The sequence below is a fragment of the Equus caballus genome, chromosome 2 (assembly GCF_041296265.1).
Source record: "Equus caballus isolate H_3958 breed thoroughbred chromosome 2, TB-T2T, whole genome shotgun sequence".
In the NCBI taxonomy this organism is placed as follows: Eukaryota; Metazoa; Chordata; class Mammalia; order Perissodactyla; family Equidae; genus Equus; species Equus caballus.
In genome coordinates this window covers 57,800,683-58,061,887 of record NC_091685.1, presented here as the reverse complement: position 1 = coordinate 58,061,887, position 261,205 = coordinate 57,800,683, and the positions used below count along the sequence as shown (strand labels likewise).

The 261,205-nt window shown below is 50.8% G+C and overlaps 2 protein-coding genes and 3 long non-coding RNA genes across 10 annotated transcripts; 1 reads left to right on the top strand and 4 right to left on the bottom strand.

Moving 5' to 3' along the window:
- Positions 1-1,299: 1,299 nt before the first annotated feature.
- On the bottom strand, positions 1,300-31,489 carry RHOBTB2 (Rho related BTB domain containing 2). 4 transcript variants are annotated; one of them, XM_005607679.4, is made up of 11 exons: positions 31,110-31,489; positions 24,550-24,637; positions 16,133-16,334; positions 15,345-15,448; positions 14,669-14,854; positions 12,988-14,012; positions 12,569-12,687; positions 10,244-10,394; positions 6,555-6,643; positions 5,684-5,789; positions 1,300-4,242 (listed from the first exon to the last, which is right to left on the bottom strand). In XM_005607679.4, exons 1-11 carry the CDS (start codon positions 31,147-31,149, stop codon positions 4,025-4,027), a joined length of 2,328 nt encoding a protein of 775 aa, XP_005607736.1. In that variant the 5' UTR covers positions 31,150-31,489; the 3' UTR covers positions 1,300-4,024. The 4 variants fall into 4 exon arrangements, with proteins under 4 accessions (XP_005607736.1, XP_001491043.2, XP_023491925.1 ...); XM_023636158.2 differs by having other exon boundaries at positions 4,107-4,242; positions 5,610-5,789; positions 31,110-31,234; XM_001490993.6 differs by lacking the exons at positions 24,550-24,637; positions 31,110-31,489 and adding an exon at positions 20,369-20,991.
- Positions 31,490-67,328: 35,839 nt separating this feature from the next.
- LOC138923260 (uncharacterized) lies at positions 67,329-72,246 on the bottom strand. Its single transcript, XR_011436651.1, has 2 exons — positions 72,116-72,246; positions 67,329-71,277 (listed from the first exon to the last, which is right to left on the bottom strand). It is a non-coding gene; the product is annotated as an uncharacterized lncRNA (long non-coding RNA).
- Positions 72,247-73,356: 1,110 nt separating this feature from the next.
- Positions 73,357-259,699, top strand: PEBP4 (phosphatidylethanolamine binding protein 4). Its single transcript, XM_070261264.1, is given in 8 exon segments — positions 73,357-73,561; positions 74,048-74,184; positions 79,940-80,066; positions 167,126-167,224; positions 246,600-246,645; positions 249,233-249,346; positions 259,421-259,552; positions 259,555-259,699. Coding segments are annotated over 7 exon segments (789 nt in total). The 5' UTR covers positions 73,357-73,561; positions 74,048-74,053; the 3' UTR covers positions 259,695-259,699.
- LOC138923259 (uncharacterized) lies at positions 126,229-129,087 on the bottom strand. Its single transcript, XR_011436650.1, has 2 exons — positions 128,891-129,087; positions 126,229-128,436 (listed from the first exon to the last, which is right to left on the bottom strand). It is a non-coding gene; the product is annotated as an uncharacterized lncRNA (long non-coding RNA).
- On the bottom strand, positions 198,538-257,085 carry LOC111772491 (uncharacterized). Of its 3 annotated transcripts, XR_011436648.1 has the most exons (5): positions 251,115-251,690; positions 240,856-241,144; positions 239,558-239,707; positions 199,099-199,216; positions 198,538-198,675 (listed from the first exon to the last, which is right to left on the bottom strand). It is a non-coding gene; the product is annotated as an uncharacterized lncRNA (long non-coding RNA). The 3 variants fall into 3 exon arrangements; XR_011436649.1 differs by lacking the exons at positions 198,538-198,675; positions 199,099-199,216; positions 251,115-251,690 and adding exons at positions 229,997-230,443; positions 257,037-257,085; XR_011436647.1 differs by lacking the exons at positions 198,538-198,675; positions 199,099-199,216 and adding an exon at positions 229,997-230,443 and having other exon boundaries at positions 251,115-253,123.
- Positions 259,700-261,205: the final 1,506 nt, after the last annotated feature.

Genomic DNA, 261,205 nt, shown 5'->3' with positions numbered 1-261,205 from the left:
GATTAATGATATTGAGGATCTTTTCATGTAGCTGTTGCCTTCTTTGGAAAAATGTCTATTTAGGTCTTCTGCCCATTTTTTAATTGGATTATTTGTTTTTTTGCTATTGAGTTCTGTAAGTTCTTTTCATACAGACCTTCCTCGACTTAGAATGGGGTTACATCCTGATAAATCCATCGGAAGTTGAAAATATCATTAAGTCGACAATGCACGTAATAGACCTAACCTAGCGACCATCGCAGCGTAGCCCAGCCTGCCTCACACGTGCTCAGGACTCTTACCTCAGCCCACAGTTGGGCAGAGGCCTCTAACACAAAGCCTCGTCTATGAGACCGTGCTGAACGTCTCCTGTGACGTACTGAACTCTGCGCTGAGGGTGACGAGCAGGATGGCTGTGTGGGGACAGGGTGGCTGTCAGTGTATCGGTTGTTCACCCTCGTGATCGCGGGGCTGACTGGCAGCTGCAGCTGCCGCTGCCCAGCATCACAAGACAGGGCTGTCCCCCAAAGCGCCAGCCCGGGAAAAGAGCGAAGTTCAAACTTCCAAGTACGGTGTGTACTGAATGTGTATCGCTTTCACACCGTCATAAAGTAGAAAACTTCTAAGTTGAACCATCCTAAGTCAGGGGCCGTCTATATTTTGGATATTAGCCCCTTGTGAGACATGACTTGCAAATAGCTTCTCCCATTCAGTAGGTTGCCTTTTCATTTTGTTGATGGTTTCCTTTTCTTTGCAGAAGCTTTTTAGTGTAACGTAGTACCACTTATTTTTGCTTTTGGTGTCGGATTCAAAAAATCATCGCCAACACATATATCAAGGAATTTACTGCCTATGTTTTCTCCTATGAGTTCAAGGGTTTCAGGTCTTACATTAATCCATTTTGAGCTAATTTCTGTGTATTGTGTAAGATGGTCCAGTTTTCCCAAGACCATTTATTGAAGAGACTGTCCTTTCCCCATTGTATATTCTTGGTTCCTTTGTCATAAATTAATTGATCATATATGCATGGGTATATCTCTGGGCTATTCTATTCCATTGATCTATGTGTCTGTTTTTATGTTAATACCATACTGTTTTCATTACTATAGCTTTGTAATATAATTTGAAATCAGGGAACATGATGCCTCCAACTTTGTTCTTCTTTCTCAAGAAAACTGTCTTTTATCCAGCCAAATAGCACACGGTAGGCATTTAATAAGTATTGCATTAATGGTTGGGGATCCTTTCATGCTTCTCTCCACTGGAAGGTCCCACCTTTGAAGAGCTTGTTGGAAATATCAAAGACTACGAGGAAGGCCGTTAGGTACAAAATACTCATGTATTTATGAACTCATGACCAAATTAAATATGAAACCTTATATAAAAAGAGGTGTGGGTTTTTTCTCCCCCATCCCCCCATTCTCCTCTGAAGCAGCTCCGAGTGACACAAGTGCAAGGGTGTGTATTCTTGCTGTGGGACTTGCTCCTTCCCTTCTCCCCTCTGTGCCTCCAGGCTTGCCCTGCATGGGTGGGTTTCCTGCTGACTCTGGATCTCCAAGTGCCAGGTTCCTGAGGAACTGGAATTCAGCACCTTGCCCCTCCTTCACCTCCCTGCCCTTCCCCCTGGGAGAGGGACACTAGTCTTGGCCTGGCTCCCCCACAGCCTCCCCAGGTGGTGTCTCTGGGTTGCACCTGGGCCTGCTGGGCTCCAGTGTGGTGCAGGCTGGCTCTGACACAGCATTTGGGAAGGGGGTGGTGGGTCCCTGAGGGGTGAGTCCACCCTAGTTGCTGGGGTCATTCTGTGGCCCCTCTCCTGTGGGCTTCCTGCACCTCCTGGGCCACCTTCACTTTCTCTCCCCACTGCATTCTCATCAGTGGGTCAGATGGCTCAGCCCTGCAAGCTCCTGGAGACCCATTTCCCCTCCTTTTGCTCTTTAGGCCTCGGCTCTCCCTCTTACCCAGAGTTCCTGGGAGGCCCCATGGCCCCACCCCTGTCCCTCTTCCCAGAGCAGTCTTCCCCTTGGGTCCTCCCCTCGGGTCCTCAGCCTCCTGCCCCTGCCCATTGGCTCCTCAGCTTCACCCAGAAGCTACAGCCTGCAGGCTCAGTGAAAGGGAGGCTGACCAGTCAGTAGAGGGCAGCACACGTCTGGCTTCCCAGCCAGCCACCCTGCAGGAGGACTTGGAGGGGAGGCAGCCATAGCCTTGGAGAAGTCTGGGGCTCGGACAACAGTGGTCATAGTCACTCTAGACCTGCCACCTCCTGCTCCTCCTCTTGACAAAGACGTGACGTCAAACCTCTAAGTCTTGGCACCACAAAAATGTTGCACAGGTTTCCTCTGTTTCTGGGTTTGCTCTATCCCAAACCTAAAGCCAGACTCTTAGTGGTGGAGCCCATCCCAGGGCCGTGGGACCTAAAGCCAGACCCTCTTCTTAAAGCATCTTTCTGAGGTGAGGTGAGCCCAGGAGCTGTCTCGCTGGCTCCACCCCTTATCAGAGAGACTCTTCCCAGTCTAAGAAGGGTGTGGGGGAGCAATATGGAGCAGGGCTAGAAAACAGGAAGGGTCGGCATGGCCCAGCTTTTCCCCACAAGCTGATCTTGGTTTTGCTCCTGCTTTAGTCTCCCTTTTTCTCTTTCCCTTTTACCTATCCTAAACCAGCACTAAGGAAAGTCATGCCCTGTGATCCTTCATTACAGGGACTCCTAGTCTCCAAGTCAGTGCCCTTTTACCTGACCTTTGACTCCTACCCCAACCCCCCACCCCCAACACATTCACATCCTGTGGAGTCACCCTCTGAAGGTGAAGAGGATAATCTGTTTCTCATCATGGGCAAAAACAAGGGTCCAATGCCATGTTGGAGCCCTGAGACCACCCCTTCCCTGCCCCCTGAAACCTCAATCCTTCATGCTGAAGGCATGGGATGGGTGCTGCCCCGCAGAGCCAGCCAGCAGGGCCAGGGCATCCTCAGCCACAGCAGGTGACAGGTTCTTTCCTGACAGGCACTGGAATCAATTCTACAACCTAAACCTTTATCTCATCAACACGGGTCTCCTCTTTAGCTTTATAAAGATGTACGCTATACAGGGTCTTCTGTTTTCCTTTCTTCGAGGGAATAGAGGCTAGAGTGTTTTCATTGGTGGTGATTGTTTGTCGTTGTTTAGGGTTTTTTGCTAGTTTTACCCCACTCCATAAGAAGCCGTGCTAACCAGAGGCGAGGGGAAGAGCCCAGAGGAGCATGGGATTGCTGTGCCCAGACCCCCTCACCCCTTCTTCTCTCTCCCCCGTTCCGGCTGCCTCCTTTGGTACCCATCTCCACATCTGAGCGGTGAAGGAGGGAGGAGGGAGAACTTCCTCATGGCACCAGGAGGCACTCCTGATAGGCCAGAGCTCCCAACCACCTCCGCCACCCTGTACCAGGCCTGGCTGCCGACAGCCCTGGGAGGGAGGCTGGCAGCGTGCAAGCCTCCCGCTTGTGGCATCTGGGAGCTACAGCCCAGGATGTGGAAGCCTTGAGTTGGGCTCTGAAGGCTTAATTTCTACCCTGACTTCTCCAGTGAGGATCTGAGTAGACTCCGTATGGAAATGCCCACAAAACATTTGCAACCATCAAGTCCATCAGTGGAAAATCAGTGGCAATAGGGACAGGACCTTCCCTGCGTGCACACCGTGGCTCAGTGGGAGGAGGCCGCCTCCACAGACCAAGACACTCAGCCTCATGGCTGGGAGAGTTTTCCCTTCGACTCTAGGGTTCTCCAACCCAGAGACAAGATGCCAGAACTCTCAGCTCTTTCCCTGCTCCCCACCTCCCAGCTGCTGTCACCTGCCCTGCTTTGGGTTGGGGACCTGTGCAGGGAGTCCCTGTCCTGATCCACAAGGCCCGTCCTCTCTTGCTGCGCTGTGTTGGCTGGTGAGAACAGCTCCGCCCTCAGGGTCCTGGTTATGTGGGTCCCCTTGTCCCTGGAGGGTGGAGGGGGCGATGCAGAAGAGCAGAGGGGCAAGGGCAAGTAGGGACGACAGCAGCAGGGTCAGAAGAGGGTGGCAGCATCTCAGACCACGGCCGAGGAGGAAGACGGGGACGACGAGGAGGCCGCCGACGAGGATGGCGAGGAAGGACTGTTCCAGAACAGCCACCGCCGCTTGGGTTGCCGCTTCAGGTGCAGATAGTCCTCCTTCTCCCGCTCCTTCCGCGCCCTCTGGTAGTGATCTTCCTCCTTCAGGTACCAGACGGGCGGCCACCGGTGCTTCTCAAAATACTCCTGGTTTTCTGGAGAGAACGCAGCAGGCTTGGTTAGAAGGAGGGCAGAAGGGGCCAGAGAGCAGTAGGACGCGGAGGGCGTCCGGGGACCTGCAGGGCCTTCAGTGCGGCCCGGGCCCTGCCTTCAGCTGCCCCGCCTCGAGCTGCAGAGCGCCCGACAGGTCAACCGCCCGGCGAAGGAGGGGCCGTCGGCCGCGGGAGGCAGTTGTGCCTGGGCCGAGCTTCTAGCACAGGGAGGACCCCCGCGGGCAGAGACGGAGGATGCGGGATCCGCGGGCGGCGACGGAGGATGCGGGAGGGGCGCGGGTGAGAGCAGGGCTCCTGCTCCGGGGAGCGGGCGCAGGCTGCAGGAGGGCATGCTAGCTGAGGGCTCTGCTCCTATGCTGGAAGGCGTGTGGGCCACGGAGGGTTGGAAATCAGAGGCGTGAGGCGATTGGAGCTTTGCTTTAGAAGGAAAACACCAGAAGGGTAACAAGGAGAGAGCGGGGCGAGCGCCCTGGTGGGGCGCAGCGACACCTGGTGGCAGGGAGGAGGGTCCGGCAGAGTGGAGCCCCCGGTGAAGACCTGCAGAACCAAGTGGCAGGAACTGGGGGGCAGCGACACCTCTCCCTGGAGCCCTTGCAGTCAGTTCCTGCCTGGCCCCAGGGCCCGAGTCATTAGGGGCGCAGAGACAGGCCGCAGGGACCTCTGAGGAGATGTGGACCTGTGCTGTCCACGCCGTGTCTTGTGCCCTTTCCTAGGCTTTGAAATCAATGTAGCAGCTCATGAGCAGCATTAAAAACAATTTATATATTTTTCAGTATCTGTACTGGCTCACAATATAAAATGTATTTCTTATTGTGGAGTCCTGTCCAAAAAATCTGAAAAATACCAACTCTAGCCCAGCACGCTCTTTGTACCTGTGAGAAACAGGCCCAGGGAGGTAGTGAGTTGCCTGAGGCCCCCAGCAGCCCTGCCCTCCGGGCCAGCGCTTTCCTGGGCCCCCTCCGCTTGGCTGCATGCACCTCTGCAGGCTGCTCCCCACCTACAAGGTCAAGTTAAGCCCAAGGATCTCAGGCAGCCTCCAGGTGCTCTGGGGTCAAGTGGCGATTTGGACCCAAGTTAAGGCCCCTGCAGCGTGAGGGAGGAGGAACAGGTCCTATGGGAATGCACACCTGGGGACATGGCCTTCGTGTCTCGGGGGACGCTTACCTGGGGACATGGCCTTCATGTCTCAGGGGACGCTTACCCGGGGACATGGCCTTCATGTCTCAGGGGACGCTTACCCGGGGACATGGCCTTCATGTCTCAGGGGACGCTTACCCGGGGACATGGCCTTCATGTCTCGGGGGACGCTCACCTGGGGACATGGGCTTCATGTCTCAGGGGATGCTCACCTGGGGACATGGCCTTCATGTCTCGGGGGACGCTCGCCTGGGGACATGGGCTTCATGTCTCGGGGAACGCTCACCTGGGGACATGGCCTTCATGTCTCGGGGGAACTTCCGGCATACGTTGTTGTAGTTGGTGCAGATGTGGTGGAGACACCAGTCCGCCAACTGGTACGCACAGTGGAACTGGGGACAGACAGAAGAGCGTCTGTGCTGGGACCCCAGGGCGGGTCTGCATAGACACCTACAGTCACCTCAGACCTGAAGCTTTGGGGCAGGTGGGCAAAGGCCCTGCAGTCATCAAGAGGTGAGCCCACACAAAACTGAGGAGACGGCATCTGACATGCTCCTTGACACCACCACCACCTCTCCTCTGTCCTGCCCTGGGATCCAAAGAGACCCCCTTGCCCCCAGTGGTGGCTTCCTGCCACGTCCACCCTCCTCAGTCCTTCTCTCCATCAGGGGCCAAAGCAGTCTGCACTCAGGTGTTGACAATCAGGCTTAGGGCGCTGACTCGCCCAGGTGTGTGAGCAAGCCTCAAATCTGCTCTGCTTTCACTTCATAAACTCATGTTTAGTGGTAGAATTTCTGGCACTTGAGGGGGCTAGGCTGGGAGATTTTGCTTATTTGAGAATCAGGAGGTGAAAGTTGATTTTAGATGGAGAGTCCTCAGTGTCCCTTAGATGACCTCAGGCAGGCAGCCACCACATCTACCCTGGAGGCAGGGGCTCCCTCCGCAACAGATTGGTGCCTGAAGTTTCAGTCCCCTCCCCCACCACAGCCCCTCCTCTTGGCACATCAGGGTATGTCCCCTGGCATGGAGGATGGATGGGCTCCTCCCAAACAGGTTCCCTTCCTCCCCCCACCTCCGGCCCTGCCCATTCTCTGCCAATGCACAGACAGAACCCAAAGTTGGGAATGTTAGAGAGACTCCTTCCCCTGCCGTCATACCTGAGCCAGCTCCAGGAACACAAGGACATCCCCGTCAATGTCCACCATCATCTGAGTTGCTTCCATCAGCCCAGTCACTGTGTACTGCTCTGTGACACACACAGCCAGGAATCAGCTAAAGAACCACATGAGTGGACATGCACTCACATACACCCTCTGGCAGGGGCCGATGCAGGGCAAAGAAAGATCAGGACCCAGGGCAAGTCCCAATGGGCCAAGAAAGGCCACAAGCAATTTAAGTCTGCTCCCACCAGTGAGGAAACTGGGATTAGAGCAAGACTTTCCCAGTGGAGTGGGATGGGAAGTGAAGGAGGATATTAGAATCATCCAAGAGGATTTTTCAAGCTACACACATTGGACCAAATAGTCTGATATCTGTAGGGTGAAAGCCCCCAGTGGAATGAGCCATGCATACCAATGGGAGAGGGTGTGAAGTCTACAGTTTACTGAGAACTACAAATTAGATCTACAGATTAAACCTAGTTATTTGTGGGGCCAGCCCCATGGCCTAGTGGTTAAGTTCAGCGCACTCCGCTTTGGCAGGCTGGGTTCACAGGTTCGGATCCTGGGTGTGGACCTAGACCATTTGTCAGCCATGCTGCAGTGGCGACCCACATATAAAATAGAGGAAGATGGGTACAGATGTTAGCTCAGGGCTAATCTTCCTCAGCAAAAAACAAAACAAAACAAACCCTAGTTGTTTGTATGAATTTAAATTTTGCAGCAAATTTTATACTAACCTTGCATTTTATGTTGAAATGTTTACATTGAAGAAGTGAACACTCTTAGTCCTGAATTTTAACTGTATCAGTATAAACTCGTAAGGTATTTTATCTTTAAAAATAGAAATATATTTCCCAGCTCAGTCCATGGAAACAATATCCCAGTAGCAATGAGCATCCCAAAGGCACACACTGTAGCCTTGAAATACCATTTCCAACTCTAAGAAACCAGGCCTTCTTAGAGAAATAGCCGATTCCAGGTCTGGGGCAGGAAATGTACAAGATGAACCTGGAACATCTCATCATTCCAGATGAGCAGGAAGCTCAACAACTGTGGGGCCAACCTGCAGAGACACCTCCCGGGTGACGGCGCAGCAGCGTCTGAGCTTCAGTCAGCATGACTGCAGCTCACTGAAACCAACCAAGTATGCTCAAATCTAGCAGTTCAGAAGAATACTTAATAATACCCAACACATGATAATACTTCAAAAAATTTTTAAAACTAATTGGTCATCCTCAAAGGATGACAGGAAGCAAATTTATCTTGAAAATTGGTAAATGAAAGAAAAAAATGAAGCATACACCTGCCTTTCCTAAATGAACTGTACCACTGGGTAACCCAACAGGAGGTGAGGGGAAGCTTCCCTCTTTCTAGAAGCATTCCAACAGATAAACACAGAGGGAATGACGGAATCGGAATATTGCCACTCCACCTCCCCTCATAAAGCAATGGCTCAGGCAACGATGCTCAAGGGCTGCTGACATCACAAAAAGAGACAAAAGCAGACAATCTATGCTTCTTGATGGGACAGACGCAACCTGAGGAGCGGTCTCCCCGAGAGAGCGCTGCCTGTGACTCTGGCCTGGCCGCCAGGGCCCACCGCCAGGCCACGGGAGAGACAGCCACTCTGGAAATGCGAGCAGCAAAAATCTAGACTTTCTGGACATTAGTGGATCTTTCCCAACGAATAAATTGCAAGGAAAAAAATTTTTTTCAATGGACAAGGTACCTATAGATTATAAGAAACTTAAAAGATACATAAAAAATAAAACCATGCTATGGTGCTTAAGGATGCACACTTGGGTGATAAAACTATGAAGAAGAACAAGGAAATGAGGCCAGAAAAAGTGCCTGAAAAAGAGCAACAAGCAGGGCAGTTACTCTAGGGGAGGAAAGATTGTGATTGGGAGGGACACGTGCAGGGCTTTGTCGTGGCTGGCAAGGTTGGAGCTCCTGATATAGGTCATTTTGATTTCTAATAATTCATTAAGCTAAACCTATGTTTCATGTACGTGTGTTATATTTAACAATAATAAATAAAACAATGAAAAAGTTTTAAGTTGGAATTAATAGCTTCATAGGAAGCCCGTCTCACAGAACACAAAGCATCACCAGTTAGACCCTGCTCGGCATTTTCCACTGATCCTTGACAAAGCACGTACACAACAAATTTGCGTATGTTTTCTAGCATGTATGGCCATGTCATAGGAAAAGTCATTCAACATCATCTTCTGTAAGCTTTTCCATGCAGCAGGACAGCTTAACATTTTTATTGGCTACCTTGTGAAATTTTAGTGGCTACTATGTGTGCGTAACCAGTGGTGCATATATGACTTGTTTCTGATTGCCTGCCATGATGAAACAAACTTGGAGAAGCATCTATATACAATTTTTTCCTTTGGGTCATTTCTTTGGAGATAGTCTTTCTAAAGTTGAATTACTTGGTCCAAGAGTTGCAGTTTTATGTGCCCTGGGAAAACCACACCACCCTCCCTGGACAGCCATGGATGACACACTGTTTCAGCTATCATCTTTGGAAGCCTCTCTCTGGCTCCCCCCACCCTAAAGCCCTTGATGTCCCCAGCTGGGGCCACTGGACTCCCTCTCCAGGCTCAGCTCCTGGTACTCCAGTTCTGATCAACAATTTCTGCCTTCTTCCTATGACCAAGTCCCACCTTATAACTCATTTCTCACCATGGCATTGCTGCTTCCTTTGTATCTCAGTCCTAATCTTGCCCATCTGCCCAGGGCCCAGCAGCTCTGACCCAGGGTCCTTCCCTGAAATTCAACTCAACATCTTGAGGCCCTGCTCTCTGCCTCCTGACCTGCCCAAGAATATTAACCCTGATATCAACACCAGTACAGGTACCAATGCTAACACCAACAAAGCAAATGCCAATTCCAACATCAACAGGAGCCATCTGTCTGCCTGCCTCGCTGGCCCCAGACTCCCTGCATCCGGACAGTCATTTCTCTTGTCCAGCCCCTCACTTGGTCTCCCTATTGCCTCAGTCCCTGCTCCACCCCCAGGGCCTCTGCGGTTGGTTCATTCTAAAAGCTGAGCTCCAGCTCTTACAATCTTTTAGAGGAATTAGGAGTGGCAGGTCAATGTTTGTTGTCTGTTTTTGGAAGAAGAAAGAGTAAGTGAAGGTGGAAGAGAAGGAGGAGGAAAAGAAAAAGAAGAAGGAGAGGGAAAAGGAGAGGAGGAGGGGGAGGAGGAGGAGGGGGAGGAGGAGGGGGAGGAGGAGGAGGAGGAGGGGAGGGGGAGGGGGAGGGGGAGGAGGGGGAGGGGGAGGAGGAGGGGGAGGAGGAGGGGGAGGAGAGGAACCAAAGGGTGGGAAGGTGGAAGTGCGCTTCACTCTCAACTTCTTAAGCTGGCCTGAGTGAGGTCAAGCTAATAGGAACACCACGTGCTATCATCGATTGGAGAGCACTTTGTGGGGCTGAAATCACCTCTGGAGAGAGCCTATAACATGACCCATCAAGCGTCTCTCTCACACACGCTTCTTTACGTCTATGTCCCCACCCAAACCCCAATACACACCGATATAGTTCACTTTTTGTAAACGCATTCCCTTGGTGCTAGCAGCCTGTCCCCTAGGAGGAGACAGATGAGAGGAGAAATAATGACTCCTGAGGTTTCCCTGCCTTCTCCCAGGAGGTCCCTGAGCGCTCTGGTTAGTTACCGGTGAGGGCAACCAAGTGCGGCAGGCAGAGGCGGTTGGCCAGGATGATGAGCTTCATGTCATCCAGGTCGGGGCTGGAGGTGAACATGCCCGTGTAGAGGTACTCCAGCACCGCCCTCATGCAGCTCTTGCTTGTGTAAGGAAACACAACCTGCGGTGGGAAGGAACAGAGCAGGCTGCAGTGAGGTCCAGCTTTAGGGAGAGTCACTCAGTTCGGAGAAACTCAAAAGGCCCTGGCCCACATCGCTGGTCTCCCTCAGACAGGGAGCCACCCCCAGGCTGCCCCTACACCCGCTCAGAAGCCCCCTAAAGGCCTGCTTCCCAGAGCAACAACCTGTGCAGAGCCCGTCTGCTGACAGCCCCAGCGAGCAGCGCTCTGATAGCTTTTTAGAGGACCTGGATCTCACTGGCATCCTCCCGAAGCCATTCCGGCTTGGAGGATGCTTGAGGGGCCCTTCTAGTCACCTAAGCCTACACCCCGGGCCCTGCCGGCCCTGCAGGGAGCAGTGCAACTGGGATATGGAGGGAGCAAAGCCAGGTGCTCGAAGCTGCTGCTTCGGGCCTCGGGGATGTCTTTGGAGCAGCGCAGCAGCAAAACTGCTCTCATCAGACACAAGTCTCCCAGCTGCCCTGGGAATCGCCTGGGCTCTCAAGCTGGCTTCCATGGTGCTGAGGAGAACCGAGGGCGGGCAGGCCCCTGGGGCTTTGCAGAGCGCCTCGTGTCACACTCTGCATATCCAAATCCCACTCAGCTTCAAGGATCAGAGACTGACTCAAACCTCAACCCCCCACTTAGCCTTCTCCAAGGACTTCCTTCCCAGAAGTCTTAGGAAACTCCTATTCTGTGTCAAGGACACTATGCTGCATTGTTCTTAGCCAGTTTCTGCTGAGTGTTTGGTGAGCACTTACTAAGTGACCAGCGCTGAGGGGGCTACTTGGTAGAAGTAAAAGACCTAGTCCCCACCTTCAAAAGAAATCACAGACCAGCTGGGAAAACTGCGTGTGGGCACTCCGAACTTTCAGCAGCTGCACAAAGTAGTAGCTTGTTAACTACAAGGCTGAGTGATAGACAATCAATATTACAGTCATTCAAAGATGGAGGACACCAAGGCCCATGGCCTGGGCTCCTTGCTTGGCTGGAAGAATGCAAAGGAGAGAACAGACTTAAGAGACTATTTCTAAGGGAAACGTTGATAGGCCCCTTCCAACTCTGCATTTCCAGTCCCAGCGCCTGGGAAAGTAGCAGAATCAGTGAGAGAACAGGTGAATCAGAGTGGCCCTGATGAGAGGGAAAGGCGATTACACGAAGCTTGTCTTCTATTGTCTGTGTTCTGATGCTCTGAAATAGGGGGCCTTGCTGACTCTGGAGAGACTGCCCCTCCCAGGGTAGCCAATTCCTAGAGATAGAAAAGGACTCTCCTGAGAGCACACCTTTCATATGCCAACCAACCAATCCAGAACCCACACCCACAACCACCTCCTTTATCAGCTGGCACACTCCAGGCCACTATCCCCCTGCCCCCATCACCCCAGGGCCAAGCAGCCAACGACTCGGGACAGACCCTATGCCCCAGAGCACGTTAAAGTTATGGAAACCAGCCAATCCTAAACCTGCCTGCCCTGCTTTGCCTGCTTCCCATGGAAAGCACAGTAGAGGCTCCTGTCCACATTCTCCCCTTCCTCCCCCTGCCTCCTGACCAGCCCTGGTGCTTCCTGGTGCAGCCCTCCGTGCTGTGCATGCCCCTCCTGTTGAGATCTGTGAGTATAACAATCTACCTTTTCAATGGCTGTTTTCTCCTCATCTGTTGGCTTCACCATACCTCAATAACAATAAAATCTACTTTTTAAAACAGTGATGGATTCAGTTTGGGACACACTGAATTTTTTCTAGTTGTTTCACATGTGTCAGAGAGAAAGCATGCTACAATGTATAGAGCCAAGGAATCAGAAGTCTTGAGTTCAAGTCCCAACCTCTCCTTTCTACTTACACAGCTTGACCCAAGTGACTGAACTTCTCAGGCCGTCAGCTTCCTTGTGTATAAAGTGGGAACGCTATGCTATGTATAAGAGGCATGTGTGAGACGATATGAGATAATGGGTTGAAAGCACTTTCTAAACTATAAAGTTAAGATGTTACTACAATTCCCTGTCCTGATATACTGTAAAATCCTTAGCTATGGGAACCATCTCAAACTTCTCTTGGGCCTGTCACTCAGCGGTTAGCACACAGTCAGTGCTGAGAAAAGTATCACCAAATGACAGTGCCTCAGATGCAAAGGGTCTGAGTCTCTCTCCCCTTCCCACCCATTCTCATCCGAGCCTTACCTCCCTGGTAGAACTCTCCACAAACGGTCCCCCAAACATGGCCGCCATCCAGTCACAGCTGGAAATCAACAGGGGCTTGTGGGCACTGATGGTGCCATCATCCAGGATGAAGGTCACATCTGGCCAGGAGAAGAGGCACCACGTGAGGATGTGGTGAAAGAATGTGAGACACCCAACCCCAAGGGGCGACAGTGTGCCCAGACAAGCTGCCTCCTTCTGAGCCACAAGCTTTGCAGCGCTGTGCGACCAGCTCGCAGGCTTGGGGCACAAGGCTTCAGGAGCACAACTACCACATCTCCAGGACACACAGCAGCTGAGATGACTCAGAATGCTAATCAAACCAACCCGGACTCCTCAGAGGGCTGCTTGGAGGGAACTCCCCTGCCTCCTGGCCGTGAGTCCCTAAGCACATTCCATACCTGAGAAGGTGCCTTTTGCCAAGCACTCCTTAACCCGGTTCGTCCGGCGGACGTGGAAGGCCTTGGTGATCTCCTGGTTCATAAAGGCCTCATTGTTGAGAATGTTGGCCACCATCATGCGCAGATCAAAGACCTCGAGCAGCTCAGCAATGTGGGCAATGTGCATGAGGTCCCGCTCCTTCTCATCCAGCTCCCCTGTGTACAGGTACTTGAGAACGGCCCGGAAGGGCCCCGGCTGGATGGAGTTGTCCATTTTTACCACCACCATCAGCCGGGATTTGTAGGTCAGTGGATCTTCTGCCATCTCTTCCTGGATGCTCACAAAAGCTCGGCTCCAGGAAGACAGCACTCGACCCCTCCCCGGCAGGTACCCTGTTCCGTTGCCCCGTAAGATCCCGTCGCTGGTTGAGGCCCGAAGCCCAGCAGGACCAGATCCCCCACCCTCCTCCACGCTCTCACACACATCAAAGCTGGCTGCCCGAAGCAGGAAGTCCCGGCCATGGTGGTGGTGGTGGTGGTGATGGTGGTGATGTTGATCAGGGTGACCCCGGTGGTCCTCCGGGCGGGGGCCCCCTGGCCCCGAGGGGCCCCCCAGCTCCCCCTCACTCAGGTCCATGAGGAACAGGTCGTAGAACTTGGAGGAGGAGGTGGAGAGGTAGATCTTGTGGGCAAAGATGCGCACCCGCTCCTGCAGCACCAGGATGACATCCGCGCACAGCGGGTCCTCCAGGAGGTGGGCGGGGCACTCCTCACTGCTGGAGGGGGGGTCGGGCACCACGATGATGGGAGGAGGTGGCTTAGGAGGCAGGAAGGGCGCCTGCAGCAGAGGCCGCTGCACATTGCGGAGGTGGGACTTCCAGAACTGCAGGTGCCGGCGGGAGATGAGCGCCGCCCGGATGGCGTTGTCAAAGACGTCCTTGATGCCGAACTTGGCCACCACACTGGTCTCATAGTAAGGGATGCCCAGCTCCTTGGCCACCTCCCGACCCTTTTCCGGAGGAAGGATCTCATTGGGCTTGATGGGCCTGGTGGGTTGAAGGGAAACCAAACTCATGTTGATGGCGGACTGTAAGGGTGGGGAAAAGCAGCTCTCCAGAGCCTGTCTTTCTGCACCTGGTGGGAAGGTCTCTGCTCAGCATCTGTGGCCCTGGCCTCACTCCTGTTCTGCTCATTTCCACTGATCTCTGCCTTTCCTCCTCTGCCTGGCCAAATCCTACCAGTCCTCAGGGCCCACTTCCAATCCCCTCTTCTTCCAGGAGCCTTCCGTATCTATGCCAGGCCCTGGTGATCTCCCTAGCTCAAAGAAGTGGTAGCACTAACTACCTCTCTAACAATTAGCACGCCATGTTCCACATTGGTTTTTAACATGTTCACGTATTCAGTTCATCTCTCAGCAATATTATAAGCCCTTTCACGCAGACTACCTCCTGTTCTCCTTCTCTCCTCATGATGCTTAGCCCAGTATTTTCCACACAGTGTGTAACAGATGAATGAATGAATGGATGGATGGACGAGTGAATGAAAGAATGAGCACTTTTGTTGGCTCTCTACATGAGCTTGCTTCAAACGGAGGGAGAGATGTAAGGCTCAGTGGATTCCCTCAGGGCTGACAGGGAGCCATGGAGACGCGCCCCTCCCTCTGTCTTCCTCCTTCCCCTCCCTAGGCACCAGCATCCCCTACCTAGCCAAGGGTCGCCTGGCCCTATTGACAGCCTCCAGGTCCGCGTAGCGCAGGTCCAGCTGGCAGCCCACCAAGATGACAGGTGCTCGGGGGCAGAAGTGCTTGATTTCTGGGTACCACATGGTCTTGACATGGTGGAGGGAATTGGGGTTGGCAATGGAGAAGCAAAGAACCACCACATCGGATCTGGGGGTGGGAGAGTGAGGTTATGGGCAGAGAAAGCAGCGGCAGGTTACCTGCCCCTGAAATGAGGGAGAACATGCCTCCCCACCCCTACCCGTAGAAACAGTCCCACATCTGTCCTATGGACCTGCTCACTTGAGCTTACATAAAACGTACAATAATAGTACCCCTAATTTATGTCTAATTTAGCATTTTAGAGCTTCAAAGACTCTCATTTTGACCTCATAGTTACCCTGTGAGTAAGAAATTGCCATTTTTACCATGTCATGGCTCAGAAAAACCATCTCAGAACAGTTCTCCTAATCGCTCAAAGTCACAGAGCTAGCAGGCGGCAGGGCTAGGACTCCATCCAGGCCTCTTGCCCCCAGACAGGCTCCTTCCCCGGCCCCGGCCGCCACCCCTGCGAGGCTCTGCTGTTGCTATTTCCTCCCAGTTTATATTTCTGAGCTGCTCCGTTGCTTGGCTCCCTGAGGCAGCCAGAGGCCTTCCCTACCTCCCATAAGCAAAGCGACGGTCTTTGTGGTGGTCTCCAAAGGTGTCCCAGAGGCGAAGGGAGACGCTGACGTCATCTACCACGTCTCGGGAGCGTTCCAGCACCTGGGTGGGGCAGGGAGGCATGGGAATCAAGGCAGCAGTTGTTAGGGTCTCTGCATATCAGCTCAGGGTGGTGCCAGCTCACCGCCCCTCCACCCCGGTTCCCAGGCAGCAAGGGGGTAGAGGGACAGGGCTAGGACCTCTCTACCCTGCACACCACTTTTATCCAGGTGCCATCTCTGCAGACTCAATAACAAGGCAGCCTCCCTGCTGGCCAGAAGGCGAGACCCTAAGAGGGCAGACTGTTACAGGCGTGGAAGGGATCTCTTAGGGAGCCTGCCCTTGTTCTAGCTTCCCCTGCAAATCGCATGTTTACGAGCCTCTGATCTTTCGGTATTAGCTGGCAGCTTCTTTCCTCCTCTCAGCTCTCTTCTCTCCAAAGAGCCCCCTCAGTTCTTCCCATTACTGGGGGCTGTAACTGCACGAGATGCCGTGCCCCAGGCAAAGCTGGGGTCCGAGGTACCAGCTCAGCCATGCAAACCACAAATGGGCAAAGACCACTCCCCCGCGGTGGGCTCCTCTTTGACCTCTCTCCAGGGGCTCCTTCCTCTTCAGCTGCCCCCATCCCACACCAGGGGAGGGTCCGTGAGCTCAGCACAGGCCCTACTTGGAGACACTGGGCTACAGCTTGGGAAGAAGCCCAGATGCACAGCGTGGACCCCCAGCCAGGAGGCCTTGCAACCTTACCTCCTGGCACACCCGATACTGGTCGATGGCCCAAACTGTGGGCACGTGGGTGGCAAGCAGCTGGTACTGGGTGAGGGTCGCATTGCAGGCCCGGGCACGGATGAGCCTGGTCTTGCCCACGGCGTTGTCCCCCACCACAACGCACTTGATGGTCTCTACGTTTGGCCTTTCATAATCCATGTCAGAATCCATTAATTGGGACCTGACGGAGAGGAGAGAAGCAGTCAAGACAGCTTCGCACACCAGCTCCCTGAGGGCCAGGGCCAGCAGCTCTCCTCAGCCAGGGCTGCCCCCTCTTCAAGCCCTGGAGCGGAGAGGAGGAGAAGGGAGTAGCTTTCTGGGCAACAGCTCTGCAGGGGCCGAGGAGGCGGGAGCCCATTCAGGCTGAGAGGGGCAGTCCCACGGGATGAGCCGCTCGTGCCCCTCCTGTTGCCACCATCCTCCAACTGGGCTTCCAAACGGGGGAGGGCTGTGAGAGGTCCCAAGGCGGAGCCTGCCCAGGGCCTGTCCCCACTCTCCCAGAAAGAGAAGAATCTGCCTGGGAAGCTCACTTCTCCGCTCTCCTCCTCCTACCAGCAGGGCTGTGGCAGCAGAACAACAAACAGCTGAGAGAAGCAGAGTCGGGGCCAGGTCCCCACCCTTCCCAGCATGCCTGAGGGCAGGGCCACTTTAAAGTTTAATGGACTTAGAGCTGGGTGCAGCATTCCTGGCCTCCACCTTTGCCTCTCTCCCTCTCTGCTTGTGGATTTCCAAGCCCTAGCTCCGACTCCCCTTTACGGAGATACCAAACTTTCTCCTCCCAGTCTCTCTGATCTGGGGAGGCCTCTGGGTGCACCTCAGCGGCCCACGGGCCTCCCCTCTCATGGTTCTCTCATGTGACCTGTGTGGTTCACTCAGCTGCAGGTCCAGTTCTAAGATGGAAGTGGGGGTAACCACGGGCCTGGGATAATACACTCCATGGCCAGTGGGCCCTCCCATCACCTACCCAAGCCTGCCCTCCAAGCATCCTGCATCCAGTCTCAGGATGGGACCTTCTGCACTTCCCATTCCTAGGGAGGAGAGTTCTCAAGCTGGAAGCCCGAGACACCTGACACTCCTGGAAGGATGCTTGCTAAATTGACTGCCCAGGTAATAGGGTTTCTGGGGCAAGCAGAGGGTCAAAAATGGGCCTGGATTTCTGGGTAAATGCTTGCCTCAGTTTCCTTCTGTGTTGGGCAGAGAGGGAGTGGTTTGTCCACCCACAGAGAAGGATGGCTCAAATTAACAAACAGAAGGCCCTTCTGCAGTCAAAATGTCACATCAGTGTTCAAAAAGCTGTCACCAGGAGGCTTGAGGGGACTTTCGCTGGCAGCCTCCCAGCTGGCATCCACCCTCCTGGAAGGGTTGGGGGTGAGGGGGTGAGTAAGTGTAGGGCAAGCACTATTGGGGAGCTGGGTTTTGCCAGGGTCTTTGGCCTGCCCTTGCTCACATACCCAGTGTGCATGAAGTCAGCTGGGGGCTGGAGCAACCTGGAAGAATCCTTCCTAGGCCAAGGAAGGCTGCGCTCAGAGGAGTCCTGGAGGCTGCCCAGACGCCCTCACTGCTGAGCCATCCAGCCCAAGAGCCAGGCCACCAGCAGCAAGAGAGCTGCTCCATTCCTGCCGGGCTGTGACTGGATGCCAGCATGCAGGAATGCAGAGCTGAAATATCCAAGTAACAGTGGCAACTGGGATTTGCGCGAGTGGATACGTCTCGGCAACCTAAGCAAAAAGTACAGCAAGGACTTTTCAATGAGCCAAGAGCCTCCTTCTTCTTGGAAGTTTACAGGATCAGGACTCTAAACCACAAGGGGTCTCCAGGCAGGTCCCCATCCCCGACTCCAGGGCAACAGTCCACACCATTCCTTCTCCCTCCTCCACCCCTCCTCGTCCTCCCCAGCCAGCAATGGTTTTTCTAACCACCATCTTGCCTCCTCCCTGCTCTCTCTCCTGAGCTGAGGACCAACTGGGAACCCTACTTGGACAGTCCCTAGTCTCAAGTCAGGCAGCTGAGAGGATGGGTTGGCACTGGGAGGAATCATCTGGGTTGTGGTTTCTGTTTTATCGATTGAAGAACAAAACAGATAGAACCCCAAATACAAATACGTACAGCTGTAGGAGAAAGAAAAGCCCACCAGCCAATAGAACTTCTTTCTCAAATTTAGATTCTAGAAGCATGTAGCTGTATAGGCAGAAGGGGGATGAGGAGGCACAAAGGAGGGGCATCAGTTCTTAAATCCAGGAGTATCTTGATGGTAAGGAGGCTGCCAGAACACCAGCAGAGCAGTGCCGGTCCAAGATCAGCGAGTTTATGACTAAAACACTCACTCACACCTTACGTACCTCTAGGGTTAAGTAGGGGATGGCCAACCAACAAGTAGGACAGCGCCAAGCACTGCTGAGAGGTTAGACAGCAGACCTGCTGGCTGCTGCCAGGCTGAGCGCCCCTCCCCATCCATTCCCCAGCTGCCCCTGCTTGCCTCCTCTGCTTGTACTTCGACTTCCTCCCTATTTTCATCATTCCCACCCACTCCACCCCTGTCCCAACTGCCTAACTGGCAAACTTCATTGTCATATTTAGGAAAGGGCAAATCACTTCACTTCTCTAGGCATCAGTCTGCCCTCCTGGAAAATGGGTATGAGAGCTTTGGAAGAAGGTATGCTAAAGCTTGGTGAATTTGTGCCAAGAGAGCCTAGGCTGAAAGGAGGTATTTGTCTTCTTATGTAATGTGGTGTTATTATATAATGCTAGATTACATATCTCCATGTGTAAGTTCTCTCTTTCTTAAGATACAGACTGGCTCAGTTAAGCCAGCAGAACTCCTAGTTCAATCAGGCCTGTCTTAATTGAGGATCCTGTACAAAAGATAGCATGCCAATGCCAACTAATGTCATTTTTGCTCTAGAATATTGTTACTTTATTGTATGATTGCTAATGTATACGACCCACCCAATGAGATTCTTAACCTACCCTCTCCCTCTGGCATTCTCCTTCAATGACTCTAGACTTTTCCGCACAATTACCTCATCTCCATTCCTTCTGAGCCTCCTGACTAACCTCCATAAACTATGGCTTCCTTGCCACCCTGCCCTGGATATCACAACCCCAAATCACTGCACGCCCTCAATGATCCCAGAGTTGCCTGGAGCTCCCTCCCCACCCCATCCCATGGTCCCTGTGCCCCTCTCCAAAAACAGCATCCTGCTCACTGCTCTCCCAGCTGTGCGCTCAGGCCAGGCCAAAATGCAAGGTGTGCTCAGATTAGCTACAACCCTCCTGGGCTCCCACTCCCACCTCCCACAACCCTACACACACTCTTTGCAGAGCCCAGAAAACCCCCCCTTCCCTCCCACAGCTGATAGGAGGCTTGTTCATCTGTAGCTGCCCTAGTCTGGTTGTCAAGGAAACGACAGAATCTCCCCGGGAGCCTGGCTTGTCTCCTAGCAACCAATATCCCACATCCTGCATCTTACAAAATGCAAAAGGGAGGAATATCCTGAAAATGAAGGCAAAAATCAAGGAGGCTGGGTTGGGAAGAGAAGGGAGAATCGGGAAGAGAAGAGAAGAGAGGGTGGCCTCGGCATTAAAGGAGGCTCCCAAGGGGTGGCTGACATTGTAATATGGTGAAAGGCAGGGAGATGAATTCCCCTGCAGAGCCAATGAACAGCAAGGCCCAAGGGGATCTTGAACGGTCATATTAACAAAAACTAGAAGCCTGAATACCGAATAAGCCTTCTCAAACCTAAAATGCGGAAACATCGACAAACAACGCTAAGGATTTCTTCTCCCAGTAGTTTGCCAGAACTCAGATGTACAGACTGCAGTGGAGTTGGATTGAAAGAAAGATCTCCGAAACGACGAGCAAAGCACCCAAATTCCACTGGGTTTTAAGAGAAACATTTCCACCACTCTGGACCTTTTTTCCCGACACGCGGCTCTGCACACACACAAGACAAAAATTAAAATTAAAAAACGGGGAAGGGGAAAGGCTGCGAGACGCCAAGGCCATCAAGTCATCTTCCTTTCCCTAGAAAAACCCGGAAAAGGTTAGTCCCCCGCCCCCGAGAGCCCAGCAGCCTAAGCTACAGCCAAGGGACGAGCGAGAGCCGAGGGGATGTCAGGAGGGGCGAAGACAGGGCCCGGAGAGCGCAGGAGAAGCGGCGCGTTTCCAGAGGCTGTTTGCAACCCGGCCATAATAGAAATTAATCATTTACTTACACCTCTACATGTGACGGGGTAATTTCTAGTGTAAGGAACACATCTCTTCCTGCTAAGCACGCTCATTTTAGTGAAATGTCTAGGGTCACTCCGTGCGTGCAAGTTAGGACGATGCCGGCGCCGCCCCGCCGCTGCCGCCGCTGCCGCTACACGCTCCGGACCCGGGTCGCGTCAGCTCAGAAACTCTGACAAAGCAGCCCCGGCCGGACGGCGGGCCGGGAGCGGCCGCGCGCGGCTCTGCAGCCTCTGCCTCTTCCGGATCAGCATCGCCGCGCGCCCCAGGCGCCCAGCGTCATGGAGGCGGCTGCGCGCCGCCGCTCCGACCTCGGGCGGCCGGGCCGCGCCACCGCCGCCGGTCCTCCGGCTCGCGGCGGGAGGCGGCGCCCGGGAGCGGAGGAGAGGGGCGAGGCCGACGCTGCTCCGCGCCGGGCAGCTCCAAGGCGCGGCCGCCAAGACGCCTCGCGCTGCAGTCCCGGAGACCGCTCGCGACCTCCTTTTTTCATTCACAAAAAAAAGAAAGGGAAAAAAACGGAAAAACAGAGGAAAAAAAGGAGGGGGGGAAGATCGCGTCCAGGCCGGCTGCTGCGACAGGCACCGCCCACCGCGGCGCTCGGTTGGTGGAAAGGGGTCGGGGGACGGAGAAGGGGCGGGGAAAGAAGGGGATTGGGGGCCCCGGCGGCCCGCCCCGGCCCCGCCCCCGGCGCCGCTCGCTCCCTCCCTCCCCCTCCCCTGCCCCTCCCGGCAGACGCAGCGGGGAGGGTCTCGGCTAACCACCAGAGCCTGGCGGCGGCGCTCTACCTGGGGAGGCGCGAAACCTCACTGGACTCCCACGAGGTTTTCCCCTTTCCTCCGGGAGGCTGAGAAAGAACTCTGAGAGGTATCCTGGGTCAGCCCTGGAAGGAATGCGAGTTAGGGGAGGGAACATTTTTTCCATGCCCCTTAAACCCAGGCCTCCACCACCTGCCCAGAAGGAGAGGAAGACACCGTTTCCATACAAGCCCTCTGCCGGCTCGGGAGTTATCCTGGCACTTGAGGGCCTTCCTCCCGCCATCACCACCCCCTGTGGCTACAGCCTATGCCTCCAACTGCCTTGGCCCTGAATGAGTTTCACAATGGGTCCCTGTATCACTGTATCTGTTAACCATCCAGGGCTTCTCTCTGCCCCTCTTCTCCGGCAGTCTGCGCTTCCATCCCACCCCCATCTTATTGCCACTTTGAGTTCACCGATATCTTCTGACCTCTGAGAGAAATGCTGTGAAGACACTAGCCCAGGAGACGGTACCTAAGGCACCTTGGGGCTCTCTGCCTCAGTTTACTCCTCTGTAAAATAGGGAAGTTGTAAGGTATGACATCTGTAATATGAGTGGTCCTCAAAGGAAGTTTCCATGTTCAAGGCTGGTTAGACTTTGATGATCTTGACTGCTAGTAATTACAATAGTCAGCTCAGTCTGGTTTTATCCGTCTTGTCTGTTACTTCTAGACAGTGTTTAAAGCCCAGACTGACATGCCTTCCGCCCAGCGCTCTCCATCACACCTCCAGCTTGTGCTCTGAGGATGCAAATCCACTTTAATACTAGTTTATGCAAAATATGATTAGAAAGAGAAATCCATTGCCAAAAAAAGGCAAATAAAAAGTGAATTTTGTGTGGTCTGAAGCATGCTTCCCATGTGTGATTGTGTGTAGTTGGAAGTTGCCCATCAAGGTGTTTGTGATAAACACGGGTTCTGGCCTGGTCCACATTCAGTAAGCGCCTCCTTCTGAATCTGCCTAGAGCTGGAGAAGAGGTTAGGGATGACTGAGGGTCCTACTTACTTCACACTTCTGGGGAGGCCCCTCTGTCCGTAAAACAAGGTATTGGTTTGAATACATGCTTAGCAAAGAAACTAAACCGTGTACAGGTGTGTTCTTCCCACATTTTTTGGCATTGAAGAGCCTCACCCCATCCTCTGTGTGCCACAGCTCACTGCATCAAAGGAAAGCCCAGTATGAGCTCTCTGCACAGGGGCCACCAGGGCCACTGGGGGACAGGGTCTCTCCCACCAGCACCCTGTTCCCCACACCCAGCTCCAGAGCGCCAACCTTTCACTGGTCCTGGCAGCAGGCACAGCTCCAGGGCAGCAGAGAGCAGGAAAACAGAACTGAGCTCCACCCAGAGTTGTGAGGCTACCAGGCCTGCAGCTTTGGGGCCCAGGTCCTTTCCCTCCTTGGAGAAAGAGTCAGCCTGCATCCCTCACTGCCCAGCCCTGGGCTGTCTGGGAGCCTGTGCAGACCTCTCCCTCAAGCCAGTATACAAGGCCCTGGTGTTTCTCACTCCCAGCTCAGTGACTGGGATCCAGCTCTTTCCTCCCAGTACAACTGAAGATTCTCGACACGAAAGGCAGATCACCACCAAGCTCTGCCCTCCATTTCTGCCCCAGTTGTGGCCGATGCCAGGCCTTCTCCCCACCCTGACCCTCAACTCACCCCTCCTGGCTACTCCAGACAGCCTCAAGATCTCGGTTCCTGGGCCAGTGATCTGGCTACCAGCTTGCTTCATCTGTGCCTAGCCCTCCAGTGCCTGAGCTCCAGAAAACAGGGCCATCCCCTGAGGCCAGGTCCCTCGCCAGCAACCAAAGAGATGTCAGCAGCCCAGTCTGGGTGGGCTCTGTCCCAGTCCCCAGCTCTAGCCATCAGCAGCATCTCAGCACAGGCAGCTCCCCACTCTCCCTTACCTCGCACCCCTCCCACCCCAAGCCTGGGGAATCTAGTTTCCTTGCTTCAGATTACTTCTCAAGTCAGACCTGGTGGGAAGTTTTTCCAGAAAGGCTCCTAGCCTCTTTCTCTCTCTGCCTCCTTCTTTCTTCTATTATACATGCACACATACACACACACACCCACACCCCAACCCCATCTGCCCAGTTCCCTCAGCGTGGAACCACTTGTGTGGTTCTTTGGAGCAGCTCAGAACCGGCTGCTGATTCCCCCACATCACTGGCCAGCTGGGCTTCTCACTGCCCTTCCGCAGATGGGCCTGGGCAATGCCCTGCCACAGCCTGGCTTACTCGCCCCGGGAGGGCAATGCCTGGCTGCAGCCTGAGGTATTCCTGGTTCCACTGTGGTCTCCTGCTTCCCGCAACATTTCTTCCCTTACCAAAGCCTTCTTGTGACTCCTCCTTCCCAGTGACAGAAACCTCTTGAACCTGTCCCCAAAGGCACTCCTTCCATCTATCCCCATGGCCACCCTCCTCAAGGGCATCGTGTGCCGCCTTTTTCCTGAAGTCCATGAGCAGGGGACCTAGTCTGGCGAGAGAGCTCTCCTTCCTGGTCCTCAGGAAGGCACCCGTGCAGCAGGCTCTCAGCCAGAACTCCAAACCCTCCTCTCCACGTGGCCCCTCCCCAGTGCCGGCCAGCTGTGCAGACCCCTCTCACTGAGCCCTCCTCCAACCTGCATGGTCCATCTGCTTCACAGGCAGCTCCAGCCCTTTGACTATTTGCAGGCTACGAACCTCTCTTCTCTCCACCCCTGTCCTGGAACACCCGAGCCTCTGCAAAGCCTACCCAACAGGGCTTGTAACGTGAGCTCTGCCCCTCTCCCCTGCAGTGTGCAGAGTCTGGGACACACGGCATTGCCAGCCTGCACTTGGGGCAAAGTTCAAAAGCAGCCAAGAGCAAAGGCAGAGGCATCTCAAGATGCAGAGCCCCAGCAGGGTGGAGGAGGTGAATCTGGTAAGCCTGGAGTCTCTCAACCTCCTTGCCCGGGGCTCAGGGGGCACCTCCAGGTCTCCACAAGGAGGCAGGACCCTTCCGGGCCTTACTAAAGCAGTTCTCTCAACCTGAACACTGCTCGTTTTACCACCCACTTCACCTGGATAGTGCTTACTCATCCTTCAAGTTTCACCCTACATGTCATTTCCTCCAGGAAGCCTTCCATGAATACCCCCTACAAAATCTGGGTTCCCTGCCCTGCCTCTGCTCTTCCCTAATAATACCAACCACACTGCTCTATCACTGGGTGTCTCTCTCCCTCTCCATATTGAGAACTTTTTAGGGAAGGGACTGTGCTTATTCAAAAGAGTATCCTTTGTGCTGGTCTGGCAACAAGCACTCAACAGGCACTCAGTAAATGCTTGATGGATAAATGAATGTTTGGGGAGGAGAACTGGAGGTGGGAGGGAGTTGACACCACCCAGTGGCTACTCACGTGCTGTCCAGAGAGGTCTTCCACAGGTCGTACCGGCCTTTCCTTCCAACTGCCATTGCTCTGTGCTCCCTTGGGGCTCCTGGTTGAGCTGGATGGAAGTGAATGAGGCAAAACAGGGAAAGACAGCGGGGGAAGGAATGAGCACAGCGTGAGTTACCCGGAGAGGCACCACCAGGTCGGTCAGCCCAAACGGAGAGTCCTACTCAGGGCAAGAGCATGGCTCCTAGTGTCCAGGCCAGTAGGCTGAGACACCCAGCCTGGGGACCAAGACAGAGGTCACCCCAGGGGGTCAAGGGGCTACCCAGGAGGCAAGAACCAGGGTCAGGGTTCATCCCATGCTATGGGCATCTGCACTTTCTGAACTGGTTTGGTAATTTGGAAAGAGCGGTCTGTTGTCCATCAGGAGGCCTGGATTCCATCCTCATGCAGCTGTGTGACCTTGGACAATTCCTTCTCCTCCCTGGGACCCAGCCTTCTCATCTTCAAGGGTTGGGTCAGGTGACTTCCAAGATGCATTCCAGCACTGACGTCTGAAATGGGTTCCTAGCATGGAAAGCCTGTATTTTATTGGTCATCCTTTTCACTGGAGCAGCTCCTGACCCAAACTGGGACTCAGCAAAATACCAGCTGGTGGCCACCAAGGCTGAGAATGGAAGAAGGAGGCATTTGGGAGCAGGAGGGAGGGATTAGGCACATGGTAAGAGAGTCTAATTCTGCAATTGTCCCCACCTTTAGCTTCCGTCAATGGTCTGTCACAATCTTGGGACCAGTTCAGCCAAAGAAAACTCTAGAATTTCTGGAGAGATTGGGAATGATCAAGGAAGGGATTGGAGAGGCCAGCTGGGCACCTTTGGAAGCAGTTGGCACTGTGTCATTAAAGGGGAATGGAAGAGCATCTTTGTGACGACCCCCCAGGGGCAGATTGTGACAAGGCAGAAGGAAGCCAAGGGAAGAAGAGGCCCCTGAGCCAGGTGCGGGCAGGGATATGGGCAACCGTGGCCCTAAGAGCCCAGAGTGAAAAGAAACTAAAGCACAGAAACAGCCCTTGCACTAGTTGGTGCCGACCTTGGTGGCCTCCCCTCCACCAAGAACTGGCTGTGTGACTTTGGGCAAGGAGCTTAATCTCTCTGGTCTTCCATTGGCGATAACAATATTACTTGCCTGAAGACAGGGGGTGACTAGATGATCTTCTCACGGCCCCTTCCAGGAGTGAGATCAGAGACTGTGTGATCCTTCTAACTCTTCCTCCACTTCTGCTTCTCCCTATCACAGACCTGTGGTTTGTGCCCCTGTGTAAAGGGGGACCCTACTCCCATTTGTGCCTATGCCACCTGGGCCACCTATGGCGAGCAGACAGCCCAGAGGGCATGGGGCAAGGCTAGGGAGCTGGAATTCTGACAGCCTAACACACTAGGCTCAAAAAGTTCCCTGCCCCCCTTGGCCCTGGTGCCTGGTGGGTCTCCTGAGGAAATGAAGAAACCAGGTGAGGCAGTGAAAGGAACCTGAGTGAGAATTCTGCTGGGGATCCTCAAAGTCCGGCCAGCCCCCGCAGCCTTCCTACAGCCTCAGCACCGTGGGGCTGGCCGGGCTGCTCAGAGCAGAACTGAAGAGCCCTCTGCTGGTCTGGTCTAAGCAGGCTACAGCCAGCCCCAGCTGGCAGAGATCCAAGCATGCCAGCCCCTGGCCCACTTGCCCCAGCCCCTCTGTCCTGGCCTTCCTCCCAGGAAGCCACAGCTGACTGAGGCCTCCATGAAACATATGCTGCAGCTTTGAAGCAGCTCCTCGTCCAGCAGAGAAACTTGAGCATTTCTTGGCCTAGGTCTTTAAAGTACCACCACCACTGATGCCATGGGGGAAATGCACGAGCCACCCTGAGTCTCCTGGGACGCTGACTTCTCAGGACAGTGCACCGGAAGCTACCATCAGGCAGGCCTGCAGCAGAAAGCAGCTAGATGGTGTTACTTCTGCCCTGTTTTATAGGCAGAAAAGTGACAAGAAGGGGACAAAAATGCATCCCTCAGCCAATGTGTCCAGGCCCAAGCTCTGTCCTTCAAACAAGCTGTGGAGCTCCTGAGAGAGGGCAGGCCCGTTCCTGCAGCTCTGCAGAGCCGCAAGCGAGAAGCTCTGAGGAGGCTGATCACCCCAAAATAGACATGTTTCTTTTCACAACTTTTTCATGAGGCATTGGCATCTCTTGCAGCATGGAAAGAAAAATAGCCTGAACTGTTAACAAATCAAGATTATAAAAAGCCCCAATTGTTCCCCACAGGTCCTCATGTGGCTGCGGTGTTCTAGGAGGGCAGGGAGGAGGCTGGGAGAGAGGGCAGGGGAGGTGTGTGTCCAGTCTCCTCTCTTCTGACCCATTTTTCTCCCTTGGTAGTTAGTTTCTGCTAGAGCTCACAGGGACAATAATTGATGTTAGGGACCAGAAGGGTTTTGTTGACCTCAGAAGTGGTCCTCTGTGAGTGTGCATTACTGTTCACTGCTCCAGATAAAGGAGTGTGCGGCAGGAATGGGGCATCCTAAGAGAGTAGTGGCCCTGCAGTGAGGCTGGTTTGCCTGAGGCTGCCCCACCGGCGGGCAGGGCTTGCTGAGTGAACACTTGGAGGCTCAGTGTTCTCGTCGAGGTCAGCCCAGCCTGAACCTGGATCTGCCTTGCGCACTGCTGCATGTCCGTAACCAGATGTGAGTTTGGGGCTGTAGCTGCTTGTGACCCAGGGTAAAGGATTGTCAGGGGCAATCCAGGAAGGGACCTGGTCCTCACCTGCGCCCTGGGCTCCTCTTGCAGGGCTCCAGAACAGCCTCTGCAGAGCCACCCTGCACCCTTCGCCCCAGCGCCAAGCCCTCCTCTTGGTCCTTGGACTCCAACAACAGAGAGAGAGAGTGGTGCGAAGGTCCTGGAGTAGAGTCCGCGTTCCCGCCCCTCGGGGTCCCCGGTGAAATCAGGTTGACCTGGATGATATCTGAAGAGTCTCTGGCCCTTTTCTTTTATAACCAGAGGAAGAGAGTTCCCCAGCTCCCCTGACTCCATGTTCCCCACAAAGTCTGGATGGGACAAGGACCCCCTCCATCACCTCAACAAGCCCGCTTCCTTTCTTCCCCTTCTTTCTTTCCTTTGTCTCCCTATTCTCTCCTCTCCCTTCCCCCACCTCCTGCGCAGAGATTTCCATAAACATATACACACGTGGCTCCAGTTTGGTCAAAGAGAGGACAGTGTGTTAACTGAGCGGATTGGCAAACAGCCAGGACACGAGGGACCCTCCTGGGCATTATTCAGTCCAGGATGGTCCTCGAAGCAGGCAGCCAGGGAGCCAGGGAGTGCTGGCCAGAAGTGTCCTGGGGTAGTGACAGTTCAGCTCTGCCCCAATTGTGGCCGATGCCGGGCCTTCTCCCCACCCTGACCCTCAACTCACCCCTCCTGGCTACTCCAGACAGCCTCAAGATCTCGGCTCCCGGGCCAGTGATCTGGCTACCAGCTTGCTTCATCTGTGCCTAGCCCTCCAGTGCCTGGGCTCCAGAAAACAGGGCCATCCCTGTTCTGAGCGACCAACCGGGCAGCTGTATTTCTCTGGCCTTCTCTGGACCCAACAGCCCTCTCTCAGGCTCTGACCAGCCACTCAGCAGCCAGTTACCCCAGGGAAATTGCAGCCCTTCCCAGGGGCATGGTTTTTAAATGTCTGAGAAGGGGACCCAGCTTCGTGGAGATTCCAATGCACCCTGTCTCAGCCAAAGCATCGCTCTGCAGGATGTGGTCATTACCCGCTCACTGGGCTCTGGGGCAAGGCTGGAAGTGAGATGAGAAGAAGGGAGGCAGGCCAGACCACAGGGCAGCTGACACCGGGACACCGAGGGGAAAGCTTCACAGGTCAGCCCACTCGACAGCCTGTGGGGCAGGACCTCAGCCGGCCGGGTGGCAGGGGCAGCAGGGTGCTGCCGCTGCGCCCTTGGAAACACAGTTCAGGGCCCTCTGAGGCCACTGGAAGGTATGCCTCAGCTTAGCCTCGTAGTCTGGGCCTCACCACATGCTCGAAAGTTCACCCCCTCCCACCCCCGCCACCTTGTTTTTCTTTTGCTCTCTGAAAGGAATCTCCTCAAGCCAGAGGCAGTGTAAAGAGGGGACTTACGTCCTGCCATCTTCACACCCCAGCAGGGAGACCTTGGGGCAGCAGACTGGCTCCAGCAGACCTCGGCTTATGTCCCTTCCAACCACCGTTTTACCCATGCAGAACCGAGGACTGGGAGCCACGGTGCTGGGAGGTTTCGGTCAGAGTCCTGAGCGCACACTGCCTCCCCAGGGCCCACGCAGTGGCCATTTTGTGGGCAGAGGTGGTGTGGGCCACCAACAGCCCTCCAGACTGAAGGCACATGACCTGCCCATGCAACCCAAGTCACATCACTCATCCTGCATCTGGAGAAAAGTGAGACTAGTTTGTTCATTCGCTCATTTATCCTTTCTTTCACTTATCACACGCATCTGAGGCTCCTACTAGTGCCAGACACTGTGCCAGAGCTTGTGAGGATCATAAAATGATAACACCTCCATCCCTGTCATCAGGGAGCCTTAATTTTAATAATAGCAATAATTTATCAAGAGTTTACTACATGCCCAGTATTGGGCTACATGTACTACTTCACTTAAACTTCAAAACAATCCTCTGAGGAAAGGCTACAATTATCCCCATTTGATGGATGAGGAAATGGAAGCTTCCAGCAGTGCTGTGGCTTGCCAGGGTCGCAAAGCGGGAGGGACAGAGCAAGGATTCCAACCCAGCAGCTGGCTCAGAACATCTCAGGGAAGCCACACAGCCCCTGAGTCCCTTACAACCTCATGCCCTGACTTTAGAGCATTAACATGTTGTTCTTAATTCATACAAAAATAACCCTCTTTATCTTACAGGTGAGAAATCTGAGGGCCAGAGTGGAAAATGGCCATGCACAGTCACACAGGGAGTGTGTGGCCATGTCAGGCCCAGTGCTGTGGCCCCTGCACCGGACTTTATCTCTCGGCTTCTATTTCCTCATTCGTGAAACCACGCGGTTCCATTGGATGACCTCCCCCACTTTTGAATTTCTGACTGTGTGATGTTATCATACAATGTTGTTTTCTGCCATCGGAGAGGGTCAACAGGAGCTCCGTGGCCGTAGGGAGACAGAAAGCAGAGAAGCAGGAACGGACTAGCTAAGACTTGCCTCAAACCCCTCTCCCAGCCCACACCCAACCCAGCAATCCTTGCCCCACAGGGAGCCAAGAATGTGGAAATGTTTTCATGCCTCAAGGCACAGGATTTTGACTCAACTGATGGGGTATATATATACATATGTATGTATATATACACATGTATGTGTATATATATCTGCAACGGAGGATCTGACAGGTCTCAACAGCTGGGGATGAGGAAATATGCCCTAGAGATGGGGAGACAGGTAGAAGATGTAAAATTAATGTAGCTTAGAGCCCTGGGCAAAGGTTAACTGTGAACATGGTCAGCTAGATCCTTAAATGGTCACTTCACACAGCCCCTCTTAGACAGGCTGACACTTATGGGCTGTACCCATCTCCACCTTTGCTAATGCCCATGGCCACCCACCTCTCAGCCTTGGCCCCTTGTCTGAGTGGCCGCAGCCTAGAAGGGACACCCTCAGGTCCCAAGAAGCCTTAGCCTCAGCCTGGTCCCTGCCTAGAACAAAAGGAGCTCCTTTGCTCAGCTACTCCTCTGCAGGAAGTGACCGCAGGCTGGCCCAGGGTCTCTGCTGCCCTGGAAGGAATTCCCAGTGCAAGCCTGAGAGTCCTTGGCCAGGTGGGAATAGAAAGAGGCACCAAGTTGAGAGGGTGAGAATTAGGGCTAAGGATGCTGCTCAGTTCCTGTTTGGAGAAATGCATCCTACTGCCTGAGGGGTTGGGGAGCTCCAAGAGTGAGAGGAGCTGTTCAGGGGCTGCACAGAGGCCAGGGTGAGCAGGCAGGAGAGGCCAAGCACAGGATAACTGGCCTCGTGGAGGCATCGCTGGAATTGGCAGTGGCCCTGCAGGTTGGGGAGGGACAGAAGACAGAGCAGGCGAGAGGGCCTAGGCAGCCACAGAGTCACAGGCTGCCCTGGCTCCGTCCTGGCCAGGGGTGCCTTTGATTGACTGGGATGAACCGGGCTGTTAGAGAGACATGCCTGGTCAGCCGCTTGCTCCACTGCCTCCCCTTCCCTCCTCGCCAGGTTCACAAGGAGAGGGGAACCCAGGCCTGCCGCTGACTCGTGGCCCCTTAGACACTCCCTCCGGGTTCTCCCATTGCAGGTGGAACCCCCCACTGCCTGCCCTGAGACTGGCTGCCTCGGGTTACTGGGCCACAGTTGAGGGGCTGCTATACCTCGATGGGTAAGACACCTGATTCCTTACCCCACCCACCCCTGGTGCTGCCTTCACATCTCCCTCCTTCCGAGGAGACTGCATTCTGAGACCCGCACATCCTCCTGAGTGCTGGGAAGGACCAGGTGAAGACAGGGGAGCACCTAGGCTCAGAGAAAGAGCCCGGGGTGGTCTCGGACTGGTGGGGTGTGAGTCGTAGACTTACCTGCTGCCTCTCCTCTGGGACCGAGCTGGCCTGTCACCATTCCCTGTCCAAGAGTAGTGTCCTGGGCCAGGTCAGTGGGAGGGAATGTGTGAGGAAACAATACATGGACTTTAAGGGCTGAGAACCCAAGCCCAGCCTATGGGGAGCCAGGTGAGGGACATGGTTACCATATCCAGGGGTGGGGCCAGAGGGCTGGCCTCCTGGTTAGTTCCCTCCCCATCTAGGGCTGCGCAGAGCCCAGAGATAAGCCACCCGGGCAGGAGGTCCCATTCCCATCTTTGAACAGGTGAGCATTCTTGGTATCTCGGCCCAGACCCTGGCCCTGGGGCCCTGCCTTTGGTTTGTCCTCAGGCTCTCATTCCGACTTCTGTCCTGGCCTCTCCTCCTCCTCGGTGACTCACATTGCTTTGGAATTTCACTCATTGGCTTTTTCTGACGCACATCCTGGGAGCCCGGCCGGGAGCCAGGGAACAGCACTGTTGCTTTACCCCCACAGGTGGTTGATTTGGGCGCCCTGAGCTGGAGGCTGTATGGAGTTGTGGAGAGGGAAGCCAGGCTGGAGAAGTGAGGCTGGGTGTGCAGCTGCTAGACAGGAAGGCTTTCTTCCTGCTTCCACTCACCTGCACACAGGGAGACAATAAACAGGGAAAGTGATGGCTTGCGGTGGTCAGACATACCTGGCTCGCCAGCCAGGAAACTCGAGAAGATTCAGTGACTGAGTTTGAAACCTAGACTGGCCACTGTGCTTCTTGGAATGAATTTCTGGACCTCAGTCTACCCTTTTGTGAGTCTTAAAGTTTTGATAGCCCCCAATTTGAATGCTAAGAATGACAGCCCCTTCCTCAGTTGATGGGGCTTACGTATCCCTCCCAATGACTGGAACCCTGTTATCTCCCCATTTTGGATATTATGTGAGGGGCTGGCTCTGGGTGGAATTGCGGAGAAGGAAAGGGCGGGTTGTCATGACCGTGCACTGGGCTGGGAATTGAAGACCTGGACTCATTCAGGTCTGCCATCGCCCCGACTCCTCCCCATCGGGGGCCTCCTCCGTGAAAAAGGAAAGCTTCCCACTCAGCTCTTGCGGGTCTCTGATGCGTGCCTCCATAGCTCTCAGTGGCCCCCTGGTTCTGTGTGTCCCCCTTGCCTTCACTCCTCCAGAAGGTGATTTGCTTCCCCATTCCCTGCCCCAGACTGCCCATGATGTCTGATCTCCCCCAGCTTCCCAGCATTCAAGGACTCACAGTCTCACCTGCCCCTTCCAGCTCCTCTCCCGGGAAGTAAAGGGCTCTGTGCCATTCTGACAGGCTGACCCCTGGAAGTGCACGAACGGGGCAGGGCCAGGGGACATCCTCAGTGGATTTGGGAAACAGCCTGCAGCGTATTGTGGAGCCCCAAAGAGTGACTTCCATGAGAGGAACCATCAGCCAGGCCAGGACAGTGGGTCAGTGAAGAGGTCGCCCAGAGGCCTGGCAATGCCCTGCTCCGCGGTCTGCGTGTCCAGCACTCAGCTCCCCTTCTCCTCTAAGATGTGGGGGAGTAACAGGCGGGGATAAAGCAGCGAGCCTGAGCCGTGATACCCACACCAATTATTATCCTCAGGGATTGTTTTCAACTTAAAATCACCTTTAATAAGACCACTATACATCATGACCAGGTAGGTTTAAGAGTTTGGAATCCCGAGTCAGATTGTCCGAGCGCAAATTAAAGGAGTTCCACTGACAGGTTCCGGGTGGCCGAGCACCTCCTTCTACAGTCCCCACTATCTTCACATAAGGCACTGTACGGTACATTAAAATATTACATGCACCCAACTGATAAAACAATAAGAATCCAAACAGCTGTGAACCCCTTACTCAACTTACAAAGTGGAACACGGCCAACACACGGCAAGCTTGAAGCCCCTCGTGTGGGACTCCCTCTCCCCCCTGACCTCTCCACAGAGGGACCCCTACACTGCCCTTTGTGCTTGTCATTTCCTGCATGACTTAAGGTATTTTATATCATTTTGGGTGGGCCTCCCTAAGTAATACACTGTTTGGGCTTGCTTGTTTCTACGCTTTGAGAAATGGTGTGATACTTCATGCACGTCGTCTTGTTGGACCTGCCTTTCTCAGCTTCATGTTGCTGAGGTACAGCCACACCGACGTGGGGAGCCATGGTTCCTCTGTCTTCACTGCTGGGTATTTAGGGCTAAAGCATAGTATTCTGCTGTCCAGCTCTTTGCTCTTATGAAAGCTGCTTCTTGGAATATTCTTGAGCTTGCCTTCAAGTGCACATGCTCAAGCATTTCTCATGGGTAAATGCGTGGAACTGGCATTGCTGACTTGCAGGGCATGTGCATGCTCAACTGGACAACATCGCACCTCGGTGTCTTCCCACGTGGCTCTGAAGCCGGCAGTGTAGACAAGTTCCAGCTGGTGCACATTCTCACCTCCACTGGGTGTTTCAGACTTACGCTCCAGCCTCTCTGTTAGGTGCGCAATGGTACCTGGGTGGTAATGCTCTGTTTCTCTGGTCTCTAACAAGGCTGAGTGGGAGTCTTCACATGTTTCGGTGCCTTTGTGTTTCTTCCTCTGTGAGGTACCCGTTCATGTCCTCTGCCCATTTTTTGGACACAGTCATTTTCTTATCATCAGTGATTTGTGCAAGTTATATATATATTCTGGAACTAACATTTTTCAGTTAATGAAAAAATATTTTATATATTAATATATATTTTAAAATTTGTATCTTTTAATATAGAAAAAATATTTCTAACTTTTTCAGTTAGGAAAGGGAAGGGAATGGAAGGAGACAGTGGAGCAGAGCCCCCCACTAATAGATGGAAAGGCCAGGAGACTGGGGCAGAAGTTCCAAAACAGGCATTGCCATCGTGCCCAGGGCCTCCCTTGGCCTGCAGGATAGAAACAGGGATGATGGCCCCAAACCAGTAGCCTCTGCGTTTTCCTGCAGGTAGGTTTAGGTGGACTGGTCAGAGGACAGAGCCAGAGAAGAACAGGTGGCTACTCTCTTCTAGTTCAGCTGCAGAAATGCCTGGGGAGGGCCCGGGGTTAGCCTCTGCAGCGACAGACAACACCATTTATAGACTGGAGCCTTTGAGATCGCAGTGGGGAGGCCTGGGGTTGGGGAGTGGGCCAAGGGGCCAGCTGCGCATGAGGGTACTGGTCCAGATGTTGGGCTGCCTGGTCTGAGCAGCAAGGCGCCTCGGCAGCCCAGCCGGAGCTCAGCTGACTGGACTTGGGGCCAAGCTCAGGCCCTGAACTCCTCGGGAGAAGCTGGCAGATTCTTGTGAGAGCATGCTGGCCAGAGCGGGCCTCCTGCTCATTCTGCAACCCCTGGAGAGCAGACAGAGCCGTTTCAGGGGCAGGTAGGTGGAGGAAGGAGCTGGGACGGTCTCTACCTTCTGTCCCCTCCCTCTGCCCACCCCCAAACCCGGGGAGGGGCCTGCAGCAGCTGCAACGGTGAGCTGGCAGGGGCGCGCAGCTTATTCAAATGAGTCTGTGGGCAAAGACTCTGCTCTCAAACCGGCGTGCTTGGAACAATCTCGAGGGCCTACCCTAGTGGGGAGAACATCTCAAGCCTCCAGGGAAGCAGGAAGAGTGAGGTGTGGGTGGGGCGGGCACGGGGTGAGCTCAGATCGCTCCGCCAGACTAGCCCACAGCTCTCTTGCTTTTGGTCAGCAATAAAATTCAGCATGAGTTTACAAAGAATTGTCAACACAACCAGAGTTAAAGAGCCATTTCACTTGCACCGGTGGTTAAATCAACTACAGTCAACAAACGGTTATTGAACTAGTCACGGCAGGCACTGGGCCAGGCCCTGACAAGTGACTTTTACAGTAGGAAATGAGACTGGAAGGGAAAAATTTAATCTGACAAGCCAACCTTGTATATATACTGCTGTAGAATTCTGGAAAACACATTTGTAAATCTCAGAGGAAAATCTGTAGGTTATTTAACATTGGAAAAGGTGTAAACAAGTTCTTTTGCTTTAATCTCAGATGACGTGTCACACATGAAAGAGGGAGTGGCGTCCTGCAGAGCAATTTAGTGTTTTCTTTTAATTGGTTGCGGCTGAAGAGGAAAGTTAAATATAGGAGATTTAGCAAATTAGAAAATATTGGTTTGGGGTCATAGCTGTGGGGTGAGGCACACTTAGTGTAATCAAGTTGAAGCACAAAGTTGTAATTTGGGATTTCTAAAGTATTTGGGACGTCGCACAAGGCTGTTAGAAGATTAGCGTCCTTGGGATTTAGAGCTCTAATTTTAAATATCCACAGAGTTTGTTTTTTAAGAAAACTTGGTATTGGATATTGGTTCACATTTTCACTGAGAGTAACAATCAAAATCGTCCTCCTTCAATAAACTGACCCTTCTGTGCTTTCAGAATTATTAAGGAATTTGACAATTAAATGAACTCTTACTTCTCTTGACACAATTTTTTCAGTTTGTCCTTATAAATATTCTAATGTAACAATTTAGCACTTAAAATCTGAAGGATTTTAATTTACTAGTAAATTTTTTTAGCAAATAAAAATAGGCAAAGAACATGAAAATATAATTCACTAAAAAAGGAAATAAATATGTAAACAATTTTTTTTAAAAGGCTTAATCTCACTTTGTTTTTTTTTTAAAAGATTGGCACCTGAGCTAACAATGTTGCCAATCTTTTTTTTTCCCTGCTTTTTCTCCCCAAATCCCCCAGTACATAGATGTATATTCTAGTTGTGGGTCCTTCTAGTTGTTCATTTATTTTTACAAAGTAAAAATTAGATCAATTTTTAATCTATCAAATCAGTAAGGAATTTTCAAAATGAGAATACACAACCCCCTCTGCTTGGTGGAGGTATAAATTAGTAAAACGTTTCTGGAAAATTATCAGACGAAATATGTGAGGGCCCACTCAGAAGCCCAGAGTTGGGATCAAGATTATTTTAAGCTGAAGACGTTTGAGATTCAACAGATGCAGAAAGAAGCCTTCTCAGAGCTTCTCTCATCTGACCGAAAGCAACAATTTCTGGGAAATAAGTCTACCATAAACCCTTTCTTCAGGGAGGATCCATTCCCAGAATAGATCAAATAAAACCTACCTCGGATCCCTTCTCTGGGGGATTTGCAGGGCCCTGAAGGAGCCGGAAATCACTCATATCTGTATATACAAACATCATCACACACTTTCTTAACTCTCCTTTGTTCTGAAAATCTATTCGTCTTTCCTAAAGAAACCTATTTATCCTTCCCATAGAAGCCTTTTTCTCCTCCCTGCCTTTTCCCTACTAAGTATATAAGCCTTTCACTTTAACCATTTAATGATCTAGCTACTTCATTTGTTGTCTGTCATGTGTATCTGAATAAACTTTTTCCCCTGTTGATCCATCTTTTGTCAGTTTAATTCACAGGCCCCAGTCAGTAAACCTAAGAGAGTAGAGAAAAAGTTTTTTTCCCCTCTCCTACATATATATTAAAAGGCTCAAAAGAATACATATACTTTGATCCAAGAAAATCCTAAGGACAAAATCTAAGGAAATAATCAAAAGTGAGGAAAAGAGTTATGTATCAGATTTTTATAACACTAGTGATAGAGGGGGGAAAATGAAGAAAAAATATTAAATTAAGTGTCATAGTCCATTTGGGCTGCTATAACAGAATACTGTAAACTGGATGGCCTGTAAGCGACAGAAAAATATTTGTCACAGTACCAGAGGCTGGGAAGTACGAGATCCAGGTGCCAGCATATTCAGCATCTGGTGAGAGCCCACTTCCTGGTTTATAGACAGCATCTTCTCGCTGTGTCCTCACCTGGTGAAAGGGAGCAGGGAGCTCTCCAGGGTCTCTTTGTAAGGGCACTAATCCTATCATGAGGGCTCCTGCTCACTACCTAATCACCTCCCAAAGGCCCCACCTCCTGATGCCATCACACTGGGGGTTAGGGTTCAACCTTGGAACTTTGAGGGAAGACAAACATTCAGTCTACAGCACTGAGTGCCCTACAACAGGGGCAGTTTTAAATAAGCACTGGTATGTCCATAAGATGGAGTGTGTATGGCACACACACATACCACTCAGCATACATGGCTGTTCATCTGTATGATCTCAATTTATAATGAAAAATTCATACATGAGAAAAAAGATGGAAAAAAATCACAAAATGTAAACTGGCTATTTCTAACTGTTGAAATTAAGGGTCTTAAAATTTTCTTTTTGTATATTTTAATATTTTTCAGATTTTAAAAATTAGTATGTAATACCTTTTGATGAGGAATGGGGGAGGGGGGATGAGAAGCACAAAAGGTAATTATTTACCAAAATAAAACAAATCAATTAATTTCAAAGGAAGGAAGGAAGAAAAAAGGAAGGAAATATTTTGCCAGGTCTTTTCTTTCAATTGTAAAACGTCACTAAAGCAATAAATTTGAGGGGATGTTTTGCTTAATGTACAAACAGTATTTGGATTGTTTTATTGCATGCCAGAGGTCAGTGATAAAAGACGATGTAATGTAACTCAAGTTGAAACACAAGTTCCAACTAGATGTGTTAACCAATTGGTGCATAAAAGACTCTAATAAAGATATGCATACATATATACGCATATGTCCTGACAATATGTAAAGCATATAGGAAGGTAGGCAGTGAATTACTTATTGTAGATAGCTTTTAAATGTGCTTTTCAAAGATAAGAAAACACAACAAGAAGTTAAGTAAAAGGTACCTTGCATGGTTTCAACATCAGAGTGGCAATTATTTTCAGCTCTTCTATTTCCGTGTTATACACTCTTTATACATTTTTTGCTTTTTTTATTTATCAATCTTAGAAGACATTACAGTTTTCTTTTTTTCTAGCCTCATGTATGGTATACACTATATTTTTTAACTTTTTATTGTAGATATTTGCAAACATACAAAAAAATTGAAAAGAAAATAGTGCAATAAACACATATCTTCCCATTATCTAAACTTAACAATTGTTAACATTTTTCCTATACGCTTTTTTTTTTGGCCAAAGCTTTTCAAAATAACTTGTAGACATCATGACATTTTACTTCTAAATACTTTAACGTGGCATTTGCTCAAAGAACATTCTCCTACATAACCACAAAACCATCATCACATGAGTAAATTAAGAAAAATTCTCCAATATCATCTACTACCCTATTTCCCAAATTGTCCCTAAATATCTCTTCTAGCTATTTTCTTATTCACACTTCTCTAACAGTTGCTTAGTATTACTGTCAATGGGTGTCCCCTGATGGAATCAACCACCTCTCCAGAGTTAGCCTGCAATTGTCAAAGCACTTCTTTCTTTGCAAATTTATTCTTTCAACAAAGGTTGACTGAGCACCCACCATGTTCTAGCAAAGTGAAGGCGCTGGAATTCTGGGGTGAAAGTCATTTTCCTGCCTTTGTGTAGCAGGTGGTCAGTGGACAAGGAGCATTTTGTTCTTCATTAGAACATTTCTAAATTAGCAGTAAGGGGAAAAATTGAGTCAAATAGTGGGAGCTTGCATCTTGATATGTATATTATCATTTTTAAAAAAAGCGTTCTCCTGATTATGCCATATCAACATAAACAATGCTTCTGACATTTACTCCAACTGAAAATGACAATATCCCCTCTGTTGGGATTGCTGTCTCTGTTTTTCCATTATTTTTCCTTTTGGTATTTCATTGGGCAGAAAATGATATTGCCTTTTCTTTACTCCTTGATGAAGCAAGGTGGATTTTTCTTCCCAAATCCCTCACTGCCTCTATTTGGCCCTGCTTCTGTGGTCCTTCCCTTTGCTCCTTTTGTCCTGGCTTCCCCACCTCCCCAGCATTCCTGCCCCTGCGGACGACGGCAGGCTTCACACAGACATTTCCTGCCCGGCGTCCTGGGAGACAGTTGTTCACAGACTGGGACGCCCACCGGGCCGCCTCCAGCCCTGGCTGTCTCAGCCTCAGCCTGCAGAAAGCATCTTACAGCTTCCACTTCCTCTACTCAGGAGTCCTTTGCAGGGGGAGGGGGGAGGGGTGTAGGCCTTGCCATGCTGGGAGGGATGGGAAGAGAAGAGGACAGGAGCCCCTCAGCTGGAAGGGTGTGTGGCATCCAAGCCTCCTCCAGCCGGTTCCTCCTGTTCTCCTGACCCACCCTCTGCTGGACTGGGAGAGCACCCGCAGACAGTGTGATGGACCCACTTTGCCTTACCCGCCTCTGCTCCTTCTCAGGGCTCTGTTCCTGCCTAGAATGCGCTCCCCATTCTCTCCTCTATCCTTGGTTTTCCACTCCTCAAGGCCAAACTCAACTTTTTAAATTTCCTCTCACTTCTGCATGTGGCTCACACACCCTTGTCCAGCTCTGCTCAGCTGCCGCAGCCATCTGCTCTCTCCACCCCTCCCCTCCTCACCAAGGCCAGGACCAGCTCTCCCAGCAGAGTCACCTCCCCACTTCCCCAGGCGCTCTGGCCGGCTCTGGGGGGAGCCATGTGATTACTTTGGTGTGCACGACAAACTCAGCATCTTGAGGGGAGCCCTGGGATTACAAGGGATGGGAGCAGAAACCCCTCTGTCTCCACAGTACAAAGCCAGGACTCTTTTCCGGCAGTTCTGAGGGGACAACTCGTCAGCATCTCCCCAGCCGGCTAGAGAAGTCCCCGTCAGTATCCATTCTGCCTTCTAAGGTGAAAGAGTGTGGGGCACGTGGATGGCCAGCAGAGCGCAGCGTCCTGGGGGAGGGGCGATTTGAGTGGGAAGGTGGCGTGCCGCTCTGCTTTGAAGCGTGGTGTGTCAGTGGGACACTGTTTGGAGACATGGGCTTGACTCTCAGGAAAGAGGAGGCTCCGGGATGTAGGTTTGGGGTCAGCGGCATGGGGAGAGGTTTAGACCCTGGAATCGGACCTGTGCTCCTAGGGAGACAATAAGAAGACACTCAAGGGAGAACATGGTGATCCAGGAGCTACCCCCATTGACGAGGGGCAAACGGGGTGCTTAGTGGGTCAGTCGTTTCTGTTGCTGTTTTATCCACGGGCCCTCCAAGTGGTGGGCACTCCGGGGCGGGGGGTGGGGGGGTGGGGGGGGTGGGGGGGGGCGACCTGTTTGTGCTCAGTACCCGGGCCCGATGGCTCCCGGCAGCCCTTCCTCGCCCCCTGCTGGTCGTGGGATTTAATTATTAACGCGGGAAGAATTCCGTGGAGGGACTCCTGGCCAGTAACCACTCTGCTAACAGCTGCTCACAGGCTGGGCTCGTGCTGGCCCGGCCTGGGGGACTCCAGGCCTGCAGGGAACCTAAATTTCTCGCTAGCCAGTGCTGCAGTGACTACGGCTTTGTCTTTCAGCCGGGCCTCACGGGGGACAAATCAGAAGTGTGAAAGGGGAAGGTGGCTGGGCCTGCGCTGCTCCGGGCAGACTCTGGAGGCCTAGAGCCTCTGTGGCCCGTCGCCTGGCGAGGCCTATGGGCACCGGAGGTGCAGCTCCCAAGCTGTGGCACCAGTTTGTCTGGCTTGCTCACCCGTGACACTAAAAAATGCAAAGAGCAAGCAGGCCACCCTGCACCCCACAACTTGCCTGTGCCTTGTGACTGTGCTTAATATAGGTCAGATGAAAACAGCTCCTAAAATAGACCTTCTCTGGGAAGCAGCTGAGCCTGTGAAATGCTCCACAGAAAGGGAAAAGGTGTGGGTGCCGGGGAGCGTAGTTCTCCTCAGGTGTTATGTAACCTGGGCTTGAAAATTGGGGCCAAATAACTGCAGAGAAAAAGCAAGCCTGCCCCTGCCCCCGCCTCCCCTCCCTGCAAGCCCAGCGGCACATCAGCAAACTGGAGTGAAGCTGGTTCTGCCCTGGACGTCAAGGTCACCCCTCACAGCATCACTCCGGGGAGCTGGTCATGCATACCAAAGCGATCACGTGCCCCCCCGGAGCTGGCTGGAAGCCCCAGCGTGGGGAGGAGACTCCCCTGGGGGAGCTGGTGCACAGGGTGGGTTTCGTCCCACCCAGGTGGTGGGGTGTGGGAGGGTAGGGAGAGGCAGTGGGCTGCAGGGCTAAGGAGAGCAGGACAAGACTGTCGGCCGAGGAGGTTGCCTCTGCTGTCTGTCCGCTGAGGGTGGAACACAAGGGAGAGGAGAAAATCCACCGTGCACCCCTCCTCTGCAGACGCAGCCTCTTCCCCACTGTCCCCAGGAGCCGTGCGCCCAGCACGCCCTACGGTGGCCTCTCCCTCTGCCTTTGCCATCTCTGCCTCAGCCGGCAGGAGGGGTTTCTGTGATCAAAGAGAGTTGCCTCCCCAGTATCCATTTTTCCATTCACTCAGTGATAATTTAGTAAGGGCTGCTAATGAAGGGGGCGGTGGAGGATCAAGACTTCCCTGAAGAAGTGACTTGAGAAAAGACGGGAAGTTGAAAAGGGGCTAACCAGACAGGGGAAGGAAGTGAGGGGTGTCGAGGAAGCACCGACAGAGCAAACAAAATGTGTGCAAAGGCCCAGGGGCAGGAGGGAGAGCATGTCTCCATCACAAACCACAACTGTCGCGGAGCAGCTGGATGACAGATTCAGAAAGGCATGATGAGGGATGAGGCTGACGGGGTAAAGGGACGCCACATCGGGAAGGGCCTGTGAGGAAGTGTAGACTTCCTCCTGACAGAACTGCGGGGCTGCTAAAGCAGGGGGCTCTCTGACACGGGAGCATGTTAGAGAAGCAGATTGTTGGGCCTCAGCTCAGACAGAAGCTCTGGAGGTGGAGTCCTGCAGCCTACATTTTACCAAGCCCTCCGTGTGGTGCTGACTCACGCTAAAGTCTGGGAACGGCTTAGCCAAAGGAGGGCCAGTGGGTTTGTGGAAGTAGAGACCGCAAGCAGAGGCTGCTCTTCCGGGAAGTCCGGTGTGGAGGAAAGGAGAGAGTTGGGGTGATGGTTAGTGGGGGTGTGGGGGTGAGAGAGTGTCTTCAGTCAGCTCCCTGGGAAACAGGCTGAGATGGAGGTGTGCACCAGGAAGTTTGCCGGGGGAGGTGGGGGCAGCACGAGCCCGCCGAAGGAGAAGTTGGACAGTGACGCAGGGACACAGGCCTCAGCAGAGCTCCTGGCAGCTGTGGGGCTGGGGTGGCCTTCAGAGTTGTTTCACATCAAGGCAAAGGGGGTTGGGCCTTTACCTCATGTATCAGTCATGGTTTTTAATGTCTGTATTTTCTGATGTTTTGATATCTGGAGCCCTGCTCGTCCTAGAGAGACTGCCCCACCCAGGGCTAGCTAATTCCTACAGATAGAAAGCGACTCTCCTGTGAGCATGACTTCCATCTGCAGAGCAACCAATCCCAGAGGCCGTGCCCCTGACTGCCTCCTATTTTGACTCTTATACTCAGGGCCACTAACCCCCTGCCCTAATCCCCTTGGGGCAGGCACCAGACAACTGGGAACAGCCCCTGTGGCCCAGAGCCCATGAAATTATTCAAACCAGCCAATCCTAAACCTGCTTACACTGCTGTCCTTTCCCATAGAAACCATAATAAAGGTTCTCACCCACATTTTCCCTTCTCTCTCTGCCCCCTGACCCACCTGGTGCTTCCCCACGTGACCCTGCATGGCCTGCCATGCCTCCTGTTTCTAGGGATCTGTGAGTATAGACTTCTTCCTCCATGACAGTCATTTCCATATCTGTGTGCTTTACCACACCTGCTTAAAACAAATCCTGGGTACCCTTAAAATACCCCAGTGCCAACCAGTCATAGCATGTGGCCTGCCTTTCAGAGTGGGTGTCACCATGGGCAAGGCAGCTCCCTTTGGCAATTCCCATAGGGGGATTGAGCTGTGAGCTGTCTGCAGCTACCTCTCCTGGCAGCTGGGAGAATGGATGCCTCGGTCCAGAAGGGGGCCTCCGGGTTATGCATCGTGGCATCCACTACAGAGAAATCCTCTAAAGATGGAAGAGACGTAAGCATATTTAAGTTCTGGTAGGAAGAACCAAGTTGAAAGGGAGGGATTAAAGATACAGGAAAGGAAGGAAACAACTCATGGACTGAGTGAGGGTGAGAGGGAGAGGACTGGGTATGAAAGGAGAGGTGAGCCTCGGATCCAGGGAGAGATGCCTTTCCCATTGTGTTGGGAGAAGGTTGAGGAATTCAGGTAGTTCTCGTCTCATAGCTTTTATCTTTTCTGTAAAATAGAAAAGTTGAAAGAGAGGTAGGGAGGTTTGCTGAGGGTAGGGAAGGTTTGAAATTATTACTGTGAAGAATGGGAAAGGAGGAAGGGATTAGAAAGTTACAGATCAGATAGTGCAACCTTGAGGATCCAACTGAAGGGAAAGACCATCCCAAGTTTGCAACAATCATCTGTGGAGTCATGTGCTTTCTCCTTGCAGCCTGGTTTAAGGACAGATAAGGCAAGAAGTTGGATTTCTCGAGGCTGGAGTTCTGTCGGCCACTCCCCGTGGTAAGACATCCAGGCAAAGGTAAAAGAGAGCTCAGTTGGTGGTAGAAATCATAGACTGAGGAGTCTGGGTTGAAAGGAGGATGTGATTGTAGGAGAAAACAATCAGTGTACGAGACTGCTAGGCTTCATGAGGTCAAGACGCAGTTGTAGCAGGAGGAAGTGAATGAGTGGGACAGCTAGAAAGAGGAGGCTGGAAAGGGATGTGGGTTTCAGACTGTAGAAGGGGAGCAGTTCAGGGAGGTGGTAAGCTTCAAGGTGTGCCCTGGGGAGGAGGTAGTGAAGACAGGAGGGAGGGAAGGCTCTTGGGGGGTGAGATAGCTGAGGAACGAAGAAGCCATCATGTTGAATCGCTCAGACTTGTGAATGATGAATTCACCTAGAGGATGTGGAACCCCAAGTAAAGAAGATAGTGAGCTGGGTTTCAAAGTCGTCAGGGAGTGAAGAGGTGGCCTCGACGAGGAGACATGGAGGACGGCATGTCGTGGAGGCTGGAGCAGCCCCTGAGAAGGCAGCGGTGACGCCCACGCCTGCGGGAGTGACTTTCCCCGCTCCTCCCTATGTCTGTATGTACTTAGGGAAGCCATATGTTTGCCTGCCTTATCTCATGACTATTACTGCAGGCTGTGAGGTCTGTACCGATAAGAATTGTGTTTCTTCTCTAAAAGGAATTTTAGAGCAAAAGGAGCTTGAAAAAATCATAACATAATTTTACATATTTGAATGGAATCTGCAGAGAAATATAGATGGGCTGGGAATGTCAGCTCACATGAAGGGCAGTGTGGCCATTCAGGGAGATTCTAGTTTGTTCTCTCTCTTCTCTCCATCTCATGCTATCTGTTTTCCTCCCTCTACTTACTGAATATCTACATATTGAATATCTACTATGTACAATCTACTTATTGAATATCCCCTGGATTTATGAGAGCAAAACATATGTTCACTTTAGAATATTTTGAAAGAAAGAAAAAGATTAAGATGCAAACAGAAAAACAAAACTACAACTCTTGCCCCCCAGAATAACCACTCATCACTCGTGACTTTTTTTCACCCAGGCTTTTTACTTCATCTTCTTAAGGCCATAACCTCTATATGATTTTTGGAATTCTTCTTTTCTTTTTATGACATTCATTCTATTAAATTTTACAAATACATAAAAGCAAAAGCTATTTAAAAATCAACCATAATGTACTATCACACCCCAGGTATGCCACTATGACGTCCGGGTGAACGTGGGCATGAGGTCAGAGAGAATGCTGTGGACCCTGCTCGTTTTGCTTAACTCTGGGTTGCTCTGTGGGTATCTCTGTGTCCCTCGGATCCCCTCTGTCTTTTTCTGTGCTGCTGTCTGTCCTGGAGGCTGACTGTGGAGCAACCTTGCCCTCTGGCTTCCAGACGGGTCTGGTGAGAGGAAGCCCTGCAGGAGGTAAGAGGACGGAGGAGATTGAGGACAGGATATTTATCTCAGGCATCCTGCCTGTGGGGTCCCCTTGGGTTGCCTCTGGTCCCCTATTAAAGGTCACTACTCCTCTCTAGACAGCCATCTCTGCAAGTTCCTCCTTTCAGGCTCCTTTAATACCTTTCTCCCCCAGGGCTAAGACTGGGATGGGTCCAGGGAGGTGCCTAGAGTGCAAAAATGTGAGGATGCACTCACTCTCGTTTGCACAACCTGAGGGTGAATGTGTCCTCAAATATTGCATCCTAGGTACCTCACTCATCCCACCCTCATCCCCGCCCTGCCCTCCTTGCACCCCTTGAGGTCTACATTTAGCTGACAGTTTGCTATTCCTAGCCCCAGATTATTGCACCATCCCTGTGTTTCCCCTAACATACCACCCTTACCTTTGTAAGTAATCCCTTTATTAACCGCTCCTCAATTTATCCTAACTTGAGTGTGCCATCAAGTTCCTCTTGGGACCCTGACTGCTACAATCGTGTACATCTTTCTATGACACTTAGTATTTTTTACATAATTTTTAGTGGTGTATTTTCTACATTTTAGCGATAGTTTCCCTTGTATAAAATACTATCATTTTAAAAAGTCTAACTCCCTCTTGTTAGACATACGGTTTCAAAATTACTACTATTTTAAATAATACTGAAAATATGTCGACATTTCCTTAAGGCAAATTCCTAGTAGAATTGCTGGGTTAAACTGTATAAACATTTTTAAGGCTTTTGATATGCATTATGTATCAAAATGTACCTAGTTTCAATTTGTGTTCTTTCATTGTTAGTGAGCTGGAACATTGTTTTAGTCATCTTTTTATTTCTTCTTTTTTTAGAATTATTTATTCATAAACTTTACTCATTTTTCAGTGGAATAATACTCTTTTTATATTGATTTATAACAACTCTTTGTATATTAAGAATATTAATCTTTTGTCATCTGTTCTAAATATTATTTCCTAGTTTGTTCTTGACTTTTATCTGTTTATTGGCATTTAATAATTTTATGCTTGTGTCTTGGCATTCAAAAATTTCTAATTTTTGTCTCTTAGGAGACATCATCAATATTTTGTTTTTTGTTTCTTTCTTTGTTTTAATCTTAGTAAGGGCTTTCCCTCTCCCAGTATTATATAAATACTTTATATCATTTTTCTCATTCTTTAATAGTTTTTTATTTTACTTTTAACTATTTGAACTGCCTAGAATTAATTTTTATCTGAATAGTCAATTGTTCTAACCTCTGTACTTCCCCAATTTAAATCCCAATTTTATCATATATTAAATATTCACTCACACTTGGATTTATTCCTGAACTTTTAATTCTGTTTCATTGAGCTGTTTTCTTGAGACAGACCATAATGTTTTATCTCAAAAATTTTTGTTGGAATTACTTTATACCTATAGATTCATTTAAAGATGATTGATATTTAAAAAATTTTAAATTATCCCAACTAGATATTTAGATATTTCTCCATTGATTCAGTTTTTTTAAGTCAAGACTTCTTTAATATTATATTTTTATAATTTTCTCCATATGTGTCTATGACTTAATGTAGATCTTATTTAATTCATTTAGATAAAGCTTCCTATTTTTTTTTAAAAGATTGGCACCTCAGCTAACAACTGTTGCCAATCTTCTTTTTTTTTTTCCTGCTTTTTCTCCCCGAAGCCCCCCAATACATAGTTGTATATTTTAGTTGTGGGTCCTTCTAGTTGTGGCATGTGGGAAGCCGCCTCAGTGTGGCCTGACAAGCGATACCATGTCCATGCCCAGGATCCAAACCAGCGAAACCCTGGGCCACTGAAGTGGAGCGCACCAACTTAACCACTTGGCCATGGGGCCAGCCCCATGCTTCCTATTTTAAGTTGACTTAGATGTGGTTTTTTGTTGAGTTTTAATTTTTTTATATGTATTTATTTAAGTTGTGGTAAAATACAGACATTATAAAATTTACCATTTTAACCATTTTTAAATGTACGGTTTGTGGCATTAAGTACATTCACATTGTTGTGCAACCATTGATCTCCAGAACATTTTTCATCTTGCCAAACCGAAACTCTCTATCTATTAAACACTAACTCCCCAATCTCCCTTCCCCTCAGCCCTTGGCAAACACCATTCTACTCTCTGTCTCAATGAATTTGACTAGTTACTCTAAGTACTTCGTATGGGTGGAATCATACAGTATTTTCTCTTTTGCAGTTGGTTTATTTCACTTAGTCTGGGTCAAAGTTCACTAAGTTTCACTTAGCCATGTTTTCAAAGTGCATCCATGCTGTAGCATGTGTCAGAATTTCCTTCCTTTTTAAGGCTGAATAATATTCTATCATATAATATATTATAATGTATATTGCATTTTCTCCATCCATTCATCTCTTGATGAACATTTGGGTTGCTTCTACCTTTTGGCTGTTGTGAATAATGCTGCTATGAACATCTCTTTAAGGTCCTGCTTTCTATTCTTTTGAGTATATATCCAGAAGTGGAATTATTGGATCTTATGGTAATTCTATTTTTAATTTTTTTAGGAACCCCCATACTGTTTTCCATCAGGGGTGCATATTTTACATTCCCACTAGCAGTGCACTAGGGTTCCCATTTCTCCACATCCTCACTAACACTTCTTATTTGCTGGGTTTTTGTTTTTGTTTTTGTTTTTGACAGTAGCCGTCCTAATGGGTGTGAGGTGGTATCTTACTGTAGTTTCGATTTGCATTTCTCTACTGAATTAGTGACGTTGAGCATCTTTTCATGTGTTTATTGGTCATTTATATCTCTTCTTTGGAGAAATGCTTATTCAAGTTCTTTGCTCATTTTTGATTTGGGTTGTTTGATTTTTGCTGCTGTTGAGTTTTAGGAGTACTTTGTATTTTCTGGATATTATCCCTTATCAGATATGTGATTTGCAAATATTTCCTCCCACTCTGTGAGTTATCTTTTTATTCTGTTGATAGTGTCCTTTGATGTACAAAAGTTTTTCATTTTCAGGAAGTCCAATTTGTCTATGTTTTCAATAGTTGCCTGTGTCTTTGGTGTCATATCTAAGAAATCATTGCCAAATCCATTATCATGAAGAATTGTCCCTATGTTTTATTCTAAGAGTTTTATAGTTTTAGCTCTTACATTTAGGTCTTTGATCCATTTTTAGTTGCTTTTTGTATATGGTGTTAGATAAACATCCAACTTTATTCTTTTGCCTGTGGATATCCAGTTCTCTCAGCACCATTTGTTGAAAAGATGGCTCTTTCCCTACTCAATGGTCTGAGTACCCTTGTTGAAAATCATTTGACCATCCATGCAAGGGTTTATTCCTGGGGTCTCTTCTATTCTATTGGTCTATGTATCTGTCTTTATACCAGTACCATACTGTTTTGATTACTGCAGCTGTATAGTAACTTTTGAAATCAGGAAGCATGAGTACTCCAACTTTGTTCTTCTTTTTCAAGATTGTTTTGGCTATTCAGGGTACCTTGAGATTCTATGTGAATTTTAGGACAGATTCTTCTGTTTTTGCAAAAAACATCATTGGGATTTTGATAGGGATTGCATTGAATCTGTAGACTACTTTGGGCACCGTTGACATCTTGGCAATATTAAATCTCCCTATCCATGAACAAGGTATATCCTTCCATAAAAATATGTTTTTAATATTAAGAATGGACATTGGAAATTATCAAATGGTTTTTTTTGATATCGAGATAATCATTTTAAAGGGATAATTACATTAATAGACTTATTAATATTTAATCATCCCTACATTCCTGGGATAAAGCCAACTTTTTACAGTCAACCATTCTTTTGTCACATTGCTAGATTTGACTTGCTAGATATTTAGGATTTTTGCTTTCTTATTCATAAGAAATGTTGGTAATTACTCTCTTTTGGAGTTTCTTAGGTTTTGCTATCACACTTGTGCTAGCTTTGTAAAATGTACTGTGAAACTTCCTATATATTTCTCTAATGGTTAACTTTTTTACAACATGAGCAATATCTGCACCCATTATGTTTTTGTAGCAGGTATGAATTTCACACGGGTTCAGAGATACAGATATGTAACTGTCTTCATTTCTCCGTAACAGACACTTAGTTCAAGACAGCCCATTTCTGCTGCTGAGAGAAAACTTACTCATAAATTTTAGCCACTTTTGTATCGAAACACATCAATTCAGAGTATAAGCTGAAATCAGTTCAATATTCTTCCCTCCTTCCTCTCTCTTCCCCATGGTAATCCGAATTCTAGGAGGCTTACTCATCTTTCTAGCATGAGGTGAGTTACTTGGTGCTGGTGCCACCTCCTGTCTTTCGTTCCTGTTGCCATGTGATGGCATTTGCTGCAGACACTCCCAGCCCAGTTCTAGCATCAGGTTGGCAGTGAGCGCATGAACACTGCACATCCTTGTTCTGATGACAGGACTCCCCAAGATTGTCTATCTGCCTACTCACTACTCAATACTAAGGGCCCCTAGGGCTTGGCTGCTTTCCCTCAGCTGCCCAGGATGTAGGGAGCAAGTAAGGCTGCTATTCACCTAGAAGATCTACTCAACCATTTTGATTTTACCACCCTTGTTCCATGTCCTCCAAGGCTTGCAGGGCCATGGAAAGCCAGCCTATGGGTCTCTGCTCTGGGACTCCTTTGAAACCACCCAAGGTTTCTCTCACCCTGCCCTTCGGTTTCAACCAGAAGAGAGTAGGTGCTGAGCCCTCTTCAGAGACTCCTCGTTGGATGTCTATCAGTATCACCTTCAAATCTCCTTTCTTCCTGCCAGTTAGTTGCTCTCATTCATTTTGGGGTGAGAAAACTGTCCTTTTGTGATCACAAACTCTATGTCCTCCTTGGTTTCATCTATGGCCATTGATTCGTAAAGTCAAAGTTTTTTTTAATACAAAATAAAATAAACATATCTTCTTTTTCAAAAATCTGGCTCTTGAAAATCAAGTGTTTTTGGCAGTCAGGCTCTGTGTCTCCAATAAGGTAAAACCTGCTTTGCAACTCAAAGCTGAGCAATGACTTTCTTGCTCCACTCTCTCTGCTCTGGTCATAAAGCGGTGAATGCCTTGGAGTGAAGGATGGACACTGAGCCAGTGGGCAAGTAGGAGACACCAGGAGTTACATTTAATTAAAAAATGCATCAGTTAATGTTAAATAAAATATCCTGCTACTTTAGAAATCATTTTCTTATAAAATTACCAGGGTCTAGTACATGTCCAGAAGGTAATTCCTTGATAACATTTTCAATGTTTTCATTGTTATTTTTCTGTTTGTGTTTTTTATTTTTTGTAAAGTCGAATACTTTATATGTTCTGAAAAGCTATCAGTTTTATCACTGTTTTCAAATTGATTACCACAGTGTTATACATGTTACTCGTAATTTTAAAAATACCTTTTTGTCTATAATTATATCCCTTTCTTTACACTATTGGTCATTTCTCTCTTGGACCTGCATCTGTCAGGTTCAGCTGCAGAAAATAAAGTCCTTCTAACTCGGGTAAGCAGAAAGGAAATCCCGTGAACGCAGTAGCTAACTTACCAATTTGTTGGGAAGGCTGAAGAAACACACTTAAAGCTGAACTCTTCAGACAACTTCCAAAGACACGTGTGAAACTGGGGGAGTTCCTACTGTCTACCCCCTTTCCCCCACCCCACCTTTTAGCACTTTGTAAAAATCACCTCAGTGATGTCTCACAAAACCCCGTGAAGGAGGACAAAAACAAAGACCATTGAGTCTTGGTCTCCATGGTCACAAACAGGCCAAAAGTCAGGGGACCAGGACCTGACGTTGCTTTCCAGGTGTGAGGGAACCACGGGTCAAAGCAGAGTTGATATGGACCACTAGCTCTTGGTGGTCAGTGCAGACAAGTACCTAAGACCTGAAGAGTTCAGGGACAGCAGTAGCTAACAACATGGGCCAGAATTCTGGATTGAATCTGATCCTGAGATTGAATTGTTTTCTTGCTAGGAGAATCCTTGATTTAATTCTGCTCTAGAAAGATGAAAAGTGGTCCCAAGATGTGGTTGGATGAGATTGTGCCTGGGGTGGGGGATGAAGGGAGAATTTGCTACGGCAGGATACAAACAGGGCAGAGATCAAGGAAGCACATGTTGGTGGCCCTGATGCCTCCCCTAAGCGGTTCTGGGGGGTGACAATGGATTCACAAACCTGGAAGCCTAGCAGGGTCCCAATCATCTTCGTATGGAAGCCTGGGGACTGCTGCTCTGGCTTGGACCCTGGGGCCATCCAAGCCACACATGTTTACTATGCCCCACTAGCTGTTGTAGCCACCAGGTTTGTGTGATGTTGGCCTCCCCTACTCTGGGGCCCATCCAGAAGTGTATCCATAGCCTCAGAGCACTTATATATTTTAGGTTTGTATCCTCTTGAGTAACAAAATCCATGGTATAGAGTCAAGCTTCCTTGCTTTAACTTTTGAAATGAGCTCCTTTGAGCTTCAAGCTCTCCTTACTCCACACGGTGTCTCAGTTTGCCAGCATTTTAAGGAAACACTAAACAAGCTCGTGTTTACCTTCTCATACCCTCCTCCTCCCAGCCTTCACTTATCCAGGTTGCAAAGACTAACTTCTTTAGCTTATCTTCGTATTTAAAGTTCTTTCCACATCCCTATCACATTTCCTATATTATATTTCCAGCTGCCTTTTTCCTAGGCCTTTGGAGCATCCTCATGTCTTTGGCGAGGGGTGGACACCCACACAACACCCCTGCAGGGAACAGCATGACTTCTTTGTGCCTGCGGGCAGTGGACAAAAGGAAAGAGCAACGAGTGCACTTTCTCAGCGCAGCAGCCCAGCAGGGCTGGCGCTGACTGTCAGAAGTAATCAGACTTATAAAGCCTAATGCAAGGATGAGTTTAAAAACAACCCACAGCAAAACTTAAGCAGAAACAGGATATTTGCATAGTCTCAAAGTATTTCCTCCTAAATATTTAGTAATTGCAAAAAGAAAAGTAGTGAGTTTACAGTAGAGAATCCTGGCAGACAGCACCTTAACCAAGCGATCAAGGTCAATATCACCAGTAATAGGTCCACATCATACAGCCCCTGATCTGACGCACTGTGAAGGGTGGGTCACCCTGCGGTACCCTTCCCAATAACGCACGACCTCAGTCCACTCATGAGAAAGCACTCTCCAAAGCGTCTGACTCGTATGTTTCAAAAATGTCAAAGTCATGGAAGACAAGGAAAAACCGAGTGTCTTCGTCTGTTCAGGCTGCTATAACAGAAGCCCTCGGACTGGGTGGCTCACAAGCAGCAGACGTTTATTTCTCACAGCTCTGGAGGCTGGAGGTCCAAGGTCAGGGTGCTGGCAGATTGGGTGTCTGGTGAGAGCGGCTTCCTGCTTCATAATTCGCTCCTTCTTGCTGTGTCCTCACATGGTTGAAGTGGGTAAGGGAGCTCTCCGGGCGGGGTCTTTTTATAAAGGCATTAATCCCATTCACGAGGGCTCTACCCTTACGACCTAATCACCTCCCACAGGTCCCACCTCCAAATACATTAGGGTTAGGTTTCAACATATGACTTTGGGGAGGGAGACAAACATTCAGTCTATAGCACTGAGGAGCTGGAACAGACTGGCGCTAAGGAGGCACGACAACTAAACACGATGTGGGATCCTGGACTGGATCCTGGACCAGAAAAAGGGCTTAGTGGAAAACTCAGGAAATCCCAGTAAATTCTGTAGTTTAATTAATAGTATAGTACCAAGGCTAATTTCCTAGTTTTGATAATTGTTCTATGGTCGTGCAAGACGTTAGTTAACTTTAGGTGAAGCTGGGTGCAGGGTGTACAGGATATTCTCTGTACTATTTTTGTAACTTCTCTGTAAGCATAAAATTAACTCAAAAATACTCCTGATCTATCAATGTGTCCGTTCTTTAGATTGCCCTTTGAACTGGTTCTAAGATCTTACCAGATCCCTCATTAATAACGAGTTAAGTAAAAATTTTAACGTGCTCACTTTATGTCTGCATGAGAGTGCTGATTTTACCTTTTTTGAAAATTATCCTCTAGCAGTCACATATCAAGGACCAACCCAAAGGGAAACAATTATTAGGTAGCATGCACTTAGATAAGCCCTTCTACGTCAGCAGGTACAATTGGATCCAATGCACAAAGTGTGCCCCTTTTTCAGGAGCGCAGTCCTGCACGCTTATGCGGATAGCAGTGCTCTGGCTGGCCAGGGAAAAAACCAAACAGAATACAAATTCTGGTATGTATCGTCAGTACATTCCAACATTGCGATGATGGTATAACCACACTGAGCAGCTGGAGTGAAGTGGCCTGACTCCACAGAGCAAAAGACATGAGCTTTCCAGAAGCTCCCGTCTGTCCATTCATTCCTCAACAAATATTTCCTGAGGGCCTACGAAGTGAGCGCTCAGTGCTGAAATGCAATAAGTGAAGAAGTAAAAGCCTCTTTCGTCTGGTTGAAACTAATCTCCTAACTCCAACGGTGGAACTAATGCCGTGGGCTCTCCACAGAGAGATAGGATACGATAGGACATCATGCAATGATGTGATATCAGAGACACGATGTGTTCACCAGATAGGCGCAGGTCAAAAGGCAAGTTGTAATGCTGCCGCCTGTCTTATCCCGGAGGAGAGCAAGGAGCTCTAGTTCTCCACATTGCAGAGAAGGGCACAATGTCACTGCTGGTGGAGAGGCTGGCATCCTTCCAGGCCACCCCCTGCTCTCAATGCAGTCATCTGTGAGGGCTCCAGTGGGTGTGGCAACTAGCTGTCCTGCAGAGAAGAACTTCCTGCAGGGGCCCCCTGGGGGAAGCCATGATGTCACCTATTTATAATGCAAGGCCTGTAGGCTCCACTAATTTAGTAGATAATCTTGTGACCAAAGGAAGACAGCCTCATAACCAAGTGGCATTTCCTGGGGAGCCCAAGCCCCTCAAAAGGAGGTTTTCCCAAGGGCTCCTGCCAATACCAAGACATGGTAGCTGCTATCAAGAAATACGCAGCCTGCTTGAGAAGGCAAGACTTACGTAGGTGGAAAGTCAAATAATAACGTATCAGCATAAGTGTTGTGGGCCCTGAGGACCACTTGAGGAAAGCTTGAAGAAGGAAATAGGCATGAGGTGAGCAATAAAGACAGGTCAGATTTGGAAGCAGGGGAAAGGAGGGTGGCGGGCATTCCCAAGGCAGGGGAGAGCGGAGTCCCCGGAACGGAGAGGGGAGTAAGCCAGAGGAGCCCGAGAGGCAGGGAAGAGTGGGAGCTTGATTGTTGGGGAATGTTATTTCTCAAGCGTGAGAATGGGCTCCCCACAGCGGTGCTCTGTCCTGAGAAGGGGCCATCAGCGTTGGGCCCCCATGTGAGAGTGCCCCTTCCTTGGCCAACGAGGACATCCCCCTAAAGCCACTCATTTCAGAAGCCTTTCCCTCTCACCCATATCCAAAAATATCCAGGCTACATGTGCAAGCGGGCTGGGCCCAGGCCGGCCTTTCAGGAAGGTCCCTTTCCTCCTCTCCCACAGGATCAACAAGGGAGGTCCCTGACCTGGAGGGGACCTTGAAAGTGGGACACAGGGCTTGGCACAGGGAGGCTAGGCAATGAAGTCAGACTCAGCCATATTCACAATGCCACCTAGGGTCATCTGATAAACATGCAGAAACACCAAATCCCATGGCTCAGAGGTGGAGAGGATGGCTCAGGAGCACGTGGAGAGAAAGAGCAGACACCTAGAGTCCGCACGGCTGGCTCCAAGTCCAGCCCACCATTTACTAGCCGTGTGCCTTGGGCAAGGTCTCATACTCTCTGTGCCTCAGTTTCCTTGTCTGAAAAATGGGGATATCACTCCAAACCTCATGAAGTATCTGTGAGGATAAAAAGGGATGATACGTGTAGGGAATGTAGACGAGCAGATGGCAAAGGCTCATTAGAAGTAAGTTAATATCAATTAATCCAGTGAGTTCTTGCATATTTACTGGCAGAATCATTCCCCACCCCCCACCCCCAAAAATATATATATATAATTCTCCTAAGCAAAGCCCTAATGTAGAAAACAGATCAATACTTGTGGTTGGAGCTTCCCTACGCCCCACCCCCGAAAGTTCCTCAAGCACCTCCAAAGAGCACAGGTTGAAGACCACCGCTCCAAATCCACCCTTGACCCTTCTGCAATGGTCCCAGCAGGGCCCGTGGGACCTGTGCTTGAACGTTTTGCTGATGGGTCCCTGCAGTTCCCCAGGTGGCCCAGCAGGGGCCCAGTCATCCCCACACTGGGAGCCGGGCTTACGCTGGGCAGAATCCTGCCACTGGGTGGCTCGGTCCGTCCCCCCTCCAGAGCCATGGAGGTTGAGGCTTCCCCCAACCCTTCCACCTGCACACACCTGGGGCTGCTTTGGACATAATGACGCCACATATGAAATAAGACAGTCCACCTGAGTTCTCAAAAGGAGCCACTTTGATCTTAGCCAGTACTTTCCTTACAAAGCCCCCTCCCCAGGTAGGCATCCTAGTCTAGACTCAGGAGAAAAGGAAGGTAAGAAGGCCCAGGAGGCCCACCTTCATTTTTCCTCTTTTGTCTCAAACGACTTTCCAGGTGAAGAGCAAGAACCTGGCCTCATCCCACCTGCTCTTTATTCCTTGGCTGACATCCACGAACACTTTGAAATGCGGACCAGGCCTCTGGCGCTCCCTGTGCGCACCTGCTGTCGGCAGTTTCAGCCTTAGTGACATGGCTGCCTTCACTCCCCCACCAGCAGCGCTACAGCATGCAACCCTCAAGCCAGACGCCACCCAGGGGGGATTGATCAGGGATTGATCTGGCAGGGACTTGTTGGAGAGGCACTCTGGAGGCTCCACCTGGAGCACTGAGCCAGGGGCTGGTGTGAGGTGTGGGGGCGGCTGATCTAAGGAGATTCCGCAGGGAAACAATCAGGTGTCAGAGCTCGGGGCTCAGGCAGGCTGGAAAGATTGGATTCCTGAGGTCTAGTCCCCCCCAAGGGAAAAAGGATGAGGTCAGGGTAAGCAGCCTCTGAGACTCTGCAAATCCCTCTCCGCTGTGAAGTCTTCCTCAATTCTGGTCTCATTTCCTTCCAGTGCCCCTAGCATTTGATCTGTGTTATTATACCTCTTATCACTGGCTGCCTGGGTTCACCATTGGTTCAGTAAATGCTTGTCTTTCCCTTTTAAGTGTGGAGGCAAACATTGTGTCTTATCCTGGAGGAAATCCCCAGGGCTTGGAATACTTCTTTGCACACAGCTGGACCCACTGGATGTTTAAAGCAAATTGGCAGCTACTCTAGTCACCTTTCCCGGAAAGGACCAACTAAAGTTGTCTCCAGACCCAGTTTAGACCCCTTTTTTTTCTAATTGCACATTGATATAGTGGCACGGGTTGATGCATCCTCAGAGATATGCAGTAAGTGGCCTGGTGAGGACCCCAGTAATGTCTGTCAACTGCATAAATTAATGAACAGGTTAAGACATGGAGAAAGTGTCAAAGAGGAAGGATCCAAAATGTCCTGTGACCATTGCAGTTTGAGTGAACTGTGAATGAGAGAGAGAGCTTGTTGCAACAAAGGGACATTCGTGTCAACAGGGCTTCGGACTGAAGCTGGGAAATGTAAGGGGTCCAGGATATCCTAGTGAGGGAAACGAGAACACGGGCTTTGGATTCAGGCAGATCTGGGCTGGGATCTGGTTCTTCTGTTTCCTAACTGTGTGACACCAAGCTGTGACCGAAAAATAGAGATAATAATGCCCGGTCACAGGGCTATGGGGAGGATTAAGTGAGATGGTGCTGGTTACATGCTCACCCACTGCTCAGGGCCTGGTCCATGCTCACTCAACGGAAGCTATCACTGTCACCAGAATGGGCGTGGTGGCCCAAGGCATCCAAGAGGAGCAGTGCTCCTGGAGGCAGAGAGCAGAGGAGGGAGAGGCCTCCCATCTCCAGTCTCTCCTTCTGCAGAGAGGCTCAGGAGACAGCACGGCGCCTGAGTCTGTCACAATATCTGTTTGCCCTGCCCTTTGCTCTTGAGGATCTCCCAGGACGTGGATCCAAGAAAGTTCCAAGGCCTCAATTTAGTACAGCGAGATATGGGGCTAACACTGGCTAACTGGGCAGCCCTTGATGCTGCTTTGTAGAGCTTCAGCCCAAGGACCTCGTTATGGGGATTGTCTAGAAGAGACTCTTACTGAACTGTCACCCGGTGGCATCTCATGAGCTGCTATCCTGCAGGTTTGATGGAACGTGTCTCTTTTTGTTCTCATCAGATTTAGAATGTGTCCTGGTTGAAGGGAGAAAAAATAGACAGAAATAGACTATGTGCCAGCAGTGTGCTCCCCCTTCCCTCCTGACCTGCATGGCTGCCCCAGAACACACGTATTATCAGGTCCACTCTAAAGATGAGGAAACGGGCTTAGAAAGAGTAAGAAGCTTGACCGAGGTCATAGGTCCGGGACTCAGATCCAAAGCACATGTTCTCCCTGAGAAAGAGCAACCCTCTCTGCCTGGCTCTGCAGCCCATCCTCTCTTCCCATAGGCTCCTCAGGCCAGGAATGTGGGTGCTAGCATGAAGGGTTTCCACCATGACCTTGTTAATCTCATGGAAGCTCAAACTGAGAAATGGGTTAGTTAGTAGGGCTTGTTGGAGAGATAATAAGTGCATGTCACCTCTTACTTAAGGAAGAATCAACTCCCCAACATGCCTTGGTTTCCCCACCTATAGAATATTCTCTTACGTTCTGTCAGCTCTTAGAGATGTAAGGCTGAATGACAAAGCCAAAGAGGGCATCCTATGCTGCCCCTGAGATTCTCTGATCCAGCCGAAGTCCCTCAAGCTGTCCCCACCCCCGCCCCACTTGGTTACTTGTGCTCAGTGCTCCCGCAATTCCAGTCTTCTCTAGTTCACTAACGCTCGGGGCCCTGCTATGCCTCAGTGCCTTTGTACATGGGATGTCCTTCCCCCGATCCTCACTCCTGTAGGATAACCATAGTCTCTGTCTTGATTGTACCAGTGAGATTTTAATTTATAGAGGTGACCAAGTGATGACATTTGAAAGAAGAATTTATTACTTACAGCTTCCAAGAAAAGGGGGCATACCACACCACCTGGGGAAGCACCAGGGTTGATCAGGAGGCAGAAGGAATGAGGGGAATGCATGGCCCAGGGCCCGATTGTGTTTTCCAGGGGAAGGAAGAGGTGAGGCAGGTTAACCAGCTGAACGAGCTCAGGACTGGGTAGTTTGAGCAATGTCGCAGGCTCTGGGCTGTAAAGGTACTCTCTAATTGTCTGATACCGGGCCCTGCAGTGAGATAGGGCAGGGGAAATATCGGCTTGTTGGGTGAGAGTTAGCTAAAGGAAGTGGTTGGGGGTATAAACTCGAGATGGGTTGATTTGTAAATGAAAGGTGTGTCCGAAGGCGAGTTGTTCACTGTCTCTAGGATGCAGCTAGCCCTGGGAGGGGCAGTCTCTCCCCAGCCGGCAAGGACCCTAAGACGTCAAACCATCATAAAATGTATAACATGAAACACATGATTAATACCTCCTCCTCTTCACCCCGGGGACGCTTCTCCGGCTGAGCTCAGCCACTGTTCGCAATGTTGTCATTGTTGTTTGTGTTGATGGTTGTTTTCCTTGCTCAGCTGTGAGCTCATCAAGACCTGGGTCTGCAGCTTGTTCATTTTAGTGCCTTCAGCGTCTGGCAAGTGCCTGCCACCAATCTACGTCTAACACAGTGATTCTCAGGCCTGGCTGCTCATTAGAATCCCATGAGAAGCACTTTAAAATTACTGATGTCTAGGCCTTACCCTTAGTGATTCTGACTTCACTCATCCGGGGTGTCTGAATTTCCACTGACTCCTTGCATTTCCTGGGAGGAATATCCCAGAAGGAAACCAAGGCTGTGGTCCCAGATGTGGTTGTTTCAACCACAGCAGGAAACTCAGGTCAGGAAAGCCTTGGGTCTGCCTATTTGGGTAGAACACTATCTGCTGGCAGCTGAGTCTAGGCAGGCCTGGCAGCTACCTGGGCTTGAAGCAGCGTTGTTCTGCATCCGTCTGCGGCTCGGGGCCACATTCACTGGGAAAGGGGTTCTCCACCCTAAGTCGGTTCCCACTCTCGTCTCTCTCCTATAGGTATCTCTGTGCCTTTTGCTCTGTGTGGATAAACACTGTTCATCTCTCTCTGGGACTCTGGGTCTCAATGGTTTCTCTCTCTGCCCCTCTGCAACTTTGTCTCTGGGCATCTCTGGTGCCTCTTCGGGCTGCCTCACAGGCAGATGTATCTTGAAAGGTGGAAGAAACAGTACGAGAATTGTCTCTGTGCTTTCTGCTCTTTTCCTTAGAATCCTTGGAAGGAGGAATGCCAGAAAACCCACTCATTCTTCTTCTGCTCTTCTCTCCCACTCTACGTATTAGCTCCTCCCTGGAACTATCCTGGAACTTTCCCCAACTGCCTCCTCAACGACCAACTGCTGCCTCCTCTCCTGTGCTCCAGGAGCCTCCCCTAACACTCTCATACTCTCAACACGGACAGACCCTGATTACCTTAAGGGCCCAAACTGTGGGGCATCCTGGAAGGAACTTGCCCCCCACCCTCTCCAGCCCAGAAACTCGCCAAGATTTCTCACCTCCCTGAAGCCACCACCCAACAGCTCCCACACTGCTCTGGTAAGTAAGCCCTTTCCTGTCAGTGTGAGGCAGACGCCTTCTATAAGGACAAACCAGAAAGAGACAGAGAGAGAGAAACAGAGAGAATGAGCACGTCTCAGGGATGGGAACCATGGCCTGGAGAACTTAAGAGAATTAGTGTTTAGGCGGGCATTTCTGTTTTCTTCACTCTGGTATGATTTGAGGCCATTATCCATGGCATTTCTATGTGCTCGTCTCTGAGCAGCAAACATTTCTCGACGTTTCCCAGAAAGGGCGCCGTGGCACATTTCTCACTGCTAGAGCTCTGGGCTGGGATTAGTGTTACTGATTCCAGTTCAGACCGGCCTTACTCCTAACAGGCTTAGGAAGTCTCTTTCTTTTGTGGGCTGCTGATTTCCTCTTCCATAGAAGAAAAATCCCTGTCTCCTCCCATCCTCAGACATGTGGGGAGAACCAGAGACTGGATCTGTGCACCAGTGGAGCGGACAAGGTAAATACACAGCTCTGGTAGGCTCCGGGTTCAATTCTCACCGCCACAAGGACAGACAAAATATTTAACCTTCCAACGATGACATGGCAGCAAATGACCTGAAAAATGCCACCATTTCATAGCGTGTCTGGGGCCTTTCATTCTCTCAATGAAGTGATTCATTAATACATACAATATACAGCAGAAGAAATGGGCTTATTAGGTCAACGGTTGGTTGCTGAGACCAACAAGCTGGGGCTCCCAGGAAGGAGAATTTGCGTTGCTGGAGTGAAGTGGCCTAGGCCCCCAGCCTCTGGCCAGAGGTTCAGCAGAAGCCTTGGATAAAAGGAGTGAGTGGGCAAGGGGCCAGGGCGGGGCTTCCCTCACGGGCCCTGCTAGCCTCCCCACTTTTGGTAAATGTAACCCATAGAAACTGCGGTTCTGGTGCTTTCTCTGCTCCTGCCCCACGCCCCGCCCCCGTCACCACCACCAATTCCTGTCTCTCCTGCTTGAAAATTTAAAGATCTACAATTCAAAATGTGATAGGAGGGAAGCAAGCATTTCTTAAAATAACAAAAGAAATTACATTATGATGCTTTTACATTCCAAGACAATCTCTAAATTGGTCATCTGACATGAAAGGTGCATAAAAAGCAATCAATAGTAGTTGATAACTAGTAGTTGACGGCTCGAGTGCATTTTGGGAGACTTTGGGGTTCTTTCTTATTCTTTCAATATGAAGGATAACAGAAGGTCAGAATATTCTGTGTGCAACATATTGTTTTTAAATGTGCGTGCTTGTTTATTTAATTATTTATTAAGCATCTGCTATGTTCGAAGTACTGTGGGGAACGCAGAGACCATTGGGGCCCTTACGGGATGGAGTATGTGCAGAGAAAACCAGAAGAGAAGGAAGGTATGGATGAATGCTACAGAGGAGGAACAGACACTGCCCCAAAGCTCAAGAGAGAAACAGATAACATTAATCGTGGTGGGGGTGTGATCTTTAGGAAGGCTATCTCCACCTCTCCCTCCCTTATTTCCGTCCTTCTTTAAATGGTAATTGAGCACCCGTCATTTCCCAGGCACTCTGCTAGGTGCCAGACACAACAATTCACAGGACACAGTCCTTCCGCCATAAAGGTAACAGTCTATTCACAGATAAACAGAAGTAAGTGGCAAATAAACCTAGCCTGATACTTACAATCATGGTGGAAGTATTGCAGGTACTGTACGTGGATGTGAGAAGATGTCCAGAAGGTTCCTTGAAGAAAGTGGTGTTAAATTACACCTGAAGGATGAGGAAAAGTTAGCCACTTGAGTTACAGAGCAAGAGAGGATGGCACACCTTGCAGAGAGAACAACTTGTGCAAAGGCCTTAGGGCAGGAGAGAGCACAGTCGACCGGGAGGATGGAGAGTAGTCTACACAGGCTGATCAAGCTGTCTATGCAGTGAGGAGAGTGGATTAGCCAGTGTTTCCAAAGTGGGCTCTGTAGAACACTAGTTCCTTGGATTTGTGTGTGTGTTAAAATATACATAACAAAATTTACCATTTTAACTTAAGTGCACAATTCAGTGATATTAATTACGTTCACAATTTTGTGCACCACTGCGTATTTCCAAAACATTTATCACCCCAACAGAACATCTGTAACCATTAAGCAATAACCTGCCATTCCCCCATTTCCCCAGCCCCTGGAAACCACCGTTCTGCTTTCTATGAATTTGACAACTCTAGGTACTTCATATAAGCAGAATCACACAATATTGGTCTTTTTGTGACTGGCTTATTTCACTTAACATAATGTCTTCAGGGTTCACGTTGTAGCATGTACCAGGATTTCCTTCCTTTTTATGACTGAATAATATTCCATTGTATGTATATACCACACTTTGTTTATCCATTCATCTGTTGATGGACACGTATTGTTTTCACTTTTTGGCTGCAATGAACACTGACATACAAGTATCTGTTCCAGTCCCTACTTTCAGTTCCTGTGAGTATATATCTAGGAGTAGAATTGCTGGGTCACATGATAAGTCTATGCTTAGCTTTTTTTTTTATGACAGGCACTAATCTAGCCTTTTGGGGGTTTTTTTCCTGCTTTTTCTCCACAAATCCCCCCGGTACAGAGTTGTATATTTTAACTGTGGGTCCTTCTAGTTGTGGCATGTGGGACGCCCCGTCAGCATGGCCTGATGGGCGATGCTGTGTCCGTGCCCAGGATCTGAACCGGCAAAACCCTGGGCTGCTGAAGCGGAGCGCTCGAACTTAACCACTGGGCCACCGGGCCGGCCCCTATGCTTAGCTTTTTGAGTAACCACCAAACTGTTTTTCGCAATGGCTGCACCATTTTACATTCCCACTAGCAATGTATGAAGCTTCCAATTTCTACACATGCTCTACAACACTGTTATTTTGTCTGTGTGTGTGTCTGTGTATGTGTAATAACAGCCATCCTAATGGGTGTGAAGTGATGTCTCATTGTGGTTTTGATTTGCGTTTCCTTAATGACTAATGTTGTTGAGCATTTTCTCATGTGGTATTGGCTTTGTATATCTTCTTTGGAGAAATGTCTATTCAAATATTTTGCACAATTTTTAAGTGGATTATTTGTTTGTTTGTTTGTTTTTAAGTTTTAGGAGTTCTTTATATCCTCTGGCTATTAATCATTATCAGATACATGATTTACAAATATTTTCTCCCATTCTGCAGTTGTCTTTTCTCTGTCTTGATAATGTTCTTTTATGAAAAAAGTTTGTTATTTTGATGAAGTCCAACTTACCTATTTTTATTTTGTTGTTTGTGTTTTTGGTCTCATATTTAAGAAGTCATTGCCAAATCCAATATTATGTTGCTTTTCCCTTAGGTTTTCTTCTAAGAGTTTTATAGTTTTAGCTTTTATGGTTAGGTGTTTGATCCAGTTTGAGTTAGTTTTTGTATGTATTGTGAGGTAAAGGTCCAGCTTCATTCTTTCACATGTGGCTATCCAGTTGCCCCAGCTCCATTTATTGAAAAGACTGCCCTTTCCCCATTCAATGTCTTGGCACCTTTGTTGAAAATCATTTGACTACGCATGCAAGGGTTTATTCCTGGGCACTCCATTCCGTTCCATTGGTCTATATGTCTGTCTTTACGCCAGGACCGCACTGTTTTGATTACCACAGCTTTATAGTAATTTTTGAAATCAGGAAGTGTAAGTCCTCCAACTTTATTCTTCAGGATTGTTTTGACTATTTGGGGTCCCTTGAGATTTCATATGAATTTTAGGATAGATTTTTCTATTTCTGTGCAAAAGATGTCATTTGATAAGGATAGCATTGAATCTGTAAATAGCTTTGGGTAGTAATGACATCTTAACATTGTCTTCCAATCCATGGCCCCGGGGTATCTTTTATTTATTTGTGTCTTTAATTTCTTTCAGCAACATTTCCTAGTTTTCAGTTAAGTTAATTCCTAAGTATTTTATTATTTTCTTTTAACTTTTTATTGAGATTGGGATAGTTTACAACCTTGTGAAATTTCAGTTGTATGTTATTGTTTGTCAGTCGTGTTGTAGGTAGTATTTTATTCTTTTTGATGATATTGTAAATGGGACTGTTTCTCTAATTCCTGTTCAGATTGTTCATTGTTAATGTGTGCAAAGGCGACTGAATTGCCTGTGTGAGTTTGTATCCTGCTTCCTTGCTGAAGACTTATTAGTCTCTTTCTTTCTTTGCTTGTTTGAATCATTAGAGTTTTCTACACATAAGATCATGTCATATGCAAATAAAGATATTTTTACTGCTTCCTTTCCAATTTGCATTTTATTTCTTTTTCTTACCTAATTGCTCTGGCTAGAACCTCCACTACTATGTTGAATAGGAGTTGTGAAAATGGGCATCCTTGTTGTCATGGGCTGAATTGTGTCCCCCTAAAATTCATATTTGAAGCTCTAACCCCCAGTACCTCAGAATGTGACTGTATTTAGAGACAGAGCCTTTAAAGAGGTGATTAAGTTAAAATGAGGCCATTAGGATAGGCCCTAAGCCACTCTGACTGGTGTCATATGAAGAGGAAATTTGGGCACACAAAGAGCCATCAGACGTGCACATGCACAGATGAAAGGCCGTGTGAGGACACAGTGAGAATGCGGCCCTCTCCAAGCCAAGGAGAGAGGCCTCAGGAGAAACCCATCCTCTTGGCATCTTGATCTTGGACTTCCAGCCCCCAGAACTGTGGGAAAATTAATTTCTGTTATTGAAGCAACCCAGTCTGAAGTATTTTGCTATGAAAGCCCCAGCAAACTAATACACTTGTCTTGTTCCTGACCTTCAGGCAAAATTTTTCAGTCTTTCACCATTAAGTATGATGTTAGCTGTGGGTTTTCATATATGGCCTTTATTGTGTTGAAGACACTTCCTTCTCTTCCTAGTTTAAGTGTTTTTATCAAGGAAGTGTGTTGAATTTTGTCAAATGCTTTTTCTGATCAATTGAGATGATCATGTTGACTGTTTTCTTTCATTCTGTTAATGTGGTGTATTACACTGATTGGTGTTCGTATGTTGAACCATTCTTGCATTCCAGGAATAAATCTCACTTGGTCATGTTGTAAAATCCTTTTAATTAACTGTTGAATGCAGTCTGCTAAAATTCTTACATCAATATTCATAAAGGACGTTGATCTGTAGTTTTCCTTTCTTGTAGTCTGTGTCTGGTTTTGGTATTAGGGTATTGCTGGCTTCATAGAATGACTCAGAAAATGTTCCCTCCACTATAATTTTTTGAGAGAGTTTTTAGTGATGTGTTGTAATTCCCTTCTCATTTCCTTCTGTTGTATATTCTATGGATATATTTTGCACTTACCATTGGGATTATATATAATATCCTAAAGTTGTAACAATCTAATTGGAATTGATACCAATTTAACTTCAATTGCATTAAAAAACTCTACTGCTATACAGCTTCCCCATTTATGTTATTGCTGTCACAAATTACATTTTTATATATCTGTACCTACTAACATAGATTTATAATTACTTTTGTGCATTTGTCTTTTAAATCTTACATTTTAAACAGTGGAGTTATAAACCAAAATTACAAGAATAGTGGTTTTTATGTTTGCCCGTGCAGTTACCCCTACTTGAGATCGTCATATCTTCCTTCAGCTTCAAGTCACTGTCTGTTGTCCTTTCATTTCATCCTGAAAGACACTTATTGGCATTTCTTGCAGGGAAGCTCAAGTGGTCATTAATTCCTTCAGTTTTGTTTATCTGTGGGTGTCTTAATTTTCTCCCTAATTTTTTTTCAGTTAACCCGTTTCTCCCACTCCCATCCCCCACATCTAGCAACCACCAATCTCTTCTCCATATCTACCAGCTTGGTTTTTTGTAGTTTCCATATATAAGAGAGATCATATGGTATTTGTCTTTCTCCATCTGACTTATTTCACTGAGCATAATGCCCTCGAGGTCCAAACACACAGTTGCAAATGACAAGATTTCATTTTTTTTATGGCTGAATAATACCCAGAAGTGGAATTGCTAGATTATATGGTAGTTCTATTTTTAATTTTTTGAGAAAACTCCATACTGTTTTTCATAGTGGCTACACGAATTTATATTCCCACCAACAGTGTACAAGTCTTCTCTTTTCTCCACATCCTCACCAACACTTGTTATTTCCCCTTCATTTTTTGAAGGACAGTTTTGCTGGATACAGAATTCTCGGTTGGCAGTTTTTTCTTCAAATATTTTAAATACATCCTAATGCCTTCTGGCCTCCAAGTTTTCTGCCGAGAAATCAGTTGAATCTTACTGAGGATCCCTTGTACATGACAAATGCCTTCTCTCTTGCTGCTTTCAGGATCCTGCATTTGTGTTTGTCTTTTTCTTTCAACAGTTTGATTATGTATCTTGGTATGGATCTCTTTTAGTTTATCCTACCTAGAGTTTCTTGAGCGCCTTGTATTTGTAAGTGTACTTCATCATATTTGGGAAGTTTGGGGCCATTACTTCTTCAAATAATCACTCTGCCCCTTTCTTTCTCTTTTTCCTGCGACTCTCATAATGCATACATTGGTCTGCTTGATGGTGTCCCACAGGTCTTTTAGGCTCTGTTCACTTTTCTTCATTCTTTTTTTCTTTCTGCTCCTCAGATTCAATAATTTTAATTTTTGTAAATTCAAAAATCACTGATTCTTTTTTCTCCTTGCTAAAATATGCTGTTGAATCCCTCTAGTAAATTTTTCTTTTCAGTTATTTTATTTTTCAACTCCAGAATTTCTGTTTTGTTTCTTTTCATAATTTCTACATCTTTGTTGATATTCTCATTCTGTTCATATATTGTTTTCCTGATTTCCTTTAGTTCTTTATCCATGTAGTCCTTTAGCTCTTTGAGCATATTTTAGAGAGTTACTTTAAAGTTTGTGTCTAATAAGTCTGATGTCTGAACTTCCTCCGGGACAGTTTATGTCAATTTATTTTGTTCCTTTGAATGGGCTATGTTTTTTATTCCTTATGATTTTTTTGTTGCTGTTGTTGAAAATTGGGTGTTTGAATAAAAACAGCCACCTCTCCCAGTCTTTGCAGACTGACTATGTGCCAGGAAAGTCTTTCATTGATTAGCTGGGCATGCTCTGAGCCTAGGGAGTAGCCTAAGGTGAAAGCTTAAGGTTGTCTCAGTTCTTTTCTGAGCAGGTATATTGCCTGGCCCTGAATGTGGCTTTCTCAATTCCCCCATATACATGGATGGTTTTGAATGTCTTAATTTCCCAAAGAGTTTGACCCTAGCTTCTCCTTGAGCCTTAGATTGTCTAACATATGTATCCCTCCATAATCTTTTGTCCCAGATGTCTGTGGGTCTGTAGTCCCCTGCAGCTTTCATGAGCAGTCTCCATCCCTTATCACACCTGAGATCCAAGTTAGGCAAAACAGAGGCTGGTTCTTTAGGCAGTTCCAAGACAGGTTAGAACATTGCAAATAAGGTCTACTCTGCTCCCTCTGGTTCAAGGGAGGGAACTGGTAACTGGACTGCAGTGTCCTCCAAACCAAGACTGACCTGTGCCAGGGAGGGACCAGGTGGAGCAAGGGCAAGTGAAAATGCCATGAAATTTCCTATTATTGCAAAGGTAGCTTTTTCTCAACTGAGCATTCACTTTGTTACTCCCAATTGTTGACTGATTTCCCAGATATCCTATAAGGTTAGCTCAGCCAGTTTTGTTTTTTTGTTTGTTCTGTTTTGTTGTTGAAGTTTCCGTGGAGAATTGAGATCTGGGAACTTCCTAGACATTTTGCTGATATCACCTGGATTGGTTTTTTTAAATAGCTTTATTGAGATATGTGTCACATAGCATACAATTCACCAAATTGTGTGTGTAAATTTACACCAAATTTAAATGTGTAAAATTCAATGGTTTATGGTATATTTATAGATACGTTCAACCAGAACAACAGTCAGTTTTAGAACATTTTTATCACCTCCAAAAGAAACTCTATACCCTTTAGCTATCATTCCTATCCCTCCCATTCACCCTTCAACCCCCTAGCTGTAAGCAACCTTTAATCATCTTTCTGTCCCTATATATTTGCCTTTTCTGGACATTTCATATAAATGGAATCTTTGTGACTGACATTTCACTTAGCAAAATGTTTTCCCTCACTGTCCCCTCCCCTGGGGCACAGGGTATTGAGAAGATAATCAGAGCGGGGAGAAGCAAGGGTGCACAGCGAGCAGGCAGACCTTTGGACTGATCCAAAACGGGAGTTGCACCCAACAGCCACAACGTGAGGATAAGGAGGAAGGAATTGAAGATGTTGGAAGTGAATAGTAGAAGCAAAGGTTCAGGACCTAGATGCCGAGTGAAAGAAGTCAGAATAGGTCAAGAAAAAGAAGAGAGGTCAAAGGAGTGGAGTTCAGAATGAGATGAAAGACTGGATACAGTGAGAGTAACAAAATAAGAGAATAGGAAGGAAAAGAGGTTGTTATCAAAATGGCTGCTTAAGTTTAAGACTTTAGGCATGGAATGGTTTTCAGTGATGCCAGAATCTACTAAGTTGCCATGGGGAAAGAGACTGGATGGGAGGGAGGAGAAGGTGTTAGAAGAGGCATTCCTATGGATATGGATGTCGCCCAGGGTTGACAGCAAGACTTGGAGCAAGAAAAAAGTCCCCATGCCAAGTAGCAATGTCTTCAGTGAGCAATGAGTGCTAGGAAGGCAGATGACACCAATTAGGACTCAGAAGGATTCAGAAGAAGTAAGCCTCAAGAAGTGTAGATTTTGACAGGAGGGCAGAGGAGCCATAAACTAGAAGTGGCCGTGGGGGGTGGGGTGCCCATCGACCTTCCTCCCAACCCTGAGGTATGTGGGGGATGGGAGACTTCAAAGGACTGCAGGAGAAGCAGCTTCGTAAGGGGACAGGGGGATTCCTGTTACGGCAAGAGATGGAGGGACCTACTTGGTTATAAAGAATGAAGGGTCAGCAAGTGGTGTTGGAACAACTGGATAGCTACATTCAAAAATATGAAATTGGATCTTTACGTAACATCACATACAAATATTAATTCACAATGGATCAAAGATCTAGACATAAGAGCTAAGACTGCAAAACTCTTGGAAGAAAACGTAGGGGAAAATCTTCATGACATTCGATTTGGCAATGATTTCTTGGACATGACACCAAAATCACAGCCAACAAAAGAAAAAATAGATAAATTGGACTTCATCAAAGTTAAAAAATTTTGTGCATAAAAATACACTATCAAGAAAATAAAAAGATAACCCACACAACGGGAGAAAATATTTCCAAATCAAATATCTGATGAGAGTCTACAAATCTGACACCAACTCCGATGTGTGAGGTTTTTCCCCACACCAAGCGATTCTCCAGTGCCAGCTGGGTATCCTACAATTCAGTTCCATTCTGACACTATCTGCTTGAAGACAGCATCCGATCTTGCAGGTTAAGGGCTCAGTCCTGCAAGACTGCCCCACTCCCCACTTCAGACACCATTAAAGTCTAGGTTATCACCTGGGCTTCTGACCAACTGCTATTGATTGGAGGTTTCAATGATCCCTTTCATGGGTTTGATTAATTTGTTAGAGTGGCTCACAGAACTCAGAGAAACATTTTTTTACTCGATTGTCAGTTTATTACAACAGAATATAACACAGGAACAGCCAGATGGAAATGATGCATAGGGCAAGGTATGTGGGAAGAGGCTCAGAGCTTCCATGCTCTTTCAGCACACCACTCTCCCCAAATCTTCATGTGTTCACAAACCTGGAAGCTCTCGGAACCCATCTTTTTGGGTTTTTATGGAGGCTTGACTACATAGGCATGACTGATTAAATCATTGGCCACTGGCAATTGATACTAACAACCCTTCTCCCACTAGACGAGTCCGGGAGGACTAAAAGTTGCAACCCTCCAATCACATGACTGGTTCCCTTAGCAACCAGCCCCCATCCCTAGTGCTTTCCAAAACTCACCTCATTCACATAAATCAGGTGTGGCTGAAGGGGTTTGTTATGAATATCAAGATACATTTACTGCCCTTACACTTGGGAAATTCCAAGGGTTTTAGGAGCTCTGTGCCAGAAACAAGTAAAAACCAAATATATATTTTTTAACTAAATCACAATATCAGCGTCTAATATCCAGAATATATAAAGAACTCTTATAACTCAATAATAAAAATACAATCTAATTTTAAAATGGGCAAAGGATCTGAATAGATGTTTCTCTAAAGAAGACACACAAATAGCCAAAAGTCACATGAAAGCATGTTCTACGTCATTGGTGTTAAGGAAATGCAAGTCAAAACAACAATGAGATACCACTTTATGCTCACTAGGATGGCTATAATAAAAAAGACAGACAGTAACAAGTCCTGGTGAGGATGTGGAGAAATTGGAGCCCTTATTGCTGGTAGGAATGTAAAATGGAACAGCCACTTTGGAAAACAGACTGGCGTTTCCTCAAATGTTAAATATGCCATTCAATTAACATTGCCATTCAATTACCCAACGATTCTACACCCAGGCATATACTCCAGAGAATTGAAAACATATGTTCACACAAAAACTTGTACACAAGCATTTATAACAGCCTTATTCCTAATAGCCAAAAAGTGGAAACACCCCAAATATTTATCAACTAATAAATGGATAAACAAAACGTGGTATATCCATACAATAGAATATTATTCAGCCACAAGAAGAATGAAGCCTGAACTACAAGATATGCTGGAAAAAAATAAAAAGACTACCAGGCTTGAGAAAAATATTAGTTGGAAATTTGCATCTCTCAGAAAGATTGCACAGCACTATAAACGGCAAATAAATGGTAAATATACGGACTATAATTTTTTTTATACTTAAGCTTTGTGAAATACATTTGGCAAAAAAAAAAAAAGAATGAAGTACTGATAGATGCTACAACATGGATGAACCTTGAAAACATCATGCTCAGTGAAAGCAGCCAGTCACACAAGAGCACATGTGGGATGATTCCATTTATATGAGATGTTCAGACAGGCAAATCCGTAGAGATGGAGAGAAGATTAGTGGTTCCCAGGGACTGGGAGAGGAAGGAATGGGGAGTAACTGCTAATGACCTCTTCTTCAGAGCTTCTTTTAGGGTGATGAAAATGTTCTGGAATTAGTGACGATGGTTGCACAACGTTTAGTGATTTTTATACTACAAAACACTGAATTGCACATGGTAAAAGGGCAAATTTTATGGTGTGTGAATTATAACTCAATTAATTTTTTTAATGCAGAATGAAAGAAAAAGAATGAGGGGGAATTTGCTCCCTGTGGTGCAGAGATTCCAGAGGGCATAGGTGGAAAGGATTAGGAGGGAGGGAAAGCGAGAGAGTCTGAGTCTGGCTGGAGGAAGGAGGGGACACCTGGACAGGGAAGGGACGGGTGGTCTCAGGCACAGGAGACCTGGAGGGATGCGGGGGGTGCTCAAGAGGTCCAGGAGCAGTGGTCCAGCAGATCCCAGAGCTGGAGGGGCTGGGATTCTCAAGACGTCCACAGGCTTGGCCTGATTGATGGTGTCGAGAGGTGGCCCCAGCCCAGGTGACTGAAGCAAGAGAAGGCAGCATCAGGGTTGGCACTGAGAGACCTAGAGATGAGAGCTTCCAGGAGTGAGGCAACTGAGCAAAACAGGCTGGCGAGGGGGACAGGGAGCTGCGCCCCCTGGGCTTGAGCGTGGCTCCCGGATCTTGAACGTTGAGTATGAAACCAAGTCCTACGAATCCCCGAGAGAAAGATCAGGTTGGAAAACACCAAGAACCTCTGCATTCTGTTGGATCTCTCTGTACCAAAACAAGCCAGAGAAGCTTAGATAAACAAGCAAAGAGGATGCAGGACCTGGGACCAGCCTGAGCGGTTAGTTTCCTGCTGATGTTTATAGAGAGTTAGGAGCTAGTAAGTGAAAATAAGGACTAACAGAAATAGAAGTGGCGTGGCAAGCCTGTCAGGCATTCAAACAAGAATTTCCTAAGCATCTGGACACGCCAGGGTTTGCACTTGGAATGCTGGACGCAGATGCGGTGCTGCCTGCAAGAAGACTGTAGGCTGGGGGTAGGGCGGGCAGAGGGGGACTATAAACAAATCACTACGTATGTAACTGCACAAGCACGCATTACAAACAAGCAAGAACAGTGAAGAAAGGAGTAAAGTGCTCTGACGGTGTATAACAGGGACCTGATGGAGCGGGGTCAGAGCAAGTTTCTCTGAGGAAATGACCCTTCAGCTATCCACCACAAGGCGGTGGGGAGTGGGGGCCGTGCACAGGAAAGCCCTGGGGCAGGAAGGAGCTGGAAGGACTAGCGGGAGTTAACAAGTGGTGGAGAATAAAGAGACTGGGCTAGAAAGGCAGGAGGAGCCAGATGTGGTGGGGGGTGGGGGGGGGGGCACTGTGGGCCACGTGGAGGGTTCCAGGCTTGGTTCCAAAGAACAAAGGGAACAGAGGGGAGCAGGCTGGGGCACAGCAGAGCCACAGAGTGGGCAGGAAAGCACAGTGGCTAAGAGCATGGAGTCTGGAGCCAGACAGCCTGCGTTCCAGTCTCAGGTCTGCCACTTACTTGTGACCAAGGTCCAGGTTAGCTAAGGTCTCTGTGCCTCAGTCTCCCCCTCTGTAAAATGGGACAATAATAGTACCTACTTCAGAAGATCATCCTGAGAATTCAACGACAAAAGCCTGGCGCAAACTGCGTAAGGAGGAATTGCTGATGGCAGCAGCCCTGGGCGCTCCCCCACCTCCAGACGGCCATTTATCGCAGGTGCTAAGGGCCGTTGGCACCCAGGAAAGTTTTGGCTTCTCTAGCGGCTGCCACTCTGAAAATAAGTCTGTTGGCCGTGGATAGCCGTTCTGGCAGCATTGTCCTCTGGCTCTGGTTGTCCCGTGAGCTCCATGAGGACAGCAGCCATGCTCACCCTATACCCCAGGGCCGGCGCAGGGCCAGCACGGGCGTGCACACGGGGGTGCTCCACACCTGTGGAGAGACGGATTTCGAATTACTGAGCGCATGACCACTGGATCTGTGGAGGATGCTTCACTCTCTGTGAATTAGACCTCCTAGGTGCCTCCCATGCCTCGTCCACGTCCCTCTCACCACCGTCCTGTGTGAGGCTGCTGGGAGACACTGTCCAGTAGGGGAGATCTCAGGAGTGCATTCTCCGCGGGGGGCCCTGGTCATACTTCACAGAGTCCAATTAGTGAGAAGTGTGCTTAATTAGCAGCCCAAAAGAAGGGCTTTTTGCTAGAAGTTGGGATCCTGGAAACCTAATTCAACTGGGAAGCAAGCTGTGCTGACAACAGTCTCATTAAAGATCTAGCCACATATCCTTTACAGCAACCGTCTCAGGTTGCATCTTCCTCAGCAAGGCTCGGGAGCAATAGGTCATTTTACCTGTTTTTGAAGGGCGAAGTGGTGCATTCTAGAGAGGCAGAGGGCCCCCCCCCCCCCGCCCCACCCCGCCTGGTGAAGCTCAGAGCCCCCCAACGTTTCAGAGAGGACAGAGGGCAGATCAAGTGGAAAGGCTGTGGGAGGCCTGCCTTTGATCTTCCTCTGCCCCTGGGCTTCCAGTCGGAGTCCCCCACGCTCTGTCCTGCAGGCCTGTTCCCCCAGGGAAGGCGGGCCCTCTGAGGTCCCTGCCAAGGGCCTCACTGGCGCAGCCCCAGGCCACCCTCCCCCCAGCACAGTGCTATGCAAGCTGCCCTGCCCAGCAGCGCTGCTGGCCCTCCCCTCCAGAGACTGTTATTTGGGAGAGTGCTGAGTTCAGCATGCATGAGGCGCAGTTGGCCGCACCCTTCTGTCCTCAGCTGGCCCTTCCGAGGCGGCCTGGGGCCCGGCGGCCCTCCCCACCTGCAGCAGCCCCTCCTACACAGGGTCTCTGCGTCCAACTGCATCCACCATCAGACAGCCCCGAGGCTGCTGTGGCAGGTGGCCAGGAACAGCGGGCAGGAGAAGCAGAGCTGTCCAAGGGGCACAGCCCACCAAACCCTAACTTCTAGAAAAACAACCAAGGTCAGGCTCTCACAAGCACCCCAGAACCTGCCCCCACCTAAGGCCTGGGGGTCATCAGCTTCCCAGCCTCAAAGCCAAAGGAGCAGGCTGGCCATCAGCCAGCTGACCTCGCAGGGGAAAGTGCGGGGGGCGGGGTGGTGGGGCAGGATGAGGAGCAGTGCGCAGAGGCTTACATAAGCTGCTCTGCAGCCTGTTCTCTGCCCTGGCAGTGGGGATGAGAGTGACAGCACAGCCCTGCTCTGACAGAGGCGGGCCTCGGCCAGGACTGCAACTCGAGTCCCGCTTGGAGCAGGCCCAGGGCCTCCCAGGGCGCTTGTGTCCAGGTGGCAGGTTAGCTGTCGGGGCCCAGGCAGCAGCCCGCCCTTCTCCCTCTGCTTCTCCGAGGTCTCTGTCCCACCCCGTGGACCCTTAGGGTGGGGGCGTGCGGGCTGGGAAGGGCGCCCCAGTAGAGGGCCTGTCAACTCTAAAAGGCTCCTTCTGTCCCAGGTGCCCATGGGCTGGACAATGAGGCTGGCTGTGGCAGCCCTGTTCCTGGGCGTCACGATGGTGGCGACTGAAGACGAGGACGAAAACGACCCGTGCGTCTATGAGGCCCTGCCTGACAACGATGCTGTCCTCTGCAAGTAAGGCTGGGCGGGACCCCACAAAGCGAGTGGGCAGGTGGGAACCGGAGAAGAGCTCTTGGGAGGGGTGTTTCCAGAACCGGGGAGCACCTCTCCTGAGGCAGCCTCTGCGGACAGGCAGAAAACAAGGCAGCCTTGGAGACTACCTGGAGGGAGGGCAGCACTGAGGAAAGGACCCCGAGACAGGCTCCTGCTTCCAGAGGGCGGTCCTCCCAGGACCAGGGGGATGTGGACACAGTCAGCAGCCCTGGGGCCTCCAAACCTGTGGGCCCTGTGGTGCCGGCCTCCCCCTCCCTGCTGGCACCCCGAGAGACCACCCTCCCTGCAGCCCCAAGGCTCCACCTCCCCAGCAAAGCGGGATCTCACAGACATGGGCGGTTGACAGAGGGCGTGTGATTGATGCTCCCTGGGGAGACGCAGTGGTTTGCTTTTCTGGAGCGAGGCCCCAGAAGAGTCGGGACAGGCAGAGAGTGAGGCCACTGGACGTTGTCCAGAGAGGAACACGGGGGTCGGAGGCTGGCTTCTTCCCTTCCAAGGCAGAGGAGGGGCCTCAGGTTTGGAGGTACATTCTTAAAACTCTGGTGAAAGAGTTCCAGGTGAGGTTTCATGTGGGAGAAGGAGAGCACGCGGCTGCCTCTCCCAGGTGGGCTCCCATCCTCCATCTGCTCTGCTGAGTGGAACCTTCCAGACTCAGGGAGGCTTTTTTGCTCTGGCAGCATAAGGTCAAGCCCCATGAGCTGGGGAGGCCATCTGGGCCAGGGCAAGGCAGGGCGAGGCCCCGAGAATGGCCCATGATGGGGTGCCTCTGTGCTTCCCACGTTCACTGTGGAACACATGGAAGATGATCATCTCTGTGTGGTCTCTGGAGGTGCCCAGCCTGGGCCCAGCTGCCCTAGGCCCTGGCCTGTGGAGGTCTGCATGCTGGCGCCCTGGGGGCTGTGCACGTGGCACACGTGGGAGCTTCGGGCACCTGTTACGTGCTTTAAACTCCTGGACTCATTCCATTGGAATCAGGAGCCCACCAGGGAGGGATTCCCATCACCATTTGCACATGAGGAATTCAGTCTGTGGGGAGAAAACGGTGCTGACAGCTGACAGGAGGCAGGGGGCATCAACCCCTCATCTGGCTCTACACTCACGCGCTCCCCTTCCCGCCTTCGGTGCTGACCTCATCCAGGGCCTGGAGCTTCTCACGCTCCGGTAGAGGGGAGCTGTCTTAGTCCATGCTGGCTGCTGTAACAGAACACCATATAAGGGGGCTTACAAACAACAGACGTTTACTTCTCATAGTTCTGGAGGTTGGGAAGTCCAAGATCAAGGTGCCAGCAGATTCCATGGCTGGTGAGAAGCTGTCATAGAAACTTCCTGGTCCACAGACGGCCATCTTCTCGCTGTGTCCTCACACAGTGGAAGGGGCGAGGGAGCTTTCTGGGGCCTCTTTATAAGGGCATTAATCGCATTCATGAGGGCTCCACCCTCACAACCTAGTCACCCCCAGTGGCCCCACCTCCTAATGCCAGCACGTTGCAGGCTAGGATTTCAACATATGAATTTCGGAGGACACAAACATTTAGTCCTTCGCAGGAGCCATTCTCAGGACTCCCTGAAATACACCAGCAAAACCCGCAGTCTGACAAACACAGACTGAGGACACTGGGCTTGTACGCCAGGAAAAGGTCTTTTGACTGTAAACCATCATTGCAAGAGGAAGCTTTGTCTTTATTGCTGCCGAAGAGTTTGTTTGTAAAAGACCGTCAGCGAACAAGAGCACATCACGGACATAGCAGACTCCCAAGGAGAGATCAGTACCCCTGCGCTGGGCCCCTCCCCAAGAACCCTGCTCAGCTCAGGCTTCTGACCTCACCAAGACACCCCCCCAGAGAAGCCACTCCCTTGTGGGCATTTATAGTCTAATAGGGAATTCTTGAAATTAGGACTCAAGGCCTAAAGGTATTAATCCATAAGGGAGGAGTTTGATGTACAGTGACAAGCAGTGGGAAACATGGTTAAGAGGAAAGCTCTTCCAGAAAAATACCCCACCTTCTCTTGAGATAAGCCAGACTAGACGGACAAAACACTGAGAGTCAGAACCCCAGACTCAACCTCAGAACCGAGAGAACCATATCATCCAACTTGAACCCACTGGGTGTGAATCCGCTCAGCAACCCTCACCCTGCTGCCCCCGCATGAGTGGCCCCGGTGGCCTCTCCCAGTGGCCAGGAGCTGCCTCGCAAGCCCCCTCGTTTGTGGGGAAGAGCTCCACCCCTCAGAGAGCATCCTCACCACGGACAGAGGATGACTTTAACTTCACCCCACTCTTTCTAGTTTTCCCCAGGTGCTGCATGGAACAAGTCTAGTTTCTCTTCCTCTTGACAGTCCTTCAAATGTTTGGAGACAGATTTCGTCCCCTCCTCCCCACCTTCCCTCAAAGCTCTTTCTAATCTGGGGACCCACCTCCATCCTGGGCCCATTCTGGGCCTCTGGGCCCCACCTTCAGGAAGGGTTCATTGGCGACAGACCTGTTGCTCTTTTCTAAGCATGGTGCCCACACTTTCACACTGAGAACCACACAGTAGAGGGTGGCGGTGGCCACCGAGTCCCCTCATACCTCTGTGGAGGCAGCCTCCCCTCCACGGGCCTTCTTGTCACCCCGGCTTTCAGACAGCTGGAACTCTGAGCCCTCTCCACAGGTACAGCTGGGGAGCCGATTTTCTCTGATCCAGTTCTTACAATGCTGACGGAACTTAAGTGACCATCTAGCCAAACAGAAGCGTGGAGAAGCCGCGTGCCTCTCTCGGGAAGCCCTGTGGTACAGGGCAAAGTGCAGACAAGCCTCCACAGTAGCTGTCTATTGCTGCGCAGCAAATCGCCCCCAGAACTGAGCAGCTGCACCCATCTGTTGTCTCCCGGTCTCTGTGGCATGGCTCAGTCGGGGTCTCTGGCTCAGACTCTCTCAGGAAGTTGTAGTCAAGCTGTCAGCTGGGGCTGCAGTCTCCTCTGAAGGACAGGCTGGTCAGGGCTCGGGTGCTCGGCTTCTGAGCTCACTTCTGCAGCTGTTGACAGCCTCAGTCCCTTGCTCGTGGCCTCTTCGTGGGGCTGTTCACAACACAGCAGCTGCTTCCCTCAGAGTAAGGACCCGAGAGGGAGAGCATGTGAGAGAGGGCCCCCCAGCAGAAGCCCCAGTCTTCTTATAAACTAATCTTGGAAGTGACATTCCATCACCTCAGCCGCATTCTGTTGGAGGTGAGTCACTCAATCCAGCCCCTACTCAAGGGGAGGGATTACTCCAGGAGACAGGCCGACTGGGGGCATCTTGGACTCCGCCTGCCTGCCACACCCTCTTCCCTCTTACGCTCTCAGTTCACCAAGTGTGAGACCCTGGGCTGGTTCCTTGACTTTCTCTGGGCCTCAGTTTACTCATCTGGGAGATGAGAATAACGATAATAGCTGCTTTGCGAAATTGTCAGATGAAATGAAATAATACGTGTGTGATGCACCTGATCTATTGGAGGGGCCCAATAAATGCCATCCCCTCATCACTCACACAATGTTAGACGATGGCTAAGCTGCAACCAGAGCTCCGCTCCTTTCCCCTGACTCTCTCGGGTGCCTCCTCATGCTGTCAAGGAGACCGGGAGATGCCCCAGATCTCAGGACGGAGATCGGAGCGTGTCCTGTGTGAGGTACTCCTGAGTGGGAAGGGCAGTCAGGAAGACGGCGCCTTCAAGGTTTTGAACGTGAATGCAAGTTTTAAAGTGTGTTCTGACTAAATTTAATTTCAGAGTCACTTCATCTCGGGCTTGTCCAGATCTTCTTTTGGGCCGATTTGATCATCTGAATTGTTAATTATCAGCTTTGTGCCATTCACAAATCTAATAAATTTGCCTTCTGTGTCCTTTTCCAAGCTTTTGATAAAACTGCTAAACTGGACCGAGGCCTGCACATGCCCTTGGCACGTCCCGCTGTGTGGAGCAACATGTGGGCTTCGAAGCCCAGGCTGGCCACGCCCTGGGCATGTAACAGGGGAGTGGGGGCATGTACCCTGCTGGGGCGTCCTCTGGGGCTTTAGGCCCATTCTCCATATGTCAACTGGGTGATTTTGCTTCACTATTTTAACATCTGCAGCCTTTCTGCTGGGATGAAAAGAGGAGACCTGGGGGGTTCGTGCCCCCGGGGAAGGCCCCTTTGACCCTCAGTTCCCTCCTCCGTGCCCCTTGCCCTTTCCGGGCTCCGTGCTGTGTGTGAATCTCCATCTCTCTGCCAGTGGAGGGTCCCTTCTCTCGGCCTCAATCTCACTAGCTGCAGTGGCAGGGAGTTGTGGCAGAAACGGACTGAACAGTCCTTAAAATGCTGCTGTGGTGAGAAACGGAACCGTCCTCCAAAACTTCTTCAATAGCTACCAAAACCACGCCATCTAGAAGGAATTACGGTAAACTGGGGAAGAGTCAGAAGAAACAAGTATACTCAGCAAGCTGGTGGGTCAGCTCGCTGGCTTCGGTTGGCCTGAGTCCCGGCACTGCAGTTGCTGGCCGACGGGGTGCCCAGCCTCTGCCTGGTGCCGCAGGCTCTGCTGCCTCTGCCTGGGGTGGGCCCTCAGGAGCCGCGGGAAGGGGGGCAGCGGGATGTGGGGCTCCCCACCAGGAAGCTGTCCTTGCCCTTCTCCCAGGTCCCAGCCCCGGCAGCTCCCTCTTCAGATCTGCTCCCCCTAATTACATTCACTCTGGGTCCCCTTCAGATGTCCCCCAGCAGGGGACCGTGGCCAGCTCTGGGTGACTGGCATGCTGTGGAGCTCCTCACCCATGCTGGGCTTTTTGGAAGGGCTGAGGACCCACTCCTTCTCGCTCATTGAACCATCCAAAGCAAATGAACCTGCAGAGACCTTGGATCTTGGTGATAAAAAAATGACAGAAGGGCAGGGAGGAAGGACAAGTTAAAAAAAAGAAAAGTTGGCACAAAGGTCTTTTTATATACATATCTATTTGAAAGCCTGGGCTTGCATCCCCAGTCTCACACACATGCGCCCTGAAGGCTGACCCTGGGGAAGCCGTGGGCTCAGGCCTCCCGGAGCCCCGTTCTCAGAGCGCGCACGCCATTCAGGCCCTTCTCAAAAAGCAGACCAGCAGACGCATCCCACAGTATCCCACAGTCTGAGCCACTGGATGTTTCACCCCCTGGGAGCTATTTGCATTTTGAAAGCGCAATGAATGGTGGTTCGAGAGCCCATGGTGTGGGCAGTACTTAACCCAGAGAAGTGGATTATTGAACTTCTGGTGGGATTTTCAGGCATGGAGAAGATCCTGATCGTTTGGGGGAGACAGAAGTCTGTGCCCATGAAGAAGGCTGTGCTATCTTGCTAAACCTTTCTTTATGTAGCAAGAACATTCCTGAAAAGCCATGTGTCGATACTGTTCTTCTAAACCCAATCCTACTCTAAAGACACTGACCAAGCTTGCCAAGGATGTAAAATCTTCTTGAGTAAATGCAGACAATAGTCAACACTTTCTGACACTGACGACACGCCCGGCTCTGCTGCGAACACGGATCGCTTACTTTCCTCCTCACACCAATCCTCTAAGTAGGTACTATCAGTGTACGCATTCTACTGGTGAAGAAACTGAGGCCCCAAGAGGCCAAGTGACTCTTAGGCCACACAGGTCACACAACTAGTTAGTGGCAGGTCTAGGATTCAATCCCGACAGTGAACCCCATGCTCCCCTGAAACCCTGATGTGGGTGACCACCTCCCTCTCTTCTAGGGGCCTTGAGGTTTTCTACCCAGAGCTGGGGAACGTCGGGTGCATGTTTGTTCCTGTCTGCAACAACTATAGACAGAAGATCACCCACTGGCCCGAGCCCATCGTCAAGTTCCCCTGGGCCATGGAGGTGAGTGAGCAGGGCTGGCCTGCGCGGGGAGAGCTGTGGGCCTCGGTTTCCCTCCGAGCTTACTCAGCTGGGTGACTCAAGGCCACGTGCAGAGCCATCTGTTTGGGTCTGGTGATACCAGAAGGCTCTTGCTGAGCAGGCGCCCTGGTTAGAGCAGCCCCCAGCGGCGGAGGAGGTTGGGGCGGGTGGGAGGGCAGCAGGTGGAACTTTGGCCGGGCTCAGGGGCCTCTCCGCCCCGGCCTTTCCCTGGCCCTGCAGCCCCTGAGCCCCAGAGCCTGACTCCTCAGTGAGCGTGGAGCCCAGTGCGGGCGCGCTGTGGGCTCGGCCGAGAAGAGGAGGAGGGCGGTTGCGGGAGTCCTTCCTCAAGGAGCAGGGCGGCTGGGCTGCGCCGTGGTCTTCCCGCCGTGCTCGTTTCTAGGGGCGTCTCATGCAGGTTGAACAAGCAGGGTCGGTGCGCCCTTACTACGTCATCGCAATATGAAACACGCTCAAAAGCTTGCCCAGAGTCGTCTAAAACACAAGACGGAAGCATTTTGGAAATAACTGTCCATTCACTGAGAAACGATTAGTATCGTCTTGTTATGGGAGCGTCTCTTGGTGTGGGGAGGTAGTTCCCCGGGGAAGGGCCGCGCAAGTCGGAAGCAGGGCTGCAGCTGTTGCCTCCAGGGGCCAGGCCACGTCCTGGAGGAGCTGCTCCAGTGTCTGGTCGCTGTTTCTTTCTTCCTTGACTCCTGGGCCAGACTGACCCCCCAAGCATCGGGGCTGGAGGGCGGCCTCGCCTTCTACTTTGTTTTAGTAGGAGGTGCCACTGTCAGCCTAGGCCGAGGACTGCAGGGTGGAAACAGAAGGGCCATGGCCAGGATGTGACCACACGCACACCGAGGCCGGCCTTCTGGTCCCTCTGTGCACTGTGACAGGGAGCGGGCTCTCGTCGTGGGTCGGTCCGCCTGTGGGCTGTCAGGGCCGATGCGGGGGCGGGCACAGCAAGACACCTAGCGAGGGCAGAGGCGGGGACTGCACAGGTTTCCAGACGCGGAGGGGCAGGGGTTTCCTTCTTGCTCGCACTGGTTTTCACTTCCAGGAAACAAATGACCGTGATGTTTCTCACACTTTATCAGACTGAGGACGTGGAGCTTCGACAGGCTGCGCGTCTGCAACCACGCAAACGTCCGCTCCTCCGGAGCCCGAGCAAACACGTAACCCGCCCACGCCCCACGCACGCGCACACATGCACACGCACACACACGTCAGCCCTCCTCTCTGGAGACCCGGGCCCGGGGCACGCTCACGGACAGTGGGAGGAGCGGCGAGAGGGTAGGCCGTGGTGGCTGTAACTTGGGCCGGGAGGTGGAGGGCTGCAGAAGCGGGCGAGAGCCCCGTCCTCAGCGAAGAGCGTGTGCCGCCCCATGGACAAGAGTCTCGGCTTCACTGTTAATTCACACGTCCTCGGGTTTCTCACACACTGAGCGGGGAGGGTGGACCCGATGCTTTCACAGTCCGGTGACTGTCCCCAAGGGATTCTCCGCAAAGGGCTCCGTTGCGCCTGATGTTGCCGCACACATCCACTAGATGGCAGTGTAGACTTTCTGAGTACCTGGTGTCGTCGGGAGGGACAAGTTAGAAGCAAGTTGGCAAAGTCTTTGCGTTTGATTCGGTTTAGTTGATAGTGATTGTCCTGCGGTATGCACACATCACGCAGAGAAGATATCACTCCCTCCAGATTTTGAAATCTCCCATTCTGTCGGAGCCCAGAGGCGGTGTTGGGGGAAAACCTAGGAAAGCCAAGCAGGGGGCCAGCCCCATGGCCAAGCGGTTAAGTTCACGCGCTCCTCTTGGGGGGTGCCAGTTCCAATCCTGGTGCAGACCAACACACCACTCATCAAGCCATGGTGTGGCAGCCTCCCACGTGGAGGAACTAGAATGACTTGCAACTAGAATACACAACTATGTACTGGGACTTTGGGGAGAAGAAGAAAAAAAAGAGGAAGATTGGCAACAGATGTCAGCTCAGGGCCAATCTTCTTCACAAAAAAAAAAAAAAGAAAGAAAAGAAAGCCAAGGAGAGCAGAGATTTTGCAAAGGTTTGATCACAGGGGTGGAAAGAAAGAAAAAGTAGCATTCTACTACTATAGAACTACAGTTTATGGAAATTTGGCCTCTGAGAAAGCAGAGTCAGTAACAGTTATCAAAAGCCACCAGTCATCAGGGGTATCCCCTTTGTGCTTGGTACTATTCATTGTGTCATTTTATGTAATGCTGTCTTCAAGTCTGCAAGTTAAGTATTTCTTTAGTCAAGACTGTTGTGGCAAGTGACAAAAGCCAACTCAAACTGGCTTGTGCCAAAAAAGAAGAAAGAGGGAAGGCATTATTGGTTCACAAACTGAAAATTCCAAAGATAACTTCAGGCATGGCTGGATTCAGGTGCTCAAACAATGTCAGGAGGAGTCTAGCTATCTGTCCCTTTCCTCTACTTTTTTCTGTGCTGGTTTTATAGGTACATAGACTCTTATGGTGACAAAGATGACCCCCTCAGCTTTAGATTTATGCTTTGCCATTCTCTCAATCCCAGTGGGAATAGATTGACCCTTTCCAACCATTAAAAGTCCCAAGATTTGTCCTGCTTGGTTCACATCAACGTCCTTGAACCAGACAGTGACTCTGGGCAGCCCCACTTGCTCTGCAAGAGCTGAGAGCAGAAGATGTTCCCCCAAAGGAGAATCAAGGTGCTGGTTATCAGAAGAGGGGAAGACTGCTGGGGAGGAAAGACAAGAGAAGTGCCTCTGGGAGGTAGTACCCAGGCCAAGTGCAGAGCTGGACGGCGGCAGAGCCGGGCTTTAAGCCCAGGTCTGCAGAGCTCCAAACGCTTGCCCGCGGGAACAATGCCGTGCTTCAAAAGTGATTAGAGGTGTGCCACCAAAGCAGCAGCTGCCACTGGACATACCCCGGGAGTTCCCACACAAGTCTCGAGGCCGTGGCTGTGTTCCACCCCAACCCAGGCCACTCAGCCATCTCTTATGGGGGCACCTCTGGCCACAATGGGACCAAGTGAAAGAGAAGCAATGCTTATCACCATCTCTAACCTTTGCAGTCTGATTTTTAGGTTGCAAAGAAATTTCCCATGCAAGATTTCACGAGATCCTTCCAATGTCAGGAGATGGGCAGAGTAGGAATTACCCCCACAACTGCAGGTGAGGGACGATGCCCCAGGTACCATGTGCCAAAGCTGAGAAGTGCAAGAACCAGCCCTAGACAGCAGGTTTCCTGCCTTCCAGTCCATTGCTCTTTCACCTACGCAGTTTTGCCTTGAACCCACCCGGATTTCTAGAAAACAGCCCCTAATGTCCATGCTGGACTCAGGGTGTCATTCCTTCATCCATTCATGATCCAGCCCTGGAGCCACCCTGATGGAGCTCTGCTCTCTGCCCCTCTCCCGGACACTGTTGCTGGAGCTAGGGTCACCAACAGAAAGAATCCCAGCCCTGCCCACAACCCGGGCATCTCCCCGTGGTGAGGATGCTCACTGTTGTTGTTGTTAGAAGAATGCACTGGGAGAAGCTTCTGCCACTGACGTGTTGCTCTGGGCAGCTTCCTTAGGGAGCGTCTCAGCCTTGATCTGCACTCCCAGCCCCCACCCCTTCCTGTTATTATGCTCTCCGCTCCGGAGTTTTCAGACCCTCTGGTCAGACCTGAGCCGACCCTCCAGGAACCTGTTAATAAAGCCGCCTGCTCCCAGCGATGCTCCCTGAAGCACAGGCGAGCAAGGTGTCTGCTCAGCAATTGAGCATCTGATGTTGGCTGAGACCTTCCAGTCAGTGCTGGGGAAACAGGTTTCAGGTGTGTTTCAGATCAAATAGTGTTTCTTTGAAAAAACTGTGTGGGCTGCTCCACCAAGGTGGCGTATGGGGCCTGAAAGGAGAGTCCAATGGGTTTGCATCCTGGTTGCAAAGAAACGGTCATTCCCAAGTGTCCATGTGGGCTCTGCACGTGTTCAGGAGCTGTTCGCAGTGGCCTCTTGGGAGTGTGCACAGAGGCTTCCTGGATTTTAAAACAGCTGCCCACCTTTGTCAGAGTCATTTAGAGGGGCAAGCATGTGACTTTTGATGGCGGCAGTGACTTGTTGCCTGCTCTCACTGGAGAGGGAGTGTCGTGGCCTAAACAGGAGTTCAGAGAAAGGTTTTACATGAGTCATAACATCCCTGGTTATTTGTTAAAACGTGCAGACTTGGGTGAGGGGAGCAGAGGAGGAGGTGGGGGACCTGCTGCTACAAGAAGCGACTGCTGGGACGGGGGACGCCCTGCAGTCTGACGGCCCTCCCGGCAGGCACAGGCCCAGAACGGCATGGGTGGCTGCTGTGGGGCTGGTGGGCCACTGTCGTCACGCCGTGGGACTTTGAGGACATCTTCCCCTTCCGGCGCACCCTGGCACCCAACAGCACATTGTTGTGTCTTAGAGCCTGTCTGGCCCTGACCACGGCCACGTGGGGCAGGCAGAGGGGGCACTGGTGTCTCCCTTTACAGACGCGGAAACAGCAGCTCAAGGGGAATTACGTACCTATTTTTAATTGTGGTAACATTGGTTTATAACATTATGTAAACTTTGGGGGTATATCATTATATTTCGATTCCTGTGTAGATTACATCATGTTCACCCCCAAAGACTAATTACAATCCATCACCACACATGTGCCCAATCACCCCTTTGGCCCTCTTCCCTCCCCCTTCCCCTCTAGTAACCACCAATCCAATCTCTGTCTTTATGTGTTTGGTGTTGTTTTTATCTTCTATTTATGAGTGAGCTCACAAGGTATTTGACTTTCTCCCTCTGACTTCTTTCACTTAGCTTAATACCCTCAAGGTCCATCCATGTTCTCACAAATGGCCGGATTTCATCCTTTTTTTTTTTTTGGTGAGAAATATTGGCCCTGAGCTAACATCTGTTGCCAATCTTCCTCTTTTTTTTCTTGCTTGAGGAAGATTGTCTCTGGGCTAACATCTGTGCCCATCTGCCTCTATGCTGTATGTGAGACACTGCCATAGCATGGCTTGATGAGCGCTGTGTAGGTCCGCACCCAGGATCCGAACCTTTGAAACCCAAGCCGCTGAAGCAGAGCACACAAACGTAACCACTACACCACAGCACCAGCCCCCGATCTTTTTTGTGGCTGAGTAGTATCCCATTGTGTACATTTACCACATCTTCTTTATCCATTCATCCGTTGATGGGCGTCTAGGTTCCTTTTAATAGACTTCATTTTTTAGAGCAGTTTTAGGTTCACAGCCAAATGGAACGGAAAGTGCACAGATTTCCCTCTGCCCCTTGAGACGACAAGCCTCCCTGACCATCAGCATCCCCACAGAGGGGTGCACGTGTTGCCAAGGATGAACCTGCACTGACACGTCATAACCACCCAGAGTCCACAGTCTGCCTGAGGTTCCCTCGGGGCTCCTTACTCCAGGGGTCTGGACCAATGTATAATGACATGTGTCCACTGTTACAGAATGGTGCTGTGGATTCCCTGCCATGAACATCCTCCATGCTCCTCCTACTCATCTTTCCCTCCCTGCTAACCCCTGCCAACCACTGACCTTTTTACTGTCTGCATAGTTTTGCCTTTTCGAGAATGTGCTATAGTCAGAATCATACAGTATGTAGCCTTTTCAGATTAATAGAGAGCGTAGACTACAGCCAGGCCTCCCAACTCCAGTTCCAGCACCTTCTTCACTGTGCAAGGGTTTGGTGACGCGTCCGTCTTTGCCCAAGCCAGTGGCCGGTGGTCCTGTGGCTTAGCTTCTCTTCTGGAATTGTGTTTCCTTTAACTGATGTTTCTACCAAGATTTTCCAGTGGACAGGACCCACCCCCTCCTGCCCCTGGTGTCAGCTTCCATGTTCTCACCATTTGCTGCCTTGTCTGTCTCTCCAACTGCGTGTAACTCCCTGAGGCAGAGACCTTTGTGTGCTGGGAGCCAGGCCGGGAAGCAGGCTGTTCCACAGTGATGCTCGCGCGCGATATGGAGCTAAGTGCCGAGTGCTGGGGGATCTCTTGGTAACAAGACTGTAAGCGTTACAGTTTTCAAAGCACCTTCCCTGTCAGGACAGCCCTTATCTCCCATCAGCCCTGAGAGGTGGGCCAGGCAGGTCCCACGCTGGGGCACTGAGGCCCGAGGTCCACAGGAGAAGGCCGATGCTCAGCCTGGGAGCCCAGTGCCTGTCCACTTGTTGCCCCGCACCTCATCTGTGTCTGCTCACAACCTCCTGGACGTGAGTTTGCTCTAACGCACAGATACGTGAAGTGGATTGGTGAGCCTAGAGCTGGGACGCCCTGGCTCCTGGACCGTGCACTTTTCCTCTGCCCGCTCTATCCCTCTGATCCCCATGTGTTTAGTACATGGTGCCGTTTACTGGCCGTTTTCCACATGGCCAAGCTCTATGTTGAGTGCTCTGTCAACACTGTCGCACTTAAGCCTTATGGCAGCCACCTAGCACAGTAGATATGATTACCTTCATTTTGAAGATCAGGAAACTGAGACAAAGAAAGATTCATTCCAGAGCTCATGAGTAACAGAGCTGGGATTTGAACCCAGGTCTGTGTGGGCTCTAGAGTGCAATCTGCAGAGTACCCCAAATGGCCCGAGCTGCTTCCCAACCGCCACCTCAGCCCGCGGGCTCCAGGTCCAGCGAAGGAGCCAGCCGGCAAGCCAACACAGGGAAGGAGAGGTTTGTGGAGTTCCCCTTGTTCTGTCCCTTCCCTTTACAAACGGGCCCGGCAATATCAAGTGTCTTAGCAAAAGGAGAGATGAGGGGCGGCATGCAGGGTGGTGCACAAATCAGAGACCCTTGGCTTCTTCCCCCTCCCCAGGGCTGCGCCGCTAACCCACAGTAGAGTCAGGGTAAGCCACGGGCCGTTCTAACCTCGGGGCCTGAGTTCTTCCCGCCGCCTGGGGAATGCAAAGGGCCAGTGCCGGAGGCTTAGAACCCTGCAGCACAGAGGACCAGCCTTGCCCCGGCAGAAGCCGACCAGGCCCACAAAGGCTGGGAAGGGGGGAGGGCCAGGCCGGACTTCTAGGCGTGGCTCTCCAGGCCCTGCTTGTGGCTGGGCGTTGATCCCCTCCGACTGTCTCCTGGGGCTGCAATTGCAAGAGCTGACACCAGGGGGAGATAGGCGGCCATCATCCTGCCCGAGGCAACGAGAGCCAGTGGCACGGGGCCGGGCACTCGGGTGCGGGAAGGCATTGCCCAGGGCGGTGGGACAGTGGAGACCCACCTAGCAAGGAAGAAACGGAGGGTCCCTGGCTCAGGCGGAGCGCGCGCCTCTGCACTCCTCAGCTCATCTCTCCCTTTGCCAGCCGGTCGTGGAAATGCCCTTCTATTCAAACATACATATCCCTGGACTGGAATTCCTTAAACCAGGGGCCACTAACTGGAAAAGCCCTCAGGGGCCAGACCCCTCACTAGGTGGGTGAAATAGCCAGTCGGAAGAGAAGGAGGAGTGCCGAGGCAGGCCCGCTTGCACTGAGAATGCCCTTACATCCCACGTGGCATTGAAAAGATTTTTAAAACTGCGCTGGTGGTCCTCTGTTCATCCCGTTTGCCCGACCCTCAGACTCCTGAGTATGACTAGTCCCGTGGGAATGAGAATTGCTGGTTTCAGAGGCACTTTCCGTGGTGGACAGAGCGCCTGGACCCTGAGAGGTTAGTAGGAGAAGTACGGGGCCGGCTTCATGCAGCCCTTGCCTTGCATCCTACTTCTGCTGGTTGGAACTCTGTGACCTTGGGCAAGTTACTTCTCAGCTTCCTTTTCCTCACCGTAACATGGATATAATATCCATTTCTGGTTAAGATCCAGTGGTCAATTCTCAATCCTAATCTTTGACCCATCAGCAGCATCTGACCCAGCTGGTCACTTCCTCCTCCTACAACTATTTTTTCGCCTGGCTTCCAGGACCCACACTCTGGACTGGCCTTCGCCCTTTCTGGTTCTTCTCTTCTCAGTCTCGTTTGCTGGTTGCTCCCCTCTCCTCAGCCTCCTCATGTAGGATATCCCAGGCCTCGGTGTTTGGTCTTCTCATCTTTATCTACTCTTCCTCCCTTGGTGGTCCCATCCAGTGTCACGACTTTAAATGTCATCTACACACTGTCCCACTCACATGGCCACTGGGGTATCTGATAGACCCTTCAAAGGCAACATGTCCAAGCCCAAGTGCCCCACCTCCGCACTCCCCTAAACCTGCTCCATCTGCTGTCTTTCCCCATCTTGGCAGAGAGCAGCTCCAGCCTTCCACTGTGTCAGCTGAACATCCCGGAGTCATCAGTAATGCTCTTTCTCTCCCACCAGCCATCCAATCCACCAGGAAACCCTCTTGGTTTTGCGTTCAAAACATACCCAGAAGTTGGCCACTTCTCCTCTCCTCCACTGCTAGCACGCTGGGAGGGTGCCCCCTCTCCCTGGATTATCGCAACAGCCTCCCAGCTGGGCTCCTGGCTACCATGCCTGTCCCAAAGGCCCAGCGTGTTCTCAGCACAGCAGCCAGTGAGCCTTTGAATCTGCACTTCAGCCAGTTCACTCCTCTGCTCAGAATCCTTCCATTTCTCCCACGTCCCCAGAGTAAGAGCCAAAGTGCTCACGATGACTTACAAGACCCCATGTAACCTGGCCCATTGTCACCCCTCTGACCTCAACTCCTACCATTTTGTGCCTTGCTCACCTGGCCTCCTGCCCTCCTTTCTGTTTCTTGACCACACCAGGCGGGCTCCAGGGCCTTTCTTTGCACAGGCGGGTCCCTCCGCCTAGATCACTCCTCCACCCCATTTCTTCATGGCTCACATCCTCACCTCCTTCAAATCTCTGCTTAAACGTTATCTTCTCAAGGAGTCAAGCCCTGGCACTCATGAGCCCCCCTATCCCTCTCTACTTCTTTCTATCATATTTATTGTCTTCTAACCTACATACAATTTCATTTATTGTTTGCTTGTTTTATCTATTCCCACCTCCACCCCAAAGCTGGGATATAAGCTCCCTGAGGGCAAGAATCTTTGGTTTATCCACTGGTGTATCCCAAGCACTTGCACAGTCTCTGTGACACAGTAGGCAGTTAATATTTGTTGAAGGAAGATTATTGGATGAAGGTTACGAGAGATCATGTATGTAAAGCCTGTCCATGCCGACACAGGAAGCATTCAGTAAATGATGATGGGGGGTGGGTTATAATAATCTCTTCCGACACCCAGGTGACTTGTGCATCCTGCAATGTGACAGCTGAGGCAAGGCAATGGCTAGAGGATATGGGACTCAAGACAGAGAGGTGTATGTATGTGTGTGTTAGGGATTGAAGAGGAGATAACGGAGGGGGGAAGATGGAAGGGAAATATTTTATCCCCGGTTGAAGAAGACTACATCTACAAGGCTGGACACAGGGCTCTACAACTGGCAGACGCTGGGTAAACCTGAGGAATGAATGAATTAACCCCTCGCCTTGTCAGTACATGCAGAGCTGACTTGGGAAACTGAGCAAGCCACCTCAGCAAACAGTTTTAGGGTCTGGGTTGAAGGAGGAGCAGTGGAAGACAGTAATCTCCTGAGGCTGGGCAGAGGCGGCAGTTTGCAGCAGCGTCTTCCTGGATGGTGGCGGGAGGTAACCACCCCCTGCTCAGGACCACACCATCCCACCCGGAACCTCCTGACTCTCTGGCCCCCTGGGGGTACTGAAGAGAAGACCCACATCTCTGGGGAGCTGAAGTCCCAGTTACCTCTTCCCATGAAAACCTGTACTGGGTGACATTGCCAGTGTCTCCAGCTCTTCATCTTGCAAATAGAGTGATGGTTAATTTCAGGTTTGAGATCCAATCCGTTGATTCTAAGTGCTAAATCAGAAGCTACTCACCAGCTCTCCATGCATCTGGCACTCCCCATCCTCCACCTCCTCTATCTCAGATGGGAAACAAAGCCACGCGAAGTGTACCTTTTTCAGTGTGTAATCGTGGAACAGCTATTTCTTCCTCCCTGTTCATTTCTTCCATTCACTAGCAAAAACCCAGGGCCCCATGGAAAGGTGCCTGCCAAGCTGAGATCTCTTGAAAGGTAGGAGCCACAGACAGGTCAAATCCTGCATCTCCTTGGCAACCATCTCTGACCCGGCCCGGTACACTCCAGCCTCAGGACTGCTAGACAAGCGAATGCAGAACTCCACGTCTACAAGAAATCCAGGCGGCTTGGAGCAGTCGACGTAAACCCAAAACCACAGCCACGAAATAACTAGAAAAGCAGCATACAGGCGATTATTTGTCTGATCTCAGGGTGGAGAAGGCCTGCCCAGACATACAAGCCCAGGGACAAAGTCATGAAGGAAAAGAAGAATAGATGTGAGTTACAACAATATTTGAAACTTCTGCACTTTAACAAATGCCATAAACAAAATAAAATTCCAACGACAAACTGAGAGAACATATGTACCAGAAATATGGCAAAAGATTATCATCTTTGTGCATAAAGAGCTCTTATAAATCAATATGGAAAAGATGAATTTTCCATAGGAAAAGAGCAAAGGGTGTTAGCAGGTGATTACAGGAAGAAGAAAGTGCTTAAAAATGTGAGAGGAAAGCTTCAATTCAAAGAAATGTAATTTTTAAAACAGTATAGACTTCATTTAAAACCAACCAAATTTGTAGCTGGGTTTTTTGGGTTTCTTTAAAGGACAGTATATGTCACAGGTAGCAGCACAAACTGCTCTGACCTTTCCAGGGGTGATTTGATAATGTGGACTAAAATCATGAGCTCATTCATCGTGTTCGAACAGTAATCTTAGTTCTGTGGATTTATTCTAATCTGATTACTTAATCAGAGACAGACATACAAATTTATGTAAAAGGATGTTCATTGTAGTGTTATTTAAATAGTGAAAGAAAAAAGGAAAACCACCTAAATGTTCAAAGTAGATCGTTAAATAGACGATGTTCTATTCAGATGAAGAAGTGCCATGTAGCCATTAAAAATTATGTTCTCAAAGAATATTTAAGGCTATTGGAAAGTGTTACAATATATTTTTAAGTGAAAGAAACCAAATGATAAAACAGTAATTTCAATATAGTCGCAATTTTCAAAAATTATGTCTTTTTATTCATGCAAAAAAAAAAAAAAAAGCCAGACAAATGGAGAATACATCAAAATGTTAACATTGGGTCGCCTCAAGTGGTGGGATTAAGGTTGATTTTTATTTTCTCCTTTACACTTGTCTGTAATTTCCATATGTTCTCCAATGAACATGTATTACTTTAATAATAAGGAAAAATGCTATTTGGGGAGAAAAAAAGTGAATGCTAAGAGGAAAAGGCTTCACTACCCAAATGGTGTGAGTGCTGGTTGCTGTGGAAACTGTAACTTTGAATTGCCCAACTTTTTGTGAATTACTTCCCTGATCTGCTGGGTTAGTGCTGGGGCTGGAGTCCACATCATCTGGGCGTGGGTATGTGTCCAGGGCGTGGAGAAAACTGAGGGGTCCTGCCCCAGGCTCATGTCCACGAGAAGGGCCCTGGGATTTGCTCTGGCTCCCTCTCCCCTTCCAGGTTCGAGGGACCTGGCATCCCGTGGGGGGGATGCTGGAGCACAAGCTACCCCGTGTGCGGAATGGGCAGGGAGCCAAGAGGAAGCCCACTGCTTCTCGGAATAGGGTTCCCCCTGCGCCGCTGTGGAGTCCTTGGTGGATCTCATTAATCAGCCTTGCCCCATTCGCAGCTGGCATCTGAAGATGGGGTCCCAGCAGTGGTGTGGGGAGATAGGACAAGCGGCTTTACTTTTATCTTTGTGTCGCTGATAAAGATGGGGATGCAGCTGAGCCCCAGGGACAGTTCACTTAAGTGGGGCCCTTAAACAAGTCCCATCCCAACTTGAGATTGGACCATGTGCTCTGTGTCGCCTTCCTTCTCTTTGCCACCTGGAGAGCAATCCCTGTGCTGAAGGGGAGGTCAAGGATGAAGCACTAGCCCCGAGACCTTTCTGGAAGCTGGAAGCCGGGTACCCTGAGTGTAAACACACTCTCCTATGCCTATTCTCGGAACACGAATGTCTTGCTGCCATTTGTGAATCCTGCTCCAAGCTCTAGGGTGTGGAGAAGTGGTTGATTTATAGATGGAGGCAGCCACAAGTTGGAATTTTAAACAGCAATGTGTCCTTTGAGCAGGAGCCCGGGCTGGGGGCTCTGCAGGCTGTCACTTTGTCCCAGGGACCAGATGGAACTTGTTTTTCTGTTCACTTGGGGGTTTAACCCTTCGTGCACTCCATTCCCTAAAGTCCCATTCAGGAATCGCTGCCTTTAGGGTGCAGAGTCAGCCACGAGAGAGAATCCACACATCTGAGCCTCAACAACGTTTATTGGAAATGCCTCCTCTTTTCAATGCCCTGCCTTTGCAGGATTATTTTGCTTTATTTAGCACATGCCGACATGTGCCAGGCACTGTTCTAAGTGCTTTAAGAATATTAACCCATTTACTCTTCGCAATCATTATTATTCCTGTTTTGCAGATGAGTAAACTGAGGCACAGATAAATTAAGCAACTTACCCAAGGTCACATGGCTTGTGAGTGATGCAGCCGGGATTTGAAGGCAGCTGTCTGGTTTCATCAAAATCACGGCTGCCTCTCAGATAGCAGGTCAATGAATCCTGCTCTTAACAGTCCCAAGGTCCAGGATGATTCTTCCCACTTAAGCTACGAGAGCATAAAGCACTTCTGCCTGAGACGGAATCAAGTCCCAGGTGTTTGTGCCTGAAATATCACTGCCCTCCTCTGTCGATACCCCACTGTCTCCGTCAGGCCCACCAGACTGCGAATCTCTTATTTATCAGATCCGTGCAATGCAGTGAGAAGGATTCAGGGTCCAGTGCCCACCCCTACTCCACCCACAGCACGTGTGAACCTGGGGCTGCCCAGTGGGATCCAAGGTCCCTGAGTTTGGAACTTGTGTTCAACTGGAAAAGCTTTGTGTCACATACAGCTTCCCTCCAGCAGGGGTCTTGGGGTCTGCAAACTCTCTTGCCTGTTTAGGAGCAGAACACACAGGCCTCTGAACTTTTGTGAAATATTGGAACCCTAGCGCTCCCCGAGCAGAAGGAGCTGCTGTTCCTTCCCATATGGAAGTCAGCACGGTTCTTTGTCCCCTTTCTACATAGGCAGGAGCTGGACAGAGACGGAGCCTGACACTCACCAGTGCCCGGGGCTGGCGACAGCGCTGCAGCTGGAATCCATGTCCAGGCCCTCAGGCTGTGTGGGGAGAGGCTAATAAGGCAGCAGAGCCTAAATGAGGCGCATGGGGTTTGTCACATCCTCACCAGGGTCATATGTTCACGTGGAAACACTCTGCCTCGTGTCATGGGGTTACAGGGCACCCGGGGAACTTGGGGTGGTCCATTAAGGACCTGACATGGTGCTTGGAGTCAGGAAGTAGGTTTTTGATAACAATGGCAATACAATCATACCACACTTGTGAGTGAGCTGTTCTTCCTAAGCTGTCTTCTGGATCATTGCACCTTGCTCATTTACGTACTCAAAACTTCTTATTTTAATCATGTTTTGTATGGCAGTCTTTCTAAAATAGATTACTTGCAACCCTGCCTTCTTAAACAGTCTAATGAACATAATTTTAGCCTCTGTTAAATGACTCCGTGTCATCATTGTAAACCTCTGTCACAGAATGGCGCCCTTCCACATACGAACATTTCCCCCCTGTGGCTGCGGGAGTTGTTGGGTTGGGTTCTAGCAGGGTCTGTCAGTGTGCTCCTATGGCTAAGGCCACGCCCCTATGGGCAGGTCTGCCCCAGCCTGGAAGGGGAGGTAGCCCCAGGTCATCAATCATCTAGGACAGAGAATTCGAACTCTGGAGGCTGCCTCACTCTCTCTACAGCGTTTTCTCCCACAACACATCTGACACCAATTGTGCAGGTTTCATCCACACCAACAACCAGTTCTCCAGCTCTCAGTTCACCAGCGTGGAGTCCTACAATTCAATTCATTTCTCACACTAACCACTCAGACTTAGCATCAGACTCCACAGGCTAAGGGCTCAGTCCCACAAGACCATGCCCCGCTTCAGATGCCAGGCGCAAATATTGGGTGCCCAGGGTACCCACACCTCTCTCCAACTTGGCTAAAAAGTCAGGGGTCCCCACTCCACCCCCCTTTCAGTTTCAGTAATTTGCTAGGCTAGCTCACAGAACTCAGGAAAATAGTTTACTATTGCCAGTTCATCACAAAGGATACAACTCAAGGAACAGCCAAATGGAAGAGACACACAGGGTAAGGATGAGGCGGTTGCACGGAGCCTCCATACCCTCCCCGGGCACCACCCGCCCAGTACCTCCACGTGTCCGCCACCCCTGGAGTTCTCTGAACCGCGTCTTTAGGGGTTTCAGGGAGGTTCTATTACACAGGCACCGGCGATTAAATCATCGGCCACTGGTGATTAGCTCCATCTCCAGCCGCGTTCCCCTCCCTGGAGGTCTGGAGGTGGGGCTGAAGTTCCAACCCTCTAATCAGGCCTTGGTCTTTCTGGGACCAGTCCCCATCCTGAAGCCATCTAAAGGCCCCCAGCCACCAATCATCTCATTAGCATACAAAAGACACTCATATCACTCTGGAGATTCCAAGGTCTGAAGAGTGGAGGCCAAGACCAAATATGTATTTCTTATCATGCCACAGTCATGTTGCACAGTGTAGGGAGGGAGCAGGTGGCATTGCAGATGACTTCAGCTACATGAAGCCAGGCTGGACCACGAGGGGACACATCCCTCTCCAGGGGTCACAAGCTGCAGGTTGAAGGACACACTCCCTACGAGGGCATAGGGAGCTCCAAGAGGGCAGAGAGTTAGCTGGTCCACTTCACGAGGGAAAGCCCTGGGACTGGGACTTTGCTGGCACATGGCAGGTGCCCGATCAATATTTACTGATTATGCACACGTTAAGCAAATGGCTATTTTGGACCAGATCATCTGGTTTCGTGCTATTTTCTTCATCAGCTTCCCTTTTCCTGTCTCCAAGTGTTCAGTGAATTCGAGACCATCTCTCCGCATGGTGGTACTGGGAACGAAAGCCTGGCTTCTACGTCTGGGTGCTGCTCTCGCTGCAAACGTGGGCAGTGCCCAGGACAGGAGCTCAGAAAGAGGAGAATGGATCTTGGGGGCCAGGAGTCAGAACTGCTCTAGGTCCAGCTGCCCCCGCCAGCAGCTGGTGGTTTTTCTGGAGCCAGGTCTGCCTTGGGAAAAGAGGTTTTATTTTATTTTCATAAGAAAAGCAGACTTCTTTTTCAGATCGCCTACAAGTGATATCAGTAGAGATCAAAGAAATTTGTAGGGTTATTTGCTTCTACACAAAACCACTCAACACTGCTAAAATTATTTTAAAAATTTCTTTCCTCCTATCATCTGTCATTTCTTGCAACTGTCAAAGATGATTAGGATCTTTGTGTCTCTTCTAGTCTGCGGCAGGACGAGAAAGCTGATCACCAAGTATGTCAGAATTCTTTCTAAACTAAGAGTCAATAGGCTCAAATTGAGGACGTGGGTCAAGTGCCTGAGTCTTAGCCTCCGAGCCCGGGACATCCAGAAGATGGCTCTGTGTGTGTTTTTCAGAGATGGGACCAGGAAAGCAGCACAGCGGAGGGCGAGCATGAGCCACAGAGGTCCAGAAAGCCAGATCTGAGTTCCTATTCCAGGTCTGTAGCTAACGGGCTTAGCTGGTCTCTCAAGCTCTTAGCCTCATTTCCCTCATCTGAAAAGTGGATAATAATATCTACTTTGAGAAGGTTAAAGGAGAACATGTGCCTGAAGGAACCCATGCCAGTGCAGAGAGCTTTCCCACAGGAGGTGCTCACGCACGTCACTTCTCATCTCCCTCCCACCCTTTCTGACGCTTTGCTATGCCCTGGACAGTTGGGGAGTGGGAGTGGCCTCCAGATAAGTCGTTTTTCTTGCATCTTAAATTTAGGGAGCCTGTTATGTGTTTCATATTCCTTATCCTTGTCTCAGAATGGTCCTGTGGGGTTGGTGCTGTCGGTGTCACAATCCTCAATTTGCAGACAAGAAAGCTGAAGCAATGAGAAGTTAAGGATCTCGCCCAAGGTCACAGGCAGGTGGCGATGGAGCCAAACCAGAAGTCAGGTCTCCTGACCGTCCTCTCGTGTTTTCTCTGCACCACACTCCTTCTGTTATCACTCGCCCGATAACTATAGGCGAGAAGGTTAACAATCCCTTAGCGTTCGTTATTTCCTCGTGCACAATGTGGGCTAATAAGACCTTCCTGGCCATCATGGCTGTCCCAGGTTTGTTAGGTGGTTCGAGAGACATGAGACCCATGAAAGCTCTCTGAAAAATTTAAAGCAGTGCACATGGGACTTCTGCCATTTTTCTGCAATATTTTAATCCTTTCCAATAACACTGAGAAGCCTCACACGCCTTCTTCCTCTGTCCCCATCCCAGCTAGGGAGAAAGCAAGCAGGACTAGAGCTGCTCTTCGGAGAGGAAAAGTGCCATCAGCCGAGGTGGCGCTCGGCAGACACCCCAGTCAGGGGTGAGTGGCAGGTGCTGGGAGCTCAGCATCAGGCCCTAAGCAATAGGGCACTCCCAAAGAGCCTTCCAGAATACAAGGCTAACAAATGTATTTTGTTTTTGCTGCCTGCAAAGCAAGTTCCTCGCCAGGCTGGGGCATTTCCGAATAAATGATTTTGAAGGCCCGGCTACGTCGTCATGTAAGCACTTCAGGCCCCTCAGACAGAGAAACCGGCTCCCTGCTCCCTGCCATTCCAGGGCCACAGCTCCCCGGGGAGGAGTGGCACTTGCCAGAAGGGCCTTGGGTTGGGGAAGGATAAGGAAGAGGTAACGATGGCAAGCGCCCGCAGCCCTCGGCTGCCTCTGTCTGCGTCGGACTTGCTTAGGGCAGCTTTTCCCCTCGGGAGAGCAGGGCTAGATAAGAGCTAGCTCACGTGTCAGGCACCCTCCTCAGTTCTTTACCAATTGCCCTCCTTTAATTTCTCCAACAATGCTACACGGCAGGTGCTGTCATTACCCCCACTGTGCAGATGAGGAAACGGGGGCAGCCTGCCCCGGTGAGTGAGCTTCAAAGATGGCCTTCGAACCCAAGTGACACGGCTCCGGAGGCCACACGTTAACCACATGCTCCCGCTTGTCTGGGACAGGGACCGTCATTCAGCCCGCCACACGTCCTGGGAAACCCCCGCAGTAGGGCTAGCAGAGGGAGGCTTGAATTCAGCTTCCCCGTCTAGTCTAGTTCCCATGGGGAGGCCCAGCGCTCTCTGCCATCCTGAGCTCCTCCCCTCTGAGGAGTAAGGGAGCCTCCTCAGGGCTCAGCCCCTCAAAATTCACCCCTTTACGGACCACACAGGCTCTCCAGCCTGCCCTGCCCTTCGTCCAGGCTGGCGGATTTCAACCACGAATTTTCTCTTACAAGCAAAGTCTCCTATACCCAAGACCCTCAAGAAAGAGTGACTCCAGAGGAGAAAGAAGGGGGCAAAGAGGAACTAACAGACATCCCAGGGGCCCACTCCAGCTTCCTCCTGGGGAGGCAGAGCATGAGGGAACCGAACCCGTGCCGCTGAAACAGAGCACACCGAATTTAACCACTAGGTCACTGGGCCAGCCCCCTTGTTTTGTTTTTTTGAGCTTCTTTCAGGATAACTGTAAATGTTCCCTAGTCTTCTGGTCATGCCCGGAGCCAAGGATTTAAACTCCCAGCTTGTAATTTTTTTCTTTAATCTTTCCACTTCAGGCAGAAGAAGCCACTTTACTCCACTGTCTTCATACCCATCAATTCCCAACGTAATCAGCTGCCATGCGACTCTCCCAGTCCGCTCCTTGCCTTTAGTAGGCATTTCATTCAAGGCAGCCGCACTTGATAACTAAGAATCTTTGCCAGTGCTCATCGTGGGTTACCAGTGTCACATTTCTAATGGTTACCTGTCCCTATCTCCATCACTGATTTTAAGCAATTTGATGTGATGTGCTCTGCTGTAGTTTTCTTCGTGTTTCTTTTGCTTGGCATTTCTTTTGTCGGGCTTTTGGGATCTGTGGGTTTATTGTTTTCATCAAATTTGGAAATTTTTAAAACATTACTTCTTTCAATATTTTTTCTGTCCGCCCCCTCCCCTCAGGGACTCGAATTACATCTATAGATTTAGCTACTTGAAGATGTCCCACAGCTCACTGAGGTGCCGTTCTGGACTTTCCCTCAGTCTTTTTTCTCTCTGTGTTTCATTTTGGATAGTTTCTATTGCTGTGTCTTCAAGTCCACTAATATGCTATTCTGTGTGGCTAAGCCGTTAATTCCATCCAGGGTATTTTTCATCTCAGACATTGCATTTTTTAACTCTTCAAATTCAATTTGGATTTTTAAAAAATATATTCCATCTCTCTTGGGATATTTAAGCATCCCTACCTTCTTGAATGTTTGGAATGTAGTTATAATGACTGTTTTAACACCTTTGTCTACCACGTCTATCATGTGTCATTTCTGGGTCTGTTTCTATTGATTGATTCTTACTATCATTATGGTTTCTATTTTTCTTCTTCTTTGCATAGCTGGTAATTTTCTTTAGGTGCCAGACATTGTGAATTTTTACTTTGTTGAGTATGAGATATTTTATATTCTTGTAAATATTCTTGAGGTTTGTTCTGGGATGTAGTTAGTTTCATTGCAAACGGTCTGATCCTTTTAAGCTTTTAAGCTTTGTTAGATGGGCCGGGGGGGCCCTTTTTCTAGGGCCGATTTTCCCCACTGCTGAGCATTCCACCTGCTGCCCCAGGAGTTAATGAAGATCTTTTTACTCTGGCTGGTGGGAAGACAAACCGTTCTTAGCCGTACGTGAGCCCTGAAGATACTTCCCTCTGTTCCTTTCTGGGGTTCTTTCCCTGGACTCAGGCGGTCCTCTCACATGCATGTGCTGGTCACTACTCAACTGAAGGCTCAAGGACGAGCCTCTGTACTTTCCAGAGGTCTCTCTCTGCACAGCCCTCTCTCTGCCCTGTGAATGCTGAGCTCCTTGACCTTCTCAGGCCTCTAGCTCTATCGCCTCAATTTAGGGTGATGTCAGGCTCCTCCTGGTTTCCCCTCCTGGCACTGCAGCCTGGAAACTGTCCAGGTGGTAAGATGGGGTAATCACAACATTCACCTCATTTGTTTCCCCCCTCTCGCTGATGACTGTCCTGTCCTGCCTGATGTTAAAAACCTAAAAACCATTTTTTTCACGTACTTTGTTCAATTTTTTAGTTGTCTCAAGTGGTAGGGTAAATATAGTCCTTGTTATGCCATCTTGGCTGGAAACAGAAGACCTTTACCTGTCTTCAAACCCGGCCAGCAGATAGCCAACCCCAAATGGGAGTGTCTACTGCCTGCACCCTCTTCCAGTTCCAAAACACTGTGTCAGTCAGTGTTTAGTTGTAGAAAATTAAAACCACACTCTAGCTATTTTAAGCAGAGAAGTCCTGGACACAGAAAATGGGGTGCTTACAAAATTGTTAAATGGGCTGATGACCCAGCTGCAGCCATCCCGCCAGGACAGCCCTGGGACAGTGCACCTCAGCCCGTGCCCGCTCCCGCCCCAGCTGGCCTGCCACAGCTGTCGGGCACACACCGTCTGCACAGGGGACACTCCTACACAAGGCCACTCCTCCAAGACCAAGAGAGGCAGCTGTTTCGCCTAATGTGTAGAAACAATCACAGAAAGTGAAACAAAATGGAGTGACAAAGGATATGTTCCAGATGAAAAAACAAGATAAAACCCCAGAAAAAAAATCTTAATGAAACAGAAATAAGTAATTTACCTGATAAACAGTTCAAAGCAATGGTCACAAAAATGTTCACCAAACTCAGGAGAAGAAAGTAAGAACACAGTGAGAACTTCAACAAAGAATTAGAAAATATAGGAAAGAACCAATCAGAGCTGAAGAATGCAAGAACTGAACTTAAAAATACATTCGAGGGGATCAACAGCACATTAGATGATACAGAAGAACATATTCCTGATCTGGAAGACAGAATAGCGTACATCACCCAGTCACAACAGAAGAAAGAGAAAAGAATTTAAAAAATAGGGATAGCTTCAGGGACCGCAGGGACAACATCCAGCACTCACATTCACGTTACAGAGGTCTCAGAAGGAGAAGAGAGAGGGAAAGGGGCAGAAAATTTATATGAAGAAACAATGGCTGAAAACCTCCCTAACCTGGGGAAGGAAACAGACCTCCTGGTCCAGAGGCAGAAAGTCCCAAACAGGATGAGCCCAAAGAGACCCTCGGCAAACACATTAGAAGTACGATGGCAAATTGTTAGATGGGCTGAGAAGTGGCCTGTAGTTTCACCCTCCAGGAATGACTCCCCAGGAGTCAAACCACCCCACTGGCCTACCGGAGGCACTGATCTTTCTGCCTCGATGAGGACGCTGGGGAATCAGGAAGCTGCCCTGGGGGCTGTTGACTTTAAAAGCACATCACAGTCACCGGCACACAGGGATCAGGAAGCCGCCTCACGAGCCTCTTAGCTCCCATGAAGTCAGTGACTAGACCTGAGAGCAGTGAGTCTGGATGTCTCTGTCACTGTCTCTCTCCCAACACCCGTGAAGCTGCCACACAACACTGCAATTTTGCTGCAGAGAAACCCAAAATTCTCCACAGCTGCATCAGCCCAGGAAACAGGAGATGACCTCTGCCTCACTTTGTTGCGTGAGTGGGTCTCGCTGGTGAAGTGGAGTCTGCATCCAGAACCCTAACTGCAAGGGAGTCTGGGAAATGTAGTTTTCAGCATCCAGCCTCTGCAGTTGAGGATGGATCACTCGCAGGAGGCTGAAGAGGATGCTGAGTGACAATCACTGTGTGGGAAAAGAAGAGCATGATTCAGGAACGGGATGAATGTGGGAAGCTGGATCAAAATGCACAGAACCATGATACATCGGGACAAGGCCGGATTCTTTTTTCACCCTGTGTCCTGTCAGCGGTCTCCTTGTGCAGAGTTTGTGATCTGAGACATCCTCACTGTGGTAATGCAGAAGTCTCCAGGCTAGAGAGAATGGGCCTCTTGGTGAAGTGAGGAGGTGTCCCAGAGGTGGAGGAGGACTGTGGGGCTTCACCAGGAGGTAGTTCGCGAGTCCTCAGCCGGTGACAGCACAAGCAGGGACCACACCGTGACACCCACATCCGTCAGCAAAAGGAATTAGGGTGACAGTTTTATTGGCAATTTCCTAGTTTCATCTCCGAGCGGTGACCTTGGGAGTCAGCAACCTGATACGCGCACCAAGCTTGGCTGACCAGGGAATGGAAAGGAAGCAAAGCGAGCCCGCGGCCGAGGGAGGACGCAGCAGGCGTGTTGCTGCCGCCCGGTGGTGCAGAGCGGAGCCCGCGTCAGAGCCCGAGTCCTCAATGGCCTGGAGACACGGATAGGCTTCGGGAAGCCGCAACCCCCCACATTATTTGCAAATTTACCTCTGCAAAGTGTTTCTGGAGGCCATACTTCTTTTTTTCATCCTCTTTAGGGCTTTATGATTTTAAAAAGTTAAGAATCCCTGAGGTGATTGCCTTTCAAAATTATTATTATTTTTTTGGCCTTTGCAAAGCAAATTGTTTCAGTGGTTTTTGAAATTATGTTACATCAGGGTATTAATGTCACAGTGGTGTATTATCATGCCCATTTTCAAGCTATGAAAACTGAAGCCCAAGAAATTTGAATTTGTTCTAATGCCAAATTAAATCGGCACTTGAGCCCTCACTTAGCATGGAATCTTCTGGGTTCCTCAGCCTTCACTTAACCCATTGAATCTTGCCACCTGCCAGCATATCATCTCTAGTTTGATCACCCACTGCCTGTCAAGACCAATCTCAGAAGCAGAACACAGACTTCCTATCCCTGTTTTGCTTACTGTGAATCAGGGGAAACAAAAGGGTCGCCTTCATGTGCCAAGGACATAGGAAGCAAGGGAAGGCCAGGAGGAGTAGCCTGAGTTGAGGAAGACTTCTTGGAAGAGATGAGCCTTTAAGCCGCTTGATGTTTACTTGGTCCTATCATGAAGAAAGGGCAGAATGTTCGAGGTGTAGGCGTGGAGCAGAGTTCAGAGGCTGAAGAGAGAAGGAAGCTAACATTTCTGGAGCACATACCCTGTGTCTGAATCTCATCTAACCATCCCAGTCCTAGGAGGCTGAGATATTATTGTGTCCAGTTTGTTTACCAGGAAACTGAGGCTCAGAAAGGTAAGTAGCTTGTCCGGGGTAACACATTTGTGAATCACGATAAAAACAAACAAAAAATCTGCCTGAAAGAAGGAAAAAAGCGTATAAAACTTCAGAAATTTAATCAGAAAATGTAGACCCTGTTTACATGTACCTCTTCTATTTTGTTAAGGCACTCAGACAAGATGCCTTTAGCAAAATGTTGCCTCCTAAATTTTGGAGTTTTAGATTGATATTTTGTTGCTATAGTCATAGTGATAGTAAAGATAATATGAAAACAATCTGCATTAAAACATAACCGAGAACCCTTACCTTACACCATATACAAAAATTAACTCGAAATGGATCAAAGACCTAAACATAAGAGCTAAAACTATGAAACTCTCAGACGAAAATATAAGGGAAAAGCTTAATATATTGGATTTGGTGATGATTTCTTGGATAAGACACCAAAGCACAGGCAACAAAAGAAAAAATAGGCAAATTGGACTATATCAAAATTGAAACATTATGCCAAAGGACACAATCAACAGAGTAAAAACGCAACCTACAGAAGGAGAAAATATTTGCAAATCATGTAACTAATAAGAGGTTAACATCCAGAATATCTAAAGAACTCCTACAACTCATTAACAACAACAACAAAAACTCAGTTTTAAAAAAATGGAATTAGGATGGCTATTATTTAAAAAAAAAAACAGAACATAACAAGTGTCAGCAAGGATGTAGAGAAATTGGAGCTCTTGTGCATTGTTGATGGGAACGTAAAATGGTACAGCTGCTAGAGAAAACAGTACGGTGGTTCCTCAAAAACTGAAAAACAGAATTACTATATGATCCATCAGTTCCACTTCTGGGTACACATCCAAAATAATTGAAAGCAATATATCAAAGAAATATTTGTACACTCATCTTGGGAGCAGCATTATTCACAGCAGCCAAAAGGTAAAACGACTCAAGTGTCTCCTGACAACTGAATAGATAAAACAAAATGGGGTTTATCCACACAACAGAATACTACTATTCAGCCTTAAAAAGGAAGGAAATTCTGACACATGCTACAGCATGAATGAATCTTGAGAACATCATGCTGAGTGAAACACGCCAGTCACAAAAAGACAAATAGTGTATGACATACAATACGAAGTACTTAGCCAAATTCAGAGAGACAGACAGCGGGACGGTGGGTGCAGGAGCTGGAGTGATGGGGGCCAGGGAGTTGCTGTTTAATGGATATGGAGTTTCAGTTCTGCAAAATGGAGAGCGTTCTGGAGATTGGTTGCACAGTAATGTCAAGGTACTAACAATACTAAACCAAACACTTAAAAATGGCTAAGATGGTAAATTTTATGTTAAACATATTTTACCGCAATTAAAAAAAAATCTATAAATATCATTCAAAAGTAATTCAGGAAAGATAGTACTTAGAAAATTATCTCAAATATTTTAGCATTAAATAGCCCAATTACTAAATTTTCATTTCTTACAAATTGGCTTAGTTAAATATGACTCTTAGTCCCTCTACTTTCTTTCTTGATTTCTTAAGATATGAAAGAAGTAGGGGCCAGCCCAGTGGTGTAGTAGTTAAGTTCACGTGCTCTGCTTCAGTGGTCTGGGGTTTGTGGGTTTGGATCCCAGGTGCAGACCTGCACACCGCTCGTCAGGCTGTGCTGTGGCAGCATCCCACATACAAAATGGAGGAAGACTGGCACAGATGTTAGCTCAGGGACAATCTTCCTGAAGCAAAAAGAAGATTGGCAACAGATGTTAGCTCATGGCCAATCTTCCTCACCAAAAAAAACAAAAAAGATATGAAAGAAGCTATGATATTTGGTGGAAAGATGGTGGATAAGAGTCAGAAAATCTACTTATAATCCCAGCTTTGCCATCCTCAGCTGTGCGAGGCAGGTCCACCTAACAGGACTTCACTAAGGGCATGAGACTGCTCGCTAAATAACTCTAACAATTGCTTCCATAACCCTTAATTGTACACAAGGAACCACCCCAGGGTGTGCTAGAGGTAAAACCATGCCTAACCATATTGTCATCCCCAAACACAGACTCCTCATTCTCCAAACAGCTTTACCCTCTCGGTGGTAATGATTCATGCCAGACCAAGATGCCAACATGAGCATTTCCTGCATTTGTCACTTGGGTTTCATTGGAGAGAGGTGAGGGTGTGGGGTACCACAGCCAGCTCTGTCCCTCCCCCCCAGCTTCTGCCTGTCCTTCTTTCTACTGTATGATCTAGTATGAGCCACTTGTACTTTGCTTGTCTCAGTTGCCTAAGTTTTCATTCACTCATTCATTCATTCATTCATTTGGAAAGTGCGTGCTAAATAAATACAAAAGGGAGCTGGCCCTTTTGAACATCTTGTTGTGTCAAGTTCTTTCTATATATTATCCCATTTGATAAGTTGGGTAGAATTTCAGGAAAGAACCTTATTCCCAAGCCACCAGTGAGGAAGCTGAGGCTCGAGGTGGTAAAGTAACTTGCCTAAGAAGAAGCATGTTTGTCACTAAGTGCTGGAATCAGGATTCAAACCCATGTTATCTAGTTCCAAATTCCACTCTTTCAATTACACTGCATGACTTCCTGTTACTTTCCAGGCAGTCTCCAAATGTGATAGTCTCTAGGCACGCACTGTCCAGTGGATGTGCACTGTGCGGTGGTGAGTGGAGCCACAAAGGGGCACCCACAGTGTACGGAAGCACAGAGGAAGGAAGCAGGGAATCAGGAAGATAGAGCTAACAATACTTTCCCTGTGTGAAGATCAGGGAATGGACCAGATTACTTCCTGGGCCTCTTTTCCAGCTCTGAGATTTGTGACTTTATGTCTTAAGGATGCTCATGGTCTAGAGAATTGCCATGCAAAGCATGGCCTGTGGACTCACAGCATTGGCGTCCCCTGGCAGCTTGTTGGAAATGCACAGTCTCAAGCCTCATCTAGACCTACTGAATCAGCATCTACATCTTAGCAAAATTCCCAGACTCTAGCACACTCGTTGCTGCAGCTTCTCTGGTGGATGTTCTCTCACCCTTCACCCTTCAGCCCCCAGATATTCTAGAGCACAGTTGTTGCTGGGTCCCCGAGCCAGGAGGCTACAACTTCTCCATCCTCATTTACTTTCAGGGCCTCCCGTCTCCCTAGCTGTTGAGGGTGGTGCATCTCCTCACTCCTCCTAAGGAGCGAGAGCTCTTGCAGGTAACATCTGGTAGTGCTCAGCAGCTTACGCAGAGACCTCAATATTGCTTGGCTCAACCAAAAATAAATTGGAAAAGAAAATTGAACATTGCATCAATTTGGAGCAAGTTTATAAATTCTGCAGCTAAGCAATACCAATAGAAAATGATAGATGGCTGCAGAGCAGGGCGTCCCTGCAGTGATCTTAGTCACATTAGCTGAAATACCGTATTACATGATTCTGCTTTATTACCAGTGTTGGTGGCAGACAGAAAAACAGATTACACGTGAGTTCAAATCGATAGGAACTTTATTTACTGGCCTTTTAAAAACATATTTCTGCACTTTATAAAAACATACGGTAGATGCTACTGATAGAGCTTGTCTGCTTGTTAAAAAGCAATTTGCCCAAAACGAGGCTTTTAAGCTATAATTTACAGCATTACCTTTTACCTCCCTTTTTCAGGGTTCTGTTTGCCTGGCTGTGCTTTGACGACTTCCTTAGACTTCTCTTACCTTTAATTTTCTCTCCCACTTATCATCTCCCTAAACTCTGACCTCCCCAGGGTGTTAGAGAAGGAAGGAGAAAGGAACAGCGTCTTCTCTTGACGGCGGCTGGGGTCTCTCCCCCAAGCCCACCCTCCTATTCTCAGCCCCCTTCTGTTGTTCTGGGTTTTGAGGGGGTTCTTACGGGTTCATATGGCCCAGCCTCTCCCTCCTGCTGTTTCTCGCTCTCATGGGCCCTCCTTTGCTCTCCCTCCTCCCTCTGAGGTACTTCCCTCCCCCAAGCCCTGATTTCAATCATCCTGTGTGGTAGGAATATTATCCTCACTTTATAGCTGTGCAAACTCAGGCTCAAAGAGGTCAAACTTGGATCTTCTGGCACTAAGTCAAATCAAGTTGTTTTGAGGTTAGAAGATGTGCCTGGCGGGAAGCAGGTGCTATGGGAATGCAGAAGAAGGCTAACACATTAGCCGGGCTATGCAAGATCCAGCTGGGAAGACAAAACGAAAGGTACTTTTCAAGAAGCTTTGGGAGGCAGGTGTCAACGGTTAAATAGCATAGTGACTGTTGCTCATGGGAGCTGGAGGAAGAGCAGGACAGGTGTGCAGAAGTCAGGGAAGCCTCCTGGAGAAGTGAGGACTTGAGCTTGGCCCTGGGGGAAGGCTGGAGTTGGCCCAGGTCAGCCAGGAGGTGGGAGAGATGAGAGCACTCCAGCAGGATGAACCAGGTAAAGGGATGGACGCCAGCAAAGTGGAGCCCAGCATGTTCCTGGCCAGGAGGAGGGTAGGCCTGGCTGAGTGCTGGAGGGAAGTGAGAAATCAGCCAGATGGGCATGAAGGCCATGGCAGTGGAGGCCCCCGACAGCCAGCAGAGAGTAGATAGGACCAGCAAAAGAGAGGCCTCGTAGGTTCCTAGGCACAGGAACAGCATGGAAATAATGGTTTAGGAAGATTTATTCCACAGTGATGTGTGAGATCCTGATTGGAAATATGGGAATTCAGAGAAAGTGCCTGCAGCTTGGTCTGGTGCAGACCAGCGTGGCCCTGCTGAGAAGGGCTCCGGGCAGGCTGGCTAGGGGCGCGTAGACCCGGTGGTTGCCTCTTGCCAAGCCCAGCCTCGGAGCAGGGGCCAAGACCGCTGTTCTTCTGTAGCTCATCCTTTTAGAAGTGTCGGTCGTAGTTGTACTGCATGGGAAAGACAATTAAATATAAAGAAGTAGAAAGCAATTAAACTGAGAGCACGAACTCTCTTTTCATTGTTGTTGTTATTATGAAAGTTTTTGAGTTAGCAGGCATGTAAGGGTCATCGTGAAAATTTAGTCTTCCCACTCAGTTCCCCGCCTCCGAAGCAACCACTGTTACCAATCTGTGTGTGTGCACATCCTTTAGAGATATTTTAGAGATTCTTCTTTTAGGAAAATAAAATGTAGGGGCCGGCCCAGCGGCATAGTGGTTGAGTCACATGCTCCACTTGGGCGGCCCAGGGTTTGCAGGTTCAGATCCCAGTCACAGACCTACACGCCACTCATCAAGCCACACTGTGGTGGCATCCCACTTACAAAACAGAGGAAGACTGGCACAGATGTTAGCTCGGCAACAATCTTCCTCAAGCAAAAAGAGGAGGATTGGCAATAGATGTTAGCTCAGGGCCAATCTTCCTCACCAAACAAAAAAAAGAAAATGTAAAGTGTTATAGTTAGAGAACACCATAAAACTTCATTTGGTAAAGTATTATAAAAATATATTAGGAGTTTCCCGAGGGCCCAACAACATGGGAGGATTACAAAGAAATACAAATCACACAGAATAAAATAAGGAAAGACGAGTCAGTTAGACTAACAATCCCCCCAAGTTTACTCCCCCTGACTTGAGCAGCACTTTCGGGGATGCGCCCTGGCCCTCCCCCAGTGCCCTCTACATCTCCCACAGACCCCTGCCACAGCTGACAGCACTACTAACTCTGCCCCGGCCTGAGGAGCTCCCCACTCTGCTCCTGTGTGCCCAGGGCTGTGCTGTGGCCCCCAGCACCCCCCGTCCCCCAGGTTCTCAGCCAGGTGGCCCGCCATCTCAGATGGCTGTCACTGTCCCTGTTGCTCCCGGCTGAGGGAGAGGGAATTTGGAGGACTGGACCAGAGTGGCCAGTGCCCTGCCCAGCCACTGATCTCAGAAGGAGTTGTCTTTTGCCTATTCCAGAAATGTGGCGACTTGCAGGCAGATCAGGGGGATGTACCAGATCATTGGTCAGGAGCCGGGAAAGCTTCCTCACTCCTGAGCAGCTGGGTGCTGTGCCGGCACTCACAGTGGTGGCTGCTTCTGATCACGCTCTGTTGTCCACCTGGGAAGAGCAGAAGCGGACAGGGCTGGCTCCCAGCTGAGCGCTAATCTGCAGCAGAGGCAGCAGTTGTCCGGTAAGGGTTCTGTCATTGAAGAAATGATTGATAAATGAGTGAGGGAATCGACAAATTGTTAGTTCCCTCCTTAACCTGTAAATTCATGTTTATTATGTTTAAAGATCACAGAAGAGAAGTGAGCCTGACTCTAGGAAGAGATGGGTAAATCGATTCCTTATACAGTGTGTGACTAGGAAGTAACGAGACAGATTCTTGGAGTGACCCTTAAGCTGGCACGAAAGGCAATTCCCAAACCCAGGTGTTCCCCCACTTGTGCATCCCGGCCATGTGCCTGGCGACGTTTGCCAGAGCAGCTTCAATAGCAGCGATTACTGCAAAAGCCAGGAGGTGGGGACAAGGCCTGTGGACTGTCCTTCTAAGCTGGGCATCTTCAGAGTTTTGCTTTGTTCTTTTACCCTAAGACTAGAGAGTTCAGCAAAAAGGCAAGAGCCAGCTTCCTGGGAGAATAGAGCAGACTCACAGTTGTGTCACGTGCCTGGGGCTGGGGAAGCGAACCCACAGCAGCCTGGCAGCCAGAGTAACTGAGCTCAGTGCTCATCTCATGGAAAAGACCAGTGCCAACCTGACTTTTGTGTTTGATCTCTGAGGAAAAGGGAGGATGGCGTTAGCCAGACCTGGGTTTGAATTCTGGTTCAGCCCTGTACTCTCTGTATGACCCTGAGCAAGTCACCTAAACTCACTAAGCCTCAGTTTCTCATCTATAAAAGAGAGAAACGAGAAATTGCCGCACAGCACTGTTGGAAAGATTAAATGAGATGATTTGTTAAAGTATGCAGCATTCATAAGCTCTCGATAAATAAGGGCAATCTTATTGACTAGATCAAGTAAGGCTGGTGCGCGTCTTCCAGGCCCAGGGAGTATCTATTTCTGCTTTTATCTCAGTCTCCACTCGCATTGCCAAATGCGCCCCCACGTGCACAGAGAGATAGTCCATCCTCACTCCCAAGGAGTGCACGCTTCATTGGGGAGAGTGCAGTGAGCTCTGCGTTAGACGTAACCTGATGATTATCTGACAGTGAATGCCTTTGTGACTCCAGACAGATGCACTGCAGAGTGGGGCTTTCTGGAAGAGGTAGTCCTGGCCACACCTTGAAGGATGCATGGGACTCGCACAAGCAGAGAGAAGAGGGAAAGCCTTTTCAGGCAGGGCAGGGGGAACAGGACGAGCCAAGACATGGAGGCAAAAATTCATATAGGACAATGCAGGAAAATTAAGGAGAGGACATTGGGAGAGTATGGAGATGGTATGGGATTGAACTGGTCACATGAAGGCTGAGGACAAGTGAGAAACATGCTCAGAGGAGAGAAGGAAATCAGAGAGCACCTGAGGCCTTGGGGGTGTCCAAGTCAAGGAGACAGATGCTGACCCTCGGAATGGATGCTGATCTTCTCCCTTTTCCCCTCTCCTGGCGTTCTCAACAGCTGTGAACTGAGTGAATCTCATCGATTGGCTCTTCCCTGATTAACCTCCCTCCCAGAGCCTTAGTCGTGTCGTGCAGTTGCTTCCACCTAATAGCCAGTGCGCTCCCCCTCCCCCGGGACTGGAGAACGCATGTCCTGACATTATAATAGGCTCTGCTAAGAAGGAAACGATATCAACCATGGTAGTGACAGCGGGCTCTAGGCCCTGCCAGGTAGCTTCAGCAACTTCCCACTCTTCCTCGTCTTGTTAATTAGGAGAGCCTACCTCATAGATCTGGGCACCGCTTCTCAGACAGCAGCTCTTCAACCTTCATAACTGCTTCTAACTAGGTGGTCGAACCAGGCGCATTTCGTATTCATTTTGAGATCTGTGTGTGAGCCCTCTCTGCAGTGTGGGAGCAAGAGATGGGAATGCCAGCGACGGGAAACAGAGGGACATTTTCTACATGCCTCTTCAATTTGCCTCCAAACTTGCTAACTCTTCAGCCCTTGAACCAAGATATGTCTACTCAATTCCCTTCCCCAGCTCCCTTCTCGCATTCAAGGACATGTGTCCAGCTGTCAGGGACTCTTTGCACTTCAACGTAAATGTTTGTGAACACTAGACCTGAGAACTGGTGAAACCAGCTGATGTGGAGTTTTCCCCCTCTTTTTGTGTTCCCCGTAAATAGTACACAGTAATCAAAGTTTAAGCCGCCCGAGATGAAATAATTGCTTAACAATCATATAAGACGAAATGATTCAACAAATGACAATGAGGCCCTGTGATATACAGAACAGATGCATTCAGTGTACCATATTATAATGTGCTAATACAAGATTGACAGCACAATAATAGGAGTGAGCAGCAATTCAGCCTATAATTCCCAACCAAATGCGAGGCTGTCCACAGAACTCAAATCCTAGCAGGCTGCAAAATTAGAGGTAACACCGCGCAAGGTTCAAGACGACTCATTAGCAGGTTGGCAGAGTGTTTCAGGAGCAAATTTGTCTGTCGAAGGAACTAATTTTGTGCCATCTTCAGCTCAACTTTTTTTAAAGCATGCAGATACAAGCTTCGCAGGAGAGGAATGCATGGGTGGGAGTCCGAGACCCGGCCACAGCTCTTGCAGCCAAGTTGCTGGTGTCAGCTTTCCAGCATACAGTGTTGGGCGAGTAATCTGAGTGTGTTAAGGGGTGTGCCCGAGAGCAGACACCAGTGAGTATTCAGACCAGTCTCAACGTGACAGGGCAAAGGGACTCCCTACTGGCTCTTAGGGGCTGTTCCTACATCAGAAAGGGTTTGGATCAAGGATATAATTAAGGGTGTGATAAGGATCCTTCCAGGTCCTGAATTTCTGAATCTCTAACTAGCGTCATAATCCCTGCTCTGTACAGATGCCTCCATTGTTTTAAGGGTGCCCAGGGTTTGTCTGAATCAGGTGTGGTGAGACACACAGACGCAGAAATGACTGTCATGAAGAAGGAAGTCTATACTCACAGATCCTTAGAAACAGGAGGCACAGCGGGCCACGCAGGGCCACACGGGGAAGCACCAGGGTCAGTCGGGGGCAGAGGAGAGGGAAAACATGGGCAAAAGCCTTTGTGTGGTTTCCCAGGATGGAGTGGGTGAGGCAGGGTGAGCAGGTTTAGGATTGGATGATGTGAATAACATCAGCAGGCTCTGGGGCATAGGGTCTGTCCCGAGTCATCTGGTGCCTGGCCCTGGGGTGATGGGGGCAGGGGTATAGTGGCCTGGAGTGTGCAGGCCATAAAGGAGGAGGCTGGGGGCAAAGACTCTGGCCTGGTCTGTTAGTGTATAAACGGCTAGCAGGAGTCGGGTAGCCTGGGAGGAGCTGTCTCCCCAGGGTCAGTGAGACCCCAAGACGTCAAAGCATCAGAATACAGCATGGACAGACACAATTAGCACACTTTCATAGCCCCTGCCATCAGCTACCTTCCCTTTCCTGAAGGTTTGAGGCCTCCCCTGGCCCTTGCCCCAGACCCCTGGTGAAAACAGGGCATGGTGACATCGTCATCCGTACATGACACAGAGCCGTGGTATATTCCCCAACGCCACCGCAGTCCTACAGCTGTGGCATCAGGAAGGGAAGGCTTCCACCACCCTTCGACCGGGGAGCCACTGCCAATCTTCTGTCTCTCCCCACTTGGGGGCCGCCGGGTGTGGACAGCACAGCCACGTCACCAGGGTTGTCTGAGGGTGTGACTCAGAAATCCTATGCATCTCAGTTCCACCAGTAACAGGCTGTGCAGCCATGTCAAGGCTGCTTCACATTTCTGGGTTTCAGTTTCCTTCCTTGAAAACAAGTAAGATTCACCCCAGTTCTAAATGCTTCATTTCTCTGAAAAATTGGGGGAAAAGATGGGGAGAAGCTAAGGAGATGGGGGTCTCTAATCCTCACATAAAACCAGTGACAGCCACAACACCAGAGAAGCTGCCCAAGTCTCTTCAGCCCTCCTCCTTCATTCATCCTGTGGAGCCGAGACTCTCCCAGTGATGACGATGATGACGATGATGACGATGATGACGACGATGATGATGATGATGACGATGATGACGATGATGATGACGATGATGACGACGATGATGATGATGATGACGATGATGATGACGATGATGGGAATAACAGGAATTCCACAGCTGCAGGGTGACCAGGCTTTCACACGTATCACTGTGTTTAATTCTTACAACAACCCTAGAATGGAATGTCACTCTAAGCACCATTTTACAGCTGGGGAAACTGAGGCTTAGAGAGGTTAAGTCATTTTCTGGCAGTCACACAAGCAGCGAGTAACAGAGCCAGGCCTCAAGCCCTAAACCTCATTCCTACTCTACTCTGCCACCTCCCTCTGTCGTCGGCAGGATCATCCAAAAAGGACTTGATGGAGTGTGTCCCAAGCAGCAACTGATATTAATTCCAAGACGGGTAACCCCCAAAGAGGGAGAATGAACCCCAAAGGAAAGGTGTTGCCACATGGGGAGAACTCTGTCTGAAACTAAAGAGGTTTCACTTATTCCTTCATTCAACAAATACTTTGATGCCCAGCATGGCTCTAGGCGCTGAGGATGCAAACCCGTGAATGAGACAGTCAGGCCGCTGCGCTCAGAGAGCTCTCAGCTAGTGGAAGGAGGGGGACAGACGAGAGAAAGTGAATGAAAAAATGCAATAGCTGTAGAGAGCACTAGTCTGACAGTTCTGCCTCCCTGAAGACTCAGGGAACCACCACCGAGCTCCAAACAGGTCAACAGAAACCACTCTTTGTACTGAAAACAGAGGCGATCTAGTGCAGAGAACTGGCTACGCAGACGAGGAGAGGACTGAGAAACAAAGTGGGGAGGGAGGCAACCCAAAACTAGCAACAGCAGGAAGCTGCCACCTCCGCCAGGCTGCAGGGACCAGGGGAGGACCATGTGGAGTGCCCAGAGTCCAGGGGCGGGGGGCGTCCCTGGGGATGCTGGAGCCCCATAGGGCCTCATAGACACAGCCAAGGCTGGAGACCCTGTCCGGGACCCAGAAGGAGGGGTGAAATATCCCAGCTTCTCCCTAACTCTTGCCCTCTAATCTGCCATGCCTCTCAATGACCCAATCCAGACTAAATCCCAATGATATGGGAAGTCTGGACACTCAGCCTGCAGGGGTCAGTCCCCTATACAAAGCAGAACAGGAAGGGTGAGGGGTGGACCTGAGTGAGAGCAGGCAGGTGCAGGCCCCACGCCTCCCTTTCCCTGTGGGGATCCATCCATCACAGTCTCGGGGCCCACGTAAACTCTCGGTGGGGCAGGGAACCCTCTTGCTTTGAGCAGGGGCTGGGGCTTGGGCTCCGCGCCCCCAGAGTCCCATCGGGCTCATTCTCTCTCTCACTGCTCCACCTTGGGCATCCCACACCCCATCTCTGCCTGGCGCACTGGAGACCACAGAACAGGAGCAAGGCCTCTTCCAGTCCCTGGTCTCTCTGACATGACGAGAAGGGAGGAAGAGCAAGTAGGGAGAGCCCCCTGGAACTGAGTGTGAAAAGCATGGGTGGGGACAAGGGCACAGGCCATCCCGAGATGTCTCCTAGAGCTGGCAGGCACCTGCTGTGTGGCAGGCACCGAGACTGCTCTTAAAGGACCTCAGTCTCAGGAACAAAACAAATGCACAGATAACTCTTGCGGCAGAGAGGTTAGCCCAAGCATAAAGTGGAACACAGCAGGCTGAGGAGCGGTTTGAACAACTTTTCCAGTTAAACTCCAGGGTAGCCATCCACAGCCCCATCAGCACGTTCCTTCCAGAATAACAACACCTCACATTTACATAGCCATTTGATCCTCTCCAAATAAGTTCACGGGTCATTTGACTCTCACAAAAACCCTGTGAAGTAGCTGGGCAGGGGCAGTAGCTGAAGTGGCCAGGGTCACACTGGCACTCACCGACAGGGCTCAGGACTTCTCTTCCCTCAGCTGAGTCTTCCCAGAGGCCCACAGGCCCGTGCTCCTTGCTCTGTCATCCCCTCCCCATTATCTGCTGTCTTCTGGGCGCAGGCCCCAGAGTCCGGAGGGAGGAGTGCAGCCCTGTTGCCAGCTGGCCACATTCACCCCCTCAGCTCCTTTCTCAGGCCCAAGTCTGGGTCCAGCTATTCTGCTCTGCAGCCAAACTCAAGTGCATACAGCAATCTGAACAATATTTTCAGCTGCAGAAACAAAAAAATGGCATTTAGCACTCCATTTTAAGCAAATGCAACATGGTCCTTTGTGTGATATAGAATTTTACCATATTTTATGATGAGATAAATATACCAGAAAATATTTTTTCTTTTCTTGTAGGGGAGGATGAAGAGATTCTGGTAATTAAAACTTCCTTCAATCAATGCTTAGATTTCGGACATAACCATTGTTGCTGCAGGTGTGTGTTGACTCGTGCAGCTCTGTACCCAAGGCCAGGAATCACACCTCCCCGGGCGGGAAGCACCCCTGCCGTGCTCACTGCCCTCCCGCACCCGCACGGGGCAACAGGAGGACACACGGTGGTAGTCCTGGGCCTGCCCCCAGTTAGCTGTGTGGGATTGAGTATGTGGCTTAACCTCTCAGGACCTCAGATTTCTCTTCTGTAAACCAAAGAATGAGAACTCGATAGTCGCAAGGTTCTGCCCACATGTTTCCATGCTGCGTGCAGTTGACCTGCCTGTGACAGCCGGTCTCTCTCCCCCCTGGGTTTTAACCTCATCTCTGCTACTAAATGCTTCGTGTGTCCGTGACACACTTATTGAGTGCCTTGGATGTGCCAGGCCCAGTGCTAGGCTTGGGAGCACAAGGATGTCCCAGGTCCAGTCCTGCCTCTGGGGCGCTCCCAGTCTAGTGGGCTTCACAGCCGGGAGCAGACACATCGCAGGAAAATGCGTTGAGCGCCTTCCCAGAGACCCACACTCTCGCTGTGTGGCTGCCTGCCTTGTGGCACAAGCAGCTGTAGTAAGGTCATGATGGAACATTAGCTGTAGCCAAGCATTTCCCATGGGGAAGGGCCCATCCTCTTTCTGCCCCAAGAGATCAAGTCCACCGAGGAGATGCTGTGGATGCGCCACAGCCCCACCGAGTTGGGAACAAGAACCATGACTTGTAGCTCTTGCTCTCACCCATTTTTCTCTGACAAGAAACCAGACCAACATTCTTCTAAATGCCTCTTACAGCCTCTACCCATGTGGCTGGGCTGTGATGACCACAGTTAAAGAGAAGGCTACTTTGAAAAGAAGCATATTTTTCCCCGGGCTTCCAGCGGAGCCTGGGGTTCAGTTTGCTGCTCTGGTCCCTGAGCTCCAAGCCTCCTCGGATGAAGCCGGGGATGCTCTCTGTTAGTTCCTGCTCCACTCAGGGCTGGCCAGGAGTGAAGAGCAGCCCAGAAAAGGGAGGCGGGAGACCCTCTTCTGGGCTGGCTCTGGCTCCAGGAGCGCCGTGCACTTTCCTGTCTCCTTTGTGATCAGAATTGAGTGACCAATGACTCAGAGCCTCAGCCTCTGGCAGAAAGCTCACTAATTTGGTGTGGTGCGTCGGGTAAACTGAGGAGCGGAAATACGCGAAAGTGCAACCCTGAGCCAGGAGCGTTCTGTGGTTCCCCCAGTTCTGCCACGTCTCGGAGCCCTCTCTCTGAACACCCACAACCCTCCAGTCTCTCCCACGGTTTCCGTGTGCATTTGACCTCCGGTATAGGCTTCAAGTAGAGGCCCCCACCTCTCCTCTTACTACAGTATTCTCTAACCTTCCATTCCAGGAACTTGGCCCCCTCCTCCCTCAGCACCCTCAGCCCCACCTCAACCCTCCCAGGAGTGGCTTGTGCAGTCAGCCTCCTGTACCTGTGATGGGCTCGCCTGCAAACCCCCAGCCTAGAGTAGCTCTGGAGACCTCAAGAGTTTCCTTCCTCAGCCAAGTCTTGTTTGGAGGGGAGTGTGGGAGGAGATGGGGGGCTGGGGACGAGTCCTTTGGATTGTACTGCCTTCTTCCTCCCATCCTCCCCACCATTACTACTGAGCTGGTGACAGAGCCTGTGCACATGCGCCATGGATGGATGGATGAATGTGCGCTCTGCATAGGGCGGGGGAGCTGTCCTCTCACCCTGTATCTTCTGCCTCTCCCCCACTCGGTGCGTCCCACACTGCAGGTGTCTCTGAGGCAGTGTTTATGTAAGCAGCTCATGTTCCACGGAGCAACATCGAGAAGCTGTTGTCAATTTGGGAAAGCCCCCAGCTGCCCACATGTGCGGTTGTCCCCAGCAGGTTTCGTAACAGGACTGGGAGGTGGGGTGGGCGGGCTACCTGGACCTGAGCGCACTGAGCCGGGCTGGGGAGCCCCTTGCTGCCACCCTGACATGTGTCTACAGGCTGTCAGCCTCCGGGCTTCCTGGCACCACGTCTGGATCGGTGGCCTCTCCTCTCTCCCCAGCCTGGCTCTCCAGTAGTGTGGCAATGGGCTTGTCACAAGCGCCTCCCAGCTCTGGCTGGCCGTGCACAGGAACACAGCGCCTGGCTTGTGTTGGCCATTGAAGTAAGGGCAATGAAACCTGAACTTGGGGGCGCGAAAGTCCCAGGGTGACCAGTCAGCCCTGTGGGCTCAGAGGAGCTTCCTGTTGTCCCTCGGGTTTTGATTCTTAGTCAAGAAGGGCACCTCTGGAATCAATGGTCGTTACACAGGAACAGTCCCCTTATTCCAAGGTCCCCATACATCCAGGGCTGGGGAGGGAGTGGAAAATGTTTTGGGGGCCGCCAAAAGGGCTAAGTGGCTCAGAAAACTTACCCCCGACGCTGAGGGGCTCGATGCAAGGATTCCCACCCAGCATACAGTATCACAGAGCCTGGTCACTGCTCAGCTGCTTTCTATTAGGAGAGCCCAGTTTGGGGAGAAAAAAGCCCAAAACATGATATCCACTTGATATAAGGATCAGGGCAGAAAAAAAAATCCCTGAAACCCCAAGCATAATTCAAATAGCCAATGTTTATGGAGGGCTCCTGGGTTCCAGACACAGGCTATGCAACTTACCTTTAGGTCCTCACAAGGACCGTGTGAAGGACGTACTACCATTATCCCCATTTTAAAGATAAGAGAAGTTAAATAACTGGTACAAGGTCACACAGCGGCTGAAGGAGAAGATCCCTTAAAGCTCAGTCTTCCTTTCTACTCTTAACATCACTGAAATTTGCTTACATTTTCTTGCTGACCAAATGAGGTATTGGCTTTGCTCCGTGAAAACTGATTTCCCACGGGAGAAGTAGCTTTGTTTAAATAGCGGAGGAGACAATTCCTAACTCATTCACTAACTGGTAATTTGTATACTTCAAGTGCTGCCTATGCACACAGTCCCGGCCCTGTAGCCACACCGTCATCAGTGAAGCTTGTGTGTGACCGCCCCTGTGCTGGGAGCTGAGGGAGAGCCGGCCTGTGGCCACTGCATGGACACCGTCCTCACTGCATGGTGACCTCCTTCCTGAGTTTCGGGCTTTTCAAGTGCTCCCAGGTAATCTCATGCAATCTCTTTCCTGGAACGAGGCCTAAAGACAAAGCCTGGGGAGCTGAAGGGGAGCTGGATACCGTGTGTTCTGGGAAATTCGTCAACTCAATGCTTCCACAAACACCGGCTGAACTTCACCACAGATGCTGTGTGCTGCTGATGCAGAAAGTCATAAGACAGTCTCTGCCCTGGAGGAACTTGGCAGAAAGAGGCGGCAGACGCATTACTATAGGATGTATAGGATGCATAAGGAGGTGCACGATAATAAGAGAAGCGGTTACAGAAGAGAGGACATTTGAGCTGAATCTTGAAAGCCAAGAAGACCAAGTCTAGAAAGGTTGGAAAGAGCGTTCCAGGTGGAGGGAGGGGTCAATGCAATGACAAGAAGATCTGGAGAGCCAGGAGGGATCTTGAAGCAGAGCATGAGACTTCACAAGTGTCAGGACAGTGAGAATTCGAGATGAGGGGAAAGGCAGGCTGGGGCCTGCCTGAGAGGGCCTTAGGGGCTGGAACCAGACAACCCGGCCCCTAATCATTGCCAGCTTCAGCCCTCAGACGGCAGAGGAGCAAGTCAAGAGTGACCGTGAGTGGCTTCCAGGACTGGGCTACAGTCAAGAAAATGCCAAAGTGTGTAAGCAGTTTCCTCTTTTAAAAAAACGACAATTGGCTCATATTTAGGATTATTACTAAAAGAATACCCTATATGATTTCCTGACTAGGGAGAGAAAAGGGTGGAGTCAGCTTTGGTGAGCAGGGAATTGTGCACGTTAGCCAGGGCCCTCGCTCAGGGCTCAGAGGAACCTAAGAATCCAGCACTCGAGTCTGACTGGCGAAAAGGCTGCACACAGCTGGCTCCCAGGGGTAGATCCATTATTTCACCAACAAGGTTCACTCCCAAGACAGTGAAGGAAAAGATTTAGAGGTGATGGGTATATGGCCTGAAGGGGGAAGCAGGGAAGCAGCCATAGACCCCACCTGGAAAACAAAATGGGGAGACAGACCACCAAAACCTCCATTTCTTAGAGCCCTGATGAACAACGAAAATGAGTTGCCCCTGGAAAGAAAAATAATAAATTCTACATTATCATCTCAATGGCTCCTCACATAAACACCAAAGAATCAGAAAAGCTGGTGCCTCGTGTTGCTCCCAGAATCTCAGAAACGGTATCTTTCAGTTATCGGATTTTATTTCTTTGCAGCATTACATTTTATACATATTTATTCATGCAGAACAGAAGTGCCGCGTTATTGAGGCTGCCACGGGCGCGGAAGAAAAGCTGTTATACATAAGAATGCACCGCAGTTACATTGTAGCACCCTGCAACAATGGAACTCTAGCAACTGGGGTTTTTTTAATAATAAAAAAACTCTGGTTTGCATTTAATTTGCTGGGTTTTTTCCTTTCTTACTCCCGACTTCTCATATGTCATAGAAATGTGAAAGCGGGAGGGGCTAAGATCCTTGAAGATACAGAGGGTGGGGTCTAGGAAGAGGCAGCTTTCAGGGGAAGCAGTCCGGGATCCAGAGCAAGTTTGTAACTATTTCTTTTTTAACAGATGCAGCTAACTGAACGGCAAAAACATTCATCTTCTGGTGTAATAACTCATTCTCCCTTCATGGAGATGGGGGGTATTATAGTGATGGATATTGCTCTTCAGGCTTTTGAGTGTCGATGAATCCCCATCTTCTAATAAAATACATTTTCATAGTAATTGAAATAATTTTTTGCCTCTTCGCTTTCCCAGGTACTTAAAAGGGGGCTTTTGATTTCTTTTCCTTTCCCCTGTCCTGACCTTATTTTCCTTTAATTGAAATTCCTTCCGCTCCTGAGATGCACAGCGTCCATGCTCCTGGCAGCTGTGTTCCGGTGGCCTGCATGCTTCCCCCGCAGTCGCAGCCACAGGATGGGCTCCAAACCCACAGAGCTGGTTAAGGGGACCGAGACAGCAAGACCTGCAGTTCTTGGCTGGGTGTGACTTTTCCTCCATTTACTTAGCAAGCTGAGCTGTCCCCAGGGAGGGACGAATGTGGTGATCAGGTAGCTGGGGGCAGCCCAGAGAGGATCAAAACTCTACAACCCTGAAGCTCACTCACCAGGCGGACCCCTAAGACTCCCCTAACACACCCAAGGTCAAGATCTGAGACTTCCCCTCCCCATTCCACAGGCACCCCTCAGGCTGCAGGTGACCTCATCCCTGGGAATTAAAACGAGTGTCAATGTGTTAAAGACAGCGCTACTTTCTCAAGAATAAAATTTGGGAAGACCGGGTATGTGGGCCACGATGACGTCGCACCAAGCATAATACATTCAATCTGCAGCTCTCTTAGCGGGTTTACTGTACATGCTACATTGTGAACTTAACCTCAACGGGAAACTGTACAGTTGTCTCCTAAGACAACTTTCCTTTTCATCCTTTCCTCTACGGCTGATGACGAAGAGAAAGAAGGAGGATATAGCTAAGACTACAATGGGTTTGGGAAGAATAAGGGAGGCACAGCCTCTCCGGGAACCGTACCAGCTTGGGGAGGTTGTCCCGGCCCTTTCTCTTCACAGCCGCCCAGGGAAGGATGATTTTGGTGAAACCTCGCTCAGCTTCAGCTGTAATTTACCTTTGCCTACAGGAATTCTCCCCTTGCTGTGTCTAATCGTTCCTAATCTCGTAAAAAGAACCTGGAAGTCAGAAATCAGGAACAAAACCAGTCTTGGCCAGGAAAGCAAAGTAGCTGTTGACTAAATGCTCAGGGAGACTGAAGCCTTTGGAGGCAATGCCTTCGTCCACAGTAAGGGAAATACTTTTCTGCCTCTCCATTTTCCAATGCATTTTAAAAAAGGCTTTCGACTTTTTTCCTTTCCTCCATCCTAAAGTAAAACTCACACGTGGTCCTGGCACGTCCCGGCTTTTTGCATGGACATAAATTTTCAACTCCTTTGGGTAAATACCAAGGAGCACAATTGCTGGATTGTATGGTAAAGGTATGTTTAGTTTTATGAGAAACTGCCAAACTGTCTTCCAAAGTGGCTGTCCCATTTTGCATTCCCACCGGCAATGTCTGAGAGTTCCCGTTGTTCCACATGCTCACCAAGGATTTGATCTTGTCAGTGTTCTATATTTCGGCCATTCTAATAGGTGTGTGGTGGTATCTCATTGTTGTTTTAATTTGCAATTCTGTAATGATATAGGACTTGCGCATCTTTTCATATGTTTATTTGCCATGTGTATATCTTTTTTGGTGAGGTGTCTGTTCAGGTCTTTTGCCCGTCTTTTAATTGGGTTGTTCGTTTTCTCATGGTTGAGTTTTAAGAGTTCTCTGTAGATTTTGAATACCAGTCCTTTATCAGATAGGTCTTTTGCAAAGATTTTCTCCAAGTCTGTGACTTGTCTTCTCGTTCTCGACTCCACTCAATTTAGTTCCCTCGTCCTATGCGTCCAGTGGGTCTGCCGCAAAGAAGCCAGACCAGCTGTGAAGGCACAGGGCTTCCTGGAGAGATGTGTGGGCCTGGGACCACCATTCACCTCAAACACCACGTTTATTCGCACCTTACAGACTGAGGTTGGGCCAAGCACAGTTCAAAGCCCTAGGGATGCATCAGTGAGCAAAAACGCAGAGCTCTGAGACTCATGGAGCTCACCTCCGGGAGGGAAGACTTATAGTAAAAAATAAACATAGAGACACATACTGAAAAACATACAGAAGCATATTTCACAGATTTCTAGAAGTAGGTTCAGGGTGAAAAAAACTGAGGGGAAGAAGGGAGACTGGAGGTACTGGCACGGGGGAGCTTGCCATCTAGACAGGGTGGCAGGGCGAGCTTCAGGCAGAAAGGGACATGTAAGCAAAGAAGATGCCAGAGAGAAGAGAGACCAGGTAGAGGGGCCGGTCAGTGCAAGGCTACGAGGCAGGAGTGTGCCTGGTGTGTCTGAGGAATTGCAAGGAGGCCAACGTGGCTGGAGTGGAGTAGAGGAGTGATCAGGAAAAGGATTTCCCAATGGATTCAATGTGGGGGTGAGAAGAAGGAGAATCATAAATGAGACCAAGACTTTGGACCTGAGCCATTGGAAGGATGTAATGAGCTGCGATGGAGAAGAGCAGGTTTCCAGGTGGCAGGGTCGGGGCAGAGGTCGGGAGCTCTGTCTTGCGCTGATGGACATCTTGGTGAGACATCAGGTAGGCTGTTGGAATGGTGGGTTTGGAATTCAGGGGCGTTTGCGTCTAAGACTGGGCCGAGTGCTGTGGGGAAGGGAAAGAAGAATACAACCACATTCCGCCCTCCCACCTCTGTCCAGCGATCACTGGGCAGTTGGAGCAGCTCAGGAGGGCAACGCAGAAAACAGACACTCCCACGGGAAGGCAGCTCCTTCCGGCCTCCCTTGAGGCTTGAAGGCAGGTGAAGGAATCCACGCTACCAAAACGTACACTAAAGAGACTGTCTCACGAGAGGCAACCCCAACACCTTAGCTGCTCACTACGAAGAAGCCGTGCTTTCCCGTCTCCAGCAACAGTAAAACAGACACTCCAGATTGTTGAAGATTATCACAAGGGCTCCTCATAGTCCCATCCACCTACAAGGCAGGTGTGGAAGAGAAGGAAGCCTGAGGGGGGCCCGCCACCTGCAGGGACAGTCACTTGAGCTCTCCATGCTCCCTTGGCTCAGCCCCCAGCCACCTGTCAAGCAGCCAGATCAACCCGGCATGGGTTCAGGGTGGGCTGGCCCTGCTGTCTGTGGTCTGTACACGCACAGACCTAGCTGTTTAAGGGGAGGAGAGCTATGACTACGCACTCACCACGTAGTAGACCAATATTAAGCCAAATCCCTAATATTGTAACCTGGGTCCCAGGGTTAACATGCCAGCTGTGGCCCTCACCCTGAAATACAGTCAACTGCCCAAGCAAGAGCCGTGTTTTCACATTAAACATCCCTGATTCTCTCTTTTTCAAGTGGCAGATGGTGAATTTCATGCAATGACGTGAGCAAAGGCCCCTCTATTTCCAGCCTGGAGCTCGGAATCTGCAGAGAGGCTGCATCTCTGCCTCCTGTGCACTGAAGCTGCAGCTCTCAGGGCGGGGCCCGGAGGTTCAGGGTCGTGTCTGAAAGGGCTGGGGTTGGGTCAGGGAAGAGCAGCGAACTGGCCTTTGTCCGGGTTTTCCAGCAGGGAAAGGGGAACCAGGGCACTTTGGGAAGGCCCTGCTGGATGCGGAGACCTGCCATCCACAACCTGAAAATCTAGTGCTTTAATAAGCCGAGGCTGATATTAGAACTGGTGTGCCCAGGGACCTCAGAGAGATGGGCAGCATGGCGCAAGTGGAGGGTTATTGATGGACTGTCTTGGCAGGCTCAGATCTGAGCAAGAGTAAAACCGAGTTATGAAATGGGACCAGATTAATGAAAATGTGCAGGGAACAGCCCATCCTCGGTGATTACCACCCAGCACTGTGGCACCTTCTGACCCAACTATGTTAATGGAGTCTAATGTCCTACACCCAGCCTTTTTGCCTCCCAAGACAGAAAAAGATTTATGACACAATAACAACCTTCAGGAACCCCAGCGCACCGCTGGACTGCTCTCTGAGATCCCCAAGGGAATCAACCCCTCAGGCTTCAGGATAATGTTAGGGGTTTGGAATTCTCTATTTGAGGGGCTTCCCACGAAATGCGATTTAGGCCTCCTCTTCCACACTCTTTCCCCTCCTCACTCCTATCACAGACAGACCTCTCTGCAGTGTCCACAGCTGGCCTCGGTCTTACCCTGCCTTTGCACCCCTGGGGTCCACAGTTCTCTCCCTTGGGTGCCCTCCCCAGGCTTTCTGATTGACCGACTCCCCCTCTTCCGTCAAGGCAAACTCAAGATCAGCAGTTTTGGAAGCTTTGCATTCAAGCTTTACTTTAATAGCATCTATTGCTTTTTTTGTTATGATAAAATTCATGTTCAGTGCAGAAAATATGGAGATTATGAAAAAAATGAAGAAAACAAAAATCACCCATCATTTTGACATATATTCTTCTGGCCTTTTTTTTTTTCTTTGTTTATATGTATTCTAATTGGAAGCATACTGTACTATTTTATGCTCTGCTCCCTCCCCCCACTTAAGGCTATACAGTTAGGCCAAAAAGGGGGCAGTTTAGCGGAGTGGTTATGTGTGGGTGGGCTCTGGAGTCAGACTGTCTGGGTTCAAATCCTGGCGGCACCACTACAGTCCTGAGACCTGGGGAAGTTAGGGTATCCGTGTCCGTGTTTAGAAGAGTGTGGTTTACACCGAGTTTTAATCTATAATTCTGTATTCTCTCTGTCTCACTCAACTGTGAGTTTCTTGAGGTCAGAAAGTGACGTGTTCATCTCTCTGCCTTCAGCATCTTGCTCGTATATAACAAACACCCCAAAACGTCAAATGCGTGCAAGACCCTAATGACTGAGGCCAGGAATCAGATGAAAGTTCCTGAAACACAGGACCAGAGATTTGTGTTCATGACCTTGTCTCTTACCCGGATTAGCTAAAGCGAGACAATAAATTCAGTTTTCCGAGGCCCCCATCCCATCATTTGTCAAATGGCGACGCCGGGGTCACTGTGAGACAAGCAAGCCGATTTTGTGGACCTGCTCTGCAAACCGTAAAACTTTGCAAGTGAAGTTATTTCCTAATTTCACGGGGCTCCTCTCCGGCTCCGAATGGGCACAGGCCTGGAGCCGACGCCCTCAGCTGGGGGGAGGCGGGGGCGCGGCCCCGGGGCCCCGGCAGCACTCCGGGAGCCGGGTCCAGCCTGGGGAGCGCGTCCCGAGTCGGAGTGGGGGTGTTGGGGCGCTGAGCGCGGAGAGCAGCGGGGCGACGGCCGCTGCGCAGGGGTCCCCACCCCAGTCCCGGGCCCATGAGGAGCCGCCCTGCTCCTTCCCCGGGCCCCGTCCTTCCGCCCGCCAGATCCGGTGGGGAATCCTCTCGCCTTTTCTCTGGGATCCGTGCGGGGAGGGGGTGGCTAGAACTGAGTCTTCCTTTGCCTCCTACTCTCCGGCAGAATCCGCTTCTTCTCCGAGCAGGATGGGGCGGGGGCGGGGGGCCGCGCGCGCCCGGGCGGAGGGAATTCCCTCCCCGGCGGCGGCGGCGGCGGCGGCGGCTGCACCGCGGCAGCGCCTTCCCTTTTTAGCTCTTCCCGGAGGCTCCTTCCCCGCGCGGCCGGGGGTGGCGGCGCGCGGCACCTCGCGGTGGGGGACCCCGGCGCCCCGCCCCGCCCGGCCGCGAATGGGGGAGGGCAGGAGCCGAGGGTCCCGCCGCCGCCCGTGGGTTGGCAGCCGGGAGCCTCGCTGGAGGCAGACCCGGGGTGATTCCCATCCTCCCGCCGCTCTTCCAGAGCTGCCCTGAGCACGGAGTTGTTTTGTCATTTCGAAAAAACACCTTCCCCCGCCCCCCAGGCTGTTTCAGAAATGGCATTGAGTCAGACCTGAGTCACAGAGAACGTGGGCCCCTCTCCCCTCCCCCTGCGGTTCTTCCTCGTCCCGCCCCAGCCGCGCTCTCTACCCCCACCCCCTAGCGAACCGGGCCTCCGCCTGGCTGCCCACCCCCGGCGACGCGGCCTCAGACTCCGCGGGGGCCCTGCCTGTCGCCTTTGTCGCTGTGATACCTGCCCACCCGCCCAGGGCGCCCGCCGCGCCTCCCCACCCGCCGGCTGCTGTGAAGATAGCTCATCAGGGGGCAGCAGTCCCGTCCTCAGACCACGAAAAGGCCACAGTCTGTCCCCTGCCTCCGGACACTCCGCCTGCCCCTGACCTTCCCAGACAGATGGCGCGTGCTGGGGGTCAGGTAGAGCGGCGCTGCGCGGTGGCACAGCGTCTCCCGCGGTAGTTTACCGCAGTGCATGCTACCCTCTAGGACTCGGTCAGCTTCTTCCACCGCTGGCTACCTGTTTTCTCCCCCTTCCACCCTTTTCTGAGCTCTCTGCCGAGAAGGTGCTACACAACTCTATTTTTAGTCCTCACAAGCTGCCTGCCGGAGCCGCTTCCATCTGCAGCGCTCAGAGCCCTTTGCAAATGCTAATGAATGGAAGCGGCTGCCTCCAGAGTAACTTAGATTCTTCTTGCTAGTGCTTCCCCAGCCCCCATGCTTCCCCAGTGGGGAAACTGAGGCATGGAGTCAGGGTATGCAGATGTGATCAATTCCAGGTCAGAATCCCAGGTTTCCTATGGCCTGTTGGTGGTTCTGCCTTCACCAGTGCCTTCTGACTCCTCTTACTTCGCCGTTTGTGTCAGGTCCTGGATTAAGCTCAGAGCTCAGACAGTCCCTGGCCTCAGTGAGCTGAGGTCCAGCGGGAGAGATGAGCCTAGAAAACCATCATTACAGAACAATCAGGTGGCCCCACAGAGCTGTTCCTGCAGAGAAGCGCCCGGAGCACAGAAGTCTCACGGAGCCTGGCAGGGAGGGGGGGGTTAGTGTCCTATTTTGTAATCAAGTAAGCCTTCCTGGAGGAGATGACACCTGAGCTAAGTCTATAATTGAGAAGTGGAGTTAATCAAGCAAAAGGCAGGAGGCATTCTATGAACAAGATACAAGGTCGAGAAAGAAGCAGTTTGGAGTTGCTGGAGGTGAAAATGTTTCGTGTATGGAGGTGGGAGGCGACGCTGGAGAGGATCTCGGGGCAAGCAGGGAAAGGACCTGGTCAGACTGGAGTGTGAAATACATCTTGCTGGTACCTGAGAGGACGGTGAATTTGATGGGATAAGAGTGGAAGCCCGGGTACCCATTAGAGAGGATAAAGGCCTGGACCGGGTGCCGTGGAGAGGACCACGTGCATTTGAGAAACAATTGACGCTTAACTGGACAATCCAGGGTGACACAGTTTTTTTTCCTTGGTCCACTGTGAGGCTGGCAGGGCAGACATCTCCCTGGACTTCAACCAGATGTCATCACCCAGGTGGCTCTCCTCCCTTCTGAGCTGGAGCTGGAACTCCCGAAGGGCAGGACCTACCCTCCGACTCCAACTCTGCCATGGCAACTAGCAGCGATGCACAGTCTGTGTCTCCAAATGCTGGCTGAATGAATGGTGCTGTGATCAGACAGGGAACGTAATGAAAAGCGGTGGGAAATACTCTCAGCAACTGCAGGTCGAAGGCATGCAGGACCCCAACCACTGTTCATCATCCTCGAAGTTAAAGCCCCTACGCGCTCCTCCACACGAAGCCCCCCTCCCTCCACAGCTTTCACTGAGAGTCAGAAAGTGCTGCCAGCTGCAATGAATGCAGCCTCAGCAGCTGTAGGAAACCTCCTTACCAGTTTCAGGGCCCTGCTTTCCAACCAAAAAATCATGGAGCCGTGCTTGGAACACCTGAACTGTGTTCCGATTGGAGCAGATTCTGCAGAAGACGGGCGTGTGTATGGCCCTTGGGATGCACAGACAGGAGGGTGGCACAGAGAGACTCGCCCACATTCAGCAGTTTTGTGTATTGGGGAGGCAGGAATCCGAGGAAAGAGGCCTTTCTCATTGAACTCTCCACGTTGTCTGTGTTGTGCTGGGAGATTCCCACGGCTGCCTCTCCTGGCCCATAGCTTCCTCTGTCATCTTCCCAGTACTCACTCCCAGCAGGTCTGGGATAAATAAAAGGCCAGCATACAAGGTAGAAGGGTGGGCTCTGGTCTCAGCTCGAATTCCATCTCCTCCACTCCTACTAGCTGTGTGACCTTAGCGAAGTTAAGTGACTCATTCAGCCTCAGGAAACGTCAGTTTCCTCCTCTGTAGATTGGGTATATATTGGAGTTATTGTGAAGTTTGAATGAGTTAATGCCTGTTTAAGCACTTAGAACAGTGTTTGGTATATAGTAAGCCTTCAGTAAATATTATTATTAGTATCGCCAGAGTCCTTTTTGCTATACTTGTCATGGCTGTTCTTCCAGCTCCTCTACCAGCTGATCAACCCACGTTGCTGTTTTAGGATCCCGCGAAGTCTTCCCTCGGTCCCTTCCTTTGTTTTAAGCCCTGGATACTTAGGAAGAGAACCATTGACGCTGTAATCACTGAATCACTCTTCTAGGGGCAAGAAAACATACTTCGTTCAGAAGCAAAGACGCACTTTTGACTGAAGATGAGGACACTCTTGTAGAGAATTGGCTAGGATATAGAATCATAGGATATTACAGCTGGAAGATATCTTGCAGATACTAGTTCAACCTGGCATCTTTTGGAGACCCAGGGAGATTGCGTTACTTGCATAATTAGTGGAAGATGGAGGGCGGGAGCCCAGGTCCATACCTTGTTTCTCCAGATCATCACTGTTCTGCTGCCCCCAACTTTTCTCTTGCCCCCCTATACCTTCAGGCCATCCGAGTCCTTTTGGTCTTTGCTTTCCCCTCTCCCATCTCTACTTCTGGTCAAGCCTCCTCTTGCCTAGTCCAAACCGTACCAGTGGTCTGTCCTTGTATCAGTTAGGGTTCACCCAGAGAGACAAGCACAGTAGGAGATACGGAGTGGGGATTTATTGCAAGGGATTGGCTTACGAGTTTGCAGGGGTCAGCAAGGCAGCGCGCAGTCCACAGTGCGGCCGTCAGGAAGGGCTGACGCTCCAGCCCACAGGCAGAACTTCTTCCGGGAAAATTCAACTGATTGAATCAGGCCCACTCAGATTGTCTCCCATTATCTCCTTTACTTAAAGTCAGCTGGTTGTGGACAATTAATTGCGATGACAAAATACCTTCAGAGAAACACCAATGTTTGATTGAATAACTGGATTCCGTGGCCTACCCAAGTTGAAACATAAAACCAACCCCACAAGCCCCTGGTGGTCACACTGACTCTCCTCCTTCCAGCCTGTCAGACACACTTCTACCATTGGAATCTTCCAAAAACTGTACCTTGCCCTCCTTTTCAAAGTTTTCCGTGGCGGTCCATGCGTTACCAGAAAAAGCCCAACTGTATCCCCCACTTAAACCCTGCAGTCTAGTCAAACCAGTCTCCTTGTTCTCTGAACAATAACCATCTCTCTGGCTTTCCTTCGTCCTATCGCTTCCCACAGCCCAAGCCACCCCCTCTCTTCTAGGCCATTCGTTTGGTTCCTGCCCTAAAGTTCCCCCACCCAGGCCCCTCGCAACCTCAACCACCGCAGGCAGTGCCTCCCCGCCTCCCCCCCCCCCCCCCCTTGCACCCACCTTGCCTTCCATCGGTCCCTCCTGCGCCCCAGGCATGCATTCTCGGCATCCCTCCCTCGCTGCTTAGCCAAACAGGCAGGAGAGATTAATTCAGGCCTGGTGGGGAGAGGGGGAGAGAGGCAGTGTTAATGCTCCTCCCCCCCACCAGTCAGTCTGCTGGTCAAACTCTAACAAATTGCTCCTGAGATCTTCTTACTAAAGCGGAAGATTGGGTCTAGGTTATTATAAATGGCAACTGAAACAATTTTCTGTTTCTTTTCATTTCCCCTGCCCACCACATCCGCCCCACACCTTTCAGTCAAGAGAAGTTCTTAGTTCTTGATACCTCTTTTCAATCAAGTTGACATGCCTTGGACCTAAGGAAATTCAGAATCCAGATGAGATGCAAGACACTGAAGAAGCCAAAACAGAAAACAGATCCCTGACACCAGGGAGGCCCCCTTCTAATGTTTTAAAGAGATTCTCCAATGAGTTCTGCTGAATGTAATCTACACCAAATCTTGCCAAGCAACATGCCGGTGTCAGAACAGTATAGAATGAAGTGTCTGCCCACCTAGGTTTGCAGGCAAATCTCTGGCAAGTCTGGTGTCACTTAATTTCCTTTATAGACATGGGCCTCTCTGTACCTCAGTTTCATCATTTGTGAAATGGGGATAATAACTATTTATCCTCGATAAAACCTATCTCCTGGGTTTGTTGTAAGGATTCACTGGGTCTATGGAAAGCGTTTAGAAAGCCTGGAATGTGGAAAGAGCCTGGGACATCTTAGCTGCTACTGTTGTTAGCTGTTACAGGGCAAACCGAGCCACTGTGTCTCCTGTGCACGTGACAGCGGGAGGCGAAGGTGACAAAACTTTATAAAGTCTCCCATTCCACTGTTGGGGACTTGCACTCTGAGCCTGTGGCTCTGCACCTGGATCAGGAAACAGCTCTAGCAATGAGGTGGGCACCGCCTTCTACCTTGTTGTGTCATTAGTCAGTCACTTAGAAGTCAAGAAGCCCTGCCTTCCAACGGGTGCAAATTTAACCCTATTTGAACAAATGTTTGTTGATCATTTCACATGTTCCATATAGTGTGCTGGGTACTGGGGATGCTGAGAGAAGATGTGGCCCAGGTCCTCAGGAGCTTACGAGGGAGATGACTAATGTGGAAACCTTCAAGCAGACCTCAAGGCAGCATGGTGTGTCGTGAACATGGACAGTCAGGGCTGTCACGGAGTCATTCCTGAGCAATGTGCCAGGAAACTGGGCTTTGGTGGAGAATGAAAGAGAGACCATGGCTGCTCATCCTTGTGTCCCTGCCTAGCACAGTGCCTGGTACAGAACAAATGCTCAAAAGATCTTTGTAAATGACTAGCTGTAACTGAGGGTCTTGAGGAAAGCTTCATGAAGGAGGTACCCTGGGTTTCAAGCTTTGACGGTACAGTCAGATTTTGAGAGGGGAAAAAGATGGGAATGGATAAACAAAGTGTGCTCTATCCACTCAATGGAATATTATTCAGCCTTAAAAAGGAAGGAAACTCTGACCCACGCTACAACATGGATGAAACTCGAGGACATTATGACAGTCACAAACAACAAATCTTGTATGCTTCACTTACTTAAGGCACCCTTAGCATCAAATTCTTAGAGACAGAAAGTAGAATGACAGGTGTCAGGGGCTGGGGGTGGGAGCTGTCATTCAATGGGGACAGAGTTTCCATTTTGGAAGATGAAAAAGTTTTGGAGACTGGTTGCACATAGATGTGAATGTACTTAACACTGCTGAACCGTACTCTTAAAAGTAAAGATGGCAAATTTTATGTTATGAGTATTCTAGCACAATTTCAAAGAAAAAAAAGATGGGGAAGGAAGCTGCAAGAACAAAGGTGTTAGGGAAGGGAAAGAGGCAGAGTGTAGGATGTGTCCAAGGAAGGGACAGTTGACTGATAGGGTCGGAACTTAAAGTACAAGGAGGGAGGGCCATAGTAGGAGATGAGGCCAGATGGGGGCCCAATGGGCCTTGAACACCACACCGAGGAGCGTGGAGCTTAAAATCGGGGCTTTGATTTCGTATATGGCTGAGGTGGGTCTTCCAATATTCTCTTCGTCCTTGGCTTCTATGAAATCATCATAGGTACTCTGCAGGCCAGTGTGCCAAGCTGTTATCCCAGTTAACAGTTGGCGAACCCAACCTCTTCTGCTAAGCAGACCCCAAGGCTTACCTCCCCTGGGCCAGACAGAGCCCACTGCACCTGGGTGCCTCTGGGTGCTTCCTTTGCTGCCTCTGGTTTGGATTGATCCTTCCTGGGGTGTTCAAGCTCCAGCTGCACTAATGGAAGCTAATGAGATCCCAGCCTGATTAGCTCAACTTCTTTCCAATTGAATATTCGTAAGCAACCTGCGTGCTGCAAGCTCCATCTTAGCAAATCACTGGCTCTGCATCAGAAGCTACTTGGATTCCCTGCCCCCGCCCCCACCCGTCGACTTCCTCCCAGGGTGCAGGCTCCACGGGGGAGTGCGATGGCCTTGTGATAGAGTTCACTGGTAGGGGCTGCCTCATTTTGCTTCATAGGCTGGGCTCTTCTCGGTCTCAGACAAAAGGCTTACTTGTTGAAAGTAGAAATGAGTTGGTCTGTGACGTTTTGGAGTTCATTTCATTTTATTTTTTTAAGTGTCTGCATGTCATGGGGACATCCATGCAATGCTGACTTCTAGATGAAGCTGTGAAGCAGATGGCCACAAGGCAGACCTCTTGATGTAGCTCTGTTATTTATTTAACATGAGATTTTTAAGCTTCTGTTATCTTCTCTACATCTCAGATTTTTCATCTTTAAAATAAGTGTAATAAACCCTTTCTTGCTTTCTAAGGATATTGAGAAGATGAGTGGAGTAGAGATGATGACATACTTTGAAATCTGAATAACAGGATGAATATATATGCTATGCATTCTCCAAGAATGCTGGAACTAAACGTTCACCAGTGAGGGTATATTTTGTACGCTCCTTATCTCTACATTTACCAAAATGAAAACAGAAGGAGAAAATTCTTGTTCTGAGGTTGAAGAGATGCCTCGAGTGGTCCTTCATTAAAGCCAGGCCAGCTCTCTTCTTGGGCCACAGTGCTGAAGGCAGTTGAACTCCTTTGATGCCCTTCTATTTTGCTGCCCAGCATCTGAGAAAGGAACTTGATAAGAAGAAATTCAGAAATCTCAACTATTCCTTCTACTATTTCTGCACCCACACCATCCCGCTTTAACCAACTGTTTATGATGGTACAGCCGAAACTGTATCTTCTCCCTGGGACATGGAGAGGCTCCCTCCTTAATTATAACAGCAGCAAGAACAAAATGCCTCAGCCTTGGTCACCTCAAGAGTTCAACCACACGGGCCCCACATCGTAGAAAATATTGGAGAAGATGTTTGGGGTAACAACAAAGAGTTTGCCCCATCCTTGGTCAATTAAACATGGACTGTGCACCACGCACCATGGGGCAGCTGAAATTCAGGCCATGGACAACCCCTGTTTCAAATAGTTCTCACAAATAGCTCTCCTCTTGCACCTCCACGACTTCCTGTTCATCTCTGTGGCTCACTGTTCTCTGGTTCAATATATTGCCTTAAACATGTACAAAATGAGACAAGTTGAGAGAGAAGCTCATCAGAAATACTTCAGTATTTGATATTGGTTGCAAGCTTCTCAGTTTGGTAACCTACTTCCACCTCCCTCTTTGGTTCTGGACTCTGCATCCCATTGGAATCAACACTATAAACTCCCCCAACTTAGGATTCTCCTGTAGCTTTGGACAAAAGATTTGTCACATCAGTCTTGGGTTCAAGGACTCTACTGACCAGACCAGCTCCTGGCCCATCGTCTGGGCTTCTGATTTTGGTTCTGCTATAGAACTTGGCCCCGACCATGAGCGTTTCTGCGATAAGTGATGGGGAGCAAGTGGCAGCGAGAAGTGTGTAGCCTTTGGCATGTAGTGGGAGCCTCATGCACTGTGGAGGCTACAAACTGGGATTCTTTCTGACCGCATTAGGGCGTTAAACCAAAATGTGTGTGTGTGTGTGCGCACGTGCATGCACGCGCGCATATACCACTTAGGATACTTTAAAAGTAGCCCAAATGTTCACTATAAAATTTTGGACTACTCAGATTTTTTAGAAAGAAAGAAAGGAAGGATGAAAGGAAGGAAAGAAGGTAGGAAGAAGGAAGGAATTAAATACCCTTCCTCTCACACTAAAAGATGACTAGTAGTTGTAATATCTTGGTATAAATTCATCTGAACTTTTATATCTACAAATCATATCTTAGTTTATATACTTGTTTATATATTTTTTTTCATGTCATTGTACATCTATTCATGCCATCAAACACTTCCCTATCATTTTTAACAGCTGAATGGTATGCCATGGGATTATGACTCTACCAGACTTCATTTCACCAATCTCCTTTTGTGGGACATTGGGTTATTTCTGTGGCTTTTTTCCTTTCACTATTATAAATAATTTGGTGTCAGGAAAACTTATACCTAAATCTTTGACTGTATTTTTAATTCCTCAGGATGAAATCCTAGAAGAAGAATTAGTAGGTCAAAGGGTATTCACTCTTTCAAAGTTTTTGATATTCATTGCCCAGTTGGCTCCGCAAAGTTACACCAATTTCTATTCCCATGCCTTCAACCCTTCACCAACACTGGGTATTATAATTTGTTAAGATAATTATCAAGTTGATAGGCTAAACGTTTTATCTCTCTCTTTGATTATGAATTAAGTTGTATTTGTATTTTCAGATGCTTGTTGGTCATTTGTATTTATTTAGTGATTTTTCTGTTCATTGTTGACCATTTTTTCTAATCAGATTTTTTTCTTATTGATTGGTCAGAGTTTTTTAATACATTAAGGACATTGTCCCCTCCGTCATATATGTTGCAAATATTTCTGTCTCCTTTTGTTTGCTTTTTACTATTTTTATGGTGATGTTTTGTTTGGGGGCTTTCTTTGGTGTAGACAGGTTGTACATTTTTGCGTGCTCTAACCTATCACTAGTCTTCCTTTCTGAGTTCTATTTTGATACTGTTATTGGGAAGGCCTTTCCCACTCACGAGAGCATTTTTCCCCATTTAGTTTGACTCTGAATTCTAGGAACATAATGCTTCCAGCTGTTTTATCTCCAGAACCCCGGACTTCAGGGGTGCACTGCCTCGGAAAGACTCACAGTGGAAAAGCGGGGAGAACATCGGAAATGTAGGTCTGAGCACAGACCCCGCAGCTGACAGACTCTCCAAGGGCTGGGAAAGGACTTTACGTCTGTTCCAGCCTCCCGGCGACAGTCTGATGAGTCCAGACTCACTTGAACATTCCTAGTTATCTCACCCAGGGATTTTACTTCTTGTTGAAATCTTTAGAAAAGTTCCCTGGGTTCAGAATAACGTCAGCATCTTCCTAAGCGTCCCTCTCCCAGGAGCCCTCAGTGCCACAAAACCGTGTGACCTGTGCTTGACATGTCCACCCCATGCAGGGGCAGAGGTCACCCTGGCAATTTAGGTGGGAGAGAGAGGGGAGGGATTGACCTCCCCACCTGGATGAGGGCGGGGCTCCGCCATCAGGAACGGGGACACAGATGGCAAGGCTGTGTGCTATTCGTGCCCAGACTATGACACCTCTGCCAGCGTTTGAAAATGCTGTTCTTTCCTGGGGGGGTGTGTGTGTGCAAGCACACGTATATATCCCCACTCACACAAGCTTGCACACACACATTCTATTCTTCTTCTTAAGTCTTCTGCTTCTTAATTCTAAGTGGGAAGAACTGTCTCCGTAATTTTGAAGAGAGGGGAGGGGGAGGGAAGCAAATCAAACCTTCGGTAGAAATAGTAAGAAAAAGATGTGCATTGAGCATGTGCAGAGTAATTTTTCTTCTGCATGCTTTATTAAAGAATTATATGACATAATTACACGTTATAATGTCTTTACACATATTTATGGTAATTACGTCAATGCACATTTGATGTTCTATAATTACAGTAAATACACAACAATCCCGACAAACCGCTTGATCAAGAATTCAGATTCCATAAGTGAAGATGGGGAGAAAAGACATTAACTCTTCTGCTTCCTGGTGGCCCTGCACCCAATTATTCCCCCTGCTTTTCCTGCCAGTTCTGGAGGTTCTTTTCGTCCCTGGGTGTCATCAAGGCACAACTACATTTACTCCCACCAGGGATGTTTCTGAGACTCGTGCCTACAGCAACATCACTTATTTCTTTCCTAGTTTCCCTACAACTGCCGTTGCAGTGTGTGCTGATTGTGTAGCAGGAGTGGGTGCCAGGCCCTGAAAGAGCCCCAGAGGCAGGGAGGTAGTGAACATGTGTTTGGCGAGTCCCCAGCGAAGAGAACGGTCCTGAGAGATGTGGGGAAACACAAAGCAAGTTGCCCATCAGGATCCACGTCCTGAAATCAGAGCCTCATGGGCGGAAACAGCGGTGAGAATGAATTCCACAGAAGCAGTGCCTTATTAATAGGCTACTGCTGATCTCTAAACCGTTTTGTAACTCGGTAAATTCCTGCAGGGCGGGACCAGGTCCAGCTCTCTGGCACCTGGAATCATGCACTGGGATGTTCAGAGTGAGGCTCTGACACCACCTGTCTGTGTATGGCCCTGCATGCACTGATTATGTTGGATGGATAACTTTAATCTCGTATGTAGATATTCTCTCTGGATCCTGGGGCTGGGGGGTTTTGTTGTTCTTATTAACTAGGACCCGTGGCAGTTTATCAAAAACAATTAGTGACTGGTGCAATTATTGTCTCAACCAAGAGGCAGCTTCTGTGATCTGTTCCTCTATGGGTCCCAATCTTTCCTAAATCTGGAGGAAGTGTTTCTTTACCTTTGCCCTGATGAGATAAAAGCCGTTCAGATAAGAACCATCCGCAGATTCAGACCATCACTCATTTAGTCCAGAGAAGGAGCACAGGCCTCCTGGAGGCAACAGAAGAAGCTGAGTCCAGGATTAGGACTCCAAATCCCCAAAGGGACGTAACAACAGCTCTCCATGCTGGGTTTCCTCCAGTGGAAGGAATTTACTGTGAGGCAAGTCGTAGAGTTGAAAGAACACAGGCCTGGAGGTGGGTGACCCCCTCTCTGGGGAGAAGGGCACCTTCCCACCTACTTCAGGGGCCTTGAGTTAATAAATGTTGAGGAGTTTGAAACGTTGAAAGCTTTAAATAAATGTAAGGCATTTGCAGGCAACTCTCCAGTGCCCAGTGTTGACCTGCCCTAGGATGGAAGCAGGAGTAACACTCCCGTTTGCATCCACCTCTGTGACGCGGCGAAACTAATTATCCCTGAAACAGGTGATCTTGAAGGGACAGTCCACTGATCCGCACAGGTGGAAGAAAGAAATCCGTGACGCTGGTTCAGACCAGCGTGGGGAAGGGTTGAAGTGAGGGCTGAGTAATGATTCATCAAAGTAGCACCTCTGTTGGCTAATACAATTCTTAGTCGTGGAGTCTCCAGGCTCCATACCTGCGGAAATCGAAGCAATTACAGATTTAAAGGAAGCTGGAATCCTTAGTGTGGAAAAGGCTTGTTTTAGCCAAGGATAGGGGCTAAGACAGGTGACCTGTGACTCCCGCAGTGATGAAAGCACCTTGCAGCCTGCCGGCTTCTCGGGCCAGTACCTGCTGTGGCCTGAGAGAGGCATCGCATGGCTCCTTTTTTTGAAGGCGCACCACACTCTTCACATAGTGCCAGGATTGCAAACGGATGCAGCGCAGTAGAAATGAACACATCAACACACGCATCTCAGCATTTTGCATTTTTCAAAAACGTTGCCATCATCTTTCAGTCTTCTTTTTTTCTTTCTTTTTTAATTGTTAATTGCTCAGGACCTGGTAAATTTAGACGGATGCCTCATCCATGTATTTAAACATGTGAGGAAGTGAAATGGAAACAGATGTAGCGTTTTCTTTCTTTATTATTTTTTTTTTCTTCTTAGTGAGGACTTTGCACGGCCAGGAACCATAATTCGTATTTTCTTCACACTCACAAAAGACTGTGCTGGAACAAGGTTGTGTTGGGAAACAGATTTTTCTAGGCTCTTTCTGGCTGGGCGTGCTGAGCTATGTTTTTAACTGCCGTTCATTTACCAATTACTAGAGAAGGTGGGCTCGCAGGGAAAGTAGACCAAGGCTTGCTCCCGTTTACCTGGGTTCAGAAAAGAAATTGGGAGGTTTGTGCTCCTCCCAAGTTCTTTGAAGGTGGGAAGGAGCGGGCACCGACAAGATTCGTTCATGTAATCAGAGCAAGGCAATTTCACAAAAGCAATTTCTTGCCTCAGAACAACAGGTAGGAGAAAGGGAAGAAAAAACTCAGCTCTTCTACTTTCTAAGGGTTGATGCTTTGGAGGCGGAGGGCAGGAGTGTGAAATTAAATATTCGGAAGAGAAATCAGCAAGAGGCAAAATCTCCAGCAACATTAAGTCTCAGTGACGGGATTGCCAATAGTCTGTTTCAGCCCCTCTCTCTCTCATTCCCTCTCCTCGTCCCCCGGCAGCATTTGGAAGTTCAATAACTCCCCTGGGGGCGCGTGCTCTCTTCTCCTCAGGTCTATATAACCCTGGGCTGCAGAGCTGCCAACTGTGGTCCCTGGGGATTGAAAATTAATTTCTTTCTCTGCCCCACGCAGCTGATCCCAGCTGGCCCGTGGCTCAGGCTGGAGCTGGGGTCAGATGAGAGAGACCACCAGGTGCCTGGAGTAAATGACCAGGGCCGTGGGCCCAGAAGGCTTCTAACAACACGGAAATGGCATTTTCCACTTAACTCAATTGCGGTGCACCTGGCTGTCTCTCCGCGCCAAGATTCAATTATCAAGGCCGAGGCATGTTCTCCCCCCCAGCCTCACCTGTGCTCTCTGGGAGCTGTGTGGTGTCCTCTTTTTCTGGCAGCTCTGGGCGATGGAATTCCAACAAGCAAGAAAGAGTGAGGATTTTTCTGCTCTTTGTCAGCCTCAGAGCTAACTCTGATGTGCAGTGGGTGGCACTGCGGAAGAGCACCGGAGTGCTCTGGCTGGGTGGCAAGTCACTTAACCTTCCTGAGCCTCAGTTTCCTCCTCTGTACAATCATAAAGTTATGCCAGATGACCTCCAGTCTCAGCATCTAGTTCTACAATCCCAAGGAGTACCTTTCACGCAGGGTCCCAAAGCACTTCCTTGACAGGCGTGTGTTCATTCTCAAAAATTACTGCAAAGAAACTGTAGTACAAAGTCATGAGTAAGGAGCATTTGGAGAACTGCTGCAGCTGAAACTCAAGCCAGACATTGGGGCTTCCAGCCCGGGGTCTTCTGCATCTCCTTCCACAGGAAGCCCAGTGGTCTCCATCAAGCCCTGCGTGTTGGAACTTACTCGAGGCACCTTGCAAGCCAGTCGTGGCTGGGAGGGAGGAAGTAGAGACTGTCACCCAGGGCATTCGTCTGGCATTGTCCCCAGGAGTTGCTTTCCTAGGTCCCCAGCCTTTCGCTCTTCAGTTGGTGAAGCTGTCAATGGAAACAGGATCCAAGTGTTGCTGATTCAATGAGGTTTGCCCAAATGCTGTTTCCTAAGAACTGTTGGATGCCCAAGATGCCTTCTGAGTCTGTTTTCTTTTTCCAACAAGCCCGTTTCTTTTCCTGGAAGTGGGACATGGCATGAAGCCGGTGGAATCTGAACCCGAGTCTATTCCAACTCCTTTCTAAACTTGGATCCCATTGCAATGAGAGGATTTGGGAACCTATCAGAGGCCCCTTCCTCCTACCCCTCCCCAAGGGTCCTGGGAAGCTGTGGCTGCTAGTAAGCACGGAAGGAGTGCAGTAACCTCCATGTTTATGAGCTAGGCATCACTCCAGACATCAGTGTATCACGTCATCTTCAAACAACATTGGGAGGAAGGGATTAGCACCTCCATTATGCAAATGAAGAACTAAGGCTAAAAGTAGTGAATGGCAGACTCCGTATTCAGACCCAGGCCCATAGCCCTTGCTCTTTCTAACATCACGCACACGCACACGCACACGCACACGCACACACACACACACACACACACACATGCTATGAAGATGTGCTCCTTTTTTAGACCAAGGAGAACCCCTCCTACATGGCACAGCTTTGAGTCACTTTGTTGGAAAGGCAGCCCCAAGCCCCGGGCCAGATCATAGCTTTGCTTCGCCATTCCTTATCTCCCTGGCTATTTGAACACAGCCTTCTTCTCTGGCTGCACTGTTCTCCCAGTGTGCTGGCTCCCTCCAGTGAGGAGGCCCTGGCTTTGCTCCTTTCTCTATGCTTCATCTCCTCCCACTGCTCAGCAGTCCCCTTTGTCTTGTTCTTCTAATTCTAAATGCTAGCCAGTGTGAACTAGCCCCATCATTCATCGATGTCACCAGTCGCCATCATTTTCTGTAGCTCCCATCCACCCGGACCCTAAGCAGGGGAGGCTTTGGAGTACGAAGAGCAATAACCCCAGCTTTATCACTCACCAGCCCGTGTCCTTGCGCCTACCACTTATCCTGTCCGAGCCACAGATCTCTTTGCCTTAGAAAGGGAAAATAATTCCTTTTTCTCTCACAGGGTTCTGGGGGATCCAATGAGTCAATACATGTGGATGTCCTTGGACTATAAAGCACCAAGTCAAACAAGTCCCTCTGTGCCCACTCCCCCACTGCGTCCACCCTAATACACTCTCTGTTTCTTCCCATCCAGCATTTATCAAATGGCCACATGTGCCATCTCCTTCTCAGGTCCTCTCTCCCAGCCCTAGCCACAAACTGGTTGCATCCCACGACAACTGAAGACAGACTAAAGCCACAGACATATGAACGGCTCAGCTTGGCTCCATGTGAAAGAAATCAGAAGTTGGGTTTTGACATCTTTTTTTTTTTTTTGCATAAAAAAGTAGATGTGAAGGGTGAAGAGTTCTAGTAACACCCAAGGCCAAGTAACACATTCAAGACAGCATGGCAAGTGACACATAGAATGTCAGAGAGCACGACAGCAGCACTGGGGACATGAATAGCATAATGCCACACATCAGCGTTGCCAGCACAGCCAGTATAACTTGGCAGTGGGCATGAAAATGCTGTCTGGGTCAGAAGATGCCAAGAAGAGCTGGTGCGTCATCATTAGCTCAAGCAACACTCAGATTCAACCTAGGCTGCTAATACCGACTTGTACGTACATCTCCCGCCCATCTTGCTGCTCTCTCATTGACCTCAGGCTAGTAGCCTTTCTCTCTCCTGCCCATGCAGTGGGGTTTCCACCATCACATCTACACTGTCAAGCTCCTTGAGAGCAAGGACCATGTCTTCAATCCCTTTGGTCTCCGCCAGGCCAGCAATATGTCTTGTAGGTAGAAGGCACTTAATATCTATTAGACAGTCAATAACCATAATCTATTTTTACTCAATGCCTCAACTTCTCCACTTGTAAAACAGGAGAATAATTCCAATCCTCTTCTAAAGGGTGGATAAGCAACTGGGATATCCATGGAGAATGTTGAAGCCATCAATAGAACTTCTTTGTGTTCATCTTCATTTCTGAGCATGACCTTACACATCCATTCCTGCCTGAAGTTGGCATGGTCCCAAGCACTGACTGGGAATTAAGATACTGCTGCTTTCCAGCTCTCTGCTGGTGGACTATATCAGGGTGAAAGGGAGGGAGAGATCTCCGCCTCTCTGGAGTGACGGCCAGAGCTTCTAGAAGAGATCAGTGACAAGGCAGTATACTTCTGTCTTTAATGGATAGTTCTTCAAAGGGAAACTATTCCATCCCCCCACAGTCCCACCTTTTTGCCAAACGGCTTTTTTCTTGGTGATACTCATCTTTTCTTCTCTAAAAACACAGCTGAGGAAAGCAAATTTATCCTTCCTGCTACCTGCCATTGCTACTACCACAAACCCAGTGTCCCCACCTTTGGGACCTCATCTCCTCCTTTCCACTTGCCTATTTTCCTCTGGCTACCAGGCGTTCAAGATTGATCTGTTTCTCACGGCTCCAGGTAGAATTTGACTGTGTGCATGGAAACAGCCAGGCAGAGCTGACAGCACTGTCAGACAGTGAGCACAGCTCTTGACGTACATTCATGGGCATGAGTGCACGCGTAGACACACACGCCCTCTTCTCTGAGCTCCCCCAGGATTCCCTCTCCATCCCCGCTTTGGCTGGTCCCACCTGCTCATCCTGCCCTGGTCGAGCCCCCTTCACCATCACGCTGCCCAGTCGCCCGTGCTCCACTCCAGGCAGGCAGACAGCCCTCCTTGCCTTCCCACTCCTCACAAATCCAGGACCGGGCGCCGGCGGAGCTCACCCTGTCGGGTAATGAGTTGAGAACTCACAGCCCCTCGTCTCTCTCTGGCTGGTGACTGACACAAATGGAATTCATCTTTAATCATCTGTTAACTCGTTGTCTATTATAGCTCTTTAATAGCACCATAGATATTCTTAATGAAGCATGATTTAAGGTATTTACAGCACATGGACCGACAGACATCACTCACAGTGTGCAGGTAATGAGGCATAAAACGGCTTTTGAATTCCCCCCAAAAGAGAAAGCGACAGGGGAAGAGAGAGAGAGAGAGAGAGAGAGAGCTTTAGCACTGGGGCAAAGAAAAAAAATTAAAAGCCTTGTGTTGTAAGGTTTGTTTTAACATGTTTAGGCATTTAAAGTCACTTCAGCTCTTTCAAGGCATTTGGCTCACAGAGTTCAGCAATCACCCCTGCTGAGACTGGAAGGCTTGGGTCCCGAGTTCTCCCACAGCCGCCTCAGACCCAGGCAGCCCTCCAGCGCATTTCAGGGGTCTGGGGTGGTGCTGAGCAGGGCTGCTCAGGGGGCCCTGAGTGCTCCTCCACAGGGAATGCAGGCCATCCGCTGGTTTCCTCCACTCATCCAGTGTTCCCTGACAGTGTCCCGGGGGCATCACTGTGTTAGAAGAAACAGTGGTGGGATGGGTGGTGGCCACTCCCACGGGGAAGGGGGTGGGGGCTGGCGTTGCCTTCCCACCCAGCAGACAGGCTGCCAGGGCTGGTGCCTCCGCTCTTGCGCTTGCTTAAAGGTAACGCCTGAGAGAAGCCAATGACATAGACCACCACCTCATCCAACCCTTCCTTCCGCCACTGAGGAGACCCAAAGTTATCCAGGTAGTTAGTGACCAAACCAGAACTAAAACCGAGGTCTCCTCTCCCCCAGGGACGGAGGCTCCTCTTACCGCACAGGAAAAATCTGTGGCGTGGGGGTTGTGGAGCAGGGAGGAGCATCACTCACAGGGGTAGAAGCAGTGTTACTTGTATCTGGAGGCCCAGTTCGCCAAGACTCCCTTCTGCAGGTCGTTTCCGCTGCTCTCCGTCTTTGCCTGCACACGCTGTCGGGACTCAGCCTGAACCTAAGGCGAGGGCTGGGCAGACGCTCTGTCTTTCCCGTCGTTTGCAGTAAATCTCCTTTCTGCAACTGACCAGTGTGGTCGACACCAACAGGGAACAGGAGCCCCAGACCCTGTGTGTTGCCCTCTCAGGAGGGAGCCGAGTTGGGATGCTCTGAATTGGTGCCACGCCTCCTAGCTGGCATTGATGGGTTTAGACCTAGGCTCTCTGCCACTCCAGCCTTCTCCTCTCCTAGAGAAAGAGGGCTGTGAGAATCGCAGCAAGGTAACTTCGGTTTCCTCTGGTCCAGCAGCCGAGCGAGAAGGTGGGCCTGGGGTGGAGTGGGGGACACAACGAGATTGCTCAGGATGCAATGATGAGGATGCCCATGTCGGCTTGACCAAGGTTACTGGATTCACTCCCAATCCAGGCTTCAGCGTTTTTAAAAGCAGTAGCCCCTAACTACCAAGAGCCCCATTTTACCTTTTCCACTCTGGAGAAGGTGGCACAGCGAAGAGAACAGACTGGTCCGGGTCACATGGGATCAGGACCCTCAGTCCCAGTGCTTCCCAGGCTGTTGCCTCTCCTGCTAAATCAGTCTGCCTCCTGAGTGTGTTGCCTCTTCCCACACCTCTGAGGGGCTGGTGACCATGAGAAGGTGACATTCTGAGGACACAGAGAGGAGAACAGGGTCCCCAGTGCCCCCCCAAGTGTGGAGGTCATGTAGGAGAAGGACATGGAGCTAACAAAGGGCATTCCTCCTGGCGTTTCTACCCCTTTCTATCCCAGCCTCTGCCATCCAAGCAAGAAAGGAAGAGCAGGGACTCTGTACATCTCAGGCCCTGTCAACCACCTCATTCATTCACGTCATTGCTTCATGCATTCATTCTATGCCTGGCCAGACATTGTGCCAAGTCCTGAGGATAACTGAGCAGCTTGCCCAGAGGTGCCCGCAGTCTGGGCAGAAGACAGATTCCTAAAGAAATGATGTCTGGGGTGGGGTGGGAGAGGGGGAGGTGCCTTATGGAGCATGAAAGCAGAAGGAATCTGGTGGAATAGCCATGATACGTAGGGTGGATTCTCAGCCTTAAGGATGGCAAAGCTTTTCCACCAGTAGCCCTCAGAGATGGACACAGAAGGGACCAGCTTTCTGATACCCCTATGCTCGTAGAATGGCAGGATTGGAGGAGGCCCGACAGCTTCCCCTACAACATCCCCACCTGTGATGGTGAACGTGCTCTGCCCGCCGACCCCACCCCCGCTCCCAGCAGCCCATTGCATGTCTGCTCCACATGACTCTTAGAAAGTTCTCCTTCAGCTCAAGTTGAAATCCATCCCTCTGTCGCTTTTACCAAGGAGCCGGCTTCTACCTTTCAAGAAGAAGGCTTATGTGGGGGATTCGTGAGGTCCAGTTAGCGACAGGAAGGCCGACAGAATTCCCTCTGCACTACTGTCCTCACTGCTGGACACTGGTCGTTTCAGCTCCTCATGAGTCTCACCCGCGTATGATCCTGACTCTACCTCCTCCTGCTACTGAACCCTGGTTCAAAGTGTGGAGGGCAGAGTAGAGTTGGCCCAGCCCAGGCTTCCTTGTGCCAGGGCATACGCTGGCTGGCTTATGGATTGCCTGCCCAGGTCCAGTACCCACCGTGGTCCAATCAACTAAGGAGGGAGAGCTGAGAGCAGAGAGGGAATCAGGATCAGGCTGCAGACACGCCGGCCTCCTGCGAGTGGGTTAGGGGCGCACCTCTAAAACCCCCGGGCCAGAAAGGACTTCTCTCTCTCTGAACCCCCCGGAGCCAGTGTTATCCCCATCAGAGCTAATTTTCTAAACAAAAAAGAAAAGAGAAAGTAGAATACAGTCAAGTGAAAAGGGAGAAAAATGCATGTGAAACTTTATTGGGGTACTTGAAATTTTCTAACCAGACAAAGCATTGTGATTTGGGATTTCCTTGTGGCATGGCCTCATCATAATTTACAGTGACTTCCTTTTCCCTCAGTTGAAAAATGCCAGTTTATAGCTGCGTAAGTGTCTGTGGAGAATTTCTGGAGCCTCGTCTTGGTTTTTCTTCTGTAATTATTTCAGGGACAATATGAGCACTAAAGTTAACGATCTCTGTAGGTTTGTTTTCTTTCCCAATCATGTCAGTAAGGATGCGGCCAGGAATCGGCACCTTTGTGCTTTCTAAGGAGGATTTGAGATAACTTGTTCTGAAGACGGAGAAACTGAGGCCCCCAAGAGTGAAGTGACTGTTAGAATTATTGCTTCAACGTGGTGATGGGAGAGCTGAGTGGAGAGGCACAGCCTGGCCCACGGCTCCTATGAGTGTCTTTTTTTTTTCTTTCATAATATCCTCACCCTTGATTCAGAATCTGGGCTCTTCAAACTTCCCAGAGAACTCAAGAGTGGCCCTTGTCATAAGCTAAAGTCATTACTTAAGAATGTTTCCGAAAAACACGTGTGTCTGGGAGTGAAGCCATGAAAAAGAGAAGGCTGCCGTTCAACCCCAAAACATCCACTTGAGACCAGGCCCGTTAAGGCCTCTTTTTTTCTCTTTTCTAGATGATTCTGTTCACGGATTAGCCACACAGCAGGTCATAAGCAATACCAGGTATGCCCCAGGTTCCCCTGGGCTGGTTTCTCTTGTCTTATTTCCTTCCATTAAGAAATGTTTTTAGCAAAGCATGTGTGTGACACTTAGATGGAGCCACCAGTTGCCTAGGAAACTGTCCATTCTCACACGTTTCTCTTCCTGATATCATTTGGATCCAGCTGCCTCGCCTGGCCTCCTCCCTTGGCTTTCCTTTGACACCCCCTCCCATTATGATGCCAACTAAGTGGCTCCTAATAAGGACAGGCTACGTAATTTGTGGGGCCCAGTGCAAAGTGAAAATGCAGGACCCCTAGTGGAGAAACTGTTGAGACTTTCGAGATGGCATCAGCAGAGCGTTAAAGCAGCCCCGCCCTTCTTCACGCTGCCCCGGGGCAAGCTGGGAGCAGCCCCGCATCTGGCGGCAGCAGAAAGGGCCCTACACACTAGGACCAGGGCTCTGTAGGGCTATTGGGATCTTGGCCTGGGGATAGAGACATACTCCTTCCACTTTATCGGAATAGCTTTCCAAAGCTCCACGTGCTCAACCTTGGATGTTTAAGGATCTCCCTGTTGGCCCTCGAAAGGCAGGGCTCGTATCATTGTAGGAGCCAGCAGTTCCTTTTGTAAACCACATCCAGTCCACTCAGAACACATGCTCATATTCCTTACCTCCTTCAGCCCAGAGAGCATCGGAATTGGCACCCTGGGTGAAAACAAACCATAGTCTGTCCAGCTGTGCATGCTGCCTCCAGCCGCCTTGTCCAGAGACTTTTAACGGCCCCGCCTCTCCTCTCTACCCTCAGGCCATCAGGATTTCCTCCTGAAAGTCACAGTCTGCCCAAGAAGCCACTGTGAATCGATAGCCCACAGGTTTCGCCAAACCTCTTAAAGAACAATTTGTGTTTTCCACCTGTCTCGCGCCTTGAGTAATGAAGTGGATGAGTTTCCCACCCACTGTGCGCATTAGCAGTTCCTTTCATCTGTACGAATGGTACAAACTGCTGCCTTTTCGAGTGTCAAGAGTTGCCCCCAGTTCTGCCTTCCAGGATTTGAGGAGAAAGACTGCATTTGAACATTTGTCCTCTCAGTGATTTGAACAACTTTGGTCATTCCTTATCTCCTTCTGTCCTCATCTGGCCTCTCCTTCTCCCTCTGCCATCCCTTGTGTTTGACGATTTTAGTGCCCCCTTTACGCAGCGCTCAAATCTGAAGACAGCCCTCCGTGCGGGCATGTGATGGTTCTGTGCAAACACAGTGCACTAATTTATGCACACTTCCTTCCAGTTAAGCCAGACCTTTGGTTTTGTTTTCCTTCTGGGTCACACAGCAGCCTCTTGGGCTGGTGTCTTTAAGGAACACTCTGTAGCGACTATGACATCCTTTTCTGAGTTGTGCTCCCAGAAGGAGCCCAGATTCTTCCTGCCAGGGCCTGGCCTGGCACGGGCCTGCCGGGAGCCCCTCTGCCCAGATCTCTGCTCTCACACAGCCCTCAGCTCAGCCGGGATTTCTCCCCAGCCGGCAGCACGTCCACCTGCCAAGGGCTTCCCTGATCGTCTGATTACCTGGGGCCTTCGCTGCTTAGTTCCTCTCCTACACAGTTTATGGAAAGGTGCAGAATAAAAGGCCTAGAATTGGGCCCCAAAAGAATTGAATCTAGAAGCGAACGGAGAAAGGGATCTGTTTGTTGCTGTCTGCACTGTTCCTTATCAATGACAAACTATTTGGCACCAAAGGTTCTTAATTTTGAAAGTAACCTTGTCAAAAGCTTTTGAAAACTAAACACAATTTCCCTTCCCACTAATTTATTTACCCCCTCCAGGAACAATAACAGGTTCTGATCGCACTTTACAGAAATCCTACTTCCTCCCTCTCAAAGGGCACAGAACAGAGCATGCGTAAGAGCCCCAGCTTCCCAGCCATACAGATGGGGCTTTGATTTTTGCCTGTGCCACTTACTAATAAAGTGCCCTGGGGCAAGTTACTCAATCTCCGCCAGCCTCAGTTTTCTCATCTTTAAAATGGGAATAATAGTGCTGACTTCATATATTGGCTGTGGAATTAAATGAGGCAAGGGATATGAAATGGTTGGCATATAATATAATTGGTTTACTACCGTTGTGGATTCCGACTCCTAGTGACCATGTGCACAGCACAGCGGAACCCTGCCCGGTCTTTTTGCACCATCCTCCCATCTTCGATGCTCTATCAGACAATGCTCTGCTGCTATTCATAGGGTTTTCATGGCGAATTTCTGGGAAGTGGGTGGCCAGGTCCTCCTTCCTAGTCTGTCTACTCTGGAAGCTCCACTGAAACCTGTCCACCATGGGTGACTCTGCTGGTATTGGAAATCCCGATGGTAGAGTTTTCAGCATCACAACAATAAGTAGCCACCTCAGTATGACAATTGACAGACGAGTGGTGTGGTTCCCTGACTGGGAAACAAACGTAGGCTGCAACAGTGACAAGGCTGAATCTTAACCACTAGACCACCAGGGCTATATATATAATATAACAGGGCTCAATTAACCGATAGCTATTATTCGTTTGATAATCTTATATTACTGAGTACGTCTTTTTGAACATCCAGGTTTCACTTTTTATGGAAAGGCGTTTCCTTGGTGGTAAACTCCTTGGCTGTCAGTACCATTAGTTATACATTTTATTCATGCATTCAGCATGCACATATATTGTACATCTCACGTATATAGAGGACCTAGGAGCCAGCCGCTGGTCCCGGGCCTGGAAGAGCTCAAGGGGTGGTAGAAGAAGGAAACACACCAAAAACTAATATGTAACTAGTCTTTAACACAGACATTCTCTCAACGGACTGATTCCCATTCTTTCCAGTCAAGTTTTTGGCCAAAGGAAAAGATGTGGATTTTCCCAAGATCCCTCTGCAAATTTGTCACTAGGTAGGAATAGCTCAAAACCCTTGCCTTCCAAATTCTTTATATTCTCTTATATTAAAAGAACCGGGTTCTTTTGGAGCCCCTAGCCAACAGTGCTGCATTTTCATCCACACCTGTGTATTTTGAAAATGCTTAGATAAAAGCCCGCCAATCTCTGTGATTCAGTGAATCCAGTTTTAAAGTAGATAGAGAGCATCCTGATCAGTCTTGAAGGTAATTTGAAGTGGGAAAGACAGGTAAATTTTCAGTGCCTGCAAAATGCTTTGCACTGTGATCATCATCAGATGACAGTCCGTCTGATTCTCTACATGAGCCTTTCCAGAATGTTTTTTTTGAATCATTTTCTGGGTTTGGAGAATAGTATAGAGTCCACAGACAAAAAAATTTTTCCCAACAAATGTCTTAGTTGCAGCTGATCAGTCACATTCTGTGGGTTTCTTTCCAATGAAAATACTTCCTTGAAATTAGAATAAGACTTAGATATCACATGGCTGTATTTCCTTAATTTGTTTCCTTCTTTTCTCATCAAATTCATTCCCAAAAGAGCTCAGCAGTATCTTCCTCCGTGACCGTTCAATGGCGGTCTGGGCAAGGGGGAAAGACCACTATTTTCAGCCTCATAGGATGAGATGTGACACTCAGCACTGGGCCTTCACATGGACAAGCTAGGTAGTGGGAGAGAAGGCACCAGAACAACCCATCAGGTTGTTGTTCTCATCGTTATGCCTTGTTTAGCACCCCATGAAAAGGTGGAAACCACACACACAATGCTTATAAATCAGATCACTTCAAATCCACAAGTATTTGTTTAGTGTTCTTAATAGTTACTGTGTTTCACGTGCCAAGTCTTAATCATCCTGCATAGTTCTCTTAATCTTCCATCAGAAGAAGTCTTAATATTTTGTGGTAACCCATTCCTTCTCCTAACAGCCCTCCAGGACAGGAGGTCCGGTAGACGATCCCTCCCGTTTTGTGTGCGGAGAAAGAGGGGCCCAGACGGAACCAGCTGTGAGCTCAAACCTCCACCTGCCCACCAACCAATCTTCTCACTTCCCTGGCATTTCCTCCAGGCCTTGATACCACCCGGCTCCCTCAAGCAGGATATGCCATGCCATGCCATCTAAAATGCCTCTGTCTCTGCTTAAGGGCCCAGCCCGCCCCAGCACCTTCCTCGTTAGGTAGCACAACCAAGGGGACGACTCCCCTGGTGACCAACACCACTTCCAAAAGGCTGAGCCACCAGCCCAGTCACTCACCCCCATCTGGCTGGGCTTGGTCACCCGGAACAAGTGTGAAAATGCCACCTTTGCATGCAGGAATCCGAAAGAAATTGGAAACCTGCTGTTAGCTCCATTCCCACTCTCTTCTCATGTTTGCTGTTATTTTTTAACACTTTTTTTTTTCTCATAAAAGCACTATCCTCTTCCCCAGAGCTTGCCTGTAGCGAAGGCATGGTCTGTACAACTGCAATTATTTCAGAGAACAGATGGAGTGAGGAGCAGAAAGTCTGTTAATAGTAATAGAAATGCTACATGTTAACCTGGACAGCACATGATGACAGTCCCATGACTACCCGTTCTGTTCCCACCAGCTGGGCACCAAAGCAGGAATGAGATATTCACAAACACAGCCATCAGCCACGTAGCCACCTAAAGTTAGAACTCAAATTCCTTCACACGAGGGGCCTTGGCGACTGCAGCGGCCTAGGCCGGGAGCAGAGGAGGCCAAGCCACGGCTCAGCGCCAGGCCCAGCAGAATTGCCCCGGCTCTGGTTCAACTGCCAAGGCTTCCTGGGTCAGCCGAGGCCCGGGTCTAGCTTTTAGACAAACGCCGAACTTGCTGGCCCTAGCCAGGAGCCGATCCATCCAGCACTTCCTGTCAGTGCTCTTGGGAGGAGGCGTTAGGTCTGACTGAGCTGCCTTTGACTTGCTGGGAGGCAGCGGGTGAGTGAGAGGCCTGGCTCGGGCGCCAGGGGCCTCAGTTCCCCTAGGCTGAGGCCCAGAGAGATGCAGGCGAAGGCTCCAGAGCAAGAGACGCAGCGTCAGCGCCAGCAATCCAATGAGCGTGTCCAGCTCTGGGACCAGAAATCTCTTCCTCTTCTGGCAGATGGAAAAAAAAGTCTTATTCTCACAGAGGAAATGGGTCAATTTATTTCAACAAATATTTCTGAAGCATCTACTGTGTGCAAGAAAACATGTTGGCACTTCAGGAACCACAAAGAAATAATGGTCCCTACCTTCAAGAAACTGATAATACAATGGGAGGGACCAAGAGAAGCCCACATGTAAGCAGAGACATAGCAGCCTGTGATATAGTCCCAGCAGAGGCACAAACAAAACACTACTGGGGTTCGGATAGTAAGGACATCCTACCTGCTTTGAGGGTCTCAGAAGACGTCTTCATAGAGGCGGTGGGTAGCATTTGAGATGTGTCTTGACGAGTGGGAAGGATTTTCCGATGGGCAGAGAGACCAGTACAAATAAAGGCACAAAGGCAGAGAGGCAAGAATCGCATCAGAGATGAGGAACGTTCCCAGGCCGTGTGGGCGCGTGTAGGGCCGCGGGGGGAGCAGCCAGCGAGCGGATTGAGAGCCAGCTCTAGAAGACCTCAAAGGCCAGGCTCCGAAGTTGATGTTTAAGTTATAAGTCTGCGGTGAGCTGTTTCTTAGACAGATTACCAGGCACTTGTGTGCTTGGAAGAGCCGATTCGGCACTTCTCTTTCCAGCTCGGCATTCTGTGTCCTCTTGTGGGTACCTTGGATGGACCATGGTGTGAATATTTACCCATGAAAACGATCAAGCACTGGAAATTAGGGCTTGTTCTCGTTTGGTTTTTTGGGTTTTGTTTGTTTTCCAGAGGATTACCAAGATGCCCCTAGATTGCTCTGATAAGCAGCAGCGGACAAGTGGGAAGGGAGGTGGAGAGGGGAGAAGTCCGGTTAGGCCATGGTTGAAGCCCTAGAGGCAGGCGCTAGCTCAGACCTCCCCCGAGGGTGTCACAGAGGAGGAGGAAGGGCCAGCCGGATTCCAGAGAGACCCTAAGCTTGGAAATCACAAAGAACCGGGCATGGCTGGAGAAGGAAGGGTCAAAGACGACTCGTATTTTGAATTTGGTGACTGGCAAAATGGCTGTGTCATTCACAGAAATAGGGAAGTCAGAGGAGGAGGTGAGTGGGGTAGACGTGGACTTGGCTGGGAGATGGAGGTATTCGCTTGACAACGAAGTAGACGAGAGAAATGACCCACATGCTACGTTGCAAGCTGTCCTCTTCCTCTCCCTCCCTTCTGTTTCCTCTCCTCCCTTCTTCCCTCCAGTGCGGCCACCATCTCATTTCATCTCTCGACATGTGGCGATTTCTCCTGCCTGCTTGGCTGCCCATGTGGCTTTGAAATTTAAATAAGTCCCTCAGCTTTATTAAGATAGAAAAGTTGCAGTGGACCCGAGGGACACAGCGCAGGCTTTGTGGGGGGAGGAGAGTCCAGAGACCCCGTCAAGATTTGAACTCAGCACTCGGCCAACCCCGCCCTTGGCACACAGCCAGCGTGCTGGGAGCCGGGGCCAGGGTCCCTCCCCAGCCACCTAAAGCAGGCAGATGCTGTGGAGGGACCGTTGTCCCCAGAGGACTGGGCAGCACAGTGGCAGAAGGCACTTGATTCAGAGATGCTGGAACATGTTGCCAACAAGTACATCTTTGTAGTATGAATGTTTTAAACTACACAAGTGTCCAGAGACCCAGGTGTGGAAGAATTTGCAACACACAAACAAATACCGTACCGTTGTGAATAAGAGCCCACCCCAAAACTGCCCCTCTGCCTCCAGCCCTGCGCCTGTCCTTCTGTTCAGGAAGAAGAAGGTGGAACTGGGAGACAAAGGACGTGGTTTTCAATCTCAGAGAAGCCAATCGCTTGTTCACAATGACTGGCATTTATTGATTGCTTAACGCACGCCGGGCACTATTCTGAGCCACTCATTAATTCACTTAATGTGCGTAACAATCTAAGAGAAAAGCACTATGATTATTATTATCTCTGTTTTATAGATAATGAACCTGAGGCCCAGAGAGTTTTGGCAACTTGCCCAAGGCTGCACAGCATCTGAGTAGGATTCACATCCCTAAAGTCTCTCGCCTCAGACGGATCCTCCGGTCCTTCTGAGCCTCAAATGGTGCATCTGCAGACTCATCACAATAATCTCCACTTAGAGGGTGTTCCCTGCAGTGGCCCCTTGCTCCCAGCAACGTGACTCTGGCCACACCAAATTATGGCCTTAACTGACCCAGACCTGCAATCTCTGACTCAAATATCTGGCCTTTGCCAAATCATCCTTTATTCTTCCTCATGGACTATCACCTTCTCTGAAGACTTACTCCCTGCTGCCACTCCCTTCTGCACGGAAGTGTTGGTCCCTCACCTGTGGTCCCATGGCCTTTGCGAGTGTGTCCATCCCAGCGTCACATTGTACTGTCATTGTCCACGCATCTGCCTCCCACGTTAGCCTGTGAGCCATTCAAGGGCATCTTTGTACAGATGGAGTATAGGATGTAGCCCCAGGAGCTGAACTAGTTGAAGAAATGGGGACCTTCAGCCCGAACAAAAGGTGATCATGTGTCTCTCATTATTGCCTTCAAATGTCCGGTGGGTGGCCATGTGCAAGAAGGCCTTGTTCTACGCAGTTCCAGAAGAAAGAACAGGACAAAGTGTGAGTTTTCAGGGAGAGTTTTTGGTTCCACGAGACATAGTCTTTTCTAGCAATCTGAGCTGTACTTGAAGGAGTTGTGTCTCCAGGGAGCGCAGGGCACCCGTGCCTGGGAGCGCCGTGGAGACGCTGGACGGTTGCTGGCTAGGTTTGCTCTAAAAGAACCTCGGGCTCTATTTCTTCAAGTTTTCAGGGTTCTGCAATCTGTCCCATCCCCAGGGGAACCAAGTTCACGAAAAGAGAGAGCGTTAGAGGGAAGCGAGGGCTGCATGTGCGGTGTAGGCTTTCAACAGCATGCTTGTCCCCTCTTGGTCGCAGGATGGCTGCTACACATCCAACATCACATCCACGTTCCAAGAAGGACGAAGCGGAATGGGTAAAGGGACAAAAGGCAAGAATGCTTTTCTCCTGGTGAGCCTTTGCCTTCTATTCAGGAAGAGAAGCCTTCCCAGGGACATTCTCCTACATCTTCTTGACCAGAACATAGCCTGCCCTTGGTGTAGGAGAGGCTGAGAGATCCCGTATTGTAGCTTTCCAGCCTCTGTAGTAGAGGAAGGCGAGGAAGGCCAGCTGATCCACAGCGACTACACAACACCTTTTCCCTAATGTGTCAAAGTGTGGCATGAGCCCCAGCTCCCGAGTTGAGGTGCCTCTGTCCACAGAGCCCAGAAAGTGTCTTTGTCAGCAGCTGTGGAAGGAAAGGCTGTCCTTCTGAATGTCAGCCTGAAATGTGAGTCGGTCCTCAGGCATGAAAGACTTTGGGCTCCAAGGGCAACTCCCGCCTGCATCCTGGAGGGACCATCAGCCCTGGTGAGGAACAGCTGTTACACGCAACCTCCCCCAGGAAGAAGGCTCTTAACTAGATTTCCCATACAGAACTTTGTGGGGGAGGTTCAAACACAACCAACCTACTGTAGGCTAAATTTGTATTCCAACCAACATCATAATGACTAGTGGGGATGGAGGGTGACTTGTGTTTGTGACTTCAGCTTCTCGATTTGGTACTCAAGCACCTCAATCTTCAGGGCCCCGAGCACAACGGCCCCCCGGTGGGGGAAGCCTGTCCCCTTTATGTAGAGGGCACGTGGTGTTCCCTGCGCGTGCACTAAGCAAGAAGGAAGAACCCTGGGGCTTCGTCAGTGGTGGGTTTGGTCAGGGACTTTGGGGAGCCAGACTTTAGGATATAGTTCTCACCCCTAACCCTACGTTAGGGTCACCTGGGAAACCTCCAAATCCACAGTGATGCCTGGGCCCTACTCCAGACCCCTTAAGTCGAGGGCCCAGCCTCGGTGGCCTTGAGAAGCTCCCCTCGTGATTCTAACATTCAGGCAGGGGTGGGGGCTCTCCACTCAACTTGACCATGAACCTCAACCTTATCAGGTCACTGTGACCTTCTGCTCAAGAATGAGTGGCGCAGGCGACGAGCCATGTCCATAACCACATGAGAAAATGGGAGGGATGCCGTGCTACACACTCCCCAGGTCCCTGTATTCTCCAAACGGGCTTGGTGGCTACCTGAGTCACAAGGGGCCAAGTGCCCTGTTTTAAAATGTACCTGAGATGTGTTTTAATGGGGTGTGGTAAGACACGCAGACAGAAATGATAGTCATAAGGGAAGATGTTTGTACTCACAGATCCCTAGAAACGGCACACCAACTAGGGTCACATGGGGAAGCAACAGGGTCAGGCAGGAGGCAGAGGGAGTGAGGAGAATGTGTGGGTGAGAATCTTCATTGAGATTTTCATCAGGAAAAAATGGGCAAGAGAGGAGAAGCAGGGCAGATAGGTTTAGGATTGGCTGGTTTGAATAATGCCAGTGGACTCTGGGGCGTCAGGGCAGCCCTAGTTGTCTGGCACCTGGCCCTGCGATGTTCGGCCGGGGGATAGAGGCTCCGCCTAGTGAAGGAGGTGCTGTGAGGTATGGGCTCTGGATTGGCACGTTTGCGTTTGAAGAGCACGCTTTCCTTTGGGCTGAGTGTTTGCTGCGCCTAGGAATTGGCTGGCCCTGGGAGGGGCAGTCTCTCCAAGGTCAACAAGGGCCTAGATGTCAAAGCATCAGAAAATGAAAGACATGATTAAGGTGGGCTCTGCCTTCTCAGTACTTCTAGGACCGGGGACTGTCACCGAAATCCCTTCATGTTCTGTCCGAAGAACACTCTTCATTCCTCCTCTGTGGGAAAGGCGCACAGCATCCGTGAACGGAGAGGTGCGGGCAGAAGGCCCCGGAGACTTTCGAGTGCCCTCCGTGTCAGGGGGTCCTCTGCCCAGGCATCTCCGCCTTGCAGAGGCGTGGCCCGCTGCTCTGCCTCTCAGAATGACCACTCTCAGGCCATGCTGACCATCCCTCACACGGAGCAGCCTAACAGCCCCATCGTCCATCACTGGGCCCGCGTGGGCCCACCCCCACCCACCACCTGCAGGAATTCTCTCTCTATGACTGGTCTCTGACTATGTCACCCTACACCTGCGTGTACAAACCTCCTGGGCATATGCAACCTTGTCTGTCTCCCTATCACCTTCGCTGGCCTCCTCCACTGCCCGTCTGGTTCTCCTCCCCTCGGCCTGGGGCACTCTGCACCCCTGACCAGGAATAACGTGCTGCTCCCTCTCGTGCCTCTGCGGCCTCGTACATGCTGTTTCCTTTGGTTGGCACGGCCTTCCCTCCTGGGCAACTTCCATTTGTCAGGACCCAGATCAGAGGCAGCATCCTCTGTGAGGCGGAGTTGATCACCTCCTCAGGTTTGCGACCGCAGCACTAGCAGGGTGCCTGGCTAGAGCACAGAGGACGCTTGGATTATGTGCATACACATCCAGCTCCCCATTAGACCACTCTCTCCTCCAAGGCAGATGCCATGTCTCTCTCATCTCTCATCCTCACCCTCTCATGGTGCTTAGTATATGGTAAGGGCTCAGTCAATGCTTGTTGGGTGAATGAATGAAGGAACAAGTGAACCACCTGGGGCAGGTGCAGTGTTTGTTTCATTTATTCATTCAAAAATGTTTGTTGAGTGTCTACTGTGCTCTGCAGGGGATATAATGGTGAGCAGACACCATCCCTGCTTTTGAGGAGGGTATGGTCTCGTGGGAGACACAGACATTAATTAAAAACTATGCCAATGAATATATAATTGATTGTAAACTGAGATGAGTGTCTGAGGGAAAGAAAAGTGAGAATGTTTAACAAAGGAACTTAACCTAGAACAGGGGTTACGGGACACTCCTCTGAAACTGAATCCTGAACTGGGTTCTGAAGTATGAACAGGAGTTCACTAGATGAAAGGGCTGAGAGGGAGTGAGGAAATATTGCAGACACAAAGAAAACATACACAAAGGCCGTGAGGTGGGAAGGAGCATGGCAAACCCTAGAAACAGAAAGGCCTGTGCAAGTGGAATAGAATGTGAGGGGACAGGTGTACAAGATGACCAGGAGGGGTGGGCAGGGGCCAGAGTACTCAAGGCCTCACAGAACACATTAAGGACCATGGAAAGCCAGTGAAGGATTTTAAGCAGCAGGATAACACGATCTTACTTTGTTTTGAAAAAATATTCTGAATCAGGCTGGAAAATTGATTACAGAGTCAAAGCAGATAGGAAGAAACCAGTTAGGAAGCTGTTAGAGTAGACAAGACAAAAGATGAAAGCAGCTTGGGCTGAGCTGGTGGTGTGAGGATGAGGGGAAACCAGTAGTTGTGAGAGGCGTTTGGGAGGCGGAATTGACAAGACTTGGTGGTGGATTGGAAGTGGAGGGCAAGAGTGGGGATCATAAAGAGGATGACTCCTGGGTTTCTAGTTTGCAATACCAGATGGACGGTGTCTTCATTCACGGAAATAGGAAACTCTGGAAGACCAGGCAGTGTTGTTGGGATGGTTAGTGTGAGGTGAAACAGCCAAGGGGAGATGTGAAGTGGGTTATTGAGCAGAGGGTCTGGAGCTCCAAGTGTTGTGGGTTAGAGAAATGAATGTGGCTCTGGGTTGATACTCCTGAGAAGGAGGTTAGAGTGATAAGAAAGCCTAGGATCCAGCCCCGAGGAAAATGAGCCTTGAGGAAGACGAATGGCATGGAATCACGGAAGTCAAAGGCAGAAGGCATTTTCATAAAAAAGGAGTGGCCCACCTTGTCAAGCGCAGCGGAGAGAGATGCCAAATATGATGAGGAGTGGAAAGTGTCCATTGGATTTGGTGACGTGGAGGTGGTGACACCAGCAAGGGCTGTAGCAGAAGAGATGAGGGCAGAGCAGGTTAAAGAGTAAGTGGGAGGTGAGAAAAGGGAGACGTGTGTGTTGACAGCTCTTTCATGGAGTTTGCCTGTGAAGTGGGGAGGAGGTGAGGGTGAGGGGTCGCTGGGGAGGCTATGGAGCCAAGGAAGGCATTTTTTAAAGATGACAGACTAGATCATGTCTTAATGATGAGGAGGAATAGGAGAATCTTCAGGAAAGAGATGGAAGGGAGAGAGTCCAAAGGTGGAGGAAGTGATCTCATCCCTCTTGGGGGCTTAGGCCATTCAACTTTCCCAGTATAAGAGGAAGGGAGAGAGGTTGAGTGTAGATACACTGAGGGTTTGCAGGTCTTGAGGAAAACCTTGAAGAACTTACCACACAGTGGCTTCAGTTTTCTCTGAGAAGTTATTGCCAAGAAAGTTACCTGCTAAGAGAGGGTTGGGGGGAGTTGGGAAGGTTGGAGGTTTAAGGATATCAGAGAAGCTTCGAAATCTTGGAAAGCCATTACCAAGAGTGGGGTATCAAGCTGACTTGAGAATTGCAGAGCAGTATTGAGGGCCTATAATTAAGCTGGTGACCAAAAATTATGGCGAAGCCAACCTTCCCAGTGATGTGAGCTTCTCCTGGAATGCTCACTGCTCAGGTCACACACAGAAGTAAAGGAAAGTTGGATTTACCCAGCTTTTGGGTTATTTGAAGAAAATAGGTTTGGATGATAGAGGGACAAAAGAATTCAGGTTTGGCAATTTGGGACACAAGTGAAGAAAGGAGGGAGCTGATGGGCTGGGAGAAAGAACAGTTGCCAGTGGTCTAGAGGTCCCCTTGAGGTCAAAGATTAGTCCTGGTAGGCACAGCTGAAGACGCAAGCTGGACAGAGAGGAGGTTGTGGCCAGAACTAGTGACTTTTGAAGGTGGAGCAGTTTGGGAGGATGACAGTTTCAGAATGTGACTGTGGGAGTTGATAGTTGAGATATAGAAAGAGAAGATTGCTTAAGATGCAAAGATGCAGGAACCAGAGAGGCTATGGTGCTGGATGAGTGCTCCCCATGTTTGCTGAAATCACCAGGATGACTGCATGACTTGGAAAGAGAGGAAGGCTGCTGACGAGCAGGTGCCAATGTCTCTGATGAAAAACAGCAGCAACCAGGGGGCCATAGATGATAACAACCAAGACAAAAAGAGGACATACGGTTGAATGGCCTAAGCCACGAAGAAGGACACGGCAGCAGGAAGCAATGACACCTCCCTGGATCCTGAGCCTGGGGTTTGTGAGGCATGAGAACACACACCAGCACTTGAGAGGAAGGGGCTCAGGGGAGGCCCTGTTCAGGGGAGAGCCAGGCAAAAGCAAGGAAGTGGACAGAGCAATTTATGGAGAGACAGAGGATGCAGGGTAGACGGCTTGTTATCCACCGGCATTTCCAGAGGGCGGAGTGGAAGGGTTTGGAGGCAGATAAGGAATGGAGGACTGGCTCAGAGGCAAAGAAAAAGGCATTTAGGGCATAACGGTGTGGTGGAGGACCGATGGCTGGGAAGGAGCTTGGGGGCTTTGACTGAGGAAAGCCTCTACAGGAGACAGGGGAGACTGGGGCTCAACAGTCTCTCTGGAGGTGGCCAGCGGGGCAGTGGACAGAAGACTGGCTCTCTGGGCCTGAGGAGTCAGTGTCAGTGGGTACTCTCTGCTCGCCTGGGTTGCAGGGGCTATCCCTGAAGCTGACATTTCCCTGCCGGAGTAATCAGGGCCATGGCGAGGGACAGTAAGTAGACAACCTCATGCACAGATGGTAGTTGAGGGCAGAAGCCAGACGGTCAAGAATGAGGCAAATCCAGCTCTGACGACGGCTCAGAGTAGAGTTCCAGACCAAGAGCCCCTTCCCTGTCCACCTTCTTCATTTCCACTCTCCCCGCTGCTCCCAGTTTCCCTAACTCCTAGTTGGGACACACCTGTTAAAATTCCTCCTGGAATGATAAAAAGATAAATTTAAAAGAGACAAAAGATTCATACAGACATTCACCAAAGAAGATCTACAAATAGTCGATAAGGACATGAAAAGATGCTCAACATCACTAGTCATAAGGGAAATGTAAATTAAAAACACAATGAGATGCCACTTTCCACCTGCTAGAGTGGCTACAATCAAAAAGACACAAAATACCAAGTGTTGATAAGGACATGGGGCAACTGGAAATTCGTACACTCTGGTGGGATTGCAAAATGGTGCAACAACTTTGGAAAAACAGTTTGGCAGTTTCTTAATATGTTAAACATAAAATTAACATATGACCCAGCTATTCCATTCTAGGTATCTTCCCAAGAGAATTGAAAACATATGTCCACAGAAAGACTTGTAGCAAATGTTCATGGCATAAATGATTCATAATAGCAAAAAGCAGAAAACCCAAATGTCCATCAACTGGATAAAAAAAATCCATACTGGGCCAGGCCAGTGGCATAGCAGTGAAGCTCACATGCTCTGCTTTGGCAACCCAAGTTTCGTGGGTTTGGATCCCAGGCACGGACCTAGCACCACTTGTCAAGCCATGCTTTGGTGGCGTCCCACATAAAATAGAGGAAGATTGGGAACAGATGTTAGCTCAGCGACAATCTTCCTCAAGCAAAAAAAAAAAAAAAAATCCATACCAATATCCATATAATGGAATACTATTTGGCAATAAAAAGGGGTGAAGTCCTGATATATGCTACAATATGGTTGAACTCAAAAACCTTACTCTGAGTGACAGAAGCCAGGCACAAAAGACCACATATTATATGATTCCATTTATGTGAAATGTTAAGGGAAGGCAAAAAGGAGATTGTAGAGACAGAAAGTAGATTAGTGATTGCCTGGAGCTGGGGAAGGGAACAGGTGACTGCAAATGGGCACAAGGTTTCTTTTTGGGGTGACGAAAATGTCCTAAATGTAGATTATGGTGATGGTTGCACAACTGTGTTAATTTACTAAAAATTGCTGAAATACATGCTTAAAAGGGGTGAAGTTTGTGGTATGGAAATTATACTTCAATATAACTGTTTAAAAAAGTTCATCCGACAAGTCCAGATCTAATTCTCGTTCTCTGTTGCCCTCATAATCTCAGAGCTCCGGGGCTTGTAACCTGGCTTCCTCACCTTGCTTGTGCCCTGCGCACCAGGCCCGGAGCCCTGATCCCGCAGCTGCCCTGCCCTAGCTGCCCGCTAGTACGGAGCAAGGATTCCCCCAAGCAATCCCTGCCCCAAAGGGACCAGGCCATCCCTCTTTCCCACTCGGCATCAGTGCCAGACCCTAGAGACAGCGTCTCCCAGATAACACCATGTGATTACTGTACATTGCACTGTGTTTCATAATTTTAGTTTATTTTTAGCAGATGGTATAGTCACGTGGCCCAAAAATCACAGTGCTAGAACAAGCATATAGGAGAGGTCTCCATCCCGCTCTGTCCCATCTACCCATATCACCACCACCACCCACATCCTCTATTCATTCGTTTATTTGTTTAAATATCCTTCCAGAATTTGTTTCTACAAATACAAACCAATGTGAAGAAATATCTTATTTTCTCTTTCCTGTATAAAAATAAGGTAAGGTACTAGAAACATTGTTCTGTACCTTGCTTTTTTCACTTAATTCATCCTGGGGAGCTTTTCCTATCAGATCTTAGAGGTCTTCAATATTTTTTACAGCTATAAGGTATTCCATTGTGAGTATGTATCCATGTTTATTAACCAATCCCCGACTGATGGACACGAGTTATTTCCTAGTTTTGCATTATGGACAGGGCTGAAATGAATATCTTATATAAAAGTCATTTCACAAATATGCAGATATCTTTAGGGGGAAAAAATCACAGAAATGGGATGACTGAGTCAAAAGATAAACTGCCCCCATTTTGCATCCCACAGCATGTATGAGGCTTCCCCACACCCCCGCCAACAGAGCACTGTCGGGCTCCAAGCTTTGCAGGCTTTGCAAAATGTTTGACGAGGACATTGATTCCATCTTGCTTTCTTCAAGCAGGATTACTTTTTTTTTTTTATATTTCTAAATTTTGTTTTCTTGTGGTAAGAACGTGAGATCTACTCCCTTGGATTTTAAAGTGTATAATACGATGTTATTAACTACAGGCGCAGTGTTGTACGGCAGATCTCTAGAACTTACTCATCTTGCATAATTCAAACTTCACACTTGTTGAACGGCAATTGCCCCATTTCCCCCTCCCCCCGGCCCCTGGCAATCACCGTGCTGCTCTCTGCTTCTACGAGTTTGACTATTTAGATGCCTCATATAAGTGGAGTCATACACTATTTGTCCTTCTGTGACAGGTTTATTTCACTTAGCATAATGTCCTCATGGTTCATTCATGTTGTTGCAAATGACAGAATTTCTTTCTTTTTTTGAGGCTGAATAATATTCCATTGTGTGTGTTTACTACGTTATCTTTAACCATTCATCCATTGATGAACATTTAGATTTGTTTCCACATCTTGGCCATATAAATAACGCTGCAAAGAACACGGGAGTGCAGATGTCTCTTTGAGATCCTGATTTCAATTCTTTTAGATAAGCACCCAGAAGTAGGACTGCTGGGTCATATAAGCAGGATTACTTTCACATTATATCTAGACATTTCAGAATCCACTGAATGGATGTTAGAACCTGAAGGAAAGTAGACCACCTAGCTCTGTCTCTTCCGTTTCCAGGAACAAGCCAGAGAGGAGAAATACTTAGCTGAGTCCCAGCCCACAGTGCAATGAGCATTCATGGCTACCTATTGCGTGCCCGCCATTCACTAGATCTATGTGACACCCCCAAAGAAGTATAAAATGGTCTCTGTCCCGAGCAAGAAGACATGCGGCGAGTACAAAGATCTCAGGAGGTGAATCCATTGTTGGAAGTGCTGACTACATGTCTTGCTCTTGGCTGTGCCTGCAGGATGGCCCACCGTGGTCAGACATGAGTGTCACGTGCCAAGAGACTAGCTGATCTCCTTTACTCCACCCTAACCAGCTGATGTGCTCCAAGGACCTGCAGAGAACAGGCGGGGGCCTGGGTCAGACTTCCAGAAGTCTAGCTAAGAGCCAAGCTCTTGAACAGCCTGTTTCCCAATTTATCTGGTGAGCACCACCCCCCTCTCTGCCAAATATTTGCTAGGGAGCTTCTGTTGGCAATGGGGGTCTTTGAAAGGGCTGGGAACCAGCTCCCAGACTGCACTGAGAGACAAGGTACAAGACCATTGCCACAGAAGCCCTCTCCTTCCTGCTGAGTTTTTGAAGAGGTCTGCTATGGAGTTGCCTAGCAGGAAGGGGATGTAGGGTAAATCTCAGATGTAAGCACCTCAGAGAGCGCCATGCAACACAGACTCACCCACGAAGACCAATCTCCTAGTTCCCCACTAGACAAGCAGACATCAGTGTAGGAGAGCAGCAGTGGGGGGTGGGGAGAGACAGTGACAGGGAGGCGGGAAGGAGGAGAAGCCTGCCGTTCCCTGGGTATTGTCTGACCAGGAGAAGACTGAGGGTTCTGAGACTTCTTACAGCGGCTTTTGTTAAAGTACAAATCTTTTTTTCTAAGTGTAAAAACAATGCATTTTATTGAAGCAACTTTGGGAAATGCAGAAAAGCATAAAGAAGAAAATAGTTCATAATTACCCGTCATTTAGAGACAATCAGTCAACAGCTCAGCTCCTGTCTTCCTAGTTCTCTTTCTTTGGAGAGGTCTATATGTGTCTGATGGATGTCTTTGGTCTCCTCTTTTGGATCACAAAGACAATGAAATTATATGTTACACAAGATTTTGTAACCTACCCATTGCTTCTACATACCTTAAACATTCGGGATAAAGATTGTTTTTAAATGTCAATTTTATAGATAAAAATGAAATTTGATTTATAATTTGCATATCTTTGAGTGCAATTGAGCATTTGTTCATGTGTTTGCTGATCATTTATATTGCTTGTTTTATGAGTTGCTTGCTCATGTCATTTATTTTTCCATTGGGTTATTACTCTTTTTCTTATTGATTTAAAAAATACTTTATATAGTAAGAATGTTAACCCTTTATCATGGCTCTTGTAAATATTTTCTCCCGGCTTATTGTCTTTGAATTTTGCTTTCTTTTTTTGTCATATAAAAGTTTCAAAATTATATCTAGTTGAAAATATCAATCTTTTCCCTCATGCCACTTACTGTTAACAGTTTGCTGTGTGCTCTTCCAGACATTTTCTATGCATATGCAAATATATCTATAAATATATATATAGTTAGATACAAGAAGTTTTCCTGCACATTTTAGATGATATTGTACACACTAATCCGCAGCTTCCTTCTTTTGCGTAGTAATATGTTGTGGATATTTTCCCGTGTTAAAATATAAAGATCTAACTCTAACAAAGTACTCCATTATATGAATTTACTATAATTTTATTAAGTTTTCGTTTTTACACTTAAATCTGGAAGTTTTTTGGCGTATGAGAGAAACAGAGACTGAAGTTTACTCGTTCCGTGTGGTGAGCCAGTTGTCTCCATAGCACTTACAGAATGATGTGCGCTTTCCCTGCTGAGCTGAAATAACTTTGTCATGTATTAAATGTCATATGCTTAATGATGATGTGATCACATACTAAATACACTTATGTTAAGGGTGTGATTTTCTCTCTAGATTCTATATTCTGCTTCCTTTACTTATTAATTCCTTAATCAACTCCACATTGTTTTAATTATTGTGCCTTTCTAATACATTTTAATATCTACAAAACCAACACCATCCAGCTATTTCATCTTTTTCAATATTGCTTTGGCTAATTCTTTTTTTTTTTCTGCTTTTACGCTGAGCTTTAGAATCATTCCAGAAAGTTCCCAAAACAACATCTATTTAGGATTTTAATTGGGATTGTGTTACATTAACTAATTGATTAAGAGATTATTGACATATTTGCAAATGATTATTTTGATTTAAAAGCATAGTATGTCTCTTTCCATCTATTCAAGATTTCTTTTTACTTACATCAGGAATGTTTTGATTTCTTTGCATATGCCTTGGATTTTTCATCAAGTTTATTCCCAGATATTTTATGTTATTTATTACAAATGTAAATGGGATTTTAAAAGTATATTTTCTGACAACTATTAGGCTGTAGGAAAAGTACTGATTTTGTGTGCATTTTCGCTTTACTGAATATTAGTCCAGCTGTTTCCAGCTGAATCTTTTGGATTTCTTGTGGAGGCAGTCATGTCATTTGCAAAATAATTAATGAAAAGACAGAAAGAGGATAGATGGTTTTATTTATTCTTTTACAGCCTTTATACTTTGTTTATGTTTGGTTTTTTATTGCTTTGGCTAGGACCAATTCTTGGATGTATCACTTAGATAGTCTTTCTCTCTGGGATTGCATTCGGATCACACACACACACACACACACACAGGCTCTTTAAGTCATAATCTTACTTTCCCCCTAATATTTTCATCACTTTATCCTTTTCTTCTGAGTTCTTAGAGATTTCCTTGGGCTTTATGCTCTCATTTACTTTCCTCTAATATCTAATAAGTGGTTTACTGCTTCTTTTGGATTTTAACATTCAACAAACTATCTTTAGCTCTAAACTACTCCTCTTTGGAAAGTTGCCAGTGATTCCCGGGTTGTCATGGCCAGTGCTGTTTTGTGATCCTCTCCCTTGATGGCTCTGTTGGTACTGACCCTAGCCCCACTTTCCTTGAACCCTTTTTCTCTTCGCTATGCTCCCTGGTTCTCCTCCTCACCGTCTTCTCCTCAGTCTCTCCTCTCCCCGCCCCTCTGAGTTCCCAGAATTCTTTTGTTCTTACTCTAAAGTTCTCCCCAACAGTCTCATCCATCCCATGTCCACTACCCACATGCCAAGTCTTGAGAGCGCTCTAGCCTCATAGCTCCATCCAAAGGACGTCTCTGCCTGCATGTTTCCACACCGAACTCGCTGTCTCCCAAATTTGTTACTCCTAATATTCATGCTACCGTAGTCCACCTAACTTCCCAAGAGAGAACCCCAGAGTCATCCTGGGCCTCTCCCCCTCCCACATCTGCCTGTCAGTTACCTCGTACTGGTGACTGTAGGTACGAATGCCTCTCCTTTCGCTCTATCTCTATTGCTCCTAGTTGAATTTTCAAGCCCTCATGATCCTTCTTTGCAATATCCCAGTTGTCCTTTTTTTCCTATGCTTTTAGTCTTTTACTCTTCCTCATCATGTGCCTTCCCAAAGCCACATTTAACCATGTCAGTTGTCTATTCAAACAATTTGAGTGGGTCCTGTTACAAAACAAATTATAAACGACTTAAGACATGTAAGGCTTTCTATTATCTGGTCTCAATAATCTTTCAGCCTTGTCGCCTACCATTCCTTTCTAGATGCCCTGTCTCCCAGCACACCAAGATTCTGGCCATTCCCCAGAGACCGCATGCCTTTGAACACACCCTTCTCTTTGCCTAGAGAGGCCTTTACTTGACACTGTATCAGCTCATGCTTCAAAATCAAGCTCACAAGACAACTCTGTGAAGCCTTCCTAGGCTCCCTCCTCTGTGCTCCCTTAATACCTGGCAAGTGCTCCTCTACTCAGGCACTTCACATGCCGTACTTATGTCTGTCTCTCCCTCCAGATCCGGAGGAGGCCCAGAACTCTTCTCCATTTATCTTACTTCTTACTCTCTTACTCCCTTCTCTTCCATCTTACTCGCCAGTCTAAGTCCCTATCCACGTTAGGCTCAATAACCACTTATTCCACGTCTGCACCTGAACAGTTAAAAAGCACACAGCTGTAGGATGTAATATGGCGTAGTAACCTCACTACGTACCTGTGATACATTCAGTTTCTCACTTTCCAAAATGATTATTTCACACCTTCTTCTCTGTCCCCAAACTTCCTATAATCCCTCTTGCCCTGATGACCTTCCTCTAATTTCACTGAGAAAATAGAAGGAATCACAAGACAGTATTGTCATTGCTTGCCACCACATCTTCCAGTTCCCCTGCATCTTAATGCGTGTCCTTTGCACCCACCAAAGGCTGGCCCCCGGACTTTTGCTCTGGATCTTCTCCCCTCCCACCCCCCAGATTCTTGCCTCTTGCATTCATTCCCATGCTCCTGTCTACCATCTATATCTCCCTTTCTACTGGACCGTTTCCATGCGCCTGCAAACATGCTTGACTGTCACACATCTTTTCAAAAATCATAATAAAAAAAGATCTCTTGACTCTTCCTTCCTATCTAGTGACAGTCACTCCACATCTCAGCTGTCCTTTGCACTAAAATTTCTTTTTTTATCATTTTTACCTATTGTGATCAAACATCAGTCCTTTCTAGTCCAATGAAACTGGTGTTGCCAAGATAACAGCGATCTCCAAGTTGTCAAATCACATTGTCACATCTGTGTCCTCATCTTGCTCTACCTTTCGGCAGCGTCTGCCACAGGTGACCGCATGGAACACTTTCTGCCCTAGCTTCCACGATACCTACTTTTCAGGCATCCCCCCACCTCCCTGGTTTCACAGGCTCCTTTGCCAGATTCTGCTCTTTTTCAACATTAGCATGTTCTAAAGTTCAGCCATGACACCTCTTTTCTTCTCCATGTCTAATCTCTCCATGAGTAATCTCATTATTCTATGGATTTAAGCCCCACTCCTCAGCCGGGCCTACAAAGGCTTCTGCGGTGGGGCCTTCACCCACCTGCCAACCCTGCCGTGTCGAGCCCCCGGCCACATGGCGCTCTTTCTGTTCCCCAGACCCTTGCTTTCTCCCACTCGAAGGCCTTTGGAGCAGCTGTTTCCTCTTCTCAGAGTGCTTCTCCCTCTCGCCCCACTTTATTTTATTTTAATCGTAGCACTAATCACAGCTTTACATTTCCTGTTTTTTGTGTTTTTTTAAATCTGTCTCTTACCTAGAAGAAAAGCTTCCTGAAAGCATGGGTCACACTCTCCTGTTCTCTGTTGGGTCCCTACCACCTAGACTAGTTTCTGGCACATAGTAGGTATTGAGCAAATGCTTGTTGAAGGAATGAATGGCACTTCTTGCAGTTGGCATGGTTCCTGACAGACGGGAAGCTCTCGCAGAGTTGCTGAATGAAAAGTGAGTCTCTCAGACTCCACCAAGAGCGTCCTGAGAACAGAAGCCCTGTCTCGGGTCTCCTGTTTCCTCTGCAGTACCCGGCACAGCACGTTGCTGGGAACTCGGGTGCATAGGAAATAGGTTGTTTGACTTCTTCTTCATAAAGGGAAAGCGGCTACTGAGCTAACTGCTTAATGGGCTTCTATTTCCCTGAGAATAAACACGTGACACAAGAGGAATGTCATGAGATCAAGGGTGAACTGGGTAGGAAGCCATGGGGTTGGTCAGTCATTTTAGCCAGAACTGAGCTAAAAGGAGAGTCTGCACCTTGTGGTTTTCCTGTCGGAATTCTAGATGCTACATTTGCTTTTGGTGAATGTGTTACAGGGTGCAACCTACATCCTGGTGATGGTGGATCCGGATGCCCCTAGCCGATCTTCTCCCAGTGCCCAATTCTGGAGACATTGGCTGGTGACAGACATCAAGGTAAGCAGGCCAGGAGGCACTTTCTGATTTATGTGGGATTGTAGCTGAAAGATTATCATTCTGTGCAGTTCTCAGCTCTCAGTAAGGAGGGTTGAGGACTCTGATAAGCAAGGACTTCTTTGTCAGATTGCCTGCAGCACCCACCTGTCACAGCACCTCCCCAAGATTTCTAACAATTTCAAAAAATGTCCCAGGATCAGTGGTGCACAGGTCAACAGTCTCTCAGGATAAAAGGTAGGAGGGGAAAGCCCCAATTTGTAGTGTTTGCTGATTCCTGTAGTATAACTATTCCCATCTTGGCCAATTTCAAGCTACTGATGATTTAATGACTGAGTCACAAGATTCCTGAAAATTTAACAATTGGCTCCAGCACATCACTGCCAGGGGCCTGGATTTGGGGCACCGGGTGATCCTGTGCAGTCCTGGTGGCGGTACTGGCCAGGGGGGATCCCGCAGGAGCGCCTCCTCCTGGTGGGCCAGAGGCGCGGCAATTTCCTTTTCTTTGGACAGAAACAAGTGGCCTCCCCTCATTTTTGCCCCTTTGTCATCACCATAATTGTGAAGAAGCCTGGTACACCCTAGCCGAAGTAGGTCTGAGGAATGCAAATCTGGTGGATTGTTATTGGGCATTATGTGGGGGAAAAAAAGGCTCTATTGCCAAACAAATTTTGGAGACTCTGAGTTAAACAATTAATCCCATTCATCACTGAAGGGCTTTTTAGAGCCTTGAATATCATAACATGCACTGTATAATATGCATTTATTTTCCAATCTCATTTGACTATTGAATCTTTTGTTCACGAGTGCTTGGCAGTGCACTTTGGGAAAATCCACACTAGCTTCAGGCATCTGTGCCTAGAAAGCCTGCGGATGGCCTTTGTATGGCGCGTGCAAAGGCATCAAGCCCGTAAGACAATGGGAACTCAGAACTAGGAAGACTAAGTTTGGATCCAGGCTTGGCTGGTTCCCAACTCTGTGGTCTCCATCAAGCGTCTTGAACCCTCTGGGCATTTTGTCTTTTTCCGTAAGACAGGAACCCTGTTACCTTCTCTATGTGGTTGTTGTGATGATCCAGTGAGAGAGCCTACTGAGAGCACTTGCTAACATGTAGAGAATGCCACAAATACAAGGAGTTTATGTTTTCCCTTCTAAAGTTATGGGGTGGAGGAAGGGGTATCAGTCTGAACTAGCTACTGACTCTCCTGAGGAAGCCAGGGGCTCTCAGCCACTGGAGTGGGGGTGTGGGGGGAGTTGCCCTGGCAACCGAGCCCTGCCCAGTGACCACAGGCCCTTCAGAAGGTGCTCAGGTGGACAGTGCCTCCTTGGAGGCAGCCCTGGCTGCGGCCGTGGGAGGAGCTCCCTCCAGGAGACTTCCGGCAGCAGCTTCTTGGACAGCGTCTGAGCCAGGCTCCCGAGGGAAAGCAGGGGTGTTGCTCCAACCTATTCCCCTCCGAGCGCCCCTGGGCCTACTGAAGAGCCTTGAAACACCACAAACTCGCAAAGGGGCAGACCTGGAGGAGGCTCATGCTGCCAGGCAGGGAGGGGAAAGATTCTGGATCCTGCCCCAATAGAGAGCATTGCCATTTTTTGAACTTGGGACACCTGGTGGTCATAAGGGGGTGAAACTCTCAAGAGAGTAGTATTGCTCTGGACGCCACATTTACAGTCTGCCCCACGCACACGAGGCTTTCTGGAAGAGGGGTCTGCTGGGCAATTCTGAGGCCAGGTTTCAGAAGCTGTGGAGAATGGAATGATTTCAGAGTGAGGGGCCTTGGGGCCACGAGACTCCCTCCCTTCCAGGCCTGCAGTACCCTGGGCCGCCTCCCCCACCTCAGTGTGCACTCAGGACCGTTCTCTCACAAAGCCACGCTGCAAACCTGGGTTCAGCCTCAGCATCCCAGCTTAGAAGCAGAGCAGGTGGCAGGTGGCAGCTGTCCAGCAAGGCTGCTAAGCCACAGAGCTTACCAGGGCCACCTGGCGGGTATGCCCTTGGCCTGCCGGCTTAGGCTGGAGGAGGCTTCGGTTTCAGTCGAGTTTTCACCCACTTTCCATGATCTGGGGGTCCAGCAGGAAGCAGCAGCCCTCCTCAGCTATATCCGCTCAGCCGGCCCACCAGCTCCCAAATTCCACCAACTGCCAAGCCAGTGTACAAACCAGGCTGTGGAGGTCTCAGGCTGTGGCCTTTGGCCAGAGGAAGAGAGGGCTCCAATCAAACCCAGAAGCACTTCCCCTGGGGTGGCGTCAGTGCTGCTGAGGGGTCTCAAACATCAGAGCGCATTTGCAGCAGCCGGCCAGCTTGTTGAAATGCACATTCCCGGGCACCACCTCAAGCAGTCAGAGAGAACACAGCGTCCACACTTAACAAGCACCCAGGAAGAGCTTAGCACCTTGAAGGAAGACGGAAGCGTTCAGCGTCAGAATGCCTTGGTCACTGTTAATATCACCCATTTGTGGAACGATTTTCAAGTGAAAATCACTTTTGAAACTTCCTTTTGATCTTTGCCATCACTTTGTGAACTAGGCATTGTCCCCGTTTTATAGATGGAGACAGCAAAGCTTGGAGAGACTGAGTGACGGGTCTCTCAGCCTGCGGGTTGTCGGCGTGGGTCTTCAATCCAGGCCCCCCAACTTCAGCCTGCACGCCCTTCCTGCCGTCCCGTGTGATCTGTGTTCACATCGCACCTCTCCTGCCAGGTCCACTGTGGCAAGGGGCGTGCCACCATGCCCTGTCTGTCAGGTGGGAGACAGAATCTCTGGGTTCCCCCACCATCCCAGGGCTCTAATTCCCATTACCTTTTATGGGTGGATGCTTCTGGGTAACCTCCCCAGGGAATGCTGTCTTGGTAAACAAATGCACCTGATAAACATTTTGAACCCCATAAAAGTATTTCATCACCCCTTAGCAGTAAGCAGCCTCAGCTATAAGGCCTGCCATAAAGTCACTCCCTATGGACAGGGAGTGACGATGGCCCTGAGACACACAATAACCACAGAGGCAAACATGGTGGAAGCTAGGCTGGCCTTGGTATCAGGGGCCCAGGCCTAATTGGGTCACCATGGCCCTGGGAGCCCCTCAGCAGAGACAATCTTCAGACTGTTTGCCCAGATTGAAACAGGACCTCAATCAGTTCTTAGGAATATAGGAACCATCTGCAGTCACCCAAAGAGGACAGCAGGGGCTAGGAGAGAGTAGGAGAAAGCTCTAGTCCTTAAATAAAAACTAGGAACTGGAGAGAACTCCATCAGGAGGGGCCAGCGTTCATGGTAGCCATTGTTCATTTAATTCAGCAAGTATAGATCGACCGCTATTTGCTACGGCGTGGCATTTAAGAACAAGGAATCTGGAGCCGGACTGCTGTGGTTTGAATCTGAATCCACTAGTATTTGCTGTGTGATTTCTGGGAGAAAATCGTTCAACCTGTGTCTCAATATGCTCACTTGTAAAGTGGGGACACCAAGGTCCTTACCTCACACTCTTGCTATGAAGCTCGCACAGGGAGCTCTGCATGACTGCTGTCATGTTATCATTATCGCTCGAAGTCAGGCACCGCTAGCACTGGGGTCAAAAACACAGACAAAGTGGCAGAAGTCTCTGCCCTCTGAGGGCTTCAACTCGGTGAGGCAGAGAAAGAGGCTGCAGCACGGGTGGGATTACGAGGGCACCAGGGGCTCGCTCAGGGTGGAACCTCCTACCTCCATGAGTACCCATCAGCTCAGGGACGTGACGAGACTTCAGTCCCCAAACCTGGCCAGGCTAGGGCAGGCGGGAACCGACACATGAAGCTTCTCCGCCCCGCTATGAAAATCTCTCTTGAGCAAAAGAAATTCTGGCAGCGCATTGACACAGAGAGTCTTTCTTCCCCCAGAGCCACATCCTCAGCTTTTCCTTTAAGATGTCTTTGGGCTCTGATGCAATCTAATAATCTTCATGCTAAAGCCTAATTAAGGTATCAATTAATTTGCATCATTCATTTCAGAAGAAACGCTTATTGGTTCGTCTTCTATTTGTCTCTGAAATTAGTGCTCAGGGCTGTTTACGCAGATATTTTCATTAGGCTTTTTATTGTTAATGGGAATATTGAACACAGAAAGATGGTATATTAATACTTTCCACAAAGACTATCATGACTGGTGACAAAGAACACTAAGAACAATTAAGGAGACAGGAGTACCTTTTTTCTTCAAAAAAGGAAAATCTTCCTAGAAACCATCAATGATTCGAGCATTTGCCCTGAATATCTTTTTGGTTTTAAGAAAGAGAGAGAAATGGCGAGTTCCTGTTTCCTCAGTTCCCTCGGCCTTTGGCAGCCGTAGGCGCAGCCGACTCTGGTAGAATTAAAAGGCCCTCTTGGAGTTAGTTCCCTGTTGTGTCTACTTTCCTATAGGCTTAAATTTTTCCATAATGAGAGATGTTTGTTTTAAAGGACCTCTAAGTAGGTGAATAAGATAATTGGGACACCCAATAAACAGGCTATGATCACAGCCCCTTGCGTCCCGTTATGCGGTCAGCACGTGTCAGGACACTTTTGTTTGAATCTGCGGTCCCACTACTGAGTGACCTCAGGCTAGTCACTTGACCTCTCTGAGACTGCGGCTTCTGGTCTGTAAAACTGACACAAACCCTTACTCTTCAGGGTTGAGACAAGGAAAAAGGAAATTACATTTGCAAAGAGGAGAAGCGTCCCTAGAGAGAGGTGCTATAGAAAGAGGCAAATTTATCTTTGTTCCTAATCAATCCAGCAGCATATCCTGTAGAAATTTAAATATATATACATACATATATATATTTATTCTGGTATATGCATCGATATTATATATATTATATATTCTGATTTTCTATATGCCCAGAAGCAAGGTAATGATAATAAACAGAACAAGAATAAACAATCTTTATCAGGACCACAAGTTCAGGCAAAGAGGTCAAACCATGAAAACAGGATTAATTCGTGATTTCCTTCTTTAGACCCGTATTTTAGTTTTGCTGCCAATACTTGTGCACTTCTCTGTGCACGCTTCGCCCTGCGCTCTTAGAGTCCGTTTTAAGTAATAAACACCCACAAGGCTTAGCTTATGCGCCCCAAGAGATCTATGGGCCGCAAAGGGCGTTGGGCGGTGGGGACAATGCAGACGGGCCCTCGTTGTAAAGCAGACTTTACGTGGCCACCCTGAAGAGGAGGGGAAGGAGCCTGCACTTCTGGGTCAGATGAACCAGGCTCCGTTACTTCCAGTGGGAATCTCCGAGGCTCAGTTTCATCGTCATTAGAATGGACGTGACAATAGTATCTGCTTCCCAGTGTTCAAGGAGATTAAGGCTCCTGACACAGAACAAAATAGTAGGACCTCAATAAATGAGATTCTTTCCCCTAGAGCCCCAACTTTGAGATCTGACCACAGCAGCCACTTAGATTTAGCACCTTCCCCAAGGCTATTGGATTCATATTTTGCAACGTGAGAATTCTAGACACTGTCCCACCACACAAACCCTGTGGTCCAAACAGCTTCTCCTTTTGCCTTTCGAGTCTAGGCGGATTCAGGTCCAGCCTGGAGGACTTGATCTGAACCAGGCGTGCTTTGGTGGAGGTAGTAGTTGGGGGAGGGGGGTAGTCCCATCATTCAGCTCCTGGGAGTTGCCCTGTGACCCCCTGCACCAGATCAGTGTCCCCAGGATTCATCCCAGGCCACAGCCAGGGTGAGGGGCCTACAGTGTGTTTCCCTCTCAGGGCTGCACTCAGTCCCCAACACTTTCGCTTTTATTTTTAACACAGCCCAGCACCCTCGCCATTTCCTTATCACTCTCGGTCCCCACTTTGCTGTCATTGTCCCACCCCAGAGATGCCTTCACTCCCATTCAAAATAATTTAAATAAAATGTTGCTACAAAGTGGAATATTATCTTTTGATGAATGTTTTTAAAGCCCTTTAGGTTTTCATGGTAATTTGCGGTGTACAATTATTTGGAGATAAGAGCCAAATTAGCTCTCGTGTGCTGAGGTCGCTGTGTCCTGTTATCCATGGGAGCAGTGTTTAAATATAATCAGCCCTCAGACTAATGCAGCATAATTGTTCATTTGAAATAGCTTTTTTTACTCCATTCAATGAGTCATTAAAATATTCAAGGGATAATGCAGTGAATTGGAAATGAATTTATCATATTATCCCATACATACTGTATGCTTCAGGTAACTAAGGAGAAAGCGGGAGAGCGAGAGAGAATATGAATTCAATGTGTTCAGGCAGGAAGGGGCCGTAGATACAGGAATGCGGTAAACAGCTTTGTGGGTGGTTTACGGAAAGTACGTATAGAGAGGCTGACCGGGAGGGGTGAAAAAGAGAGAAGATGCTGTTCTTCGAAGAGTGTTCTCTCTCTCTCCACTCTGAGAATCGTGCTCCACCACAGCTCCGCCGTTAACTTATTTTTATCAAATATGTTTATATCAGAAAGTCGTTATGGAAACCAATTCTGCCATCCAGGAGAATTCCTGGATCAGGCAGAAAACTCTCCCTTTCTCTCTCTCTCCCTGTCTCTCTGTCTCTCTCTCTCTCACACACACACACCTGACTCACACACACCCATAGATGCCCCAAAGGGAACAGCACTGTCTTTCTCACCCAATTCTAAGCTCAGCTCTGATGGGATGCAGGGTGGCGCCCTGGGTCCCGTTCGTGGCCAGCGCTATAAAGTGGATAAGAGTGGGACAAAGAGTCCAAACCCACCCACCCTAACATCAGGAACCTGGGCCCGGCACTGTCCCCTGGGACCCCGTCCCCACCACCAAGCACACACGCTTAGGAAGAGACAAAGCAGGGCTGGTGGCAGCATATTGGACACAGCGATCGTCCCTTGACCCAGGAAAGTTCTGTTGGTGTGCATTGTTTATAGCACACCTGCAACAATGTCTTCTGTTCTGACCACACTATTTTAAGAAGGCTAGCGAGCAGTGTGAGGTGAGCCACCGGAACAGCGAGGCCCTGCAGGAACCATGCAGGTGAGCAGGAACTGAAAGAGGTAGAGTGGTGGCCTGCTGGAACAGCGGAATGAGGACGTGAGAGCTGCCTTTAAAGCTGTGCTTGAAAAGGTGAAGAGATCGAGTTGGAAAACGGGGACATCCTGCTGTGCTCCACTGGGCAGAATTAGAACCAATGGGTGAAGTTTACGTGGAAGTAAATTTTGGCTCCATATAGGAAAGAACTTTCTAAGAATTTGAACTGCCTAAGAACTGAGCATACACTCCACAGAGGAGGCAGCTGCCTATCTCTGAAAGAACTCACTCACGGGTGGCCCAGGGGACCTCCCCACTGCACAGACGGCTAGAGCGGAGACCTATAAGATGTGCCCCTGGGCAGCTTCAAACCATGTTCCCATCTGCCACATTCCTCACCTGGCTAGACACACTCTTCGTACAGCTCATGTTATATATAACACATAACAACAACAGTAATAACTAAAGAAGGAATAATAAAAAGAAGGAGCAAAAGGAGAGGGGAGAGGAAGCAAGAAAACAAGAGAAAACGTCTGAGCACTTAGGATGCATGTGGGGCAGTGTGCCTTCGTGGACAGCTCGTCTAATCCTCACAAAAGTCAAAGAGGAGGGTAATAGAGACAGGAAAACTAAGGCCTGCAGGGGTTACGCGACTTGTTCGAGAGCTCACAGTTAGGGAGTGGCTGACTTGGATTTGACCCCAGAGCCCACAGGCAGAGTCACGAGGCCAGATTACCTCTCAGAGTTTCGGGAGATTTTACCCCCGCTACCCAGGCCTGGCCCGTGTGACAGCTCATGTCGGGGCCAGGTGTGGACGCACAGAGGCAATGGTGCTGGTGTGAGGGTCCTGGCCCTCTGCCCTCAGCCTCCCTTCTTGGCCACACCCACCTCAGTCATAACACAGCCCTGACGCTGGGCCTTCGAGTGCGGCATGGACCTGGGAGGGAGATTCCCCAACTTCTTGTGAGCAAATTATTTACCTCCCTGAGTCTGTCCCCTCATCTGTAAAAGAGGACACTAGCGTCAACCTCACAGTAATGTAGTGAGGACTCAATGAGATAAAATGTGTAAAGCGCCCAGCACATGGCCCTCAGCAGGTGCTATATATTTGCTGGTTCTCTACTCCTTCCATCTGCTATCACCCTCCATAGGAAGCCTAGAAAGTTGAGCCTTTGATGGGCAGGAGCATATGTCATTCTCAAGAGGTAGGATAGGGCCTGGCCAGGAGAACGAGCTGCCCACGTGGTTATCACTTAAAAGACCTTAAGTGGAAAAGCGACCTCAGGCAGTAGACTTAACAAGGAGGTGTTGGCACCAACGATTTTACCTGCAGTGCGCTCAGCAGTGTGGCTATTAAAAAATATTAATGGATAGAGGATTGATTGATTGATAGCTAGATAGAGATTTTTGATAAATAAATGTTCGATGAATTTAAAATGTGTTTTTTCTGCTACCCAATTGGAAAGACAAGCCCAAAGTACAGGAAAGAGAGAGGAGAACTCACAGGGTACAGCGGCAGCTCTAACTGGACTCTTTAGGCTCAAAGAGCTGTGAGAGTTCAGAGCACCCTCCCCCACAGGGTGAGGCAACTCCTCCTTCAAGGCTCAGCCCAAATGCCACCCCCACTGAAAGGCTCACTCTGATGGCCGCGGACCATGTTAGTCAGTCCTGCCCTGTGCTCCGACCACACTCAGCCAAATCTCTATTAGCGCCCTCATCACATGAGTTTGTTTATGAGTCTCTTCTCCCAATTAGACCATGAGTTCCTGGGAAGCAGAACTGTATGTTGGTCTTACTATATCCCCAGCATTTAGCACAGTCCCCAGAACCTAGAAGGCCCTTAGTAAATGTTGAATGAATCAATAAATGAAGGCATGAAGGAATGAGTGGATAAAAGAATGAAGGAAGGAATAGATAGATGAATGGATGGATGGATAGTGGTTGGGTAGGTGGATAGACGGACAGGTGGAGTGACATCATTCTGATGACCTCACAGTGGAGACAGGAGTTGCACTAGGTCTTGAATTGTGAGCAGACCTGGAAAAGTCAGAAGATACAAGAGACTGAATTCCAGGAAGGGAATGGAATAACCGAAAAATCAGATGTTTGAATGGGGTAGAAAAAGAATCATAAACATAGAATTAAAAGTCAAGATAGCTGAGTTAACTTAGTCCTTTGTCACCTCTCTCTAGATTATTATCACAAAAGTCTACTAACTGGGCCCCCTCCTATAATCTTACCCCTTACAAAAGTTTATCTTTCCTTCTTGGGATGATATTTCAAAAATAAAAATATGATTGTGCTGCTTCCCTAGTCGAAGCCCTTCGGTGACTCCTCAGTCCATCAGGACAGAGTCCCACGTGGTCAGCACCTTATTCAAGGCCTTTGAGGGTCTGGCCCTGCCTAACCCGCCAGCCCCATGGTGTCCCTGCTGAACTGCTTGTGGCATCTCAGACCTCCCGTGCATCTCAGGCCTCGTGGACCATTACTTGCTCTGTCCCCTCTCCTGAGAAAGCCTTTCTGCAATCTGCAGAGTTACACCTTCAAGGTCCAGAAAGGGCTTAGGTTTACAATCACAAAGTCATTTCTGGGAAAATGTAAATTCCCAAATTGAGGCTGGTGAGTGAAATTTTGATCCGAATCAAAATTCACTAACAATTTAATAAGTAGATGGCCTGAGACAACGTAGAAAACAGTGAACGTTGGGAGTCAACAGAGGTTCACTGAAAACAAGTCACACCTGACCACTCAGATTTCTTTGTTGATAAATGCACTGGTCCCATGGACCGAGAGAAAGCTGTAAGCAAGCACAGTACAGCTTGATTGACCAAGGCAATCCTGATGACCTTGTGAGCAGGGGGGAGAAATACAGCTTCAATGAGTATTATGTTAGGTGGCTTTGTGTCTTGTTAACAAACCATTCCTGAAGTGTGTAGACTAGTGAATTAGTGTCAACCTGGTGACATGCATGGGCCCCCATCTTATTACTATCTTTACAGATAGCATGCCCACCAAATTCGTAAGTCAAACAAAGTTTCAAGGAATTGCTAATATGATGGGTGACACAAGGTGGTTAATTTTGGCAAATTGGAAGGATGGGCCTGCATTGAAAAAATTAAATTTAATAGGGATTAATCTAAAGTTCTATATTTAGGTTTCAAGTCAATTGCACAAGTACAGAATGGGGAAGATCTGGCATAGCAGGAGTTCAGGAGGGGAAAAGATCAGAGGAGTTTTAGTTAATTTTTAAGCTAATAATAGAATGTCAAGCTATAATGCAGCAGCTAAGAAAGTTAATATAACTTAGGTCACATCAATAGAAGTAGAGTCTTTTACATCATTGAAGATTATAATTCCCCTTTTTCTGCACTGGTCAGAGATCTCTGTTCATTCACTCATTCTGCATGTGTTCAGCACATCTTAGCAGTGGGTGTCATTCAAGCCCTGAATATCAAAAGTTTACAAAGTCAAATCCCTTCCAAGGAAGAGTTCCCTGCCTGGTGAGGGCATCAGAGAAGTGAATCAATGACTACAGCACAGAGTGGGGAGTGTTGGAATGGAGTTAAGTCTCATGGGAGAAGAGAAGGTGGGCAAGAGGGAAGGCTCCACAGAGGAGGTGACCCCTGAGCAGGGTAGAAATTCACCAGGTGAACAAGGGAGGAAAGGGCATCTAGGCAGAGGGAAGAGCAGGAGCGAAGGTCCTGGGACAGGGACAGTCTAGGTGTGTTCCAGGAAGAGAAAGGAGGCCAGTGCAGCTGGAACAGAGTGATCAGGGGGAAGCGACCAGGAGGCGAGCTCAGTGAGGGCAGCGAGGGAGGCTATGGAGGACAGAGGTTCCTAACCCGGACCACTTGCTGGTCAGAATCCCCTGGGACATGCACCCAGACCAGCTAAGTCAGACTCTCTGGGAGTGGAGCCCAGGCAGCATTATTGTTCAGACTCCCCAGTTGATGCAAATGTGCATCTAGGGGTGGGAGAAATGGAGTTGCCGCTCAGAGGGTGTAGTGTCAGTTATGCTAGGTGGTTAAGTTCTCGAGATCTCCTGTACAACAGCGATACTATAGTGCACCCTCGAAAATTCGGTAAGAGGGCAGAGATCTCATTTAAGTGCTCATACCACAATAAAAAAAAAAAAAAGGAAAGAAAGAAAAAAATGCACATCTGAGACTGAGAAGTACTGTTGAGGGCCTTGTCCCCAGGCCCGGGGCACGGAGCTCGGCACATGGTCTCTCGGAGGACTTTAAACAGGAGGATGAAAACTGCTTTGTGCTTTGAAAAGATCACTCTGACTGCTGTGTAGGATGGCAGCAGGGTGGCCCCAAGAGGCCACCTTGCTCCTTTGGGAGGGATGAGGGTGCTTGCACCAAGGTGAGGGCAGTGGACATGGAGAGGACATTTCGGGGTCTATTTTGAGGTTAAGAGCTGACAGGACTTGCCGATGGATTACACGTGGAGGGTGAAGGATGGTCCAAGCATGACTCCTTGATTTGGAGCCATTCACTTAGATGGGGAACACTGGGAGATGGGCGGGTTGGAGTGCAAGGTGGGATCTAAAGTTCTGTCTGAGACATGTTAATTCTGACATGCTCTTTAAGTATCAAGTGGAGATTTCAAGTAGGAGATTGAAATGAGCCTGGCAGTCAGAAGAGAGGCTGAGAGGGGAGGCCTGACTTTAGGACACGTGAGGGGCATTTACATCCATGGGCTGTAAGGGTGTCTCTTGAGGAGGGGCTGAGGGAGTGGTCTTTGGAGATGTTCAAGAAGAAGCCTCTGTCAGGGATCGGGCAAGAGCTTGGGTGCCACGTCTGTAAGCTTCTTCCTCCAGCTCTCTGCTGCCGGGCCTCGATAAGTGAGCCCGACACCAGCCTGCCTAAAGCAGAGCACACACTGGGAGGAGAGCAAACAGAGGCTGAGAAGCCAGGGCATGGAGGGCTTTAGAGGCTGTGAGGAGGCAGTTCTATTTAGCAGGGGACCACGTGAGCCTTTGGAAAGAGCTTGGGACCAGGATTCAGAAGACTAGCGCGCTAGGCCACTTGTGAGCTGGGTGATGCTGCTCCAGGGTCTGCCCCTCTGTGGGTCTCCATTTTCTCACCTGCAGCATGAGACAGGTAGGTAGGTTTGGGTGATAAGGACCAGAGCTGAGAATCTGTGAGTCCGTCCTTGCTCTTCTAGGCGGCAGTCCTTAACCTTTCTTTCTCCCAAAATGTTGTTCAGATGCAGAACACACTCCCCTGGGCCTCCAAACACATAAAACAAGCTCCCATGTTTCATGCAATTCCCTGGGCACTTGCCCGCTTGCTCTCCAGTCAACAAAGCATTTCAGACCGCCAGAGAGAGTGGCATTGTTGGAGGAGAGCGCGGAAGCTGCTCCCATTTATTCTGAAAGGTAAAGCACTCAACTGGAGCTTTATTATTAGCAACATCTGCCTTGGAACCTACTTCTCTAGTGAGCTGCGACCTGCAGTTGGGACTAGTGTCATGTCGGCGTCATAAACCTCAGCCCCAGGCCTCAGGACCAGAGTGGGCCAGTGGGCAGGGCGAGGCCTGGACAGCCCTGGTTTAGGACAGTCAGCCAGCAGCCTGCTGCGGCTACTGGAGGAGGACAGCCCCGTGGCGGGAGGCATGCTGGGGGTGGCTGCAGGAATCCAGGCATGCCAGGGTGAGCAACAGGCCTTGAGTAGGGGCAGCAGGATGGGGAGGAAGGCCCAAGTTCTTCCCGGCCTTCTCCTGCCAGCCTCAGAAAGGCACGGTAGAATCAGTTGGTGTGGAGACATCAGAGGCCAAGGGGCAGGAGAAAGCGACCTCCCTCCCCGCAGCGGGCTCTGTTGCTTTCCAGAGAGAGGAGGAGGAGGAAACCACGGTCCAGAGTGCTCAGGAAGAATCTGGGATTCTGCTCGGGTGTGGGGGAGGGTCCCCAGGGAGGGACTTACATAGGGTGGAAGGACAGATGCCCAGAGCTCCTTGGGCTGCTGGCCTGTCAAGCCCTTGGCTAAGAATTAGCTTTTTCCTTTCAAAGAGGGTGGAAGTCACTGTTTTCTTGTCTCAGTTGATGAACAGATTCTGGGTGGCAGGAGTCACCATAGAAACAGGTGCTATCTTAAGCAAATGAGCCTTATTAACCTTAAGAGTGGTGGAGTTTTCGCAAGATTGCACATATAGGGTAGGAGGGAGAGCGGGGTTTGGTGGGGGGAGGGCCGCGGTGGCTGGGGAGCCATGCTGTGGCGGCTCTGGGTGTGGATGCCTGTGTGTGTGTGCATGTTTGTGCATATGTGTGTGTGCATGCGTGTGTGTAGATGCATGTCTGCATGTGCTTTTACAAAACCGTCTCCCAAGGAGTGAGCTCATGTTCTGCCTTTTCCCTAAGAAATATACATGTCCCTAAAAGAAACCTCCATCTCTTCGGGAACTGGCCTCCAGGCAGCAGAGGTCAAGAGCCCTGCCCCCACCCTTAGCTTTCTCCCACTGCTGTCTCCGGTCTCTGTGTCTCCTGCACATCAGGAACAGGTGCCTCCGTGAGGACCCGTCCCCAGTAGCAGGGCCCTGTGCTGCATGAGGCAGTGCGCACAGTGATAGAAGCAGGAAAATGGCATCAGACAGACCTGGGTCCATATGGCTGCTCTGTGATCCTGAACCAATGACCCGCCTCCATGAGCGCCAGTGTGTAAAAGGCAAAAACACCACACAGCTCACAGGGCTGATGTGAGACTTGAATGAGATGATGTCTGCAAATGTGGAGTGTCCCCAGGCCTGCCCTCGGTGACTGACCTCCTTTCTGGGGTGAGGAGGCGGTCTCTCCTCTCAAGCACAGCTGTGATCTCACAAAGATTTTCCAAAGCTGAGTTAATCTTTCCCCAGAATTATCTCCTCATACATGTTTCCACTCATACCTGCCGTGCTAAGTCCTGGGGGAGGTGTCGGGGATGTCAGGACAAAGAGCCTGCCCTCAGAGAGGTTCCATCATTTGGGGAGGAGTGGGGAGACTTTAAAACTAAGGACCACCATTAGGAAGTACTGGGCTGGGTAGAGAGAAGAGCGACAGCAGCTCCGAGGGAGGGGGCAGGGAGGGGGCAGGAGAGGAGGGGTGGGCGGGGCCTGAAAGGCCAGGTAGGACTGGGGTGGGCAAGGAGGAGAAGTCCAAGCAAAGGAGGCATATATGCCTCTCTTGAGGCAAATTCAGCCAATTTCTGGACTGTTCCTACGTTATGAAAGGTACATAAGAATTGGCACTCTCCCACAGGATCGGGGAGTTGCGCATATTGGCTCCAAGAAGCATGTCTGCTGCCCTCTGCAGCCCCGCCTTGGGCAGGACACTAACCCAACCGAGCTGGGCTCCAACTCCAGAGAGTAAATCTGAACGCTTATCCCAGGGGCTCTGAGGAGCAGTTCCGTGAGGCCCCACCATGTACACCCTGCAGCCTGAGGTGCCGTTTGCCGGAGGAGACAAGATGGAGCAGCATGCCCAGGGACTATGCCATGGAGGGCACAGCACAGGGACCTCTATTTTCCTTTGCCATGAGCAATAAAGGGCCTCCACACGGCCTGAAGTTGGGATGGGGTTGGCAGCAGGGCTGAGGGACTGCTCCCTGCTTCATGGATTTTTGGGTCTCCACAACTGGAAGAGCACTCAGATTGATGTGGTCCTACTGCTCCATCCCAGAGGTGAAGAAACTGAGGCCCAAGAGCATCTCGGCTTATTGGTGCAGAGTGTGGACCAGAATTGAGGGGTCCCAAATTTCCGTTCACTGCCCTAAGCCCGCTGAATGAGAGAAGCCACCCACCGCCTGTGCCTAGCGGGCCTGGGGCAGTCACTGGGTGATTAACCAAGGCTCCAGGGAAGGAGAATAGGGACATTTACCCTGGGCCACTCAGCTCTCACCTCCTCTCCCTCTCACACTCAAATTTTGCCATCCTGAGAGCTTCGTCTGGCCCCCGCGGAGGACTGCAATGGTAGAGTTTCCGGGAAAGTTCTCTCGGTCCACCCGCCCTTCCCTCCCAAACTCTTCCCCATTGGCTTGAGAGGTGCCTGAAATTCCTTAATAGCAGGAAAGCACCGTAAGAAGGCCAGGCTCAAGGCGCTGCTTCCTGGGGGAGAGGTCACAGACTGGCTTAAGCCCCAAACTCAAAGCGGCAGTAAATAATACTGGAATTCTGGCTGGGCCGCTCAGAGGAGAGCAGAGCAGAGGGCACTGGGCGGTGAAGAAAGCGAGTTATGGGGAAGAGGGGGCAGGAGGGGAGAGTGGAAGGAAAGGAGGGCGTCTGAGCCTAGCTCTGTCTCCGCCAGAGCCAGAGCGCGACTCCTTCCTGTACACCAGCTGCCCCAGGACTCTCTGGCTGCTCCCTTTCCTTGTGCTTTGGTTGGTTGGACCAGGACTTAATTTACAGAAGTGACTGAGTGATGACGCGGAGAGATCAATGCCATTGAAAGAAGTTTTATTAGTCACAGTTCCCAAGAGAAAGGAGCATGCCATGTCACGCCACCCCACAGCACACAAGGCCACACAGGGAAGCACGAGGTGGGTCAGGAGGCAGGAGGAGCAAGGGGCAAGCACCGCCTCAGGCCTTTCCTGGGCCCTGGAATGGGCCAGCAGGGTGCACAGTTTGAGCAATCTTAGGACTGGAGACTGTGAATAATGTCGCTGTGCTCTGGGCTGTGGGGTGGTCTCTAGCTGCCTGGTCCCTGGCCCTGAGGGGATTAGGACGAGGGACTATTGGCTTGGTGTGGGGAAGTTAGATGTAGGAGGTGGGTGGGGGCCTCTGCATTGGCTGGTTTGTGTAGGAAAGGCGTGCTCACAGGAGAGTTGTTCGTAGCTCTAGGAATCAGCCAGCCCTGGGCGGGGCAGTCTGTCCACAATTAGCAAGCCCTCAGGATGTCAAAGCATCATAAAATACAGAAAATAAAATACATGATTAATGCACCTGGAGCCCCGTCTCTCCAAAAGCTGCTCTTTTTAAAAAACTCTGTTCAAAATGCACCTTGTTGCATATGCCTTCCATGTGACTCCACGACCCCTCCCTCCCCCAGCCCTCCCACTTAGCGCTTAGTCCCTCCCACACGATGTAGCCTGGACTCCACATGCCTCCTGTCCTATTTGTCCGGGGGCACCTGCCCTAGTGTCCCAGCCCCTTGGGAAGACTGCTCGCCCTCCCCCTGCCCTGGTGCACATCAGGCCCCCCACCCACAGCACCGCCCTTCTCGGCATCAGCCCTACCCAGCTACCATCCCTGCCAGGGCACTCTCCCTCACCACCTAGCCTTTCATGCTTTCATCTCCTGGCCAGGCTGTCACCATGCACTGCATTGTCCCACTCGTGGACAACAGCAAGACTCTCTTCCCCTGCTCCTTCTGACCGTGCGGACCCTGAAGCAGTCTGCCAACGGGCTCCTCCAGTAGACACAAACCCTCCGCCGACTAACCCCCTGCCGCCGACTGCCACTTCTGCTCACAACTGATGACTTACTCGTCCCTCCTCTTCTTTTGCCATCCCCCTACCTTAAGTATCCTCTCCCTTCTGCTCTCCCAAATCAAAGCCTCCCCAATTTCCAAATGCTACCTAAAGCCGACCACATCGCCTTCAGATGACACTGCCTCCTGCCAGCTTGTTCACTGACTTTGAGTTGCTCAGTCACCCCCGCGGGCCTTGGTGCCCTCCCAGGTGAAATGGAGAGTTAGCCTGCATGGTCCCCTAGGCCCCTTTCAGCTCTGACCATCTGGGGTGCTGACATTCTCTGCAGAGCTGGTCCTTGGTGTGTGGCAAGTCTTCCTTCTTTTGGGCCTGGCGTGTCCTCTCCACAGAGCCAGTGCAGAGCACCGCCCAGAGGAAGCCTCTGCAGCTGCCTGTTATTGACCAAACTGCCCAATTATAATGGCAGGAGACAATTCCGTTCAACTCAGCTCCGATTTATCGAGCACCCTTCTGAGTTCAGTGCTCTGCTGGGCACTGTGGGGGCTCTAAACGGGGAGGATCAAACTCCTGCCCTCAAGAGACGCAAAACTCAGCGCGGAAATGAGCCACTCATACACACACGTGTACCATTTGAGGAGTGCCAAGGGGACTGGGTGAATCTGCAGGTGAAAGAGCCAACTTGAGTCACTGCTTCCAACCCTTCCTTTGTGTTTGCCACCCCTTGACTCTAAGTGTCTGACGACATGCTGGTGTGGAGCCATTCGTAAATCCTGAGTGCCATCCGTGGTGCAGGCCCTGCCCTGGCGCGTTGGCCCGGAGGCCACACCTCTGGGATTTGACAATTCTCTTCCATTTTTAAATATTCCCATCTTGTCCTCTTAACTATAGAAATGCTCAGAAATTCCCACGTGTCAGCATGCAAACTACACCTCCTAAAATGTCTTTGACACTTAGAAACACTAAAAAATCTTATCAATGAGTATATTGATTTTTGGTTCAAAAATATGGTAAATCCATTTATATTTTATACTAATAAACAGTGTAAAATATTGATAAATAAACTACATAATAAGTGTGAAGACTTTCAATTAAAAAACTTTCACGAAAAATATGAAAAACTTTAATATATGGAGAGATATCATAAGTTCATAAATTGATATTTCCCAAATTAATTTTCTCCCATATTCCTTGTTGATAAGAAAGAGATTTTTATTAAAACTTGACAAAATGACTTTTATTGGAACTTAAGATTTCTTCTAGATATTAATACATTATAAAACTACATTAAAAAGTATAGTACTGGTGAGATAATACACAGACATATCATTGAAACAGAAGAGAAAGATCTAAAACAGATTAAAAGACTCAGCATAGGATAAAGGAGTCATTTCAAATCTGAAGAGAAAAGATTGATTATTCCATAAATCATCTGGGGATGACTGGCTAATCATTTGGGAAAAAAATAATGTTGAAACTCTTTCTCATACCATAATCAAGATAAATTCTAAATGGATTAAATATTTAAATGTTAAAAATCAAATTTAAAATTAAACCATATAAGAGCCAAAAGAAAATATACGTTAATATTTCTCTGATCTCAGCACAGGAAAAGAACTTTGAACACATATTTGCAAAGGCAGGAGTGAAATGACTGACCGATTGGCGCTCCCGTAGCTTTCGCGTTTCCGTGGATCCTGTAAGGCGCTTGGGACACTGCCCGGCACAGAGCAGGCAGTCAGGAAGCGCTAGCTGGTGTCGCTCCTGTGTCAATAAATAGAAGAGTGGGCGAAGGACGCGAACAGGAGATTCTTTAAAAAGAAATACAGGAGAAACATATGAAGAAGGCAAATCTACCCTGCTGGTCAGAAAGGCAGACAAAACAAGAGAGCACCTTCCCCTCCGCGACCCACGCTGCCCGCAGCCGTTAAAGCGACAATGTCTGGGTTTGTTTCTTAAAAAATCATCATAATAATAATAACATCCAGCATCCTGCCATATAGTGCTGACGGGAGTGTAAGTTGTTAAAAAAACCTTTTGCAGGGTTATTTGGCAGAATGTAACAAACGTCAAACACCTTTAAAAGTTATGCAGCTTTTTTTTTTTTTTGAGGAAGTTTAGCCCTGAGCTAACTACTGCCAGTCCTCCTCTTTTTGCTGAGGAAGCCTGGCCCTGAGCTAACATCCGTGCCCATCTTCCTCTACTTTATACGTGGGACACCTACCACAGCATGGTGTGCCAAGCAGTGCCATGTCTGCGCCTGGGATCCGAACCGGTGAACCCCGGGCCACCAAGAAGCAGAACGTGCGCACTTAACCGCTGCACCTCTGGGCCTACTGCCGTATGTAGCTTTTGACCCAACTATCTCCATTTAGAAATTTATACTAAGGAAATTATAATGGATGTGAACAGCAATTTATCTACAAGACTATTCACCACAGTGTGGCTTAAAATAGCGAAAAATTAGAAACTATTTGTCCAACAAGAGATGATTAGCAAATAAATTATGGTCTATGGAATATTATGCAGTCATTAAAATGACTGAAGAGGAATATGAAAGGACATCAGTAAAATACTCTTGCTATATTGTTATGTGAAAAGAAAAAGCAAATAATAATTCTATGAGCACAACCCATTTTTGTTGCACTGGAAAATAAGCGTGGGGAAAAAACTGGGAAGCATCTGCATGAAAATAGAGCAGTTAGGTCTGGGCAGTAGAGTTAGGAGTGATTTTATATTCTTTTTTTGGCCTTGGCTATTTTTCCAAATTTTCTATAATGTATATAGTTTTATAATCAGACTTTTAAAAGCTATTTAAAAAATTAAATTGCCAGGCAATATGATCGTCACAGCTATGGAGAATATAAAGAGAATTAGTCTCCAACTATACAGAGAATATATAAAGATAATATAAAGGGAATCCGTTCCAACAAGTCTGTGGTTTCTTTGGGGAGCTTCTAAGCATCACCTCCGCGGTGGAGGCCTGAGAGCCACCTGCGCCACCCCCCCAGTGCCCTGCCCCCATAGCACCCTATGCACACCTCTGTTCTACACCTGGCACTCGTCAGTACAGGTTTGCCCGCCTGGCCCCCTACTGGGCTGGGAGTTCCTTACAGGCACCAGGGTTCTTCATCTGTGTGTCTCCCAAAGCACAGGGGCAGGCACTGAGTAGAAATTTCCTGAGTGTTCTTTGAAAGAGCAATATAAGCTCAGAACAAAAATCGTACTTATCAACATAAAGCAGGACATGTTAAGGGTCTCATAAGTTGCACAGACAGTAGGAGAAGCTTGTAAGAGGGAGACGGTTATGCCTAGGATGAGTAGGGAAGGCTTCCTGGAGGAGGAAGATGTTGAAAAACACCTGGAAACATAGATAGATTATGCCAGTCCCCACCCCAGCTCTTTCATCTCCACCTCAAAAGCACCTAGAAGTATTCCACTGGGGCATGGCCCTGCAACCCCAGGGCCTGGGGACGTCACCTATGGCAGGGAACTCCAATGCTGCCGTGTCACCCAAATGGCTGTCTCTCCTGTACTAGGGGGACACTGATCTATTGACCTGTCCGCCTAGCTCCCTTGGTGGTCGACACAGCCCTCCGCAAGGTTCATTGGGAACCCTGGATTAAGACTTCCTGGGGTTTCGGTGTTCACCCCTAAGGCAGAGGCTTTACCCCCAGAGCTGGGACAGTGTTTAATGAATAGGAAATGCTAATTAAATGTTTGTTGAATAAATTAAATATGATAACTCAAATATTGGCTTACAGGAGTCTGTGCTGTATTACACATACATGTGATGAATACACACACACACACTTCTGTAGCTTCCTTGTGAATATGCATTATGTGTTTGTACATAAGACAAGTAGAGAACCCTAAAACAAATGCGCACATGTGCACACATGCACACGCACATAGTTTGGGAAAATATCAAATGGAGAAGCCCACAGCTTTCTCAAGAGTCAGTTACATTCTTTGAGAATAGGATTCCAATAAAATAGAATTTGGATGGTTTCACAGATAAATTTGCCTTTCTAAAAACTCCCAAATTAAGATTTGAGAGAGGCTTGAGCGTGAAGACAGGAGGATGATGACTAGATATGCATTTGCTTTATTTGTGTGGCTCAAAAACTCTCTCCATCCATGTGGGCTGCGGGAAGAAGGTGAGGAGAGGAGACAACGTGGGAGGTGCTGAGCCCCACCTGCACCTGGCTGCCTCCAGCCTCCTCCTGCCCCAGAGCCTGAGGCTCTCCGGGAGCCCACGAGCAGTGCAGCCCCTTCCTCTGCCACCCCCAGCACCCCCAGCCGCCCGTGGACTCCAGCTTTCTCTGTGTGTGCGCGCAGTGGGGCGGTGGGCTGTCTGCGGGAAGCAGCAGTGCAGGTTAATGAGGCCCGTGACACTGCCCCTCGAGCTGTCTACTCTTCCGGGCCTCAGGCCACTCACAGGGCACTGGCTGTACCCCCACCTCACCCCCCACCCTGGGAAAAAGTTACTGCTGTCGTATTGTTCCAGCCTCTTAAGCCATGGGGGATCATTGCATGTCCCAGTCACTCACAGATCCCAGCGCCTCATGCTAAAGACTGTATTTAAGGGTAATGTAAACAGTTTGATCTTTAAAGTACCCTGGATGCATAATATCTATACATAGTTCTTGAATTTTTATTCTAAAAACAATTAGCCAAAAAGCCCTTTTTATATGATATTTGCAACTACACTGACAGTAACAGCAATTAAACCCCGTCTGTTTGCTGAGAAAAGAGCCAACTCTCTGTTTCTCCAGAAGCCTGTAAAATGTACAAATTCGGAACTAGAAAACGAAGCCTTCAAAGAGCCACAAGACCCTGCAAGGTCAGGACCCAGCCCAGCTTTATATCCCCCTCAACCCCACATGAGCCTACCATTGCACCCAGCCGCGGCAGCCCCAAAATATTCCTGGTGTTCTTCCCACTGCTAAGCCTTTGCCAAGTGCGCTTGCCGGCACGTCTTCCTTCCCCTTCTCTCTCTGACCCCGCCCATACTTTAATTTACACGCCTGATCAAACTCCCCATGACTTACGGAGGATCCCTCCTCGACCTCAGCCTCCCCCGCTCCTGTATCCGTCCCTTATGAAGGGGCCGCCCTCGCGGGGCAGTCAGTTCTGCGGGCCTCTGCTGCCCTACTGGACTCTGACCTCCCTCAGGGCAAGACGGCTTCTGGCTCTGCACTGGCATATGTGAGGAATAAACGGATGAGTGAGGGAGCGAATGAATGAACGCATGAGTCGTCAAACAGCCCGCACAGCTGAAGGCTAGGTTGAAGGCCAGCAGAGGGAGGAGTCTGGCCAGCAGAGGGAGGATTCTGTGTATACGGAATCAAGCTGTGGCTCTGCAGCTAAGAGTTAGAGATGGGGGTGTAGGGTGGGCAAACTTTCATCTAGATTTAAACCACAATTCTTACCCCAAACACCACGTTGCCTCTCCCTGAGAGCTATCTTAAATTTCCCCCGAACGTTTTCCTCGTAGGGGAAATGTTTCTAAGTTCTTGACTCTTACTCATTTTCTGCTTTCATTCAACAAACACTTTTTGAGTGGCTACCCTCTATCCTAGGCACTTTGGATGCATCAGTGCACAAAATAAAGATCTCTCCCCACATGGAGCTTACTTTCTGGAGGAGGGAGACAAGCAAGCAAGGATAAGCACCAAAAAGAAGGAAACAATCTGGCGTATCAGAAGGCTTGAGAAGTACGGGGCGGGGGGGGGGGGGGGGGGGGGGGGGGGGGGGGGGGGGGGCGGGCGGAATGCGGAACAGGATCGCAGGGTGATGGGGAGACACAGCTTGCAGGATTAGAACTGTGCTCAGGGAGGGCTCATTGAGAAGGCAAGATTCAAATGAAGACTTGGAGGAGGTGAGGGAGCAAGGCACACAGAAACGTGGGAGGATAGCCCTTCACGGAGAGGGCCCAGACGGTGTAAGAACCCCGGGGCAGGGACTCGCCTGCTGTGTCTGAGGAAAAGCTGGGAGGCTTGTGCGGCTCCGGGGGAAGTGGGGGGCGAATGAGGAATTGTAGGCAGGGGGTGGAGGTCGGGGAAGTGAAGGGCTCAGACGAGGCAAGGCCTGGTAAGGGCTCAGGCATGCTCTGTGTATCTGGAGGCACTGGGGCATGGAGCAGAGGAGAGGGTTTGACTGGGTTTTAGCAGAAGCCCTCTGGACGCTTTGGGTGACCAGTAGGAGCAGGGAGACCTGTTAGGAGGCTACTGCAGAAGTCCAGGCAAGAGATGATAGAGGCCGTGGTGGGCAGCTGGCCACAGGGCCAGAGAAGAGGCCAGCTCCTGCATAAGAAAGAGGGCTGCAGTCTTACTGCATGAGCATGGACCACAGGGCATTTGCAGCCATCTCCCCAGAGGCAGGTCAGTGGCAATGCAGGGCTGTGCTGGCCTAGGGACAGTCCTGCAACCCCAGAGTAGCCCTGAGCGGCACAGCCCCCCAGGTGCAAAGGGCAGGGCAGCACCCGCAGCCCCACCTCAGGGTGCCAAGGAGTGCGGTCACCTTGTAAATGCCACCTGGGTCTCTCTGGAGGGGCCACATGCTGGCGTAAACTGGAGGTTGCTCTAGGCCTGGCTCCCAGCCCCATCTCCACGAGTAAGTGGCGTAGACTTCCCACTGAGCTTGAACGTCTTCATCTGGGGAGTGAGGAGTTGGGCCCCAGGATCTCTAGGGTGAATGAAATGCCACCTCTAAAATTCTGTAATTCCAGAATCTCTCCACTTCCTTGACTCAGTGGCAGCCTACTTTCCATCCTAATGACTTAAAAATTCACATAAACACACTTAGTGTATAACTCTGTCTTTCTGTTTCATTTTTTAGTTACATTATTCCAGATAATACTCTACTTGCTTGCCAAGAGAAGAAAAAAATGACATTAATTAAAGATTTGGTCTGTGTCCTAATCAAAAATTTTAAAAATGAATGTATCATACTGTACATTCTGTAACATAGCCTGCTTTTTTACTTAGCAATATATCATTAACATTTTCCCATGTCAACACATATTCTTCCAAACCATGATTTTCAGTGCAGAAGTAGTTTACCATATGGATGTACTATAATTTACTCAGCCAGTCCTTCACTATTGGACATTAGGTTGTATCCATTTTTTTATATTATTACCAGTGCTGCAATGAACAAAGTTGTAAACACCCACCCTTCATTGACATCTGTAGTGACTTTCTTAGAAGAAATTCTCAGAGGTCAAAGGTTTCACACATTCCAGGACTTCTTGGTAGATATTACTAGAATGCCACCCAGAATTTAGAATTTCTATCAGTTTAGAATCCAACCAATAGCATATGAATAACCATCAGGACAATCAAATTTTACAGCTGAAAGGAGACTTAGCAATGTCGTGTTCCAGGTGAGACACTGAGGCCCGGGAAGTGTGGGACTAGACGTGTGTCCTGGGCTCTCCCCACAGCCATTGTGAGACTTTGAACACAGCTGGGAAGCACCAGATGCTGTTTGTGCCCCACCCCCACCACCTCAGTCCCCACTGCCAGGACACGGAGACTCCCAGGGCCCCCACCCCCACCACCTCAGTCCCCACTGCCAGGACATGGAGGCTCCCAGGGCCCCCACCCGTACGCCAGCCACAGCCACCTCTCCTCTCATCTGCCTTTTCCAGCCACGCTGCTTCTCGGAGCAGGCTGCATGCTCAGTTTCTCCTTCTCCACTTCCTGTTCGTCCGTCCTCCACTGAAACTGCTCCTCCTGTGGCCCTCTCCCTGCCACATCTGATGGAGACTTGTCAGTTCTCATCCCAGGGCCATCTCTGTGACCGTTAATGACATCTCCCATTTTGAAACTCGCTTCTTTGGCTATCGTGATTTTTCTCCTGGCGTCCCGGGTTCTCCCAGCGTCCCTTTCCCATTGGGCTTTCCCAGGAGGAGCCCATCCTTTCCCATGGCTTCCAGCACACCCCATTGCCTATTACTGAGCTCCACACCTGGGTGCCTGTCACCTGCATGTCTCTCTGGATGCTCTGCAAGCCTATCCTCGCTTCATTCCAAATGAAACCTGTCTCCCCTGCTCCACCCGGCCCCTCCCCCTGCTCCTCCTCCCCCGCGGCATCACAGCCACCCCAGGCTAGACCGCAACTCACCCTGAAGCTTCCCTTCGCCCCCTTCTCCCATTCTCCCGTCCCAGCCACTGCCTTGTGCCTCCTGGGTCTCTGGAGCCCACCCTGTCTTTTGCAGGCCCTCACCCAGCTCTGGTCTGGGGCAAGACAGTAGCTTCCTAACTGTCACCTGCGCCCAGGCTCCGTGCTCCGCAGCCTGTCCTCCAGCCCAGCGCTGGAGACCCTTCCCCAGAGTGACTGTGCTCATCTGACCACCCCCTACTTAACCCCTCACCTGCTTCCCACACAGAGTTAAACCCACACACCTGCTGTGGCCTGTGGGGCCCCCCCCGACCAGCCCAGCCCCCTCTCCAGCCTTGTTTCTAGCCAGTCCCCACATGGTTCCCATGCGCACCCAACAATAACAGACTTCCTGAGCTCCTCCGGAGCAGATCCTTAGCTAAGCTCTTCCCTTCCCAGGCCCTCCCCGGTGCCCCGGGCCTGCCTAGACCGTCTCTTAAGTCAGAGCTCAAACGTCTCACCCTTCACGAGACCTTCCTGCGCCTCCCTGTCTCCAGGCAGTGCTGAGCCCTCCCCTCTGGGAACCGACCGTGGCCCACACACCCCTCCATCTGCCACCCGAACACAGCACAAGCAGTAGCAGAAGTAGTAGTAGCAGCAGATTTGATTTCTTCAACTCCCCAACTAGACTCAAGTACCTGAGGGCAGAGGCCGTGGTTAATCCTCTTTATCCCCAGTGTGTGTTTGTTGACTGAACAGCAGTGGCAGAGAAGAGTGAATATTGTCATTATGCCTCTTTTCTCTCTGCCATCACTAGCCAGCTGGGAATCTGTACAAAGGAAATTTTTGACTGAAAGGAGAGGATGTGAGCACTATGGAAACAAAAGTGACCTGGCAAAATGCTGGTGTCTCTTCTTCCATGCCTGCCAATTCCCAGACGTGGAGAACGTCCACCAGGAAAGATCCTTTGAGAGTTTAAGACCCTGTGTAATTCTTGCCCTTCTGACAACACCCCCAGTACAGACTCGGCATGCAGACTAACCGAGTCATCTGAAAACAGAGCCGGCTCTTGAACTCCACTCGCCGTACTCTGCCCCTCTAGGACACAGCACCTCCCCCACCTGTGCGAAGCCCACCTCCTGCCGAGACAGGCACCTGGGCAGCTCCTGGAGGAAACCCCTGAATTAGAGGGGACCAGCCCTCTCCATTCACATGACTGCCCAGGCATCAGGCATCCACTATGTCCTTCAGCTCTCTCCCACAGCCACAGAGCTTCGCAGGGAGTGTGAGCTCTCACCAACAACCGTGGATGAGTCGGTTGACGGTCTGACTGCTCGAAGGACTGAAGAGAAAGGGATTGTTTCCTCTCTGCCCTCTTGAGCCACTGTGGCAACTTTTTAAAAACCACAAACAGAGGGGTTTTCAAAGTCCAGAAATATATCTAGCCTCTCCTCATAGGTCCCACCCTAATTCTAAGGAAAACACGCCCCAGAATGCTGTACTGTATCTGAGCACTCTTTCCCTGCTATCACGACCCCAGAACCCGCCAGAGTGAACGGCTCTCTTGCTGGCAGACAGAAAGATGGAGGAAGTGGGTAGGAGAGACAAGGAGGGGGGGGCTGGGATGTATGGCTTCCTAGTCCGCCTGGGCCCTTTGTAAACACACGTGACCTCGTGCCATCCTCACCCCAGCGCTGTGGACGAGCACAGGCACTGTCCAACGGATGAGGGAGATGGCTCAGGGAAGTGAGTCACCTTACCCAGGGCCACGTCACCAGTAAGGAACAGAGCCAAAATCTAAACACAGCGCCAGGACCAGCATCAAGCAGCAACGAGCCCAGGAAACCCCGCTCCACATCTGCCTGTCGGTGCTGTCACTGCCTCCTCTGCTAGCGCTCTGTAATGACCTACCAGATGCCAGGCAGAATTGGTAGACGTTGTCTGATTGGCTCCTCACAAGACCCTGTATAGGGGTGGCTATTGTTCCCATTTTAAAGGAGGGAGCAGGCTAGACTCATTTTTCAGGTTACACCGCTAACAAGTGACCAAGCTAGGCCCACGTGAGTCTTGAGCACCATTGACCCGCCCTGCCTCCCTAACTGGCGTCCTCTCACTTCCCCTCCACATTCTTGCCTTTTATAGTCTTACCCCATCCCAGACATGTGGCATTCCCCCTGGTTCTGTCTTGGGCATTGGGCAGGAGGTGCCAAGGAGAGATTTAGGCCAGGTGCCCACAGGTGCCCCAGGACAGACACTATAAGGTGAGCTGCAGCAGCTCCCAGCTCCATTGCGTAAGGCCTGGTGTCCTTGCTAGTGGACACTTGAGGGCCAATGGCTTTTTTCTCAAAAAAATAGAGAGATCAAGACACCACTGAAGCTGGCCCTTGCTCATCTCTTCCCACAGTTTGAAGGAAATGCAGAGAGACCCTCCGAGTACAGCTGACACCATAGGGGGGCCGGGCCAAAAGCAGAGCCAAATGGGGTGACAAAGTCTTCTGGGCACACTGGGGCCCTGAGGGAGTGGGCCCAGCTGCAGGTCATTCGCATGAGCCCGCAGGGCCTGTTTGTGGCCCAGGGTGGGCACTGCTTGGCCCGTGTCAGCCCCCTTGCCCAGGCTGTGTCTCTAGCACCCACAAAGGTGGCGGAGCCCCCGATGGAGCTGAGGGCCTCTCTGATGGTCCTCCCCTCCCACTCCCTGCCTCTCTGCTGGTGTCATCCCTATTGACAGAGGATTATGTAACCTCCCAGGAAGGGAGGCCTGGAGTTCTCCCCAAGGCGGCGAGGGAGCTGTTCTCGCTACCGTCGTGTTCTCGGCAGGAATCTGCTTCATGCAGGCTGGATTTAGGGGCTTTTCCCGGATGCTTCTGTTTCATTTAACATGCAAGGGCTAATAACTTGTCACAATTCAATAAGGCAGTGGTTACAAACACCCGGGTGGCTGCTTATTTAAATGCAGGTTTGTTAATTAGCTTCTCCTAACGAGGCTACGCTAAATCAGGCTCCTGGCTGCCAGCACCCAAGCATGGCACACCTCCCAGGACGGGAGGCTGGTGACAGGGTCACGTCCAGTGGCTGGCAGCAGGGCCAGAATACAAGGCTTGGAGGCCTGTCCCGGCCACCCCACTGCCTCAGTTTCCTTAAGAACAAGGCATTGATGACAAATCTTAGAAACAACCGAAGAGAGCTGCCCTCCGTCCCTTGCTGCAGGTCCTGGTGCTTTCTCCTGCCCTCTCTCCAAGTGTGTGGGCTGCTTCTTGTTGCCGTTCTACCAGCACCCCGTCTTTCATGAAGCCTTCTGTCCCATGTTCCTTCAGGCCTCTCCGGAACCCTCTCCCCTTACATATCACTGGGTACTCAGTTTGGTAGTTGGGGTGCCGGTGATGGGAAAACCAACAAAGATGGAGCGCCGACTGCATGCAGGGTCTAGGTGGGGCACTTAACACGCGCCGTCTCTGTAAGCCTCACAGCAGCCCAGAGCTGAGGTATCCTTGGCCTCCTGGGGCCCAGGTTACGTAGGCTTCCCAAGGCCACTCAGCAGTGAGATGGCTCTGGGCCTCTCTACTCCTGGGGCACAGGAAGCACTGGAACAACAGGTGTGTTAAGTGGGTGCTACTCACCCCACTGTCCTGATCTCTCCTCCGGGATCTCATAGAGCACATGACCCTGGGGGAGTCCTGGAATCTGACTCCACCCAAAGCTCACAGGCCTGGACATCTGACCACCAGCCACAAGAAAGCCTCAAGAGCCGGGGGGAGCAGCACGGCAGCCACTCTCTGAGGCCTGGCCCCTCATGAGTCCCTCCAGGACAGCCCCTGGCTCTATCGTCTAGTGAGGAAGCCTCGCAGGGGCCAAGGCCAGAGAAAGCGGACCACACAGAGGCCCCAGGAGGCGTGCCTCTCCAGACTGCTGCCCCTCCCAACTGGATGGCCACAGCCAGCTCTCCTCAGAGGGAAAGAGGACCGAAAGCACAAAGCAGATTGCTAGGCATCGTTTGCTTACTGTTAAGAAAGGACTGAGAAAAGATCTAAATATAGAAAGGAAATCAGAGTGAGGTTGTTACAGGGGAGACAGAGCCCTGAGAAGCCCCGGGTCGCCCAGCCATTCCCCAGAGAGGCAGGAGAGCCAGCCCACGCCCTGGGACCCAAACTTGAGTGAGCCCTGCTGGGCAGCAAGGCCAGGTGTGCCTATTGGTGAATCAAGAGCCTGTTCAGTGCCCTCTGGCTGAGGTAGGACCTGGGGTCTGAGCAGGAAGGCTGGGGAGGCCTGGGGGTCTGCCCCATGACCCTGGAAGAGGTAAGAACCAGACCCTGGGAAGCTAATGACTAGGTTACAGACACTGCGACACTGACCCGCGATGTGTTGCATGGTGGGCTCTCCCTCTCAGGTGCACCTTGGGACAGGCTGCTTCCAAAGCTGGGCCAGCCTCTGACCACAGGGAGAGTCCGGTTCCTCGGCAGGGCCACAGGCCCCGGTCTGATGAAAGTCATGGGCCTCTCCCCAAAGAAATACACGTGGGAGCATACACGAACACATCCAATTTTGCAATTCCTGGTCATTTACAGACCCCCTGGAAGCCTGTTCATGAATCCCGGATTAAGAACTCCTGCTTGAAGAAAACATTCTAAGAGACTTTTCTCCTAATGAGAACTCCAATGTGCCCAGATAAGATTTTCTATATGTGGTCCACGGACCCTGCCTAAAGATAGAAGTGCTCTAAAACTCTCATGGGTGGTTTGGGCAGCCCACGGTTTCTCAGGGGCCTGCACAATGCTTAGCACGTAGGGAGTGCTCTGCACATACATGTTGAATGAATGACTGACGGGTTCCTACATGCTCTGTGATTTTGTGCCACCCTCTTTTTAGAGCCCACAGTATCACCCATCATTCGTGGTATCAAACCCACTGATCATATGCCTTGTGTCGTCAGGACCCTTGAAAGGGAAATATGCGAGGGCAGCTCAGGCCTAGGTCTCTGGGTCCTCTGCCCAGTGTCTCCAGCACCCACCCCAAGAGACCTCCCCACCTCACCCCCACTCCCACCCCAAGTCTGTTCACAGGCAGTTGGGCATCACCATCCAGTCAAGGTTGACATGGGCAAACACAAGGGAGCCAGAGAGGGACTGAGAGGAAGACATCATCCCAGATCCTCCCCTCTCCCCATCCTCGCCCACCAGAAGACATTAAGAGTAAGGAGGGGACCCAGCAGGCAGGCCCTGTCTGTGGGGTGTGGTGGCAGCGTGGCTAGTTCCAGCCCCAGGTTTCCTGGGCATGGCTGAGATAGCCCCAGCTCTGCCACCTCCCACTTAGAGGAGGAGTAAGGAAAGCCTGCCATGTCTGAAGTCCTACATGGGCCCCTCCAGACGTGAGCCGGGAGCCCTAAGCCTGAGCCGGGGCTCAAGGTCCAGAAAAGAGGCTGACGCCAGGGAGGGCATTCGGTCTCCCAGATTTCCCCCCGCGGCGGCGGCTGGGCCACATGACAGCGCCAACTGAGGCGGGGAGTGGCTGTGTGGGAGGCCCGGGTACAGGGGGAGGGAACTCCTACCCCCGCCCAGGCCTTGGATCATTTGAAAGGCAAATGTGCTGGGTTGCCTAGGGAACAGAAGAAAAGGGACTTCCCTAGCACCGGTGACTAGTAAGGGATGGAGACGGGAGCTGTGATGCTGAGAAAATTGTTTCCAAAAAAAAAGTAAAAAGCGGTGACTAAGCAGCCCTGGTTATGTAAAGTGATCCCTGAGGAAGTGTGGGGAAAAGCCTGGAACCCACCCCCATGTCCCTCCGCCCCACTCCCAGCCCGGATCCTGCTGCCTCGGGAGTTTCCACCAGCTGCCCCCGCCCCCTGCTCCCCTTCTCCCCGGAACTCCCTACTCCTCCATCCACAGGACCTGGAGGAGGGGCAGGCCCCCAGCCCCAGCAGGACTCTCACTGCCAAGGGCAACCAGATGGGGTGGGCAGGGCACAGAAGAGGGGATGCCTTCCCTGTCCCAAAGGGGACAACTTGCAATGGTTCTGGGACCTCTGCTCAGAATAGGGCCCCCCAGAGTCAGCCCGACAGGGGACAAAGGGTCATTTGCCATCCCAGAATGGGGGGGCTGTTCCACTCCAAAGACAACGAGTTCCAGCTTTGACCCCCGATACAGCTGGTTGCCAACTGTGAGCTTGGGCAAGTTACCGAACATCTTTGAGCCAGTTCCCTTGCTGTGGATGGGAGATAACGTCTACGCCACAGGCTACTGGGGTTCCAGGCACAGGGTTGACACATGGCAAGCACTCAACACATGTTAGTTTCCTTTCCCCTTATCCAGAGGAACCCTAGAAACCCTCCGGTCCTTTTATGGAAGGGAATGTCTGAGGCTGGTCATTAGACTCACTCAGGAAGTGAGCAGTCAGGCCATCACTGTCCACATTCTTCCAGCTGGGAAGGGCCGCTGATCCAGGCACCTTATCTGCCTGGTGAGTTGTGCTAGGGTGAGTTATGCCTTCAGCCTCATAATTCCCACCCCAGGGATTCTCCCGCTTCCCAGGACTCTACCTCTGGCTGCCTAAAGGGCATCCTCTTGAGAGCAGCCAGCAAAGCAGCAGACCTCAAAGCATCAAGGAGATGTGGCATAGGCAAAGACACGAACACCTGTGGCTCCTGCAGCCTCCCGACGGTGCATCCTTGGGGAGGGAAGAGGACCCGGTTGCTCCCGACAAGCGGATTTCAAGGCAGGAGCTACTCTGGGCCTCAAAAAGTTATAGAAAGGGCCTGGGAAACAAGGGCCTCTGTCACCAGTGAAAGTGACTAGGCCTGAGTGAGGGAGGAGACTGTAACCCATCACCTGCCACAGGACACCTGGGAAGACACCCCACTTTCCACTGCGCCCAGCAGACTACTGTGCCGTCTTCTCTCTCAGGAGGGTTTGCACATCCAATCAAAAGCCCCTGGGCTGTACTTTAAGCCCTGTTTCCTCTCATTTGTCCTCCTAGGAAAATAAAAACAGCTAATCACCTTCTGTAAGCTTATACTTTAACAGCCCAAACTATGGAGAGAAACATCATGAGGGGACCAAGGCCTGAAACCTACTGTTTTCCCAGAAGTCTGAGGGATTGGAAAGCTTTGTTCCTTTTTAAGCACTGTCCCCAGCACTCCTCCTAGATAGACCCTTAAAAGCATCCCCTGAGTCGTCAGGACAGACCTTCCATGCCTCTGGAGCACAGGGTTGACTCCGCTGCAGAGGCCAAGGAGAGGAGCAGAGACCCCTCGGCAGAGGCTGTGGTGGCCTCCATCCCTTGCTGCCCTCCCCGCCCACTGCCCACTGGCAGGTCCTGCTCCGCCCCGCCCCACGCTGGGCTCAGGCCCTAGACTTGGTTCAAAGCCACCTTCTCCCAAGCCCAGCAACACCTACTGAAGGTTTTCTTCTCATCCTCAGCGCCTCTTCCATTTCCTGTTGAATTTCAGCTGAATCGCTCCTCTGGGAGAGTGGTCCTTCCTTGCCCTTCCCAGTGCTAAGCACAGTGCTAAACCTGCAATAAGTGATGGACAGGTATTTGTTGGGTGCACAAGCGTTCCCCGTGGAGAGACCACTGGCCTCCCGAAGAACTTTTCCTCTCAGTGGGGAGGCAGCGGGGCAGCGTGCAGCCTCGGTTTTTCAATCTGCCATATAGCGGGGGTGGGGGCACTTGTGGCTGGTGCACTAGATCATCTAAGACCCTTAAAGCTCTTGACCCAGTGCCTCTGAGACGCCATAAAAAGCACACCGGTCTTGGAGTCAGAGACATAAATGCATCCGGTCTGATCACCTCTTAGCTAGGTGACCTCTGGCAAGTCACTCACCTCTCTGCGCCTCGGATTCTCTATCTGTACATTGAGGCCAACAGCAGCGACCTCAGGGTTGTAGGGAGAATGAGTTCCTGGGACATCCAAGCTCCTCAGAAAACATTCAGTGAGTCCAAATATGGGGCACCTTGGACCCCACAGAGGTGCAGGGTTCTCCTGTGCCTGGAGTCTGGCTCCCTGTGGGTTTCTTTTCTTGGGCTCTCAAACTCTCCTCTGGCCTACAGGACCCGCACAGAGAGCCAGACTGCTGAGTTGGTGAGGAAACCCCAATCCCCACTGCCCCCACCTCCCCCACCCACCTTCCCACCACCTCCTCCCCAGAGGCTCATAATTGGTGCTGTGAGGATTAGTCACCATGCCACTGCAAGGCTGCCTCCCCCACCCCAGGCTCCCCACACAGGCAGACCGGCTGGATGCTTAATTGGAGTTCCTCACACCTCTGAGGACAGCCTTCAACAAGGTGACAAGTTCTCAGAGTCCCCACTGCAGAGGGGTGCCAATGAGGGGCCAAGGACTTCCTTTCCCCAAAAAGGCACCCTCCAGATGGCCTCAGCAGATCCGGGAGGGAAGGCTGGGAACCTCTCTCCATGCCCAGCACACGGACAAGAAAGGACTTCCAGAACCTTCTCTAAGAGGCTTGCTGGGAAGATCTCCACTCAGGCCTGTTCACCTCAGTAGAAAGGCTGGCCCCAGCCCAGCTCCATCAGCAGAGGCCTCTTTCCCCTCCCAGGAGCACAGGAGAGGGAAATGGGGACAACAGGAAGGCAGGGAGAAGTCACTTGGGTGGAGTCATTCCTATGTGCAGGGTACCAGGTGAGGACTGGAGAAGGCCAAGGGACCCGTCCACATTCATGCTGTGCCTGCCCTCCTGCACACATGCACCTGTGTGCCCCCAAAACTGCCCCTAAAGAAGACGTCCTAGAGACAGCAGGATCCCAGCTTACCGATTTGGCTGTCCCAGGATGGTTGGGGGTCATTGGGTCGGAGGAGTAATGTCACTCATCACCTTCTCAGCACTGAGCTGGGTGAGATGGACACACTACAGAGCTCAGAGGAGCTCAGGACAAGCAGGAGAGCCCAGCTTCAGAAGGCACTCAGCAACAGGGGTGCGGGAGGCAGCCCCCACCCCATTCCAGAGGCTAGAGGCAACCAGAGAGAGGAAGGGAACAGTGGTGGTTGCTGTCCTGGGAGTGCTGCTGTCCGAGGGGTTCTCCACTGTGGGACTCTGTTCCCTTTTCTGGGGAGACTGCCCCACCCTGAGTTAGAAGGGGATGGGTGATGGGAGGACTCGGAATGTGGTGATGGCCCTGGGAATGAGACAGCCAGGCTGTAATTCCTCTTTTAGGGTCTGGCAAAGCCAGAAAGTGAAAACCCTCCTCCCACACGCCTGCAGCCTCCCCAGCCTTGCCCATCCAACTGGACCCCTCAGCCTCCTACGAGGCTATCCTCAGCACCAGGAAAGTGCCTCATGGTTGGATTCTCTCCCCCTCGCAAGAGGAAAGCTGGGACTCAGAGTAGCTCTGCCATTCACAACATTTCCCCGCACCCCGGTCACCGCCCCCAGCTCTGGGGGTGACAGGAATGCTGTGCAGCGTGAGTGAGGAGGGAACCTGGCAGGGTGAGGAAGGCAGGGCAGGCTGGGAGCCAGCAAATGAACTTCCCTGCCTTTTTCTTGTTTTTACCGGGAGATCCTGCCAAATGTGCCCCGCCCATCTCCTTCAGAGGCCTGCCTCTCCCCCGAGGGTCCCCACTCTCCTCCCTGCCCCTGTTCCACCCCAGGCCAAGCCCACCTGGGCCCTGGCTCAGGTAGTTCTCACAACCTAGAGGGATCCCGCCCAAGAGCACATCCTCCCCAATCTAAAATAAACCCCACCTGGCTCTTAGGGCTCGCTCCTTCCGGGAGCCCAGGAAACCGTGGCCACAGCTGTCCTGATGGGCTCGCCGCAGCAACAGCCATTCTCTAAGTGCTCCGTGTGGCCCCCAGCTGGTGCGTTCCTCCTGAGGACAGGGCCGTGTCCTGCCCCTCTCCCAGCTCTCCTGAGTTTGGCTCAGGGAAACACTTCAGCGATTGGCTGCATGCACTGTGCTAGACCCAAGGCCCAGACCCGAGGGGAAGTGGAAGGAATAAAGAGATCAGAGAATGAGGAAGCAGGCAGGCCTGCCCTGCTGAGCCTCTTTCCCAGCCTTTCGCTTGTGTCCTCAGCCCACGCTGCCTGTCTGCACAACTGCCTCCTTTGCAGCTGCCTCCCCGGCAGACTTCAGCTTGTGCTGCCCCTGCCCCGCCCCCTCAACCCTTCCCTTGTCTCCACCCAAGCCTGCCCTCTCTGGGACCCGTCACAAGCCGGCTCAGTTTCCCCACCCACCCAAGCTGTGTCTCCATACCATCCTTCAGGTAGGCCTGGCTGCTGACATGAGGCCATGTTGGCCACCACCTTGGGTGCCCAGATCAGAAAAATGCCCAGCCAACCCTTCTCCACCTCCCATTCCATGACCTATTACTAAGCTCCTTACGTCGACAAGTGACTGTGTTTTAACCAGTTGGGAAACAGACAGAAGAATCAGTGTTTGCAGATAGAGACAGAAATAGCACCAAGAAAAGATAAGTAAAAATGCAGAGAAGCATGGACTGACAGAGAAAGCGGCGGTGGAGGAGGGTGAGAGAGGATGGCATGGGGTTCAAAAGCTAAACGCAAGGCAGCTGGTGTGCCCAGGAGGGCCCGCAGACCCTGGTTAGCCTAGCTGCTCTTCAAAGGGTTTCACATGTGGGGCACCCATGGAAAGCCCCCAAAAACCACATAACGTTGCTCTTGAAAGACGGTATTTACCAGCTTCAGCATGGATTGCTCTTAGTACCATGGAGAACTTTCATGTTTTCTGCCAAATCCCATCTATGAGTAAAAAGAGGGATGAAGGGATGGCAAAAGGTTTGCAACGGCTTCTGGAGAACCACGTACCCCCAAAATTCCTTGGCATGATCCTTGCGCGCAACATGTGAGCCCCAGCACCCGCATTTCAGGGCTCTGTTCTCCAGAGGAATTGCTGCCCCTCGCTGAGGCTTTCTAAGTGCCGCCCTGACATGGGAGTCAAGAAGGGGAGAGTCCGAGTGGTCCCCAGGCCCTGCAGAGGTGACAGTGTCTGCCCTGGGCAGCCCCGGCCACAGACCCACCTGCCTTCCCAGTTGGAGACGCCCCTGTACGTGCACACAGACCCCTGTTGTTTCAGGGGTGAGCCCAGACGACCCTGGCTGTTCCTGGTGGGGACAGATGGGCCAGAGAAGCTCACTGCCAACGCCTCCAGAACGGGAAACCCCCCAAGAGCCAAGGAGTCGGGCAACCCTTCCTGCCCACTCAGAGATTCCGGAAGCCCTTGGAGTCTGGAGAAGCCGCCTCCCCAACCTCTCTTGCGCTTCCCCTGTCTGTCTCCTTCTCCGCTCCTGTGAGTGCACAGGAGGGCTGCGGGAAGCCCCGTGTGCCTGTGATGAACGGAGCTAATTTCTGGTTTGCTGGTGCCGCAGAGACGCTGCTCCGCTCCCCTCCTTCCCAGCAAACCCTCTCCCACACACAGACAAATAGGCTGCATATTTAATTGGAATTCCTCACACCTACAGGGTAAAGCCTTGTCAGTAGAAATAGAGCCCACAGCCAGCTGGCTTCCCCCATTCCACCCACCTTGTCTCTTAAAAAGAAATCCCCCCATACGTGAACACCACCCACGGCCCTCGCGCGTCCCTCCCGGCATGGTTGTAAGGAGGGATTTGTTGGCAGTCATGCTCCTTTCCCAGGCTGCTACAGCTGGGCCCACCCGGCAGAGACCACCCAGAGGCTTCTCCCTGGCAGACGGGCCCCGACTGCCTTCTCACCGCCCACCTGGGGAAGCCCCTGGCCAAGGCTCTTGGGGCCCAAGTGTCCCCAAAGGGTGTTGAGCGGCACTGGCTGCTGAGAGATCAGAGATCAGGTGGTGTGGAGAAGGAGGGAGAAGAGAGCCATAAAGTCCTGGAATATTCCCCCGGAAGGGACCTGGGGGCCCAACCCTCCTGGTACAGGTGGGAAACCTCTCACACGGCTAACTTACGGCAGAGCTGGGTTGAGCTGGGTTCTGGATTCCAGCGACACCACTTTGCCCCTTACTCTGTGCCATCTCTTCCCATTCGGAGAAGGGGGTGGCACACAGAGGCTGGCAGGACTGAGGAAGAAGGACTCCTGGGGAGGAGCAGGTGAGGGACCGGAGGGCACAGAAGGGCAGGGAACAGAGGCGGGGGTGAAACAGACGGAGGAGTCCTCATGAGGGAAGTCAGTTTGGTTTATTTCCCATATGGCAACAGAGAAAGAGTTCTGGGCAAAGGAGCCGGAGCAGCCAAAGGTAAAGGTGGTGGCAGGCCTCGGGAGGCTGCACCCTCAGGATGGCCTCAGGGACGCCCCACCGGAGCTCTGCCCGGGAAACACAGCTGGCTGTCCTGGGGGGACACATGGGCCAGAGAAGCTCACTGCCAGCCCCCCCCAGAACGGGAACCCCCCTAAGCCTCATGTTGTGACCTCGGCATTCAGAGTCAGCAGCCTCAGTCACCTGTGGGTGATTTTTCTCCTGCCACCTTCTATCTGCAGCGCCTCCTTCCTCTCTGGCTAACGCTTCCCATCACATTGAGCCTGGCACAGGGCCACACCAAACCTATGTGTCAGCGAGTAGACAGCTGCCTATGGGGCTCTAAGGAGCGCTGTGACATCCTCGTTCTCCCCCACAAAATATCATCTCAGTTTGCCTGAAAGTTCACCATTAGTGACTCATTTCTTTGGGTTAAACATAGCCCTCCCTTTTTAAACGCAGCTGCTCCAGGAAAGGGTAGCTCATTGAGTTCTTAGCATCCCAGCATGAATGGGGATATAGATGAGATCTAAGAGGCCGAGAGGAAAGGAGGAAGTGGAAGTAGAAAAGGAGACGAAGAGGAGAAAGGACAGCTATTGAAAGAGAAGAAGAGACTAAAGAAAAGAGGTGCAAGAAGCAGCTCTCCTGGCCCGGAGAGCCGTCCGCAAGCCAGCACTGCTCCAGAGGCGAGGAAAGGGCGCCCTTGAGTTAGGGGCAGCCCTCCGTGACGGACGAGGACTTTCCCACCGTGCATCCTCATTTGATCCTCGTAGCTCTGGGGAACCAGAAAGAGGGAGGTTGTTGTGCCCGTTTTACAGCTGAAGAAACTGAGGCCTTTGGAGTTTGGAGGACTTGGCGTCTAGCCCGCACAGGGAAAGTCAGGACCCTCTACCTTACCTCCTTTGTACAGAACCTGTTGGGGTGCCCTCACCAGGCTTACCTTCTCCCCAACTCACCCGCAGTCCTCTGGTCAGAACAGGAAAGGTCCCAGTAGAGGAGCAAGAATGAAAACAATGCCAAGAAGGATGCAGGGAGAAAGAGAGGGTAACACAAGGTCCTCCGCAGGGGGGCAGCAAGCACACTCGGGGTCCTGAAGCCCCCGACCGAGCCAACGTGGAGAGGAGATGTGGATGGAGGGCAGAGCCCCCACTCCTCACTGGTATCAACCATTCTGATGCCAACATCACAACATCCCACAGGGTCTTCTGTTGGCAGCCAGACTCACCAAGCATCCATGCAGGGGCCAGGAAGGCCTGCGGAGGGCTGGGCTGGCCTTGGGTTTGAGGAGGAGGCTTGCTCGGGACAGAGTGGGGTAGGCTAGACCCAGGATGGTCCCCAGGCAGACAGTGAGGGAAGCAGGAAGAAACGCCAGGGGCCCTGCTGAGAAATCCCACAGGCTTCCAGCCCCAGCTCTTTCCCATTCCCTCCCATCCCTTCTTCTGTTCCCGCCTCTTTCTTCCCTCAGTCACAGTTCTGTCTTCAAGCTTTCCACCCTACAGGAAGTGGTCTGTCCGCCATATTGAAACTGTCCCCTATGGCTCCCTCTTAACGAGCCAGGTTAAATATGCTGTAATCAGAGTAATGATACACCTGGGCTGGTTCTTGGGAGAACTGCCTTTTGTACTGTGATAGGACATTAATAGCAATTATTCTGCTTTGTAATTGGAGCTTTAAATACTAATTCAAACAGCCAGAGGAAAACCAATTAGTGCTAATTTATCTCTATGTGTTTTCCAGAGCTGGTGTCTGTCACACTGTGAAGAAATAGGTTGGTAATTAGTACAGTTGGGTGGTAGATAGAAGTAATTATCGGATTCTTTCATTTTTCTTTGGAAAAAAAAATGGGTAGGGGGTGGGGAAGGCCAAGACAGGTTCTGTAAGTCTTTGTTCCCTTGAAGTTTAAAGGGAGGGCCCACAGTAGCTCTGGGACCCCAGCCCTCAGCATCCCAACTGTACAGATGTGTCTGAGAGACAGTGGGCTCTGGTGGAGGCTGCTTGCAGGCCTTACCAGGGGCCTCCAGCTAATAGACTCACAGAAGTACCACCAGCAACATTACAGGAAGCAGAGCATTTCCTATTTGTCTCGGGGAAAGGTTCGTAAGCCCCAGACAGCTGACCACAGGGTAAAGCAGACAGCGGGACCTGGGTCCCAGGCCCGCCTCTCAATCTCCAGCTGTGTGGCCTGAGCAAAGGCACTGAATCTCTCTGAGCATCAGTTTCTACGTTTTAAAATGGACATAATAACACCTACCTCACAAGGTTGTGGTAAAAACTGAATTAAATGAAATAATGTATACAATGTGCCTAGAACCCGGTAATAATAGGTATGAGTTACCGAGCGCTTACAATTGGCCTGGGACTCTTGCAGATGACTTTGTATATGTTATCTCCAACCCTTCAAAGCCATGGGCTGACTCACTGTGCCGCTTCATCCCCCTTCCCTCTCCTGTCCACACCTTCCCCAGCTGTACAGCTCAGGAGATGTTATTAATTTCACTGCCTCAATTTCCTCTTCTCTGTAAGGGGGTCATAATAGGACCTGCCTTACAGTGTTTTCGTGAAGATTACAGGAGACAACGATTGTAAAAGCTCTTAGCACAGTGGCAAGCAGGGAGCAGCACTCCATTATCATTATCAATATTATTATATTACCACTTCATTGCATATGGTTTGGTTGTAATCTATACAAATCCTCTATTGAAAGAGAGGTAGACATGGTCCTATAAATACATTTTACTAACTAGTCCACAAGGACTCATCAAATGCCCGTATGTGCTCACTGCCATAGGGAGCCTGTTCACACCACCTAGAAACATACAGCCAGACACCCTGAACGACAGGAGAGCAGGTAATAACGACATCTCACGGAGACTCACAGTTTACAGATGCCGTCACATACATGATTTCAATGCCTTTTCACAAGTCAGTGGGTTGAGAATTACTTAAATCCCCATTTTACAGGTAGGAAAGTGAGTTTAAGTGACTTGCTCAAGAAAGTGGTGAGATCAGAACACAAACCCAGGCTTTTTACTGCAAAACCTGCATTGGCGCTCACTAAATGCTTGTTGAACAGATGAATAAGTGTGCTCTCCACTAAACCATGTCACCCGAACTGCCCACGGGTATCTCACGTTGCTGTGCGAGGAGCAAAGCTGATGAGGGGAGAGACAGGGCAGAGGTACGGCCATCTTCAGAGGAGAGTGGGCACGGCAGAGCTGGACAGCTTCGCTCAGCCTGGGCAAGGCTTCGTAACGTGTTGAATTAGGAGGTGGGATTGAAAAATTGGGAGATTGCATCTAATAGTCTGGGTGAAGATCTGGCAACCCAGGCCATCTCCTGTTCTCACAGCCCTGCCTCGCCCACCCAGGGACCGGCCTGGACCCTGTAGGCGTCTGAGGTGGGCCAGGCCCCAAGGAGGGGCATTGTGGGGAGGGACGGGGAGGAAGGCGTGGAGGGTGTGGCCGTCTCCTGCAGCTACTTACTGCTTCCACAGACAAGGCAGCCAGGGGCTGAGGTGCCGCCTGCACTCTGCCCACCAGCCACTCACTGAGCCCCAGAGCTTCCTCCACCCAGAGCAAGGGGAACCTTCTTCCTAATCACACAAATGTGCCCGCCATATGCTTGCCAAGCTGTGGGCTTCCACCCAGAGGGACTCCTGTTTCCTGTGGGCTAGTGGCTGCCCCAGATTAGACATGTCTTGGAGACAGAATTTGAGAAGGTTAGACTGGCCAAGGTGGCGGAGTGGACCAGAGGGGATCAGAGAGACCGAGGGGAGGCGTGTAGACAAGGTAATGGTGGCAGGAATGGGGAGACAAGGAAAGAAAGAAAAGGGCAAGGGACTGACTGGGTGTGGCTCCTGGGGGAATGATGAGCAATTCTAATTTTCTTCTTTTGGTTATTTGTATTTTCTAAATTCCCTATACTGAGCATATTTCTCTTTTATACTAAGAAAAACAATGAAACTCATTTTTAAAAAAGGAAGGGACATATGCTAGAGACACTTTGAGGGAGCAACTGACAGAATTTGATAAGTGACTAGAAAAGGGTGATAAAGGAGAAAGAGGAATCAAAAATAACTCCGTGTTTCGAGACTGAGTGATAGGGAAAATGACAGAGAGGGAGAAGTCAGGGGTGGAGCCAACAGTGGGAAGTGATCCCGTTGGTTTCAGACTGTGAAGCTGAGCTGCCGCCGGCCAGACCTTGCAGGGAGTTCATGCAGCAGGAGAGGAAGAGCGACCCAGAAAGGAGAACTGAGGCACAGAGTCGGGAGAGCCGTGCTCGCTACTGCAGCCCTGGGGTGGAGAACAGAATACGGGACACCCTGACTGAAACGCTCAGTCCAGAGCTTCAGACCTCGTGTCTCAGCAGGGCCTCTAAAAGAGAGGGCCCAAGACAAGGCTGCGGTAGACCCACCTGAACGGCCTTCCTGGGCTTGGAATTGGGCTACTTGGTGGTGTGTGGAGCATGAGCCTGAGGGAGGCCAGGACAGGCTCCATACATGACAGAGAGCCAGGTGGGGATTGGAGGCTGTTGGGCCTGAGACCCTGCAGGCTGAGGTGGCAGAAGACAGAACACACTGGCTGTGAAGTCCCAAGGGTCCCAGTGTCATTGGTGATGGCGATAAGGATGGAAGGCGAGTGACCTCATCTCTGGAGGAAGAGGAGCCATTTCTCACATTGAGAAGGGTCCACCTGAATCCTAGCTCCCAGCCAACCTCCCCCCGCCACCTTCCCCCAGGTGCCCGTAAATGCATTGTCGGTGCACAGAAACCCATTCTGCCTGCTCCCGACGTGACTGGTCTGCAGGAGCTTTGGAGCGCTGGAGCCTCAGAGAGCAACTGACCCAGGCCATGCAACACCCAGGACAGGAAACGGCTGTTCCCTCTGGCCTCTGGAACCGCCTGCCTTCTATCTGCTAGTAACACAGCCAAGGGTGAGCCTCCTGAGGCTCTGAGTAAAAAGCTACATCCTGACTGGGGCAGGCCAGCAGGCCAGCAGCAAACCTGTTGCCTCTTGCAATCAGGTCACCCCTCTCCTCCTCCCCATGCTGCCCTGCCCCCCACCCCCTGCACCAGCCCTTGGGCACCTGGCACCTCACTGAATGGCCATCCCTTAAAAGACTTCGCAGTGACTGAGCCTGAGGCCCCACCCGAGGCTGCGTCACTGTCTCCTCGGCAACCGAAGGGGTGGGTGAAAAGTAACCCACAAAGCAAACAAAATGAGCACCACATGGGCAGCCAGGAGAGTCACCTCAGCATCCTGGGCTATGGACCGCCTTTTGCCTCCTTTTGCGCAGCTGCTCTTTGGCGCCCCTGAGAGCCCCAAGCCCCAGGCGGGGAGCACTTCAAAACAGGCAGTGTAACGTGCATGCTCTCGCTCTGCTGGGAGCTGTCCCACCAGGAGAAATGAGACTATCCGGTGAGGGTCGCACCTCTGCCCAGACATACTGGGCACTAATGAGACAAGGATGTCAGCCCTGAAGTCGTCAGCCAGGAGGTGGCTCTGAGGAGCACAGAGCCACCCAGGACAGCTCACGGCCAGTAGCTGCCTCCAGAAAAGGCCTGATGCGACCCCAGTGTTCCCAAGGCTTCTATGCTAAAAATCCTCAGCGGGAACCTGAGAACATCCGGGGAACTGTCCCTGGGCGCTGTAGGAAACCCTGACGGGTGCATGCCTGAGATGCCAAAGTGCTTCTCAAATAATTTTTTATTAAGTTACAAATATATACATCAAAAACACAGATCTTAAGAGTAAAACTTCAGGGTTCTGTACCCATTGACTTAGGCCATTCGGGCTGCTATAACAGAACACCGTAGACTGGTGGCTTATAAACAAGCCTGAGATGGGGTGCAGCACAGCGGGCTTCTGGTGAGGCCTTCTGGGTTTCGGAGCCAACCTCTCCAAGTGAGCCCCAGTGGAGGAGGGCAGGGACGGGGGAAGCAAGCTCTCCCGTGACGTCCATGAGGGCACTAATCCCATCCTGAGGGCCCCACCCTCACGACCTCGTCTAATCCTAATTACCTCCCAAAGGCCCCACGTCCTAATACTCCAGGGGGTAGAGTTTCAACACGTGCGTTTTGAGGGGACACATTCAATCCATAACACCATGTAACCACCATCAAGATCAAGACATGGAATATTTCCAGTGCCCCAGAAGGCTCCACATGCCTCTTGCCAGCCAATCCCCGCCACCCCGAAGGTGACATTGTTCTGACTGCTGCCGTCGTCAGTCAGGCCTGTAGTGAGCTTCGTGAGGGTGGAACTGTGCCTCTGGTGCCCCTTCACATCCGGCTGCTTGCATGGTATTCTGTCTTCAGAGGCGACCACATTGTTGCAGAAGGCAGTGGTTCCTTCTCTTCTCTCACTCTGCAGCGTACCTAGGGCTTCTAAATTTCTCAAGAGCTTCACATTTGTTCAAGTCAGTGACTTGCAACTGTTACTTCCACCAGGCCACGCGTGACCACAGACATCCGTGCCCAGGCAAGGCCAGGTTGGGCTCAATTCTAGGGTGCACCCTTTCCTATCCCACTCAAGAAATCACATAGGAATGTGAGCGGGTATGACGATATGATGGGGATGACCTTGAATGCCCTCTAATTTGCAAAGAATGGGGGGGATTATTTGAAAACTGTGGCACTTTATTATTAGTAACATATTTGTTTGTGACACATCCTATAACCACTGGTAGCACATCAGTGTGTCACAGCTTTTAGGCTGAGAACTGCTAGTCGAGGTGGTATGATTTCAGACGTAAAGGAAGGCCATTTCCTGCCCCAAAATCTCTCTTTCCTCCACCCCACTGCTTCCTCCGAAGTTTCGCCCCAGTCAATTTATGGCGTTTTATCAGGCAGCCACAGTGCCCTCTTTAAAATGCAGGACCTCCTAAGGGGAGAGAATCCGTTCAGCCCCCAAGACCTGAGTGTGGCTCAGGGGGGCCGGGAACTCACGTGTGCTGACAGTTGACTGCCCGTCTCGTGCTGTGCGGGACACGTTTCCACTCTTCTTCTCTCCATCCCCACAGCAAAGTCATGAGGGTGGTATTGTTATCCCTACTTTACAAAGGAGGAAACTGAGGCATGGGGAGATTCCATAAGTAGCCTAAGGCCACACAACTGTCAGGTGGCAGAAGCAATCATTCAAACCAAGTTCAGTCTCCTCCGAAGCCCATGTTGAGACCCAGCTGGGTGGCCAGGAAGAACTAGGCATCTGGGAACAAGGAGAGAGGGGTGTAAGATGCTGTGCTGAGGAGAGAAGTGATGCCTGCCGTGAAGCAGAGTGTTAGAAGAAAAAGAGAGCACTTTCATACTGGATTGCACATCTCCTGGGGGCTGCCACCCAGAGCCAGTGGCAGGTGCATCACGGGGGCATTCTGTCCACCACCAGCACCAATCCCTCCTCCATTCTTGGGGACCACCAAGGCCAGGCACAGGGATGTGTCATGGGTACCCGCTCACATCCCTACAGAGATGTGCACAGACATTCCTGTGTCTGAAGGGCCAGTTTCTTCATGCGCCTCTTGGGATGCAGAAGAACGCCAATTTGGAGACTTTCTGGTGCGTTAACTCCATGCCAAGCACCCTGTATGCAGTATTTCAACCTCTAGAGAGACCCTGTAGAATGGATATTCTGAGGCCCTTTTGGAAATGAGAAAGCAGTGCTCAGACAGTTAAGTAAAGCGCCACGAGGCTGTAAGCTCCATGAGGGCAGAGACCGTATCTGTACTGGGTACCACCTACTGCTAGCATCTACCACTATGCTGGAGTACTGGGGGTTTAACAGTCACTCAGAGGTGTATGGCCCTGTCTGCCCGACCCTGAAGAGCACGTCCTCCTCCCCGGAAGGCCTCACTGCAACAGCAGTGGGCAGAGAAGCAGCGTGAGGGTGAGGAAGGCCTGACTCCGGGAAGGAGGCATGGGCTTTAGAAGGAAGAGGTGTATTTAACGGATCCATCAGGTGAGGCCAAGGCGTGGGCTGCCATATCTGTTGGTGAGGCAAGAGTTCTTCCTCAAAAATAGGACCTGCACCCCCATCATTCCACCATCATATGTTTACTCCCTTGGGTCTTAAATGTTGAAGGTTATGGTTACACAATTCACTAAACCTACTCTGTGCCAGGCGCTGTGTTGGGCTGTAAGATAACAAAATGCATAAAATGCAGTGGTGTCCTCAGGGCCTAGAAAAGGACAGGAGCAAAGCTCGTGATTGCCACGAGCTGTGGAGAGGGCCCACCCGGGTGGGGGGCCACCACCCACGAGGCACCTACAACGGTACTGGGCAGGAGCGTTGATCAGACACGCACGCAGACCAGGGAGCTTGCATGTGATCCTGAAGTCAGTGAGGAATCTTGTGGAAGGGGTTTCAGCAGGAGAGTGACAAAGTCAAACTTATTTTCTATTGTGCCAACTTTGGCCGTATGGGTGATGGAAGGGATGAGAGGGCGGAGGCAGGGGACCCCTCGGAAGCAGCTGCAGTAGTCCAAGCATAGGCTCATGTGGGACTACGTTAGTCTCTGAGAGGAGATGCTCCTAAGAAAGAACTGAGAGAAGCAAGTGGCTTCTGGATGTGAAGGGGTATGACGAGCCGAAGCGCCCAGCTCGGCCCCTGGCAGAGCCAACTGCATGATTTGCAGAACCCAGCGCAACCTGGAAATGTGGGACTCTGCCTGGGGTGGAGGTAGTTAGTCTCCCCTTCCTGCAGGCCCACCACCCCAACTCATGGTGAGGGGCATCCCCCAAGGATTGCAACCTCCACACCAAGACATGCTTGGTACCCGGATTGGGGCTGCGCAAGGGGCCTCTGCTGAGTCACCTACTGAATGCTGCCTGCTGGGGACAGGGGTGGCCACTGTTTGTCCCACCCCAAGACACTGTGGGGTGAGTCCCCGACCCCAACTCTGCACCTGAACCTAGGCTCATTCTGAGAGGAGAGGGTGGCAGCAGTCACAGAGTGGGTAGGGAGGTGGCAGGAAGTGGAACCACACATCAGCCGAGGCCCCAGATCCCCAGCACATGCTCCACTGTCCCATCAGACTTCACTTACAAAATACAAATTGAAAGATTAAGTTGCTAGAAATTTGAGAACAACGACTGCAGGGCGTTAAATCCCAAACGCGGGCCACTTCAGAACACAAGGCCCTGTGCACTGCACTGGTCACACACCCATGAAGCCAGCCCTGGTCCCTGGACACCCTGGGTAGACAGTGGGGCTGTCAATTAACAGCACATTCTGGAAGATTCTGGAGGACCCTAGCATATCAAGTAATCCATCTGTAGGAAATAAGCTGGGCTCGAGGAGAGAGCAGAAGGTGGGAGTCAGCACCGGAGCAACAGGCGTGTCCGGGGGAGTGGACAGGTACAGAGGCAGCCTTCTCAGCTTACCCAGGGTGCAGGCGCTGCGGGTATGCAGCAGGATGGGGGTTTGCGCACACACACAGATGCACGTGCGTGCACACACACGTTAGATTTGGGAGCTTTAATAAAAAGCATTGCTGGTATCCCTCCACCCAATGGAATCCCAATCTCAAGTGACCGGCACTATGAGGTGTATTTGGGTCATAGGCACAAGGCACACTCTGGACTGAAGTTCAGATGTACTGCCATTTTTTCTTCTTCACCGGTACATTTCTCCGAGTGATTTCACATAAGAAAAACGGACCAGAAAAAGTTAAGGGAGGAACACACATAAGAAGCTGCTGAGCATTTCCCCTGCGGAGGAGCAGCTCTGAGAACAAACTGCTAGTCCCTCTGGGACGTAAACTCCGAGAGACTGGGTAGACGGGGAGGCCCCGCCTACTGCCTCCACAGGAGGAATGCTCCCTCTCCGGAGCAGATCCTCTTCACGCCTCTCTGCACTCCCGGCACTGCACACCTGGCACGCAGGGTCCCCTAGTGAAAGCCGAGCAATGAATGAGGGCGATAACTGGAAGCAGTCACGTGGGAGAAAATCAGTGTCCTTTCGTGGGGTGCAGGTGGAACTGCGACCATGGCAGGGACTCTCTGGAGGCAGATGCCTCACACTAATAACAGCCAGCCTTAGATAGCTTAGTCAGCTGGGCACTGCTTGACCAAGCCCTGTAAGGCAGGCACCCATATTATTCCCATTTTACAGATGAGGAGGAAACAGAAGCTAAAGAAATGCTAAATCACTCATCCAAGGTCCCAGAGCTGGGAGGTGGCAGTGCAGGATTTGAACCAGGCACCCCAGCTCCCATGTGCATTGCTCTCAAACTCCTACTTGTAACCATGAGAGCTGCACAATGACCATCTGACTGCTATGGGAGGGGGTCGCCAACCCACCCATCCCTGGAGGAGCCAGAGCCAAGAATGCGCAGTGCCAAGGTTGGGGGCCCTGGGAAGGAGATTCAAGCAGCAGCCAGAGGGGTGGGCCAGATGCCTTTCCAGACTCCTTCCAGCTCTCAGGGAGGATAACGCTGTGTCTCCGTCCGGTCCTGCTGCTACAACAACTGCCATAGACTGAGTGCTTAAAAAACAAACGTTGACTTCTCAGAGTTCTGGAAGCTGGGAAGTCCCAGATTGAGGCGCCAGCAGACCTAGTGTCTGCTGAGAGCTGCCTTCTCCCTGTGTCCTCACGTGGCCGCCCAAGAGAGCAGAGGGAGGAAGCAACCTCTCTCCTGCCGCTTCTTGTAAGGGCACCAATCCCATCATGAGGGCTCCACCCTCATCACCTAATCACCTCCCAAAGGCCCCTCCTCCTAACACCGTCATACTGGCGTTAGGGTTTCAACATTTGAATTTGGGGGACGCCAGCATGCAGACTCTGTCATCTTCTTCCTCTGCCCTGATCATTCTTGGGAGGGAAGAGTCACCTGGAGTTACTCTGGTCGAAGTGGAAAGATTGCTGGCCTGGGAGTCAGGACCCCGGACTCCACCCATACCTGCAGGCAGCTCAGTGACAGTAGGTGAATTCCAAAGCCCCTCTTGCTAGAGGTTCCTCAGCAAATCTCTAATCCCTTCAACTCCAAGATCCCACAGTTCTTTGGTTGGCCTGGGGAAGGCAGAGGAAGACCACAGCAGGGAGGCGAGGCCCCGCCTACTTCCTACACAGGAGGAATTCTCCCTCTCCGGGCCCTGCAGTCTCTCCCATCTTTAGAGCCATGGTAATCGGAGGCCTGACCAAGAAGAAACCTGTTGGGTCAATATCAGGCCATCCATCCCCGTGGAAATTGGCCTTTTCCTCTCTCTGGGACTGAGAATAAGAGAATCTAGGGCATCTCGAAATTGATCTTGCTCTATCTCAGCCATGGGCAAGGGCTACTGTCAGAAACACCAAGAAAAACTGATGGAGTGGAATTCTGGCTACATCTGTAGACAGGCATTTTGAAGGGCCACCCTGCATTTTTGCTGGAATGCTCCCTGCCACATGGTTTTCCACCCTCTGTGGCTTTTATAGATGTATATTTATATACATAAAAATCTCTCTTTCCCTGAGGGACAGTGAAGCTCAGCCAAGTGGGAATTCAGTGGGATCCAGAAGACTTTGTCACGAAGCAGCTGCACCGAGGTGGGAGCAGGGACTGTGTATTCAGGACATCACCTGGTTAATAAAAAATTGCTCAGGCCCCAGGAATACGTGAGATTTCTTTTTCTTTTTTTCTTTCCTTTAAATTAATGAAGGGTGTGTCGTTTGCCCCATTTTTGCCGATTTAAATTGCGAATTTTTTTGAGACAATGAGCAAACTAACAGCAGGGGTTAATAATTTGTTAAAGGGTGGGGGTAGAGAGGCGTCGGGGTTGGGAAAGGGGGTTGGAGGGACTGGAATCTGCCAGGAGCAGCAATGAATGCAGAGTTATGCCTCAGGCATAATATATCAAAGAAAATATAATGCATCCAGCTTAAAACTAATGATTGCCATATAATTAGATGAGAAGCATTGTGCTATAAATGTGTATTCTTTAGCGTGCTGTGATTTTACTGTAAAAAAAAGAGAGAGAGAGAGGGAGAGAGAAGGAGACAGAAAAACACAGAGCCCAGCAACATACTATAAAAAGAACCTTCTGTTGACTTCTCTGCTGTTTAGTATTCCTTGGCTGTTCTCCCCTGGGAGTGTGTAATTAGTGCTTTATGAAGAGTACATTTAAAGCAGCTTAATATTCACCTCATTCAATCTGAAACAATGTGATCCATGCTTAGACAAATCAGTGCTCCTTGCTGACATAATCTGTCAGAACATTACCTCTGAAAAGACCTTTCAAGAGGTTTGGATGTTAATTAGTTGTCTATCATGTATAAACAGAGCCGTGAGCAGAAGGGGCTCCAACGGGCCAGAGGGATACGTTGGGAAATGCATTCTGTATGAACGCCGCCTGCAGGGGGGTCTTCTCGCTCTCCCCGCCTCCCCCTACACCCCGCCTCCCACGTGTCAGCAGCCACACGGGCTTTGGACCTCTTCCAGGCAAGAAGAGAGCCTTCCAGTTGGCTTTAAGGGGCACCGCCAGCCCCCAGAGGGGACTGTGAAGGCTGAAGGGGTTCCCCCACACACTACCCCGCCACACCTGCCCCCGAGGCCCAGAGCCTCCCCAGGACAGGGCCACCTGTGAGGTGTGGTAGGAAGCATGACCTCATAGGCCCACCTGGGCTTGCTGGGAGGCTCCGGGCTTTGGGGCCTGGCTGGGTCCCGCCTCCCGTGGGTGGAGAGGGCCATGAGGAGACGGAGAAGCCAGAGTTCTCATGCACATCTCCCAACTCCCCCGAGACCTCTCCTGCTCTGGGAAGTCAGTCTTCTGTAAACTGAGTGCATGGTGCAAGAGAGGACCCATCCACGGCGGAATTCACGCACTCACAACTTCTTTAACATCCCAGACTCACAGAGGGCCAGCCAGGTTCAGAACCTGCAGGGCACGTGGTCCAGGCCCTGCCTCCAGGGTGAACTTTTGTCAAAGAGCATCCTGCAAGGACCCGGGTCAAGGCTCTGCCTATGTAAGCCATCTAGGGATTCGAACTAGCTGTCCTTTATTCTGGACTTAGAACGTCCGCGTGTGAAGCACTTCCTAGCATACTGAAGATGCTTACTAAGGAGTAGGTCAGGACAGCTTTCTGCTGTTCTCACCAGGCCAGGGAGACAGGACGGTGTGGCAGCCGGCAGCAGGAGCCCCCTTCCCCAACAAGGGTCAAGTGCCCCCCACCCACTCAGCTGTCTCCCCTGCTGGTCTTCCTTTCCCCCTCCCAGGCACCCCACCTTCCTTCAGTGGCTTCGGCCCCCACAGCCTCCTTATTCAACATTCCCTCCATAAGCATCCACTAAGCACCTACTGTGTGCACTGCAGTGTGCTCCATTCTAGGGCAACGAACATGAGTGAGGCACGGGCTCTGCTCATGAGGCATTTACAGACCTATAAACGTATCCTCATGGTTTGGGGTAATTACAAGTAAGGTAAGGGAGGCAACATAAGTCAGTGGGTAAAGGGAGGGCACTGGAGTCAAACTGCCCAGATTCAGATCCCAGCCTTACCACCTGACAGCTGCGTGAACTTGGGCAGCTTATTGAGCTGCTCTGAGCTTCAGTTTCCTTATCTGCAAAGTGGGGCTAAGACTATCCGCCTCGTCAGTCTGTGAATGTTAAATACGAGCTGCAGTGAAGCACCCCACACAAGGCTTAGGGCGTAAGGAGTGCTGACCTCAGGTCTGCCCTTTAAAATAGCACAACAGGAGGAGCCCAATCAAATGCCAGAAGGTGGAAGAGGGAGGGACTAACTGTGCCTGGGTAGTCTTGGTAGGCTTCCTAGAGGAGGTGACACTTGAGCTGTGTTTTAAAGGACTAAGAAGTTTACCAGGTAAAGAAGCAATGGAAGGGCTTTTTCTAGATAGAGGAACACTGCCTTACAGGTGGGAGGGGGCACAAAAATGAGCAGGATGTGTGGGATATGACCACATGGCCCTTGCACTCCATGTCACAGTGCTGAGTTACAGCCTGGGAGGCCGGTCCTAGGTGACGCCCTCAGAACCAGCCAGGGGCGGCACAGGTACACCACAGGCCATGCTCCCAGTTCCACAGCTGGGTGACGATGGAGTTCTGACAGCTGAGGAGCTGGTCACTTCCCCCTATACTACTCAAAAGGAAGAGTCATGCTCTCAAACGCCCCTGGCCCGGTGTCCACTCAAACCTGAGCCCACAGGCAGAGCTAGGGTCACATGAGGGAGTGGGACATCAGAGAAAGCAGGATCGCACAGGCTCCGGGCAGGTCTCACCTGCTCCAGCCCCTGTGGCCGTGAGCCGCAAGCCCTCTGCAGGGCCTGGGCTTGCCAGGAAGCGGGTGTGCACCTCCAGCAGTGCGCCCGGGATGCAGAAGGCGCTCAGTACACGGTCGCTGTGACTGCTGATGAAAAGAGCTTGCTCTGCTCCTCGCTTTCTTCAGAAGTGCTGTCCTCCTCTAGCCTTTCCATTGACAAGAAGCCAAGACTCAAGGGGACCAGGTAGGCCCCTGTGTTCCCTGGGCAAAGCCCTGGGCCTCCCTGGCCCCTGGTCTATGTGGGGTCTCTTCTAGCCCTGCAGACTCCCAGACCCCACTCCCGCCCAAGACAAAGCCGAGGTCTCCAACCCCCACAACAGCCCCTCAACGTAACCCCAGGTCTTCCTTTCCTCATGAAACTCCAGCCCTCTTCCCTGAGGCAAGGCCGCAGTCACCATATAAAATATCCCAGACACTAGGAGAGGGCTGTCCTACAACACCAAGGACAGTGTTGGCCAGCCTCTCATGCAACAGTCATAATGGTGGCAGCCCCCGCCGCTCGGGCGCCTGTGACAGGGCAGCACTCCATGCGCAGGGCTGACACAGCCCCGTGAAGGAGGCACTGCTACAGCCACAGGCCAATGAGTGAACTAGTCTGAGAGAGGACGAACGAGGGGACCAAAGGCAGACAGCTACCCTGGGGTTCTAGGCCTTTTCTGTCTACTTCCAAACTCCCCTCCACCCACCTTTACCCTGGACCAGGGGCAGCAAACTGCAGCCCGTAGGCCAGATCAGCCCATTTTTGTAGGGCCTATGAGCTAAGAATGGTCTCACGTTTTTAAAGAGCTGTAAGAGAAGAAACAAAGAACATGCGCCCACAATCATATGTGGCCACCAAGCCTCAAACATCTACCCTGTGGGCCTTTGCAGAAAGTGAGCAGCCCCACTAGGGCCCATGGGGCCGCACAGGGAACACCCGATTCAGTACCAGACATTGGCACTGAGTGAAGAAGACACAGGAGGGAGGATAGACATTTGACCAGGACAGTCCTGCTCTGGGACCCAAAGCTCAAAACCACTTTTAAAAAGGTCTTTACTAGCTAGAGGGGCCGGCCCGGTGGTGCAGCAGTTAAGTTCCCACGTTCCACCTCGGCAGCCCGAGGTTCACCAGTTGGGATCCCCAGAGTGGACCTATTCACCGCTTGTTAAGCCATGCTGTGGCAGGCATCCCATGTATAAAATAGAGGAAGATGGGTACAGACGTTAGCTCAAGGCCAGTCTTCCTCAGCAAAAAGAGGACGATGGGCAGTGGATGTTAGCTCAGGGCTGATCTTCCTCAAGAAAAAAAAAGGTCTTTACTAGAGATGAAATCAGGCTAACGGGAACACCAGTAGTTTCTCTGTGTGCAGGCTTTATAGTTTATGATGAAATATTTCACACGTGTCTATTTCATATAGTTAGTATCCCCATTTTCTGAGTGAAAAATGGAAAAGCTGAGAGGTGAAATGATTCCTTTAGGGGCCCCTGGTGAATATACTCCCCAGGTCCCACGATCTCAAGGCCAGTGTTTGTTCCATCACACCACAGCTGCCTCTGAGCCCCAGGGCATCCGGGAAGGGAAGCTGGGGAGCGTGAGCTGATGAGGGGCTGGAGGCGACAAGCCAGGAGGGTGGTGACCGTTAGTCCCAGCCGCCTCCCTCTTTTCATACAGATTGAATATATATACATCTCTGATTTCCTTTTTCAATACAAGCCCAACTATCTTGGAGCTGTTTCAGCCCTAAATCACCCCTCAGGAAGAGCACCCCAATTTGCTATCTCTCAGCTGTGATTCTAGCCCACATTCATCAAGCTAAACAACTGCCCTCAAGGGCAGGGGTGTCTGATTTCCAGTCCCGGCTCTCCCACCAGCTGGCTGTGTGACCTAGGGCAGCCCACTGTCCCTCTGTGCCTCCCTTTCCTCCTGGGAAATGGAAGCGAGGATCACTCGCCACCCTCCTCAGCCCACAGGGACTCCGTGAGAGTGAGCAGATCGTGTCTGTGTGCTGCTGGGTGAGAGGAGGCAGCAGGAGGAGCACAAGGTGGTCTCACTTCCCGGTCTAGTTGGGCAGTTGCCTTGATGTTGTCGAGATGTATAAGCATTTTAAAGGCCTCGGGGACCGGTGCCAGGAAGGCCATGGGAAAGCAGTGTGGCAGAACCAGCTTGGGCTTCCAAATCACAGAGGTGTGAGTTCAAGGCCCAGCTCAGCCATTTACCAGGTTTGGCAAACCACCCGGTCACTTTCAGCCTCAGTTTCCTCACCTGTGAAATGGGAGTAATTCCAACCATGGAGGGTTGTTTGGTTACAGATTAAATAAAACAATCCCTGGATCTCACGATTATGAACGCCATGGGTCTTGCCAGGACGCCCTTTGTGCTTCTCTACAAACTGTCGTCATATCACTGCGAAGGCTGTGCCCGTCTCCCGGAAGCCTGGGACGGGCTGAGCCCCCCCCAGCACCTCCTTCTGCAAAGGAAAGTGAGAGCTGAGGCCGTGAGCACAGGCCCTCGCTGGCCTCCCCCAGGCAGCCCTCGGCCTGCAGGGCTCACGTCCGGGGCGGGGTGGGGGGGGAGGGCAGCGCTGGGTGTGGCCTCGTGCTCCCTCGGGAAGCAGAGGCGAGAGGCCCCTGAGTTGTGAACCCAGCAGTCCTAACCTTGGCAAGTCAGAAGTCCAGACAGGCCGGCTGTCGGGGCAGCAGCCCACAGCCCCCTTCTCCCCCAGTGGGTGCAAAATGAAGAGGGCAGGCAAACGGCTCTTGGGGACAGACAGAAATGGGCTCTCTCCCTGGCCTCTTTTTGTAAGGCGGGAAGGGACATCAAGGTGTGGGACTGGACGCACGTGGAAAAGATCTAAGGGAGGAGTGGTATCGGGGCAGTGGCTGAGGTCAGCCAGCGCGGAAGCTGACAGATCCATCCAGCAGAGGGTGTGAGAGCCAGTCACAAAAGGGCCGAGGCCTCGTGCAGCCAACAGCAAAGCTGCCGAGCCAATCTGGCGAGAAGAGCGGGCTGAATCAGTCACCAGTTTTGACTTTTGACAAGGAGTTAAAGCAGTTACCTAGCAGCTTCCCGCGCTCTCCACTGGCTCTCCTGAGCTGGGCTGTCTCAGGCAAAGGGTCTGGGGCAGGAGGGTCGCGTTCTGAAGCCAAGGGGCTGAGGTTCCGCACAAACCCTCCCCGGGCCTGCTTCAGCCCTGCAGGGCCAGAAGGAGGCGCCAGCTGTTCACCTCCTGTCTGAGTCTGTGCCGCCTGCCTCAACAGTCCCACACCAGCCTTGCAGCCCGAGGACTTGTGGGTGAGTAGGGAAAACACCCCAGACAAGGAGTTCATACGTTTCTCAGCTCATGGCAGCTCAGGGGTGCTCTGAGCACGCCTAGGCACACTTGCCCTGCCGGATGTATTGTAAGACATCGCTATGATAATTCTTAACAACGAGCACTTAGTGAGCACCTTTTGTTGTGGTCCTGTTCAAGGCACTGTTGGGGCTACAAAGATAAACGAGACACAGATGGACCGCAGCAGAAATAGCTTGGAATTACAGTGTCTTTTCTCCAGAGAGGAGAGCACTTTCACGTAGAGGCACTCTGGGTAACTGGCCCCATTTCCTGCCGAGGGTCTGACTGAATTCCCGTGTAAGGACCAGAGAAACCAGCCATGCCCTGAGACATGCCCAGGACAGGGCAGGCTTCTTGTGGCCAGACCTTCTGGTGCTTTCTCTTGCATTGCACATGGCTGAATGAACAAGAAATGTTTAACAATATTAATAATGGGTGACAGTGATGATGATAATGATGATGACAATGATGGAAACAATGTTAGAGAAGAGTGTACGTGTCCCGTTTGGGCCCCGAGCCCCTGGGACTTCAATCCTTCCTTCCTCCCTATTGGCCCTACTGTTACCCTCACTAGAGCTAGAAAACAGGAGTAAAAGCTTGAGAAACATTTAAAAATCGTTCACGTAGAACTTCTGACTCCAAGCAGGATCCGACTAACTCATCCCGGAAGAGCCACGGCAGCGGCAGGAGGCAAACACGGGGGTCAGTGAGTGGGGCAGGGGCTTCTTGGGCCCTCCCCCCTTCCCCAAGCCTAAGGGAAGGGAAAGGCCCAGCCCACGCTCTCAGGGGACAGTGTAAAACATCAAGGCCATTTCTCTACTCATTATCCTACCAGATTTGTGACAATTAAGAACTGGAAGAGATCTCAGAGGTCATCTGGTCCAACCTTCCCATTGTAGAGATGAAAATACTGAGGCCCAGAGAGGAGAAATGACTCACCCATGGCCGCACAGCAGAGCTAGAATTCAAACTCCCATCTCCTTTCATTTCACTGTGAAAACCAGACAGAGAGAGGAGATGGCGGGGTTGACGTCGGGAAACCCTCAGCCTTCCCTACTTGCAGAAGTCCACGTGACCCATAATTCCTGCTGCTTTGGCTCGATACCAGGCAGCTCACAGCTCTGCACAGAGGGAGGAGCAACTGCCCGAGGAGGACATGGAAATGGCCATGGAGCCAAATCAGTGTGTACATTTTCTAGAACAATGAGCCTTCCCTCTCTGCTCAGCTCCCTAGAAAGGATAAAATGGTGAGCCAACCTCAGGCCCGCAGGCAAACTCCCGATGAGCAGTCTGATCTGACTTCTATCGCCCAAAGATCTCTCCTGTTGCCTGCTTGGGATCAGCTTTCCCAGCAATATTTCCCAGCAATATTTAAAGTCAGTTAGAGAAAATCGAGGGATTGAATAGGAAACATTGTGTTGGTTTAGACCACAAAATCATTTACTCAACAAACTTCTAGAGTGTCTGCTGTGTGACGATTCAGTGATGAAGGAGATAGGGTCTCTGATCTTAGGACACCTGCCGTCTAGTAGGTAAGACAGAAAAGGAGCAGTTACCTCAGGGCCTTTAACCCTACAATGGAAGACATTCGAGGAGCCCCAGGAGAGGAGGCCATCTGGAGAGGGGGGGCGAGCGGTCAGGCAGCCCCACAGAGGAGGAGACACCAGACCCTGGGCACTCAGGAGCCACCGCAAGGCCCAGAGCCCATCCTGAGCAGACGCAGTTTGATCCATTTGCTTTCATTTTTCGCTTTTCCCTTTGTCCCTCCGCTCCCCCAGAGCACAGAGACATCCTTTTCTTCATAGGTACCCTCCCAGCAACTCCTAGCTCCAGCCTCTGTCTTCAGACTTTCCTTTCCCATCCTTTTCCCTGTTTGGAACCCAACCCCAGCCTACACCCTGTTGAATGGGAAAACTCAGCACAGAAGTTGTGGGGAGGGGCCCCAGCAGACTCGCCCTGACAGATGTGCTGTTCCCCGCACAGCTGTCCCAGCAGCCCATCTGCACTCACTTCCTGCCTCCGGCTCCAGCCCTCACACCTCCCACAGCGGCGGCGAGGAAGTCTGGTCCAAAAGCCAATGCTGAGGCTCCCCACCAGCACAGCAGAGCCCAGAGCCCAGGACCCTGGCTGCAGCCCTCTGCCCTCCTCCACAAGGAATGGTGCCCTGGGAAGGGCTTCAGCAAGGTAGCTACTCTGGAGGGCTCCGCCCTGGAGTTCAACCTCAATCTTTTGGCAGCTGCAGAAGCTGCCTAGCTCTCAAGCACTTAAGCACTGTGCGTCCACACGAAACACACAAACAGTATTGCCGCTCTGATTTCATTACTTTGTCAAGACTAAGAAGTCTGCTTCGCTCTGGCTAGGTGTCTCCAAGGGAGGAAAAATTATTTTCAAAAAGAGTTTGACACGAAAAGATATCCCAGCTAGAAGTCCATCCCGATGCACTTGAATCATTGACTCCTCGTCAAAGTTTACGTAGCACCCCCAGTTTTGATGCTGGGAGGTAGGAGGAAATGGGAAATCACCCAAGGAAGTGACTTCTCTGGAAACCTGCATGTTTCTGGGATGTTCACAGCTCCCTCCTAGCTCCTGAGCAGGCCATGCCCAACCTCTGGGACTAAAGGGATGGTATGGGCAGCGCTGGGGCTCCTATGGGCGGAACGCTTCTTCAGAGCAGGAGCTGTGGTCCTGTAGCTCCTGGCCCTGGCTCTGTACATAGTAGGCACTCAACAAGAGTATGCTGAACTAGGCTGCCAGGCTACTCCCTGGCCACACGCCTGTGTCAAACAGGCGAGTGGGGAATCCGATTAGCCCTCTCAGTTTGCTCTTAGAAAACTCAAACTGGACAATCAGAAAAGAGAGAGACATAGCAGCCATCTGTCTCCGTGATGGAGAATGAGGACTGAGAGTATTGGAGGAATGGGAAATTGATTGTAAAATTATCAGGTATCCCTACTCAAGCAAAGCCTTTTCTCTAATGCTACATCCTCAGGCATAGGGAGGTAGGCAGAAAGATGAGAAATTGTTCTCTTTTCCCAGAAACAGAAATGTCTTAGGAGTATGTACAAACCCCAGAATCCTACATCTCCTGAAACAGTGGGACTGCCTGGGTGGGAACTGGCTTCTCCAGGCGGAAAAGAGCCCCCAGAACAAGGGCCGGTACGAAGGACAGAGCCAAGAGCTAACCCAGGCTTTCCAGCTGCACTGGGGGATTGCCTTCCTTGACTGCTATTTTTCAATGAGGGGAAATTCCAATTCACCCCGCTCTTCCTACCACATGCACAGACACACACCGCCTTTACATATGACTTCAGGTGAGGGGCAGCGCTGGTCTTTCCACCAGGCTGGAAACCCATTAACCATGGGTGTTGATTCAGGTTTTTTAAATTGTCCCCTTAAGATGAGCTAGCTGCCTCAGGGTCACCAGACAACCGTTGACTTAGGTTACTTTATTGTCAAAGAGTTTTGCTAAGTATCTAAGAAAGAAAATTTCTTCCACAAAGACAGTCACGTCACCATTTTTCCACTTTACAAATCTGGCCACCATAACTGCGACAGAGTCCCAGAGATTCAGGTCCCAGCCTGAAAACTCTGATCACCTGATAAGTCTGAGCCTAATGTAACAGAAAGAGAAGACGGATGAGTAGATGACTGATGATGAGAGGAATGGATGACAGCCAGGCAGGAAGGCAGGCTGATAAGCCAGCAGCAGGCAAAGAGGCAAAGAGCCCATCCTTATTCAGGGCCTTTGAGCCAGGCTGATGGAAAAGGGGGCTCCCCTTTGTTTTAAGAGTGGTAATTTATGTTCCTGTGGTTTCAGACAAGAGCAACGCAAAGTTTTCTTTAAATACAAACATATAGACACACACTCCCCTCCTCCTCCTCCAAGGCAAGGCTCCTTTCCACCAGCCCACCAATGATTCGGGACCTCTCTGCCTACTACAGATTTAAGAGAAAGGGAAAGTCCGTATTCACATATCCCCTGTGTTATGCCACCAGTTCATCATGAGAGGGAAACCCTAGGATCACACAGATGTTCCTGGGTATCAGACTCAAGTTCTCCAAGGCAATGGGGGCTTGGAGGGAAGGGACAGAGCTTCATTCTGACCACCCCAAAAGAGCTGCAAATTGTCTTGTGGGCCCTCAGAGACCCCCACGTCTCACACAGGCATAACAGCATCTCTAGGTTTCTGAGTCGAAGCCCCAGCCTTTGCTCTTCTAATTTGGGAATTGAGTTCAGGGTGGCCGCCCTCGCCCACTTCAAATCTATCCAGAAGCAGGAGGCTTGACCTTGGAGCCTTTGCAGCCCGGATTCCCTGCGACAGATTTCACAACCCAGTGCGGAGTTTTACTACAAGTTTCAGACAAAGAAGGTGTGTCAGAACCGAGAGCATGCTTCTGCCCGCTGCGTGGGCGTCAAGTTCAATACCTTCTTGTCAACACTTGAATGTGTTGAACATCACTCACAAGGGCATTCTTTAAGAAACCTATTAGCTTAATTACCCAGGCAATATTTTTTCTCTCTCCCCCTATCCATGCATCTCACATAAAAATTTGGCTTTCTTCCTTTCTGAGATACTTTTGATGTAACTCTTCTCCTCTCGGCACAATACCATCTTGTTTATTTCTCTAACAGTTAGTCAAGGTGGCTGCGTTGCATAGACTGACACCTTTGCTCAGGTCTTAGCACTGAGGGAAGCCAAGAGAGCGCACAGTGTGACCCTAGGGATGAGGGAGTGGGTTGTCTGGCATCATCCTTTCTACCTGCTCAGCAGGAGTGGAAATCTAGAGGATGAGAGCAGTGAAGGGATAAACCAAGCCCCTGCAGGGTCTGCCCCTCCTTCCTACAAAAGGTGAGAGAGGAGTCACCCAGAGATGCAGGCCAATCAACAGGCATTTATTAAACACCAGCCATTTGCCCAGAACCATCCACCTGGATCTTGGAAAAAGAGAAAATTCTGCCCAAATTTTTCCAAATTTCAGCCCCATGCCCATCCAAGCCCCTGGGAAAATTAAAAGGTAATTTCTTATAAATTATCTCACACTGGGAATCAGGAGAACTGAGTTCTAGACTCACGCGGGCTGTAAGTGGTCCCACGGATGCTGGGGACCTGAATTAGTTCCTCAGTAAAATGCAGAGGGTGGACCCCACTAAAGGATTTCCAAACTCCCTTTCAGATCTCATCATCCATGGCACATATGCGCTTCCACAACTGTCTGCAGCCACCCACCTATGTGGGGAATCTGCTCAAAGGAAGGGAAGGGGTGGCAATGTTCGAACAAAGAGGCAAACAGGGACCATCTCAGAGAGTTGATCCATCTGCTGTGTTTGGTCGCTGTGCCCTGGGTGGTGATGGCCCTGTCTAGGGAGGGAGGAGATGGGTAGAGGCAGGGGCTGGGGCAGGCGTGGCTTTGAGCTCTAGCAAGCTAGAGGGAGGTCCTGAGCCTGGGAAGGCAGCTGTGCTCCTAGGGCTGACATTACACAGAGGGGACCTCTTGCCCACAGATCTAAAGCGGGAAGAGCTACACAGAGGCCCACAGAGACGTGTGGGGAAGCTGCCAACCAGCCAGACCTCAGGCTCCCATTCATTGTATTGTGGGAAATCCGGGCTGCCAGCTATGATAAAGGAGGAACACACCCCATGACTTTCTTACCAAGACCACGCATAAGCAAAAAGCAATCTTCAGACCTTACCAACTGTTGCCACTCTCTCTCCTATTTCTAGGGAAGCAAAAACACTGGAGCAAATTCACAAACTCCAAAAGAGCTCTGTGGGATACCCCTTTCTGTCCCCACACCCTTCTCCATCCCCTGACCCCAGAATGTCGTCTCCCCAGGCCCAAGAGTGGGATCCCGCAAACTCTCAGTAGGTCCTTGGAGCCAAGAGGCATTGATGTGGTGAGTCCTCTGTGTGGAATGACAAGAGTCAGAAGGGACCCAACAAGTCCTCTGGTCAAACTCCCTGCCTCCAGGCAGGTCTGCTTCTCAATCATTCAAGACTTGAGTGGCCTCTCTGTTCTCCTGGGGTGTATAGTGTCAGCAGAGAAAGGCCTCGTCTGTTCCCAGTCAGGGAGGGCTGTCTTTTCCCAGGAAGCCCGTGCTTGTGGGGGATCCCCAAGACCACCTGAAGGTGTTCCCACCCACCTCTCTGACTCAGGGCTGATTAAAGCCTGGTGACCGCTGGTTTACACCTTGCATTCTGCGCTCACCCCCAGCAACCACCTCCATCTGGGTGCAGACTAGCGCAGAAGAGTGTTGGAGATGGTGAGCAGAGCCAGTGGAGGCCAAGGATTCAACCCTAAGCACCTGAAGGTTGGAAAATTAGGATCACAAGCCCTCAGTGCCCTCTCCCCCAAGGCATCTACCGTGCAGTTCTGCTCTGATGCAACTCCCCACCGGGTGGGTTCTGTGACCCAGGACCCCCGTGGCTTGGGCAGCTTCTGGAGCAGAAGAGAAGGCATTGTCTTCTCTCCGCACTGAGGCTGTGTCCCATCACATCCTGGTTGGTGGGCTTCTCTCCCCTGTCCCCAGAGGGCTCCTCTCAATGGTCCCTTCCGCCTCAGCCATAGGCTTGGAGCCTCCATCACACCCGTGAGCCTAAGAACAGCCTTTCTCCAAGGATCTCCCTCTTCCCTCCAGATGTGGGGGATCTGCTGCAACTGAGGCTTGGAGGGAGAGCAAAGCAGCAAAGGCTAATTCTTCTTCCTTCCACACACCTCCCCATGCAGTGTGTGTGCACGGGTGTGTGTGCACACATGTGTCCCAGTTGTTCAAGCTGATTAAAGTCTAAGCATCGCAGGAGCCAGGGCTCAGTCTAGGCCAAGGCCCACCTCCTCCCTCCCCCTGGAGCTGGGACAGACATCCCCTTCAGCACCAGGGCCTGCGGCTCTGTGGGAGAGCGTGCACACGGCCCGGGGCTCCTGCTCTACAGTGCCTGTGCTCACACACACTCACACATTCCCTGAGAAAGCCCCGGGGCCTCTGTGGGAAGGCTTTCCGGGAGACTTTTATGGCAAAAGAGGAAGTCTGGGGCAGTGTTGGAATAGCCGAGGAGTTGCCAGTAGCTGGAATTGCCAGGGAGCGGGCAAACGCCTGCCGGGAGTGGAGTCCGGCTGCAACCTCCCCTAACGAGGGAGCCTTTAACCCTTTTCCCGGTCTCAGGCTGTCAGGCAGGCAGGGTCAGACTGATAAGCAGGAGCCTCTAGGGTCTCACTGCTGCCCTTCATAGCACCCGCCCCCCCAGCATGTGCACACACATGCATGCACACACACACAGACTGACCGCCCTGCTGCTCGCACTGACTCACCCAGATCTGGTCACAGCAGGCTCCCGCCCAAAGACACACAGAACTTAGAGCTGAAAGGAATCCTTAAAGCTTGGGCACCTTCCTTAAGAAATTACCCTCATTATCTCACAGAAGAGGCCACTGAGGCTCACAGATCCAGTGCCCGAGGTCACCCAGCTCCAAGCCCCGAACCCAGGCTTCCGTGGCTTCTCACAGGGTGCAGAATAGGAAGCTGAGCATGGGAGAGCACTTGAGGGAGGGCAGGGCCCGGACAAGGATGGGGGACAGCTGCAGGGACCCCCTGGGAGTCCAGCACTTGGTATCATTTACAGCTCTGATGTCCAAGTCAGTAGCCACTAGCCATATGTGCCTATTTTAATTAATTAATTAAAATCTAATAAAATACGTAAAAATTCAGTTCCTCGGCAGCACAAGCTCCGATTGCAGTGTTCAGTAGCCACATATGACTGGCAGCTACTATACAGGACAGCGCAGAGCCAGAACATTCCCATCATCACAGAGTGTTGTATGGGATGGACAGCGCCAATCCAGAGGAGGCAGACTCGGGGATCGGAGGGTCTGAAGAAACCTGTTTCCTGATAGGGGGCTAAGGTTCCCCGTGAAGGAAGGAGAACAGAAGGGAGAGGAGGGGAGAGGGAAAAAGAGGGTGGAAGGGAGGGCTGAGGAAGATGAGACTAGAGAGAGGAGAGACAGCAGAGGAGGAAGACGCTGGGATAGAGAGAAGGGGAAGGATGGGAAGAGGAATCCTCTGGCTTTCCCCACAGTGGAGATGTGACCACCTCCTGCAGTCCATGGGACTGACACTACTCCAGAAGGGTCCGAGGACAGAATCACAGATCCCACAGCCAGGGGCCACAGATGGGGCAACTGGTGCTTTTCCAGACTGAAAAAAGAGCTCATCCTGTCCCCAAATTGATCAGCCCTTGTGCCCAGGGCACTCTCCAGCCCCCAGCGTGGCTCCAGCCCTGAGCACCTGGATTCACTGGAAGGGCACATGGCACGGGGACAGCCATGAGGCTCTTTCACAGTTCACCGTGGCAAGAATGTTTCTTGGAAAGAAGAAGAAAAGAAGGAAGGAAGCTGGATCCAATGAAATAAAAATGCTTCTCCTGCCACAAGTTGGGTGCATTTTTCAAGCCAGGGACAACACCTTGATTCAACTCCATAGACACATAATCCATTTTGTCACTCTCCCACATTCTTCTAAGTGAACATTTGAGAGGCAGTATTGAGTTGGGCAAAGAGCATCATGTCTGAAATCAGCAATAGCTGGGTTTAATTCCAGTTGTGCTACCTAATGATGTGGCCGAGTCACCGCCCTCCCCGCAGCCTCGGTCCCCTGCCTTGCGGGCTTTGAGGTGATCAAGTGCACCGATGAACAGGGAAGGCGTGGACAAGGCAGGCGCTCGGCGTGCTCAGTCCCTCCCCTTCTGCCTCAGACATTTACCACATCTCCCCCTGCCACAACGCCGGAGACAGAGACGTAGGCGGACGAGATCCTCTGGAGGAGCCGGCGGTCCGAGGAGAGGCAGAAGAGCAAGCAGCTGCAGTTCTAGGCTGAGTGGGGTCAGTGCCACGATGGAGCCCAGCGCAGAGGGTGAGGGGGAGCACTGGAAGGCGATCGAGGAGGCTTCACAGCGGAAGAGAAGTGTCAGTGGACTAGAAAGATAGAGACTCTGAGGAGGCATCTGAAACTGAGAAAAGACAGGAGCCAAGCTCACATGAACCTCAACTCTTATTGGTCAAGCAGATGAGGGCTTCGAGGAAAGCTCTCGGCCTCCATGGGTAAAACCTCTAGCCACAGGGCCCTGGGCCCTCCCCCAGTCACCTGGCCACCCCCTGGCCCTCCAGTCTCACTTCCCCATAAGGTTGCTGATGTCTCTGCAGGACCCAAGACTTGTAAAGTGTTGACTCATCTCAGCCCATACCCCTCTCAGCCCCACACGGTGGCACTCAGGGTCCCCTAAGTCAGGAAGGCCCTGGAGAAAGTGGCTGTCCCAGTCCAGGCCTGGGCATGATCCAGGAGAGGTTTAGGAAGACCCAGACTGGTCTGTCAGCCCGATTGGAGCACATCCAGGGTCACCCAAGAAATCCCAGCACAGCGAAGAGGAATCATGTCTTCTCTTCAGACCTGACTTCCTCCACACAGCCCGCTTTGTTGTGAAGTGTAGGCACAGCAGCAGCGGACTCTGAGTCAGAGGCCTAGATTCCACCCCAGGCCCAGGCCACCTGAGACTCTAACCTCGGGCAGTCGTTTAACCTCTCAAGGGCTTGTGTTCCCCACCTGTGAGTTGGGGGTGGTAATCTCCGCCCTTTCTGCCTCCTTGCGAAGGAGGATTAAATGACACCGCAACGCAAAAATGCCTGAAACGCCGCAAGAGTGGAAAGCGCCCTACACGCGCCAGGACGGTGGCTGTTACTCTCTAATAACCACGACACCACCTCCTTCCGAATGACTCACCTTTCCTGCCTGCTCCCCACTCTCCTGAACCCAGAACTGAAGACCTGCACCTCCCTGAAGGTTCCTTTCCTCCTGAGGTGTCCCCTGAGAGGCTCTGTGTGACCCGAGAGCTGTGCTTTCTTCTGCCCCACATTGTAAGAGGGCACTTGTCTCCAAGGGGAAAGGATAAGAACCCAGGAGGACGGTTAAAGGCACGGGAACTTGCATTCTTGGGATCCTCTGCCCTCCATTGACCCCAATTATCTGCAGGTGGCCTGGAGGCAGGGCTGGACCAGTGCCTGGATGGGAACACTGAGGCTGACTCATTAACGAGTTTCTTGCCACTGGCAGACCCTGTCATGGTGACTTGTGGCTCCTGTCCAGGATCTACCCAGGAGACCACAGTCAGGAGTTCTAGAAGTCTGAGGAAAACAAATCAGACTGTCCTTCCATCCTTGGGGGCCTGGGGCCTCTGATTCTGCCCATCCCCCTCCCTCAGATGCTACCAGTCACTGGGACCCCTGGCCACCCCCAGGGCTGGTCCATGACAAGTGGATTGGATTGTTTATTTCCACTACACATTTTATCCCAAATGACTCCACATTCCCCTCACCAATTTCTGCAATCAAATTGCAGGGGGCAGGACTCAAAGAACAACTTGAATCTCTCATTGAGCTAATCCTGGGAACACAGGGGCAAGTATCTCTTTAAAAATACTCCCTGCATAGCAGGTCACACTGGCCTGCAGCCACAACACCCCGGGCTGTGATCTCACCAAGCTCCAGGAAGCCAAACAGGGTCAGGCTTGGCTAGTCCCTGAGCGGGAGACAGCCCAAGCAAAACACAGGTGCTGGTGATTCAGCAGGCCCAGCGCCTCCCTCCTCTGGTCTGGCTCTCCTCAGGTGTTGGAGTTGACGCTGGGATGATCTGTGAGCTCCTATCCGTACCTGGGCAGAGGAAAGGGGCGTGGTGCAGCCAGCGGGGGCTAAATGCTCTTTCTCTGCCGCCATGTGTTATAAGTGTCGACACTGTTCTTAAGAAGCAGGGTGTATATGCTTCCTCCCTCCCTATCCCCTGCCTACTTCCTAAGGCTGGTCACCAGAGTCAGCCGACCTAAATTCCTCAGGGCTGTTTCAACTAGATAACGAATGGAGGAGGAAAAGGCAGTCTCCCTCCAGAGGGGCCTCAGGCTCAGGAACGAATTGGCCCCCACCACAAAGAGCTGGTCTGTGGCTGCTACCAGGCTCCAGGGCCCAGCCCCGGCATGGTCCCTTCTGGTTTGGGAATGGGTGAGGATGAAAGGGGTCCATTAAATGAGGGCAGTCATTAGCCTGTTTTATGAGCACACAGATATTCATTACACCCCAACCCTGTCATTAGAGGCTGCAGTGGCAAGAGCGAGCTGAGCTCGGGGCCCCTTCTTTATTGCTGTGGAAGCTGAGGGGGCTTCCACCCCAAAGGGACCTCTGCTTCTGCTTCCCGGTGGGGGTCCTGCCCAGGAGGAGGTCAGCAGCCTCCACTCCAGGCCTGATTCTCACTCCCTCCACGCTCCTCCTCACCAATCCTCCCTCCCCCAGCAGCCAGGCAGCCCAAAGGGAGGGGCAAGCAGCTCCAGGAGGAGGTGCTAAGGGTCTGGGGCTTCTTGGGGATGAGGACGTCCTGAAGGAACTCAGGTCTGGCAGCTGAAGTCTGGAATAGGGGCCTCCCCTCCCTCTGGCAAGCACCACTCTCGGGTGGAGAGCCCACTCTGTGTCCTCCAGGAAGGCCTCCCTGCCCAGAACGAGGCCCCTGTGTCCTCCTCTTGGACCTCCTCACATCTGTAGTTGCCTCTTTACTCTCGTGTCCCCACCAGACTGTAAGCCACCCCGACAGCGGCACAGCGCTCGGCACCTATGAAGCCCCACAGCTGTGGCCTTCCCGGGAGCCTGGGCAGCCCAGCCGGGAGAGAAAGAGTGCCTCTCCCCTGGCCCCAGCGCCTCTCTCTGGGCCTTTCCCCAGAGTGGGAAGGATCTGACGGCCTGGCTGCTCTCTCAAGTCCACGGTCAGCAAGTAACTGAAAAACCAACCATCTGCCATTGTCTAGACAGCGCCCCTAAATTTAATCCCTTCACACGAATCCCACTGAGCAGCTGGTTGGGTCTCTCCATGTAATCGGCCCCCTTCCTGTAGGGAAATGCCCAGTGACAGAGTCCAGCAGGGGCAAGCCTACTCCTCCAGGCCAGCCCCTCATGTGTGACAAGACTGCAGGCTCAGGGGCGCAGAGGAGGGGCGGGGGCTTGCCCTCTTCCCCATTAGGGTGGGAAGCGCCAGTGGTAATAGGTTGGAGCCCACCCCGCTGGTGCAGGCCATTGAGGCTGAATGGAGCGTAGCCAGACCCCACAGAGAGGAGCAGGGCTCCAGAGACGGCAGATTAATCAGCTGTCATCTGCATTCATTAAAGTCCCCTGGCATGTACACTGCAGCCTCAGACACCAGGGCAATTAACTGCTCGCAAGAAAAAGTTCGGGGGAGAAGTTTGTCTCCGTTCCCTGTAGCATGGCCTGGGGATTGGCTTAGCCTCCTAGAATCCCAGACTCCTAGGGTGCAAGGTCTCTGAGACCCAGCCCCATGGGTAGGGACCAGAAGGAGGCGGACTGAGCCCCAGAACCGGAAGCCTGGGGAGTCAGCCCAGCCCCAGAACCGGAAGCCTGGGGAGTCAGCCGCTGTGGAGTCCCCCAACTCCCTTTGGCCTTCTTCTCTGCCATCACTCCATCCCCTTTCCTCCCACCTCCTCACAACCCTGGGTACTGTCTCCTGGAACTGCTGGGCCCTCCTTAAGGTTGTGCAAAGACTCATTCCAACACACTCTGAGACCTATGATGATCCCTGCAAGGCTGGAAGCCAAGCCCCAAAACTGGCCCCCCCTCCAGCTCTCCACCTGCCGGGAGGAAAGGGGGGCACCCATCCGAGGCAGCCAGGGTCCTCTGCACACAAACCTCCCCACTGGCCTGTGGACTCAGCTGAGTGGCCCTTAACAGACGACCCCCCAGTAAAGGTGCAGCATGGTGACCCAGGCACAGCTGGCCTTCCCAGAGAGGGCGGTAGAGCCCCCTCCCCCGACCCCTGCCCCAGACAACTGTGTGGCCCTGGACCCCAGCAGGACCTGGTAGGTCACTTTCACTGTTCCCTTGGCCTAGAGAAATGAGCCTGGCTTGATACGGGCCGCAGGGGCCCCAAGGCCCATCAAACAGGCCCTGGCGTGGCTGAGGAGCGTGAGGGCAGGCTGGCAGCCTGTCAGGGATGGCAGCTTTGCTTGGGCATCTCTGAGGACAGAAAACTAAGGAAGTCACTCAGCTGCGGGCCTCCTGCTGGCACCAGGGCCCTAGAGCACGTCTTGACTCACAAGCCCTGCCGCCTTGCACACCCTCCTCTAGTCTATAGGCCACAAAGAAGAGCAGGGCTCTCTTTCCTCCTCCTTCCCTGGAGGTCCCTGAACACCTGGGGAATAAACGCTCCCCATCCTCAAACAGAGTTGGGAGTGAGAAGTGTGATCGGAGAAGGGAGCACCACTGGGTGTGTCAAACACCCTCCAGAGCAGCCATCAAACAGTGCACCCAGGTGTGGTCACCAGGTCCCCCACCAGCGAGAGGGGCCGCCTTGCCCAACTCCAAAAACTCAAAGGCTCAGAGCAGCAAGCAATGCCAAGAGTTACAGATCCAGGCTGCTTTTTGCAGCCCCAAGTGAGGGCACAGGAAAGAGGATGTGCACACCAGGCCTGTGTCTCTCGGTCCCAGCCGAGCCCCAACCCCTCCAGCCTACCCACCTCCTCTGACTGCCCAGGGGCCCAACCAGCCCTGAGAGCTGAGGCCACCTCCAGACCTAAAGGTCAGCCAGGTCCTGCCTCGGGGAAGGGTGATCCCTAGAGGGCTCCAGAGCCTGGAAGAGACTGGAAAGGGGACACCGTCAGGGAGAAGAACTCAAATGTTCCATCATTGCTGCCACCACAGGTCTGCTGAGGAGTCCTCTGCTGTCCAGAGACCCCAGGGCCCTGGGAGCAGGACCCCAAGGCAGAGCCTCTCAGACATTAACGTCTAGGCATCACCTCAGGCCCTTGTTAAAAGGAAGATTCAGATTCACCATGGCTGGGCGGAGCCCGAGATTCTGCATTTCTAACATCTTTTCTTGCTCAAAATTCCTGATCCCAAGCTTTCTTCCAGAAAGTCCCTCTCTCCTAACGTCCTTCCTTCTTTCCTTCCCCCTTTTCTTCCTTTTCACAAGGCAGCCCTGGTTCTAGGCCCTTTGGTGGGGAAGGAGAGAGGAGGCCCAAAAGTATGGATTATGTCTTGTCTTCCCCTGGAGCCGAGTATGGAAACCTAAAATAGACCAGAGGAGGGAGCCAAAGCAGAGAAGAGAGCCTGGGAGACTGCCTCCCACCCTGCGCCCAGCTGCCCCCCGCAGGGCTCCCACTCCTGGCTGCAGGCCCCATGCCCACCCCGCCCCCTACAGCCTTTGTGGCCTGGGTTCTCTAGGTTTACCAGCATCTCATAGACCGAACACAGGGAGTGAGGAGCAGCCGAGAGACCGTTCGCCATTTCCTGGTGGGCAGTGGAGAACAGGACGGAACAGGGTGGGGGCTGAGGGGCACCTCTTAGGCAAAGAGAGAGGAGATGGAAGGACAATAGCGCAGGAGCCAGGCACTCTGAGAAGCCTCCACAGCAGTCAGTGAATGTGGTCCCTACTCCACAGAACCCGGGGTAGCCCCGATGCAGCTCTCACAGCCACCCCTGGGAGAAGTCCAAACGCCAGTGCCCCCTCACCATTCACCAACCCTGGGGCGCCACTCCCCAGGCCAGGTGGGTGGTGAGGGGCTGCTGGGCACCCCCTGTCCAGCTGGAGTCAGGAAGCAAAGTCTGGTCAGTTTGCCTCCTCCCCAGGTCCTGCTGTCCTCCCGTCCTGGGGTTGCAGCCACCAAGCCGGAAAGACTGGATGCTGGAGGTGAGAGGCAGGGAGCAGTAAGAGCCAGGCCTGAGGAGACGGCACTGCAGCTCCCTCCCCTCTGGCTGGGTTGAAGTTTCCTGAGCCCTGTGTGTGGGGGGATTAACTGCACCCATTTCCTGATTGTGCTGCTGCTGCTCGAAGAGGGGAGCAGGCCAACCTGTAGCCTCCTACCATGGCGCTGAGAGTGGGGCAGGGGCAGGGATGCCCACCGCTGCCGTCGCCTGCCTCTTTCGCCACAGCCCCCTTCCTTCCTACCTCCCCTTGGCGCTCAGACTCTCAGAGGGCGACAGAGAATAGCTCAGTTCTTACTCACAGACCTCAGTCCTAATCAGTCATCTCTTTGTCCTGGGCTCCTGCCAGGGGCCTGGAGATTCCCACCAGCTTTTCCTAATCCCACAGTCCACACTTTAGCCTCACCACCAGCCCCCTCCCCAAATGCCCCCTCACCCTGGTTCTCCCTCCAAGTTCAGCCCCTGACGTGGCCACCAGTGAAAGGCTGCCCAGGAGAGCGAGTGTGTCTAGGCACGTGTATGGGAGTGTGTGTCTGTGTGTGAGCATGTGAGTGTGTACGAGCGTCTACGTGAGAGTGCATATGAGTGTCTGAATGTGTATATATGTGATTGTGTGAGTGTCTGTGTACGTGAATATGAGTGCATGTTATGTGAGCATGTATATAAGTGTCTGTGTGTGACAGTGTGCATGCGTGTGAGTATACATGTGTGTGAAAACATTATGGGTATGTGTGCATAAGTGTGTACCTGTGGGGCTGTGTGTATGTGTGTGAACATGTGTAAGTGTGCATGTGAGTAAGTGTGTTGTGTGTGTATGACTGTGTGAACATATGTATCTGTGAGTGTGTGTACGTAAGTGTGGGGACTGTGTGTGAGCATGTATATGTGTGTGAGTGTGTATGTGAGCAAGTGTATTGTGTCTGTATGTGAGCATGTGTGTGTGACTTGTGGACATGTATGTGAGAGTGTGAGGGCATGTGTGACCGAGGGTGCATAAGTGTGTGAGTGTGAGGGCTGTGAGTGTGTGAACATGTGTGAGTGTGAGTGGGTATGACACATTGCTCTCCCCTTCTCTGGATCTCACTCCAGGGCCCTCTCAGACGCAGCATGAGAGTGACCTGCAGGCCTTTTAGGCTCCTTCCCATCCTGGGCCGGCAAGGCCCAGCCCCTCCCAGCCCCTCCCAGCCCCTCCCAGCCCCTCCCAGCCCCAGCCTCTCCTATCTCTCGCACTGCCTGCTGCTCTGGCCCTTCCCACCAGCTTTGGAAAAGTCTTGCCGCTGTTTTGCTTCCCTTGCTCCCATCACCAAGCAGTTCCTGGCCAAGTTTCCACCTGATGGCAGTGCCAGCGGCATCCTGCTTCCTCCCTCACCCATGATCCTCTGCCTGACCCCTGTGGCTGCACCCCCATCCAAGCCCCCTTCCTTGGACAGCTCTCTCTCCTGACCCTCCTCTGTGTCGGACTGCGTCACTCTATCTGTGAGTGTGTGTGTGTCTCCATGTGATGGGGGAAGAGAGAGGAGCAAGGAGCGAAAGAAGGAAGGAGGCCAGGCTCAGATGGTGTCATTAAGAGATATTAATGCCTCTCATCAAGGCATATTAATAAACATTATGTGCCACGCGCTCTGCGCACCCCGGGTGAGTCCAGACCCAGCAGGACAGGCGCCACATCCACAGCTGAGTCACCTCCAAGCCCACGGCAAAGCCATTAGCCTTGCGAGGTTGACCCTGCCAGGAGATTTCCTGGGCCTGTCACAGCAAAAGATGGCTCGCAGGATAGGTTCTGAGGGAGGGCAGACAGTGTCCTCATCCCCACCCTGGCCCCAGCTCACCCTCCACTCCCTGGGCAGCCACTTCCTCCGTTGAGCCCAGGGAAGGAGAACCATAATGACCCATACGTTTGGACAGCACTGCAGGACTTTAGAATATTCCATTTCCTAATTGCACCTTCAAAACAACTCTGTGAGGAAAGCAGGGCAGGTGTCACTATCATTGCCACCTTATAGGTACGGGAACTGAGACGCTGAGAAATTGTCTTGCTCAAAGTCACGTAGCTAATTGGTAATGACATTGGACTGAAGCCCAGGTTGCCCTTTCAAACGGCTGTGTTAACAGCTCAGTCACTAATCGCGTGGGGCCGCTTTTAACTGGATGGCACCATTTCCCTAGTTCTTGCGGCTGCCAGAAATCAGACCATGAAACACAGCTCCTCCAGCAGGGCAGTGGGCCTCTGCCCTCCCGGGCGGGGTCTCCTGGTCACTGTGCCTTAGCAGGAAATGTCCTGGAAGGTGGGGACCAGAGTAAGCTAACTTCTCTAAAGAATGCTTGCCTGGCGGCCTGCCTGCCGCACCAGAGGCACCCCGCAAGAGGTGGTTCCCCTTTCTTTATGCAGTGACCACTACTACATAAATATTCAGTTATTGGCTCCTACAGAGGTTTGAGCAGGTGGAAGGCTGAACGGCCCGTTCTTTCTATTTGTTGTTCAGCATCGCAGTCTGGCGCTGTAGCAGGGTGCAAAATTGGTTATTCACTGTTGCAACCACAATGGTGTTAAAATTACACAAGGTATTCTCTGTGTGTGTGTTTAAGGCAAGAACTAGTGCTTTAATGAGATCACTATCCAAAATAGTTAAGAGAAAAGGAGTTTGGGAGCTAAAAATATAAGATTCAAGAGATCAGGGAAAATGGGCTTATGAAGAATACCCAATTCCCTACACGATTCCAGATAAACGAGGCATTCCGCACCCTGTTGCTGATGATGAAAGCTTCAGCTTTCGTTCCGTGTATCTAGAAATGGCAGTCTTTAGTCTGAACTGACATCGGTGCGTAATAACTATGTTTAGCTATCAACTCACGATGCTCACTCTCAACCTATCTTAATATTTCTTGTCCATTTCCAGGTGGAACACGTTTAATGAGACCATACATTGTGTCCTTTATTTCTCCCCTGGCCCAACCCTAGCCTGGAGCTGTGTCCAGAGAAGCGGTGACATGTTGCAGGCAAGGACAGATAAGGGCTGAGCTCCTCATCTCCTGAGGTTCACACCAGCCCCCGAGCTTCAGGGACTGAAAGTAACCTGAGCAAGTTTCCCCAAGCGAGAGGTCAGATGGGTGTCCCGCTAATGCAGACCCCCACAGGGGACCAGAGGCTCGAAGCTGGCACTTGTATGACAAGAAGCTTTGGGACCCAAATGCAAAGAAGGGACCATGGTGTTCTCAGGACAGTTATCTCTACGCGGAATGATCCACGGGATTCCTTTTCTAATTTTTTTTCTGTGTTTTAAAATTTTTCTACAGTGAATATATACTACTTTAATGACCTGAAACAAACACTTCCAGTTCATAAAAGCGAGGTGTTTGGGTTTCAGGGGTCCCAGACTCACCTGCTCTGAGTGAGGCCATGATGATGGGGTTCAGCTCCATCCAGCTCTGACTTGCCACATGGGCAGTGTCCCAAAGCCTGGCTCCACCCGGATCCTTTCTTGACCAGAGGTCCTCCAACCCCCTCTGATGATCCTCCTGGGACACAGTTGCTGAGCATTTGGAAAACAGAAAAAATCTTGCCAGGGGTCTGTGGACCCAAAGTTTAGCCTGCTGCTATCTTTGATACTCAGAAATCAGAAGCATTGCCTGCCTTGAAGTCAAGCCCCAGTCTACATTTCCAGCCTCATCTTGAGGTTCTTCCAGACACAGATGCTCGTTTCATATCTTATTCACACATTTATACATTGCTTATTCAGTTACACCAACTTAAGCTGCCCTTCCCCTCCTCTATCTTGTCCACTGGAAAACTGAAAAACTCCTACACATCCTTCAAGGCCCAGATAGAGTATGGCCTTCTTTCAGTAGTTTTCCCTGCTCACTGCCCCCAAGCAGTTACTACTTCCTTCCTCTATGCTCCTTCAGCATTTCCGATAGACTTGAACTATTCAGGCCTATAATAGAGTTATTCCCTCATTAATTTCTCTGCCCCACTAGACCAAGTGTTACTCGATACCATAAAATGTGTCTTATTCATATTTCTATCACCAACAAAGGGCTTCTCATTCATTGATTCATTTATCTAGCCATCTCCCCAGCCATCATTCCTTGAGGCAATCTCGATGCTAGATACCATCACATACACACAGGTGTGAGACAATGTAACTTACTTGGGAACCACGTGGCCAAGAACAAAGGGCTGGGACAGCCTATACTTTTGAAGCCACAGACAACCTTGACCTTGGGAAATCTTGCCTCTTAACCCAGTGTCATGGAGAGTGGTGAAGCCCTGGGAGAAGCCACTCCCATTCGGGTAACAACTTATTCCAAGAAGCAGATCACTCCCCCTCAGCCACGTCCCATCCCACCCCATTCCGGCATCTGGAAACCCAAGGAAGTAACTGACTCCAGATCTGAACGCGAACTAGGAATCGAAATCCAAGGATCCTGCTGTCCGTCAGTGCAAGACACAAGAATGTGCTGGCAAATCCTAACGACGATATTCACTGTGCAGCCTCCACTGCCCATGAAGATGCCAGGAAGAGGCCTATCAGGTCTTGATGTTAACACTTCTTGAGGGAAACTTGTGCACAAAATAATTGGCCATCCTACACCCTGGAGTCTACAAGCACTCAGCTCCCAGGAGGGCTCAGGTCTGTGCCTCCTTCTTACCACCTCCCACGGACTCCGTTCCACCTACCTCAGTGGCCGGTCCTTCTTTCTCCAGCTCCAGGGCAAAGGCAGGCTATTGGATGAATTGATGGCAGCCCTTCCTTTGGGGCAGGCACCAGTCTCCAGGGCTGGGTCCTCTCCAGGCTGGCGTGAGGTGGCCTGGCAGCTGCAGCCCCTAGAGATCTCAGAGCCCAGAGCTGTCGATGCCTTCCACTTACTCACCCCTTGTTAAGTGCAGAATACACAGATTGCTGGGTAGCACTTTCCAGTCTTGTGCCTTTTCCTGGATCCTTTGCCACTTGGCAGCTTGCAGGCAGCTGTGCAAAACAGCAAGGAGCTTTCTCATTTGGTGCCAGTGTCAGAGAGCCCAGAACTCTGCTTCTATATTCCTTTTTCTTCCTTTTCCCCCAAGTGCTCTGTTTGGCTCATTTCTCCCTCCACCTCCCCTTATCTCCACGACACCTTTCTGTACCTCACTTTTCAAGTCCAGGACTCTTCTAATGACCCCCCACACACACAGAGAGATCAAAAAGTGAAACTTTTCACTCTGCCTGGGGCTTGCAGCAAAGCAGAAGTGATTGAATCCACCTGTCCAGACAGAAGAGGGAGGGACAGAGAGTAAATCATCTCCCGTGCTCAAGGAAATGTGCAGCTGACCCTCTGCTCCGGGGACCAGCAAGCCCGAGTCCTGGGGCCTTCATAGACGCCCCAGGTGTGCCTGGGGGTAATTGAAGAGGAATGAGGAAAGTGGAACAGCCCCACTGCTGGGACCAGCGCCGAGCCAGGCCCCTTCCCCACCCACCTCACAGACCTCGCAACCCAAATCTGGCCACTAGGCCTCAAAGAGCCCTTGCCTAAGGAGTTCCCCAGGCTGGGGGAGGGGTGTTTCTGGACCTACCATTCTCAGGAAATGTGGCTCTCTGGAGAGAGGTGACTTTCATCTAGTTGGCTCATCTGTTTGTTGTTCTCCAAGGGTTTAATGTATCAGGGACCAATTCTGTCAGGGGACTCTGGGGCCTGGCCCGGGAATGCAGAAGGATCCAGGTCCAGACAGTAGCCACGTGGTCCGTCAGAAGAGAGTGGGACAGAGAGTCAGGAGTCCAGGCTGCTAGCCCTGGCATTGAGGCCAACTATCTCTGACAGCTTAGACAAAGCCTGTACTCATTTCTCCATTCATTGCACAAGTGTCTATTGGACCCTTACTGTCTTAGCTCAGGTTCCTCCAGAAGCAGAGCCTGAGACAAGGATTCTAGTGCAAGGAGTTTATTTTCAAGGGGGCACAAGGGAGCACCAGTAAGGGAGTGGCTAAGACAGGAAAAGGAAAGCACCCAATCAAAGTTCACGAGCAAACAAGTTCCACTGTGGTACCTGGAGTGAGAACTACCCCACTCCCTCATCCCCCAAGAGCCGAGGAGTGGAGGATTTATGCACCACTTCCCCTTGGCCGTTGATTTAGAGCTGTTGCCAGGGGACGTTAAAACCCCAATAGGCCTGCCCGACTGCACAGGTGTTAAAGCAGGCTCTGGAGGCCAGCAGCCGCCCTGGGCCAGGAGAAGTAGGTTGAAGTGGAGCTGGTGAGCACCCAAGTGACAAGGGCCAGGGGAGCGGCCAGGACACTGACAACACCTACTACCCAACCATGTGCAAAGTGTCTTCAGAGCTACACAGGAGGGCAGGATGCAGGCCCAGCCATTGAGAAGCTGGACTTCTCTACTTTTCTTTCCAGTCAGGTGGGGAGATGGATCTCTGCCCTTCCCATGCAAGGGCTGCAGTGAGATCTATCAGCCCGACGTGCCCTGAAGGATAAATGCTAAAAGCTCGTTACAAATGTAAGGTAATAGTGGGTAGGGGCAGCCTCCCAGCTTCCAGCACTGTGCTTTTTACTTGACCTGAGACAAGGCAGCCAGAACAGTCTGGTAAGACAGTCTGCATCACCCTGGTTCAAGAGTGGGGTTGCTAGCACTCTTGGTCAAGCCCCAACTTTTCTTAAGCATCTCACACGCCAGTTCCAAACTAGCTTGACAGAGAAGCAGTGGGTTCTGAAGTAGGGGAGAGCTGGAAAGGAAGTCTCATGTTCTACAAACTCAGAAATTCCTCCAGAGTATCCATAGAGTCAAGCATCTTTTCTGCAATTAGAATGATTTGTGCCAATTCCTCCACCAGGCAGTCATGCACATACCCTACATGCACACACAGGGATGCACTCATGTACACACGTGCACATGCACAAGCACGCACATGCACACACACACATTGGGAGCCAACTTCTAAGAAAAGGGGAAACCACTCTTATATCCTGAGCATTTAAGGGTCCTAATGAGCAACTTTCCACCCCTACTCCCCTCCCCTTGCTAGGAGGATGCTGGGCATCAGACCCCATTTCCAGAGGATGCTGATAAGGAAAAGAATTGCCTTCCCAAGGCCCTCTGGTCCCTGATACTTAGGAGGGCCCAGGATGTCCTCCCAAGCACCCACCCAAACTCCTCAAGTGCTCCGTCCTGATATCCTGAGAAGCCATCCTGGGCTCTCACTGTCCTCAAGGATTAGAAACTAGACTATTTCCACACTGTTCGTAATGTCTGTAATGGTTTCCTTTTTTTAATCTTAGCATTTAGACAAGTTCCTTTTGAAAACGTCAACCTGTCTTAACTATAGGAAGGGAAAGGAAGTTTTGTCTGTGCCCCAGGCCTATCTCAATGAGAAGCAGCATACCTGGGGACCGGGGAGGTGGGAGAGGCCAGGAGAGGGGGCTCGAGGTGAGGAAGCCAGGTGAGGGGGAGGCTCTCAGAGCCCCTTCCCTCCTGCAGGCTCTCCTTCCGAAGCCCTGCTCTGCTCAGACTTAACAGACTTGACAGGTGCGGGTCCTCCAGGGCTGTGCTCATCGCTCAGCCTGAGGGCACTTGCCTCAGCCCAGTCTCCCTGGGAAGTGCCCAGAACAGTACATTTCCCCATCTCCCCTCTGGAAGCATCCCCAGATCTCATCCATCCCCAGAGATTTCCAGCTTTCTAAGGTGACCTCAGGGTAAATGTAATAGTCCGATCCATGGAGACGCGTCAGGCGAGCCCACGTTTTCATATGGGGGTGATGGGGAGGGGTGGGTAACCATTTCCACCACAGCCCCAGCCCTCCGGGTAATATCTGTGTACTTTAATAATGGCTTTCTAAAACACATGCCTCCTGGAAGAGTGATAGGTTGTCATGACATCATGGGAAAAGCCCAGGAGAGCCGCAGTCAGAGGCAGAGACCTGGAGCTAGCGGGCCTCAGGAGTCCAAGGGTCAAGGCCCCTTCCTCCTGCAACATTCTGGATTCTCCCACTCACTGCTCGGGTGGCTCTGAGCTAGTAGTTTGACCTCTTCGGGGCCTCAACTTTCTCACCCTTTGAATTTGGTTTCCTAAGGCCTCTCCCAGGTGTTGACTCTATGGTAGACAGTTTAGGCCCCCAAGGTGATGGCCAAAAGGAGCTCAGCCGATCCTCAGCCCAATGCAAATGAGTACCAGCCACGCTGATCACACCCTCTGCGGCGCCCGCCCGGGGCCCCGCTGCCACCTGGTGCTTCCTCAGAGTCTTCCTTCCCTGCTCTTCCTTCCAGCAAGGACCAGCGCCTGTCCATATGACAAGCTCCAGAGAGACCTTAAAGACTCTGAAGGCCATCAGTGCCCCTGCTCACACCCCCTGCCCCCAGCTGCCTCAGCTGAGCTCAGGGGCAGTGGCCAGGAAGGAGGCAGGAAGGGCCACTGGCTTTATTCAGTGACTCCAAGAGTTTGCTATGTCTTTGCCAAGCTGGCCCCAGTTGATGAGAAGAGACTCCCCAGTGTGAAAGGGAGGGGAAGGAGGGCCTTCCCGCCCTGATCACAGCTACAGATCAGACTTTCCACAGCGCTCTGCACAAACTCCCTGACCTTACGGGCCCCAGCCCGCACCACCCCCCCCCCCCGCCCCCCACTTCCCTGCCTGTTTATCACTCTGGGTGGGACCCGAACCTGTGGGGAATTGAAAAGAAACAGCCAACTTAGGTTGCTATTGTTTTGTTTAAACAAACCACTGGCTGGGCTGACTTGGAAGGAATGAGGGGGAGGCTGGGTGCGCACAGAGCAGGCTGGGCTGGGCTGGGCTGGGCTTCCCTGGGCTCAGCCCCTAATCTCTTGTTCTTGCTAGGGTGGCCAGCGAGCTATTTTGGGAGAGTGGCCACTAGGCCTCAGGCTCTCATCTTCTCTCCTGGGAGAGACGGGCTTCAAGGGGAGGGACCTCTGCTCCCAGTCCCCGTTCCCCTATCCTGGCACCCAAGCATCTCAGCCCCTGGCCACACCTGGGCTTCCTGCCAGCCCTGGATAGGCGAGGCCTGACACTAGCGGGGTCGGGGGTGGGGGGAAGACTGTGCTGAGAGAGGCAAGGAGGAGCCGTGGTAAGCTCTGCTTGTCTCAGGGATTGAACTTGAGGGCTGCCTGGATGCTCCTCAGCAGACAGGAACGGGGTGAGGGAGGGTGGAAAGATGTCAAAAGACAGAGACCTCACCTGTGAGGGGTGAGGAAAACAGAGCAGGAAGGGGTCTCAGGGTGGAGGGGTCCATCCCTCTGCTGCTTCCCGCCCCCTCTCCCAACCAAAGGTAACCTGGACGACAGGGACAGGACCTGCAGGAGAGGGACGTTCTGGCAAAGGAGGCCCACAGTGAGAACAGTCGGTGGGCAAGCTGCAGCCTAAAGGGGAGATCCGGGGTGCTTCTGGAATGGGGGTGGGGCTTTCGTTTTATAAAAAGTAAACCACACTAGGGTTGGTCACGCAGCTAACCCTGAGATTCTCCACAGAGAACTGAGATGAAATCTCGTGCTCCCCGCAATGCCCCCACCCTCCCCACGATCTCGCCCCTCTGCCCACCGCCACCCTGAGCTCCTCTGCGGGGACACACAAGGACTGCACTAGGAAGGGCTTGGTGGAGAGGCAGCCCGGGCACAGTTAGGTGTTGGCATAATCCGTGAAGAGCCACGCTAATCACCATCATTAAGGCTATAAAACCCCACACCTAGGGGCCGCAGGGCTCCCTGGCATGGCCCGGGGCCCCGAGCTGTGGCACCGACCCAGGGGCCCGGCTCCAGTCCCTTTCATCTGAGCATCTCCCCATCCTGCACAAACAATAATTAGCACCCACCCCCAGGATCGCCTCATTATCCCACAGACACTGAGCAGAGGGGGAAAGGGAGGGGAAAGGAAGAGAAGGAGGGAAACCGAGGCTGTCCCAGTGGCCAAAGACTGCTGCTTGTTGTGGGCTGAGTCCGATCAAGGCTAGGGGACAAGCTGCCTCAGAATCAGGCCTTCCAGCCTCCTCCTGCCCTTCCTTGCCCTTCTGGTTGCTCGGATAGCCATTGGCTAATATTCGGAAGGCCTCAAAGAAAGCCTGAGAGGATGGGCTGGCTTAGCAAGCTTCTGAGGATTGTTAGCCCCCGCCTTATGTCTGACCAGACCCCGCAGGCTGAGTTGTGTCATGTGCCCAGTCGGGGGTGTGGATGGTGAGAGTGGGGCAGCCCATTGGGAAGCGTCCCCTCCCTCTCCAGAGGTCAGGGGCTCCATCCCTCAGCACCAGGCCACCCTCAGCAATGTCTGTGTCTGTCCTCTCTCCCGGGATCCCCTGAGGCACAGCCTGTTCTGGCAACATCTTCCATTCTGCTCCCTCAAAGAGAGAAAGAACTCAGCAGAACCCACTCAGACTGAAGTGTGACGGTGTGGCCTCTGCTGCCTCAGGAGTAAACCACACACATGCCTGTCTCTTATTTCAGGGCATTGACCTAAAGAAAGGGAAGATTCAAGGCCAGGAGCTAACGGGTGAGTAAGCCCCTCCCCCAGCCAGGGCAAGGACGATGATTCCAAGAACCATAACAACACAACTTGATGTGGATGCTTCCTTCACAGTGTGCAAAGCACTGATCCAAGCGTTTACTTGCACACTCTGATTGAATCTTCACAACTGCCTTTCAAGTTGCTGCCATTGATACCTCCACTTTAAAGAGCCTGAAACTGGGGCCGGCCCTGTGGCAGAGTGGTTAAGTTCGCACGCTCTGCTTCGGCGGGCCAGGGTTTCGCTGGCTCGAATCCTGGACGCGAACATGGCATCACTCATCAAGCCATGCTGAGGTGGTGTCCCACATGCCACAGCTAGAAGGACCCACAACTATAATATACAACTATGTATCCGGGGGGCTTTGGGAGAAAAAAATGAAAAATAAAGTCTTTTAAATAAATAAATAAAGAGCATGAAACTGAGGCACAGCCCCACCTGCCCCATGTCACACAACGAGTAAGGGATGGAACCAGCATTAAAATGCATGGATCTGACGGAACCATTTTCCCGGCAGGGATTGGGGGGCGAGGAGGTCACTTCCTTCCCTCTGCCTTCCTCTCTCCGTCACCCTGTCCCCAGTCCCACAATGTGGGTGCATGTGGCTGCATAGAGCTCCCTTTTCTCTGATACCCTCCTCTTCCCACCCCCACCCTCACCACCAGCTCCCCTCTGCCTCTTCCTCTCAGATCCCAGCTGCAAGAACATGCCCTCCACGCAACATGAAGGGAATGGTCAGGTGGGGAGCTGGCCTCTGGCACAGGGCTGAGCAAAAAGACCAACTAGGCCTCGCGGTTTCATGAAGCAACGCAGGCTCAGGCACCAGATAGGCCTGGATTCAAATCCCAGCTCCACCACTTACTGTGGGCCTGACTCAGCCTCTCAGATGCTCAGCTTCCTCATACATGAAATGGCAACAACACCCACCTTCCTCAAGTCTTGTAAGGATTAAGGAGATGTCACAAGGGGAAGCACTCAGTCAGGCCTGGCCCTGAGAAGTGGCTCGACATGTGTGCACCCCTTCCCTGCCTCCTCATGCCTCTCGTCTCTACTCTTGGAGGGAGGACTCTTCAGGAAAGCGTCCTAGTGAAAGGGATTCAGGCTCCATTCCCCCTGAGGTTAAGTTCCCAGTGGCACAGAATGAGTGAGTCCCAAATTCAGCCTTGTCCACACAGAATCATGGCCACCAGTCTTTGGCAGCATGGAATATGCCCACCCTCAAGTGCACCTGACAACACATCACCCACTAGCCTTGCCGAAAACTGGCCCAGCCACACTTGCCCTCCATACACAGGGCATGAAGAGATGCTCTGGAACCCACCTATGCTCGAAAGTCTTTCTCGGCATTGGCAAAACACTTTGTGAAAAAACACTGACTTGCCTGCATTTACACACACACCAACAAAGACCCTCCAAAACAGCCTCAGCTCACGTGCACACTGGCTCTTCCAACACCTACACCTGCCCCAGTGTAGACCCCAGGTCATATAAATTCACACGTCTCCTGGCACACTCTGCACTGTTCTCTGAGTGTGCACACGTACACACACACACATCTGATCTGCAATCCAAAAACTCAAGGAGAGATGAATAGTCAGGAATTCCCCTGGCTGTGGATGCACTGGAGGCCCCAGTGGCTGGAAGTACACCATGAGGAACATTTCCAACGGCTCCACATAGCAAGTGGCTCTCGTCTAATGATCAGAAGAGGGAGATGGCCATAAAGGACCAATACTCCCTCCCACCAGCATCCTCACTGCAAACACCCTGTCCCCACCCACCCCCAGAAGATTCTTTACTCCTTGGAAAGGGACATGAAGAGAGCAAAGGGAAGGGGGAAGAGGTATAACACTCTTGGAAGGAGGCCCAGCTGGAAGGGCCCAGTCCAACCCACAAAGCCCCAGGGCCCTGCATAGACTCGGGAGAAGGATGAGAGAGGTCCTCACCCCACGTTTCCCCCAGAAAAGATCTGTCTCCTGCACCAAGAGTGAAAGGGAGGGAGGTGGGCCTTCTCCTCCGGAAGAGGCTGAGTGGGCTCCCGGCGCCCCGAGCGCCCAGATCCTACAGCTTCCATGATCAAACCTTTGAACCGAGTCCCACCCACCCCCATAACCACTTCCAGATCCTCCAGATCCAGCCAAGAAATTGGCTTCTTTGGGGATTGAGTTCATAAGGAAATGCTGAAAAAGTAAATAAAAATCTGCTGCCAAACATACTCACAGAGGAAGATGAGTTTCTCTTGAGGCAGGAAATCCATGAGGATAGACTAAAGCAAAAAGAGGGCAACACCAATCCCCACTGGCACAGAAAGGCCGGGAGACCCGCCAGCACCCGAGACCTTCAACCACACCGCACCTCCTCCTTCCTCTACCACCCAAAGTAATGTGCTTCTTAAATGAAGCTACTGAAGATGAGATCCTGCCAAAGATCAATCCTAAGGCTTTGCAATGGGTGAGCTCCCAGCTGGGACCACAAAAGGCACAAATGATTCTCTTTTCCTCCTGCCCAGAGCAGCTGGGAGCTCCCGGGGACTATGGAACATAGAGCCCACCTCTCTCCTTTTTCTACCCATAGCCTATCAGCCTCCCTCCCCACCAGCACAAAGTGGCTTCCATCGCTACCAGTTCTTCATCTATCTTCAGGAAGAAAAGACCATCTCTCTCCTTCCCAAAGAAAACAAAACTCGAGGTAAGGCCTTCCCATCCTTCCCCCAGAGTGAATTCTGGGGTGGAAACGGATGCTTCCTGCATTAATGGGGAAGTCGGGACCTTGACCCCTACCCATAAGTCTTGGAGGCTGGGGTCAAAGGGTGGTGTTTCTTTGGAGTAAACTGGAATGAATGTCCTAAAGGAGATGTTGGCATCAGATGTAGTCTCCCCCAAGAAGTAAATCCCATGGACCAAGATGGTGGCTTTAGTTGGCAGGGGGTTGGGTCCCAAAGGGAGTAACTGGAGCCAGAGAGGGAAGCATCTCCCCCAGCTGCTTTGAATGGCATGTGCAGACAGCTACCCTACAGCACTTCTGCAGGTAATTGTACCCTGTAATTGAGTCTGATCTGGGCAAGAGGGCCCTGGAATGCCACCCTGCCGGTCTGTCTTCATTGGTCGTTAATTGCTGTCTGCCCAGTGCCATCTCAGTGGTGGGGCAAAGACTTCCCCAGCCATGCCCCCTCCACTAGCTTCTCTGAGGAGCCCTCCTGGCACTCTGGGGAGGACCCACTCTCCAGGGCTTCCTAATGGTTAACCCAGCCTGCTTGGCCTCAGTCCTCCTTCCATCAGAGAAGGGGAGTGGGAAGAGCCGTGGACACCTGGCCACTGCAATACCATAGGTGACTCACCTGACACTGTGTGAACCACGCCTCTCTCTGAGCTCTCTCTCTCTTAGATTTCTCTTCAGGAAAATGGGAAATTAAGTAAACCCTGTGCCCTCTATCACCTGCCCCATTTTAGGGAAGGGAAGGTACTATGGAACACACAAATGCCAACTGGAGAGTACAAAGAGCACATTCCCCAGGCTGGCTGGAGGGTGAGTGGGTGGGTGAGTGTCATCAACCATTTCCTCTCACCCAGTGGCCCTGATCAACCTCCACCCACTGGGAAGCCAGCGAAGGTATTGTTACAAGCCTGCTGCCCGAGGCCCCAGAGGAGAGGAGCATGGAGCCCAGAAAGAAACCAGTTGAGTGATAGAGCCTCTCAGATGGGCTGAGCAGGGGCCACCAATCACAGAAGGCTCTGGGCCACCCTGGAAGTGGAGTTGGTGCAACCTTTCCACTGGTGAACCCTCCCCAGATGCCCTCAGCACCTTGCCAATCCGTAAATCTGTTTAAACAGCTTTGCCAAAGACACACTTTGAAGTCTGGATACAAAGAGAGAAGGAAAAGAAAAATATATCTTGCCCAGGCCAAGATCAATTTCTCCAGTTCCTTCGGTCCCTGTCTCACCTAAGACATCACGCAGCCCCTTCCACCAGTCCAGGCACTGCCATTTCTCGGGGCTGGGAAATAGCACCTCGGCCTCCCACATTCCCCGCACATGGAGTCTCATAAAGTAAGACAGTGCTTCCAAGTCCCACCTCAGACGTCAGGTCACAATGCCCATGCCCTGGGTGGGATAATGCTCAGACAGTCCCTTGAAGGAGCCTCCCACGGGATCAAGTGCTTTCTGAGGGCGGGATGGAGGGGGAAGGAGAGAGCATTAGGCGACACCAGGAGGAGCAGTGAAAGGGGCAAGGCGGGAAGGGAGATGTGTGCCCAAAGACATTTCCCACCCCTGCCACGGTTGGGGCCCTGAGGCGTGATCCCAACTCGTCCTCCAGAAAACACGGTGGCCTGTGTGTCCTTCCTGTGATATTGGCAGCAGGCAAGGAAGCCGGAACCCTATCAGGCCCAAAACCCATTATTAGTCCTGTCGGATCTTTGCCCAGGTCACAGTGTGTTGTGCACCTCCCCGCCACTCACCTTCATGGACGGGAACACGTAGGGGCTGGACTTGCATCCAGGCAGAGTCCCTTTGGCTTCCATGCTGTTCTGTTTGCCTCCAGAAATGGGGCTGGGAAAATGATCTTCGCAGAAGAAAGCTCTGGCCAGGGTGCCGGTCCCACCATGTGACACCTTCCCCATGCCTGGCTCTGCGCTAGGGGCTTTGGAGAGGCCCTGATCCATGGCCCAGGGAATGTTCCCTGCCCTCAAGGGGCTTACACTCTACTTTGGAAACACTTAAACAACAATGCAGAGCAGCTTATGATTAAGCACTTAATTGCATATTTCTGGCTGTAACGACAACTGGAGATCATGTGGACTTAGGGAGAGTCTCGTCCCTTCTTCGGATCCCCTTCCCTCCAGGACAACACACCCTCTTCAGCCAGGAAGTGTGCAAAGTATTTTACCACAGGGTGAGGAAATCTGGATTTGCTGTCTCTAGCCAGCGATTTGACTTTTGGGCAAGTCAACTAACCTCTCTGAGCCTCAGTTTCTTCATGTAGAAAATGAGGGGTTGGAGCTGGACCATCTACAAATCTACCCAGCCTTGAGGCCACGTGAAGGAGGTGGGGCGTGGGCTGGGCCCTGGAGAAGGAGGAGGTTTGAATCCCGGAGTAAAGGAGAGGGAGCTCTGGGGTGGGGAAAACACAGATGCAAAGATTTAAAAATAGTGAGAAGGAGCACCCCTTGTGAGGGGGCAGTGAGGCTCAAGAGGGAGGAAAGAGGAAGGTTGCGGAGGTTCCGGAAGGTCCAGCAGGGGTGTGACTTTAGTGGGTACCACGGAGAGCCGTTAGACAGTGCCACGGGAGAAGTAACGCACAAAAGCCACTCTTTAGAGATGACTAAGCTGAAGTGGTGGGCAGAACTGGCCAGAGCAAGAGGACAGGAGGCCACCAGAGGCATGGAAGTGTGTGGCGTGGGTGAACCCAGGGGTGACTGCAAAAGCAGAAGCAGCCCTTGCACAGCGTCGGAATTCCAAAGGCCCAGCGCTCTCTGAAGCAACTGCACAGTGTTTGGGAGCCTCATGGAGCCCCGGGCAGAGCCAGCCCTCAGAAGGCCAGGGCATGGAGCCTTGCCTGTGAACACAGGCCCTGGGTTTACTTTGGTCCACTTTTCTTTCCATGGGAAGATATTGTGGAAGGAGGGCAGAGTCCTGGAGTATGTGGTGTAGCCAGCCACTTTTGTCCCTTGGATGAACAGGGAGGAGCAGCTACCAGAGACTGAAGGGGAAAGGTCAGTATGCAGGAACCAGGTAGAGGGGCATCCAAACAGGACAGTTAACTTGACCTGGTCTTTTGGGGTCGCTTCTCTCCCTGGGACTTAGGTGCAAATGACAGGTTCAGGACGAGAAGTGAGCATGAGATTATTCTAGTTGAGCTTGTATGACAGTTGGGGGGAGGGGGGATTTGCTCAGAGCCAGGGGCTGACACCCTCTCCAGGGCTCCTCTTTGTTCTGTGACCCCAGGACAACATACTTGGAGTGGGCCAATGGAAGATCTTCACATCCAAACTCCCTACGCCTCTTCCTCACAGCAGCCTTGGATGTGGCATCTAGACTTCTACATTCTAGAGGAGCCAAGTTAATGCATTGAGGGGGACACGTCTGAAGAGGTCCCACACATGCAGTGTTCATTCACGCCTCACACGGCACACCCTTCTGTACCACGGGCTGCCAGAATGCCCACCAACTCCTGCTTTTTAATTCAGATCAAGCTGCCCACCACTCTCACCCAACAGCTGGTTTGCCTCTGCCTGCCAATCTGGGCACATTGTTTCCCCCTTCCCCATCCCTGGAGCGCTAGGCCTGCCTTCAGGGTGCCAGCCCTGCTTACTGCCTCCATGATGCTTTTCAAAATCATGCCACAGGGCTGTCTTCTCCCAGTCCACCTGCCCTGCCTCTCCTGCTTGTGTCTCTCTCTTCACACTCTCACATCACACCCTGTTGTGCTTCCTTAGTCACCGGCTTTTATCTCTTTTTTATTGGTCACTTTTCACTAGCATGGGCCCTACTTCCACCGTGAGACTATAACCTCCTGGAGGGAAGAGCTCGCCTCTGTCCTGCGTTTCCTTTTTCCCACCTGTCCCTGTGCTCATCTAACTGTAGACTTCCAACCACTGTGTGTGTCTGTGTGTGGGACACACCCACATATGCACATTCACATGCCATTCACACACACACATACACAGACACAGATCTGCACATTCTCACAGCCCCACATTCACAAACACACCTCATCGTCAACTTCCTTTAACACCTGAAATGGCAGCCATGTCTGTGAGCACCATGCCCACAAATGACAATTTTGGCATCCACATACTCTCTGTCCCACTGGTGGGCAGGCAGGGCCACTTATACCTTTTAAATGCCACTTATACACCCAGCCAATCCACCAGCCTGCCCTGTCCCTCCTAACCTCCCCCTGGCCCAGTGGCCTGACCGTGTGGGGTGGGCAAGATGGCAGCCATTGCTCCCCCTAGGCCAATGAAGAAACTGAAGCCTGGAACAGTGAGTGGCTTGGTTGCTCAGGTGTCGGCAGTTAACAGCAAATTAACTTTCTTCTGGCTTCTGGGGCAAGGCTCTTTGCATGTATCACTAACCCCCACCCAGACCACCAGGCTTCTGGGCCCCGGTGTGGAGACAGAGAGGAAGCAAGTCCCTCCTGCTGCCCTGGGCGTCCTTGGCCAGCAGCAGCCGCCACCCAAGGCAACGCACCCCCACCCCCTTCCCTGGAGAAAGCTTGGCTGAGCCTTGTGAGGAGACTAAAGCTCCCTGGATGCTATGGTCTACACCATGCTACACCTCAGCCACCTGGCCCAGAGATGTCACAAGCTGGCCTCCTGGCCTCACATTTGGGGAAATCCCCTCTCTGCCCCACGGGATGATGTGGCAAGCTTGCTCCAGAAACCTCTCCCAGGCTGAGAGCCCAGGATGGTGCCGCAGAGTCAGGGGAGCTAACGGGCCACACCAGGCTCAGGTCACCGCCTCACTGCTTCTTGCAAAATGGGGTGGGATCCTTGGGTTCTGGACCAGGCAGCCATAACCTACTCCCCAGAACCAGAGGCACCTGAATTCAGCAGCTCCTGGCTGAGCCACCCACCCACAGGGGTCAGAGAGGAGGGACAGGCAAAGACTTGCTACACAGTGGGATTTGAGTCTTGTTTGTAGCATCTAAAGGCCTTCGGGGCACCGTGGGTGAATGAGACAAGGGGCATTGTGGGGAAATTTTGGAAAGCACAGGCCAGGGGCATGAAGGCAGCAGAGCTCCAAGCAGCGTCAACAGTAGGAGGCATTGATGTGGTGAGGCTGAGGCTGGGAGGAAATCCAGCAGCCCTGGTGACAGAGGGGAAAGCACAATGTAGGCAAAGGTGGAGGGCAGGGGCCCTGCCTGTAGACCAGCCCCAAACACACACACAGACAGACACACACACACAGCCTGCTGCAAAACAGCCCCTACCCCCACCCTCCCCATGACCTCCCATGGTGGTTCACCTGGCCAGGCCCCAGAACCCCCCGGGCCCAGCCCCTGAGTCACTGTGTGGGCTTGTGTCAGGCAGCCCTTTTCTGCCTCCAAAGGGCCCTACCCACCTGGCAGAGCGGGTAGGACTGGGGGCCTGGCAGCGGCCCAGATGGGGCCATCTTGGGCAACTCTCAGACAGGCACCCTGGCTAGGAACTGCTTGCAATCTCCACAGGCCCCGGGTCACCGTCTTCATGAAGCATGCTGCAGTCAAGCCAACATCAACCACCCAAAGTAATATTGAGTAGATCCTCGGGAAACTGCAGATAATGCTCAAATTTCACACTTTTGGTGTCCAGCCAGCTGTCTCCATCACCAAACACTGGAATTGATAACTGGGAGCTTAAATTGACAGCTTCATGTCTCCCCTCCCTACTCCCACCTCCAGCCACAGGACAGAGGGAGGAGGCCTGGGAGATGCACCTGCTGGATAATGAGGAATTGCACTTCCACTCTCCAGTTCTCCTGGGTTCTCCTCTCCCTTCCCTCCTCGGGAGCTCCCCCTGGCTCCCCTGCTCTCTCGACCTCGCCAAAGTCAAAGTGGTCCCCTGTGCCACAAGCCCCTCAAGCCAGCAGGAGCAGCCACTCAGCAGATATTCTCCAGGAGTAATTGGATGTGATGGAACGAGGGCTTTTCAGCTCCTGAGTGGAAGTCTCTGGATGTCATTTAATGGCACAAAAAATAAAAGGCACAGACCTCCCGCCTACCACCGCCAGGACATCATTAATCTCAGCAGAGAGGCATCAGCGCTTCTATTACTGTACCAGCCCCGCGAAGAGCCAGACAAATTACAGACCGGAGCCCCACGCGCAGTGGGGCGGTTATTAAGCTGGCGTTCAACTTTTGTTTTTTCTTCAGGGCCACTGTCTCCTGACAAGAAGCAGTGGTGTCCCTTCCTAGGGGGAGGTTAGGGGAAGGCCAGAGGAGAGGGTGGCTGCCTTGGTGAGACGCAGTTCACCCACCTGGAGGACAGGCACCCCGGGGCCCAGCAGGGGCTCACAAGGCAGCTCAGGGCAGGCTGCCCCAAGGCTCAGAGCCCTGCCCTCTGTTCTCCAGCCCACCTGGACGGGAGCCTCCCTCCCCGTGTGGGCTTCCAACCCCCACTTCCCAGGCTGAGAGGGAAACACTTGAGGGCCCACTGAGGACCAAATGACAAGTCATGTAGGAAATGTCCGTTGGCCAGAGCAAGGACATGCGAGGAGTACTGTCCTGCACTTTTGGGAAGTCTTAAGAGCGGGCCTGCTGGAGAGAACGGGGCATCGTCCTCCGGGGGCTGCAGAGTGTGCTGCAAAGGCCAGCTTCTTATTAGTCCAGTGTTAACTGTCTTTATTACAAACTCATCTAGATGAAGCCACTCCCCACCATGCCTAGCAGACCCCAGGAGGCGGCTGTCAGTGTTGGGGGACCCTGGACCCAAGGTCTGCGAGTCCCCTCAGCTGCGAGCCTCCACATCCTGGCAGAGGCCTTGTCTGTCTCGTTCTCCTGAGTCCCACCAGCAGGGGAGCACTAGGGTAGCGCCACTTTCTCAGGCTCCTGGGTGCCTGTTTAACCCTACCAGGGCCAACGGGGCTGTCCATCCCAAGTGATGAACCACTCGCAAACACTGGTAAGCCAGCCCACAAATCTAGGAAGCTTGCAGTAGAGAGAGTGACTGTCAAGACCTGCCCTGGGGCTGTTCCCAAACATTCCAGCCATTGCAGTCCCTGGAACTCAAACTCAGAGGAGGAGTCGGAAAGCTGGGACCTCTCTTCCTGTTGTTGAAGACAGGGGTCGTTCTCCCACCAAGTGTCAGATCAGGCACACAGTGGTGGCTCAGAAACCCCCGGCAGCTTTAGATGAGGTAACCTCTCTCCCTGGCCCACATCTGGAACATCTCTCACACCTACCATCTCCCACTGCTAACATCTCCCTATCAGCACCGCCCAGGAAGGGAGAGAACAGCGTCTAGGCAGGGGTGCTGAGCATGGTTTTGCAGGTTGGGAGCATTGCCCCCTAGGGTTGTGCAGGGATCCACCTGTACGTCATACACAGCAGCCCCACCCTGAGGAGACCTGGCCTCTGTGTTCCAACCACTGGGTGGCTCAGGAGACAGGTGTCAGACACCCGCCTCTTTTCTCCCTCCAGCCAGAGGCCTCCTGTCACAGGGGCCTCTGAAGTACACTGGCTGCCCCTGCCCTCTTCCCAGGAAGAGCCCAGGGTACAAGGGGAGGGGCCCCAGCACAGACAGCAGCACCGCCCTCTTCCTGCATGGCAGTGCCTCCCTGCAGATCAGGGGACCAAGCAGTGCCATACAGGATGGGGCTTTCCTCCACGCAGTGACCACGGAAGCCACAGCCTCCCTGCTCTCCATCTCTCCCCACACACCCCTGAGGGCCTGACTCACCCCTCTTCCTTCTAGAACTTGCACAGGGTCAGTTCCTCTCGCCCTCTGTGGCAGGAAACGGGGGTGTAAGGAGTCCCGGCCAAGCCAGGGGAGGAGCCTAGCAGCCGGCGGCATTGTGCCCACTCTCCAGAGGGACACAGGCCGGTTTGAGGAGCTGCCCAAGAGGCCCAAGAACCAGAGGGTTGTCGGAAATGGGACCGGGAAGGAGCTGCAAGGTCCCTGGGGCACTCCAGGCTCAAGTGGCAGACATCTTCTGAGCTAGGGGAGGGCAAACCACTGCAAGAGGGGAGCAAGGTCTCCCGCAGGGCGCGGGGGATTCTTTCCGCCAGCTTGCCCTGATCTCGTGATGAGTTTCAATTCCTTCCTTGCGACCGGAGTTCCTTCCTGCCCTACTCAGTGGGGAAGGCCCCCTCGTCCCTGTGCCTGCCACACACCAGTTCACACATGAGCCCTTGCCCTGGAGTGCACACGCATACACGTGTGCGTGCATACACGCAAGCATACACACATCCACACACTTCCAGGGTCATGAGACCACAATTCTTTTCTAGCCAGCCAGGCTCCTGGGTACAACGGCCATGGCCAGGCACTGCACCCCCTCCCTCCTCCGCTGGTGGAAGACCCCCAGGAGTCACTCCCACACCTCTCAGCCCAGCAGCAACCTATCGGACAGGAGAGGCTCTCTCCGTGCCCGGCAGCCTCTCCCCGAGGAGAACTCCTGGAAGCCCCATTTTCCATCCCTCACCCTGGCAGTTACGGTCTGAACATGTGGTCACTCGAGCCGCATGGGCTTTGAGGGACCCTGCAGAGGCCCTTTCCTCCCTTCCAGCCCCTAAGAAGCTCCCTCACCAGACAGAGCCTGGTCATGTGCCCCCACCAGCTGCCCTGTCTGTGCGGTCCCCCTGTGAGGATGAAGGAGCATGTGGAGTTCCTAGAACCGTGCTGGCACACGGGAAGCACTGTATAGCTGTGTTATTGCTATTATTATTTGCATTATCGTTATTATTGTTTTGCTTCTTTAGATTAAAAATTGTCCTCTCCTTGAGACCATCTTTGAAATGCAAACAGCCCCTGGGGAAAGGGATGATAGAGTAAGACCACTTCAATGGACTTGCTTTCTTCATTGTTAAAAAGGGTGGTGGGTACAGACAGAACCACACTCCGGTAGATGGGCAGCTCTGAGAGGACTTCTAGGCTGCCAGCCCTCGCCCTGTCCCCTCTGTGCATCAGCAATTACTGATCTCCATCAATCCAGAGCATTTCAGCCACTGCCCAGCTCTGCTCTGGGCAAGGTCTTCCCCGAGCACTCCGTCCACCCAGGGAAGGTGGTTAGATTTAGCAAAACAAGAAAAAAAAAATACAGGATGCCCAATTAAATTTGAATTTCAGATGTATAAGTATGCTCCATGCAATATGTGGGACATAGTTACACTAATAAACTATTGTCTGAAATTCAAATTGAACTGGGCGTCCTGTATTTTATCTGGCAACCATCTGTCAAGGGTGCCTGAGGCCCAGGGTTTGGGAAACAAGAGCGTGGGAATATGCCTCTGACCACTTCCCTCAGCCTCTACCCAGTGCCCGGGGCTGTGCCCTCCATGCCTGCTACTAGGCCTGTCTACACTCGCCCCAGAAGATGCGCCTCCTCCCCTGCCTCTCTGTTTCCTCCCCTTGAGGAGGGCGCCCTCTGACCTGGGCGCTGACTGGGCTTCTCCGGGCCCCAGCCTGGGGACATCTCACCCACACTCCATTCCCTTCCAGGAACCAGGGGCTCAGGGGCAGGGAGAAGTGGCCCTTGCCATATGCTGCGCCCCTCAACCTCTGCCACAGCCGGGGAAGGAACTCCGTTGCACGGTTTTCTGAGTAGATGGTCGGAGTCCTGGGGAGGAGATTAAATAAAAACACAGACCCTTCTGCCAATCTCCGCCCCAGCAGCTGGGGTGACCAGGTGTGAAGAAAAGAAGCATAAGGTCTCAGTCATGGGGTCAGGAGAGCCTGCAGGAAAAGAGGGTTGTGTGGAGGAAGTGGGCAGCCCACCTGACGGTGCATTTCCTCCCCCCTGCGTGTGAATGAGAAGGCAGAGTTACGCTAAGTAAAGGGTACTGGGGAAGGAGACGGAAGGCAGTCCCTGACTCCGTCCAGACTATTAGTTGCCATTGTCCCCTGAGGAGCAGGCCCTTCCCAGACGCTGTGCTAACATCCAGGGGCTGCCCCTCCAGACAGGAGCCAGAAGGCACCCCAGGCACTTGGCCCCCTCAGCCCAATGGCCAAGGTCATCACCTGCTCTCTCCACTCGCCCAGAGCTGGACTCCCTCCCACCCCCGCCTGCTCTCAAGTCCATGGTTCTCTCTCACTGCCTCTCTGTGGTCTGTTTGTCCTTCCAGGCTCTTGGAAAATGGACAGATTTCTGAACCGCTTCCACCTGAACGAACCTGAAGCAAGCACCCAGTTCATGACCCAAAATTACCAGGACTCGCCAATTCTCCAGGCTCCTGATCAAGGAAGCAGTGAGCCCAAGAACAAAACCAAGCCGAGATAACTGCCTGCCAGACCTTGGGCTTCACCGGCAGGTGTGTGTCCCCATTGCCACCACCAATGGTCTGGTGTGGAACCCCTTCTCATCAAAATTTTAAAAAAAGATCATCCAGCGCTTACTAGTGGGATGTTTTGTTTCCTAACCTCTCCTCCTTCAAAAACCAAGAAGAGGGAATCAGTCGATGTCCAGCCCTGGGCTGGGATTTCCTGTAAATGCCAGTGGTGAAGGGTGGGGCAGGAGAGACAGACAGGCAGGGGTGGGGACCCCCAGCCCTGAACTATCACTGAGGCACTGTGTGACCTTGAGCAAAGCACTTATCCCCTCTACAGTTCTGCTTCCTCGGTGGTGAAATTGAGGTAGGAAGAAGACATGGGGCAGCTGGGTTATCACCCTGGACCTTTCCAGCCCTGACATCCAACACCATTCGTCCAACAAACATTGTCAGCACCTGGCATGTGCCTGCCTTTCTGCTTGGTGCTGGGGAGACATACGTGAACAGGGCAGACAAAACCTGAGGCTTGGGGCCGGCTCCATGGCGGCGTGGTTAAGTTCGCACGCTCCGCTGCGGCGGCCCAGGGTTCAGATCCTGGACGCGGACATGGCACCGCTCGTCAGGCCACGTTGAGGTGGCGTCCCACATCCCACAACTAGAAGGACCTGCAACTAAGATATACAACTATGTATGGGGGTGTTTGAGGAGAAAAAGCAGAAAAAAATAAAAAGATTGGCAACAGTTGTTAGCTCAGGTGCCAATCTTTAAAAAAAAAAAAATGAGGCTTGCTTCACAGAGCTTACAGGCAGTAGGAGAGGGAGACATTCATCAGGTGACCACAAGCAAATTACAACACACATGACAGGTGCTGAGGGTGTAGACGGGACCTGATTTGTGATGGAGGAGGGGTGGTGAAGGCCTGGGCAAGGCCTCTTGGAGGAAGAGATGCTTAACTCCAGGGCTGAAAAGTTGGGTAGGGTTAACTGTGTGCGGGCACAGGGGTGGACAGCATGCCAAAGAGGGACAACAACACCTGCGCACGCCCGTGGCTGGCAGGGGCATGGGTGACGTCTTCCAGGAAATGAAAAGCCAATAGCATGGCCTCCTGGACAGACGGGCAAAGATCAGAACATGCCAGGCCTTGCAGCTGTGTTAAAGTCTTGGGTCGCACCCTAAGGCAGTGGGAATGATAAGTAGATCGGAGGGGGAGAAGGGACAGAATCTGATTTTGCTTTTAGAAAGCTATGATGAAACTCCTTGCTGGCTGCAATGAAAGGCTTTTCCACATCTGACTCCCCTGGACCTCCTCTGGAGGTCTCCTGGGTCTCCCACCCAAGGACCCCTTGGAGGCACCTCCTTGCTCATTCACTTGTCTTGCTCCTAGTCTCATTGACTGGCTAAACCATGGCTCCTCAACGACTCCACCCCCAACACCGGTCCTCACAGCCCTCCACCCCCTGCAACATGCCCCTCCACTCAGTTTCCCTCCAAGAGGTAATAACCCCTCTCTCTTTGGCTAGAATACAGCAGTTGTGGTGACTCATGTGTGCAAAGTGCCTTGAGATCCCCAGAGGGAATAGGCAGGCTGCCCCTGAGCATGGGGTTAGTACCTTCTGAGAGCCATGCCCCGTATTCACTGGA

What these genes read in the sequence shown, in the direction of transcription:
- RHOBTB2 (XM_005607679.4), bottom strand. Translation starts at nt 31,149, where the DNA reads ATGGTGACAGGCCAGCTCGGTCCCAGAGGAGAGGCAGCAG. An exon ending in AAGACCTCTCTGGACAGCAC is followed by an intron (nt 16,335 to 24,549) that starts GTGAGTAGCCAC and finishes CCTCTCCGTCAG; the next exon opens with GTCCCAATTAATGGATTCTG. An exon ending in GCACTTGGTTGCCCTCACCG is followed by an intron (nt 6,644 to 10,243) that starts GTAACTAACCAG and finishes TGTGTGTCACAG; the next exon opens with AGCAGTACACAGTGACTGGG.